Raw genomic sequence first — 207,539 nt, forward strand, 5'->3', positions numbered from 1 at the left:
AAAAAAAAAAAAAAAAAAAAAAAAAAAAAAAAAAAAAAAAAAAAAAAGATTTAAAGTTTATCTCCCAGAAGCTGATCAGGAGCTAGTCTTTTCTTTGACAAGGAAAACAAAAGCAAAAATAAATCATTGGGCCTTCAACAAAATAAAAAGCTTCTGCACAGCAAAGCAAATAATCAACAAAACTAAAAGGAAACCTACAGAATGAGAGAAGGTATTTGTAAATCACATATCTGATAAGGGGTTAATATCTAAAATATGTTTTAATAAAACATAAAACTCAATGCCCCAAAAATGAATAATCCAATTAAAATGCACTGAAGAGGGGCATCTGGATGGTTCAGCGGGTTAAAGCCTCTGCCTTCTGCTCAGGTCATGGTCCCAGGGTCCTGGGATGGAGCCCCGCATCAGGATCTCTGCTCAGCAGGGAGCCTGCTTCCCCCACTCTCTCTCTGCCTACCTTTCTGCCTACTTGTGATCTCTGTCAAATAAATAAATAAAATCTTTGAAAAAAAAAAGGGCAGAAGACATTAATAGACATTTTTCAAAAGAAGACATGCAGATGGCCAACAAACACATGAAAAGATACTCAACATCACTGATTCTCAGGGAAATACAAATCAAAACCACAATGAGATATCACCTCACACCAATTAGAATGCTAAAATAAACAACAAAAGAAACAACAGGTATTGGTGAGAATGTGGAGAAAAAGAAACCTTCCTCAACTGTCGGTGGGAATGTGAACTGTGCAGCCATTCTGGAAAACAGTATGGAGGCTCTTCAAAAAGTTAAAAACAGAACTACCTATGATCCAGCAACTGCACTACTATGTATTTAACCAAAGAGTATAAAAAAATGAGTCAAAGAGATATAAGCACCCCAATGTTTACAGCAGCATTATCTATAATAGCCAAATTATGGAATTAGTTCAGGTGTCCACTGACTGATAAATGGATAAAGAAAATGGGGTGTGGGTGGAGGAGTGTAATGGAATATTATTCAGCCAAAAAAAAAAAAAGAATGAAATCTCACCATTTACAATGACATGGATGGAGCTAGAGACTATTGGGCTAAGTGAAGTCTCTCAGTCAGAGAAAGATAAATACCATATGATTTCACTCATATGTGAAATTTAAGAAACAAAACAAATGAATAAAGGAAAAAGAGAGGGGCCAACCAAGAAGCAGAGCCTTAACTCTAGAGAACAAACTGATGGTTACCAGAGGGGAAGTGGGTGGAGGGGATGGATGAATTAGGTGCTGGGGATGAAGGAGGGCACCTGTGATGAGCACCAGGTGTTGTTGGAAGTGATGAATCACTATACTGTATACCTGAAACTAACCTTACACTGTATGTTAACCAACTAGAATATAATTTTTTTAAAAAACTTAAAGAAGAGGGGAAAAAAAGAAACACATACCCTTTCAGTAATTATCTTTTTTTTTTAACATCAGAAATTATCTTCTTACTTTGCGACAAGATATGAACAGGGACCTTGTTTATTTGTTCACTATTGTAATCCCCGTGTCCAAAATAGTGCCCCAAAAGAGGCGGTACTTAAATATTGGATAAATTGAATGGAATGTCTGTAAAACTACCAATAGTAATAATGAAATAATGCAACAAAATAATGTGAAGAACTGGCTTAGGTTAAACACTGTGTTAGCAGAGAAAGCTGTACTCCTGATAAAAGCCCAGCGTGGTAGCTGGAGTTACTCTTTTACCGAGTTAGCTCAGCCAGGCAGAACTGGGTATTGTAAGTAATGGAAAAACAAATGTGGTAAATTACCTTAGTCCTCATTCTTCATGCCCCCCACTTCACCTTTTGTCATGTGGCTTCTTAGTTTCCTTTATTAAAGGAGAAAAGTGTATTTTATGCCCTTTTGGCCTTGTATTTGAACACATGACTTGCTTTAGCCAATTAAGTGAGGTGAATGTGTCAGGACATCTGTTTTCTACTCCCTCTGGCTTCTGTCATTGCCATGAGAGGAAAATCCCTGGCTCTCCCAGTGGTATAAATGCGAACTATGTGGAACAGAGCTGACTCCATATGGACGTGGGAACATACCCAGAGGACACCAATGCTATGGCTCAGACTACCCAAACAAAGAAGGAAATCCCTATTGCTACATGGCACTATGATTTTGTCGTTTTTATGGTGTCTTCCTGTAACAAAAGCAAAGTAAAACAATTCTGCTTGGTAAATCTCCATTGAAATTGGTAATGGTAGTGGGCATGTGGCATCTCCAGCAGTGCTCTTCTGAGTATCTAAGGCTGCAGTTCAGCTTCTGCAACAGGACAGAAATGCAGTCACTCCAGAGGCAAACAGTAAGTTCAAACAGAACTCATCTTAATTAAAGATGAACTAAAAGATTTTTTAAAAAGGCACTTGGCTCAATAAGGGAGGTACTTCAGAATAAGAGAAAGGGAATAAAACCCTTTCTGTGTATTTTCTGTGTGTATTTTCTGAAAATAATTTAATTAAGGAGCTGAGAAATTTAAAAAAAAAACTGTCATTCTGAAACAAATGAAAGTAAACATATTGTCTGAGAGCCAAAGTCAAGAGAAAAGACCAAGGAAAGATAGATATGAAATAGATGACGGGAAACCAAGATAGAGGATATATGGAAGACACATACAAATTTCACAAAAAGTGCCAAGAATGTAATCTTCTTTCACTGGATACTGTGTGAGCATAGCTGAGGCTGCAGAAAATAAAAATCTGTGAAGCTATTCCAAAAGTGAGAATATAAAATAAAGGGATAGAAATAAAAATGAGAAAATGATAGAATTGGAAAGCATAGAATGAATAACCAACATACAAACAATAGGTAAACTTAAAACACACACACACACACACAAAATACTTTAAAACATTAAAAAAATTCCAGAGTTAAAAAGCAATCTGCAGAGCTCACTTTGCTGGAATTATTTTTAACTACAAAAAGAAAGAAAGAGAAAGAAAGAAAGAAAGAAAGAAAGAAAGAAAGAAAGAAAGAAAGAAAGAAAGAAAGAAAGAAAAGAAGAGAAAATAGTTCAATGTGTTAGGTATTTAAGATGAGCCTTCTGAAGATAAATACATGCATAAGGCATAGAGGAAGGAAGGCAAAAAGATCCTGTATGTGAGCTTATGATGTGAAACAGAAAATTCAAATTGACATGCATTTAAAGAAAAAAATCAGAGGGAATTTCTTAAGGTTCTGAAGGTCAGACTGAAGATGTTAACGTAATTGACAAATTAAAGTTACTACAGATATTTATCAGGGATGTGACATGACTGAAATAATATGAGGCAGACTTTCTGGTAAATGTAAGTAGACTAGATCAACAAGGCAAAAGCCTTGAGACAGGGCAGGGAGAGGATCAGTTTCTGTATGACAGCATAGTTTTACAATACATGGTGGGGACTTCTGAGGAAAAGAATAATCAATACTTAGTAAAATATTAAACCACTAAGAGAGGAGAACAAATAAGGTTGTAAGTCTCAAAGTTTTGGGGGAAGGTTCCCCCCCCTTTTTTAAAGATTTTATTTATTATTTTGACAGATAGAGATCACAAGTAGGCAGAGAGGCAGTCAGAGAGAGGAGGAAGCAGGCTCCCTGCTGAGCAGAGAGCCCAATGTGGGGCTCGATCCCAGGAACTTGGGATCATGACCTGAGCCGAAGGCAGAGGCTTTAACCCACTGAGCCACCCAGGTGCCCCTGGGGGAAGGTTTGCTAATCCATTGAATTTGTAAGTATCAGAACACTTACATTCTTGTACTTGTGCTCTAAGGAATACTTCGCTCTACTAAAATAATGACTATCTCTTTGCATGTATCTGTGGTTAAAAATGCTTAATAATATGGTACCTTTCAAAAGATATACAGGACACTATCCTTTCAAGACTAAGGTGCCACTCATTCTAAGAAGCACCTTACAGAGAGACAACTGTGAGGTTTTGAACAAGTTTGATCACATGGCTTAGTGCCAAAGAGCTGGACAGAATAAAAGAAACAGTCTAGAAACCAAATTAAAATGTATAGAAAAAGTGTAAGTTCTAAGTGTAGATCTATCTTGCAATATTCTATTGAAATCATTGTTATAAAAATAACAACATTAACGGAAAAAATATATTTAAATCCATGGCTTGGGAATTAAAAAAAAAAAAGCACTACTTAGTGATAATGTAGAAAGATAATGTAGAAAAGAGAAAGAAAGTCAAGGTTAGGAAAGATAATGTAGAAAAGAGAAAGAAAGTCAAAGTTAAAGCCATCAAAGGGAACTTTTTTAGTAGAAGGAAAGGCTATGAGCATGAATCAATTTAAAGTATTTCGTCTTTAGTTATATAATCTGTGTACCACACTATGAAGAGTTTTACCCAACATATATAGCACCTAAATGCTACTCTGAAGCATGTAAACGTCATGCCCACTGTTTCAGAGGCAATCAATGCAAAACTGGGTTCTAAGGCAAAATCTGCCACCAACAAATCTGATGATATTAAAAAAATAACTACCTCTCTAGGACTTGTCCATACCCCTCTACAATAATAAAGTTGAAGTGACATTGTCCATAGTTCTATTTTTAAAATAGACTCAATTTATAAGTAATTTCTTCACCTGAATGAATTCAGTTTTGTCACAGGAATTAGCTATAGCACAGAGAACAAGAATAAATCGCTGTGTTTCCTCTGAATTTCAGTCAAATCACTAGTTTCAATGTGCAGGAAGGTCAAAAATAAGAGAAGACTAGAAGAAGCTGAGTATTAAGATATTAATACACATGAAGCAGAGGGAGAGACAGAAACAGGCTTCCCACTGAGCAGGGAGCCCAATATGGGTCTCAATCCCAGGACCCTAAGATCATGACCTAAGCCAAAGGCAGACACCCAGGTGCCTGAGCCACTCAGATGCCCTTTAAGAACTTTTAAGATCTATACTCTTAGCAACTTTCAAATATATAAAACAGTATTGTTAACTATAGTCACCATAATGTATATCCCTGTGACTTATTTTAAAACCTGAAATTGCACCTTTTGAGGACCTTCACTCATTTCACCCTCTCCCTACCCTCTGCCTCTGACAACCACGAATCGAGGAACCAACGTTTTAGTTGAAGAGGTGAGAATTAAAAAAAAGAAAAAATTAAGTATAAAGAGATATTATTAAGTCTAAATTTTAGAGCATGGACTCAAACTCTTTTCAGAAATTTAGAGAAGAGGGCACCTGGTTAGTTCAGTTGGTTAAGTGACTGCCTTCAGCTCAGATCCTGATTCTGGAATCCCAGAATAGAGTCCCATTTCAGGCTCCCTGCTTAGCAGGGAGTCTCCTTCTCCCTCTGACCCTCCCCCAGCCCCGCTTCTCATGCTCTCTTTCTTTCTCTCTCTCTCAAATAAATAAATAAAATCTTGAAAGAAAAGAAAGAAATGAATTTAGAGAAGAGAGAGACTAAATTATCCAGGAATTAGCAGGAAAAGTCTAAGGATTAGGTAAAACAGATTAGAAAGTTGGTAGGACTGAAGTAAATAGGAAGAAATATCTTCCAAACATGTTAAAGAAGAAAGAAACACAAGCAAGGGCTTAGAGGCAAGCCTAGGCCAGTATAATGAGGACAACAAGCAATCATAAAATTTCAGATTTCTATCAGAACCAAATGTTTTTCCCTCTTCTTTTGCTGTTATTTTGGTGCCAAGGCAATTCCAGTTGGAAAGTAAGAACATGTGCCCAAAAACGCAGTGCATATAAACTATGGTGTATACTCGATACTACCCCTAAACCTGGAGGAAACTGGGAAGTCAGGTATTTTTATCCAAGCAAGGGCATCTTGCCAAGGAACTCTCAATACCCAGAACTTTGGCTTTATCTAAGTAAAATCTTTACTCACATCTTTCCAATTTTAATATATGTGCTGCCGAAGACAGCACAATCTTCACTCAAATCTAATAGTGCATCTGACCATTTGACAGAATCCATGAACCTAGTCCTGAAGTTTCTGTTAGCTCATGCCACCAAAAGTAGCTAGAAAGGCATGGTCCTCTCATGTAGTGGACAGAGATATCTTGCCTGAAGGACCTCTGAAGAGAGATGGTATGAAAAGTAAAATGAAAGTCTCCTTTGAAAGTCAACGAAAGGGTGCCTGAGTGGTACATTTGGTTAAGTCTCCAACTCTTGGTTTCAGCTCGTGTCGTGATCTCTGGGTTGTGAGATCAAGCTCCATGTTGGACTCCACGCTCAAGGAGGACTTTCTCTCTCCCTCTCCCTCTGCCCCTCCCCACGGCACTCTTTCTCTCTCTCTTTCTCAAATAAATAAATCTTTTTAAAAAAGTTAATAGATATAGTTAGCCCTATATCTGAGTAGATGTTCTTGGAAGGGGTTGCTAAGCAGTGTATGGAGAAGAGGGAACGAACCATGGTCATCAGAGAGTTTGACCTGGACTCTCTTCTTTAGCAGAGATAATTGTCCACTGAAGTGCTGTTGTCAATAAAGATACTCAAAAACCAGTTTGGCTATACAACAATAGATTACTGACATCCATTAAAGATCGTTGTCTTACAATTCTGGTTAAGCTCCATGTGGACAATAATCATTGTACACATCACAAATATATGTCATATTATGCTACATTTTATAAAAGCATTAACTGCTATTTAACATTTTTTATAATTGCATGGAGTTACCTAATGTTCCACGGTTTCTTGTTTATTGCTTTCAGAACTTAACAGGAACTCAAAATCTGGGTCTAAACATGACCTTGATCTAGTTCCACAGCAGAAAAATTCACCTTAGTACCTGCAGGAATTAAGAAAATGTGTCTGATAACAGTCCCTCCCCACAATAATGCAAATAAATAAACAAACCTTTTGAGCAAATTATGAAATGAAGCAGAACTCCAGAATCTCCCTGTCTAGCACTTGAGGAAATAAGCCAAAAATAATAACATGTAGTAAAATGTTTATAAAATGAAATACTGAAAGGGAAATGCCTCAAAGAATGATCACAAAGGGAAAAAAGTCCTTAAACCTGACATGATTAGCTCAGCAGTTAACCCCAACTGCACCTTCAACATCAGAGATGCTTAGAGGGCGAATGAGGTCTAGTGGAACCCAGTTTACTAGCTGGAGCCTCTCTGCCCTGAACAAGACCCCAAACAATTTAAAATTACCTGCAAGAGAACAAGCTCTGACTTGGTTATACGCCACCTCTCCCTCAACAACGAGACATGCTTTTCTAGTGAATGTGATAGACGGTACAAGGAAAACACGGGGGGAAGAATGATAAAATATATCTGAGGAGTACAAGTATGAAGCAAGAGAAACAATAAACAATTAAAAGCAAAATAAATGCAGGTGCTTGGGTGGTTCAGTCAGTGCCTTCAGCTCAGGTCCTGATCCCAGGGTCCTGAGATTTAGTCCTACATGGGACTCCCTGCTTAGCAAAGAGTCTGCTCCCTCCTCTCCCTCTGCCCCTCCCTGGCTTGTCTCTTCCTCACTCTTTCTCTCAAATAAATAAAATCTTTGAAAAATAAATGAATAAATACACAAATAAATAGCAAACTAAATGGGTAAGATAGATAACACTCATTAAATACATTTTTTCAAGAAAGTAGGAAAATAAATTTGCCAACTAATTTATGAAGTTGGCATAATCTTGATACTTCAATTAAATATGAAATAGAATCCAAGATAAACGTTAATCCAAATCCATAAAATTCAATATACACGTATATAGATATACATAAAGAGATACAAGTGATACATGATAGTTATGTAACAATTTCTTCAATAATGCAAGGAAGATTTATTCTCATTCATGCAATGTAATTTACCACCACAAGAATGAAATAAAGGAGAAAAAATACAAATTCTTCTGAATAAATGGGGAAAAAATTACATAATAACATTTAATGCCTACTATGACTATGAGAAAAAGAGGAAAACTTCCAGAAAACTAAAAGCAGACAATCTTCATGCTTTGCTAAAGATTATCATAAACTGTAGCAAATACACTCAATGGAGAAACTACAGACAATTCCCTATAGAGTCTGCAATTAGACAAGGTAATGTTCAATACTAACTAGTTAAGACACTAAATTAAGAAAAAAATTATATAGTTAAAGAAATTATATAATATAATTGTATATTATATTATATAGAATATAGAATATATTATATTATATATATTCTATATTATATTCTATATTATATATAATTTTATGTATTATAATATATATTATTAATATTATTAATATTTATATATTATTATAATATAAATAATTTATATTATATATAATTTTATATAATTTATATTTTATTGTATTATATTATAATTATATAATTTAACTATATAAATGAAATTTATATAGTTAAAGCAATTATATAAGAAAAAATAATATTGGAAAGGAAGAGACAAAAGTATTTTTATATATGCATTTGATAAATAATTATTACATATAACAACCAAGAGGATCCTCAAACCATCAGAACTATTAAGACCATTCATGACCCTTGTTAAATATAAGATTAACATGCAAATAAAGAAAAATCATTTCTCAACACCGGTCATTCTCAAATGGGGGGCTTTTGCCTGCCAGCAGACATTCTGCAGTACATGGAGACATTCTGGTTGTCATGACTGGGGGGTGTGAAGACAAGGTGCAACTAGCATCTAGTGGGGAGAGGCCAGAGATGCTGTTCACCACCCCACAGTGCACAGAAGAGCCCCCACAGCAAAGAATGATCCAGCCCAGAATGTCAATAGTCAGGCTGTTAAGAAACACTGCCCCACACCACCACAACAACCAGTAAGAAAATGTCATAAAAAATAAGATACCATTTACAACACCAAAACAAATGGCAAAGTATCCAGAGATTAATCTAACAAGACATTTATAGAGATTTAATTTAAGAGAAAATGTTAAATGATCTAAAAGAAAAGTTAAATTAAGGAAAAGATATTTTCTATCTGTGGATACATTTACTTCATATCGTAAAATTTACTCATTCTTTCTCAAAGTTACCGATAAATTTTAAATAATCCAACTTTAAAAATCGTCAGTATTTGAGGAGCTTGTTCATCAGACTCTCAAGTTTTTAGTGAAGTCCAAGTTAGGGAATCTTGCCCTACACTTGAGTAGCTGGTATCTTCTTCCAAAAAGTGCTATAAGAGGCAGATGTTGAAATAAATTGAAGTTCGGTATTTGCAGGCTGTGGTTTCTTATAGTAATCCTCAATATATAGAGTTCAACCTATTTAGAAGATAACCAAAGTTTCTTATCTTGAAGGATAAAATTGCATGTCTTCACTCATTAGAAAATTAGTTTTTAAGGCAGTGTTAATGACCTTTTAAGCATCATCATTGTTAAAATTATGCGTACCTATAGCTGCACGCTACATGAAGACTAGATGATCAGATAGAAAGTTTTTTTTTTTTTTTTTTTTTTTTTAAAGTTTTTTTTTTTTTTTTTACAGGGGGAAATCACAAATAGATGGAGAGGCAGGCAGAGAGAGAGAGAGAGGGAAGCAGGCTCCCTGCTGAGCAGAGAGCCCGATGTGGGACTCGATCCCAGGACCCTGAGATCATGACCTGAGCCGAAGGCAGCGGCTTAACCCACTGAGCCACCCAGGCGCCCCCAGATAGAAAGTTTTAAATGTCATTTTTCCTTTGTTCTTCCTTGACATGGCATTCTACTACTTTTGGTACATGTTTAATATCAAAACTCTCTAACTCTAATCTCTCAGAAACTCATTAATCTGCATTAATAGCCTTTCTGGGAAGCTGTAAGTTTAATCAATTCTTATTTGATAAGGGTCTCTAATGCTTTCAGTGATGAGAGACATACTGAGCAACAAATTGTCAGAGCCATCGGCATTATCCAAAGTCATGTCAGATATTGATAAAGAGAAATTCCTTGTACAATACAGGAATGTAATTCTCCATTCTTTATCCACTGAGAAGGTTAATAAAACAGAAGCCCTTAAAATGTTATCTAAATACTTGAAGGAAGATAACTTATTAAAACAAAGTATTTCTTCATAATCTGGACACTTTCATATTTGGATAGCGCAGGCTGTTTTCTCAATGACCTGATGGAGTTGTACAAGTCACTGCTAAGCTTGGTTGTTAAATGTCTGTCCACCACAGGGAAGGCAGAAACTGCAGTTAACTGCCACTTTTTGCAGCAAATACCCTACCTCTGAGCTGTACGCTAATTCATTATAACTTTATAGTTTGGTGTAGATTTTTTGTTTTGGGGTTTGTGGTTTTGTTTGTTGTTGTTGTTGTTGTTGTCGTATGCAATTTATATGATCCTTCATATCAATCATCTTATTTTATCTTCACAAGTCTAAGTCAGGAGAAAATGAGGATGTTGCTGTTACCAATGGGGAAATGGAACTCAGTGACCTTACGTGTAGACATCTGGAAAGCAACAGAATCAGAATCAGGCTCTGGGCCCTTGACCCCAGGTACAGTACCCTTCTATCACACTGTGCTGGACAAGAACCACAATATCCAACAGAAGATGTTCCAAGGGGGCGAGGGAATAAAACACACAGACTCAGGTCAAGCTTAAAGGAATTTCTTTACAGTTATTTCATAAACTAATTACTTAGCTCTACTGAACTGCTAGTCATATAAAAAGATGATGCTGCTGGTCAGCCGTCAGAATATGATATTTGCTATTTGATTTCTCCAGAGTCGGGATGGTTTTATACCACTCCTGTTGCTTTTCTTCTCTGAATGCTCTTTTCCAATCTGTCAGGAAATACTGAAGGACTTAATGTGTAGGGGAGGTAGCATGTGGCTAGGGGACAGCTTCTTGGAGGTCATGCTCTCTTATTTTTCTCTGTGTCCCCAGTGCCCAGTATAATGTCAATACATACAGAAATCTCTCTCTCTCTCTCTCTCTCTCTCTCACACACACACACACACACACATACACACACACACTTAAATTCTGAATTCCAGTAGACTGCTACTCTGCTTTGACCCACTGACTTTATAATCCTGCACAAGTCTACACACCATATGGACTCACAACTTGTACCTAGAGGTCATGCAATTACTTATTTGGCAGTGAAAGACCCCAAACACTCTGCTTTGTCCCACATAGACATCTTTATGCTTTATCCGTTTCCCTCTTTATCCTCCTGCAGAGCTAAGTTCTACTCTTCCTTCAAAACATAGACCAAATATCACCCTTCTGCAAAGCTTCTCTGACTCCAGCCACAGGCCAGATCACAGGAGTAAATGCCTCCTTGCTTTAGACCGCCATCACGCCTTTCACTGCCCTTAGTCACTGTAGAGTGAGACAGTATCTGTGCTGTAAGTGGCTGGTCATAGGAGGGATTATAACACCAAAGTGCCTGAGGAAAAAGAACACTAGTCTGGTTTGGAATTCAGTAAGCTATTTCAGTGAAGCAACTCTCCCCTGTGTTCAAACAGGAAACCTTAGTGCCCAGGAATACTTTTGTTTAAGAAGTGAAATTAAGAGGTTAACTCCAGCGTGAGAAGCAAGAAGAGGGTTCCAAAGTTGCAGAACCACTTTTTAGTATCCTGCTTCTTCCATGTGTAATGCAACGGTAAGCCAAACATGAAAATAACTGTGGCAGGGAAGAGCAATTAGCAAATTTGGTCTCGCCAAAGACCAAAATCAGCAATAACTAAAATTAGCAATAACTGCTATTTCTTTTTAAAATGTAAACTATTCTGCTTAAACAATTATTTGGGTGAACTAATAATGTTTTACCTTCAATATTAACAATAATACTTAAAGTAAGAGTTTATTTTTATTTATCTTTTTTTTTTTAATTTTTTTATTTTTTATAAACATATATTTTTATCCCCAGGGGTAGAAGAAGAATAAATGAAACAAGATGGGATTGGGAGGGAGACAAACCATAAGTGACTCTTAATCTCACAAAACAAACTGAGGGTTGCCGGGGGGAGGGGGTTTGGGAGAAGGGGTTGGGATTATTTTTATTTATCAAGTATAATTTCACCTGGATGAGATTCAGTAATTTTTGATTAAGCTTTGTTTTTTTAATGCAAAAAAAAAAAAAAACGATATGACTAAAATCAATTTCAAAAGAAGTTATTTTATTTTTAAGATATTGGATTGTTTTTATTAGTCATGTATAATTAAGGCTCTGGCTCTTATCAGATACTAGTACATATAAATATTTGAGAACTCTTATAGTGCAAAGTCAAGATTTATAAATATAAAATAGTATTTTTTGGCCTCCACTTTCAAATGGCTAAATCACTTACTGAATTAGCTTTGGGAATACAAGCATTAAAACAAATGCAATTGCTAATATTCTTCCCTGGAAATTTTTCTGATTTCTTTAAACACAGAAATCTCTGTATAATATATCCATGTAGAAACAAAGCAGTCTATATATTCCTTAACCATGGACTGGCCTCTCATGATTGAGCTCTCCAAATAATAAATCAAAACTAATCAAATGAAAAAACATATATGAAACCACTTGAAAATTAAAAAGTGCTATAAGCATGTAAGACATTATTACTATTCAGCTGCATTAAACTAAACCATCTGAAGATTAACTCTGTCATCCAGGTTTTTCTTTTCCTGATTCCAAGCTGACCAGTGGCTTAGTACATTTTCTTTGTTAGAATCTATACATAGTCAACTGTAGGAAGAAAAGCAAACCTAAAATACATTTTTCTCTGAGTCTTAAAAGTAAATCCTGGTGGGGGCCATTTTATAACTCCTCCCCAGGAGTTTCTAACTCTCAGAGTGGTTTGTGTTGAGCCTCTAGGAACTCAGCAACTACACTTTGGGTTTTCCTACCCTAGTTCCCCTTCAGTGGTGATTTCTGCTACAGTCTTTACTGAGATGAGGAAATTGGGTAACAATGATGTTAAATACCCTGAATGTGAAGCAGCCAGCAGGTGCTAAGAGCCAGTGTTGAACCAGGTTGTGTGGTACCAGAGAGGTGGTTACAGGTGGTGACTTCCAATTGCTCCAAAGCATTCCAGGGTTCACCTTGCCTGGATTGTGGTAGATATATTCAACTATAAACCCCAGCAACCACCTATCACTAAAATGACTAGGAGGAGGAACATTCAAAGAGGAAAAATTCAGAGGCTGTGCTCTCTTCATCAGAACTATTAGATATGGACATAAACAGTATGTTGGAAAGATAATTCAGGGTAACAATTATCCAGGCAATGGCTAGGTTAGAGAAAACCATTAGTGACAACATAGAATCTCTAAGGGCAGAAGTGAGCCACCAGGGCAGAAGTTAAAAATGCTATCAATGAGATCCAGTCTAATCTAAGTAATCTAACAGCTAGGATAACAGAGGCAGAAGGTAGCATTAATGATCTGGAGGACAAAATTATAGAGGAAAAGGATCAGGAGGAGGCATAGAACAAACAGCTTTAGAAGCCATGAAAACGGAATTAGGGAAATAAATGACACCATGAAACGTTCCAACCTCAGAATTATTGGGATCCCTGAAGGGGTGGAAAAAGACAGAAGACTGGAAGATATAGTTGAACAAATTCTGAATGAAAATTTTCCCAGTCCAGGGAATGGAACAATATTCATATCCTAGAGACAGAAAGAATACCCCCAAAGATCAATTAATCTAGAAAGACCTCCAGGCACTTAATTATGAAACTGACAAATCATAATTTTAGACAAGAGCTTCTGAGGGCAGCTAGAGGGAAGTTTCCTTACATACAGAAGAAGCTCCATCAGAATAATGTCAGACCTGTCCACAGAAACCTGGCAAGACAGAAAGGGCTGGAAAGACATATTCAGGGCACTAAATGAGAAGAATATGCAGCCAAGAATACTTTATCCAGCAAGGTTGACATTCAAAATGAATGGAAAGATAAAGAGCTTCCAAGACCAGCAAGGTTTAAAAGAGTATGTGACCACCAAGCCGGCACTACCAGAAATATTAAGGGCTGTTCTATAAAAGAACAAAGAACCCAAGAGTGACAAAGAATGGAAATTTACAGAGAAAATCTGTAGAAACAAGGACTTCACAGACAACATGATGTCAATAAAAATGTATCTTTCAATAATCAAGTTCAATGTGAACAGCCTAAACTCTCCCATAAAATGGCACAGGGCTTCAGATTAAATAAAATGACAGGACCCATCCATATTCTGTCTACAAGAGACCCATTTGAAACCTCAAGATACATCCAGACTGAAAGTGAAGGGATGGAGAAGAATTTTTCATGCCAACAGGCTTCAAAAGAAAGCTGGGGTAGTGATTCTCATATCAAATAAATAAGATTTTAAACTAAAGACTGTAGTCAGAGATACAGAAGGACATTACATCATTCTTAAAGAGTGTATCCACCAAGAAGATCTAACAATTGTAAATATTTATGCCCCCAATACAGGAGCAGCCAACTACATAAGCCAACTGTTAAGCAAAATAAAGAGTCCTATTGAAATGAAAACAGTAATAGTAGGGGATCTTAACATGCTACTCTCAGTAATAGACAGATCATCCATGCAGAAAATCAATAAAGAAACAAGAGCTTTGAATGACACATTGGACCAGATGGACCTCATAGATATATACAGAACATTCCACCCTAAAACAACAGAATACTCATTCATACCATCGGTTGGTATTGGCTCAACCGATACCAAAAGATTGAGATAATTCCTTGCATATTCTCAGACTACAATGTTTTGAAAGTGGAACTCAACTACAAGAAAAAGTTTGGAAGGAATTCAAACACTTGGAAGCTAAAGACCACCTTGCTTAAGAATGTTTGGATCAACCAGGAAATCAAAGAAGAACTTAAACAATCCATGGAAACCAATGAGAATGAAGACACTTCAGTCCAAAACCTATGGGATACAGGAAAAGTGGTCCTAAGGAGGAAATACATAGCCATCCAAGCCTCACTCCAAAAAGTTAAAAAATCCAGAATGCACCAGCTCTCTTTACACCTTAAAGAAATGGAAAGTCAAAACAAATTAAGCCAACCCCATGCACAAGAAGGAAAATAATCAAGATTAGAGCAGAGATCAATGAGACAGAAACTAGAGAGATACAGTAGAACACATCAATGAAACTAGAAGCTAGTTTTTTGAAAGAATCAATAAGATTGATAAATCAGTGGCCAAACTAATCCAAAAGAAAAGAGAGGACCCAAATTAATAAAATTATGAATGAAAGGGGAGAGATCACAACCAACACCAAGGAAACAAATAATCATCAGAAATTATTATCAACAGTTATATGCCAGTAAGTTAAGCAACCTAGAAGTAACAGATGTATTCCTGGAAACCTATAACCTCCCAAAACTGAATCAGGAAGAAATAGACAACCTGGATAGAGCAATATCTAGTAATGAAATTGAAACAGTGATCAAAAACCTCCCAAAAAACAAGAGCCCAGCCTTTTACGAAGATGGCGCCAAAAGCTAAGAAGGAAGCCCCTGCCCCTCCTCCCAAAGCCGAAGCCAAAGCAAAGGCTTTGAAGGCCAAGAAAGCAGTGTTGAAAGGCGTCCACAGTCACAAAACAAAAGAAGATCTGCACATCACCTGCATTCCAATGACCCAAGAATCTGTGTCCCGGAAGGCAGCCCAAATACCCTCGAAAGAGCGCCCCCAGGAGAAATAAGCTTGATCACTATGTCATCATCAAGTTCCCCCTGACTACTGAGTCAGCCATGAAGAAAATAGAAGACAACAACACACTTGTGTTCATTGTGGATGTCAAGGCTAACAAGCACCAGATCAAACAGGCTGTGAAGAAGCTCTATGACATTGATATAGCCAAGGTCAACACCTTAATCAGGCCTGATGGAGAGAAGAAGGCATACGTTCAGCTGGCCCCTGACTATGATGCTTTGGATGTTGCCAACAAAATTGGGATCATCTAAACTGAGTCCAGCTGGCTAAATCTAAATATAGTTTTTTCATGAAAAAAAAAAAGAAAATAAAAAGAAAAAACAAGAGCCCAGGACTTGACAGATTCCCTGGAGAATTCTATCAAACTTTCAAACAATAAATAATACCTATTCTCATGAAGCTGTTTCAAAAAATAGAAACAGAGGAAAATTTCCAGACTTTTCCTATGAAGCCAACATTACCCTGACCCCCAAACCAGGTGAAAACTCCATCAAAGAGGAGAATTTGAGACCAATATCCCTGATGAATATGGATAACAAGATTCTCAACAAGATCCTAACTAATAGGATCCGACAGTACATTGAAAAGATTACCTACCATGACCAGGCGGGATTTATCCATGGGATGCAAGGTGGTTCAACATTTGCAAATCAATCAACGTGACAGAACAAATCAATAAGAGAAGAGAGTAGAACCACATGGTCCTCTCAATTGATGCAGAAAAGGCATTTGACAAGATATAGCATCCATTTCTGATTTAAACAATTCGTATAGAGGGGACATTCCTCAACTTCATAAAATCTATGAAAAACACACAGCAAATATCATTAACAATGGGAAAAGCTAACACCCTTCCTTTTGAGATCAGAAACACAACAAGGATGTCCACTCTTGCCACTCTTATTCAACATAGTACTAGAAGTCCTAGCAACAGGAATCAGACAACAAAAAGAAATAAAATGTATTGAATTGTCAAAGAAGAAGTCAAACTCTCTCTCAGCAGATGACATGATACTTTATATGGAAAACCCAAAAGACTCCACCATTAAACTACTAGAACTCATACAGCCATTTGGTAATGTGGCAGGATACAATGTCAATGTACAGCAATCAAGTACTTTCTTATACAGTAACAATGAAAATATAGAGAATTATAGGAAATTAAAGAATTGATTCCATTTATTATAGGACCAAGAACCATAAGATACCTGGGAATGAACCTAACCAAAGAGGTAAAGGATCCATACTCAAGGAATTACAGAATACTCATGAAAAAAACTGAAGAAGAAATAAAAAGATCCATTCCATGATCATGGACTGAAAGAATAAATATTGTTAAAATGTCTATACTGCCCAGACCAATCTATGCTTTCAATGCCATTCCGATCAAAATTCCACCAGCATTTTTCAAAGAGCTAGAACAAACAATCCTAAAATTTGTATGGAACCAGAAGAGACCCCGAATTGTTAAGGAAATGTTGAAAAAGAAAAACAAAACTGGGGGCATCACACTGCCTCCTTTTAAGCTTTACTACAAAGCTGTGATCACCAAGACAGCATGATACTGGCACAAAAACAGACAAATAGACCAGTAGAACAGAGTAGAGAGACAAGATATGGACCTGCAACTGTATGGTCAACTAATCTTTGACAAAGCAGGAAAAAATATACAGTGAAAAAAAGACAGTCTTCAATAAATGGTGCTGGGAAAATTGGACAGCTATGTGTAGAAGAATGGAACTTGTCCATTCTCTTACACAATACACAAAGATGAACTCGAAATGGATAAAAGACCTCAACATGAGGCAGGAATCTATTAAAATCCTAGAGGAGAACATAAGCAGTAACCTCTTCAACATCGGCCATAGCAACTTCTTTCAAGACATGTCTCCAAAGGCAAAGCAAACAAAAGTGAAAATGAACTTTTGAGACTTCATCAAGATCAAAAGCTTCTGCACAGCAAAGAAACAGTCAACAAAACAAACGAGCAACCCACATAATGGGAAAAGATATTTGCAAATGACACTACAGACAAAGAGTTGATATCCAAAATCTATAAAGAACTCCTCAAACTCAACACACACAACAGATAATCATGTCAAAAAATGGGCAAAAGACATGAGTAGACACTTCTCCAAAGAAGATATACAAATGGCTCACAGACACAGGAAAAAATGTTCATCATCATTAGCCATCAGGGAGATTCAAATAAAAACCACATTGAGATACCACCTTATACCAGTTAGAATGGCCAAAATCAACAAGACAGTAAACAAGTGTTAGAGAGGATGTGGAGAAAGGCGAACCCTCTTACACTGTTGATGGGAATGCAAGTTGGTGCAGTCATTTTGGAAAACAGTGTGGAGATTCCTTAAGAAATGAAAAATAGATCTTCCCTATGACCCTGCAATTGCACTACTGGGTATTTACCCCAAAGATACAGATGTAGTGAAAAAAAGGGCCATCTGTACCCCAATGTTCATAGCAGCAATGGCCAAGGTCACCAAACTGTGGAAAGAACCAAGATGCCCTTCAACAGATGAATGGATAAGAAAGAGGTGGTCCAGGGGCACCTGGGTGGCTCAGTGGGTTAAGCCGCTGCCTTCGGCTCGGGTCATGATCTCAGGGTCCTGGGATCGAGTCCCATATCGGGCTCTCTGCTCAGCGGGGAGCCTGCTTCCCTCTCTCTCTCTGCCTGCCTCTCTACCTACTTGTGATCTCTCTCTGTCAAATAAATAAATAAAATCTTTAAAAAAAAAAAAAAAGAAAGAAAGAGGTGGTCCATATATACAATGAAGTATTAAGCCACCATCAGAAAGAATGAATACCCAACTTTTGTATCAACATGGATGGGACTGGAAGAGATTATGCTGAGTGAAAGAAGTGAAGCAGAGAGAGAGTCAATTATCATATGGTTTCACTTACTTGTGGAGCATAAGGAATAACACGGAGGACACTGGGAGTTGGAGACAAGTGAGTTGTGGAAAATCAGAGGGGGTGATGAACCATGAGAGACTGTGGATTCTGAGAAACAAACTGAGGGTTTTGGAGGGGATGAGGGTGGGGGGTTGGGTGAGCCTGGTGGTGGGTATTAAGGAGGGCACGTACTGCATGGAGGGTTGGGTTTGGTGCATAAACACCATGAATAAACATGAATCTTGGAACACTGAAAAAAATTTAAATTTAATTTAAAAAATACAAAGCTGAAATTTTTAAAAAACATAAATCCTTATGGATACATCCGAAGAAGTAATCAAATTACCTTAAAATATTATTATAGCAGGTAATGCGTACTCTATTTCATTTTCAGTTCTGGTCTGCTCTTTGCTTTTTATTTAGCTTTTTCACCTGATACATTACATGCTAGAAATATGTTGCCATTGCTCTCATTTTCTAGAAACCATATATATTGACTTGGAACTCTGGTTTTGCTTACTGAATTTTCTTATGTGACATGGAAAGTTAGCTTTACTTTCTGTAATAATATAAAAGAATAGTAAGTATCCAAGAAGAAAGCTTGGCCTCTCCCATTATACACATTGCAAACTTTGACAGGCTGGGCCAGACAAAGACAGGCCAACATGTCCTATCTCTGTGAAGGCAGGCCAGGATGCCAGCTGGCCCAGAGGGATGAGATCTGCAACAACATTCTAGAACAAAGGATTGTGATCTGCCTTTCTTATGGTCTATGAGATTAGAGTTACTACACGTCTATTAACCATGTCTATTCCTCCCATGCACTAAACATTTGACTCTTGCAGATATAATCAATATCACAAAAGTCTGAAATTCCTACTGATGAACTATTTCCTCTCTGACATAGGAGACAGAAAGAAGACTGAGTTTATATTTGGCATATTGAGAACTGCTGTGGTTCATCTTCCAAATGGAACAGGCCAGTAATATTTTACATTATCGTATGCACTGAAGTGTCAAAATGCTTTCACCAGCAAGGCTTCACCCACCGTTCTTAGGAAGCTGCCACAATTACATTGTTCTCTTTCTGAAGAAGTATCTCTTTTTCACTTTCCTGATATTTAGTCAAAATGTTTTCTTTCTAGATTTGGGCTTATTAATTATAGTTTTATTCCTTTGTACCATGTTAAATAATTCTCCTTGCTACTTGAATCTTTCAAAGATGAGTAGGTGGTTATTGTGTTCCCTCCCCGTTTTGTCCTTTTGGAGGCAATGCACATTTTATACGTTTTGTTTTCCCTCTTAAGAGTAATTCTCTTATTTTGTAAATTATTTCAACTGCTCTTCTCCAAACCCTTCTCCTCCAAGATTGTTTCCAAATCTAAAAAAATTAGATGTCCTAATATTAAGTCACTATTCTGAACTCTTTCCATTGATTTACCCACTCAATTCTCACAACAGCTCTATGAGGCCAAGTCTAGCATTTTAGCAATTCTCATGATGAACATGGAAAGGTTAAGTAATTTTCCTGATATTATTCATCCAGTAAGTAGCAGAACTAGGAGTGGAATTCAGGCCTTCTGGTTCTAGAGAACAATTACACCTCACTGTCTCTCAGTAATAGCTGGTCTCCTAGGTTAAATTTCCTATATTCACAATATGAGCATATTTATGCAACACAAATCAGTCAGAAGAGAGCATTTTTAAATGCTTTGACAATGCAGTTCAGTACACACTCCATCTTTTCCTAACTACTTAATCCCATCTCAAAATATAAGTCAAACAGCCAGCCTTTGTCCCACTGTCATTTCATGGGACCTTGGATATATCTAGACTCCAAAAAAGGCCTTTTGCAATACAAATATGCTCAGGGAGAGTTATGTCTTAGTTATTGTCAGCTATTATTATATGTATATCTTATTACTATAAAAAGTATAAGTGAAAATGTGAATAGTCTGTTGGTAGCAACACAAACTGGGCACTTAAAGATATTTTGCTTGTCCGAAAGTAGACACATACACTTTCAGAATTAACACTTATGAGTTTGTCATCAAAAAATATTTATTATTTAAAAAGACTACTCTGAATTGCCCTGGGTTATACAGTATCTGCAATCTTTTCTCACATTGAACATAGATTTAAAAAATTATATATTCACTCACTCACTCACCAAATATTTATGGGGTACCTATGATATTGTTGGCTTTAATATAGGTGTAATATATATAAGGGGGTGGGACTATCAAATAGATATTCTACCTGGGAGTATAGAGTAATGGAGATAAAACAAGAATTGGAAAAAAAAAATGAGTTGAAAACACGTAACACTGATAAAACTATTCAAGATAGAACATATTCCCTAACAGAGATGGCAAATTGTACTTTTAATCTTAAATTAAACCTGAGTAAATGTATATACTTATAATAGAGCAGTAAAAAGGGCAGCCAGAGTGTATACTGAAAAAATGAACAATATAAAAATGTCTTAGTTAACATGACTAGCCCAGAGCCTTAGTTATAGCAAATATTAACACGTATCTGTAGAAGGAGCAATAATACACACAATACAGCTCTACTTGTGCAAGTTTGTTGCTTCTTTGATTTACATAACAGATTTGAACCTATCATCCGTGAGCCCACCTTTCAGAGGGTTTCAGGGGAAACTCCATTAATAAGAGTAACAGTAAGAGGGCCAATAATTATCTTACTCTCTTCCCTTATGAAATATTCTCTTTCAGATAAACCCAGACTCTAAATTCTAGACTCCTAGTAATTTCCCCAACCTTATTCTAAAAACGTCAAATAAAAACAAAACAAAGAAATAGTATGTTTAGATGGAGGATGAACTCATTCATTGCCCCAGGCTTTTACTGTTGTCTGACACTGGGTGCTGCTCTGGTCAGGACCCTAGAGAGCTGGCTACCTCCCCATCTGGGGCAGTAGCTAGTAGAATCCCTGGTCCCCTCTCTCGGGAATCTAACTACAGGTCTGCTCATATCTAATATCAAATGTTGCCTCTTGATGAATTCAGCTGATGGCTTTATCCAAGTAACACATCCAGGGGCATCTGGATGGCTAGATGGGTACCCTCTGTAACCTTTTAGAGGAGGTTACCCTAAAACCACTTTCTCCTCCCACCATCCTGTTTCTCTTACCTGAGTCCTAGTCACACATATCAAAAGAATTGAGTTGAAATTTTACCAACATAAACAGTGAAAACAAAGCAGAAGTAATGGCCCAGTGTCTTCTTTGGAAAAACCACACTCAGTTGCCCCCCATTGCCTTCTCAATTTATGAGCTCTGCTCCACTTTGCTAGTAGTTTGAACATCTGGGAATCAGTTTGCTTTAACTTTTGGTCTCTGTTATATTTCTTAATATTTACTGTATTGATGTAGGGTCCATTCAACTCCTTAACCAAACTTTTTGAATAAAGAGATAAACATTTTGTCTCTTCTTTATGAAGTATAGAATGGCTGGCTGGACTGAAATATTAGCTTTATTTTCTCCCTAGTCAGATTTATGTTACAGGGTATAAATTAAAAGGAAGAGAAGAGAAACATACTGAGACAGAGCTCTCTTTACAACCACTGAAGGATTGCCCTTTCCCTCATCCCCAATTTCAAAAAAGATGATATAAAGCATGGTGCTGGCATGTTAACCACAGTCAGGAAGAGAATGAGCTCAACTGTGTATGTAAAAACTTAGTTGTTTTTCTTTGATTCATCCGATAGCATCACACTGGGTCAGTTTCTTGTTTATGTTATCTTTATTGTTTCTGGTCGTAGAACAATAAACAGCCCTAAGTGGTTTCAATTACAGCAGCAAAACTGTGCAAATGAACTTTGGCTTTGTTTCATGTTGAATAGGGGGTTTTTATGATTTTATAAATGGTGATGTTTAGGAATCTTGCCAACACTGTTCCATAAACAGTGAAGAATCACATTTGCCAGCTCTAGGCCTTTAATCTCCCAAATATTCTTCCCCTGATATGGATACAGTATTTTTAACCTTGTACCATGGAGATGAATAGGAATGATCAAATTATCTGTGGATTCAATAATTTGCATAAATAAGGTATTGGAATGTTTTTGCTGGTCATGTATCCACAAACTGATAATTAAATTTTTTTGTATGTCCTCTTTAATTGCAGGAAAGCATTAGTTAGCCATCACTTATTTTTAACAAATATAACACACAAATCTATCACAAAGGATAAAGGATGAATGTGTGGTAACAATGACCCCATCCTTCTCAGTAACTTCACAGAACAAACGTTTATACAAACTGAAATCAGTCAGAGAGCAATCTTCCCTCATGTTTCCACAATCACCTGGGCAGAGGGAATTCTGGAGATTCTCACACCAACAATTAAATCCTCCAGAACTAGTAACACAGGCCCTCCAACCACAAGGGGGCCAGGAAATTCAACTTTCCATTTGCCTCAGAACAGTGACAATAAAGCACCGATTCATTTACAGAACCCAAAGTTTCAATCTTGCACAACGATCTGGAAAAAGGTCATCTGTTAGTGAATATAGTAGTCTGCTAGAGCTGGCATAACAAAATTCCATGGATCAGGTGATTTAAACAACCATAAATTTACTTCTCAGTATTTTGAAGGCTGCAAGTCCAATATCAAGGTGTCAGTAGGTCTGGTTTCTCTTGAAGCCTCTCTCCTCTCCCAGTGTCTTCATGTGGTCTTTTCTCTGTGTGTATGCATACCTAGGGCCTCTTTCTCTTCTTACAAGGACACCAATCATATTGGATAATGGCCCCACCCTACTGGCCTTATTTTAAGTTAATCACCTCTTTAAAGGCCCAATATCCAAACATAGTCACATAGATTAGGGTCTACCCCTCTGACCTCACTGAACTTTAAGTACCTCTAGAAAGGTCCTACATCTAAATGCAGTTACAGTCTCAGGTGCTCGGAATTGGGACTTCAGCATATGAGTTTGGGGACGACAAAATTCAGTCCATAACAGCGAATATTACTGCAGTCCTACCGGGTATCTTAGCAGTTCAGATTTACAGGTTGAAAATTACTTGCAAGCAAAAGCAAGAGGGAGTAATACGGTGAAACCTACATGTGGTGTAGGCACCAAAGGCTGGCGGCCCCAAGATGGGGCACTTTGGCATGAAGATTATCGTGAGTAAAAAAGCATCAAAATCCAGCAGAATCATGGAAAGCTCTTCACCTCCCAACAACTACCTAAAAAAAAATTTTAGAAGACATGCTCAGGGAGAGAGCTAACACCACAGATAACTATATCATACTGTGAACTAGTAGAGTAGACAGGGAGGACTCTAGTTTGATCAAAGTCTTCTCGTTGCCCCATTATTTCTGAGTGGCCCAGCAAACATGTACCATTTTTCATCTTCCTATGAATTGCATTCCTTCCCTTTGAAGTCCCCTTGATGCCCACTCCTCCTATCCACCTCATTTTGCCTTACTGTCTTTGGAATTTGCATGTCTATTTTGATTCCCCATGTGCATGAAATTAAATTTTATTTTCATATGTCAATTTTATTCTTAGCCTCACTAAAAGGACCTTGAAGGAGACAGGTACTCTTGCTCCCCAACAATGGCATTTAAAGAGTCTTAAGTATGAGAAGATTTTGTTAACTATAGAAAAAAATCTTCTTTGATTGATGCTTATTTTAAAGTTTTAATATAAAGCTTTGAATAGAAAAATTAGGACATTGTCTATGTTGTATCAATTAAATGTTTCAAGTTTTTGCAGAATATGCTGTCTTGATTATCACTAAATTTAAAAGACAAGGAAATTCCATGAAAGATATGATATTAAGAATTAGAATTTACTCCTGTCAAACTGAAGAAATTACATCAATAAAATTATCTGCCTTTAGAGTCGTGGCTTATTCTTCACTTGACCTTTCATTATGCATTTTGACTCAACAGAATTAGGAAAAACTACATTTACATTTATGTTTGAAGCATTTACAAAATGTGGTTCTATGGAATGAACCCATGTTACACTTTTAGCTCTAAGCACATAACTATTTATAATTTTTTGTGTATTCGTGTTCTAATCAGTGAACCTCACCGAGCTTCAATTTCATTATGTACATAAAAGAAGATAATAGACTGACTTTTCGCCTTTAACAGGGGATAATATTTGAAAGTGGGTAGTAAATAGGCAATCATATAAAATGTAATAAAAGGCAACTTCAGAAGATAAAGATCCCTAAGATATAAAAATTGAGTTTTATGAGGGGTTGGTAAGAATGGTGAACCATCAACAGAAAAAGGTTATTAATTTTTGCAAGATTCATTTACACTCTTCTCTCCTGTAGATGTATAAACAAATTCAATCATTCAATTCAGATTTCTTTCAGTGGATCCTTTATTAAATCATACACTGTATTTCAACTAATATAAATAATAGAGGTCACCTAATACAAGGGATAGTGCTGATCACATTAAAATTAATCAATTTAAAATACACCATACATGTGTCAAGACTGCATAACTTAATTTTTTTATGAACTGCACAGATGTTTCTGCAAAGAAAGCAATACTGGCAAAGGAGTCAGAAGTAATGTTAAATGCAGCCTAAGAAATAGGAAATGAGAAGACAGTATAGTACAATGAAAGATTAAAGGACAGTTTACAGATTGTACAAGTTGTTTAAATTCAGAGTTTGTGCAATGGTTTAAACTGTATTAATGTCATTGTCTTTTTAAAATAATAGATCATTGATATTAACAAATAATATATAAAACATGGTTTCCAATTCTTTATACTTTTAGGAGTGACTTTCATTTTTTTTTCTTCAGAGAATCCTTCCTTTCTTATGAAAATATTGGGTAACAATTACCCCCACGCAACTCAAATGAGATTCATTCGCAACCTACTTCAACATTTTACAAGAAATATTTGTTCCTTGAGCCTGACCATCACTCTGAATTTTTTCATTTCAGAAATCCACAGCTCAGAATCTATCTCGGGACCTATCCTGCGCTCAGGTCCATCCCAATGACTCTCTGGTGCTTTGTCCTCACAGGCTCTACTTCCTCCACTCCATGTGTCCCCCTCGTCTGTCTGTGTCTGCACCGCTTTCTCTCCTACTCGGTCCCTATACACAATTCCTCACCAGCATCTTAAAAGCCCATATACCTACTAACTTTATTCATCCCCTGATACTGGAATATCTCACCGCTTATTCTCCCATTTTAACACACAGACTGCCAAAACAGTACTAGATAATGACTCATTTCACCTCCCATTCTTGCATTCCAAACACCTCCAAATAATGAGCACCTTTTAATTTACCTTCTATAAAAATCAAACAGGAGTTTACTAATAAAAATTCCTTTTTTGGAGAAAATATAGAAAAGCATACAAATGTGAGTAAATATGACCCCAAATCCCACTAGTCAGAGAAAATCGTTCTTAACATTTTGATTGATGCCCTTCCATCTCTCTCACCCTCCAGTGTTTTCTTTTTTACTGAAGTATAGTTGATATACAGTGTTACACTAGCTTTAGATATACAATACAGGGATTTGATGATTCTATACATTGAATTGTGCTCACCATGATAAATGCAGTTTATCATCTGTCACCATACAACATTATTACAATACTATTGAGTATATTCCCCATGCTGTACTTTTCACCCCTGTGACTGACTTACTTTATTACTGGAAGTTTCTACTTCTTAATCTCCTTCAGCATTCTGTTGCCTATCTCTCCACTCCCCTCCCTTCTGGCAAACATGAGTTTATTTTCTGTATTTATGATTCTCACTCTCCACCTTTTAAAAACTATTTCAAAAGAGAATCAGATCTATCAATCTTTGCATTAAATTTTGAATTTGTTTTCATGCTTTTAAGAACCACCTATCCTCAAGAGTCTTTCAAATATTGATTTTTATTTTCTTCATTTTTATAACTTTGTTTTTACACTTTAATCTTTGGTCATTTAAAATTTGGGGCGTGTAGAGTAAGGAAAATTTAGACTTCATTATTTTTACAAGGCTATCCTGGTTTTTAACAATTGTAAAATGTTAACTATTTGATAAGATTGAACATTATACATTGAAAAATCCATCCCTCCTTCTGCTGATTCTTAATATCTTCCTTATATAAGCTAACTTGTTATAATTACTCAAATATACTTCTAGACTGTGCATTTTGACCCATGTATCAGTGAATCTGGTTATGTTGCAAATACATGAGGCTTCAATTATTGCAAACTTGTTATGTGTTTTAATATTTAATAAAATATATTTTATCTCATTCTTCTTTTTTTTTAATTTTTTATTTTTTATAAACATATATTTTTATCCCCAGGGGTACAGGTCTTTGAATCACCAGGTTTACACACTTCACAGCACTCACCAAAGCACATACCCTCCCCAATGTCCATAATCCCACCCCCTTCTCCCAAACCCCCTCCCCCCCAGCAACCCTCAGTTTGTTTTGTGAGATTAAGAGTCACTTCTGGTTTGTCTCCCTCCCAATCCCATCTTGTTTCATTGATTCTTCTCCTACCCCCTTAACCCCCCATGTTGCATCTCCACTTCCTCATATCAGGGTATCTCATTCTTCTTTGAAAGTCACTTTTAAAAGTGACTTTAAAAATTGTTTATAATTTAAATATACTACTTTAATGTCAATTAAAAATAATTTTAATTATATCAACTCCTTGGACTTAGAGCAGTGATGGTTCGCTTCCCCTCTTCCTTCAAACCCTCTATCATTCAACAACTTTTTCACTCTCAGCATATTCAATCACCTCAGCATTATTAACAACATGGAAGCTGGTCATCCTGAAACTCTTCACTTTCCCAGGCTCCCTCCAAAGATGTCTCTAAATCCTTACCTCTCTTCCTTCTCCTCTTCCATAAGAAGGAAGCATACCTCCTTCTTTCTATCTCTGATGTCACCACAGCATCCTTGGTTTTATTTCTTCAATTTCTTTGGAAAATCCTGCCCCAGCTGAAATCTTCTGCAATCCATTTTTTAATTTAAATTTTACCTTTCTTTCAACTCATAAACAAGCTATAATGTCCAAACTCTTGTCTTTTTTGGCATCCTCCTCTCTGCTGGGTTCCTTGACCCTAAATTCTCTTCTTGCTTCCCTGACAGCTCATTTGTAACCTTCTCTGGTTCTATTTCTTATACTTCCCATATATCTATACATTCCATGATGTTCTATCCTTGGAGCTCTTCCTTTTAGTTTCTACACCTACTCCCTTTACAGTCATAATTACTCCCATAATTTGAACTATGTCATCTCTGCATGACCCCAAAATTAATCTCAGCATCAAAGAGCCACAGACTATAAAACCTGTAAGGAATCTCATCCACAATCCATTTCAAAACAAGAGCTTTACAAATGATCAAACCAAGAAAACATTTATCCAAGACTGACTACTCCATAATTTGAAATAAAATTTAGGTTTTTGACTCTCTCTTATATCCTCGTTTTCAGGCACACACATTTAATCCTCACTGAAAAATCTCTGCTATGATGCCCTTTAGCTCTACAAACACATCAAACTGCTTTGCCCTTAGTACCCAAGTCCAAAACTTCTAAACACTGTGTTCAGTGTTTTCTGAACTTACTACTATTCACCTTCCCACAGCAGCTCCTGTCAGGCCCTTCTATGTATGTATGTGTATACAGTGAGGCTTTAACCCACTGAGCCACCCAGGAGCACCCCCCTTATCTGAATCTTACAGAAGGAGAAGTTTCTATGGCCATTACTGATGGCCAGCTTCCTGAAAAGACCACTGAAATAGTAAGCAAAGTTAAGTTAAGCAAAATGAAATTTATTACTTTGTAGTAAGATAGATAGATAGATAGATAGATAGATAACATTCCAAACAAACTCACCTATTTCTAATCTGGAATAGTCTATTCTTAATCTGTTCCTAAATTAAGGCCTGTTTTATTTTACTTCCATCTTTTAGTTCATATCACTCTTCTCCCCCGAAAATTCGTTTTCTCTCACTACTCTTTCCATCTCCATATAATAAATCCTTACTCATTACCTAAAATTTCAATGCAAGTAACAACTATATGGTAATATCCAGTCTGATAACATTCCCATTCTGTCATCCAGAACATATCACTTTCTTCCATTAAGTTCTAATATCATATTATATATCTCTCATAGGCATTTATATTTTGATTTATATCGCAGTTATTTGTGTATTATTTTATTATACTAGTAGATTATAAACTCCATGAGGTCAAGTATTTCTCTTTATATCATATACATCTTCTTGATCATAGTTTATAATCAAATATGTTAATATTAGGTAACAGACTAAAATGAATTCCTTATCTTCATCAACTGTGCTCTGCAATTTTTTTAAGTATTTAGTGAAACTGACCTCCTTTCATATAATTCCATTAGACAAGGAGAGTAAAGAAGAATCTTCAGACCCTTCTAAAGATACTCAACCTATACTAAGATCAAAATTTTCCTGTGAGTACCATAACATAAGAATTTATTAAGTAAAAATAATCTATCTGTTGCAGGAAAATATTTTAATTACAAAATTTGTCAAGAAAAAAGGTGTTTTAGTTTCCAAATTTAGTGGCTTAAAAAACACACACAAATATACTGTCTTATAGTTCTAGGGGTCAGAAGTCCAATATCGGTTTCATTGGCTGTTTCCTTCTGGAGACTCTAGGAGAGAACCTTTCTCATTGTCTCTTCCAGCTTCTAATTCAACTATATTCTTTGGCTCATGTGTCCTTCCTTCATTTTCAAAGTCAGCAGGGTAGTGTTTTCCTGCTCCATCAACCTGTCTCCATCTGTTTTTTTTCTCATTTTCTCACTCTGATACTGACCTCCCTTTCCTATGGTCCCACCCAGATTACAGATTCTTGGTGGTCCCACCCAGGTAATCCAGGATAATCTCCCCACTGTCAAGAATCTTAATTTGAATATTTCAAAGTCTTTTTCACCATGAAAAGTGATACATTCACCGGTTCCAGGGATCAGAGCACGGGAATCTTTAAAAGGACTATTATTCAGCCTACTGTAAGAGGTTAATCCAAAGAATATTAAAATCTAAAATCCTCAAAAAAGAAAAAGCTTAATCACAACTAATAGTTCTCTAGGTCATGGAAAAACTCTAAACAGGATGGAAAGACCTAACTATGCCAATAGGCAAGATTCACAAGAAGAAAACTAAGAAGAGGAGGAGGAGAAGTATTTCTAATGAACTGCATCTACCATTTTCCATTGACTCTGCTTTCTTCTTTGACCAATAAATCAGCCAGGATGAGAAACACTGGACATGGTAACTAAATAGATAGTGTCAAGCATAAAAGAAACAGAAAGCATGGATAGGTCCATCATGAAAAATGTTTGAGGACATAGCTAATCTGAAGTGGTGAAGTCTATCACTGCTGTGGTCTGAATGTTCATGTCCCCCAACAACTCACTTTGGGAGCTGAAATCCTAATATCCAAGATGATGGTATTGGAAGGTGGGGCCTTTGTGAGATGAGCAGGTCATGAGGGTAGAGCCCTCAAGGACAGAATTAGCACCCGTATAAAAGAGGCCAGAGAAAGCTCCTTTACCTCTTCCACCCCATGAGGACACAGTGAGAAATGGCCATCTATGAGTCAGGAAGCAGGCTATCACGAGACACTGAATCTGCCAGCAACATGATCTTGGACTTCTGAGCCTCCAGAATTATAAGAAATAAATGTTTGCTGTTTGGGGGTGCCTGGCTGGCTCTGTCAGTAGAATATGAAACTTTTAATCTCAAGGTCATGAGTTCAAGTCCTACATTGGGCATAGAGATTACTTACTTCAAATTGTTTAATGTTTGCTGATTATAAGCCACCCAGTCTATGGCATTTTGTTATGATAACCCAAACAAATGACAACAATTATAATAGTAATAGCAATAATAATTATGTAGGTAATTATTACCTAGGTCCCTTTGTCATTTGAAAATAGTGTTCAAGATATCCCTGAGCAGAGAATTCTGGTGGACCCAAAATGTGTGGGAGATCAACAAAATTCAATGAGAATCCAAGATAGCATGTTACCTTTATTGACTAAGTGGAAATGTCAACAGTCCTGGGAAGCCATGCTATCCATTCGAACCCAAACTTGTGTCAAATGAAGAAGACAATAGTGTTCTCAGAAACAGAAATGACCAAAGAACCCCATCATATCCTTCCTTATTCATATTAACTCCCTGTGCTCACCAACACTTAAGTTGACAATGATCACATAGAAGGAAAAGATTGGGTAATCCACAGGACTTTTCCCTTCAGTCCCTTCTTATCAATAGACTTAGGATAGAAGGTATTGGTAGAATACGTGAGCATCGAAAGTGATAAACAATTGAGTTAATTTTGGGTAGGGTTTTCACTGTACTGGTAGGAATAAAACATGTAGCATGTATAAGCTACAAAATATAAATTGCATAATTTTGGTGATTCTGCATAAGAGTCAAATGCTCTTAAATTTGCATCAAAAGTTGTATTGCAGAAGATACAGATGAACAGTAAAACTCAGGGGCGCCTGGGTAGTTCAGTCGATTAAGCATCCAACTCTTGATTTAGGTTCAGGTCGTGATCTCAGGGTCTTGATACTGAGCCCCACATTCAGCTCCTTGCTGGTGCTTAAGATTCTCCCTCTCCCTCTGCCTCTGGCCCCGCCTCTGCTCACATTCACAGGGTGTGCAGGGCATGGCGTGTGCAAACACACACACATGCACTCATGTGTTCATGCATTCTCTCAAAAAAAAGATGAACAGTAAAATTCATACTATGATTTTTAAAGTTAATTTTTCTCTACTTAGAATGACATTATAAATAGCATATAAAACTCATCACAATAAATCAGAGAGAACCCATGAAGAAAGAAAAAAAGTTTCTATCTTCGTATCTTTAGGAGGACTTTTTCTGCTTTTTGAACACAGGGCCTCATATTTTCATTTTGCACTGGGCCCCACAAATTATGTATGGCCCTGCATACCTCTGAGTGGGGGTTGAGTATAAAATAATTGATCCAGAATTGGGTTTCCTGAAGATCAAAACCTTGAAGGAATTCAATCACAATTCTGCTGTCTTTTCCTGAACAGAGCTTAATTCTACACATTGACTGCTTCCTATAATAACTGCATTCCACAAGTCTCAAAGCTTTCTTTGTTCTGCCTTAAAACTCTAGGTAATCTGCCTCGTTTCATACATAAAATATTATGTCCTCTATTCCTCGTGTTACCTGGACTCTGTAACCTTTGGTTCCATATTACCAAGCTGCAGATTATCCTCTCACATTAAAACAAGAGGCTGGTGTGTGTTGCATGCTGGACCCTGGTGCAAGTGTCTGAATAAATCTTTTGTGGCCTTAATTACAGGTAAGACCATGTTAAATTTAATTCCAACAGATGTTCCCTATGAAAATGTGACAGCTCAATCATTTTAATGGAAATGTTGAAATTCAAACATTTTCTGGGTAGAAATGGTAAACTCCAGAAAGCCGACCACCAGTTTATAAGTTTGCAGTGTTTTAATAGAGCTATTTTTAAAGTGTTGATGGTGAGAGGGACAATATACGGATTTACTTCTGTGAGCAAAGCTGTGCTGCTTTATATTTGAAATTAATGGTGAAAACTGGCTTCTCCTGGAGCCCAGGGCTCCCCAGGCCTACAAAAGCACTAGCTAACAGATACCAATTGAACAGGACTCCAAACTCTTTCCTACACCACTGCTCAGGCACAGCAACTCCATGTAATGAACTAGACTCCTGTGTAAGCTTTTGTTTGAAAAAAAAAAAAAAAACATTCTGAGGCTTAAAGGAAAACACAACAAATCACAAAACTGTCCCCATTGCTTAACAGAATAATCTGACCTTTGTAAGACAAAAGACATCAAAAATAAAGAAAACATGAAGAATTTTCTAAAATTTAAAAATAAAAATAAATTTTGAAAAAATAAAAAATGTCTTCTCTTAGCAATTATTTCTTATCACCACTGATAGAGCAATTAAAATAACTCATTTTATACTCCTTTGTTCTTTCACAGAGAATATTTATCTTTATATTAGAATCTCTGGAATGAATACAACATACTGATGTCCCAGGAAACATTGTATATTGCAGGCCATCTGCCCCCTTCACTAAAGGGACCCACAATATCATAACCTGCAATATTAAGGTAGTGTCTGTATTCTGCCTTTTCCACCTGTCAGTTTAGTGGAACAACATCATAACTACCTTTAATTTATTATAAATTTACTATATATATTTAGTTAACTAATCTAAAACTACATTGCTTTAGCATTTAAGATAGAGAAATAATTTGCAAAGCCCTGAAATTCCAATGCAAACATTCCATGTAATTACGCTATGCCTCAGGTATTAGATACTGTCAAATCATGTAGGTTATATGGAATAAATGTGGGAATTAAGTTTAAGAAATCCTTAACTATTGACAAAGCAGTTGGAAAATTAAATTTATTGGTCTAACACACGTGCTTTTTAAGGCATTTAAGTATCTCTTACTAGAGCCTTGGAGAACTCCCGCTGTCACTCACAGGCAAACATACTTCAGGGATGCAGATCCATTCAAGATTTCTGACACAGTATATTCAAGATTAAAGCTCCCACTTTCCAACTGCTGACACCCCCAAGGGTAGTTTTCTAATAATCCGGATATTATAAATCCAACTGATGTCAAAGAACCAAAAGTGCTTTACATTTTTTTTCTTCTACTGCTTTTTTCTTCTACTTCTTTAAAAAATCTAGACCCTAGAATGGCCATACATTTCTTCCCAAATCACAGGATACTAACAGTCTAAACTCTGACTTGGAGATATTCCCATAGCATGCTTTGGGATATTTTGATTAGTGTTATCCAAGTCAGTGCCAACTGAGTAAAAAAAGATCACTAATCCATTAATAACATTTTTAAAAGAACATAATCTGGGGGCCAAATACAACCTGTTCAAACACTGGATACTTCATACTTTATTATCTATCATCCCCTTGTGTTTTTAAGTAAAAAATTGCATTTCCATATTTCTTTACATCAAAGATCAAATTTTCACCACTTCTCATTTTTTATACTTTCATACTGCAAAAGCCACATGTTCTTTTCAGATTTCAGTTAAATTGGAGCTAAAGAAGAAAAGATGAGAGGCAGTGGATGGGCTGGCCTCAGCTAGGAGCACAGACATCCACATAACAGGAAAAAAGTTAGAGTATGTAGGCACTATGACAGGAAGTAGATGGACCTGTGACAGTCCTTTTTGAATTGCTGGACTTTTTCAATGAACTTGACAGCAAGTTTATCAACTGGAATTAAAGGGAAGAAAGAAGTTCCAAAAGTTAAAGAAGAGAAGAAATGAAATAAATGTTCAGCATGGCAAAAAGTGACTTGATAAGAAAATATACAATTACTAGCTAAATTTGCCAGGCAGCAAGACCACTGCAGGTTAGGATCATGACTTAGGATGATGCCAGTACATTGGATAGAGGTTCTAAGTGTGCTGCACCATATCCCCTTGGCTTACTTCTAATTCAGCTGCAGTTGTGGTGAGCAATTCACACTTTCATAGAATTCCACCTCAAACCCCAGTTGAGTCACTTGGATATTCTTCAACTGGTCTTTCACTAATTCATGGAAATTTGCTCAATCCTAGCATAAGGTATCCTAAAAGGATGGAAAGGTTAACACCACTGGTTATGGGCTGAACTGTGTCCACTCAAAACCCCTAACCCCCAGTACCTCTGAATGTGACCATGTTTGGAAATAGGATATTTACAGAGATAATTAAGTTAAAATAAGTGCATTAGGATGGGCCCTAATCCAGTGTGACTGGTCCCCTTATAAGAAGAGGTAATACAGATACAGACATCTGCAAAAGTAAGATTGAAGTAAGGACAGAGAGAGAAGATGGCCATCAACAAGCCAAGGAGACAGGCCTGAAACAGATCCTTCCCTCACAATCCTCAGAAGAAACAAATGCTTCCAGCACTTTGATCTCAGCCTTCTAGCTTCCAAAACAGTTTAAAAAAAAAAGAAAAGAAAAAGAAAAAGAAATACATTTCTGTTGGTTAAGCCATCCAGTCTGTGGTATTTTGTTATGATCAGCCCTCTTAAACTAATAAACCATCTGGTAGCAATTCTTACCTAACCAGGGCAATACTGCATATAGCCTCGATTTCTTTGGAGGAAATATTCTAAAGAATCTTTTATATGGAGCCCTGGAGGAAGAACCAGTTCAATAATGCACATTTTATTGATTTTTACTCTTTGCCTGACTTTTCCCTCATCCATCAACCCAAATTCCCAGGATCACCTCCTAAAAATAACCTAACTGCCACCCAAGTTCTTGTTTGGGCTCTTCTTTCAGGGGAATCAAAGCCAGCACACCACATTGTATATAATTCTTCACTGCCATTTTTTCAGCAGTGACTTCTCTTGACTTTTCTGACACTACACATCTGGTTTTCCTCTTAACCTCATGTGCCATGCCTTCCCAGGCTTCTTCTTCTTCTACTCAACCTCTTAATGTGGAAGTCACCACTTGGATTCACTTGACCAGTCTTGGACCTCTCTGTATATTCTCCTCAGGTCATCAAAAAGCCAATTCTCAGTCTCCATCATGTTTTTTGACCAGCAGGATTTGATGCAAACAGTCTCTTCCTCCTTGACATATTTCTTCACAAAGCTTCCAGGATATCCTACTCTCCTGATTTCACTGCTAGACCACTCCCACTTAACAAGTTTCTCAGCAGCTATTCTCACACTTCCTCTTCTCCTCGATCTTCTAAAATTGGAGAACACTAGACCTAAGTCCTTCTCTTCCCTTCTCTTCCTACTCTCATTCTCTTCCTGGTACATTCAGTCTCAACCCTTTAAAAACCATGTATATACTCGCAACTTTCACATTTATTCTTCCCAAACTCCAGACTCAGATATCCAACTCCCTACTGAAAATTTCTATTTGGGTGTTGTGGTGGTTTTGTCATGTATCAGTTTGGCTAGACTAAACTCTATTTCCCAGAATTCCTCTTATATATCTTTCTCATTAGGCTGGGTATCAAGACAAATTCCTATGAAAGATTTGGAGGGCCAATGTGAAGGAGAAACCATTTTCTAATTCCACTTGTTTCCATTTATCTGCTGGTTATCCACATTGGTGTGAGGCAGAGGTCACACTTGGAATTACTCCACTTTCTCCTGAAATATCTTCTAGCTTTTTAGATCCCAGGGCCAAAAGCCTCTATGTTTACCTCTCTGACTTTCTTCAGGAGGCCATACCACCAAGGTCAAAGGTACCCTAAACTGACTTTGCTTATATATTCTAGTATATGCTATTCTTTGTACTCTCTGACTTCAAATCCTTCTTTACTGCTTTACTTCAAACTGCCTGAACTGTAGGCTTCAAGGTTCAGTATGGGAAACAGAGACAACAGCCATACAGAATCTGTTTAAATAGTGCATAAAATTGTGTAATGGCAAATCTAACAAGTCCCTTCATGTATTTCTGTCTATCTTTCTATATACTAGATATATATCCAGCATAATGAGATATATGAAAGGATCTGTATAGCTCTATCTTGTATATCTCTGGCTTATGTGTGTCTACCTTTGATACATATCCAGAAATGAAGTAGAATATATCTCATTTACTGAATATGTATCCAGTTGGTATATACAGATACACAAATCCCTTCAAGCATCTCATTATTGGACATATTACTAGTATATACAGAGATAGATTAGATTACATAAAGGGACATGTTAGATTTCTATCTTCATGAAAGAAGATATTAGTTAAAAGATGCTTTCTAAGTGGAACACTCTTGCACTGTTGGTGGGAATGCAAATGGTGCAGCCACTGTGGTGAACAGTTTTGATGTTCCTCCAAAACCTAAAAGTAGAACTACCCTATGATCTAGCAATTGCACTACTAGGTATTTACCCAAAGGATACCAACATACAGGTTTGAAGGGTTCTTTACACCCCATTGTTTAGAGCAACATAATCAACAATAGTGAAACTATGGAGAAAGCCCAGATGTCCATCAAATGATGAATGGATAAAGAAGATGTGTAGGAATGTCTGGGTGGCTCAGTCAGTTAAGCGTCTGCCCTCAGTTCAAGGCATGATCCCAGAATCCTGGAATCAAGTCCTGTGCCAGGCTCCCTGCTCAGTGGGGAGTCTGCTTCTCCCTCTGCCTGTCATCCCCTCTGCTTGTGCTCTGTATCTCTCTCTCTGACAAACAAATACCGTCTAAAAAGAAAAAAAAAAAAAGGATGTGGCATTCATATATACAATAGGATATTATTCAGTCATCAAGAAGAATGAAATCTTGTCATTTGCAATGACATAGATAGAGCTAGAGTGTATTATGCTAAGTGAAACAAGTCAGTCAGAGAAAGACATATACCATAGTATCTCACCCACATAGAAGTAGGAAAACAGATAAACATATGGAAAAGGGTAAAAGAAAAAAAAAAGGAGAGAGGGAAATAATGATAGAAAACAAACTGAGGACTGATGGAAGGAGATGGGCTGGGGATGGCTACTGAAGAGGGCACTTACTGTGATGAGCACGACACTGGGTGTTATATGTAAGTAATGAGTCACTGAATTCTACTCCAGATACCAACACTGAACTGTATGCATGTACTGTATGTTACATTAAAAAAAATTAAAAAAATGGATTTGTTAGATAGATTTGAATATAATTTATGTATATAAGTATATGAATACATATATATACACTCACACGCAAATGGTTTCTGCTTCCCTGCTTGAACCCTGAATGACACCGATGTCATCTCCAAGCCAACAAAACTAAAACTAAAGTCCAGTCTCCACCCTTATTCTCCACAAACTTGCTCAACCTGCAACCTTTCCTATCTTGGTTGATGGCAACCCTGTCTCTCGAGTTCCTCAGGCCCAATCCTTGAAGTCATCATTAATTCCTATTTTTTCTCAGGCCTCACACACCCAAACCAATTGGAAATGTTGCCATGTCTATCTTCAGTACTTATCCAAAAACTTAGAGGAACTGATATAATTAGAAGATTACCTAACTATAATGAGTCTAAGAAATGAATACATGGCTGCTAATAATGCAAAGGCAGACCAATAGAATTGCATGCCTCCTATATATGATATAATTAAACTATATCAACTTTGAAGGTGATATAGTGATTCAGAATTATGGGAGACAGAGGAGACCCAACAGGAATACAATTAACATTATCTAAAGAAAGTGGCAAACTCCAAAGAACAAAGCAATTCAGTATCTTCAAAAAATAAACTCTAAGGGAAAAAGAAAATTACAGAGCAAGAAAACCTCAAGATGAAAAGATTTAAGGGACATAGCAATGTGTGTCTCCACAATGTGTAGGTCTTGTATGAATACTGATTTAAACACCAATTTTAAAATTATAAGACAAGGGGGGAAGTGTACACACTGAATGGTTATTTAATATTTAAAATTAATACTTAAGGTGTGATAATTATATTGTGGTTAGATTTTTAGATAGGCTGTATCTTCTATGAATACATACACTGAAAAAAATACAGAGTAAATAATGTTATTCCTGGTGATTATTTCAAAATAATCCAATAGAGGTAGAAGGGCTGAATTCAAATGAAAACAGGTTGACCACAAATGGAGAACTTGGAAGGTAGGTGATGCAGATTCATTCTACTGCCCTCCTTATTTTTATGTTTAACATTTTGCATAATAAAAATCATTTTAAAAACTATTGGGATTTAGTATCATGATAACTAAAAAAGGGCAGTGAAAACAAATTGTTACTGAAATAAGTCAAGGAAATAAGTCAAGCAGAGAGCATCAATTATCATATGGTTTTACTTACTTGTGGAGCATAAGGAATAACATGGAGGACACTGGGAGTTGGAGAGAAGTGAGTTGTGGGAAATCAGAGGGGGAGATGAACCATGAGAGACTGTGGCCTCTGAGAAACAAAGTGAGGGTTTTGGAGGGGAGGAGGATGGAGGGTCGGGTGAGTCTAATGGTGGGTATTAAGGAGGGCACATATTGCATGTACTGGGTGCAGTACTGGGTGTGGTGCATAAACAATGAATTTTGGAACACACACACACACACAAAAATCAAATTAAATTTTAAAAAAAAGAAAGAAAGAAAGAAATGGCAGGAAAAGTGGTGCCTGGGTGGCTCAGTCATTAAGCGTCTGCCTTCAGCTCAGGTCATGATCCTAGGGTCCTGGGGATCACACTCCACATCAGGCTCTCTGCTCTGTGGGAAGCCTGCATCTCCCTCTCCCACTCTCTCTGCTGTGTTCCCTCTCTCGCTGTGTCTCTCTCTGTCAAATAAATAAATAAAATCTTAAAAAAAAAAAAAAAAAAGGAAAGAAAAGAAAAGAAAAAAGAAATGGCAGGAAAAGACTAACAAAGTATTAGAAGTATTTTTGTTGACACTATTCTAATAGAAAAACAATACATTCTGAGAAATAGAACAATAAACTAGAATAAGTGCTTCTTGAAAAAAATTTATTTGAATTTCTTTTAGGGATAGTTTGAGTGGGGTTTTTTTTGTTTGTTTGTTTTGGTTTTGTTTTGTTTTGTTTTGTTTTGTGAGAGGCCCTTGTGCACACACATGTGGATGGGGGAAGGGAGAGACTCCTTAAGCAGATCTCCCCTCCCACCACGAACCAGGTGTTGAGCACACGGCCCATCATGGGACTCAGTCCCACAACCCATGAGATCAAGACCCCAGCCAAAACCAAGAGCTGGAGGCCCAACTGACTGAGCCACCCAGGCGCCTGGATAATTCTTTCCTTTAAAAAAAATTGTTAGGACAAACAATTATAATGCCTTTTCATTAGTAAAAAACAACTATTTTCAGATTCAGCATACAGGCAAAATTCAATTCATAACTTTCTGAGAGCATGCTACAATACTTTCCTCCTTCTTTTCTAATTTTATACAACATGATTCCATGCTATTTTTAAAGAAACACAATTTGCCAAGTGGAAAATGCTTTTATATGCTATAAAAGATAAAGAGGGGTTTTTTTCCCTTCTAGGAGTTTTTTACACATCAACCTGTTTTGCTTTCTGAGTTTTAATCACATGTGCCTTGCTGATATCTTTTGACTTGTTTTGCTCTGATGAAGGAAAAAGCACGTTTGTGGGGAACTTCAAAGTCATTGAAATCCTCCAAAGATGTGACTTCTATAATTGGCCAATGCTAGTTGTTTCCAGAGCAGTCCTTAGTCATCAGAGTTCTTGACAAGCTTCTGCAAAGCAGACAATTGGCTTGTCTCTATAGCAGCTGCCAACTGTCATCCCCTTGGTTTGAAACTCAAGGTCCTGCTTGGTATGAAGGCAGAGCTTTTCTTGGCAGGTGAAAAACTGCTAAGTACAGGACGTAGTGTCAAATGTAATATGTCAGATGCCATGTGAGAACAAGGTCACCCTGACCCTAAATGGATACCACAAAAACCCACTAGAGATCTGGACTTCAAACCAAAAGGAAAGAGGACCACAATTACCAAAACTTTTCTCGTTCTACAGGTTTGGGCCGAAAAAAACAGAATCAAAACTCTCCTCATTTTCTCCTCACTATCCTCCTTACCCAGCCAGCGGTTTTCAAGGTAGTCATAAGGCAACAGTAAAATAGACTAAAATGGGTGAACCCAAATGAGGATGCTTTCCATTCACGGAAAAGCAGTGCTACATCCAGTTCACCAAAGATTGCATCTGTTCTTTCTGCTCAACCCATATCACAGTCATGTAAATTAGTGATAATAACAAACCACATTTCACATGTCATCTGAGGAAGTCACACACTGAGGAAAGAGGAAAATACTTCCTCGGGCTGGGCTCTTTCAAGGCTTCATGCCCAGCAACTTTCAAATACTTTCAAATACAGTGAAGACCTATTCATCTGTCTTTCCGAAATTCTCTCACCCTCACCTACGCTAATGCTACTTAAATCCAAAAAGTGTAGAACTTCACACTCTTCTCTTACTGCTAGCTCTGCTAACTGACACCTCAGTTAGGAAAGCTCCTACCTCTCAAGGGCACCCCATGACCACGCAGTAATTTGGCAGCATCCTGAGGATCGCCATTTTGAGGTCAGATTGCAATTACTCTCACGAATGTACTGTCCACCGCATGAACCAGCACACTATAAAACTGCTATTTTCCTATTTCCCCAATAAAATCCAGACAATAAATCTCACTCCTTTTATATTTTTAACAGTGGAAATGTGTTAGTGGTAAAAAATATAGAGAGAGATATTTTTTGTCAAAAGGAAGTATAATACATAGTATTCAACAGCTTCAGGATCCCTTGTCAAAAGAAATAATTGTAGATCTTGAAGATAATAATATGGTGCCATAAAGAAAAAATAGCTCATAAAATGTAACATGGCCCTTAGCTTATAAGAATGATATTTGAAAACATTAAAGATGTATTTGTAACCAAATGACCAGGCAGTTCAAACAGTCATGGCATCAATGCTGTTAGAAGGGATGAAAAACTGCCTTTTTTTTTTTTTTTTTTTTTAGTTCCCAGGTTCACAGAGTTGTGGGGCTTTGGAGCTGCTCCCCAGTTGTCCCTAATAATAGGGACAATTCACATTTTCCTCTCTTCAGGATTAAGAGTGAGAGTTTACATAATGAACAGTTTGTAAAGATAACACAAAGGAACTTTGTGAAAGTGTGGTTAAAAACTAAGTTGGATAGGCCTATTTTAAGAAGATTAAAATATTATTTAGAAGAGAAAAAAACACTACTTATTACCCCTAATTCACCTGCTGTCTCTCATCTTTACACTTTCTCCGAAAGCTGGTACTCATCAAATTTTGACTTAAAATGCTGACAACCTCTCAAGGTTCTGCTGAAACTCAGCTTCTTCCCAGATCACTCTACTAGAAGACACTCCCTTTAACATAATTCTCATACCTAGAAATTGGACCAGCACTTACTGTATAGTCTAATCACTATCACTGATTAATAAATAAAGTTCATTAAAAGAACGACATGTTTTATGCACCCTAAAAAAAAAGAGTCAATGCTATTTTAATTCTTGTAATAAGTACTGAAGAAACAATTCAAATTATCTGATTTACCTAATAAAGGAAAACACATATAAGTGAATACATATTCTGGACTATGATATAGAAAATAATAAAGAGGTTATTACTGAAGACTAAAAGACTTCCTTAAGGATTAAAACAATTCTAAATGCATGGTAGTAAATAATTTTTCTAGTGCTCAAATGCACTTGCAGCTGTGTTTGAAGTAGACCATGAATTAGGCATTTTATTCTGGAGAAGGTTTTACCTTTGCGAAAGCAGGCAAGTTAGAATACCAGCTAGAGCACTATCTTGAGTTTCTGGTGATGTAAGATTTTCCTATTCAATTTCACACTCTAATACTATTTGTTACATATTATAATGTCATTCTATTGAAGAATTTTTGCCAAACTACTACATTTACATTTACATTCTATTATTATAAAATATATAAAGATTACTGAGCAAAGCTGCATGGGGCTTTCATCACATAAGAGTTTTAAGAGGTGGATAGACAGAAAGGTATAACTATAGTCAGAACTCAAGGAAACAATAGTATGAGTTTCCCTTTAACTCTTTGTTTCTCAAAATGGAGAATCTGCTGAGCCCCAGACATACAGATATTTATTCCACCTGTGTCACATAGAGTAGTTTGTATGCTAACAATTTCTTCATGATTATAATTAACATTATGAAAATCTTACATAAATAGGCAAAAAAATTTTTGTAAAAAAGCAAAGCTCAGTGCACTAGAGTGTATGTTCCACCAAAATCTGCTGGATGAACTTAAAGTCATTTATCTCCACTTTTCAATTCTTTCAAGTGAAAAATTTAGATAATGATTCCTGGCTACTTCACAGAATTGGTAGAAACATCAAATGAAATAATGAATATTCATGTTCTTCATAAAGTATAAAATGCTTACTCAATATGAAGCCTTATTTTTAAATTGTGTGTGCTGAATGAGAAAGGAAAGCCTGAAGTCTCCAGCTAATTGTCTTTAAAATCTGAAGCACATGTTGTAATAATTATCCTTTTGTGTCTCTCACTCTTTTTTTTTTTTTTAATTCATGAGTGATGGATGCTACAGATCTGAAAATCATTATGCTGGAATATTTCCAGCCCTCCCAGCCACAAAAATGTGTCTATCAAGCAGGCTGTACATTGCCGCAACTCCCTAATGGTATTAATAGAAGCAAAGGTTCTAAAATAGTGTTCTGAACATTTGAAAGTTTCTGCCATTTGTACTTGGTTTGTGGAACATAAGGAATAGCACAGAGGACCATAGGGGAAGGGAGGGAAAACTGAAGGGGAAGAAATCAGAGAGGGAGACAAACCATGACAGACTCTAGATTCCAGGAAACAAACTGAGGGCTTCAGAGGGGAAGGGGGTGGAGGGATGGGGTGACCAGGTAATGGGTATTAAGGAGGGCACGTGTTATGATGAGCACTGGGTGTTACATGCGACTAATGAATCACTGAACACTACCTCAGAAACTAATGATGTACTATATGCTGGCTAACTGGACATAGGAAAGGGAAGAGAATGGAAGGGAACGGAACAGAACGGAATGGAATGGAAGGGAAGAGAAAGAAAACAAAAGAAAAAAATCTTGAGTTTATTTTGAAGCAACTCAGAATGATGAGATTTTACACAAACCCTCTATGTAATTTCACCTCAATGCTAGAATCATCTGATAAGTTGTATCCATTATTTTAATAGGCAATAAAGAAGTGAAAAAAGATTACATAGGAATCTCATTATTCTAGACATATTATTCTCAGAAGAAAAATTAACAACTGTTAGCAGTGTAAGTACACCATCTTATAATTCAGACTTGTTCTCCCACCAGTGGGCTCTAAGTAGGGCACACACACCTCAGAGGATATGCAAGAGAGGCCAGAGGGGTATGTGAAGAATATATTGGAACTTCTAATATTTATCCAAATGTAAGTGATCAAGTTTTATTAACATTTAATATGTAGACTTACTAGGTACCTGTTGTTAACATATATTTTGGGGGGGGCAGGATCCAAAAGTTTTGGCAAATAGATTTAAACAATATGGGAAACTTTACATTAGGTTACCTCTCTCTAGAAGACACGCAGCTTCTTAGGATAACAAGAGTCCACAGAACAAAGTCTTCTAACAAAAACTCTAATAACAATTTAAAAACTAGAAACTGACCCATGGATCTAGTTTAGTGTTACTTAAAATAGGCAAACCTACCTATGATGAAAATGGGGAAGGAATGAAGGGGGGCAGAGAGAATGTCTGAAGAGGAAGTAGAAACAGTGAGGGAGTAAAAGCTGGTGCTCTACCCTTGACTAATAACACCAAAAGAAAAGATTTTAGTAGTTAATATAGTGTTTTGAAATTCTCCTAAGTTTGGGAAACCACTTTTTTCTTGTTCCTTTGGCTAGAGACACTCCAGGAAATTCAGGTGCAAAACAGTATTAAAACAAATTTTCTCTAATATGAAATGAAAAGAATAAAGTTGCTATCCTCATATTTTCTGCCACATGTTCTTCCTCTCGCTCTATGCTATCTCTGATCTGAAAAAGGAGGCAACAAGCTATTGTGGTCTTACTTGTCCTGGTAACTATAAATTATACCACCTGATATAAATCATAGTTTAAAACCATTAAACTAGAAACCAGAAAACTTAAGCTGTAGAACTATTTCTATCAAATATAACCTTAACATGCATTAATTTTATAGAATTACAAATCTGTAGGACCCTAATATTGTCCTCACTAATTTCCAAAACCTCAGCTCTAATTGTCTATGATCTATATTATTTTATATTAATTTGAAATGTGACTACTAGGAAAACTTTTATGGCATGTCTCTGTAATTTATTATATTTTTTATCTATGAACTGCAGTGTACCAAATGTGATCACAAGATTCATTCATACACTTATTTAGGAAGTATTTATTGATTCCCTAAGATTTGTTAGGTACTATCTTAAGTTCTTCACCTGCAGCAGTGATTCGCAGAGCTTAGGGAATGATGGAAGACAGAAGGGCAAACATTTATACAAACAATATTGTAAAGACTATGATGGGGACATTTGGGGTGTGTAGAAACACATAACAAAATATTTAATCCAGCTTTTAAGTGTTCAAAATTTCCTGGAAGATCCTTCTTTATAAGTCACCCTAAAATATAAATAAGAATTGGCTGGGCAAAGAAGCGTCACAAATTCCAGATGAAGAGAAATCACTGACACCATATGGAGCAAAAAGAGACAGGTTTATAAATCTAAAGTCGGGATTTCCATATTGCCTCTTTGGGGAGAACCTCTGACTTTACAGCCCATGTGGCCCTCCCTTGAGCTGTGCACTTTACAGCATGTATAGGATAAGACATATCTCTTCTAGACTTGGTTCAATATAGTTGGGGTGAGGGGCGCCTGGGTGGCTCAGTGGGTTAAGCCACTGCCTTCGGCTCAGGTCATGATCTCAGGATCCTGGGATCAAGTCCTGCTTCGGGCTCTCTGCTCAGCAGAGAGCCTGCTTCCTCCTCTCTCTCTCTCTGCCTACTTGTGATCTCTCTCTGTCAAATAAATAATAAAAATCTTTTTTAAAAAAATATAGTTGGGGTGAGAAGTGTGAATATGAGCACAGAGAACTAAGAAGGGGTGGAATATAAAAGGACATTATAATCTAAGCATTAGAAGTTTAGGTTGAAGCATTTTAAGCAGAGGAAAAAACACATAATCATATCACCATTTTGTAGGATTTATTCCTGTATCTGGGGGTCCCAAAGCCTGGGGCACTTCCAAATTCCAAGCCACAATGCTAGCCCATGTGCAGCTAATAAAAACCTAGCTAGATTTTTCTTCTCCCAGCAAAGTTTTCCTGCCTATGTCAAGTATATTCCTCTGACTGCCTGGGTACCCAGCTGTAATAAATATGCTAAGGGTGAAAGTATCTTCCGTTCTCTGCTCACTTAAGAAGGGGTCAGCCTTCTCTGTACTTTATCACATTTAGATGTTTTTGCTTCCACAACTCTCTGACAGTTTTAAGGGGAAAAAAAACGACCTTTTAGAGTAGTCGATGTTGTCAAGACCAATGGTCTTTCCCAGTGGACGCAAGCTAAGTAAGAGTGGAACTCTCTACTTCTGTTTTCTTCAGTCTGGGAGAGTTCCTTATATTGCATTCTCCCTTTAGTAAAACTCCAAACAATTATATCCTTGATTACTGACAAGAATTTCATATTATGGGGGCTCCTGGGTGGCTTAGTGGGTTAAGCCGCTGACTTCAGCTCAGGTCATGATCTCAGGGTCCTGGGATCGAGCCCCGCATGGGGCTCTCTGCTCTGCGGGGAGCCTGCTAACTCCTCTCTCTCTCACTCTGCCTGCCTCTCTGTCTACCTGTGATCTCTGTCTGTCAAATAAATAAATAAAATCTTAAAAAAAAAAGAATTTCATATTATGTTATAAATGTACATATATTTACAAATCCATTACTATAGACAAATGATGTAGTTAATGTTTTTCTCTTTAAGGATCCATCAACAAGTTACAGTAAAGTAAGGGCTTTCCAAGTATTAGTGACAATGGTCAATCTGTTTACTTTTTTGTTGTTACGAAGATCACGATCATGGCTGAAGCCTGTGCAGTGGAGACCACCCGAAGGTGTCTTACATTCTCACAACCCATCGTTTTACTCCAGCCATTCCCACACAATCAGCTACAAGCATTTGTAACTGACAGCCAATGATTCAGCTACCCCTTTTTTATCTCATTTCCGTCTCTGGCACATTACTGCTACCACCTCATGGGACTCCTTTAGGAACCCTCTAAGCCATCTGACTCATGCACAAATCTGAGGTGTGAGGGAGCTAACACTACAAGGGTAATCCCTTTACCGATGAGGAAAGAAGGGAACCAGTGGACTCACCTGGTGAGACATGACTCACCTCAGTCATATCTCAGCTGAGGTTCATCTGACACCGCTCCTGAAGGTCTCCAGTAGGACTGAGCTCCAGTTGACCACAGAAGTGATTAGATCAATGAATCACACTTGCTTGGATAGACTTTCTCCCTTCCCCCATTACACTCTTTCCAGTCCTTAGGACAGTTTCAAAATAAACTGCCTATATAAAAGCTCTCGTGTGTAGCTCTGCTTTGGGGGCACCATAGCTAAAACAGCCTGGATGGGTTGACCAAAAATTACAGGATGAGCAGATGGAAGAAAATAGAGATGGAAGCCCATCACAATTTCAGAGATGTGAGATGTATGAGGCAATAATATATCTTAATGGAAAAATACCTCTAACATTTACTACATCCATATTCTATAATGCATGTCTCATGCTAATAGTATGTGAATGAATATTTTTTGATTGTCAAAAATTTTTAGAAAAGGTGGGGCATCCTTTTAAATATTTCCACTCAAGATAAAGATGTGGTATGTGTAGACGCACACACACACACAGGAGTATTGCTCAGTGATACAAAAGGAATGAGATCATTTGTAACAACATGGATGGACCTAGGTGATATTATGCTAAGTGAAATAAGTCAGAAGAAAATACAAATACCATATGGTTTCACTTATGTTTGGAATCTAAAAGGCACAACAAATGAATAAACAAACAAACAAAAAGCAGAAACCTGTAAATACAGAGAACAAACTGATGGTTGCCAGAGGGAAAGGAGATGGGGAGATGGACAAAATGGATGAAGAGGAGTGGGAGTTACAGGCTTCCAGTTATGGAATGAATCTGAGTCATGGAGATAAAAGGAACAGCAAAGAGAATACAGTCAATGGCTTTATAATAGCTCTGAATGGTGACAGATGGTAGATGCTCTTGTAGTGAGCACAGCATAAGGTATAGAGCTGTCAAATCACTATGTTGTACATCTGAAACTAATGTAACTTTGTGTGTCAACTACACGTCAATAAAATAAATAAATAAATACATACATACACTCCATTAGAAATATCAACACTTTAGCACACATACAGAAAGATCAACTGCATAAAACAGTGCTATTCAGAGTGTATTTTAAAACCCATAAAAATCCACAGAGCACCACAGGTCACTGCATCTGGTAATAAGACACAGACATAAAGTTGTGTGATGACCATCTACTTTCATGTTTGTGTGTGTGTGTGTGTGTACATGTTTGTGTCTCCTGGGTAAATGGACTTTTTACTCCAATCTCCCCTAAACCCTCCACAGGCCTAGAACTGAGAAATGAAGAGTAAATGACGAGGGTAAATGTGGACATTCAAATGGTAGTTGGGAGGCAGCCATGGTAACACCAAGGAGTAGCTGATTCCATCAACCATTTGTTTCCACTAACCACCTCAAATAAACCTACTTCAACTATTATCTAGTTATCATGTAGATATTACAACTATTATCTATTATTACTAGTATTACAAATACTAATAATAATCTTTTATACAGATAATTGATATATCAATTGATAATTGATATTTTCCTATTAAATTTTTAGTAAAAACTTCTTTGAAAAAATCTCAATTTCTTTTATCTCTAACTTAAAATATAAATAAAAGTTTAAGAAAATACAGCTTTAAGATGAGCCCCTCAGATACCTTTTCTTCCTGACAGATCATATCTGATTATTGTTCCCATATAGAAGTACCGGAGCCAAAAAGGTGGGCAACAATCTCAGTGAGACAAGATGGTGGACTGAAATAGAGCAATTTGATAAGAATAGAGTTAAGTTAAAAGATTTGAAAGATATTTAGGAAATAAAATTGTTAGAACTTAGTGACTGATTAGATGTGAGAGATGACAAATAATCTAACACACACTATTAGGTGTTGGTTTTATACTCCCTTCCAAACTAATTCTAACAACAGCTGCTAGGGAATAGCTTAGTATAGGTGATAGGCAGTTTTAATTAGGATGAAATGCCTTGATGAAGAAAACTTAGATGATCAATGGAGGAAGAGAACCTGGGAAAGAATAGAAATGACAACCATTTGATTTTGTATAGAAGATTAAAGACAGAAAAGGCACTGCATTCTGATAAAATCTTACTAAGAAGATTTCTAAATGAAATAAACACTGCTTCTTTTAGGACAAACTCTCATTATGCTGAATTTCACTAATTTTTCATGTAATCAACTGGTTATCAATGAGGGGTGAATCCCCCTAAGAGCATTTGTCAATGTCTGGAAATATTTTGGCTGCCATAAACTGGGGGGATTCCCCTGGATCTCATACTCAAGAGGCCAGGGCTATTGCTAAGCATCCAATAATGCACAGAACAGTCCTCTATAATAAAAAATTGTCCAACACAAAATATCAATCGTGTCAAGACTGAGAAACTCTGAAACCCACTAACATCAGAAATACTAAATTTGGAGGTCCCTCGGTGACTCAGTGGGGTAAGCCCCTGCCTTCGGCTGAGGTCATGATCTCAGGGTCCTGGGATCAAGCCCTGCATGGAAGCTCCCTGCTCAGCAAGGAGCATACTTCCCCCTCTCTCTCTACCTGCCTTTCTGCCTACTTGTGATTTCTGTCTGTCAAATAAGTAAATAAAATCTTCAAAAAAAAATACTAAATTTTACAGACAGGCACTGTGTTATGTTGTGGGAGTCACTAAGAAAAGTAAGTCACAGGCCTTGTCCATGAAGAACACAAGACTAATCGATTACCTTTCAATATAAGAATACCTATTAAAATAATAGCCCAATAGAAATAGAAGATATGCCATAAATCAATATGTCTGAAATTGCTAAATAAATGATCCCAATGATAAATGCTGTAGGCAGTTTATAGATTTTTATAGATTAAAGAGCAAAAGTTGGCCTAGGAAAAAACTATAGATATTTTGTGAACAAGGCAAGATCCAAAGTGATTTCAGAAGAGGTAGGTTAGAGCTTAGCTCCTCACAGAACTGTAAATCATGGGACAGATGGAACAGCATACACCAAGCCTTTATATTGGGAAAATACAAAAGTTTTCCAGAGAACAAAGGGTATACTCCATTGCTTACCTAGAAAAACTAACAAGGCTGGTAAGCAGTTTAAGGCCAGGTTGTTGATAGTCTCAACTGATCCTTGAACAACATTGGCCTAAACAGCATCAGTCCACTTATAAGTGGGTTTTTTATATTATAGTACAATACTATAAATGTATTTTCTTTTCCTTATGACCTTCTTAAGACTGACTTATTTATTTTAGAGAGAGACAGCATGGGCAGGGGCACTGGCAGAGGGAGAGGGAAAGGTGGGGAGAGTGACAGAGAGAGAAGCAGAACCACTGAGCATGGAGGCCCCCACAGGGCTCGATTTCACAACCTTGAGATCACGACCTGAGCTGAAATCAAGAATCGGAGGTTTAATCAAAGGAGCCACCAGACACTCCTTCCTCATGCTTTTCTTAATAACATTTCCTGTTCTTTAGCTTACTTTATCATAAGAATACAGTATATAACACATATAGAATACAGTATATAACACATATAGAAAATATGTGTTTACTGTTTTATCAGTAAACCTTCTAGTCAACAGTAACTAAGTTTTGGGGGAGTCAAAAGTTATATGTGGATTTTCAAGTGCATGGGGTCGTGCTCCCAACCTCTATGTTGTTCAAGGGTCAATTAAATTTTGCTTAATTGGAGGTGGAATTTGCAGCAATGAACTAACAGGATGAAATCTGTATTTTAGGAAACACACGGACTGACAGTATATATAGAATTAACTACCAGAAGCACCATGGGCAGAGAGAACTCAGGGGGGATAAAAATGCCTGATGTATAGCATAATAGATTCTGGCACCAAAATGGTGGCTTTGAGAAAGAGAACAGATAAGGAAGGAAGGTAACTTAAGAAGCAAGAATAGACAGGACTCTTCAGGTGTTTTAGGGGCAAAGAAGAGTATGTTATCAAAAGAAATTTGTTTTGTTAAAAATGAGAATTAAAAACTGACCTAACCCAATTTGGTCTTTTATCCAATGTGATTCTTTCTTGTAAATAATGGTAAATTCTGATAATTAGAAGTAGGGGATGGCTATATTTGATGATGATGATGATGGTGATGATGATAATTTTATAACTATTTTCAGAGGCATCACAGAGAATTCTCTTGGCCTTGCCTGGCTCTTATTCCAGTCCCTGGGCAGTGACAGTCCTGCATAAGCTCTGTTCAGCTTCCTGTAGGTGCCTCCTGAGAGGGCCTTGTCTCAGGTCTACACTGTACAATTCTTCCCTCCTTACCCAAGGGCTTTGCTTGGTGGGATCCTACTGAAATCTGCCTGTTGCCCAATTCATACAATGTGGAAGTATATGGAGGTCAACAGTCTATCAGGGCACACATTAACCATTCAGGTATGTTTATGTATACACACACACACACACACACACGCCTACAGAAAATCCCAAGGCATGGTCTCCACTACTTCCCAAGTTGTCCTGTAGGATCAAGAAACTGATCACCTATAGCAGTGGTGATCTTGATGAGATATCCTCACACCCTCTTCTTCTTTCTGCTTTGTTTCCCTGTCATTCTCACCTGTATCTCTGGGGTCACACACCCCCAGTTAAGTGCTTGCTCTTACCCCTTTGTTTCAAGTCTGCTTTATGAAGAACTCAGATAAAAGCCATGATGATGATGATGATGATGATGATGATGAAGACAGTAACTAATATTATTGATGTCTGTTAAGTGTCTATCAACATTACAAGCACTTTCATCCTTATTATGATCCTATAAGGTTGGTGTTAAACTATTCTCATTTTACAAATGAAGAAACTAAGGCAAAGAAAGTTTCCTGCATTTCCTCTTCAGTAAGTTCTGGTGACAGTAACTTGTTAATGAGGCTATAGATGCTTATTCATTGACATTTTCCCTCTCCAAATGAAACAAGAAAAAAACAGGGGGAAAATAGGTGGTAATATTAAGCAGATATTTCTAGCCCATTTTGGTAACAGATGTAATACCGATTCAGTGAGTACAAAGTAGACTTTGAAATTACCTATTATTCATTATCATATAATTAATTTTAGTAGGGGAATATTTTATTTGTGACTATCTGTATTTTTGAGAAGTAATCACCAATACCAAATTGACTTCTAAAATTTTAGGGATAATGGCAATTCTAGAGACAAGAGCAGCAAGCACCTTGCTAGGTGACGAAATCAGATCTTCAGGGTATACACTAGCTCTTTCTGACAGTCTTCAGCACTTTACAGATGTCTGAATGATGCATCTCCAAATCATATTATGTACTTGTGCCACATTCAGCACACCCTGGCAGAAATATACTTCAATCACCTTCCTAGAATTGGTTCTTCTTACTGATTTCACAAACTCTGGGCACCAAAATCCAGGTTCTAATAACAGGTAAGGTCCTCCTAGATACTTATAATGTAAGAGTAGTAAGGGGCATCCTTTAAGACAGGCTAAACTGAGATAATATAATTTGTTAAGAATCATTGGACACTTGGACTAAAATATTGGACACTGGACATCTTGTACTAAAAATGACATCATTTATGGACTAGCAAATATAAAAATTATTGTAAATACAGTATATATATAATGTGCTGTAAGCCTATTCCTAATTTTTACCCAGGTTCTATTCAGGGAACAGGTGAAACACTTAGCAAGAACAGTTAAGGATGATGCTTCTATCCTGCTCTTGTTCAGACCTATTTTCTTCATCTGATGCTCTTCCTTGCTGTACCACACTGCCTGCCATTTCCATTGTAATGATCACTTTCTGGTATTGGAGCTTCTCATTCAAATGGCATAACATTTTGAGTTTCTCTAATTATGATTGCTTAGAGTTTACCCTTAAGGTTATAGTTATCACCAACTGACTAATGTTCAACTTCTAAGATTTCCTATTGTGGAAATGTGTTCGTGCAATTACAAAGAAATGACACCTTTCCCTCACACAATTGCTCATCTGTAGCTCGTCTTAGTACCTCTGAGGGGCACCACCTTTCTGAATACCTACACTTTCAAGTTGCAGACTCTGTACCATGGTTCAGATTGCATTTTGGAATGAAGTAGATAAAGCTGAGTTTCAAAATACAGTTGGAAATAATGGAATTTAAAGATAACTGGGAAGAGCTAGTAGTCTTGAGTATGGGAGCATTTTAAATACTGATGGCAGAAAACAATAGAAACAAAAATTAAAAACAAACAGCAAGCTGAAAAGGCAATTACAATATTACAAAAGACAAGGGGGAAGTAAAGATCTCTTGCAAACTAATAAGAGAAATAATTAACACTACAGTAGAAAAATAAAGGACACTAAAAGGAAATTCACAAAAGAAATAGAAATAATCAATATATTTTTTAAAACTATAATCTAATCAAATGAATAATAATTAAAGCAACAGTGAGATGTCAAACCTATAAAACTGTCCAAAGCTTCAAATAATCACCATTATTAGTAAGGCTATTAAGAAATGGAGACTCACATTCTATTGTTGGCAGTACATGCTGGGACATGCTTTTTCAGAAACACTTTTCCATTACAAATATTTTGAAAACCCATCTTGTGACTTGGAAATTCAATTTTTTAAATATTTTCTAAGGAAATAATTACTTAATTACGTAACAATTTAGCTGCACTGATGCCCTTACAATCTACTTATGATTGCAAAGCCAATGGATCAACCGAAATAATGGTACTCTCATGCAAGAAAATATTACATAGTCACAAAAATAAATATATAGATATATTTAATTGCTATGAAAAAATATGATACCATAAAATTTTTTTAAATAATCTACAAAACAGTATTTACTATAATTCAACCTTATTTTCGAATAAATGACATATGCATACTTTTTAAATATTAAGGTATATGTGACAAAATACCAAAATGTTAATGGTACTTGTACCTACATATTGAGATTTTGATTGGATTTTCTTTTTTATCTGCATTTTTAAATTTCCTACTGTAATCCTGAATTCATGGAATATATTAATATAAAAATTTATCTGAAGTATTGAAAGACATTTTTGTAGAAGAAAAATATTCTGGAAGCCAACTCAATTATTTGGAGAAGTAAATATTACTTCTTTTGACTAACTCCTACTCTAACTACTAGAGCTTACAAATTATAAATACCCTCTTACTGCTTTTAAAATACACGTGTGATTTCGATAGAAGGTATTTTCTAACATAAAATCTATATTTGGAAGGCTTCCAGCTTAAAACAGCATCCAGTTAACACATCTTGATGCAACATTTATAAATTTCCCACATACGTAGCTGTGAGTACCCTGAAAAATGCAAAAACATAATGCTACAAAAATCTGGTCTGTAAGAATTTATTTACTTAGGGAGCTAGATTGACAAATGAAATAGTAGCCCTCCATATCTGCGGGAAAATATGCCATTAGTTCCACTAAAGTTCAAGTATCATGGAATGCAGCACAGTGCAATGGCTGAATAAGTATTGACGAGTGAGGCACTGCTTGTTAGACCAAGTACATCTGAAGTGGACATCCTGGATTAGGGCAACTTGCTGAAAACACCAGTCATACTATTTTGCAGAGAAGGATGGAAATGAGAGAAAAGAAGATTCATAAGACCTTGAATATTTTCTACAAGCAGAAACAAAGAACAATTGTTGTCTTGCTAATCAAAAGTTAAAAACCAAATATACATCTTTAAGGATTAAAGGGGGGAAAAAGCACAGATACAAGTAGCCTTAGGAATTTAAAATTGAAGGAACAATGAGGATAATTATGAGGTGGCTTCCTTTTTGGCAGTTAATTTGGATACATTAATCATAATCAACTCTCTTTAATCAGAAATTGGGATTTCCTGAGGACTTTTCATTAATTGCGAACCAGAGCAGTAGGCAAATTATTCTTCACTGTAGATCAGAGTACTCCTTTGTGGGTTATGTTCGTATCCCACAGAATTAAGTTCAAATAGAATTTTTACTGAATTTTGCTATCATATTACCACACATTCCCCATTATTTCATTATTGCTAATAGGAAACATATGTATCCTTAAAATGGTATACCATGAAGTGACTGAGCTAATGAGTAAAAGTGAGTCTCAACAGGTACTGCTGAGAGCGTGTAGGTGAATGGTTTCAGGGCTGATATTTTATTCAGCATGGAAGCAGTTAAGCCAGCTCCACATTCTCCTCTATTTTACACTGGCTTCTAATGACAATGAATCAAATTATATTTCTTTATAAGATTTAACGTTTAACTTTTCTAATTTTACTTTTATAACGAAATTGAAGTAGGGCTGTGTGCAGTCGTTTGGATAAAATTGAAAGTGCCATCAGCTACGTTCTTTAAACTAAATAACAGCCTTTTGTGTTTAACTTTAGCAAGGGGTCCAATAGTCTTATGTGAAAATGCTCTACCTCTTTTGTTGGAATTTGACCAAGAGCTTTGAAACTGCAAGTGAAATTGCTTATTATAAATGGAGAGTTCCCAGAAAGAAAAGTTTAATTATAATGCAATTATTTGAATTAGTGTGTTTGTGTTTGATTACATATATACATTTGGGGACAATTACCAATCCTTTTGATATCTACATTTAGTCATTCATGTCTTTTCAGTTTAGAGGCAGTTTCACCAGAGTGGTGGTTTTACAAATCATTTTTCACCTTTGCTATGAACTTCTCGAAAACTTGGTGTGAGGGGCTGCCTCCTTCAGGGAAAAGCACTGCATGGGAGTCAGTAACCAAAATCTCTTTCAGGTTCAGAAGCTGCTAAGTATACATCTTTGTCCAAGTCCTGTAAGATCTCCAGGCCTCTTGTTTCTTCAGCCATAAGATTAACTAACAACAATAATTATTAATTATGTTATTACTGTGATTATGAAAATAACAGTTGTTAACATTTACTGGGTGCCTGTCATATGTCACAGAGCACGTTGTAAGATCTCATTTGTTACCACAAGGGCTCTACATCCAGCCATTTTACTGATGAGGACACTCAAGTACGAAGAGGGTTAGAAATTTGCCCAAGATCTCATAGCTAGTAAACAGCAGGGCCAGAAAATTGGGGTCTATATTAGCAACAGAAGATAAAAGGCCCTTTCAGTTCTAAAATTAAAATTAAAATAGAGATCATTTGCTAAATTATAGCAAACATGTTATCCATAGGTCTAAAAACTGTTCCTTATTGGTATAATTTATAATGGCATGTAATATAATCATTCATAAGCTTTTTTTTAAAGCTACCATTTGAAAGGAAGACTACCTATAATTTTTATATAAAATACCAGCAGTAATGTTGCATTTTGTTAATCTTCAATTGACCATTTTCCTCTTTTAAGTCATGTCCACTGTTACCATCTGTGCTTCTTTTGACTGTGCATTTGAAAGGTTTGACTGAAATGTAACTTCATTGTCTGTAAAGTAAAGGCAGAAACAATGAAACCGTACTCACATTATTTTAGTAGAGCATGTACTCTAAAATGTTTAGCCAGAATAACAAAGTTCATGTCAATCCTAGTTATTATAGCAGCTTATAAACCTCTTAGAATCCACTGCAAAGCCAGCCTGAGGGTTTGAGTCTCTTGGTAAATAGGGTTGTCCCACTTAGTAAACTCATAGTTACAATGCCTGCTTTTATAGTTTTCTTCTCACCATGTTGGAGCTTACCCCATCCCTCTTCTCACACTGAGCCTATTGGTCTGCAATATTTTCTCCTCCTTGGTGAACTCTTACATATCCCTTCTTTTATTCTTGGACACTCAGCTTTGTGTCACCTCCTCCTAGGACATGGTCCTCAGGCCCCACTAAGGTGCACACATTCCAGAGAAAATGGAGGCGGGGCCCTTCTATAGAGACCTCTACTTGCCTATACTGCACTGTAGTACAATTCTCTGTTTACATGTCTTTCTTCCCTACAAGATGGCATATTATTTGTTTCAAGCAGCTTTTGTACATAGAAAAACCACCACAAAAATCTCAAAGGCATATGACAATAACCATGTTTCTCTCAGCTCTGTGGGTCAGCTGGTAGCCAGCTGATGGAAACTGGCTCTACTGGCTGACCAGTTCTGTCTCAAGCCTTGAATTGCTTAGGTCTATATGTATATTACTTCTAAGGCCCAGTTTCTACTCACAGTGGTGGAAGAGAAATAAGTTAAGGCAAGCCCCACTAGACAAGCACATTTATGCTACTACTTTCTTCCTGTTACCAAAACCAAGCCACAGACAAACTCAAATTCAGTGTCAGGGAAATATATTCCACCCCTATTACACCTGGACAAGGCTTTGAATGCACAGAATCAATTCAAGAGTGTGGAAAGATGTGACCAAAAAGTCAAATACCATGGAATAGACACTTTTACTTATACATACATTGTCTGGAATTGTACTTAACCCACAAAGAGTACTCAGGATATACCTGGTGAATGACTGTCCCTGATACTGTTAATCATGTCCCTGCATTCATCCATTTTATAAAGCATACTCCAAATCGCATCAAACTGACAAAGATTTGAAAGAGAGGATGATGAAGTGTTCACTTCAATTTACTGAGACATGAGACATTCAATAGTTCCCAAACAGAAATACACAGATACAGGCTTTCACACAGTGAACTGCTGGTTATAATTTGGGCAAAGGCTACAGTAGTAGCCTTAAAAATGTAGCTCATTCATTTGTGTAGCCAAATGGCTATACATTCATTTGTAGCCAAAATGGCTACAACAACTACTCCTTTCCCATGTGCCCCTTTACAATGTGATTGTGCCACTCGGCCCATAAAAGAGTGGAGTCTATTTCTACTCTCCTTGAATTTAGAGTATCTTCGTTACTTGTTTCACCAGTAGAATATGATGCAAGGAGGAGCTTAAGTCTTAAAAGATCTTGAAACTTTTGCTATTTTTCCTTCAGAATTCACCTTTCATGGAAAGAAACTCGGGCAAAACAACCAAAGATGAGAAACCACACAAAAAGAGGCAAGGCACCTGGAAGATTGAGATGCCCTGCCAACATTCAGAACCAAAGTCCCAGATACGTGAGTGAGGCCATCTTGGATTCTTTAGCCCAAGCTAAACCACCCCAGCCAACATCAGGTGAAACAGAAACAAGACATCCCCACTGGGCTCTGCCTGAATTCCTGACCCACAAAATCATAGACAATAAAATGCTTGTTGTTTGAAGCCACTAGGTTTTAGGGTGGTTTATAGCAAAGTAATAGATAACTTAAAAAGTGCTCAAAACTGATCTTGAAAGAAAGAGAAAACTGATGCTGTGTACTCTGAAATAGACCAACTGGAATCATTTTACAAAACAAACAAACAAACAAAAAATATTACAGAATTGCTTCATCCATAGTAAAATACATTTTGTGTTAACAGATTAAAAAAATAAGCACAGAAATTTTCAGACAAAAAGAAAGCAGACCTCCCACTACTTCTTGTCTAAACTTGAATGTATGGATGTAAATATTATTCAGTTTAACTTTGTTAGAAAAATCAGCAAGATGTCAGAGCATTTTAAACATGAATAAGTGTGATACAAATGATATGCTTGAGTATATTACAATTTTAAATGTCTCTACTTTTATCTAAATAATCTTTGTACTGTTAAAAAAAATCTCATTTTTATAAACACTTAAAAATTAAACACTTAAGTTCATGTAAAAATAGTAATCAGTAAGTAAACTTAAAAGACTTAATTCTTAGCAAATGCAACTGGCGATTTTTTAAAAAGATTCACTGATAATGTGGATTTAAACTGAACTTCTGCAAGGTGTGATTTCAAATCAAGCAGAGGAGATAACATTTTTTTAGAAATTCTTTTTCTCTCATCTAGTGAGATGAAAATGCACTCGTATGGATGCCAAACTTCTTCAAAGCTTGTATAATGAATATAAAAGTAAACACATTTCAAGTTTGAATTCAATTCCACCTGAATATATTACAGGGCAAGTATGTCACATCCAATATTGAGGAAAACATACGGCTTCTTAGGAAATGTAAACATTTCTACTTTAGCAAGTCTAATCTGATTCATCATCATCAGTGAGTACCCTCCCAAAAAAAAAAAAAAATAGTTTGGAAAGATTCCAAAGATCATTAAAACTGACAGGGAAAAAATGCTATTAATTTTGCATCTTAACTGTAGAATTAATGACAGGAAAGATGTTAATCAAAGTTACACTCATTTTACATTATATTTTCTAATGCTTTATTGTTATGAGGAATGTGTGCTCCCAGCAACATGTTAAAGACAGTCTCTCTAAATTGTGATCCTTCTTCCTCAGGGAAAATGCCACTGTTCCTGATTACTATGGAGTGACCAGTGGGGCCACGGAGAAAAGAGGCATAACAAAGAGTCACTCCATATTTAGTACTCATAGAAGAATGATTCTGTGATAGTCCACTGCATCTGATTTTTTTAATTTATTTTTATTTTTTTATTAACATACAATGTATTATTAGCCCCAGGGGTACAGGTCTGTAAATCACCAGGTTTATACACTTCACATTATTCACCATAGCACATACCTTCTCCAATGTCCATAACCCAACCACCCTCCCCCTACCTGCCTCCCCCCAGCAACCCTCAGTTGGTTTTGTGAGATTAAGAGTCGCTTATGGTTTATCTCCCTCCCAATCCCATCTTGTTTCATTTATTCCTTTCCTACCCCCCAAACCCTATGTTGCCTCTCAACTTCCTCATATCAGGGAGGGTATATGATAATTGTCTTTCTCTGATTGACTTGTTTTGCTAAGCATAATACCCTCTAGTCCCATCCATGTCATTGCAAATGACAAGATTTCATTTCTTTTGATGGCTGCATAGTATTCCATTGTGTATATATACCACATCTTCTTTATCCATTCATCCGCTGATGGACATCTAGGTTCTTTCCATAGTTTGGCTATTGTGGACATTGCTGCTATAAATATTCAAGTTGTATGTGCCCCTTCAGTCACTACATTTGTATCTCTAGGGTAAATACCCAGTAGTGCGATTGCTGGGTCATAGAGTAGCTCTATTTTCAACTTTTTGAGGAACCTCCATGCTGTTTTTCAGAGTGGCTGCACCAGCTTGCATTCCCCCGCACAGTGTAGGAGGGTTCCCCTTTCTCCACATCCTCACCAGCATCTGTCATTTCCTGTCTGGATAACTTTAGCCATTCTGACTGGTGTGAGGTGGTATCTCATTGTGCTTTTGATTTGTATTTCCCTGTGCATCTGATTTTCGTATCACATATTCTGTTTCGGCTACTCCCTGCACTACCAACAGTCCAAAGTTTCACTCAGAAATATCTACTCGTCTTTGGATACCATGTACAAACGAGCTTACCTGCTGCTTGTTTCCAGCAAGCCACATTTACAGCATGTTATTTGGCTATGTTACTGAACATCACTGCATACTTGAACTATTTGTTTGGGTTGCTGCTGTTCTCCTTCAGCTCACCACTTATGAAGCATGTGACTATTTGGCCTTAATCCTCTATCAGACCCATTTCAGTCAAAAAGTACCTGAGTTGTGCACCATGATAAATTTTCATTTGAGATCCTGTCTTGTCACTGTTGCTGAGATAATTAATACAGTTGGATGATCTTGAATATGTTGATTACCCTCACTAGGCTTTAGATCTCTTATCTGCTATTAAAGTTGTAATTTTTACTGGGCCTGGTTCTCTCCATTTCTGAACACCTAGTGCACCCTACCTTTCTTGCCCCTTTGTATGAAGTGTGGCCAGGTGACTGGTTTGGGTCAGAAAAATATGAATAGAAGTGGTATGCAGCAATACTTTGAAGCAGAAATTTTAACTGTCAGCATACAATCTACTACATTTCCTTCTGAACTTGGCAATCATGAAAGCATATATTGAAACAGTGCCCCTGTCAGCCTGTAACTCTAGTAACTAGAATGAGCAGAGCCCTTGGGCAAAAAGAACGGATGTACAGCATTTATTATTTTAAGCCACTGAGATCTGTTTGCAATGCAGTATAACCTAGCCTATGGTGGTTTACTCATAGTGAGTACAACTTTCACAATACTAATTAGGAAAAAATTTTCACAGAGGCATCCTCTCATCTGCTGTATTTGGAATATAAGATGTGTAATGGCATTGACAAAAGAAATAATTCTGAGGAAAAGAAGTGAGGGCTTTGGCAGCTTGGACCCCAATCAGGAAGCTATTTTCCCAATCAAATATTCAAAACACCTCCCCCAAGTGTAGTACAGCAAAGAACACAGCACATTAAAAACCCCACATTGGTCAGGGCAGAGAAAGAGAGGGTGCTGTGTGAGCAAAGAGAAGAAATTCACTTTGAAAATATATACATTAGAAGCAAGAATTCTAGCAAACTTAGAGAAGAAAGAATATCTCTAACAACTGACAAAAGTGATAAAGGGTGCACTTTGAGTACATCCACTGTAGAGACTGAAAATTAGAGCCCAGGTAAAAAAAAACTGTGACATCACAATAGAGAAGGGAGTACGGGGAAAAAAAAAAAAAAAACAGTTCAGAGGCTGAATGAAATCAAGAGAATAAAAAAGCGTTCAAACAAGACCAGAATTAGATTTTTAGAAAATGGCTTTTATGTCTCTTAAAATAAATTAGAAATTACATCAGATGGAGCACTGGGTATGTTACATAAACAATTAATCTTGGAACACTGAAAAAATAAAATAATTTAAAATTAAATAAAATAAAAAAGAAATTATATCAGAACCCTAAGATAGGCTAATTATAGTTGTTGTTTACAATCAGGCTTCATTTCATCACATAATACAGGATTTTTTTTTTTTTTTTTTTTTGCCATCTTCAAAAAGTCACAAATTAAGGAAACGTGTAGCTACTATAAGTACTAGCAGATAACTTGCCTTGAATGGGATCTATTTACCTTCTAATGGTTAATTTAAGGTTAAATACCTCATTTTCTTAAACTGTTTTATGTATTTATTTGAGAAAGAGAGAGAGAGCATGAGAGGGAAGGTCAGAGGGAGAACCAGACTCCCTGTGGAGCTGGTTGCCCAAAGTAGGACTCGATCCTGGGATTCCAGAATCGTGACCTGAGCCGAAGGTAGTCACCCAACCAACTGAGCCACCCAAGCACCCAGTTAATTCAAGGTTATAGTGCCCAAAGTAAGCAAACCATGAAAAACAGCACCAGGTACACAGTACTGCTCTGCCCAGTTTTATTTCTGTCTATAGAGTACATGTCATGAAATCAATGTCCTCTAAAGCACTTGTCAAATACAGAGTGAGATGAATCTAGTTCTCACTATGAACTATGCCTGCAACAAAATATATTAGGAGTCTTACCTCACAGATTACATATTTGCAATTGTTTTAGGTTGGTCTATTGTGTAATGCCATGTTGGTTACTACGTTCTGTCTGCTAGCCACAAAGCTCTGTATTCACTTGAAATACTAGCGTTGTCATTATTTAAAAAAAAAAAAAAAGTGATATATTATGACATAGAACTTCAGTGAACTCCACTTAAGAAATAAAGGTGTAACTCTTATGTAGAATTTTAAAAATTAAGGACTACCAGTACTTGTCTAGAAAATGGTCATTATTCCTTTTTATTCAGAATAATTGTTCCTCCTTACTGAGTGTGTTTCTATGTCCATGTTCAAATGACTAGAAAATGGCCAGGCCGAAATTTTTTAACAAAAAAGACTGTATTCTTCATTCCATACTGCTTCTATTTAATTAAGCAAGGATCATTACAAGCTTATCTTGCAATCTTCTAATCTTATAAACATTGTCTCTTATATGCCTTCCCTTATTCTCAGTCAATTCTATTGCAATAGATTCTGTTTTTGTGTCTTTGATTTTAGGTTTTTTACTCACAGTCTTTCATTCTTGGTTTTGTCAACAATAATTTTTTAAATACATTTTTTAGGCCAGACATTTGTCTAACCTCTGGAGCCTCAAAGATGGTCCCTAGTATCAATGATTTTAGAATCTGGTGAAAATATTCACTATCTAGTAAAGATAAAATACAGACTTCCTTCACTATTTTTCTGAGTGTGTGCAATTATTAGAACCATCTACTTTCATTTTCATAAAGCCATGATACCACTGGAGTCACTGAGAGTGGGGGGACCAAGTGGGGAAATTCACCAATATTGGTTGAATCTACAGGATTCCAGGGTTCCCATAAACCATGGAGAATGTGGTAGAGAAAGTATAAGTGGGGGGTAAAATGTGAAATTCCACTTCTAGGTAAAGTTCTATGAATTTTGACTTCTAATATATAACTTAATATAAATACCTTTTCCATTTGTAAAGGGGAGAGTGTTAGGTACTTCTTGGTGTAGCTTTCCAAGGCTAAAAAGAAAATTATAGACATATATTGTGTGTATAAAAAAATTATGAGAGAGAAGTCATAACTTTCAAATAGGATAAATATGAGTTATATCTGTGAGGGGAATGACTGATAAATTTTATGCCTCAATGAATGGATGTCTAGTATATGAGTTTCTCTCAAGGTTCTCAGAACACATTTTCAATAATCTCTGAGGTCTTTGGGTCTTTTTTTTTTTTTTTTAACTGAAAGCATAAAATGAAGACAGAGAAAGAACAAGTACATGGAGTTTCAAGGGTTACAGAATGATATGTGCTCTATCAAGTATCTAGTCTTACAGTTGTCAGTGGGACTGGGAGCAGGAAACCTCATAAAAACCTTCTGAGGCTTCCACCTGTTTAAACAATTTAATGACAGAATTAGTTTTAAGCTTCATATATATAGGTGAAACTGACAATTTTTACTATAGAAGAAAATAATCAGGAAAGGGAGCAGTCTAAGGACTATGTCCATTGTGGAAGAGTTGATGAACTGAATACTTTCAGTTTATAGAAGACAAACAAAGCATTGCCAGGTAGCAGGGACAGAAAAACTTCTATATTATTCCAGGAGATTAGTCAAGAATTAACATGGAGAAAATACAAGTATCTGAATAAGAATCTGAAAACAAGGCACTGGGAAAAAAAAAAAAAACTCTCTCTTGGGTGTGGAAACACATTGACTGAGAATATTTTTAAAAGTGTACAACCAGTGGCGCTTCACTTAGAGAATTTTAACCAGTGGTACATACCTCACCAAATTTAGAAAACATTTTTGTTGAGTATGGACCAGGAACTGTACTAGTTAGCATCATCTGAAGTGTCACTTAGTACTAACAATAACACCTAAGATCAAAATTACTGTTACATCTATTTTTCCAGGTAAGGAAATCAAGTTTAAAAAATATTTTTATAATGTTTTTGACAATATTAATACAAAGAAGGAGTGAAGGAATGGAAGGAACTACAATGGTGCAACATTTCTGTATAATACTGAAATCAAATTTGTATTAATCTAGACTAGAATTTTTGAGGTTGTTAAGTATAATATCTGAGGCAACTAATAACAAGATAACTCAAAAATATAATAAAAGAAATAATAAGGAAATCAAAATGATATACTAGGTAATGTCTATTTTTTTAAAGGAATGTAGTAATAGAGGAATAAAATAAAACATAAGATATAAAGAAAACAAATACCAACAAGGTGGACATAAATTCAACTTTACCATTAATGACATTAAATACAAATGCAATACATACTCCATTCAAAAGACACATATTGGCAAAATAAAAAGAAAAATGACTCAACTATATATTTCTACAAGAGCCATACTTTAAATTCAAAGACACAAATAAATCAAAAGAAAGAATCAAAAAATATATAGCATGCAAAGAGTAAATAAGAGAGCTGAAATGACCATATTAATAAGAGACAAAATGCTTAAGAGAAAAAATGAAACTAAAGACCAGGAAAGACATATTATAATGATAAAGAAAGCAACTCATTAGGACAACATACAATTATAAACTTACATTCCCTTAACAAATGAGCTCCAAAATGCATGAAGCAAAAAAATGACAATATCAAAGGGAGAAATGGACACTTCAACAAGACCATCTCCAATACCCCACTTTTCAATAATGAATAGAACAATTGGGCAGAATATTAGCAAGAAAACAGAAATCTGAGCAACACTACAAAAGAATTAGATCTGAGTAATCTACAAAATATCACTAAACAATAGAATATGCATTCCACGCTCTCTGTCTCCTCGGCCCTGGGAGCAGCTCTCCTGCCACAGCCCCTCATTCCCTGAAAATGTACGCCTGTGCAAAGTTCGTCTCCACCCCGTTCTTGGTCAGGAGCACCTCTCAGCTGTTGAGCCGATCTCTGTCTGCAGTGGTGCTAAAACCACCCAAGACACTGACAGATGAGGCACCTTATAAGGGCCTCAGCATCTTGGCAGCCCCACGTCCCCTGACCTCACTTATTCCCAGCCGAAGCTTCCAAACCAGCGCCATTTCAAGGGACATCGATACAGCAGCCAAGTTCATTGGGGCTGGGGCTGCCACGGTAGGGGTGGCTGGTTCTGGGGCTGAAATTGGGACTGTGTTTGGGAGCCTCATCATTGGTTATGCCAGGAATCCCTCTCTGAAGCAACAGCTCTTCTCCTACGCCATTCTGGGCTTTGCCCTCTCGGAGGCCATGGGGCTCTTTTGCCTGATGGTGGCCTTTCTCATCCTCTTCGCCATGTGAAGGAGCCGTCTCCACCTCCCATAGGTCTTTCTCCCGTGTCTCGTCTGCCCTGTATAATCCTTTTCCTATACCTCCCCAGGCAGCCTGGGGAAAGTGGTTGGCTCAGGGTTTGACAGAGGGAAGACAAATAAATACTGTATTAATAAGAAAAAAAAAAAAAAAGAATATGCATTCCACGCAAGTATACATGGAACATTCTCCACAACAGAACATATGTTAGACCATAATCAAGTCTCAATAAATTTAAAAGAATTTAAATCATACAAAGTATGCTTCTCAACTATGATAGATAAAATTAGAAATCAGTAACAGGAGGAAATTTGGGAAACTTGCAAATAAATAGAACTAAACACTCTCCTAAAAAAAAAACAATGGGATAAAAATGAAATCACAAGGCAAATTAGAAAATACTTTGAAGTAAATGAAAAAATAAACAAATCATTATTAATATTTCCAGATGCCACTAACAAAGTGCCTAAAGGGAAAGTTAGAGATATAAATGCCTATATTTTTTTAAAAATTTTTTTCAAATAAATAGTAACAGGCTTCCACCTTAAGAAGCTAAAAAAAGAAGAGCAAACTAGGGGTGCCTGGGTGGCTCAGGTTAAAGCCTCGGCTTTCCGGTCAGGTCATGATCCAGAGTCTTGGGATCGAGCCCAGCATCAGGTTCTCTGCTCTGCAGGGAGCCTGCTTCCTCCTCTCTCTGCCTGCCTCTCTGCCTACTTGTAATCTTTGTCTGTCGAATAAATAAATAACCCTCCCCCGAAAAAAGAGAGAGAGAGTGAGAGCAAACTAAAACCGAAGCAAGTGGAAGGAACAAAATAAGAAATGACAAAGCAGAAATAAATGAAATAGAAAATAGAAAAAAAGCGATAGAAAAGAATCAGTAAAACCAAATTTACTTGAAAAATCAAGCCTTTAGCTAAACTGACCAAATAAAAAGTGAAATTAAAATTACTGAGATATGTAATAAAAGGGACATCATTTCCAAATTTACAGAAATTTTTTTAAAGAGGATTAAAAGGGAATGCTACAAAAAGTAGTATACTTAGAAACCTGATAACCTAGAGGAAATGAACAAATTCCTGGGATGATACAAAGTATGAAAACTGACTCCAGAAGAAATAGAAAACCATGACAGATCTATAACAAGCAAAAAAGACTTACATAGTCCCACACAGAAAAGTCCACACTCAGCTGGCTTTACATGTTAAACTGTTTAAAGGAGAATTAATATCAATCCTTCACAAACTCTTCCAAATAATAGGTGATGAAACACTTCCCAATACATGCTATTTGACCACATTACCATGATACCAAAATCAAAGAAAGTGTGACAAAACTACAGACCAATGACCTTTATGAATATAAATGGAAAGTCTTCAATAAAATAGCAGCAAACCAAATCGAGTAACATTTTTTTAAAAAAGAAGAAAAAGATTACATACCATAATTAAATAGTATTTATCACAGAAGCAAAAAGTTGGTTCCACAAATGAAAAATCAATCAATATGATATATTACATGAACATAATAAAGAACAAAAAGCATGCAATCGACTCGATAGATGAAGAAAAATTACATAACACAATTCAATACACTTTCATGATAAAAACATAACAAACTTGAAACAGAAGGGAGGTTCCTTAACTGGATAAAGGCCCTCTACAAAATGTTAACAGTTTATATCAAACTTAATCATGAAAGACTAAATGTTTTCCTTTTAAGAACAGGAACAAGATAAATATGTCCATTCACACTTCTATACTGTGGTAGAGGTTCTAGCTACAGTAATTAGGCAAGAAAAAGAAATAAAAGGCATTCAGATTAAAATGAAAGAAATTAAATGATCTCCATTCACAGATAACAATTTTATATTTAGAAAATCCTAAAAAAAAATCCACACACACAAAAAATAGTATAGCAAGGTTATAGAATACAAGTTCAATATACAAAATCAGTTATATTCCTATACAGTAGCAATGCACAATCTGAAAAAAAGTTAAGCAAACAACTCTATTACGACAGCAACAAAAAATAAAATACTTAGGAATAGATTTAACAAGAATGTATAAGACTTACACACTGAAAACTAGAAAACATTATTGAAAAAATTAAAGAAAAAATAAATGGAAAGACAACATATGTTGTTCATAGATTGAAAGACTTATTATTAATATAGTAATACTTCCCAAATTAATCTAGATTCAGTACAATCCTTACCTCAATATCAGCTGCCCTTTTTGCAAAAATTGGCAAGATGATTTTAAAATTCATATTTTAATGGGTTCAAGGGACTCAGAATAGCCAAAGCAATCTCTAAAAGGAAAGATAAAGGTGGAAGACTCACACTTATAATTTCAAGTTTACTACAAAACAAAAAACAAAAGTTGATTAACATTTTTTCATGTGTCTGATAGCCATTTGTATGTCTTTATTGGAGAAGTGTCTGTTAATGTCTTCTGCCCATTTTTTGACATGATTGTCTGTTTTGTGTGTGTTGAGTTTGAGAAGTTCTTTATAGATCCTGGATATCAGCCTTTTGTCTTTACTGTCATTTGCAAATATTTTCTCCATTCCGTGGGTTGCCTCTTTGTTTTGTTGACTGTTTCCTTTGCTGTGCAGAAGCTTTTGATCTTGATGAAGTCCCAAAAGTTCATTTTTGCTTTTGTTTCCTTTGCCTTTGGAGACATATCTTGAAAGAAGTTGCTGTGGCTGATATCAAAGAGGTTATTGCCTGTGTTCTCCTCTATGATTCTGATGGATTCCTGTCTCATGGTGAGGTCTTTTATTCATTTCGAGTTGATCTTTGTGTATGGTGTAAGAGAATGGTCAAGTTTCATTCTCCTACATATAGCTGTCCAATTTTCCCAGCACCATTTATTGAAGAGATTGTCTTTTTTCCACTGTATATTTTTTCCTGCTTTGTTGAAGATTAGTTGACCATATGTTCATCATCACTAGCCATCAGGGAGATTCAAATCAAAACCACATTGAGATACCACCTTATACCAGCTAGAATGGCCAAAATTAACAACACAGGAAACAACATGTGTTGGAGAGGATGTGGAGAAAGGGAAACCTTCTTACACTGTTGGTGGGAATGCAAGTTGGTGCAGCCACTTTGGAAAACAGTGTGGAGATTCCTTAAGAAGTTAAAAACAGAGCTACCCTATGACCCTGCAATTGCACTACTGTGTATTTACCCCAAAGATACAGATGTAGTGAAAAGCAAGGGCCATCTGTACCCCAATGTTCATAGCAGCAATGGCCATGGTTGCCAAACTGTGGAAAGAACCAAGACGCCCTTCAATGGATGAATGGATAAGGAAGATGTGGTCCATATACACTATGGAGTATTATGCCTCCATCAGAAAGGATGAATACCCAACTTTGTAGCAACATGGATGGGACTGGAAGAGATTATGCTGAGTGAAATCAGTCAAGCAGAGAGAGTCAATTATCATATGGTTTCACTTATTTGTGGAGCATAAGAAATAACAGAGGACATGGGGAGATGGAGAGGAGAAAGGAGTTGAGGGAAATTGGAAGGGGAGATGAACCATGAGAGACTTTGGACTCTGAAAAACAACCTGAGGGTTTTGAAGGGGCAGGGGTGAGAAGTTGGGTGAGGCTGATGGTTGGTACTATGGAGGGCACGTATTTCATGGAGCACTCGGTGTGGTGCATAAACAATGAATTCTGGTACACTGAAAAGAAATTTTTAAATAAATAAATAAATAAATAATACAAAGTTGACTACAAAGTTTCAGTAATTAATCAGTGTGGTATAGCATTAGAACAGACATACAGATCAATTGAATGAAATTGTAAATCCAAACTTACACCTTCCATTTACAGTCAGTTGACTTTCACAAGGGTGTCAAAGCATTTCAATTGACAAAAAAAAAATTAAAAAAGTGTCTTTTTAAAAAAGATTTTATTTATTTATTTATTTGAGAGACACAGAGAGAGCATGATCAGGGGAAGGAATGGAGGAGAGGGACAAGGAGATTCTGTGAGGACAGAGCCAGACACAGGGCTAGATCCCATGACCCAGAGATCACCACCCAAGCCAAAATCAAGAGTGGAATGCCCAATGGATTAAGCCACCCAGGTGCCCCAAAAATAGTCTTTCTAAAAAGAATTCTAAGCCAACTGATATCTACATGCATAATGATGCAGTTGGACCCTATCTCATATATATATATAAACATTAACTCAAAATGGATCACAGAATTAAATGTAAAATCTAAAACAATAAGACTCTTAGAAATAAATGTAGAAGTAAAACTTAGTGACCTTAGGTTAGACAATGATTTTCTAGATGTGACATCAAAAGCACAAGCAACAAAAAAATAGATAAATTATACTTAATCAAAATGAAAATGTTTTGTGCTTCAAAGTCCAAGAAAAAAAAAAAAAAACACTGAATGAGAGAAATAATTGCAAATCATGCACGTCATAGGAACTTGTACTCAGAATATTTTAAAAAATCCTTATAAGTCAATAACAAAAATATAATTAACCCAATTTAAAAATAAAATATTTTGAAGATATTTCTGAATTTATACAAATAGCTAAATAAGTATAGGAAAAGGTATATAACATCATTACTCATTAGAGAAATGCAAATCAAAACCACAACAAAGTTATTAGTTCACACACACAGAAGGATGGCTATAATAAAAAAGACAGACAACAACAAGTAAGTGTGGGGCACCTGGGTAGCTCAGTAGCTAAGTGTCTGCCTTTGGCTCAGGTCAGGGTCCCAGGGACCTGGGATTGAGCCCTGCATCTTGGGCTCCCTGCTCAGCAGGAAGCCTGCTTCTCCCTCTCCCACCCGCTCTGCTTGTGTTCCCTCTTTCGCTTTGTCTCTCTGTCAAATAAATAACTAAAATCTTTAGGGAAAAAAAAATGTAAGTGTTAGTGAGGCTGTGGAATAGACAACACTGGTAGAAATTTAAAACTACACAGTCACTTTGGAAAATGGTTAAGAAATTCCTCAAAACTAAATACAAAATTATCATTTGTTCCAGCAATTACACTCCTAAACATATCACCAACTCAACTGAAAACATGTTCACACAAAAACTTGAACAGGATTGTCATAACAGCATTACAGGAATGCACAGGAATGTTACAGTAGCTACTCAGGATAACCAGGAAGCTGAAACAGTCCAAAATGCCCATCAGCTGATGAATGGATAAAATGGGCCATGTTCACATAATGGAATATTATTCAGTAAGAAAAAGGAGTGAAATACTGACACATGCTACAACATGGATGACCTTGAAAACTTGATGCTACATGAAAGAAAGTCTACAGGGTAAGGGAAAATGGAGAGAACTGCCAGTAGGCATGGGCTTTCTCTTTGCTATGATGAAATTAAATGGTAATGATGCTTGCCCAGCTCTGAGAATATACACTTTAAAGCATGGGTTTTACATGTGAATTCTGCCTTAACAAAGTATTATTTTTAAAGTTTTTAATAAATAAAAGCTGGGGGGGGGGAATGCCCAAAGTCATCAGCCAAAAGGCAAAGAAGCTGGGAAATATAATATTTTTATTCTAAGCCCTCTCTAATAACCACTTTACTATGCTGTAGTCATCTCTAAGTAGTAAATTGGAAAAGATCATCAATAAGATGTACTCCATCGTGTAAGTTTATACCCTACTGATTCAGAACAAAGTGGGTACTAGGAAGAACAGATCCCAGTGACTTTAACATAAAATCAGAATTAAGGGCTAACTCTGAACTCACAGTATGAGGATCATGCCTCCAGAACACACTGTTGAGTAGTTCTTGGTGTAAAAGAAGAGAATTTTTTCCCTGGGAAAAAAATTCCCTCCAATATGTAAGACTGGCCACTATTGATCTAACTCCACTAACCCTACCTTAATCACCCATACCGTAGTTTTCAACACTCTGCATGTTATCAGCCTTTGCAAACAAAATTCCCTAGCCATCAAACACTTACACAGTTCCTTATAAAAATATCTCCATGATTCCAGAAAAACTGATTGTTCAATAATCAAGTCAATCAACAGGTCAAGTAGTATAAACCGAGTTGTCCAATTAATGATTTCCAAATGTAAAATCTGTAAGGCACAGATTTCTACAATTCTACAGAATGGAGAACAGATATATGAAAAGCTGTTAAGAGGGGAAGGGCATTCAAATATTCGCAGGCCTCTGCCAGATATTTATTACATATTTATTAATATTCTGTATACTCAGACAGCACAGATGTTTCAGTTCTTAGGATAAAGCAAACATAGAAACAACGATTTTCAGAGTCTGAAGAGACTTTAGAAATTATCCACACCAACCTCCCTATTTTACGGGCTAGAAAAGTACAGTGCTAAGAAGAAAACAGATATGATTAGCTCACACAGTTCACTGCAGATGTGGGACCTGAATGCATGTTTCTTGATTCGTGGACCAGTTGTCCTCTTGCAGTTTTAGTTTCCATGTCTTCAGAGAAACTGCAAATTGATTAAGAAATTTGTCCCTTTTTAAAAACACAAAGTATGCAAACCGTAAGTACAGTCCAGATGAGAAAGTTTTAATCACTCCTCTTGACCCTCTAAATTGCTCCAATATAACCACACCACCACAAAGCATGTTTTCCATTAGTCTCAGACCATTCTCTAAATGTGATACTATGAAGGTAGGTTAACTGTCTCAAAGACATGATACACTGGAAGATGAACACTGAGTAATGTCCCCTACCTGGAAACCAAGAACTCAATGTTGTAGATGAATCAAGAGAATAAGAGTTTCTTCACCATTATTCCCTCATACATTTCTCTTCGGTTCCTCTTTGCTGGGTGTTTGTTTGTTTGATTGTTTGTTTATATTTTTTTAAAGATTTTTTATTTATTTGACAGATCACAAATGGGCAGAGAGGCAGGCAGAGACAGAGAGAGGGGGAAGCAGTCTCCCCGCTGAGCAGAAAGCCCGATGCTGGGCTGGATCCCAGGACCCTGGGATCATGACCCAAGCTGAAGGCAGAGGCTTTAGCCCTCTGAGTCACCCAGGTGCCCCCTCTTTGCTGTTTTTAAACTCCTTTCCATTTCCCCTTGCCTTATTTCCATCTCTATGTTCAAAAAAGTCCAAATATATAGCACAGAGAGTAGGACCAAATCAGAGTGAATATTCTATTCCCTTTGCTCCCCTCAGAATCTCCCTATTCTCCCCACCCAAAGTATATGAACAAGTTTTTCACTCACTGCCTGCTTTTCATTAATTTAATCATTTAAGGTCTTAGAACATTGTATATAAATACAGTCCTCTCAGGATTTTTCGTAAAACAAAATCTAGGAATGGAGGTAAAAAGCATTGACATTCTGATCATCTATTGTAACAGTAATATTTTGTTGTTTTTTTTTTTTAATTTTAAACAAGCTGCAGTTTGGAAAAGCAATGTGTTTTGTTTATCATGTCAAGTTCTTATGAAAGTATTTGAGTTGGATTTCATCCAAAATCTATAATTCACCATGTAATGCATAATTTTGCTGTCATATGGCTGCAAATTTTGACACTTATTTTGCCAGAAAACACAGGTATGAATATGAAAAAGGCCCCCTCAGAGATTTATTGCTTAATATCCCACTAGTTCCCCAGTCTTTCACTGTCAAAGCTCAGCCATCCATTATTTACCAAGCAGATTTTTTTTTTGCCCTTTGTTTCTGCTCAGATTCATTTAAAAATCACCCTTTGAAAGATCCATAGGCTATTTTTAATTGTTGTTAACTGTTTCAAGTCCTTCAATAATAAATCCCATAAACTGTTCTGGATAGAGATTTTCGTAGCATAAAATAAATACAGATGATTTTATAATCCCCTTAAAATGGTCATAGTTGTAAATATTAACAGGAAAATTTTTATTATTTCAACTGTATTACAATGTCAATAAAAACCATTCCTTCTCTTCCTGCTTATCTGCCTCAAAATTCTTTGTCTCACGTATACAAGAGTCATTATTGAAAGAAAAATGGGTACTTTACCGACCTAAGAACTATTAAAATTTAAATAAATCCAAATTTCAGCATTTTCTGGGTTAAATTAGTACACTACTTCAGTATCTGCAATTCAAATAAGTCCTCTGAGAAATTGGCCTTCACAACCAGTGACGTGCTGCTGAACTGAACAGATCTCCAAAATATCCTAACAGATTTCTTTCTTTCATTGTAGAATTGTTTCCATCTGGTGCTTAGATATTAAACCTGGAATATGTAAAGGCTCTCCCCTCTCACCCTGTTTGACTTCCAAATTCTGGCAAATAATTTGCATTGTCAATGAACTGAGGATTAAAATTTTGAACTTACTGTGTAGTTGTAAGATGTACAATTTAAAGTAATAGATCTTTGAAGCAGTGGATTTTTTTTTCTTTTCATTTTGAGAAATGGAGATTGGAAGTGTTTGTTGTTTGTATTTCTGACTCAAACCAACTTTGCTTGAAAAAAAAAAAAAGAATAAAACTTTTCTTGATTTTCTTCCCAAGTCCAGAACGTTGAATTATGAATTTATGAACAGCACTACAGGCCAGTCTTTGTAGGTATATATTCATAACAGAATAGAAGCATCTAAAAACTTCTGTATTTATTTATTTAGATAGCTAGATATTTAGACGTATATATGCAGAAGTTTCTAAGATCCTGGGTCCATGGACACTAATTTCTTCAAGAGAATTTTAAGGATCCTCTCAGTAATAAAAAAATGTCTGACTTTTAAGACTGGCAACATTTTTTCATAGCATCTTAACTGGAAAGCACAGAGTTACTTCTAAGAAATCTAATTGCTTCCAGAAATGTTTAAACCACTAGGGGAATGTTTATATGAAATGAGCAACAGTCACAGGAGTGAATAAGCCAGTTCTCTGCACTGCATGTTGCAGGGTAAAAGCCTAGGAGCACACACGGAGAGTTATAAGAGAACCATGTGCCACACAATCATTTTGTTCAATCTTTCTTCTTGTCATTAGTCTTGCAACTTCTACCTGTCCCTCTTCGACTAACAGTGGATCTCACAAGTCTCCCAGAGCACAGTTATCCAGCTCTCTCGTCCAAATCCTCACCCTTCATGCCCGTACTCCCTTCACTGTTCTTTTCTTTTGGATGCCTCATCATACTGTCTTCACATTGTCTCTTACTTAACTGCTTCCTTTTTAAAAGATTTTATTTATTTGATAGAGAGTGAGAGAGAGAGAGAGAGAGAGAGAGCACAAGCCAGGGGGAAAGGCAGCGAGAAAAGCAGACTCCACTGAGCAGGGGGCCTAATGCAGCACCTGATCCCAGGACTCTAGGATCATGACCTGAGCCAAAGGTAGCTTCTTAACAGACTGAGCCACCCAGGTGCCCTGCTAACTGCTTCCTTTAATCTCTTTCTCCTAAATTGTATCTGCCTTGATCTCCTGGAACGTTTTCTGATGCATTTCTCCATTTCACATCCATTTCATGGCTAGTTAAAAAAAATAATTGAGTTCCTGCACAGCACATGAAACTACTTACCATTTTCTGTTCAGTGTGCTGCTCACATTTAACTTTAAAAAAATTTTTTTGAAGAGACATTCAGGAAAGGAACTGATACAACTTTGGGAAGGACAGTTAGTGTTTTGCTGATAAGTATATAACCACTTGCCTGATTCTAACAAACATTTGTGGGAATCTTTCAAAAGCAATTTGCTTCAGCTGGATCTCCGTTGGATCCAGTGTCTTGACCCAAAAATCTCTAAACAAAAAGATTCATTAAAATGAGCGAGGATTTTCCATAAAACTTCAAGATGTCATGCAATGAATTTCTATAGTTGCCTGCCATGCAAACTATTGTAGCATAAATTTAGAGCTAATAGAACTAATCTTCTAGGACATTCTAAAAATATTGTATATGCCTTAAAACAAAATCTGAGCAATACCAAAAATACTCAATGCAGTTGGCAACATCTGAGCATTACAGAAAATCACAATGTGTTCTTCCGGCTACGCACAACAACAAAAAATATCGGTCCTAATAAGGAATTGATTTAATGGCTTTGTGTCTCCACCTATTTAGAAAGAAGGAGGAAGGAATTTAATTTTATTTGATGAAAAACTGCATTTTCTTTTGCCTCCCTTTTCCCTGCCTCTGCATCTGCCCTCCACTTCACCCTCCACCCCTTGAAGATTTCTCCTTCGTATTACAGTGGCACAGATTCAGAGGAGGGGTGGGATCTGATACTTCGGGTGGTCTTAATAAAGCCTTCGTCTTTGGCTAACCTCTCCTTAGACTGGAAAGTAGCCAAGAATTTCCAATATTAGGAAGAGTCACTTCGAAAAAACTCTGTATGTACATCGAAGTGCATGTCAATATACTAGCTCTCATTTAAGAAGCTAAACAGAATGGGGCCTCGTCAGCCAAAGCAACAGCTATTTCTCCCAAACTTAAAACACATCCTTGCGTAAGTTATGGTTCTTATTTGGTTTTTGTGTTCATTTATTTCAGTTTATTGTTTGACATCTCCCACCAGTTGAGCCAGGAAACTCATGGCCGTGCTTCAAAAAACAACTCCACCCCACATTTATTTTTTAATTTGTTCTGATTATTTACTCTTTTACAGTCACAAAGCCTCATGGAATAAGTGCCCAAAGAAGATAGTATTTGCTTTTTATTTTTGAGTACAGTATTAGAAACTGTATGTAAAATCTCCCCTGCAGCTCCTCCTTTTGATTAGAAAATTATATTAGATTCTTATTTGTTTTGAAAAGTCCGTTGTATATTTTAATTAAAGGAAGAAATAAAAAGTCTTTTTCCCTACAGCAGGCTTACAAAGAACGGAGAAGTTATTTCTCTCAGTAATGACTTAACAAATGAGGTTTTAGTCTGCTAAATTAAGGTAAAGATTAGAAGGAAAAAAATTACCTGTACAGTGAGCATATATTATTATGGACTTTGAAAGTGCCTATCTTTTTGGTACTTGGAAACACACAGTAAAACTATCCATATAGGTTAAAAAACAACAACAAGAACAACATTATTTCAACAAAAATAGCCAAACTGTTGCCAGATAACAATGTGACAAATTCATCTTGGCTCACTGGTGCATGTCTTGACTTTCCAAATGAAACTTTGCATCAAAGGAAAAGTTTGAGCACCTTCCTATAAGATCAATTAAAACTCAACTACAATTGGTACATTTTTTTTTTAAGATTTTAATTATTTTTTTACACACAGAGAGAGAGAGAGAGAGAGAGAACACAAGCAGGGGGAGTGGGAGAGAGAGAAGCAGGCTCCCCTTCAAGCAGGGAGCCTTATGTAGGGCTAGACTCCAGGACCCTGGGATCATGACCTGAGCCGAAGGCAGATGCTTAATGACTGAGCCACCCAGGCGCCCAACTAATAGAACTTTTAAGAGTTACAAATTCCCACCATTCTAATCTCTCCAACTCTTAAGAGCAATCTTATTTTGTTTGATTGCAGCTGAATCAGAAGAAAGGAGATATTTAATAAAATGTAGAGTTTGTAATACAACACTGGTTTCCTTTATTAAGGAATTTCTCTAAAAAGAATGTCAAAACTTTGTAAACTTGATCAGACTGGTACTGGAAAATGTAAACAACCCTACAAAATAATGATGAGAACATTTTATCCAGGTTAGCACAAACAGATAAGCCTTGCTTTTAAGAGAAAAATTCCATGGAAACTGATGTACTAAAGAAGGGAGTATTGCAAACTCACACTAGAAAGGTCATTGGCAGAGATCAACTTCCTAGTATTCAGTGTATCTACCCTGGAATGAAATAGGGCTAAGCTGATTGAGCAGGAATTTGAGTCTACAAAGGAGTAAGTCCAGGTATTACAGATTAATGTTTAAAGAACTACATTATTTATTTTCAACATTTTTCTTTTATTTTTTGAGTTCTCAAATAACTTATAGAAGAAATCCATAACCCAAACTATCTTCAAAATGATAATGCACAAGAAATCCCCCAAATAATCAATCCTCTTTGAATGTGCCTTCGTTCCATAAGAATGTGAGAATTAGATTTCTCCAGAAAGTGAGAAACCTATTTTCAATGATGATGACTTTTCTTTGTTTTCTTTTTTTAAAGTACTGTATTTATTTATTTGACCTAGAGCATGAGCAGGGCGGGAGGAGTAAGAGGAGAGAAAAAAGCAGGCTCCCCACTGGGCAGAGAGCCTGTTGCAGGACTTAATCCCAGGACCTCAGGATAATAACCTAAGCCAAAGGCAGATGCTTAACAGACTGAGCCACCCAGGCACCCCAACTTTTCTTTATTTCCAATTGAGAAAGGAACAAAGAGCTAACTTTGAATTTTAAGTTTTACAAGTGTACATTTGAAGATACTGCTTTATCCTGAAAATATTTAGAAGAATGCTAATAGTTAACAGTGACTAACACTGACTCTGTTTCAATATGGTAGATAGAGCACATGTATCTAATTACAATATTTTCTGAAGCCCTACTAAAACTACAGTAAATATTTTTAATATTTTTTTAAAAACACTTTATTGAGCAATGACTGGCATACAAAGAGCTGCACATATTTAGTGAATACTACTTTATGATTTTGAAAACAAGCATAAATAACCTTGAAGACATCACCTTAGTTAATCTCATAAGCATATCACCTCCAAAAGTTTCTCCCCACCCTACTTATTTGTGTGTGTATATGTGTGATAAGAAGACTTAATATCAGGAAAATGCAAATCAAAACCATAATGAGGTATCACCTCATACCCAGTAGTATGACTTCTATCAAAATAATAAAAGATAACAAGTGTTGGTAAGGATGTGGTGAAAGGGAACTCTTGTACACTACTGATGGTTATAAAAATTGGTATAGCCTTTATGGAAAACAGTATGAATGTTTCCTCAGAAAAATAAAAAAATGAACTACTATATGATCCATCACTCCTATTTCTTTGAGTGTAATCAAAGGAAATAAAATCATTATCTCAAGATATCTACACTACCGTGTTCCTTAAAGCATTACTCACAGTAGACCTATGGAAGCAACCTATGTAGCCATCAATGGATGACTGGCTAAAGAAAATGTGATATGTTTACACAGTGCTTAATAGTCTGCCTTAAAAATAGAAGAAAATCCTGACATTTGTGACAAATGGATAAAACTTAAGGATATTATGCTAAGTGAAATAAGCCAGAGAGAGAAAGACAAATAGTGCATGATCTCACTTATATGTGAAATCAAAAATAATCAAACTCATAGAAGCAGAGAGTAAAATGGTAGTTATCAAGGGTTAGGGATGTGGGGGAGATGGAGAGATGTTGGTCGAAGTGTACAAACTCTTAGCTATAAGACAAATAAGTTCTGGAAATCCAATGTACAGCGTGGAGACTATAGTTATATGATAATGTATATTTGAAATTTGTTAAGATTTCTTATCTAAAAAAGGGAAGTAACTGTGTGAGGTGATGGATATGTTAATTAGTTTGATTATAGTAATCACTTTACAGTATATACCTATATCAAATTACATTGTATATCTTAAATATTATAGCATAAGTTAATAATATCTTTATAAAACTGGAAAAATATATATCACACATTCAAAAAATAGGAAAATATGACTCAAAATGAGAAAACAAATCAATCAATATAAATTAAACCAGAGCTGCTACAGGTGTTAGAATTAGCAGACAAGTACATTAGAAATGTTACTATAGATATATTCCAAGATTTTTTTTTTAGCCCAAATCAAACTTCAAAAATAAAAACTACATTGTCCAAGGTGAAAAAATCTCTGAATCAGATTAATGGTAATTAGACACTGAAGGAGAAAAAGAGTAGAGAAAATAACAGAAACTATCCAAAATAAAACATAGATAGAAAAACAAAATAACCTCCCTCCCTCCAAAAAAAAAATACATATATATAGCATCACTGTGAACTGTGAAACAACTTGAAGCAACCCAAAATATATGTACTTAGAGTCTTGTATGGAGAAAAGAACCAGGAGGGAAAGCAAAAAATATTTGAAGACATAACCTCTAAAATGTTCCAAATATGATGAGAACTATAAATCTCCAGTCCAAAGAACTCAGTGAACAGGAAACAAAGAGGGACGTCCTTGTGGCTCAGTAGGTTAAGTGGTCTGCCTCAGCTCAGGTCAGCGTCTCAGGATCCTGAGATGGAGCCCAAGTAGGGCCCAGGGCTGAGCAGGGAATCTGTTTCTCCCTCTCCTGTTGCCCCTCCCCCCAGCACACTTGTATACACGCTCTCTCTCAGATAAATAAATAAAATCTTTAAAAGAAAGAAAGAAAGAGAGGGTGCCTGGGTGGCTCAGTTGGTTAAGCAACTGCCTTCAGCTCAGGTCATGGTCCCAGAGTCCTGGGACGGAGTCCCACATCGGGCTCCCAGCTCCATGGGGAGTCTGCTTCTCCCTCTGACCTCCCCTCTCATGCTCTCTCTCACTCTGTCTCTCTCTCTCTCTCAAAATAAATAAATAAAAATCTTTAAAAAAGGAGAAGAAAGAAAGAAAGAAAGAAAAAAAGAAAAAAAGAAACAAAGAAAACCACACCAAGGTATATCATAATAAAATTGTTTAAAATCAGTGATAAAGACAAAGACTTAAAAGCAGCCCCCTAAAATTAAACATGTAATATTCAGACAAAAAGATCTGAAAATGACAGCAGATTTCTAGGTGGATGCAATGCAAGAAGCAACACAATGGGGCAAATATATTTAAAGTACTAAGAGGGGAAAAAAAGATGTCAAAGGAAAAAAAATACCATAGAGGCTCCTGGGTGGCTCAATCTGTTAAGCATCTGCATCAGCTCAGGTCATGATCCCAGGGTCCTGAGATTGAGTCCCCTGTTCAGCAGGGAGTCTGCTTCTCCCTCTGCCTCTCCCCACCCTTGCTTGTGTCTCTTTCTCCTTTCAAATAATTAATTTTTTAAACTGTAGAATTTTATGCCTAAAGAAAAAAATCTTTGAAAAATGAAGTCAACATATTTTCTCAGACCTATAAAAGCAACAAGAATTTATCATCAACATACAAAAATAAAAAGTTTACATTGAAAAACTCTTTAATATTTAAAAACTTCAACACTTCTAAATAATTCATGGCTCTAAAAAAAGGGTAGAAAGAAAACTAGAATGTATTTTGAACAGAATAAAAATACAAACACAATTATTATGGGTTACATTGTACTCCCCCCTCCAAAATTATGTTCAAGTTCTAAACCCTGAGAATCTCAGAATGTACATGAACTTACTTGAAAAGAAAGTCATTACAGGTATAATTAGTTAATTCAAGATGTGGTAATACTGGATAAAGTGAGCCCTAATCTAATCTAACATGACTGGTACTCTTACAAGAAGGGAAGAGACACACACAGTAAGAACATGAGATGATGACAGACGTAGAGATCAGTAAAATGCATACAAGCCAAGGTACACCAAGGATGACTGCTATAATGAAAAGCCAGGAAGGGTCAAGGAAGATCATACCAAGAGTCCCAGAGGAAGCATGGCCCTGCTGAAACCTTGATTCAGGGCTTCTGGCCTCCAAAACTGAGAGAGAATGAAATTTCTATTGTTTAAAGTCATCCAGTGTATAACACTTTGGAATGACATTAATTTTTTTAAGCTGTAGATCAAGGTAACATATCAAAATGAATGCCACTGAAAAAACTACTAGGTAGAAATTTAAAGCACTTAATATGTACACTGGAAAATAAGAATCAACTCAAGTCAATGACATCAGCTTTCAAAGTAGAAAGAAGAAATAAAATATCAAAGCATAAATTATCTAGAAATCAGAAAATTTTAAAAAAACAATAAAACCAAAAAGTGGTTCTTTAATAACATCAATAAAATTGACATACATTGTAGTCAGACTACTAGGAAAGAAATAAAATAAAAGAGAGGTGACACTAATTACCAAACTCAGTAATGAGAACAGTAATAGAACTAGAGATTCTAGGGGCGCCTGGGTGGCTCAGTGGCTCAGCCACTGCCTTTGGCTCAGGTCATGATCTCAGGGTCCTGGGATCGAGTCCCGCATCGGGCTCTCTGCTCAGCAGGGAGCCTGCTTCCTTCTCTCTCTCTCTGCCTGCCTCTCAGTGTACTTGTAATTTCTCTCTGTCAAATAAATAAATAAAATCTTTAAAAAAAAAAAAGAACTAGAGATTCTATGAATATTAAAAGATATGAAGGGAACATTGTGAACACATTTAAGACAATAAATTCAACAACTTAGATGAAATGGGCAAATTCCTTGAAAGATACAACTACTAACACCTACACAAAAAATAAAAATTTTATCTATGAAAAATATTTAATTGTAGTTAACTTTTCCCCATACACAAAAAATCCAGATACAAATAGCTTGACAGACCATTTCTCTCAAAATTCAAGAAATAAATAATACCAATTCTGCAAAAATGCTTCCAAAAAATTAAAGTTAACTAAATAATTCACAAATGATTCTCTAATGCCAGAAGCACCGTGACATCAAACCCAGACAGGGTTTCCCACTCACATGGCAGCCTTTGGTGCCACCTCTGCCATGCCTGATATTGTGCTCTTCAGCAGGCAGCTTGCACCAGCAGCTGTCTCAGCACGTGGCCGACTGTCTGGGCCTGGAGCTGGGCTAAGTCGTCACCAAGAAGTTCGGCAACCAGGAGACCAACGGTGAGATCAGTAGAAGCGGGAAGGGCAAAGATGTCTAGAACACCCAGAATGGCTGTGGAGAAATCGACATGATGGAACTCCTCGTCCCGATCAACGCCTGCAAGACTGCATCATCATCCAGGGTGACTGCTGTGATTCCGTGTTCCATACTCTTGACAAGATAAAAAGGGTAAGAGTCACCCTCTGATTTCTGTGAAATTCGTGGTCACTATGCTTTGCTGGGGCAGATCACATTATCACCATGGACCTGCATGCCTCTCAGATCCAGGGATTCTTTGAGATTCCAGTGGATAATCTGCCCACGGAGCCTGCAGTCCTGCAGTGGATTCAGGAGAATATTGCAGAGAAGAGATACTGTATTATTGTCAGGGGAGCTAAAAGGGTCACATCAATTGCAGTGAATGTGGGTGAATGTGGAATTTGCCTTGATTCACAAAGAGAGTTAGAAGGCAAATGAAGTGGACCAGATGGTTCTGGTGGGCCACATGAAGGACCGCATAGCTGCCCTTGTGGAGGACATGGCTGACACGTGTAGCACCATCTGCCATGCTGCTGACAAGCGACTCTCGGTAGCCACCCAAGTTTATGCTATTCTTACCCATGGGATCTTCTCTAGGCCAGCTATTTCCAGCATATATAATGCTGCTTTTGAGACTATTGTCACAAACACCATTCCACAAGGGGCCGAAATGAGACACTGTTCCAAGATTCAGGTTACTGATACCTCTATGATCATGGCAGAGGCAATCCCAAGGACACACAACGGTGAATCTGTGCTCTACCTATTTGGCTACACCTTCCTATAGATCCCATATGTGAATGTGGAGCAAGCCTTCTCTGGCTTCTGAATTGCATGGGTTTGTCTGACTTTTTAGTTTTAGGACTGAGCTACTGGAGGATAAGGCAATTGGAGGATAAGGCATCTGATTTTTGTATACTCCAGGATTTTGTATACTCCAGGATCCATTTTTTCCCCCCTTCTCAAGCTCAAGATCATTTATTTCCAGTTTGCTGAGAGGGTAATGGTTATTTGATCTTTCATTAGTGAGAATGATTCATCATTCTGACTTGTTCTGATAGGTGACCTTTTTCTTTGGTTTATCAGTACTTTGAAGCCACAACTTGCAAGTATATAATTCCACTGCAGAAGTTCATAGTTTAGATATTTTGAGGGTGCCAAGGTGATTTCAGATTAAAACCTTCTATGTAAATAATGATAATGTCAATGGACATTTGGGTAAAACTCTACATATAGAATTAGCCTTTACTTCTGAGAGAACTTTAGAAAATTAATAATACCCTGAATTTTGAATTTTTTTTTTTTTTAGGAAGCAGGTTTCAAATAAATGATTGTGTTATTGGGCTTAATTTGACCAAATTTTATGTAGCTTAAGATAGCCACTGACACGTTTACTTTCTGATAAAATTAGGCACTTCAGAGGCAAGGTGGTTCAGTATATTTTTTCATTGCCACTTCTGAAAAATATGTTATAACTATCACTTACCTGAACTGACTTGCTCTAACATTCCAAAATTATGTTCAGCAATGTATCTGACTGAGAAAGTGTTTGGAGACAGACCGCAGGCCCACTGGTTGCCCTCACACTGTGCTCTGCAATCCCAGGCAAAAGCTTTTTGAGCAGCTCCTCCTGTCCTGCCCTCTTGTTTTACTGCCTATTTTTAGCTCTAGCTTTTACTTTGCCTTTTTTCCAATAATTTCATGTTGTGAATTTCCACCCAAAGACTTTCACAAGTCCTCTCAAGTTTACTAGTCTGATCATCATTTTGTTTCTGACATAATAAAAAGGTAAGTTTTTGTGAGTACCCCTAATTTCACACTTAAACACTATTTCCTTATTTTTTATTTAGTATTCTTTTGCATTTTGTAATCAGAAGTAGCAAGTCTCCTAGGCAACTGATTATTTTAACATTTTTAAACTGTTAGATGAAAAATATGGGTAAGAAAGGCCTATGAAAAGAGTACAATTTAGTAAGCACTAATTTTTCCTCCATTAAGGTAATGTTCAAATGATGGCCAAGAGTATTCATGGAGGCGAAGACTGCTTTATTAACAAGAGGGCCCTTGACAACTTCCTCCTCAGTGAGGTGCCTATTGCCTCTAGCAGAAGGCAAGCGCTGACTCCCTGTGAGTTCTGTCATATCCACATTGGCTCTGAATTCTTCAGCCCCCAAAGAAAAATATTTGCCTGCACAGACAAAGCCTTGGAATATTAATAATCTCTAGCTTCTGCTGAATCGTGAAACTTGAACAGAGGAAAATCTCTAACCTAAATTCAATGGGCAGAAAAATCAAATCTTCAAGTCACTAACAAACTTGAACAGCCATCTTTAAGGTTTCAAACTTCACTATAGCAGAGATTGAAGTTAAAAAGTACCACTTTGGTCACTGTAAAAATGAGCACTTTGCTGTACTTTATAATTACTTTTGAAAAAAAAAATATGGTATTATAGCCTGGTAGAGTCAGCTATGCAAATATAGATTAACTACATCTAGCAAGAGTTGACATGAGTATGCAAAGAGTTTATTTAGATTATGTAATTTTTAATTTTGATGAATGAGTGTTATCTACTTCTTGGGATTTCTATGCATAGGTAACTGAAAGTGTAGTTATAAACGTGCATAGGTAGATAGCCTTCGCACACATGTTCATATGACTGAAAAAAATTATTTAGAGGTAAATATTTCATGTTAAGATTGAACCTAAGATACAGAGCTAGTTTTAAAATAATCTTCAGAGAGGGGCACCTGGTGGCTCAGCCGTTAAGCGTCTGCCGTCGACTCGGGTCATAATCCCTGCTCAACAGTAAGTCTGCTTCTCCCTCTGCCACTCCCCCTGCTTGTGTTCCCTCTCTCATTGTGTTTCTCTCTGTCAAATAAATAAATAATATCTTTAAAAATAATTTTTAAAAAATTTTCCGATAAAAAAATGAAAAATGTACATCATCATTGTCTGTTTCTATCACTTAACCTCACTTTTTACCTTCAAGTATTTCTGATATATTAACTAATTAGACTAGACTTGGCCTCACAGAGTGGCAATGCAGACCTTCACTATTTGATGGTTTCAGTTTTTAAAAAGATGATGAAGGCAGTCTCAGGAGCAGCCCAATCCTAGAACTTGTGTATCCTCTGTGGATTGTGTGGCAATATTTAAGTGAAACACCAAATATATCAGTCCCATCCAACTCTGCTGAATGGAGATGGACTCAAATACCCACAAAAAAGGGGAGCCAGAGAAATACAAATATACCAAAGCTGGTCATCCTCCAACGTAAATATTAATCAATTTACAGATATTGGTATTACAACTTTCCTTTTTAGATGTCAACTAGATTAGGAATATATTATTTGCAGTGTTCGTATTAGTTTAGAATACAGGGCTTTAAGAATGTCCAACATTAAAAAAAAAAAAAAAAAACCATGTTACTTCTTTCTTAAAACAGAAAATAAAAACAAAGACATTGCAAGAAAATAAAACCACCCGATATCCCCCATTAATATGGATTTTTAAAATTCTAATTAAATTTCTGGAAAAAATATCTTGTATAAAAAGGTTAACACACTATGATTAAGAAAGATTCATCCAAAAAATGAAGGATTAGCTTAACATCTGAAAACCAATCAGTGTAATGCATCATATTAAACTAAAAAAGACAAAGTATATGTTCAACTCAGTACATGCAGAAAAAATCATTTGACTAGATCACTTTCTACTACTAATAAAAACTCTGTTTTCTCTTAGCTGGGCCCTCATAGCTACTACATTGATAAAGTGATAAACCAAACCCCTGATGCTTGTGTGCAATCTAGGTTGTACTGGCTGATTTTTCTACATGGAACAGTGGAAAGAGAGATTTGTAAGGTTTTCCTAAGCTCATTTTAAAATACTCAAGTCTAGTTTATTTTCCAGGCAACCTTATAACCATGAAAGTTTAACATTACAACACTCTTTACCCATTTTCTCTTATCATCAGATTACTTCAAAATCATATGTCTTATGTTACATACACACACCCTACATGAAATATGAATATGAAATATTACACCGTACCAAATTCTTAAGACTACAATTCTTAAGCAGAAAACAAATAATAAAAAGAAACTTCCTTAATCTTATAAAGAGAATCTATGAAAAATCCAAGCTAACATCATACTTAATTATGGCAAACTGAATGTTATACCCCCAACTTAGGGAGAAGACAAGGATATCCACTCCCACCTCTTATGTTTAATATTGTACTAAAATTTCTAGTCATGGCAATTAAGGAAGAGAAATAAAAGCCATTAGATTAGAAAGGAGGAAGGAAAACTGTCTTTATTCACAGACAATGTAACTGTTTGGAAAATCCTTTGAAATAGAAGATGATGCGGGCACCTGGGTGGCTCAGTAGGTTAAGCCTCTGCCTTCGGCTCAGATCATGGTCCTGGGGTCCTGGGATCGAGCCCCACATCTGGCTCTCTGTGTGGTGGGGAGCCTGCTTACCCGCCCTCTCTCTGCCTGCCTCTCTGCCTGCTTGTGATCTCTGTCAAATAAATAAATTCTTTTAAAAAAAAGAAATAGAACATGATGATTTAGAAAGACCCTGAGCTCTTCTCATAGACACACTGAAACCTTCCCATGGACACAATGAATCCATAATTACATGTAGAACAATTGTCTCTGAAAAAGATCTGAGAACTAGCCGAGCAGTTGCTTCATATCAAATGAGAAAAGGGCCATATCAAGGTAGAAATAAGGGCCATATCAAGATAGGAAAGGCTAAGACATGGTCTTGCCAAAAATCTACTCTCCCTGGCATATGAACCCATAATTTGGAGGGATCTCACAAATTGAGCTTCTCCCAGGGGAATGAAGGTTTGTAACATACATAAAGCATGTCAACTCTTATGACCTGTATCTGAGAGACAAGCCCTCAAAATATCTGCCTTTGAAAACCAACAAGGTTTGCATTCACAAGACCTCGGGTTCTGTAGCAAACTGAGACTGCTCTTGAAGGACCCATCTAGACCCAGGGCCTAGTGCAAAGACAGTAGTTTGGAAAGTACCCAGGCTATATGTGAAGAAGATTCATTTGCTATTTGTAAAGCATCAGCTGGAAGGGAAGAGACCTGCTGGTCTCCAAGGATGGAGACACTGGTGGGCACCATTTTTGCACTCTCCCTCTACCTTGCCATACCCAGTAGACACATGTCATCCCTGTGCTCTCCCCTGCCTCACTAAAAGTGACACAGTACCAGTGTCTCCTAGTGGGGAACTTCTACATATATCTAGTGCCCTAATATTTTTACATCTTGTACCCCAGTTTTTATAGTGGCATTCCAGGAGAGAACTCTTGAACACTTGGCTCTGGAGGATACACAGACTTGCATTCTTGAGTCCCAAGGGACTGTAACAATCAGAGACAGTTCTTGGCATACTACCACCCCTGGGACACTGTATAGATTAATAACTGAAACACCCCATCTTTCTGAGGAGGAGACCTATTTGCCTCCCCAGGAGCACTGGCCTGATGAGCAGACTCCTGATGTAGCATACTCCTAGAGGCCTACAGAGATACTTTCAGAGAATGGAGGCCAATGGATGCAGCCTTTTCATTCTTCCTCTGTCTCAGGCTTGTCAGTATCCCAGGAAGGAGCTTATACTCCTGTCTGGCACTTTGATTTTGCTGCGAGAGAACACCTCTTCGTCAGCTGGCTCTGAAGGCAAGCAGGCTTTATGTTTGTGCATCCCACAAGACTACAGCCAACAGAGTAAGAATCTGAAAAGAGCTATTGCCCTCAGACCACAGCAAGAGGCAATAGGCTAGGAGCTGAGTCTCTCTGTGAAATAATACATATAAGCTTATCAAAACAGCTGCAGCCTAAAAAGTGGGCTTCAAATTAAATACGTATATCTAAGAGTTGATTATAAACCTTTCAAGAGACCCAGAGAGGCAGGTACTTACTTTACGTTCTCCCTCTACCACATTTCCGAGCACCAATATCTCTTCGAAGGGAGAACTTACTTGTGTCTGGTGTCCTAAGTTTTACATCTGACACCTTAGTATTTGAGGTTGCCATACAAGAGATGCTCCTTGGTCACCTGATTCTAGTGGCCAAGAGAGCTTGGTGTCCTTCATCCCATGGGACTATAACAATCAAAGAGATGTCTCGGCAGGCTACCAACCCCAGAGTGCTGCACAGCCAACAGACTAAAACACACTCCCAGACTTTCTCTGAAAGAGGTCTATTTGCTTGTCCTGGAGCTTCAGCCTGAGAGCTATGCTTCAAGTTTGCCTTGAGGCTAGAGAGGTACTCTCACAGAATGCAGACCAGGGGACATCACCTTTACACTCTCCCTCTGCCTTACTACAGTTCACCTGTACCTCCCAGAAAGGGGCTTATATACTCCTCTGGAGCCGAAAATTTGGAACGGTTGCAAAGGGGACAGTACCTGATCTCCTAATCTCAAAGCCAGCAGGATCTGCAACGGCAGTCTCACAGGATTTGTATATTACATACTTTTAAAAGCTGCTGCTAAGTAAGGGTCTCACTTCCAATCAACCTGAAACTAGATGCTGGCACATCCTCAACAACTAAGCTATTAAAAATAAGTCAGGCTGCTTAGACAATGACAAAGGTTCAAGAAACAACCAAAAGTTAGGGCAAGGTTCTGTAGGAATAAACTCCCAAAGGACTCGGAAAAATAGTGGTTTCACCTAATACATAGAAGAAAAAAACATAAAAAAAATAGTCAAGTAAAATGAAGAAACAGAGAAATATGCTCTAAACAAAAGAACAAGATAAAACCTCAGAGAAAACCTTAATGAACTATGGATACATAATTCGCCTAATAAAGAGTTCAAAGCAACAGTCATAAAAATGCTCACCAAACTTAAAGAAGAATGGATAAACACAGTGAGAACTTCAACAAAAACAGAAAATTTAAGAACGTATCAAACAGAATTCACAGAGCTGAAGAATAACTGAATTGAAAAAAATGCAAGAGAAATTCAACAGGATATTAGATGAAGCAGAAGAAAGGGTCAGTAATCTCAAAAACAGGACAGTGGAATTCATCCAAGTAGAGAAAAAATTATTTTTAAAAAGTCATGACAGCTTAAAGGACTTAGGGATCAACATTAAGCAGAATAGCATTCACATTATCAGGGTCCCAGAAGGAAAAGAGAAAGAGACAGAAAATTTATTTGAAGAAATAATGACTGAAAATTTCTCCAACCCCACAGGAGGAAACAAACACTCCAGGAGGTCCAGGAAGTTCCAAATAAGATGAACCCAAAGAAATCTACACCATGATGCATTACAATTAAAATGTCAAAAGTTAAAGATAAAGAATCTTAAAAGCAGCGAGAGAAAAACAATGTGTTAGTTACAAGGTAGCTCCCAAAAGACTATCAGATTTTTCAGCAGAAATTCTACATGCCAGAAGAAAGTGGCATGATATATTCAAAGCACTGAAATGAAAAAGCTCCAACCAAGAATATTCATTAAGCAAAATTATCATTTAGAATTGAAGGGGTGGTAAAATTTTCTAGAAAAGCAAGCATTGAAGAAGTTCATCACCATTAAATCAGTCTTATAAGAAATTTTAGAGGAACTTTTTTTCATTTTATTTTATTTCTTTTCAGTGTTCCAAAATGACTTCCAAAAGTCATCAAACCACAAAGGAAGAGAGCAAGAGAAGAAGGTACAGAGAAGAATGACAAGACACCTGAAAAAAAGATTAATAAAATAACAATAATTATGTCTATCAATGTCACTTTTCTAAAGATTTATTTATTTATTTGAGAGAGAGTGAGAACACATGCACATGAGTGGAGAGAGTGGGGGAAAAGGAGAGGGAGAGAATCTCAAGCAGACTCCCTGCTAAACACAGAACCCAATGCAGGGATCAATCTCACAACCCTGAGATCATGACCTGAGCCATAATGAAAAGTCAGACACTTAACTAACTGAGTCATCCAGGCACACCTCAATATTACTTTAAATGTAAATGAACTAAATAACCCAACAAAAAGACACAGGGTGGCTATGTGTTTTAAAAAAAGAAGACCCTTCTATCTGCTATCTACAAAAGACTTGTTTCAGATGCAAGGACTCAAACAATAAAAATGAAGGAATGCAAAAAACATACTCCATGAAAATGGAAACAAAAAGAAAGTGCATATAATTAAATATATATCAGATAAAATAGACTTTAAAACAAAATCTGTAATAAAAGACCAAAAGAGCAATACATAATTAAAGGGGTCAATCCAATAAGAGGATAAAAAACTTATGAATATTTATACACCAAAAATAGTATCAGCAAAATATATAAGGCAAACATTAACAGACTTAAAGGGAGAGATAGATGGTGGTATAACAATAGTTGGAACCTTTATACCCCAATTACTTCAATGGGTAGATCATTCAGACAGAAAATCAGTAAGGAAACATCAGCCTTAAACATCACATTAGACCAGATGTACATCATAGATATATACAGAACATTCCATCTAAAAGCAGAATACACATTATTCTCAAGTACAAATGGAGAGTCCCAAAAGAGATCATACATTAGGCCACAAAACAAGACTTAGTAACTTTATGAAAACTGAAATCCTATCAACAACTTTTCCCAAAATGATGGGATAAAACTAGAAGCCAACTTTAAGAAAAACACTGGAAAAATCACAAATATGTGAAGATTTGATCAACATGCTATAAAGAGTGAATAAATAAAAGGAAAAATTAAAAAAAATATCTTGAGAAAAGCAAAAATGGAAACAAACACAATATACCAAAATTTATGGGATATAGGAAAAACAGTTCCAAGAGAGAAGTTCAGAGAAATACAGGTCTACCTCAAGAAAAAAGAAAAAAAAAATCTCAAATACTCTAATTGTACTCCCCAAGGAAATAAAAAAAGTACAAAGGCCAAAGTTATTAGAAGGAAGGAAATAACAAAGATCAAAGGAGAAGTAAATTAAATACAGACGAAAAAGACAAGAGAAAGGATAAATGAGACCAATGGCTGTTCCCTGAAAGATAAACACAATTGGCAGAACTTTAGATAGACCTATGAAGAATGAATAAAAGGGGTGTGGGCACGGGGGGTAAAGGGATACCTGGGTGGCTCAGTTGGTTGAGCATCTGTCTCTTGGTTTATGGTTCAGGTCATTAGGGCCTTGAGATTGAGCCCTGCCTCAGGCTCCATGCTCAGCAAAGAATCTGCTTATCCCTCTCCCTCTGCTCCTCCCCACACACACTCTATCTCTTTTTCCCTCTCTACTAAATAAAATCTTAAAAAAAAAAAAAAAAAAAGAGGACTCAGATACATAAAATTAGAAATGAAAAAGGAAATGTTACAACTGATATAATAGAAATATAAGGATCATAAGCCACTACTATGAACAATTATACTCACCATATTTGGACAACCTAGAAGAAATAAATTCCTAGAAACATACAACCTTCCAAGATTGAGCCATTAAAAAAAAAATAGAAAATTTGAATATACCAATTATGTGTAAGGAGGTACACATTGAATTGGTAATAAAAAACTTCCCAAAAAATAAAAATCCACAACCAGACAACTTCACTGGTGAATTCTCCTAATCACTCAAAAAGAATTAACAGAAATCCCTCTTAAAATCTTCTAAAAAGCTAACAATAAGGAAAAGTTTTCAAACTCATTTTACAAGGCTATTAATAATTATCCTGATACCAGAATCAACAAGGAAACCACAAGAAAAGAAAATTACAGGCCAATATTCATGATGAGCACAAGTGCAAAAATGTTCAATAAAATACTAGCAAACTGAATTCAAAAATAAATTAAAAGGATCATACACCACAATTAAGTGGGATTATTCCAGGGATGTAAGGTTGGTTCAACATATACATATCAAACCACATGATATATCACATTAACAAAACAAAGGATAAAAACCATATGATTATCTTAACAGATACAGAAAAAGCATTTGGTAAAATTCAACATCCATTTATGATAAAAACTCTCAACATAATAAAAACCAATATGACAAGCCCACGACTAACATCATACTCAATGGTGGAAAAGCTATAAGCTTACCCTCTAAAATAGAAACAAGAGAGAAATGACCACTTTTGCTACTTTTATTCAACAAAGGACTGGAAGTCCTAATCACAGCAAGTAGGCAAGAAAAAGAAACACAGGCATCCAAATTGGAGAGGAAGAAGTAAAGTTATCACTATTTGTTGATGACGTGATTTTATATATAGAAATTTCTAAAGACTCTACCAAGAAACAGAATAAATAAATGCAATGATGTTTAGGATATAAAATCAATACACAAACTATGTTGCTTTTCTATACACAAAAAAGAAACTATCAGAAAAAAAAGAAAGAAGACAATCCCATTCACAATTACATGTAAAAGAATGAAATACCTAGCAAGCAATAATTAATCAACGAGATAAAGACCTGCACACTGAAAAGTATAAGATACTAACAAACAAAATTGGGGAAAAAGCACAAATAAATGGGATGATATCCCATACTCATGGATTCAAAGAATTAAAAAGATCATTCACCATTATCAGGTGGAATTTATTCCCAGGATACAAGGATGGTTCAATATTCACAAATCAATCAATATCATATACCACTTCAACAAAACAAAGCATAAAAATCATTTGATCATTTCACTAGATACAGAAAATGCACTCGACAAGAATGAACATCCATTTATTGTAGAAACTTTCAAAGTGGAATTAGAAGGAACATACCCCAATATAATAAAGGCCTTATCTCAAAAACGCACAGCTAACATCATACACTTTTTCTTAGTGAAAAACTAAGATCTTTCCCTCTAGGGTCAAGAACAAGATAAGGACATTCACTCTTGCCATTTTTATTCAACATAACAGTGGAAGTCCTAGCCACAGCAATCAGAAAAGAAAAAGAAAGAAAGAGGCACCCACATTGGTAAAGAAGAAGTTAAATTGTCACTATCTGTAAACGCCATAGTACTATACATAGAAAAATCCTAAAGACTCCACCAAAGTTACTAGAATTATATCTAGTAATTACAAAATTACTAGAATTGTGTACAAAATTAATACCCAGAAATCAGTAGCATTTGTATACACTAACAACAAAGTCACAGAAAGATAAATTTAGAAAATAATACAATTTATAATTGCACCAAAAAACCAAGTGTCAAGGAATGAATAAACTTAACCAAAGAGGTAAAAGACCTGCACTATGAAAACTATGAAACACTTATAAAAAAAAATGACGATAACACAAGTTGAAAAATATTCCATGCTCATGAATTAGAAGAATACTATCAAAATGTCCTTATTACCCAAAGCAATCCACAGATTCAATCCAATCCCTACCAAAATTCCAACAGCATTGTTCACAGAACTAGAACAAATGATATTAAAATGTATATGGAACCACAGAAGATCTTGAATAGCCAAAGCAACCTTGAAAAATGAAAACAAAACTGGAGGTATCACAATTCTGGAGTATCACAAAGCTGTAGTAATCAAAACACTATGGTACTGCCACAGAAATAGACACATGGATCAATGTAACAGAATGGGCATCCCAAAAATAAACCCACAATTATATGGTCAATTAATCTATGACAAAGGAGGTAGAATGTAGAAAGGAAAAATATAGAAAGGAGAAATGTCTTTCCAATAAATGGTGCTGGGAAAACTGGACAGCTACACATAAAAGAATAGAACCAAACTACTTTCTAACACCATGCACAAGAATAAACTCAAAATGTATTAAAAACTTAAACATAAGACATGAAACCATAAAAATCCTAGAGGAGAACACACCCAGTAATTTCTCTAACATCAGCCACACACAGTAACAGTTTTCTCGATGTGTCTCCTAAGACAAAGGAAACAAAAGTAAAATTAAACTATTGGGACTACACCAAAATAAAAAACTTTTGCACAAGAAAGGAAACTACCAACAAAAGAGAATATACAGAATGGGAGAAGATATTTGCAAATGACCTATCCAATAAGGGGTTAATATATATATATATATATATATATATTAACCCCTTATTGTATATATATAGTTTTATATATATATAATATATAATATTATATATAATATATAATATATAAAGAACTATATATACCAAAATATATAAAGAACTTACACAACTCAACACCAAAAAGCAAATAATCTGATTTAAAATGGGCAGAGGACTTGAATAGGGGAAAAAGGAACTGTCATGCACTTTTGGTGGAAATGTAAACTGGTTCAGCCATGGTAGAAAACAGTATGGAGGACAATATGGAGTTTCCTCAAAAAAATTAAGAATAGAACTACCATATGATCCAGTAATTCCACTACTGTGTATTTACCTAAAGAAAATGAAAACACAAAAAAGAAAAGAAAAGAAAATGATACTTATTCAAAAAGATATATGCACCTCTATGTTTATAGCAGCATTATTTACAATAGTAAAATTATGGAAGCAACTCAGGTGTCCATCTATAGATGACATCAATATATAATAATTATAATATATAAAATATAATAATAACATAATTAATATATAATATTAATATATATTAATATATATTATTAGCCTTTAAAAAAGAATAAAATCTTGCCATATGCAAAAACAGAGCTAGAAATTATAATGCTAAGGGAAATAAGTCAGTCAGAGAAAGACAAATACCATATGATTTCATTCACATGTGGAATTTAAGAAACAAAACAAAGGAAAAAAAGACCAAAAAAATGTCTTAAATATAGAGAACAAACTGGTGGTTACCAGAGGCAAAGTGGGTGGGGACTTGGGTGAGCTGGGTGAAAGGTATTAAGAATACACTTACCATGATGAGCACTGAGTAATGTGTAAAATTCTTGAATCACTATGTTGTAGAACTGAAACTAATGTAACACTGCACATTAACCATAGTGGAATTTAAGAATAAAAAAACTTTTTTAAAGAATTCAAAGTAGAATTTAAAAAGAATGGCCACAGGACTCGAATAGACATTTTTCTAAAGAAGACACAGAAGGGGCAAACAGGCACATGAAAGAATCAACGTCATGAATCATTAGGGAAATGCAAATAAAAACCCAAAAAGACATCACTTCATACCTGTCAGATTGGCTATTATCAAAAAGACAAAATAATAATAATAATAATAATAATAAGTGTTGGTGAGTATGTGGAATAAAGCAAACATCGTTGGTAGAAATGTAAATCGGTACAGCCACTATAAAAACAGTATGGGGATTCCTCAAAAAATTAAAAATACAACTAGTGTACAATACAGAAATTCCACTTCTGGATAAATACCTGAAGAAAATTAAAGCACTGATTTTTTTTTTTTTAAGATTTCTTATTTATTTATTTGACAGAGATCACAAGTAGGCAGAGAAGCAGGCAGAGAGAGGAGGAAGCAGGCTTCCCATCAAGCAGAAAGCCCAATGTGGGGCTAGATTCCAGGACCCCGGGATCATGACCCGAGCTGAAGACAGAGATTTTAACCCACTGAGCCACCCAGGTGCCCCTAAAACACTAATTTTTGAAGTGAAGTGAATTGAAGTGAAGTGAAGACACATATGCACCTTTAACGATCACTGCAGCATTATTTGCAGTAGCCAAGATATAGAAGCCTAAGGCATATTACTCAGCCATAAAAAGAATGAAATCTTGCCATTTCCAACAACATGGATAGACCTAGAGGGTATTATGGTAATTGAATTAAGTCAGAGAAAGACGACTACCACATGACTTCACTTATATGTGAAATCTAAAAAACAAATGAACAAACAAGACAAAAACACACTAACAGATATAAGAAACTACTGGTCACAGAGGTGGAAGGGGTTGGAGAAATGGGAAAAATAGGTGAAGGGGATTAAGAGGTACAACCTTCCAATTATAAAATAAGTAAGTCATGGGAAGGTAATGTATAGCGTAGGGAATATAGCCAATAATACTGTAATAATTCTGTATGGTAACAGATGGTAACCAGAATTATCGTGAGGATCCTCTCATAATGTATAATGATACTGAATCACTATAATGTACACCTAAAATAGGATACTGTATGTCAATAATATTCAATTTTAATAGTACAATGTACTATATGTCAATTATATCTCAATAACGATATTAGCAGAACTGAGACACAAACTGGTGAAAATTTGAGCACCACAAAATGGGAGTAATATATTACAATACGTCAAATTTTTTTAAATATGTGAATTCACCCAAAAAAGGCAAAGAGAAAACTTAAAGAGAAGTCTCTCGTTTGGAGAAGAATGCTGAATAAAAATATAAAATAAATTTGATAATCAGAAAAATGATCATTTATAAAACTAACATTATAATTTAATCAGGTGTAAAGCAGCAACTTATTCTAAAACATGATTTATACTCTCTTATACATTTTTCATATTTCATGTTATATTAAAGCTACTAGCATCCTTAGTCTAATAATTTTAAGTTTGCTGGTATTTCTCACCCAGGTTCTTTGCAAAACTCAACCTAGTGAACTTCTCTTGTAATGGGCAGCAGTTTTCATAAATATATAGTGAACTACAAAGTCATGGTAGCATTGTCTAGAGAAGACTTTGATACAAATGAAAAATTCCAGCAATAGAATAGAGGTTATTTACAAGAGCTGATCTAGTCTGAAAAATAACTTAGATCTGTTTCAAGTCATTTTCACAAACAATAGAGATACATATTCCCAAGAATCAAGAAAGATTTTTTACAGTGTTCTTTTAAGATTTTTGTAATAATGACAAGAATGCATATAAAATGTTCTTCAATTTTCACACATTTTATGGGGTGAGACTGAAGCAGAGACTGGATTTTACGTTAATCTCCCATTCTTCTTGCTATCTGTGATAGCTGACATTCTCTTTACCATAGAAATAAAAATAAAGTAGAAAAAAAAACTCAAATGTTACTGATATGTTTTAAGCAGCAAAGCATGCAATCTGAACATTTCACTTCTGGCAATTTCGGTATTATTTTATTTCAATTAGCTAGGGAACTACTGCTTTATATAGCTGTAGGTGTAAAAAGAAGTGAAATGCCTCCAGTGATTGAGGCTGCTGCCAGTATCCCAATAGGAATTTTGAATACACATCTTCTGCATCTTTCCTTTCCTCCTTCCTTTTAAGCATCAAAATACCTGGGGAAATCAAGTTAATTATGAACTGTTCTGTTAATTTTAGAACACATCCTTAATTTTAAAAAAATTTTTAAATTAAAAAAAAATTTAAAAAGCTTTACACTACTAGAAAGTTGTATTACTCATCATTAAAAGGCTGAAACAATCAGAGAAGCAAAACCCCAAAAATAAAGGTCATATTACATATTTCTGAATTTGAAAGTAATGTGATAACTTAAGGAAATGAAGTAGACTTTAATGATTTTTTTAAAAGAAACCATAAAAAAGAAAGAAGATTTATACTTCTCTTTTCTTTATTTTTCCTACTTTTACCAAGAATCTATTTCTCAGTTCCAGCTACCTATACCCAAGGAGGCTGAAACTTCCCACCCACTTTAACCAAAGGAAATTATTTGGTGGTACTCTATTCTGTTTCCACCTCAAATGGTCTTAACACCAATCGCTGTACTGCAATGCATTTATGACACCACATTAGCCTCAGACTTCACAGTTTAAGGACTCAGTTTTCCACAAGACTGCTCTCACTTCAGAGGCCAGCCACAAGTCTCAGAAGGTCCCCCAGGCCCCTGCACTTCTGATCAACTAGCTACCTATTCAGGAGGTCTCCATTATCCCCTTCCTCTTTAATAAATCGCTAGAACAACTCACAGAATTTAGGAAAGTGCTAGACTTATGATTACCATTTTATTATAAAGGATACACTTATGAGGACCAGACAAATGAGATTCATGGAGCAAGGTCTAGAAGGACATGCAGAGCTGCCTTGCTATCCCTCATGGAGTCCAGGCATAGCATCCTCCCGGCACATGTACAGTGTTCACCAAACAAGAAACTCCACTGGGGTTCAGTATCTACAGTTTTTATTGGGGTTTCTTTACACAAGCATGACTGATTAAATACTGGCGACATGACTGAACACAATCTCCAGCTAATCTCTCCTCCCTGAGCTCAGGTTGACCCAAAGTTACAACCTTCTAATCACATGGTTGGTTCTTCTGGTGACCAGCCTGCATCCTGAAGCTATTTAGGGGCCCAGCATGAGTCACGTCATTAGCATAATAAAGACAGTCCTATCACTCAGGAGATTCCAAGCGGTTTTAGGAGCTCCGTGCCAGGAACACAGGACAACAGACAATTCTTTTTACTAATACCACACATGCCTACCTGGTTCTGGTGCCTTTGAGTAGCCACAGGAGCTACTCTCCCATTTCCTATCTTGGAGGTTCAATGTCTTGAACCATCCTATCCTGCTGTGATTTTGAGGTTCATTCCATTTGCTTACACCTTATGATTCACTAACCAGACTGGTCATTCCACCATCACACCCTTACCTCCAGCTCTCAGTTTGGGCTATAGCTCCTCTTTTTCCAAATTACATCTTCAACTCTCCTGCCCATCAATTTTCTTCTATTTAATCAATTAGACGATCTCCTTGGACTAATGAATTAATGCCTTGACAGAAAACACTGCCTACAACTAACTTAATAGGATCAAGGACTAAGATTCTTCATATGAACATGACTTTACTATAACAGGAAATTCTTCTTTAGTAAGGTACAAGTGTAGAAATCCTGAAAATCCATTTACCCAAATAGGCAACTATTCAACTAGTCCCCTATCAAAACAATAGGCTGCTCATCAGATTAACTAGCTCCTCCTACAAACATACACATAATTTAAAAGGTTATTAAATGACTCTTTATGGAGCACCTAGGTGGCTCAGTTAGTTAAGCAACTGCCTTCCGCTGGGGTCATGGTCCCGGAGTCCTGGGATCAAGTCCCACATGGGGCTCCCAGCTCCAAGGGGAGTCTGCTTTTCCCTCTGACCTTCTCCCTCTCATGCTCTCTCTCACTGTCTCTCTCTCTCAAATAAATAAATAAAATCTTTTTTAAAAATGACTCTCCATGTATCAAAACTTACTTCAAAACCCTCACCTTGCCATGCTCATTAATCTTAAATAATTATGTCATAGGACTGTTCAATTCCAATTAGCCCCATCATTGATAAACCTCCTAAAACCAAATCCCAAAATTTTTTTAAGTATTTTTTTAAAGATTTGTTTAAATTATTCATTTGACAGAGCACAAGCAAGGGGAGCAGCAGGCAGAGGGAGAGTGAGTAGCCATCTCCCCCAGAGTGGGGAGCCCCATGATGGGCTCAATCCCAGGGCCCTGGGATCATGACCTGAGCCAAAGGCAGACGCTTAATCCACTTAGCCACCCAGGTACCCCCTAAGCCCCAAATTCTTACAAATATCTGTCCCTAATCTCTCCTTCTCTAAGATACTCTTAAGATTCTGTCAAGAGGGTGGCCTCTCTTACTGGAGAGTAATAAATTTCATTTTGCTTAACTTAACTTTGCTTACTATTTCAGTGGTCTTTTCAGGAAGCTGGCCATCAGTAATGGCCATGGAAACTTCTCCTTCTGTAAGATTCAGATAAGTGGGGGGTGCGCCTGGGTGGCTCAGTGGGTTAAAGTCTCCGCCTTCGGCTCAGGTCATGATCTCAGCGTCCTGAGATCAAGCCCCTCATCAGGCTCTCTGCTTGGTGGGGAGTCTGCTTCCCCTCCTCTCTTTCTGCCTGCCTCTCTGCCTACTTGTGATCTCTGTCTGTCAAATATATCCTTTTTTAAAAGATTTAAAAAGATTTAAAAAATAAAATCTTTTTTAAAAAATTAAAAAAAAAAGATTCAGATAAGGGGAGACCTTCCCATCTAACCAGTTTAACTTACTCTCACAGAAATGATTCTGACATAGGATGTTGATGATCCTCCTACTGCTATCTCTGCTACCTCTGAAATAAACGTTGACTCAGGAGTCTTGCATCTTCTGACAATGTCCATGAAACTATGGTCGTTAACTTCTTATCTTACAAGCAGGGTAAAATCTTAGAATTGTCACAGTTCTTGACAACCTATTATATTAGAGAGTAGAAATAAAGGATTTCTAGATAACAACATGTGAATGATACTCTGAGGTGGCTCTCTTATATGAAAGAACAAAATAGAAAATGGAATTGACAAAAATCCATTAAACTTAACTTTTAATGGAATTGGATATTTGATTTTAAGCAGTCCACACAATGTCAAATAGTGCCATAATTCAAAGTTTTTAAAATGAATTTAAACCATTTTCATGTATAGATATGATATTAAAAAATGAACACAAATGATTTTGCTTTTCTAAAAAGCTTCTAGTATTATTCAAAATAATATGTATTTGTTGTCTAGGTAGAAATGTTAGGAATTTTCTCTTGACTTAATTCTATTTTTTTTTTTATTCCAAGAAAAGCTATTGATAAGAAATGTTACCATTCAGGGGCTCCTGGATGGCTCAGTCGTTGAGTGTCTGCCTTCGGCTCAGATCACGATCCCAGGGTCCTGGAATCGAGTCCCACATCAGGCTCTCAGCTCAGCAGGAGGCCTGCTTCTCCCTCTCCCACTCCCCTTGCTTGTGTTCTCTCTCTCTCTCTGTTAAATAAATAAATAAAATCTTCAAAAATAGAAAAGAAAAGAATATATGAAAAAATGAAGAGATTATGAAAATGGAACATAAAATAAAAATAAACTTATGAAGAAGAATAAGGTGATAAAAAAAAAAAGAAGAAAACCATGAAGAAGGGAAAAGTTGGGAAAGGAAAATAAAAGAATTATTTTTGTATCAAACAACAGTAACATGGCTAGGAACTTTCAAGGCTTAGAAAAGTTTTGGCAGAAGCTACAGAGATTACAGAATTTGTGCTTAAAAGTTTAATAAAAAGAAGCAAGTCACACAAAGGGCAAAAGTCCCTTTCTTTCATTTTTCTCATCCATGGGTATTGTCCTACAAGTGTTTTCCGCAGGACCACTGCCAAGAGGTGCTGAAGGCAGTTCACAGGCTACTGCACGATCCACAGCTAAGACAGGGATCTGTATGCCTAATAACAAGTGCATAGTGGGGAAGACTCCTCCCGGGTCCCTTGGCACAAGATACTGGATGCCACAGCTCCCACAAAGGCACTTTTGTCCAGGGATGGATACCAAATTATTTTTGTTCAGGGGAGAACATTGATTAGAAACATCTTCTTAGGCATGTTGCTGGGGTCCCTCTCAGAAACACACCACTTCTAAGTTGATGGTATATCGATATTGGGTGTGTGTTAAATAAATGTCTGTTACGTGAATAAATTTAGGGTATAATTCTGGCAAAGCATACTTATGTACTTGAGACTTCAGTTTTCATGACTTTGATAATTTGGCTTTGTTTTTGTACTCAAGTTAGTTTGATCAAAATTTTTACATACTTCAATACTTAAAGTCTCACTGTCTGTCACTAAAGGAAAATGATTTTGAGTGGAATCCCAGCTTTGTTATGTAAATTCACCAAGTCATTATTATTTTACACATAGAATATAGTTCTGTTCCTCCAAAGTATACCTTTATTATGGAGATTATGTTTTCCCATTATTGGTCATCTAAATGGGCAATAACGGCATTGTCTTTTGTCATTGTCTTTTGTCTTTTGTCTTTTGTCTATTGCCCTTCAAGTGGTAAACTGAGCCTAAACCTAGAACTCAAAAAAAGAGAGAGAGGTATAAACAATTGATCTGGGAATAAAATAGAGAAGAGAATCAACAAACTAACACATCCCCTTCCTCCTTTTCTTGAATGATGTGGCTCAGCAGAAATCAAGAGAGTAACAAACAGAGTTATTTAATGAATCAAAGTAGTTCTCTTGTTTTAACCTAGAATCATAGTGTGTTAAATTTAACAAACCATTCATTTTCCATATAGCTATAAATTCTCAAAGTATTCACAAAATTAATTGTGTACAGTATGGGATTTAGAAATAAAGGTTCCAACCTCTACTAAGTTCATTTTGGCTAAAGAGGCACTAGATTTGAGCCATTTAAAAACTTAGAAAATTTCATTCTATTTTATATATGACACATAAATTTTCCAATGCTCAAAATCTACCTTGCTGAATTCTTCCAACTTGACATTAGAGATGAACAATAAGACCAGTACACAGGATATTCCCATTGTTTTTATGTTGTGGAGAAAGTCTAGGCTAAGTCAGAATTAGTCTGAATACTGCTTTAGACTGGGAAGTAAACTAAGTCCCCAAAGAAAAAGCTCACTCTAGCGGGGCCAGGGCTGGTGTATTACCAGCCAACAGGAAAGCAGGTTGTCATGAGACTGGCACGATACTGAAAGCATGAGAGTAGCCCATCTCCTGTCCCTTTCGTACTCTACTGACGCACCCATTCATCAAGGTGAGGGGGACCTAGTAGCAGGATATCCAGTAGTACAGAGATAGATGTTGACAATGACTGGACGTCAGGTAAGCAATCATTGCCAGAAACTGTTCTGTGTGAAGCAGGACCAGCCAGCATCCTATAAGGAGAGGTAGGAATGATTGGCCTATGGCAAAGACCCAAAAGATCTAAACAAGTTCATAACGAAAACATCCAACAGCAATTTAGATAGGGCTCTCACTGTAGAGAAGGCCATGGGAATTACTTAATTATCTCGAATAGGATGTTTATATTAAAAGAGTATTTTTTTTTTAAAGTATTATAAAAAAAGTGAGCCTAGGCTCACTTATGTCAAAAGACTTTTCCATTCTGGTGCATAATATTGTATGCTGACCAAGTCTGACTCCAAGCACCCACTCACTCCCTTAGCTCCTGGGAGTGTGGACTGTAGACAGCTTGTCCATGAGTCCCTCTCTAGAAACTGTCTGTTCTTAGCCAAAGGCCCTATGTCAGGCCACTTCCTCGGGGCAGCCTACTATCAATGAATGATGCAGTGGTAGAAATACACAGCCCTTTGACTCAATTAGAAATCTTTACATTTCCAGATCTCCCCCTAGGAGAGCTAAAGATCTCTATTGCAAGTGCCTCCCAGTTCAACTTCTTCCTCTCCTAATCCTGTTTTCTTCACACTGCCACTGGGTTTTTGAAAGCACTCCTATGGACTATCAAAGCCTTCTGTGAGGAGGTTTACTAGAACATATTCATGAATATTTCCATTCCTTCCTACCTTCCTTTCTTCCTTCTAATTAGACAAATCCACAAAGGATTTGAAGCAGCTGCAATATGCCATATAGAAAAACTCAATAGTCACATGTTTTTTTTCCTTCCTTACAATAATGTTTATTTTAATTACTTATAATTTTATTTGGAAGAAAAAAAGATATAAATTGTATTTAGTTTGGATCATTCAAAACATTTTTTACACTGTTGGTGGGAATGCAAGTTGGTGCAGCCACTTTGGAGAACAGTGTGGAGATTCCTCAAGAAATTAAAAATAGAGCTTCCCTAGGACCCTGCAATTGCACTACTGGGTATTTACCCCAAAAATACAGATGTAGTGAAAAGAAGGGCCATCTGTACCCCAATGTTTATAGCAGCAATGGCCACGGTCGCCAAACTGTGGAAAGAACCAAGATGCCCTTCAACGGACAAATGGATAAGGAAGATGTGGTCCATATACACTATGGAGTATAATGCCTCCATCAGAAAGGACGAATACCCAACTTTTGTAGCAACATGGATGGGACTGGAAGAGATTATGCTGAGTGAAATCAGTCAAGCAGAGAGAGTCAATCATCATATGGTTTCACTTATTTGTGGAGCATAACAAATAGCATGGAGGACAAGGGGAGTTAGAGAGGAGAAGGGAGTTGAGGGAAATTGGAAGGGGAGGTGAACCATGAGAGACTATGGACTCTGAAAAACAGTCTGAGGGGCTTAAAGGGGCAGGGGGTGGGAGGTTGGGGAAACCAGGTGGTGGGTATTATAGAGGGCACGTATTGCATGGAGCACTGGGTGTGGTGCAAAAACAATGAATACTGTTACGATGAAAATAAATTTTAAAAAATTTTTTAAAAAATGAATGAACACATAAAAAAACATTTTAATATGTAACTGACATGGTCTATCACAGCTGGACTCATAATTTTGCTTTAAAAGTTTCTGTTATTTCAAAAGTATCAACCTAAGCCCTAAGGAAAATCTGAATTTTCTATTAGAATGTAACTTCTTCTCTATTTTATATGGAGATATACCAAAGTTTCTTATGATTTCAAATTCACTAAACTTTCTGAAGTGAATTCTAAAGAGTAAAACTTGGATTGTTTCAACAAATCAACTACTATTTACAGATATGTTTATAGAAAAGATGGATGGATGGGTAAATAAATGATAGATGTAGTACATTCATAAAAAATAAATTATAGATTTAGATGATAAAAACAACTAAGCAGGGACGCCTGGGTGGCTCAGTTGGTTGGACGACTGCCTTCGGCTCAGGTCATGATCCTGGATTCCTGGGATCGAGTCCCGCATCGGGCTCCCAGCTCCATGGGGAGTCTGCTTCTCTCTCTGACCTTCTCCTCGCTCATGCTCTCTCTCACTGTCTCTCTCTCAAATAGATAAATAAAATATTAAAAAAAAAAAAGAAAGAAAAAAAAAAAACAACAACAACTAAGCAAATTCAGACTCCTAGGCGAAAAGTGAATCCTTCATAAAATAATATTTTTTTAATTGGATGGTAATAGCACAAAAGAAAGTTCATAAATAAAATAAGCACAATTAAAGCTATTCTAATATCTCTGACCATAATTCTTGTTATTGTAAAAATGATGTAATTGAACATAACTTTTAAACTAGAAATGTCATAGCTTGCCATTGAAAATAAATTATTTAATGGCAGTTTATATGGAGATATGACAGAAAAAATCTATTATCACTGTACTTATAATTCACATTTATTTTATGGCCATATAGACAAAATAATGTGTATGACTGAGTAACTGATTGACCATACCAATGTAGGTAAGGTATTAGTTTTTTAAGATTTCACTTAAACATCATACCATTTACTAAAGCCAATTTTACCTAAATTACCTCAAAAATCAGCTTTTTAATGATTAAATTAAGGTGAATACAACAAAGTGCCAAAATAACAATTAACTTCAACTAGTATTAAAGAAAAAAAATTGTCAACTAAGTGTATTTGGAGAAATGATCAATCATTTTCAGTGATTTTGTTAACACTGCTGACCCTTTTGATCAGTCTAAGTATTTTTTTTTTCAACAGCTACCAAACACAGGGGAATGCAACTTTGATCTGAAAATAATCAGCAAAATACGTAACAAATTTTGGAGACAAATATAAGTCTATGTGAGTAGAAATATATCCTGATAATATCAGACTAGTGCACAGATTTGCCTTTTTATAACTTTTATTTAATTTGAGAGAAAATTTAATGTGGTTTATAGCATAAAACTGAAGTTAAGAGGCATGGGTTCTATTTTTAAGCACAGCAGCGTAATAGGAGATTTAGACTTGTGTTAAATCCCTGCTGGGTGACTTATCTGCTGTATGTTATTAAACAAGCTGTTAAACTGTCTGAGAATCTATTATCTCCTCTGTACAGTGAAAAAATTAACATCTACCTTGAAGAGTTGTGAAAAGTGAGGAGAATGTGTAGAAAATGCCTAGGACAACACCAGGTGCATGGTATGCACTCTATAGTGACTTACTTCCCCCCTACCCACCCCCACCCCCAGTCCTATTATTAGTGCACCATGAGGTCCTAAGTTACTCTTTAGTTCTCAGTTTTAATCTCTGAAAAAAGACAGAGCTGAACTAGTGCAATAGTTCACAACCCCAACATCATGACACTGTTGTATCATGAGCAACTGGGCCATGAGTCACAAGTAGTTCAAACTAATAATAACTAAATTACCAAGATTTACGGATAATTTTGTTTTAAAACTGTATAGCTGTTCCAAGTATATCCCCATTATAACATTGAATCCAGTGCATGGCATTTTTTTTAATGGCAAATTTTAAGTTTATTTATTTATTTATTTATTTGAAAGAGGGAGAGTGAGAGGGAAAACAGACTCCCCGCTGAGTAGAGTGCCCCTTGAGGGCCTCGATCCCAGGACCCTGGAATCATGACCTGAGCTGAAGGCAGACACTTAATCAACTGAGCCACCCAGGTGCCCCAGTCACTGGCACTTTTAAGGTGGAATAAATGAAGTAGTTTCAAACAACAAAGATGAAATTGCTCATAGCACACAGTCTACTTTGTATCATATAATAGACTTTATTGACCCTTAAGAGTTGGGTGATTATGAATTATTGTAATTCTCATAAATTATACTTGACTAATTGAAAATTTCTTAATGACTTTATGTACATGTTTTTAAAAGGAAAAAGATAAAACTAGTTGAGTTTGAAAAAAAAGTCTATAGCTCTATATGCTTTATTTTCCTGCAAAATTCACTGGCATTTCTCAAATCAGAGTATGTTTATGACAGTGTTCTGCATCTGAACATAATCATCCTTGATGCTTGTCCCAGTAGAGAAAATGTTGGGGATCACTGGATTACATCATCTCTGTCCACATTCACAACTCCTTAGTATCCTATATTTCTTCTAATATGGAAAGTATAGCACTCCTGGTCAAATAAAGCAGTATTTTAATTCCATTCTCAACCTACTTGACATGTAAACTCAAAATTATAACAGTATAGAAAACATATAGATGGCCAACAGACACATGAAAGAACAATCAGCATCACCCACCATCAGGGAAATACAAATCAAACTACAATGAGGGGCACTTATGTGGCACAGTCGGTTAAGCATCTGACTTGGTTTGGCTCAGGTCATGGTCTTGGAATCATGGGATCAAGCCCTGTGTTTGGGCTCTGTGCTTGGAAGGGCTTCTGCTTGAGATTTCCCCCCTGCTCTCTGCCCCTCCCCTGTTCTCTCCCTCTCTAAAATGAATAAATAAAAATTTTTTTAAAAAGAGAAAAGAAAAGAAACTACAATAAGATAGCACCTCACAGGCACCTGGGTGGCTCAGTGGGTTAAGCCGCTGCCTTCGGCTCAGGTCATGATCTCAGGGTCCTGGGATCGAGTCCCACATCGGGCTCTCTGCTCAGCAGGGAGCCTGCTTCCTCCTCTCTCTCTCTCTGCCTGCCTCTCTGTCTACTTGTGATCTCTCTGTGTCAAATAAATAAATAAAATCTTAAAAAAAAAAAAAAACAAGATAGCACCTCACACCTGCCAGAATGGCTAAAATCAGCAATACAAGAAACAAGTGTTCGTGAGGATGTGGAGAAAAAGGAACCCTCATGCACTGTTGGTAGGAATGCACACTGATACAGCCAGTATAGTACAGAGGTTCCTCAAAAAATTAAAAATAGAACTACTCTATGATCCAGTAATCATACTATTGGGCATTTACCCAAAGAATATAAAACCACTAATTTGAAGGGACATATGCACCCCTCTGTTTATTGCAGCATCATTTACCATAGTCAAATTATGAAAGCAGCCCAAATATCCATCAACAAATGACTTAAAAAAATGAAGTACACACACACACACCACATTTTTTTTGATGGCTGAATAATATTCAGCCATCAAAAAGAATGAAATCTTTCCATTTGCATTGACATGGATGGAGCTACACAGTATTACGCTAAGTAAAATAAGTCTGTTAGAAAAAGACAAATACCATATGATTTCACTCATATGTGGAATTGAAGAAACAAAACAAATGAACAAGGAGAAAAAAGAAACAAACCTAAAGACAGACTCTTAACGATAGAGAACAAACTGATGGTTACCAGAGGGGAGGTGGGTGGGGGATGGGTGGAATAGGTGATGGGAACCAAGAGTACCCTTATCGTGCTGAGCACTAAGTATTGGACAGAATTGCTGACTCACTATATTGTACCCCTGAAACTAATGTAATACTGTATGTTAACTATACTGGAATTAAAATGAAAAGCTTTTTAAAAATTAACAGTATATACCTTGGGAGCAAAATGTAAGTATTTTATCTTTTTGGACTATACACTGTATTACTTTTCCAGGGTTGCATAACAAATACCACAAACTGACTTAAAAGAACAGAAATGTATTCTCACACAATTTTGGAGGCCAGAGGTCAGATATCAAGGTATCAGCTGGTTAGTTCTTCTAGAGGCTCAGAGAAACAATCTATTTCATGCCTCTCTTATAGCTTCTGGTGAATGTCATTGTCCTTGACATTCCTTGGCTTGTACAAACATTACTTCAATTTTTTTCCTCCAGCTTCAAATGGTCTTGCTTTTTGTGTGCTCTCCTCTGTGTCTTTCTGTGTCTCAAATCTTCCTCTCTTTTCTGTTTATAAGGGCACTAGTCATTGGATTTAGGGTCTACTCTAAATCCAGAGTAATGTCATCCTAAAGTCCTTAACTTAATTGTATCTGCAAAGACCGTATTTCCAAATAAGCTTATACATTTCCATCAACAGTCTCTTCAAGGAAATCTGGACTTTTTCTATCATGCATCTCAAAATGCTTTCAACTTCTACCCATTATCCATTTCCAAAGCCACTTCAACATTTTTAGGTTATTTGTTACAGCAGACTCTACTCTCGGCATCAAAATTATCTATATGAGTCAAATTTGTATCAGAAAAGTAGAACCAATAAATACACACACACACACACACAGATTTTTTTCAAGGAATTAGCTTCTGCAATTGCAGGATTTGGCTAAACAAGACTTCTTGGAGTCTGGGGTCTACAGACATGGGCCATGACAGTGGCTAGAAACTCTCAGGCAGGAGCTGAGGCTGCATTCACAGACAAAATTTCTTTTTTCTCAGAGAAACTCTAGTTTTGCTCTTAAGGTCTTTCAACTGATTGGATGAGACCCACCTATATTATACAGGATAACTTCCTTTACTTAAGGTCAACTGATTGTAGATATTAACCACATCTACAAGATATCTTCACAGCAACATCTAGATTAGTGTTTGATTGAATAACTGGATATTGTAGCCTAGACAAGTTGACACATGAAACAAACCATCACATGAATCCTATATTATAAGATCTTAGTACAATAGCTAATGTGATAAACCCATTTTTCAGGATGTAAGATAGAGGCACATATAGGAAAAAAAAAATAGAAAAAGAGAGAGAAAGAAACATGGGTGTATTTTTAGAAAATGATTTCCCAAGCTCTTGGGGATGGTTTTTCTATAATATAAAAATTAATAAAAATGTATCTCAGGAATAGATGATTTTCACATAGTTTCTCAGGGCAGAAATCTCAAATGAAAACAGATTTCCAGGTAGCATTTCTGCCAAAGCAGAGGATAGAAAGGTATAAAAGGAAGGAAGAGAGAAAAGAGGTAAAGAAGGAAAGATTTGTCCAAGGACTCAAAATTTTGGATGGCTACCTATTAAAAGATATTCTTGGGCAAAGAGACATAATCCAGTATAACAAAGACAATAGCTTTATTCTTCACTTGGAGAAAAAAATCTAGAGAAATATTATGTTAAGAGTTTACCAGATAGGTGCTGGGCAGATTGGACAGCCACACACAGAAGAATGAAACTGGATCATTTCCTTACATGACATACAAAAATAGACTCAAAATCGATAAAGACCTCAATGTGAGACAGGAATCCATCAAAATCCTTGAGGAAACACAGGCAGCAACCTCTTTGACCTCAACCACAACAACTTCTTCCTAGGAACATCGCCAAAGGCAAGGGAAGCAAGGGCAAAAATGAACTACTGTACTTCATCAAGATCAAAAGCTTTTGCACAGCAAAGGAAACAGTCAACAAAACCAAAAGACTGACAGAATGGGAGAAGATATTCACAAGTGACATACCAGATAAAGGGCTAGTATCCACAATCTATAAAGAACTTACCAAACGCACCACCCAAAGAACAAATAATCCAGTCAAGAAATGGGCAGAAGACATGAACAGACATTTATGCAAAGAAGACATCCAAATGGCCAAGAGACACATGAAAAAGTGCTCAACATCACTCAACATCAGGGAAAGAGAAATCAAAATCACAGTGAGATATCACCTCACACCAGTCAGAATGGTTAAAATAAACCAGTCAGGAAACAACAGGTGTTGGCAAGGATGCAGAGGAAGGGAAACCCTTCTCCACTGTTGGTCAGAATGCAAGCTGCTGCACCCACTCTGGAAAACAGTATGGATATTCCTCTGTAAGTTGAAAATAGAGCTACCCTACAACCCAGCAATCGCACTACTGGGTATTTATCCCAAAGATACAAATGTAGTGATCCAAAGGCGCACGTGCATCTGAATGTTTATGGCAGCAATGTCCACAATAGCCAAACTATGGAAAGAGCCTAGATGTCCATCAACAGATGAAAGGATAAATAAAATGTGATATATATATATATATATATATATATATATATATATATATATATAAAATACTATGCAGGCACCCAAAGAAATGAAATCTTGACACTTGCAATGACATGGATGGAACTAGAGGGTATTATGCTGAGCGAAATAAGTCAATCAGAGAAAGACAATTATCATATGATCTCTCTGATATGAGGAATTTGAAAGGCAGGGCAGGTGGGTTGTGGGCCGGGGGCGGGGGACGGGAAGGAAAAATGAAACAAGATGGGACCGGGGAGGGAGACAAACCATGAGAAATTCTTAATCTCAGGAAACAAACTGAGGGTTGTTGAAAGGGGTGAGGAGGGATAGAGTGGTTGGGTCATGGACATTGGGGAGGGTATGTGCTATGGTGAGTGCTGTGAATTGTGTAAGACTCATGAATCTCAGACTTGCACCCCTGAAATAAATAATACATTATTATATGTTTTTTAAAAAGAGTTTACCAGATAGGGGCAGGCACCTGAGTGGCTCAGTTGGTTGAGGGTCTGCCTTTGGCTGAGGTCATGATCTGAGGGACCTGGGACTGAACACTGCATTGGGCTCCCTGCTCAGCAGGGGGCCTGCTTCTCCCTCTCCCTTTGTCCCTCCCCACTGCTTGTGTGCTCTCTCTCTCTCTCTCTCTCAAATAGATAAATAAAATCTTTAAAAAAGAAAAAGAAGTTTACCAGATACTATATACTACTCTGTTCCAGATATCCAGAAAAGAAAAATTGGCATATTGCATGAGAGTAATTTAATAAAATTTAAAATAGTTAAAAGGAAGATGGTAATCCACTACATAGAAACCATAATAGCAAGCATTGTTCTATACACTTTCTTCATAATACCACACAAGGCAAGAATTGTTATTTCCATTTTACAGATGAGGAAGTCATGGTTCAACCATGTTGTTGATTACTGCTTATACAAGTTAAGATTCAGGGCACTTGGGTTGCTCAGTGGGTTAGACCTCTGCCTTCGGCTCGGGTCATGATCTCAGGGTTCTGGGATGGAGTCCCGCATCGGGCTCTCTGCTCAGCAGGGAGCCTGCTTCCTCCTCTCTCTCTGCCTGCCTGTCTGCCTACTTGTGATCTCTATCTGTCAAATAAATAAATAAAATCTTTAAAAAAAAAAAAAAAAAAAGTTAAGATTCCAACCTGTTCTATTTGGAATCTACCTGATTCCACAATCCATTCATTCAATCTCTGTGACTCCCAATGGCCTCTCCTAGGAATGCTCACGATGTTTATGGGAATGGACATCCAGTGTACACAGCTGAAAACCTCTTCCTGATGCCTAGCTCAACACTACCACCAAATTCACTTATTCATGGTTCACCTGGCTTTTATTTTTTTACAAAATAGTAAATCCACAGAATGTGTACACACACACACACACAAAGATTTATACATTTAAAAGCAAGTTTTATTCTCAATTCAGACACACATCTCACTCTTTGTGGATAACCATCATCAACATTTCAATGCATATTTTCAGAAATATCCCAGGCCCACGTATTCTTCTACATCTTATTGAAGGCAAAATGAAGAACATATTTGACACTTTGTTCTGTACCTGTTTTCTTTTTTTTCCTAATAAATTGAACATTTTTCCTCAGTATGTGAAGATTTACCTCATTCATTTTAATGCTCAGTTGTTTATTTCTTGCGTATGCATTAATATATCTAACCAGTGCTCTATTCAATGCGCTTTCAAGTGTTTTTTACTTTTTGACATTCAAACCAAGCTGAATGCAGCATTTTCAAGTGAGTTTTGGTTTCTTTTGCTCTGACTCTTGTCTTGCCTGGGTGCTCATACCTGAGTGTTACACAGACCTTGCTGTTTGCTGTCTACTACTCCTACACAGATTGGCAGGTCTTTTGAAAAAAAAAAAAAAAAATCTCTAGGGAGACTCCTGCTTGCTTTCTCGGCAAAGCTTTAAGAACAATAGGAGTAAACAAGTGTCCCGTGGCTTAGATATTGCTCTTACTGAGAACAGGTTAACTTTCAGCCCCAATTATCTAAACAGTGTTGTAAAAAATAAAAAGGCAAAGAAACTGAACAGTGCTTACCAAAGCTAAAAGAAAGCAGGCACTTTTCATTATACTTCTTAAAATGTCATTTAGCTCTGTTTTGAAACCACTACTAGCCTGAAGATTCACACTATTTTCTTAGTGATTCTATAGCCCTTATGCACATTTTCACATTGGGAGGCAGAGACCCGATTTTCATTTTATTAAATGGGTACTCTACGATACTCAACAATCTCTCTCTTCTTTATTTATACTTTTTGCAACAGCAATCATCGAGTAAGAAATCACCTAAATCTGCCTCTGGTAACACTGGGGCACAATTAATCATTATTATAAAACTATTATATGATCATCGCAATTACCTTTCATTTGGCTTTATCAGAGATGGGACTATGTCATTTTGAAAATAACTACTCAAACTTCTTCAATAAAAAGTTAATTTAGGGGAAGAATAAACTGGTAAAGAGCTCAATAAGTTTTTGCTACTAGCAGAAGAATTAAAGGTTGACTTTTGTTGGGGAGCAGGGTAGTTCAGATATCCCTGGATGACAATAACTTTTCATTTTTCAACAATTATATTGTTATAAGGCAGCTCAACGCATTATAAATTGCTGTTCCACAGAATACTGTTCACAAAATGTTATAGTTCTAGAACAAAAAAAGAGGCAAAAGGGCATTTAGTGTGTACATTATAAAATTCCAAAAAGCTAACAGTACACAGGATGCATCGCTGGACTTTTTTTTCCCTTAGCCCACTAGTTAGTAGTTCCTGATATTCCAGAAATGCTAGTATTTAACCTTAATTATGAATAGTTATAGAACAAAAATTCTTTTAAAAAAAAAAAAAAAACCTTAGGGGGCACCTGGGTGGCTCAGTCAGTTAAGCATCTGCCTTCGGTTCAGGTCATTATCTCCTCCTGGTCCTGAGATGAAGCCCCAAGGTGGGCTTCCTACTCAGCAGGGAGTCTGCTTCTCTCTCTCTCTCTCTCTCTCTCTTCCTCTGCCCTACCCACTGCTCATTCTCTCTCTCTCCCTCTCAAATAGATAAAATCTTTAAAAAAGATGAGCAATTAAAAAAAAAAAACAAACCTAAGATAATGTGACCCAGAATGAACTATCCCCAACATTATGAGAAATACTTTTTAAAATTTTACCAACCTTAACAGATATAACAAACGTCCCTAAACATGTAAAACTCTTAAAAAACATTACTGTTATGTATATATACCACATCTTCTTGAACCATTCATCTGTTGATGGACATCTAGGTTCTTTCCATAGTTTGGCTATTGTGGACATTGCTGCTATAAACATTCAGGTGCATGTGCCCCTTTGGATCACTACATTTGTATCTTTAGGGTAAATACCCAATAGTGCAATTGCTGGGTCATAAGTGACTCTTAATCTCACAAAACAAACTGAGGGTTGCTGGGGGGAGAGGGGTTGGGAGAAGGGGGTGGGATTATGGACATTGGGGAGGGTATGTGCTTTGGTGAGTGCTGTGAAGTGTGTAAACCTGGTGATTCACAGACCTGTACCCCTGGGGATAAAAACATATGTTTATAAAAAATAAAAAATTAAAAAAAAAAACATTGTTAGACCTACTGATTTTCAAAATCTGTTTCCTGTCTACCTTTCTCAAACTTCTCTTTTCCCACATTCCCAAGTCCAAAAATGTATTTTTTGAGACTTAAGCAAGATATTAGCTCTTCTGTCAAGCACTGAGTCCTCAAGTGTCACCCACCCCCCATTTTTAGGTTCCAAGCTCTCTGGAAACCCCTACATAGTTCTAAAATTAGACAATCACTTTCTACCTGTTCTACTAGAGCCAGAAAACCTGAGACTCAAGGACACATTCTTAGTATCAGTATTAATGCTAGCATTTCTATTGAGATGTGCAATACCTAAATGGATGCCTGGAACTCTGCAGCATTCAATAAATGTTCGTTAAATGAATAAATGAGCAAGAAGGTCAGCAAGCCTCCATGTTATTAATGTTTCTGTCAGTGATTTAAAACAGGGACTGAGTCAGGCCTATAGAGAATTTTTAAATTGATTTTTCTCAGAAAAGCATTCTTGTTTTTAAGTTACATTTTAATAGTTCCAGGTAAAAAAATAAATACTCCTCATTCCAGTGTCCCAACATCACTCTATCTTCTCCAATCTGGCAGCTTCGCACACTATTGCTACCTGACTGACCCTCGCAGTAAGTGAGCTTGCGGCTTCTGGACCACATTTTATATGAGAAATAATACTATGTTTACAGGTCTAAAATAAATGTTGCACACAGATTGAAATAAAACATATTTTAGGGGCGCCTGGGTGGCTCAGTGGGTTAAGCTGCTGCCTTCGGCTCAGGCCATGATCTCGGGGTCCTGGGATCGAGTCCCGCATTGGGCTTTCTGCTCAGCAGGGAGCCTGCTTCCTCCTCTCTCTCTGCCTGCCTCTCTATCTACCTGTGATCTCTCTCTGTCGAATAAATAAATAAAATCTTTTAAAAAAAACATATTTTAATAGAAATCTTTAAAGATCTGTACACTTAGATAAGGAAAGAAATGAGAAAATATGTCAGAAATAATAGATAGATTTTAAGAACAAGCTCTATAATACGATAGCTATGTAATAGGCAGTAGAGCATATAATCATCCCACATCCTTAATACCCTTCTAGACCAGGAACAGACTGACATGGAAAATGTGAAGAAGGTTCCCAGGATGGCCGCCAAGATCAGCAGAGGTTAAAAGAAAAAGCCTGATCATGGAGATGATCTTCAAGGAACACTTGAGCATCACATCATGTGGCTGTTTCTAAAGACAGAAAAAAATGAGCAGATGCAGCATCACTGTTCATTTAAGTTAGCTGAGCAGAGTGCTGGAAACCAGGGGAGGGAGGATTTTAAAACAAACAAACAAACAAAAATGTTTTTGTTTGTAAGGGAAAAAAAGAGTTGTAAATAGACAAATACTGCTAAAGAAAGAACAAAGAAAAGGCTCAATTTGGACATCATTCTGAGGACACTCCTCATTGACTAAATAAGCAATCAGGTTACTTGAGCAAGGACAGTCACTGCCAAAAGAGGAGTTCCAATAGCCATCAGCCCAGTTTAGAGAACACTCAACTAACCAAACTGTGCATTGGACTTCTCCACAGAAATAGTACCAATAGGACACAAAGATATACACAGGAGGAGATTTATTATAGCAATTAACTGGGACAGTTATGAAAGTCTAGATGTCCCATGATCTGCCATCCATAAGCCGGAGAAGCAAGAAAGTCAATATAATAAAGTCCAAGGCCAAAGGCCTGGGGGGTAGGAGGAGAGATGCTGGTCTAAGTCCCAGAGTCAGAAGGCCTGAGAACCGGAAGATCCCATGTCAGTGGAGAGGAGAAGGCAGAAGTTTCAGCTCAAGAAGAGAGACATTTCACCCTTATGCCTCTCTCTGCCCTCAACAGAATGGGTCTGCACAATTAGTTCATGATAGCAGATCTTTACTCAGTCTGATTCAAATGCTCTCTTCAAATGATTCAAAAATCTCTTCCAAAAACACCCTCGCAGACACAGCTAGAAATGTTTCTCCAGGTATTTGGACATCCTTTAGCCAATCAGGCTGACACATAAAATTAACTAACCATCACACTGTGTGAACACATCTTGACTTCAGATTTGTTTCCCTAGTACAAAAAGAATTAATAAATACGTACTGAGTACTTTGTCTGTGCTAGCTACCAGGGCTGGTGCTGAGAAAAAGAACTCCAAAGGACAAGCTATAGTCCCCACACCTCTGTATGATCCTGTGTAATGGCCTCAGACTTTCTTTCTTACAATGTATAACTTACATGTAAAACAACTGTTCCATCAATAACATTTCTTTACAGTCAGTAATTTCCGTGAGTATTCCTCTACCTCTCTCTCTCTCTCTCTCTCTCACACACACACACACACACACACACACACAATTTTCTCTGCACCTCCAGGAAACTGAGTCAGCTGGGGATATTCCACGTGCCCTTTCAGATCCATTCTCCACCTGCTCCATGGCCCAGGAGACTGGCTGGATTCTAGCAAGGGATGGGCTGCATTTACAGGTTACCCCCCTCTGGCTTCTTACTGAATTCAGCCAATGAGGAGCACCTAGAAAAGATCAGAGGGGAAAAAGGGGGTTAGGATACTTACTATCTCCTTCCTTGTGGGATTGTCACAGGCTGTCTGCATCCGCCAACGCACCCCGACTTCTGCCTGGCCATCCTGCTGTTTCTAGTCTGAGTCCTGCACTGTCCCCTGTGGTTTCCTCACCCCTTAGTAAATAGCCCCTTTATTAAAATCTTCTGAAATTGCCCAACTTCAGTAAGCCATCTCTAGATCTTCCAATACCCTGACTGACATACTGAGACTTAAGTGTCCCTTAAGAGGTCCTAAGACCTCTAGAGGGAGCAATCGTGATAGAACGCACTTGGGTGCATTGGAGGGAGAGAAAGGGTAGATCTAAAGATCTTGAAGCTGACTCTTCCCTGGACCTAGTCTGGGGAATCATCAGTCAGTTAAAGAAACTCGGGAGAGAGAGCCGGGCAATAGCCAGCATGGCCTGAGTATTGCAAAACAGCAATTAGTGAGGAAGACGCGTAAGCAGGAAGCTGAGAGCACTCACAGCAGGTGAGTATGCCTGGGCATGACAGGTGCAGAAAGGGTGGGCTACAGAAGAGGCCAGGAGTTTTGCCAAGAGCAACTGCACAGTTAGAGGCAGTGGTAAGGAAAGATATCACCAGGAGAACACACCTCAAAACCACAGTGGGGCAATTCACACCTCGGTGGAGACCAGCTCAGGTAGGTAGGTAGATCAAGTGAGCCGGTCTACCTGCAAAGACGGACACGGGTGGGGCACCGGGGTGGCCCCGCGGGTTAAGCGTCCAACTTCGGCTCAGGTCATGATCTCCAAGGCCGATGGAGCACCACCTCAGACTCTCAGCTCAGCGGAGAGTCTGCTTCTCCCTCTCCCTCTGCTACTCCCCCTCCTCCTGCTTGTGTTCTTTAAATAAAAAATGAATAAATAAAATCTTTAAAAAATGAATAAATAAATAAATGAATAAATAAAATCTTTAAAAAAAAAAAAAAAAAAAAAAGACAGAGACTGGTACCACAGACCCGGTGAAGTGGGCTGGACACCAGTGAGAGTGAGTGGAGAAGAGCTCCGGTCCGGATGCCCCTCCCCCACTGCCCCTAAAGCTAAAACGCTCCCTTTCTGCACCCAAGTGCCCTCCTGGCAAGGAGCAGAGGGAGAAGAGAATCCTTAAGAGTTGTAGGAAAATTTGACACATTGAGAAATTACAAGGGAAAAAAAAAAAAGAAAAAAGACGAAAACTTAAAACAGACTGATATGGTTTTTTTTTTTTTTAAAAAGCATGAGAACATAACATCCACCCTCAAAGCTGAGAACAAGGGGAGATATTATAGAACCCCTCCCTCCCTCCAGGAACCAGGCCTGAGCGCCGAGGCCACCGGGGAGTGGTTCCCAGAAGGCCGAGCGCCGCGACAGTACTCGCCCCTCGAGCACCACGCAAGACGTCCCAAGGTAGTCTGTCCTTTCCAGGTAGCCGTAGGCGTAGGTGTCACGTGACCTTGCCTGGCTCAATCCCCCCAGACTTCAGGAGCAACTGGTAAGAACCCTGGCAGCCTTTGCGCATGTGCCGGGAGTTGGGGAGGAGTACGGCATCTGCGGGCAAGAACTACGTGAACCACCCGCGTTGGATTTGCAGAGAGGAGTTCTGAGCAGGGTGGGTGCCCTTCCTGAAGCTGTCCTCCACCTACAGCTCCACCTACAGCCCCCCAGCCCCCGCCGAGGGCTTTGCCGTCCTCCCGCCCGCCTGCAGCCACAGCCTGCACTTCCATCTCAAGCTGCTGTGGTGGTGGGCAGGCGTCGCTGCGTGGTCCCAGAGGCCACAGCCACCGACTCCGGGGCCAGCGGTGCCCTGAATATGACCACCAGCGACCGGCAGGATGAGTGCAAAGAGGGACTGACCTGGCTCTGGCCACGAGCTCCCCGATTTTCAGTCCCATCAGCACGCTTGTGCCCAAAGAGAAGATCCCTGGCCCTCAAAACCTGAAGGTCTGGCCTAAGGTCATTGGCAAACTCGGGCAAGAGGTGTGACATCCCCCATGATTTTTCCCATCCTCCACATCATCAGCAGTGTTTGCAAGATAATGACCGTGCAAGGAGGCATTATCTGGACCAGGACGCCCAAGAAATAGGACCTGTGGAAAAAAGAAAGAGAGAAGGAAATTCAGGCTGACATACATGGGGTTGGTAATGGGGGTTAAAGGAAGAAAGGCCAAAATATTGAGTTCATACAAAGCACTCTAACTTCTTAAGTTTTAGGAGAGAAAGGAGAAGACAGAATGAAGCATAGGTTACCTGAGGTGACAGTCCTTTCATAAGAAACCAATTTTTAACAGTGATTTAATTGGATTGATACATCTCAACTCAAGGAAGATAGAGCTCCAAGGAAAATGCGATCTAAAAGACATTGGGCTAGAAGTGGAAATGAGGAACAGTATCTTATAGGAAACAACCAGAATAAAGTATTTGTGATGCTTCCAAAGAGAATTTATCAAACCAACTGTGTTCAGAAAACTTGCTTTCCTTTCCTATAAGTGGACTGGTTAAGACTTTTCCATGGGTCATTCAGGGATCAGTAGTTCAAGACTTAAAATCTAAAGAAGCTGAAAAGCATGGCTCAAGGCAGTATTTTCATTTCCTTCGATCATGATAATCATCTGGAGATACTTGCAAAATATAAAAACTTCCAAGTTACTAGCCCATACCAGGCCCTGTTTTAATTAGTGGAGTTAATTAACCTCCAGCTCTCTAAATGAATCTTATCACAAAAATGTGAGAAAACATTATATAATCAGTTAACTTAAAGTTTGTTTACTAAATGAACAATTAATGAAGCTCTTACTCATTTACATAAGGTGTGTACCATGGCCCATAGATCCTGAGTTTGGGAGATAATTTTGAAAGTACTGTCTTCCAAATAAATATGCTATCTCTTGAGGGGACATGAGATACTGTGGAACATAGAGTTACATTTCTGCTTCCCAGTTTGTGACTGTTCAAACCGACATTCACCAGATGCATGGTCATTCAATCTGGGGTAGAATACGAGAAACCTATAGGGCATCTTTGTGAAGATGGCCCTCTATGTCTAAAGAGAGATACAGAAGTCATTGGCATATAGGTCATGCTGGAGTGATGGACATAGATGAAGCAGAAAAGACAGAAAGTAAATAATCTAGAAGGAAAAGGCAGAACTGTGGGTAACATCAATATTTAAAGGATAGAGAGGGAGAAATTACTAAAAGAAGAAGAAATAGATTAGAGGCCAGGAAAACTAAGAGGAGGAAATCATTTTCTGAAGAGACAACAATCAGTACTGCCACATTCTTCAGAGGAAAACAGGATAAAGACCGAAAAGAAGCCATTAGCGTATGTTTCCTAAAAGGGAAGGAGGGGAGGGAGGAAAACAGTCCTAAATCAACAAGTCTGTTGTGCTGTCAATGACTTGTACCTTGCCTAATACTGGCTAAGGAGATAATTGTGACTAAACATCCTAGGAACTTAATATAGAGATCATTTCTTCTATGTTATGCATATTTGAATAACATCAAATGTATTTATTCAACTATTAAAAAATGGGACAGCTATATAGTATGTTAACATTAGCATTTTATGAACAGAACTATCTCTGAGTGTTTTGTTTTTTATTAATATATAATGTATTATTTGTCTCAGGGGTGCAGGTCTATGATTCATCTATCTTACACAATTCACAGTATTCACCATAGCACGTATCCTCCCTAGTGTCCATCGCCCAGCCACCCCATCTCTCCCACCCCGCTTCTTGTTTTGTTTTTTGAGAGAAAGAGCCATGCAAGCAGGGGGAGGGGCAGAGGGAGAGAGAAAACCCGGAAGCAGGCTCCACACTCAATGGAGAGCCCGATGCAGGGCTTGATCTTGAGATCATGACCCTGAAATCATGACCTTCATGGTAATCAAGTATCAGACACCTAACCAACTGACCGACCCAGGCACCCCTCTATCTGGGTGTAAATGCATGATTCTTCTGTGTTCATTTCTTCACTTTTATCAGAAAGTTACAAATAGGACACTGCCTATTTGTGTTACAGTTGGTTGTACACAAGTCCATGCTCTCTAATATCTATTTGCCCTCAATAAATGAGACAGCAAAAAAGGAGAAAAGAAACTGAGGTGGGGGGAAAGTAATGAAACCATTTGGTACTGAGATTTTTTATCAAATAATTACTTGATTCTAATATTGAAATTTCTTACTGTCAGCAAAACTTCATCAGAAATTTCAGAACTTTATGGTTAATATGGCCTCATGCCCAAAAGAAATTGTGCTTAAGTTATATAAATGACTAAAATCTATGAGAGATGATAACAGCTAAGTATATCACAAATTGAGATAGCAATATTAATTATACAATAAATGCAATCATTTGGCCTCATATATGACTTAGCCCATGATCTATATTTTCTTTGAACTTAAGGAGTTAATCATTTGTACAGAGAGATAGTGTGCTTGCAAGGATAATCTAATGGGCATCCAAGGTATCTGTACATTTCTGTAAATTCACTACATGTTTGATCAAGTCCTTTATACACAACTGTTACTGAACGGCATGCCTTGTCTGTAAGGCTTCTATTTTCTGGGTGATGACCCCACTGTAAATTTTGCACATATGTTTGAATACTTAGTCTCCACTGATATATTTGCAACATGTATTTATAGAAATATGTTAGTGACTGCCCATATGTTCAGCATGAACTAACTATGCCAGCCTTCAAGTACAGTAATGGGAAGAAAAGACCTTCAGGTCATGAAAGTGCTAATTTGCAGAAACATAACTTCCCCTGTGATTAAAAGAGAATTTTATTAATTGTTAGGGGATTTCACTCTTATTAACATCCAGGTTGAGAAAAAAGGTTGCAAGATGCAAAGTCTGGATCTTAACTTTACAGGTGTTTCCTCCAATAGGAGTTTCCTGTCCCCTACCATGAGAACAAGGGCTGAGAGTGTTGTGCTGGGCACTCTAATGTTTTATGTATAAGTGTTTTACATAGAAGCTGATCACTGTAAGCCTAGGATCTAATGGAGTAGGTCTGGGATGTGCCACCCACAAGCAGCCTTCTGGACCAAGGCACTCACGCCCCAGCTTCCAGAAGTATAGGCTAGTAATAGATCATACCTGAAATCCTCTCCTGGAATCTGGGAGCCACATGCCCCAAGGTTGCACCTCTCCCCACGGGCAGTGTAGTCGACATTCAATAACTGGTTACCTGGGATAGGGGAGGGGGAGGGAATAAAAGGGCCAATCCCTCAAGCCTTAATTAGGGACAAGTCTAAAGAGCCATATAAACTCCAGAGCTTGGGGCACCTGGGTGGCTCAGTGGGTTAAGCCTCTGCCTTCGGCTCATGTCATGATCTCAGGGTCCTGGGACGGAGCCCAGCATTGGCCTCTCTGTTCAGCAGGGAGCCTGCTTCCTCCTTTCTCTCTGCCTGCCTCTCTGCCTACTTGTGATCTCTGTCAAATAAATAAATAAAATATTTAAAAAATAAAAATAAACTCCAGAGCTTCCGTATTGCAACTGCAAGACAGTGTCAATCTCTCCTTCTACCTAATCCTACTTCTTTCAATGCCTTCAAATTGACTTCAGCAGAATTGGATTTGAGAGCATTCACCAGTAAAAAAACAAAAAAAAACAAAAAAAAAAACAAACAAACAAACAAAAAAAAAAAACCTCTCACATGCAAATCTACATCTCAAAGCCTGTTTCTGGGAATATTGACCTAAAGCAGACATTAGGAGTGGGCCTAGAAGGAAATTCTAAAATGGACTTTGATGCTGAATCACCGTTGGTGGTTAGCAGCGAGGACTCCATCGCTGGTGGTAGGTGGCATGCTAACAGCTCCAGGCATACTGTAGCAATGCAATTGTTAAGACTTTCACCTGGGGTGACCCAAACTGGAAGAGAAAGCACTGGCTGCAGGCAATATCTCAAGCATTTGAGAGATTTGGGGGAAGTAGTAATTATAGGGACTGTGGAAGGAGTGGCTATTGCTAAGGGCTATCAATTCACCTGAGAAAAACAATGAAAAACTAGAGATAATTAATCACCAATTTAAGGTAAAATGTGAAAGCCAGAGGGATTCCTTGGCAGCACATAAAGAACCTCTGCTCTACTGTACCTGAAAAGCAAAGAAAGCTGAGGGTGTGTTTTTTTTAACCCAGAACTGAATTATAAAGTTAGCAGAACTCCAGAGAAGGTTAAATTCTAAAATAGGCAATTCGACAATACCAAGATCAGGACCTGGATTAGTAAACCTGGAATGGGAATATTTAGATCTTTGCACTCAAAAATCTTAAATACTCAGATTCTCTTGACCCTTTGAAGCCCATCAGAAGTGACCCATTCCTCCTTGATAAAAAGAAGCATTCCGCCCATACCCCTTACTTGAAGACAATGCAGAGACTTCTGCCTTTCAAGACAATACATACCCCCCTCAAGATGTACCGCAAATCCCCTTTGCACCTCCAGTAACTGAAGAAGAGGTCAAGAATCTATGAGAAATCAGGGGCGCCTGGGTGGCTCAGTGGGTTAAAGCCTCTGCCTTCAGCTCAGGTCATGATCTCAGGGTCCTGGGATTGAGCCCTACGGCAGGCTCTCTGCTCAGCAGGGAGCCTGCTTCCATTTCTCTCTCTCTCTGCCTGCCTCTCTGCCTACTTGTGATCTCTCCCTCTCTCTCTGTCAAATAAAATAAATAAAATCTTTAAAAAAAAAAAAAAGAATCTATGAGAAATTAACATGCAATACGTTGGCAACATTATATGTAATAATTCAACCAGTTCTTCACAGAAATCTATGCCCATTTTCTCAGGTAATTATACACTGGAGAAAGAGAATTCCTGGAAATGTCAAGGTCATATTTATTATTCAGGAATGCAAATTCATCCAAGACTCCATGTCAGAGTGAGTGCACCTGGTAATAAATAAATTCACTAGGTGCAGTTTACAGTGGGTACAACAGGCCCCTCAAACAACCCAGCAATCATTTCCTCTATCCCTCATTTCATATTGGAATAGACCTACTTAGTATTTAGCAAATACCCCTACCCCTACCCCAGGTTGGTGGTAAGTCAGTGGGAAAGACCCAAGTGGATGTCTCTGTCCAATTTCACAGTAGGGAGTTAGGTTGCTACATGTCTATGAAGGATATAGTCAGGATGACCCATTAAACAATCTAGACTAGCAAAAAGTGTTTCACCAAGGGTGAAGAGACTCTAGAATGGGTAGAAGAGTAGAACAGTATTATTTGTAGTCTCAAGACCATCTGCTACATTGGGGGTGTTTTGGGTTACATATTTAAAGGACAATACTTTGGGGCACCTAGCTGGCTCAGTCGGTAGAGCATGTGACTCTTGATTTCTGGGTCATGAGTTTGAGCCCCATGTTGAAAACAATGACAATACTTCGGATATATTTCATTAATTTTAAATATTTTTATGTGAGATTTTACTTGAAAATTTAAGATAACATGTGACTCTTTGGCTTGCATTGTATTTCTGTTTGACAGGTTTGCTTTATCAATCATATCTGTAGGTAACAAAAATTGCATCTAAAATATCTTACATTAGGAAGCCATCAGTTACTAAATACACATAATTTAACCAATAGACTAGGATTGGTTAGGTAGCCATGGTGTTCAAGGGGAAGAGCACAGTCTAATTTGAAACTGAACGAGGGAAATAGTCTTCCAGTTGACTCCTTTCTCCCTCTTTATAGGTATGGCATAAATACCATCCATGAAGCTAGGACAGAATACTGCAGAGATCTGACTATTTCATCATTTTAAGACGTCATGGAAATCTTCCTTAAATGCTTTGTCTGAACTCAAAATCTATATCCAAATCACTTCAACAAACAAATGTCTCTGCAGCAGTTTGACCTGTCTAAATTGTAGAGGATCCTACAGATCTGCATGTACAGAGGAAACGCATCTTAGAAATGAAAGCTCAGAATAAGATATAGTCACTGCATTTTAGAAACAGCATTTTAGAAACAAAGTTTAAAATAAGACGGTAACCACAGTATTCATCATCCACCATAAAATTATCTGCTGTAATCTCCACTTCTGGATATGGATAGCTAAATAGCAATATATAAACAAACAACATCAAAGTGCCTTTTTGGCTAACTGCCACCCTGCCACTTCTGAACCAAAGCCAATTATAATGACATCACTCTAGCTTTGTGTCCTTTACTGACCTTCCTACTTATGTTGCCAAAATGTATTAAATTTCTCCTCTACAATCTGTCTTTTTCCCTTTGCCTTTGTTTCTTTAAATAATGACTTGACATCACTTGACCTCAACCTACAATTTTGGCTGATAATATCACTGAGCAATTCACTTACATAAATGGCCTTGCATAATCATCTGTTGTGGCACAGAAAAATTTGTGCAAGAAAAGATTGAATTTGTATGACATAAACTGAAGAAAATTCTTTTAAATATTCTAAAAAATCACATCTCCATTAGGCAGTTAAAATGAGATCTTCTATCAAGCTGTAGAAATCCAGTTTCCATAGTACTATAGTCATAAAAATATGTTTAGTAAACCCACCTGCACATGTTTATTTTCTTTAGCATTCTTTAATAAAAGTCATTCAGACCACTAAATTGAAAATAAAAGTGGTATGGCATTAGCTGAGGTCTTTAAACATGACTGAAGTCTTGAATGTATTTGAAAATCCACAAATACTGAGAAAACAAAAACAGTTGTTTATCTATTTGAAATAAGATTAGCCTCTGTGGCATGTTAAGACAAAGTTATTTTCTGGGAAAAAAAGAGATGGTCCAGTTAATAAAAGATATTTACTAGTGGGATGATTATGTTAAAAAGTGTGTGCTAGTCTATATTATTTTGACTCATTATCTATTAATTTACACATATAACTAAGTAAAGGACCATTATTATTGTTCAAACAGGAGGGTTTTTTATTTTATTTTGAAGAAAAACAATTATTCACTTGGACAGATATTTAAACAGCTATGACTGACCCTGCATTTTCCTTATTGTACCCTCTGTGTTTAGCACAATGCCTGGCATATATTTTGTATCAATACATGTACTTTTGATATTTTAATAATGTCAACCTCACAGAGTACTCACAGAGCATAGTGGTTAAAAGCAGGGACTATATGGTCAAATTATCTGGGTTTAAGTCCTGGCTCTGTCATTTAGTGAGTGTGCACCCTTGAACAAGTTATTTAATCTCTTCTCCATTTTTTTATCCGAAGAAATACCCTGGCCTCACAAGAGTGTCACGAGGAATAAGTCGATCCAGGGGCAACTTTAACAGTATCTAAAACAGAGTTAATAGCTCCATCAACTATAGCTTTTATTAAATAGTAGCACTTAAGTGTACTTTAGAATTCGCAGGTTCTTTTCACATATAACATAAAGAATTTCATGAAGTTTTGTGATGGAGGTAAGACGAGTACCAATTATTATTCTGGTTTAAACTAATTAGTCTTGGGCCACACTAGTGTGGTGTGTGAGAGTTTATTATTATAATGTAAAGCTGGACGTTGTTTAGAGAGCCACAGTTCAGTGGTGTGTGGTCACACTGCGAGAAAGGAAAAAGCCAAAACTTGAATCCAAGGTCTCTGAATCTGAAATCCAAATCTTTTCCATGACGTATAGATGGAAGGTATTCTTTGGATTCTCTCCCTAACTGTATCTGAGAAGTGAGTATAGATATTGAATGATCACAGTAGGACTGTTAGGATTCATGACTTTCAGTGACGACAAATTATAGTAGAAAAATAAACATAATGGGTGGTTGATTTCTTTTTTTCCAGTGATTTGATCATGTGGTTGTGGGTAATTCGTAAGCTCCAGTCTTGGTGAGCACTGTAGCATAAGTTGACAGGTTCCACCTGCCCTCAGAGTTCATCATCTAAAAGAAGAAATAGAATGCATAACACACATACATAACATGGAGAGGTGCAGCAGGGAAGTGTCAGACAAAAGAACATACAGCGTAGAGAAGAGAAATGCTGAGAAACATGGTGGCCTATCATAGCTTACCAGAACCTGGCAGATACCCAGGGTTCTTCCCTAGGAAAGTAACATGTCATTTTGAATAATTTCACGTAATAATAATTGAATAATAATTCAATTGAATTATTCAATATTCAATTATTAAATATTCAGTAACTGAAGAATTGAATAAATTCATGTAAGATGAGTGGGTCTTGTTTTCATCTTATGTGACACTGAACAACGTCCAGCTTTACATTATTATAATAAACTCTCACACACCATGTGAGGAGTGTAAATTAGTAAAATTCTTTTGGGGGGACTTGCAAAATGGGAACAACCACATACACATTGACCCAGCAGTCTTGCTACCATTAGCACTGATCAAAGCTGCCATCATGTCTTGCCCCAATTATTCCAGTGACCTTCTTACTGAGCCCCTACTTCCACTCTGGCACCACTACAACCCATTCTTTTTGCAGCAGCCTGAACGCTCATCCTAAAACATACATCAGATTGCCCTGCTACCCTCCTTAAAATCCCCAAGTGGCTTTTCATCCTACTTGGCAGAAAAGCTAAATTCCTTCCACAGCTTACAAAGTGCTAGGCATTTGCCTATAATTCTAATCTCAATCATACCACTTTCTTACACACCACATTTCGACCACTTTGGTCTTCTTTCTGTTCCAAAGACACAAGTTGTTTGCCCAAGGTGTTACATAGGCCTCAAATAAACTCTTTCTCTGCTTATCCATTTTAGATTTCAACTTAAATGTCACCTTCAAATCGGTATAATAACAACCCAGACTAAAGTGACAGCCCAACCAATCTCTAGCACATCGCTGCTATTTTAATTCTCTGCACAGCTCTCTCATGATATGGTGCTTTCTTATTTACTTATTCAATCATCTTTTCATACATCTATTTTTCAGTGTATGCATACATGTTGATACATATTTAGTATTTTTTTTATTTATTTGCCCCTCCCTCTACTTACTCCAGAGAATTTAAGTCTATAAGAAAAGAGAGAGCTTTCCTATTCTATTCACCAGTGTATCTCCAGCTCTAATAACAATGCCTGGCATGTAATAGTCACTTAGTCAATGAATATTTAATTCTAGTAATACAACCTGTGAGCACTTTTCCATGCACTGTGTTTCCAAATATGGACATAGAGTAAATTTTCAGTTTAATTAACTCATTCGTTAAGTTTCTGCTGCTCGAGGAACTAGGAATAAAATGGGTATGGGATAAATATCAGATGACCTAAAAGAAAATTTGAGTTCACATCCAAGAGTACAAAAGATAAAATGAAATAAAATAGATAAGAAAAAGACATTTATTAAGAAAGAAAATTTAGGACTGCCTAGTTGGTTCAGTTGGTAGAGCATATGACATTTGATCTTGGAGTCCTCATTTCAAAACCTGCACTAGGTATAGAGATTACTTTAAAAAAAAAAAAAGTTGGGGGGGTGGTCACCTGGCTGGCTCAGTGGGTTAAGCATCTGTCTTCAGTTCAGGTCCTAATCCCAAGGTCCTAGGATGGAGCCCCACATGGAGTCCCACATCAGGCTCTTTGCTCAGTCAGTGGATAGCCTCCTCCCCACTCCCCAGAGTCCCTCCCCTAAGCACACAAACTCTCTCTGTGTCAAATTAATGAATAAAATCTGTTTTTAAAAAAAGAAAAGGAAGAAAATTTAAATATTATATAGGTTTTGTCATTGCTATTTTAAGATCAGAGACACTTAAACCCATTTAAATGTAGATGAGAAGGATCAAGTAGAGATGGCAGTATAAGCCAATTTCTTATAATAAATCCCCTTCTATGCATATGTTTTGTTTCTCTGGAGAGCTCTGACTAATACAAAAGGAATATGATCAGAAACCAAGAGGTGGAGGGACAGTTCATCCTCCATAGAGGAGGCCATGAAGAGAGAATGAATAGAGATGCGTCCGTGTGTGGGTAAGTACATAGATTCAATGACGAAAGGGGAGGAAATTCATCTACCGGTTTCTATAGATTCTATGAAAAATGTAACAAAGTTACCTCCAGAAGTTTAAGGAGAGTAGAAAAGTTTTGAAATCATTTCTGTCCTGACAGAAAGAGAGTTGGCCAGTAAAATACAGCAGGCTTGCTAGGCATAGGCAGTCTTGGAGTCCAAGTTAGGAACTGATGAATTTATGTGGGAAGCAATCTGCTGAATTCATGATATTCTTTTTTTTTTTAAGATTTTATTTATTTGACACAGAGAAAGAGACAGCCGGAGAGGGAACACAAGCAGGGGGAGTAGAAGAGGGAGAAGCAGGTTTCCCGCTGAGCAGGGAGCCCGATGCCAGGCTCGCTCCATCCCAGGACCCCAGGATCATGACCTGAGCCAAAGGCAGAGGCTTAATGACTGAGCCACCCAAGCCCCCCATGATATTCTTTAGTAGCGTTCATTTGAGCATTCACATACTTAGAGAAAGCCGGTGTTGGGGCTGATGCAGAGTTGGCGCTTTGTCGCAAAGATGGGATGGCAAAAGGAAGAACCAGGCAATCCTGCGATCTTTAGAGAGGTATGAAATTGAAATACGTATGTTATATGCGAAAAGTGATACAACATTCTATTCTTCTCTAACCAAACTTGACTCTACTCTCCATCTCCATTTAGCCCGGAGGCAGAAAAAATATTTTAAATCATTTTTAATACACGGAATCTAAACTGGAGAGGAAGGAAAGTGAAGACTGGAGATGGGCAATGATTAGGAAAATGACACAAGACAGCTAGGCTTCAGTAATTCCCACCTATGGATGATTATGGGCCATAGATGTTCAGCCAGCCTGGTCTAGAATTGGCTCCAAAACTGGACAACGCTGGACCGGAAGGTGTTGGAACCGACTCCAGATAACCAATGCTGGGGAAGGGCTGACAGTAAGCTACTGCCGGATGCAAAAGCTGACCAGAATATTAAGAAGCCCATGTCCTGGCAGTCTGAATACCCACAGCTTTTCCATTCATTTTTTTTCCAACCCAGTTTTGTCATACGATTTTTATTTAGATGGATCATAAAGATACTTGATCACCGTACTAGGTTTATTGGCTGCTTTAAAGCTAATGCCATTTCCAATTCTTGTTTAGAAGAAAAGTGAAATTATTTCTGACTGCATAAAAGCAAGGTGCTATTTAGCAGTCTAAATCCCTCCCTTATATTTAAAATTATTCTCTGTCTCTAGCATTAGTTATACAACGATCTACCCTTTGCATTTTAAGTGAATTGAAGCCACAAAAGCTTACTCAGCTGGGTTGTTTCTTAATCCTATCAATTCAAGTCAGAATCATCCTTTTCCACCCACATACACTTAGCTTTCAAGTCTAAAATCCAAAGAAACATTTAAATTATTAAAGTCAATCTTGTGAGACAGGATTTGTCACACTGAAGGCAAGTAATTTAAAGAAATTTCAATGTAAATTTGAACTTACACTGACCAGCCAAGGCTCATTCCCAAATCAAACCCGTAAACTAATATTTGTTTTTTGATGCTTTGTTTTCAGGACCAAGTTTGTGCGTTATTTTCATGTTTTATTATTTTTTATTCATTCTATAATACAGAATTCACAATAATAAAATAATTAATTAAACATCTATTGAGTACCTACTAGGCTTAAGACATTATCTTATTGTGCCCCAGCCTTTAAAAAAAAAAGAAGAAGAAGAAGAAGCCTTAATTCTTGCTCCCCAGTGCAGGAGCACTAATTGGGGGCACTTAATAGGGAGACCCTCCCCCCACCACCCGCCCCCGCCCCCGCGCCCGCCCTAAAATGGAGTCAGGACTTTTCAGCAGGAGGCGCTTTCACACCTTACCACTTGCAGTCATTCACAAACCCAACAGGAAGAGACGGACTGGACCTTACAAAGACTTGATCTTGCATGGATACTGTTTTACTATCCAGGCAAAGGAAGAGACACTTTTTTTTTTTTTTTTTTTTTTTTTTAAGATTTTATTTATTTGCGTGCCTGGGTGGCTCAGTGGTTTAAAGCCTCTGCCTTCGGCTCAGGTCGTGATCCCAGGGTCCTGGGACTGAGCCCGGCATCGGACTCTCTGCTCTGTGAGGAGTCTGCTTCCCCCTCTGTCTCTCTGCCTGCCTCTCTAACTACTTGTGATCTCTGTCAAATAAATAAATAAAATCTTAAAAAAAAAAAAAAAAGATTTTATTTATTTGACAGACAGAGATCACAGGTAGGCAGAGAGGCAGGCAGAGAGAAAGGAAGGGAAGCAGGCCCCCTGCTGAGCAGAGAACCTGGTGTGGATTCAATCCTAGACCCCTGGGACCATGACCTGAGATGAAAGCAGAGGCTTTAACCCACTGAGCCACCCAGGCCCCCCGAAAGAGACACTTTCTTCCTCTTTCCCCCGCTCCCAAATAGCTCAGCCAATGAAAAGCCACCATACTTTGGACTCCCAGCTTACTCTAAAGCACTTTTAGATCATAACAGCTTTCCCAATTTATCCCCTTCTCTCTTTAAAAAAGAATATGTCTCGCCTTTGTTTCCGGACCTGCCTACAGTTACACCCGTAGTTTATCTGTCCCTTATTGCAATTCTGTTATTCCTGAACAAACAGACCTCTTGCTAGTAAAATCACTGGCAGTTTTACTTTTTAACAATAGGTTCTAAATCTCCAGTTGTGGGTAAATTAAGTAGACCTTAAACAAATAATGAATAAATAATAAATGTCCTGATGTGGGTACATTAAGTAGACCTTAAATAGATAAATAAACAAGTAGACCTTAAAATAACTCCTGAACTCAAGTGGGGAAGGAATATAAGCTGTTAACTAAAGCAATGATAGGCAGTGTAGAAGAGAAAAATATATTCTATCCTACTCATCATTGTTCTTGGCCGAGACTTTTTGTAATAAAAGATTAACACGAAATAAACAAACAGAATACATAATATGTATTATGTATACATACATACAGATATACAAACATACATACATACATACATAATATGTATGCCTTCTGTATACATGGGAGATACTCAGCATCAAAATGGCCTGTGGTCCCTGGGGGACTCTGTCGGTTGCTTCAGACTCTTGATTTGGGCTCAGGTCCTGATCTCAGGGTTGTAAAATCAAGCCCTGTGTCCGGCTCCACACTGAGCTTAAGATTCTCTCTCTCCCTCTTCCTCTGTCCCTCGCCTCATATGTACCCTCTTTCTCTAAAACAACAACAAAACAACAAAAACCTCAAAATAGCCCAAGCCACCATCTTAAATATCATCTTCAGCTAAAGGCAAAAGAAAGACATTGGGGTTTGAGGGGATAGAAGCCCGGTATGTGAAGTTACTAGGAAAAGTATAGTAACAGAAGTAACAGAAGATTGTGCTGCAGATAGAAGCCAGTGCCTTCTCCATTGATAAAGGGTTTCTTGTGATTTAGTCATTCTTTTCCTGGTACTGACAGGGAGCTCCCCTTACAAATGGAGATTTCTCTTGAAAATGTTAATTTCCCTTACAAATGGGTAAATTCTGATCTGTAGAACTTCTCCTGCCTCTGCTTCTTCCTTAAAATAATCTATCCAAAATCATTTTTACATCAAAGAGCCATATTTCCGAGTGGCACATTCTGCTACAATTCAGCCAAATTTAAAAAATGCGAAGGAAGAAGATGTCTCACTGGACAGAGATGAAGGACTCCAACCAAACTTCATATTTTTCAGGCTGAGTCAATGGGGGAAAAGGAGTAAAATTGGCAGAAATTGGAAATTTAGGAATAATGAGTTGTTTTGTGGAGAGAGATGATAAATCTGGTCCAAGAAATTTTTAGTTTATGGAAACTGTAGAACATGCAAATAATGATGTCTAGCAGGCAGCTGGAAATGTGTGGCTAGGGCTTTGTAGCAAAGACAGGGAGCTGGGAGGTAGGACTGGGAGTGATTTACATGAAACAATAAAAAGCTGCTATGATCTTGAATGGTGAGAACTAGATAAAAACAAACTGTGCATGGGGGGTGGTGTGAGCAAAGAAATTTGGTACTGTAAGAAGGAAAAGAGAGCAAAACGGTAAGCACAACATTAGTATTCAGAGATAGACAGAGAGCCAAGATAATATCAAAAAAATCAGAAGAGAAAAAGTTCTCATTAAATATAGTGGGAACAACTCGTCAAATGCCACAGAGATTTTGGAAATAAATCTTTTCCCAAATCACTCAGGATTGTTAACCCTGGGAATACAGAACATGTTATGCCTAATAAGAGCTACCAGGGTTAATTAATTTTCAAACTAATAATTATATTTTAATTGTCTCTTCAAATTTGAGAAGGAACATACCCCTAAGAATGATGTCTCTGAACTTGTCTGAGTTGAGCTTCTCCTTTTACAAGGCAAGGGTTTGCAGGTATTTCCAGAGGTGATGCCTCCTTTTGCCATCAGAATTTCACACCCTTTTCTAGTCATCATTTCCAAACAGATGCCCCTGGTCTCAGAACAGGAAGGCTCCTTTTCATAATTCACTGTCCACTAGAACTCTGCCCTCTTCTTCAGCTTTGGCCACCTAATGCCCCAGAACAGTTGGAGAAAGCGGTAAGAGCCAGAGTTGCGGGTCATAACTGCTAATGCTCTGAGGAGCATTTTCACTGAACATTCCAATCAACCAGAAAAGAAAATAAGAATCAGAGGGAATATAAATTTTGAAATATCACGACATTTGAGGAGATATAGGGAGAAGCACCCCTTCAACGACATCATGTAGGCAATCTCTAATTTAATTTTTCCTGAAACTGACATTACAAGTGCACAAGTTTGACTGAGATTATTCTGTGAATTTTTTAAAGCCATAACCAGCCTGCTATTACTTCAGTCCCTCGATTACTTCTCGCAAGAGGGAATCAAAGATTTGAAAGGTGGGGGAGTAGTCCCCTTGTCTTTTCCTTTTGCATTGAAAAGAGCTTTTCAACTGAGACACATGAGGAAATGTCTGTTGCCACTGTTTCCTACTGGTCTACTTTCATTGATGGAGGCAATCAAAATGGAAGGTTTCTATTGGGGCGCCTGGTGGCTCAGTCAGTTAAGTGTTTGCTTTTGGCTCACATCATGATCCCAGGGTCTCGGGATGGAAATGGGATGGAGTTCCTGGGTCCGGCTTCCTGCTCAGCTGGAAGTTTGCTTCTCCCTCTCCCTCTGTCCCTCCCCCTGGCTCATGCTTTCTCTCTCTCTCAAATAAATAAATAAAATAAAATCTTTAAAAACAAAACCAAAACCAAAACCAAAAAAAAAAAAAAAAAAAACAAAAAACTTTACCATCATGGACACAGCCAACTAACTTACATTTGTTTTTTTACAGATGCATTATATTTTCTTCTTTGAGAGTGCTCAACCATCTTTTCCCTTCTTAGATGTTGGGTTTTGTTTTGCTTTGTTTTTTTCTGGATATAAAGACAGATGTTACTTAAACTGAGAGAATTCAAAGGTATTTTTAAAAATATTAGTTAAATAACGAGGGCCTGGGAAAGAAGCCAAGGCAGTCAGGGACATAGGAAGGCAGGACTCAAAAGATGACCATTAGATAATGGAGAGAAAGGAGGTATTTCAGTACTTTTATTTTTTTTTTTTTAAACAACTACAACTAGTGTGGTCAAATGGGTTCCTTCTACCTGAATTTCCACCCAGAGCAAATTTTCCTTTAAAAGTGATTTCTCTTGGAGCATCTGGGTGGCTCAGACATTAAGCATCTAGCTTTGGCTCAGATAGTGGTCCCTAGGTCCTGGTACTGAACCCCAGGTATCAGGCTCCCTACACAGGTGGGAGGCCTCTTCTACCTCTCCCGCTCCACCTGTTTGTGTTTCCTCTCTCACTGTCTCTCTCTGTGTGTCAAATAAATAAATAAAATCTTTAAAAATAAACAAACAAATAAATAAATATTATTTCTCTCATATAAAATTGCTGAATCGCTACACTATACACTTGAAATTAATACAACATTGTATGTTAACTATACTGGAATTAAAAGTAAAAATAAATAAAATTAAAAAATAAAAATTATTTTTCTTAAATCCCAATTCTTTTTTGTTAAAACACAAGGAAAGCTCTTCATATGTTCTTCTCTAGTTGTCAGGCTAAGCCTACTGAAAATGGTGTACCCATAGTCCATGGCTCAGCTCTGGCCAGTTAGAGACAGGAGACTCAAGCAAGCTGCATGCTGTTAATTTCCATTGCTGATTACTTTCCCTTCCCAAATGCTTTTCCTTCCCCCACTGTTCACCCTGCGAATGCATCCACACAGAAAAAGTCAGCCAGAAAATTTGTCCTCAGAAGCTCTCGAGTTTAATGACTCAGAAATTTCTTGTAAACCTAAGTTGAAGGTAGAGAGAGATACAGTATACAGTACAGATACAGTATAGAGTTGGCATGGGAATGAAGAACAATTTATTTTTAGTTATGGTAAGCATGAACATACATCCTGGACATTATCATTTCAAACAGCTTGTGCCATTTTTTTTAATATGTTCACCACTTTTCTGTTGAGTTACTGCTGTGCATATGACAAACCTTACATAAAACATGAAAGTACAAAAAAAGAAAAAAAAAACATGAAAGTACTTAATGTTCTTGTTTAAGCCAAGTATAAGAAATAAAAACAGAGTAGAGAAATCTGGTACCTGATGTGTTAAGATACTTCCTTTGTGCTTTGTAAATTAATCAGGGAAGATTAATTGAAATAAAGGGCTTGGAGACCATCTTTCAGCTTTAAACAACTTCATGCCTCAAGTAGGCCACGCAAAGAGAATATATAGTTCCTGAGGTAAGTCTATTTAGACATAGTCAGTATATGCGTGTCCACTCCTCAGATCTTCGGGGACTGATTCGCTGAGACAGCATTGTCCCTTGAAAATACAATTTTAATACTTTACCGCCCAAATTATTTCTCTTCATCTGCTGTCTGCAAGCTCAACCTAGTGGTTTTTAAACCCAAATACAATTAATTGCTTTTTATTCATAATATCCAGACCAAATTTCTTTTTTTTTTTTTTCAAGGAAGGCACCCCACCCCTGATTTATAAAATCACAAAACATAAACCTGGAAGTCACTCTACTCTTCTATTCCTACAACAACTATCTTTGCATACCTACTTGAGGCTTTTATTCCACACCTTCTTTCCACAGGTTTGAGAAAACTCAAACCCAGAGACTTAAAGTGTCTCAACTAAGTTCACAAATCAGGAAAAAATTGTTTTAAAAGACAGAAGTAGGCTGAGTCTATGAACACTAATTCAGTTTAAATCCAGTTATTAATAGAGTTGGTTTCCTTCTGCTGAGCCTTCAGGAAATGTTAATGTGGAAAAGAATCTGCTACAAGCAGTCACACAGCGTGTATCTTGATGCAATAAAGAAACTCATAAAGCAGTCAGATCACCCCAAGAACCACTGCATAGAAAGATGTTAAAAAAAATTCTTAAAACTCCAAGTATGGTCTTTGATTGGCGCTGGGGGCTTGTTAGAAATGCAGGACCTCGGGCCCCATCTCAAGAGTACCGAAACACTTATCCCCAGGTCATGTGTACCTGCATTGAAGTTTGGAAAGGACTGTTTTAGATGATCTTGGAAATAGCTTCTAATCTTAAAAGTGTATGTGTTTAAATAACATCAAGAGTGTCTTATTATTCAAAGTAAATTCTGTTGTGAATACTTTCATAAGGTGAAGAATCTCTTTTAAAATAAATTATCTCCAATTTACCTTAGGTGTCAAGGGGGAATTCTCATACATGGATTTCATATTATATAAAATAAGGTCAGTCTAGAAATCATAGAAGTAGAAGCATGAAGAAATAAAATGCTCTCAAAGAAAATATTAGATAAGCAAGACATAAGTTGCTCTATTTGAAAATGTACTTGCTCTACAGTTCATTAGTTCAAAACTGAGTTATATAAAATTTATTTTAATGCAGTCTGAAGTTGGGTGAAATTACTTTTGCACTATTTATAGACAAGGAAGTCTCACAAGTTAAGTCAAAAAAGTATCTTCTTCTTAAAAACACTTTTCAAATTTACAAGTCTCTATTTTCATGCAAGTAATTGCTACATAAGTTAAGGGCACGTATTGTTTGTACACTCCACTAAATACAGATGATTCTTACCTAGTAACTAAAGTTACTTTTAAATGGCAATATTTGGTTTATTCCGTTTGCCTAGCTGCGCACATAAAAATAATAAAACTTTTAAAGCCTGTAAACTATTCATGAATTTAAACAAATTCAAATTAGCCAGCATGACTGAATTTTAATTGATTACTCACTTAATATCTGAATCTTTTCTTCTCCTAAGATCTTTCAAAAGTGCTTAAGGACAATGTCACCATTTTTATTTTATGAGCTTCTAAATACCCAAACCAAAAAGACAGTATGATTTTCCTTTCAAAGCTAAATTAATCTCCTGCATGTAAGTAAGACCAATGTCTTAACCCATAGTTTCAACGTTTTATGTTGTAAAGCAAAGATCTTTATAGTTTTAAACATACAATTTTATGACTTCTAAATACATGTTGCCCTGTAGGTGTATTTCAACAATAACTCCATTTTCAGTGGCTGTTTGCAATCTACAATGATGGACTTTGGTGAATATTTTGAGGAATTTGCATAAAACAGAATTGTTGCTTATAAAGTAAAGAATAAAAATAATTTTATAGAATTATTCATACAATAATAAATAATGACTGCACTGGTTTTTATAATATGATACAGATCATCTGTGAGCGTAAGAAAAGTGCTGGGTTACATGCCTACAACTTCCATTTATCTATATCTATTATCTTCCTTTAAAAAGACATTAATTTACAAAATGCATGTATTTTTATGATTACTACTGTTGGATCACTGTGAAACCTGCATTTTGCAGATTTCTATTGGCCTGTGTCGTTCTATCATTTTAAAAATCTATGACCACCCTGGTAACTATAATTTTACCTGACTTTTTATACTGCTTCTGAACCTTAAGGTTTTCAAACAGTGTGACACATAACTCCAGTGGAGCATACAGCATATGTTTTTATTGTATTTAAGCCTTTGGAATTTTTATATTTACTTCATACATTTCATACATTTAAACTTTCACTAAATAAAGAGTCCTAAAGTCAATCATAACAAACATTCTGGCCATTTTCTTCATGTATCAGATAGCTAATAAAGAGTGTGGAATATCATTTATTTAGGGACCTGACCTAAAATAAACTTTCTAAGTTCCTGAAAGTTATGATCAGACTTACGCACTAAAAAGAGTTAAAGAATGAACTACTCACTTCTATAAATATATCATTTATAACAATCTAAATAAAAACAGAACAAAATATTTTCTGACCTTCCTAGAGAATAAGCAATGCTAAGGAGTGCGTTAAGGAGGAAGAAAGTTAAAAGTAAACAGCACTTATACATGGTTTAATAGTTGTCTCTTAGGACACTATTTTATGATGATCGTACGGAAAAGAAATTTTCTTCTGACTGCCTGTGCTGGGTAAATATTACCTCAGATAAATGCCATATTTTGACTAAATAAGTCTGTATAAACATAAGACTATTTTATGTTGGTTTCCTTAGTTTCCTTAGTTTTTCTGCATTAATTCAAAATTCAAACCATGATTCCCCCTAAAACACTCTATAAAATAGTATTCATGACTTCATACAGTGAGGATGATATTTTCCTTTATAAATGCCACATAAAATCTGTGGTAAATTTTTAAATAGAAAAATTGTGAAAATCCCAATATAACCACAGATTGCCCTCCATCCCCTGTCCAATAAATTCTAACTTTAGGTTTTTACTATCTGACAGAAATCCTTTACAGTCTTGAGGGAAAAAAGCAGCCTTTTGTTTCTTATGCATTTGTCTGTGTGACTTTCTCTTTCCCAGTTGAGAATGAATTGAGGATAAACATCATAATTTATATTGCATAGGGAAAATTTGAGGAGTATATTTCCTCCAGAAATAATACTCAAAAAACTTAAAAGAGAATTTTACCATTGAGGAAGAAAAGAAACAAATGAGAAAATGTTTTTTAATATACATGTAGTTACCAAAAATATACTAGAGCCTAAAACAATTAACCATCTACTAAAAAAAAAAAAAAAAAAAAAAAAACTATTTTAAACTGACTTCAAATGTGATAGTCATGAATGAGTTTATTAAGCTTACTAAGGTTAAAGCTTGACTTCCATATATGTCCTTCTGTTGGAATATAAGTTTAACTTTTTCAGTCAATTACTAATATTAGCAGTTGCTACCAGATGTAGGAATTTATTTAAATGAGCTCCAAAAATCTCACATTTAATTTCATATTAAAGTCTAGAAACAACAGATATTCATGCTTGGGACTTTTTAATAAGAGGAAAATCCTGTTGTCATATATTACATAATTGACAACATATCAGTGGAAAATTTTCTGCCTAGAAAACAATACAGGGAACAGATAGCTAATATTGTGTTGTCTATTCTAAGTAAATACAGGCTAACTGACTTACATACTAAAATACATTCATCTGAGAGGGACCAGTCTCTCTGTTACATATAAAATGAAATTTTGGTTTCTTCTTTATTAACTAAAGTGAATTATTATATTGGCACCCCATGATATCACTGCTCCTCATGTAGTACGCTTCTAGACCTATGTACCATTCTATGTACTCAGTGCTCTCTCTCTCCCATTTTCTTATTTTTGCAATTATCTTGGAGAAAGATTTTTAGAGGTAGAAATATTTTATGCACATGCAGTATTTCCTATTCAAGTTTGTGAACTTGAGTCTGGGGTTTTTGAGTTCCAAAGATGAGAGCTGAAAAAATTAATACAAATAAAATCAGTGTCCTGTCCAGTAGATGATTCGAAGCTCCCTCCTTCTGCTGTGTTCTAGATCAAACATATACTCCAGACTGTGACAACAGAAAATACAGGAAAGCAAAATATTGCGTTCAGTAGTGAAAGAGAATATTTGTCACCTGTCAGGTAGATCCCCATTAACCAAATAAAATAAGAAACCACATCATCTCTTCTTTAACAGGAGGATGGTCACAACAAATGATTTTTGAGCTGAGGATAAAATAGAGATACACTGATGAGCATCTTCAAGGCTTCTTAGGGACATTAAATGGCCACCTACCAAAACCGGACAGAAGAAACACATTGATCTCCTTCATGTACTTTTGGAATATTCGGGCATCTTAGGGAGGAACTAGCAATTTTGTACTTTGAGATAACAGTAAAAGCTATATATTAAACTGTTTCAAACCCACTTCAGGAAAGAAAAAAAAGTATATAAAATTTTTAGCTGTCATTTCGGGGCATCTCGGTGGCTCAGAGGGTTAAAGCCTCTGCCTTCAGCCAAGGTCATGATCTCAGGGTCCTGAGATCAAGCCCCACATCGGGCTCTCTGCTCAGGAGGGCACCTGCTTCCCACCCCCCTCTCTCTCTGTCTGCCTCTCTGCCTACTTCTGATCTCTGTCTGTCAAATAAATAAATTAAATCTTTAAAAAAAATAAAGCTGTTCCTTTATATACATCACAGACTCTAATGTTAAAAGTTAATTATAAAAGCAATATTAACAGTTAACAAGGAATATGGATTATATCTGGACTCATGATTTTGGTGTTTTCAGAGCTCACTATCTCTCATACTTACCCTTTAACATACTGCTGAGTTGTGGAGTTTATCTGGCTTTTCAAATGCAATTTATTTTTTCTTTATTTGCACATTAATTATTAAAAACCAAAAAAAAAAAACAGACATGAAGAAATATTCTGAGATACAATGCTTTCTGTGCCCCAATGATTAAAATGTTAATAAAGTGGACAAAAAAATTTTCAAGAATATGAGACAATGAACAATGAACAAGAGGAAAGAAGGTAAAAAAAAAAAAACTTGAATGATGTGATCTGTCCATGTCCATTACCAAAACTAAAGATTATTCATTGCAGGTGTAGCATAGCACATACTTCAAATAAACCCCAATCACCCCCTCACCCTGAGTCAGCCTAAGGACAGACTGGAAACTGCCTTGTGGATACTTCTCTTAGAAAATGGTTTCCCTGAATCAGCTAATAGCAAACATGATCTAGTTAGTAGTTAGAAAGTATTTTCTTAAAAATTATCCACAATATTGGCTTGTTTAAAAAGTGAGGGTTTATTGACAACATAGATCCTGTGGGGTAAGCCAGCGACCATAAAGATGCTACAGTATGCCTAATACTAAAAATTGTAATCTATTTATCATTTAGCAGCTTCATTAAATAACTTTCCATATAGGTAATCAAATGTTTCTTTTCTTTTCCAATGTAGGTAAACTTGAACTCGGAGAGTTAGAATGAATAAATCTGGGGAAGGGAAATCTAAATTATAAGCCATTCTTTACGGATCCACGAATCACCCTTGCCAAAGTTCAGGTAGGAGAGAAAATTATTTGCTTCTGCTGAGAAACTGGTATGATTTCAATGTGGATAACAAAAATGATCTGCTTTGAGTACCAGTATATAGAAAGCCAAATTTATCGATCACCTTTATTAATTTTTTTTTCCAGATCCTAGGCCTATGTACTTCCCATTCCTGCTCTTCTGTTATAATTTTTATTTTCTTTGCTCCTATGTTTTTATAAACTGCCTTGCTCTCCAGGGAATAGCTACATGCAATATTCCGTGTGTCTTTCCAGATTGGTCCCCACCATCGCCATAACCCAAGCCCATAAGCCCACATACCATGTGAAAGCTTCCTTGTTTCAGCTCTCCTCTTTCCATACTTACACTTCCATATATGCAATATTGTTCCTCTCCAACTTAAAGAAAAATTAATTCAGAGTGACTCTCATAAAATTGTGAAGGAAGATCTGTCTTTGCCCCTATCCTCCTTAGGGTCTTCCTATCAGGCTATCAGGAGCCCCACCATAAAGAGCACCAGCCTCTACTCAATCTCTGTCCTCCCTCAGCTCCACTGCCTCCCTTTCACCCAATTTCTCCATTCCTCCTCCAAAGCTTGTTTGGAATTGTTCATTTCAACAATAGCTTTGCAGCAAAACCTGAAGTGGCTTTATGTAGTTAGTGTTGGTCTCTCAATATGTCCCTGACATTGAATGAAGCCCAATTTCTCCTCAAATGCAGATGGCTAGTGTTTTCTAATTTACATAGGGTTTGTACCCTTATCTCATTTATTCAAGCAGAATCATATGCATATATATATATATACTACATTTACTTTAATATGTGCACATATTTCTCAAAAAGCATTATGCATAGAATTCACATCAATTGTGTTTATTTCTCAGAAAGCATGTTGAAGAAACATTCTAGTCTCATTTTTTGTCACATAGGAAATATGGTGGTTTTAAGAAAATGTTTTTTCATATTAAATGTAGGGCATTAATTGGTCTAAATATTCCTGGCAGAGTTTCTGCACCTCTAATTAAATTCCAAACAGGCTTCACTTCTCAGAAAACACACGTATTAATGCCCTAAATCTAAACCAAAGCAGATGAAATGCTGCATCTTAACGAGTCAAGCACCATTGACGCGCCTTCCTAAATTTGGAGTCACTCCACCCGCAGGCTGCACAGGGCTTCCCATTCAGCTGCAGTTGCTGCTGTTTCACATGCTGAAGATTTCCATGTTGCCCTTTGTATCATTTTAACAAGTAATTATTGTGTTCAGATACCTTCCTGCAGGATCCTAATTTTCCCTCATTAGCTTTTGGTTCTATGGTATTCAAAGTTCATTCCTCTTTGTTTTCAGAAAGTATTTTGTTTTTTTCAGAAAGTATTTTTAAACAACTTGAAGTTAACATCAGGCATAAAGAGTTCTATTTGTTTTATATTTGTTACATTGAAGAATAATTTCTCTAAGCTTCTATGTTGAGAAACATACCACTCCTCTCTACCCCTAGATATATTCAAAACGGGCTCAATAAATCTTATCCTTTTATTTAAAGTTTTAAGAAATAGTAATTAATCACCATGATTTAGCAGTTAATAATTACTGAGACAATTATTTCAATAAATCAACACAAAAGATCTCACAAATGAAAGGGTTTTCTGGGTTAACACTGTAAAAACTTTATAGTCCTGAATTGTTTCCTGATTATTCTACTATTAATTATTTAAACAATGTATCACAGCTTAAGTACAGATGTCATTTTACATTTGTCCAACTCATTAACTTAATAACCAGATAAGAAAGCAGTACAATGACAAAACATGTCATTTTCTCCAATACTCACATGAAACTTTTTAATAACTCCTCCATATACAGAAAAATTTACTTACTTGATTATGCATTTTACCCTTATTTTGAAAATTAATCAAAACAAAAGGAGACTTGGCATAGCCAAAAATTTTGGAAAAGCCAAAATCCTTTCCAAAAAGATTTTTTAAATACTATGAAATTTGGTCTGGGTATAGATGGCAACATTTTATAATAACACGAACTATGGAGCTAGAACCATAGTTTTTATCTACGAAGAAATATTATTTTGGTGCAAAACTCTCAGTTCAGTCCAAAAAAAAAATTGTTATATTTAAAACAACCTGTAACTAAGCAGTTAGTTATCAAATGATTCCCAGTCGATTAATTGAATATAAAGTACTCTTTGCCTACACAAATAAACCATGCCAACAATTTAAGATTAATTGCTAGAGTATGTGAAATTTTCCTTAAGGTTAAGTTTAGAGCTGACATGCTAAAATTATTATTAAAATGGCCATTGATCACAATGATCAGTCAATTAAATTAGAAAACTAAATGATAGAAGTCGATCAGCTGCTAAAGCTAACAATAACTGGTTTGGAGTTGAGAAAGCACAAATTGCCTTTTTAACTGAAACCACTGCAAGAAAACAAAACAGCTCCAAAGCATATCCCAACAGAATTACATGACCGAAAGTTATTTGCATATATAAAAGAGCATCCAGATTCAGGTGTATATGTAGAACCTTCCGTGTAGAACCCATACATAATTGGTTTTTAAGAAAAACTGGCATATTCTCCTGACCAAACTCCAGAGACTACCATTAAATTAACAGCTATATGGAAGGCTTTTAAAAGATAGCTAAATCTCTCATTAGCAGCTTCAAGACTTGGAAAAAAATTAAGCTGAGTACTGCAAATAAAAGGAATCATTTTTTTCTTTCTACCCAAAAGAAGTTTTTGCTATGTTTCCGAATCTGTCCCACTTCCGGCCTAAAATACTTACTTAGAACTGCTCTTTTGTGTTATTTTTTTTTTTTTCAAATTTCACTAAATGATCCTAGAAATCAATAAGGATTTAAATCATCATGAATAATGATGGAGTCCGACTGATATGCTATTAAAGCAAAAATAACTTACATTTGTAACACTAGTTATAAATAATAATAGAACATTAAAGAGTTTTATTAGAAGAAAAATTGCCTGAAGACTCCCTTCTGTCAGGTTAACCTTCTAGAATTTCTCAGACAAATCAAATTATTCTACAAACCCAAAGCCAATATCCAAGTCTGTTTATAAAAATCACCAACTCAAAATGCAACTGTTTGTCCTTCTCATTTAAAATTTAAAAATGGTCTCTTGGTCTCTTTGTGTTTTAGCTGAATTTGTGCACAGTACATTGTTGTTTCAGCTCAAAAACCTCCTGTGTGGCAAAGGGCTTGGCAGCCCAGAGAAAGGCAGTGAACACTGTTGAATTCAGTGCAGTGCATTTGTTAACACAAGGAAGCATGAATAATATTTGGAGATCTAGCACACCTTAGTGGAAACAATTAAAACTACAACTGTTTTGAAGACATTTAAATTTTCAATTCCATTGTTTTAGTGAAATTCCATTTTACCTAAATAGAGGGACTGTGTTTAAATGTTTTTTCTCAAACTGATATGTTTCTTCCCCAAACTCACCACAGATTAAAAAAAAAAAAAAAAAAACTTTGATAATAAGCCTCTAAAAATAGAAATCATTCTTTTTTGTCAGAATTTCAGAATGTAAGTATTGGTACAATGTCCTTGAAGCTATCAAATTAGGGGCAATACCATCATGGTTAAATGCAAAGTGTCTGCTTTTTCTTGTTAAATGATTGCTGAGGTTTTGACCTTCAAAAACTTGTCAAGTCAGCTCTTGGACTACTTCAAAGACTTGGTTTCAAACATGCTGTACATGTTCTACTATTAATGGCCGACTCTCCTTTACTTCATACTACTAAGATGTCATCAAGAAAGAGAGTAGAAAAGACATCATAAATATCCATTCTGGACAATTTCAAATTTTTTTTTAAAGATTTTATTTATTTATTTATTTGACAAAGAGAGATCAGAAGTAGGCAGAGAGGCAGGCAGAGAGCAAGGAGGAGGCAGGCTCCCTGCTGAGCAGAGAGCCCTATGTGGGGCTCGATCCCAGGACCCCGGGATCATGACCTGAGCTGAAGGCAGAGGCTTAAACCACTGAACCACCCAGGTGTCCCCTGGACAATTTCAAAAGCTTTCAATTTTATCTTCTGTTCTATCATCCTCCATCTTAGAGTTGAGATAGGTAAAGCATTCAAAAATAAATAGAAAACATTCATTCTAAAATATGAAGAAAATTAGCCCCGTTCACATCTAGCTCCATTGACACGTGTATTTCTAAAAATCAGGATATAATAATTACAGAGTCTTAGGTAAAATATACTTGCTTATTATCCAGGCATCGCAACTATCTGCTACATGACTGAAAACTAGAAAGGAAGCAAATATGCTTATCAACAATTAAATATTTTGGAGTAAGTAACTTCCAAAATGGCAGAGTAAGCAAGTGTTCTCCCCCCCCCCCCCAAAAAAAAACAGTGATACAACGAAAGAAAATTGTAAAAACAAACAAACAAATAAACCAAACCAAAATAAAACACTATTTTAGGACTCTGGAAATTAGCCAAAGGCACTCAACACATTGAAATGCATTTATTCAGGAAAAACCTCCAGAAAGAACAGTGGGTGTCTACATCACTTTTGTCTGGGCTGCTCTCTTCCTCAATGTCCTCCAGCTTAGTTGTCATGGTAGATATATGAGGGCATGCAAGCTGTGAGAAACCACTGCTTTGTTGCTGGAGGGGGCTCACTTGGTTTAGAGTAGAGCACTGAGCAATTCCATGCCTGTGGGAATTGTCCAAAATAGTAGCCATCTCTGTAACAAACAAACAGGAAGGCCAGTGGCAAAGCTGTCTTGAGATAGTAGTTCTGGTCAGAGGAAGCAACAAAATGGCAAACTAGCCAATAATAATAACAATAACAACAAGATTGAGGAATGAGACAACCATAGTCCCGCAGTCTCATTCAAGTGAGATTGATAAATTCTGACAAAGCTCTGGAAATCTGGAAGCCTTGTAAAGGCTACACTTCTACAGGTGAAACCGGAAAGGACCCAAGCTATCCACTCATTCCTAGATGAACATTCTTGAGGCCTTGTGTATGCACCCAAGAGAATTGAGAGGGCCTGGAAGAAAGTAAAAGCTGGGGCAGACTTGTAAACTGCTTGAATTTTGGTATGTTCCTGAACACACAAATCAATGTGAAGAAAGTTGAGGTCTTACTGGGTCAACATGTTTGAACACAGTTTCTAAACAATCACTGGCTGACCGCTAAACTATGTTGTCACAGAGCCTCCTAGGGGGAGGCCAGGATTAAGAATATGAACAAGAATTTTTTTTATTTGTGCATACGGTAGAAGAAAACAGATTCCAGGGTGTCTGGGTAGCTCAGTCAGTTAAGCAGCTGCCTTCAGCTCGCTCATGATCTCAGGGTCCTGGGCTCAAGCCCCAAGTCAGGCTCCCTGCTCAGTGGGGAGTCTGATCCTTCCTCTCCCTCTGCCACTCCTTCCCCACCCCACTCCCACTCTCTCTCTTAAATAAATAAATAAAATCTTTAAGAAAAAAAACAAAAAGAAATCAGATTCCATATATTTAGTCTAGGCAAGTTGCTAAACAGACATACACACAAATACACACACACACACACACACACACACACACACATCGTTACCACCACCACACAATATCAACAACAATCCACAGGGGAAAACGTCTGAATTCAGAGTTGCTACAATACATTATCTAAAATGATTATCAGTAACAACAAAAACATCAAGATATGATGTTTACATATTTAAAGAACTGTAGGAAAACACGATAACGAATTATCTAAAATAGAGTCTTGGGGGGGTGTCTGGGTGGCTCAGTGGGTTAAAGCCTCTGCCTCATGACCTCTCAGGTCATGATCCCAGAACCTGGGATCAAGCCCCACATCAGGCTCTCTGCTCAGCAGGGAGCCTGCTTCCCTTCCTCTCTCTCTGCCTGCCTCTCTGCCTACTTGTGATCTCTGTCTGTTAAATAAGTAAATAAAATCTTTAAAAAAAATTAAAAAATAAAATAGAGTCTTGGGGCACCCAGGTGACTCAGGGAGTTAAGTATCCAAATCTGGATTTCAGATTCTCTCTCTCCATCTCCTTCTGTCCCTCCTTACATGCATGTGAGTATGCACATTCTCTCTCTCTCTCTCTCTCTCACACACACACACACACACACACACACACACAAAGGCAAAGTAGAGTCTCAATTTAAAAACTGCAATTATGAAAACAAACCACAGGAATTGTGGTGTTGGAAAGCACAATAACTAAAGTGAAAAATTTGCTAAAGTAATTCAACAGTAGATTTGAGATGACAACAACAATAACTGGAAAACTTGAAAATAGATCAATAGAAATGATCTAATCCAAAGAACTGAGGGTAAAAAATATAAAGAAAATGAACAGAGCTTCAGAGGCCTGTGGGACATCATCAAGACTATAAACATAAGCATGATTAGAGTCCCAGAAGGAGAGGAGAGAAAGGGTCAGAAAAATATCTGAAGAAATAATAGCCAAAAAATTCATAATTTTGATGAAAATATTAGTATACAGATAAAAGCTCAGTGCACATCAAGTAAAATAAATACAAAGTTATCCATAGTTAGGCACATCATAGTCAAAATGTTAAATGCCAGAAGACAAAAAGGAAGTTTTGAAATCAGCAAGAAAAATTCAACTAAATATGTATAGATTTACAGCTAACATCTCATAAGAAACAGAAAAAGCCAAAAGACAGTGGGATGCTATATTTAAAGTACTGAAAGAAAGAAAAAAACAAAAAACAAAAAACTAACAAAGATGGAGCCTGTGCCCAGAAAAGTATTCCTTCAAAAATAAACTTGAAATAAAGATATTCCCAGACTTTAAAAAAAGAAAGAAAAATTAAGCAAGTATGTTCCTAGCAGACTTGACATAATAAGAAAGTCCTTCAAGCTGAAATGCAATATGATTCAGTAACACCTGAATCCACACAAAAAATTAAAGAGTACCAAAAAAGATAAATGTGTGGAAATTATAAGAGAATGAATAAATACATTTTCTTCATTTCTTCTCTCAAATGACCTAAAATAGTAAGGCTGCATAAAACAGTCTTTATAAAACTGCCATTCCTAGAATTCTGGGAAGATTGCAGAGTAGGAAGCACCAGTAATCTATCTTGCCACCTACACACCACTAGCAGTGTAACTGGCAGCATTTCTCTCATGTAACTGTTTTGGAACTCTAGAGAGTATTGGAGACTTGTAACTCCCAGGGAAGGGGTAAACCATAGTTAATTTCAGTCAATTTCAGCTCTTAGCACAATAGCAGCTACCTGTCTTCCACCACTCAGCCACATGGCAGTTTGGAGCAGCTTGCAAGCAGCTTGAGAGAACCAGGATCGGCAGTAAGCATTTTGTCCTACGAGTATCAGGCATTGGTGCATCTTCGATCATTGATTGCTGCTTCTAATCATAAGCGTGCAGACCCAGAGGTAGGGAGCCCTTGGTGCACCCCCTCCCTACTGTTGCAAGTCCCTCATCCTCCTGCTGAAGCAATTTCCAGTCAAAAGTGACAGAAGTGGGTCCCTCTTTTCAATATCACTTTAAATATAAATGGATTAAACTCTCCAGTCAAAAGAAAGTAATAGGAAGAGCAAATTAAAGACACATGATCCAACTACACGCTGTCCAGAAGACAGTCACTTTAGATAAAAAGATAAAAATAGATTAGAATCAAAAGGATGGGAAGAGACAGTCCATGCAAACAGTAACCAAAAGAGAGCAAGCGTGGCATACGAATATCAGACAAAATGGACCTTAAATCAAAACCGTTTACATATGATTCACAGACCTGTACTCCTGAAGGAAATAATACATTACATGTTAACAAAAAAAGAGTTTACAAAAAGCAAAGGGAGACCATTACTTATTAATAAAAGATTCTATACAGTAAGATACAACAATTATATACATTTACACATATAATAACAGACCATCAAAATATATGAAGCAAATATTGGCCAAAATTAAGAAACTGACAGTTTACAATGACTGCTGGAGACTTTAGTACCCCACTCCTGATAATGGTTAAAATAACCAGACAATAGATAAGTAAGGAATGGAGGACTTAAAGAACACCATAAACCAACCAGATCTGAGAGACATAAGCAGAACACTCTACCCAACAACAACATACCCATTCTTCTCAAGTACACATGGAGCATTCTTAAGGATAAGACATATGTTGAATGTCAAATCAAGTCTCAAAAGATTTGAAAAAGGGAGCCAGGGTGGCTCAGTCAGCTGAATGTCTGCCTTCAGCTCAGATCATGATCTCAGGGTCCTGGGATCTGTCCTTGCTGGGCTCCCTGCTCAGCGGGGAGCCTGCTTCTCCCTCTTCTCCTGCCTCCCTACCTCATGCTCTCTCTCTCTCTCTGTCTCAAATAAACAGATAAAAAATTTTAAAAAGATAGTTGTCACACAGATTATCTTCTCTGACCCCAAGAGGTGAAGTTAGAATGCAGAATAAACCTTATATTTATGGTCAATTGATTTCTCACAAATATACTATGGCAATTCCATGGGTTAAAGACCGTCTTTTCAAGAAATGATGTGGGAAAATTGAATATTCATATGCAAAAAGATTAATTTAGATTCTTACCTCACACAATATTTTAAAAATGGAATACAGACTCAAATGTAAGAGTGAAAGCTATAAAATTTCTAGAAAAAAGCATATGAGAATAACTTTATGATCTCAGATCAGACAAAAGTTTTTATATACAATTCCAAAAGCACAATATACATAAGAAAAAGTAATAATTGGACTGCATCCAATGTAAAAAATTTGCACTTCAAAGACACTATTTAAAAAAACAATGAAAGAACAAGTCACAGACAGGGAGAAAATATTTGCAAACCATATATCTGAAACAGGAATATATCCAAAACATACGAAGAAAAAAAAATTTTTTTGATGGGCAAAGGATTTGAACACTACACCAAAGAAGATATATGAATGATAAATAGATGAAAAGATGTTCAACATTATTCACCATTAGGACAGTACAAATTAAAACCAAACCAAGATACTACTTCACATCCACTAGACTGTCTATAATAAAAGACAATAACAAATACTGGTAAGGATTATAGAAATATTGGAAACCTCATTTATTGCTGGTGGGAATATAAAATGGCACAGCCACTTTAAAAAGATTTTGGCAATTTCTTTAAAAATGTCAATATAAATATATTATACAATCTGGCAATTTCACTTTTATGAAATTACCCAAAAAAGAGGAAATATAACCAAAGACTTACATGTGAAAGTTCACTGCAGCATTATTTGTAGTAGCCAAAAGCTAGAAACAATCTAATGACCATTTACTGGTGACTAAATAAAATGGAATATTATTCAGCAATCAAAAGAATAAACTATTAAAATATGCTATCATTGGGACGCCTGGGTGGCTCAGTTGGTTAAGCAGCTGCCTTCGGCTCGGGTCATGATCCCAGCGTCCTGGGATCGAGTCCCACATCGGGCTCCTTGCTCCGCGGGGAGCCTGCTTCTCCCTCTGACTCTGCCTTCCACTCTGTCTGCCTGTGCTCGATCTCGCTCGCTTTCTCTCTGACAAATAAATAAATAAATAATCTTTAAAAAAATAAAATAAAATAAAATAAAATATGCTATCACAAGAATAAGCCTCAAAAATATTATGCTAAATGAACGAAGCCAGAACAAAGGACCAAAGGATACTGTGTGGTTCCATTTATTTAAAATGCATGGAGAAGGGGACACCTGAGTGGCTCAGCTGGTTAAGCGCTGGTCTCTTGGTTTCAGATCTCAGGGTTGAGAGATGGAGTCCTGCTTCAGGCTCCACATTGTGCACGGTGCCTGCCTAAGATTCTCTCTTTCCCTGTCCCTCTGCTCCTCCTCTCTCCCGTTTGCACATGTGTATGTGTGCTCTCTCTCTAAGAAAAATAAAATTTTAAAAAATGCCCAGAAAAGACAAATTGATAGAATAGAAGCAGAACAGTGGTTGCCTGGGGTCAACAGTGAAAGTGGAGCTTGGCTCCAAAAGAACACAAGGACTTTTTTGAGCTTGTGGAAATGGTATAAACCTGGATTGTGAATATTGTGGGAAATCTCTACAAATTTACTAAAAATCTTTAAAGTTTACACTTACAACTGGTGAGTTTTAGATTAAGAAAATTCAATAAAATCAAAAAATACAGCACTGGAAAATCCATATGCTAAATATCATAAATTTTATTCAAAGGAGGGCCTCCAGGGACTCTTGTATGAAAATTGACTCATTTTTGTTTCTCTAGAATTCTAACAAACTTTAATTCTCAGCCATTTCTTGATTAAGAAAAAACTGAATGACAAGATGGGATCAGGAAGGAGACAAACCATAGGAGACTCTTAATCTGGGACGCCTGGGTGGTTCAGTGGGTTAAAGCCTCTGCCTTCAGCTCAGTTCATGATCCCAGGGTCTTGAGATCGAGCCCCGCATCGGGCTCTCTGCTCCACAGGGAGCCTGCTTCCTCCTCTCTCTCTGCCTACTTGTGATCTCTGTCTGTCAAATAAATAAATAAAAATATTTAAAAAAAAAAAAAGAGAGAGAGAGAGAGACTCTTAATCTCACAAAACAAACTGGGAGCTGCTGGGGGGCAGAGGGTAGGGACTGGATGGCTGCCTTATGACACTGGGGAGGGTATGTGCTATGGTGAGTGCTGTGAAGTGTGTAAGCCTGATGATTCACAGACCTGTACCCCTGGGGCAAGTAATACATTATATGTTAATAAAAATAATTTTAAAAATAAAATTAAATTTAAAAAAAAGAAAAGAAAACAACTGAATGATGACTTCTATAATATATGGGAAGCCAGAGAACAAAAATGACAATTGATAAACAGAAGAGAAAATAAGGAAACCTGCCCATGATCTTTAAAAGTACAATCCTGGGGCACCTGGGTGGCTCAGTCAGTTGAGCCTCTGCCTTTTGACTCAAGTCATGATCTTGGGGTCCTGGGATCCAGAGGTCCATATGGGATCAAGGTCCGTATCGGGCTCCCTGCTCAATGAGAAGCCTGCTTCTCCCTCTCTCTCTGCCCCTCCCCACTGCTCATGTTCTCTCTCTGTCAAATAAATAAATAAAATCTTTTTATAAATAAATATTATAAATAAAAGTGTGATCCTCTGTGGCTGTTTAGTTCAGGTATAAACAACACAATCTTCTTCAATTTATTTGTCCTTAGTGGTACCCCTGAATTCCTTCTCGCTTCTTTTTTTTTCTTTTTTTTTTTTTAAGATTTTATTCATTTAGGGGCACCTGGTGGTTCAGTGGGTTAAAGCTTCTGCCTTCAGCTCAGGTCATGATCTCAGGGTCTTGGGATCGAGCCCTGCATCGGGCTCTCTGCTCAGCAGGAAACCTGCTTTCTCCTCTCTCTCTCTCTCTGCCTGCTTCTCTGCCTACTTGTGATCTTGTCTGTCAAATAAATGAATAAAATCTTTAAAAAAAAAGATTTTATTCATTTATTTGAGAGAAAGTAAGAGAACACACGAAGGGAGAACAGCACAGGGAGAGAAAGAAGAAAGCTCCCTGCTGAGCAAGGAGCCCTAGGCTGGGATCAATCCCAGAACACTGGGATCATGACCTGAGCTGAAGGCAGACGCTTAACTGAATGAGCCCCCCAGTGACCCAGACTTCTCACTTCTGAATTATTTCTTTTAAAGTGGACAGACAGGAAAAGAGAAAAGCAGAGGCAAAAGCTTTGTCTTGTGTTTGGATCCAGAATTAAATATATCACCACCACTGTCTTCAGTATTTCTTACTAAAATTTTTTGCTTGTTCTCTCTCAAGCTGGATACATTCTCAAACAATTCCATTAATGGTGTCCAGAGGTGAGGGCACCTAGATGGCTCAGTTGGTTGAGAGTTGGACTCTTGATTTCAGCTCAGGTCCTGGTTGTGGGATGAACCACGTCTCTGGCTCTTTGCTCAAGGTAGAGTCTGCTTCAGAGTCTCTCTCCTGCTCTCTCTCTCTCTCAAATAAATAAATAGATAAAATCTTTTTTTAAAAAATGGTATCCAGAGGCTTCTACAACTTTAAGTCACTCTAATACAACTTTAAAATAATGAGAGGGCTGTCATTCTGTTGTAAAGTGAAAGAAAGCAGATAGGCCATGAAAAGGAAGTAAGAAAGCGACTGAAATACCACAGCACGGCTCTTGGGCAGATTAATTGCTTAAGAGTGCTTCTGGAAGTTGTAGATACAATAATTAATTTCCTTACAATGATCCACGATGAGATCCTGTAGAAAACCTTCACAGACTCCAGGAATGTGCGTACTTCAGTTTAAAGATTACAGTATTTGAAAACTCTAGCTATAAAGACTGTTTTTTGTTGTTGTTGTTGTTGTTGTTTTTAATTTTTTAAATTTATTTATTTGACAGACAGAGATCACAAGCAGGCAGATAGAAAGGAGGAAGCAGGCTCCCTGCTGAGCAGAGAGCCCGATGTGGGGCTCAATCCCAGGACCCTGAGATCATGACCTGAGCCGAAGGCAGAGGCTTTAAGCCACTGAGCCACCCAGGCGCCCCTAAAGACTGGTGTTTTATTTTACTAGATGTATCTTTAGTTCAAATTGATATTTTTCCAATTCTTACCCTAGAGACAAATTGCTAAATGGTAGAAAGTATTAAATTCATATTTAAAATTGCCTAACTGATGCAAAAAAAAAATTTATTGGGGAATAGCTGTGTAATACATTATAAAACCAGTAACTGACTACTCAGCTTTCGTTTAAATCTATGGCAGTTTCTCAACCTTGACACTTGGAAGCTCCAGCCTGGAAAAATCTGTGTTATGGGGCACTGGCTTGTGCACTGCAGGATGTGTGGTAGCTACCCAGACGTCTACCCACTTGCTGCCATTGGTAACCCGCTCACAACCTACCCTACCCCACAACAACCAAAAATAGGTCCAAACATTGCCAAAAGTCCCTGTCAGGCAAAATAACCTCCAGCTGAGAACAACTGGGCTAGACTATCTTGCAGTTTTGTTTTGTTTTGTTTTGTTTTTGAGAGAGAGAGAGAGAATGCAAGCTGAGGGAGGAGACGGAGAACCTTAAGCCTACAGAACTCAATCTCCTTCTAACTCTATCTTCTCTGAAACCTAAGTAACTACTTGAACATTCTGTACCTCTGGATGAAAGTTCTCTTCATTTCTGTGATTTGAATGAAAGTCCCAACTTTCTTAAGACCATACTTTTATAAGCCTCTTAAACCGAGGTTGCTTGTTCAGTATTGGAAGGTGAGGCCGACAAGCTCCTCACTCTTACCTCCCTTCCTTTTCTACCTCTTTTGTTTATAACAGAACAAAAACACTACTGCCTTGAGGTTCCTGCCGTTTGGCCATTACGTGGGTTTCTAGCTCACATCTGACTATAAAATCAATTCCCCATCCTCTTTATTGTCACCTTTGGCCTCATATTCTCTTCCGGTGCATGAATCCTCGGCTTTCTTTCCAGGCTGAGTTTTATCATCCATCCAATTCCTCCTTCCCAATAAGCCAAAATGACCCATGCAAAAATAGAGCTCTCTCCAGTCCTCTCATGCATCAGCAACTCCTCACTGACCTTAAGATAATATTAAAACCTCTTCACGTGGTATACAAATCCCTTTAGAGTCTGGCTCATTCTAATTTCTTCTACCATGATCTCATAAACACAAAAGCACATGCAGATGCAATGCTCCGCTCCACGTATGCTCAAGTTCTTTCAGTTCCCTAAATGCACCTCATTCTTTCTTGCACCTAGACTATTACATGCAGCAGTCCTATCACTTGAATACTTCTTCCTCCCTTTCATCATCTAGCCAATGTCTATTCATCCTTTAAGTCTCAGTTCTGAACTCACTCTTCCCCAGCTTCCCCCAATCATCCTGCCGACCCATATCATATATCCACCAAAGTACTTCCATATCACTTAGCACTTCTCCACAAATGAGTAAAGGCTCGTTTACTTCTCTTTACCACTAAAATGTAAACTAAGAAAGTTGGGACTCTGTTCATCACTAAATTCCCAGGGCTTATTGAGAATCTATCCCATAGTCAAAACTAAATATATATTTGTTGAGTGAATGAAAGGATGTTATTGTACCATCATCTGAATAATTTATGGCAAGCTCAAATTTAATTTGGATTTATTTTGAGGCTATAAAATGTTTTAAATATATTTATTTTCCTATATAGTCTTCCATTCCCTTCCATGTATGGAAACATCAGAGAATACTTCATACTTGTGAAACTCTCTAGGCCATTACTATCCTATCCAGGAATTTCTGATTATGATAGTACAGTAGGCCTACTGAAACAAAACAAAAAACCTCCTACTTTCACTTAGCTACCCCCATATTTCATCATGGGGTTAAAGCCAACTTGAGGAAAATGTTTATTCCAACCATATCTTCAAAACCTGCTTGGAGGAGAAAAGGACAGAATCTAACATTTCTGGATGTGATTTCTGGACTGAGGCCATAATCTACGTTCTAATGAAATATTTTAGATATACTCTTGTGCTACCTAAAACATGTTTGAGTTTTTCCCTTGTTAGCTCTCAATTCTTAAAATGAAATTAAATAGAAATTAAATTTGTCCATAACCCACTGCAGTCTTCTTTTCCAATAACTAGTTGACTATTTCATTTGGGGCTAATTATTAAACAAGATTAAATATGAAACATCTCTAGTTATCTCACAGCTAGTTACAAGCGGGAAACTAGTCTATCTTTTAAATTTTAAAAGACATCCATGATACATATAACTTTTAAGATCATTTATACAAGTTCTTTTTTTGAAATGTAATTATTATAACAGAATTATATTAGTTTCAGGTATACAATATGATGACTCCACAATTCTATACATTACTCAGTGCTCATCAAGATAAATGTACTCTTGATCCACTTTATTTATTCCCCACTCACCCCCCACCTCTCTGACAACTACCTGTTTGTTCTCTGTATTTAAGAATCTGGGGGGTTTTTTGTTTTGTTTTGTTTTGTTTTTGTATTTTCTTGTTCATTTGTTTTGTTTCTTCAATCCCACATATGAGTGAAATCATATGGTATTTGTCTTTCTTTTTTGGGGGGGGTTACTTTCTTTTCAGCGTAACAGTATTCATTGTTTTTGCACCACACCCAGTGCTCCATGCAATACGTGCCCTCCCTAATACCCACCACCTTGTTCCCCAACCTCCCACCCCCCGCCCCTTCAAGACCCTCAGGTTGTTTTTCAGAGTCCATAGTTTCTCATGGTTCACCTCCCCTTCCAATTTCCCTCAACTCCCTTCTCCTCTGCATCTCCCCTTGTCCTCCATGCTATTTGTTATGCTCCACAAATAAGTGAAACCATATGATGATTGACTCTCTCTGCTTGACTTATTTCACTCAGCATAATCTCTTCCAGTCCCGTCCATGTTGATACAAAAGTTGGGTATTCGTCCTTTCTGATGGAGGCATAATACTCCATAGTGTATATGGACCACATCTTCCTTATCCATTTGTCCATTGAAGGGCATCTTGGTTCTTTCCACAGTTTGGCGACTGTGGCCATTGCTGCTATGAACATTGGGGTACAGATGGCCCATCTTTTCATTACATCTGTATCTTTGGGGTAAATACCCAGTAGTGCAATTGCAGGGTCATAGGGAAGCTCTATTTTTAATTTCTTGAGGAATCTCCACACTGTTTTCCAAAGTGGCTGCACCAACTTGCATTCCCACCAACAGTGTAAGAGGGTTCCCCTTTCTCCACATCCTCTCCAACACATGTTGCTTCCTGTCTTGCTAATTTTGGACATTCTAAGTGGTGTAAGGTGGTATCTCAATGTGGTTTTAATTTGAATCTCCCTGATGGCTAGTGATGATGAACATTTTTTCATGTCTAATAGCCATTTGTATGTCTTCATTGGAGAAGTGTCTGCTCATATCTTCTGTCCATTTTTTAATATGATCATCTGTTGTGTGTGTGTTGGGTTTGAGGAGTTCTTTATAGATCCTGGATATCAACCTTTTGTCTGTACTGTCACTTGCAAATATCTTCTCCCATTCCGTGGGTTGCCTCTTTGTTTTGTTGACTGTTTCCTTTGCTGTGCAGAAGCTTTTGATCTTGATGAAGTCCCAAAAGTTCATTTTTGCTTTTGTTTCCTTTGCCTTTGGAGACATATCTTGAAAGAAGTTGCTGTGGGTATTTGTCTTTCTTTGACTGATTTATTTCACATAGCATTATACTCTCTAGGTCCATCCATGTTGTTACAAATGACAAGATCTCATTCTTTTCTATGACTGAGTGATATAGATATATAGAGAGATATAGATATATATAACACATATATGTTATATATATATGAAAAGAATGAGATCCCATTCATATATATATATATATATATATATCACTCAGCCATAGAAAAGAATGAGATCTTGTCATATATATATACGAATATATATGGATATAGAAGTTATATATATAACTTCTTTATCCATTCATCAGTTGATGGACATATGGGTTGCTTCCATACCTTGACTATTGTAAATAATGCTACAATAAACATACAGGTGCATATATCTTTTCAAATTAATGTTTTCCATCTTCTTTGGATAAATACCCAGTAGTGGAGTTATTGGATCATGTGGTAATTCTATTTTTAGATTTTTGAGGAACCTCCATATTGTTTTCCACGGTGGCTGAACAAGTTTGCATTCCTACCAAGAGTATTTGATTATTATTATTATTATGTGGATTATTCTCCACATCCGTGCTAACACTTGTTATTTCTTGTGTTTTTTATTTTGGCCATTCAGACAGGTGTAAGGTGATATCTCTTGGAGTTTGGACTTGCATTTCCCTATAATGAGTGATGCTGAGCATCTTTTCATGTGTCTGTTGGCCATCTGAATGTCTTCTTTGGAAAATGTCTTTTCAGGTCCTCTGCCCATCTGTCAATCAGATTATTTGCTTTTTGATGCTGAATTGTACAAGTCCTTTATATATATTGGATATTAACCTCTTATCAAATATATCACTTGCAAATATCTTCTCCCATTCATTATGTTGTCTTTCTGTTTTGTTGATGGTTTTCTTTGCTGTGCAAAACCTTTTTATTTTGGTATAGTCCCAATAGTTTGATTTTGCTTTTATTTCCCTTGCTTGAGGAAACATATATAGAAAAATGTTTCCATGGTCATATCAAAGAATGTATTGCCTAACTTTTCTTGTAGCAGTTTTATGGTTCTGAGTCTCACATTTAGGTCTTTAATTCATTTTGAATTTATATTCATGTATGGCGTAAGCAAATGATCCAGTTTCATTCTTTTACATGTAGCTGTCCAGTTTTCCCAGAACTATTTGTTGAAGAGACTCCCTACATCATTTTATATTCTTGCTTCCTTTGCCACAGACTATTTGACCATCAAATTGTGATTTCATTTCTAGGCTCTTTATTCTGTTCACATTGATCTCTGTGTCTATTTTTGTGCCGGTATCATATTGTTTTGATTACTACAGCTTTGTAGTGTATCTTGAAATCTGGGATTATGATACTAGAAGTTCTTTTAAAGGTTATACTGTTTACTGTGGATGGATACCATATAATTAAACTATTCCTGGTAGGTTGCCTATTGTATGATAAGGCTCCTTCAAATTAAAGTAACAAGTGGATCATTGATCAAAATTGTCTTGTCAAGAACAATGTCTTTCAGGAAGCTCTATAAAAGAGGAAAATGAAAATTCTTCAGAGTATTTCTTTTTAAAAATTGTGTTACTATAATCAGTCACAGTAGTTCTATGTATTATAGAGCTATCTCTCTATACCATTATAATATTTTATTCTCTCTTTTTATTGAATGATGGACACATTAATCTTCTTGTTCTCTTTTTCCTCCAATTGAAAAATTAACTGTTTTTACTGCCAGAAACAGTCCCCAATACTTGAAATTTATTGAAAGGAGAATTCTATCCTGCTCCATGAGATTCTGTTCTCATACAGTAACTACAGGAGTTTTGGTATTTACATCTTCCTCATTAAGTTAGTCAGCTTCAAACCATAAGAAAGGATCCCAAATGGTCTATTTATACAATGAAAGACACTTCAAATAGCTAATCCTGCTTTTTTTTTTTTCCTTAGTTGCATTCTACACTTTCTTCTGAATTTAGGGGAAGAAAAAATGGTAAATTAGAAACACATAAATATCTATAGAAAATTAAGGAAAAATTATCTTAACTATTACAATCTTTGTCTCTGAAACTGTACATGTGGTCAAAGTTAGTATTCCTAACTAACTGCTACCTTCTACCTACCACCCATTCAATTGTCCCTTTGCCATCAGTAAGCTCGCCTGGAAGGGTGACCCAAATCCTAAGGGATCTGGGTCATTTTGTTTTTTTAAAGATTTTATTCATTTATTTGACAGAGAGAATACCAGCAGGGGGCAGGGGGGCGGGCAGCAGGCAGAGGGAGAGAGAGAGAAGCAGACTCCTTCTGAGCAGGGAGCTGCGGGGCTTGATCCCAAGACCCTGAGATCATGACCTGAGCCAAACGCAGTCACTTAACAGACTGAGTCACCCAGGAGCCTGGGATATGGATCATTTTAGGTTGTAGTTTCCCACTGACTTAAATCAGAGAATAAGGGAGAGGTAAGTGGCACCTCTGGGGAGCTCCTGGATTCCAAAGATTCTCATCCTTACCCATTAAGTAGAAGCAACCTCATTACCTCTTTTTAGTCAGGATCAATCATCCAGCCAATAGAGTGGTGCTTTTCTTTGTTTATTGATTTACTGGCCTGAAGAGTGGTCAAGTGGCAGACTCAATATTCAATTTAGTGGAACCATTTTTCTTTTTTTTTAATTTAATTTAATTTAATTTAATTTTTTTATTTGACAGAGAGAGTGGGCAAAGAGTCAGGCAGAGAGAGAGGAGGAAGCAGGCTCCCTGCTGAGCAGAGAGCCTAATTCGGGACTCCATCCCAGGACTCTGGGATCATGATCTGAGGCAAAGGCAGAGGCTTTAACCCACCGAGCCACCCAGGCGTCCCAAATGGAACCATTCTTGTATTCACCGGTGAAGGTGTTCTTCCCTGGGCAACTAAAACCTTGTTGACCAGTAAAGCTTTCAATCATGGGAAAGAGAAACAAAAAATATTGTTAGTCGATCTCTATGGCTAACAGTGTGAGAATCTCCTCCCATTTCTACCCTTTGATTCCCAGAACTCTGTATACTGTCTGTAGGAGAAATAACACCCTATATTGGTCTGATGTAGAAAATATGCTGCATCATAGAGAAAATTATCATAGACCTGCAAGGTATTGCCCCCTATCTGGTTCCGTAAGAGAGCTTGAAAAAGCCATTCCACTATTCTTTCTCAAGCCAACTGCTTCAGGTTAAAGGGAATTTGGTAAGAACAACGAACTACATGAGCATGAGTCCATCACTGAACTTTGCTGTAAAGTAAGTTTAAAATACTTAACATATACACATAGCATGTTCATATCAAAATTAAGAAAATTAAGGGGAAAAATCACTTAATTATTACAATCGTAATTGTAATGGCCAGAATCGTAACTCTAATATCCAGAAGCAATAGTGTCTGGAATGCTATGACTATTAACAAGATATTCAGTAAGTTCACAGATGGTAGTTTTGACAAAAGTATTGCAGGAAAAAGTTAAATTGGTATCCATTGTGAGGGTCTATTCCACTGAGAACAATCCTACCTCTTCCATGATACAAATGGTTCTATGCAAACTAACCTGCAACCAGGTAACATGTTGGTCGCTGCTATTGGCAAGTTGAATATTCAATGGTGTCTGAAGCCAGATGGGCCTTAGTGAGTGGAAATCAGTGTTGCTGACCCCATGAGTAATCTCTATTCATGTCACCATAGTAACTTTGTCCATAAATAAGAACAGGGATGTTTGGTTTAAGAAGCTGATTTATGTCCAGAGAGCAGGTCATCTTGTCCACCTATTATTATAGTTTTTCTCTGCAAAAAATTGCTCTTTGGTGATCATTCACATGAGACATAGATATAAACATTCTATGCCCGTTCTAACAGATCTGTAGATATACCTTTTCCCCCTCATCCATGTATTACTGATTTTCCAATCATGTGCCTTCCAAGCCCCTAACCTCATCAACCCAAGTTATTAGCTTTCCATGAAACATGGATTTGTCCCTCCAGTCATCTCTCTAGGCACAATGAACAAGGACCACAGAACTGCTTGAAGATCTGCCAACTGGGAATATTTTTGAACTCCACTGACATGCAGAGCCACCCCAAAGTGGGTTAGAGATCTGTAGCCATCCACATTTTGGTGATATCAGCATAACATGAAGAACAGTCTTCATCAGTTAACTGGTCCTGGGAAAATTCCCATTAGATCGTCAATACAGACTGAGAAGGAGGAGGAAACATGGAGGAATTGGGGCCATGGCCACCTGAGCCATTTGCATATGCAGTTTATCTTTATCTTTACTATCTGCTTAAGCCTACTCTCAAAACACACAACTTCGCTGACAGTGATTATAACAAACTTAATCAGGTAGTGATTTCAGTTGCTGCTACTGTTCCAAATATGGTTTCTTGCGGAAACAAATCAACCTACATCCTGACATCAAGTATGCAAATGGCAAATGATTATTTCTCTATGCCTATTATTAAAGACCATCAGAACCAGTTTGCTTTTGGCTGACAGAGTAGCAATGCACCTGCACTATCTTTTTTCAGGGTTCTTTCAGCTCTCCAACCTTATGTCATAATCTAGTCTGCAGGGACTTGAACACCTCTCCGTTCCACGGAGCATCACACTGAATCATTATATTAATGATAGTATGCTGACTGGATAAGGTGATAAGGAAATGACTACAGACACTTTGTTAGGATACCTGCTGGAGGGTGGGAGAAAAATCCCACAAAATTCAGTGTAAGCTGAAGAGTGAAATTTCTAGAGGTTCAGTGTGTAAGCTACCTCCAGATAGCTCTTCTTGCCTAAGGTGAAGTTTCTGCATTTTTTCCTCTTCTATCATGAAGAAAGAGGTACGATGCCTAGTAAGCATCTTTAGGACTTCAGAAGTGACATATACTGTATTCAGGTAAGTTATTCTGACTCATTTACCAAATGACTTAAAAAGATCCCAGTATTGAAAGATGACAAGAATGAAAGAAAGCCCTATCACAACTCCAGACTTTTCTACAAGCTGTTGTGCCCCTTGGACAAATCTAGGACATGTGATGGTACTAGAAGTGTTAGTGGTGGATAAGGCTGCTATATGGGGACTTTAGCAAATCCTATAGGTAAACCATAGCACGGTGACCTTTAGGACTTCGGAGCAAAGATATGCGGTCCTCTGTACTTAACTCTTTCATTTAAAATTAGGGATTGGTATATTGTACACCTGAAACTAATATAACACTGTATGTTGACAATACGGGAATTAAAATTTAAAAACTTAGTGAAGAGGGCGCCTGGGTGGCTCAGTGGGTTAGGCCGCTGCCTTCGGCTCAGGTCATGATCTCAGGGTCCTGGGATCGAGTCCCGCATCGGGCTCTGTGCTCAGCAGGGAGCCTGCTTCCTCCTCTGTCTCTCTCTCTGCCTGCCTCTCTGTCTACTTGTGATCTCTCTCTGTCAAATAAATAAATAAAATCTTAAAAATTTAGTGAAGAAATAAGGGGGCTGGCTAAGTTGGTGGAGCGTGGAACTATTGTTCTCAGGGTCATGAGTCTGAGCCCTCCGTTGAGCTACTTAAAAAAATGAAAGTAAAATAAAATTGGGGAGATTTTAATAAAGACCCAGGTATCTTGCCCATCTTGTAAAATGTGGCAAGGGGGACATGGATTTCCCTAGCCACAATCAGACAGGCAGCACGAGCAAATTCCAGTTTTCTCTTTACACCTACTATGCTTTATTTATTCATCCTTAACTTATTTATAGGATGAGTAGTACTAGTAGTAATTTTGGAATAGGTGTTTAGATATCTACATATATAGAGGAGGATCCAAGTTTATCCAGATGTTGAATGCCAGGGAAGCTTCATGTGACATCTCAATTATAAACCAAAAAGAGACATTTATTGGGAGGATAAAGAATTGTCCTGTGGACACCAAGAGAGGTGGGTCAATGGGTTCTGTGAGAACTTTCAAATAGGGAAGAAATCAGGCGGCAAAGCAGACCCCACTCTACTATAGTATGACCTCATCTTTACTAATTACATCTACAAGAGCCTTATTTCCAAATAAATTCACAGTATGAGGTACCTGGGCTTAACATATCTTTCAGGGGACACAATTCTACCCATAACAAATGGTTAAACCCCAGACAAAAACAAATCTGCCTCAGCATGGCTTCCCCAAAAATCAGAGCCTGGGACAAGATGTGTGAGCAGGTTGGATTAAGTACATCAGAAGGGACGGCTCAGTTTTTTTTCAAGAAGTGATCCCAGTGAGCAGGACTAAGAAGACTAGAAGAGTGAGACGAGCAAGGAGGAAATGCCCATCTAAGTATACATTACGGAGGTTGCCACTGTGGACACAAGCAGCTTGATTCTGCTTGACCTTCCTGAAAAGGGTACAGAATGCTTCCCAGAATCATGTGCCAGAAGGATGGAAAGCAAAAACATTTATGCATCACCTCTGATTCCTCCTAATTTGAGGGGATGTTAACTCCCAGAGATGATGACTTCCTCACACTTAACAGGCCAATGTATATAGACAAAGTGAGCTCTCAGGGGCATTATTAGCATCACGGGAGTTCCAGGGCAAAAAGCAAAGATCTGGAACTGTCAACTTGAAGTGAGCGAAAGCCTGCCCGAACTCTATGCTCCAGCCACAGTTAAATCAGAGCTCTGGCTGAGTGGACATGACTAGGCCACCAGATTCTCTCTCCAGGGAACACGGAATTGGGATGACGTGGAATTGGGATGCAAAATCTATCATCAGCTGGTTGGTGACACACAGGCAGGAATTGTAGGTGCCTACAAGAGCCAAATTAGGGACACAATTTTGTCCTGAAGAAACATAGCAGACATGAATATGAATAAAGCAGAATAAAGTAGACATACAGAAGTTGCAAAGAGCAAGAGAGCACGCTTCCCTCAGACAAATGGCGGTAGACAAGGGATCTGCTTTGCAGCCTGACTTCTCTCCAGTTTCAAGGTTCTGCTGTTCTGCCTCCCTCAGTGTCCGCAGGACAACTCTTATCCTCCCAATAAATGCCTCTTTTTGGTTTGTAGCCCAGATGTCATAGGAAGCTTCCCTGCCACTCAAGATCTGGATAAACTTGGATCCATCTCTATACATATGGAGATCCAAACACCTATTCCAAAATCGCTGTGAATAATCAGATTACTATGAATATTATTCATCCTGTGAATACCTTAAGGATGAATAAATACAGCATTACGAGTATAAGGAAAAACTGGAGTATGCATATACTGACTGTCTGATTATAGCTAAGGAAATGCAAGCCCATTATTGCCAAATTTTACAAAATGGACAAGATACCCGGATCCCTATTAAGATCTCCCCAATTTTAAATGATGTCATATAATTAAAGTATTTTGAAGTACTCTGTGGACTAATCACATTTTTGTGCCAGATCTGGCCTAGGGCCTGTAGTTTCAACATCTGTCACGTTCCTGAAGACACCTCTGCCTCCAGCCTCCTGTGCTTTCTTCAGAACACTCTGACCTGACCATCTGGTGTGCAATTCGCCCCTTTCACTGATTTCCACAACACAAACAACCTCAGTAAGAATTACGCACAGAAGAACACATATTCATGACTCCACTTCCTCGAGGTACCTGGGTAATCAAATTCATATACACAGAAAGTAGAATAGTGGTTGCCACTAACCAGGGGGAAGAAGGGAATGAGGATTTAGGGTTTAAGGAGGACAGACTTTCAGTTTGGGACGATGAAAACATTTTGGAGATGAACGACAGTGAAGGCTGCTCAACAATGTGAATGTACTTAATGCCACTGGACTGTGTGCTTTAAAATGGCTAAATTTGTAAATTTTACGTTATGTACATTTTACCGTAATTTTTAAAAATTGTGACTCCAGTGGTCTTCATTAAAGATTTGGGGAGGTTTGAAGAAGGATTCACATTATGCAAAAGCAATCATCTCCCCTCCTTCTCCTCCCAATGCCCTGGGCATACCAAGTTCCGCCTCCTCTAGTACGAAGATCATTATTTTTCTAAATAGACGCTTCTATGCAAAAATTATCCTGGTGATTGCTATTTGAAAAGTAAAATCGTCTCATCAGACATACATAAGACTGATGGACTTTCTGATGCGAGGGAACAGAAATTATCTCTGACTAAAGCACAAGTTCTTACATACATATTTTCCAGAAAGAGTGAGATGATCTTTCTTAAGACAGTCTTGAAGCTATGCATGTGTGACATTATGCTAAGAAAGTTGTAGCATAATGAATAGGCCTTATCACACATTAGTATTTTCATACCTCTGAACTATGCCACAGCAGAGATAGAGAAGATGAGGTGTTGGAGAAATGTTAAAATCGAACCTTCATCCTCCGGCTTCTAAATTAGCAGTATATTAGAAAGCAATGCCTGGATATCTGAAAACAGCAGAAAGGGGAGCTGCCGCCTCTCTAATTTAATACCAAACTCCCAGGAGGAGTTTGCTGTCAGAGTTTTATCATGTATTATGGGGACAAGTATTGGCAGCCTTCCATGAGATACATATAAGCTTTTATCTCGTCCCTGAATCAGGTCATGTGACTGATTGCTGGATCCTTACATAGGCTTTTACCATCCTTTTAGTAATACACTTGGTGATTGAGTGGAGTCCTATCAATCTAGTCCAGAGTTACGACCCTACTGGGCTTTATCCTGTTGATCCTCAACCATCTACCACATGTGTGCATTAACATTTCATAAAAGCTCTACTTACAGGTCTCATAAAAGCTTTCTCCTACAGAGACTAGAGTCTTCAAAGCTTTTTTCTGTTTCTCAATAACTGAAAATAGTTGTTATACCTTAATGATAATGCAAAAAGCAGAAGATGGGTAACTTCTATTCTGCACTAAAATTCCGCAATACGCTATTCAGGCAACAACAATATAGAGTTATGGCCCTGAGTCGCTATTCGTAATTCTTCTCCAGTCCTAAAGAATCAAAAATATCAGTGATTGAGGTTTGGTCAAAAGTCAGCTATACCAAGGGTTACAAATTGCTCATCTCTAGGGTGAACCCGGCTGATAGAGAGATGTGTTGTTTAGCAATGCAATCTTTTTCAGCCTGTGGAATTATTTGTCTCATCTTCAAAGGTGGAGATTGCACATCAATATTAGAGTTCTGGCCACACTAGCCTGCTGTTCCCATGTAGTCATGACGGGCTGGAGCCCGGATGCCACTGATGTCTGCGGACAGGACATGCGTCCTCCACTTTGTCACAGATCTCCATGCTAGGGTGGCTGTCGCCACATGCTTTATTCAGCTAAGTATGCTGCCTGAATTTTGTAGGCATGCAAAGTGTTAACTGGTGTCATTTTAGAAATTATAAATTATGAGATTAAACGGTACTGAAATGACTCACTCAAAAATGAACAGACAAAAAAATGACAAAGGTACCTGATGCCAAATCCTGAGGCTTTTCAAATTTCTTATGAATGCTAGAATTTACTCTTCATGAAATGCTACATTGTTCTAAGGAGCACAGTTTGAAGAAATCTGCATTACGCTATTGCTTCTTTTATTTTTTATTTCACTATTTGTTCAGTTTAAAAAAACAGCAATTTCTCATCTCTATTCCCCACATAAGCTTCAATTAAGCAATAAATGATCAAAAAATAGTACTGACTATTGAAAATAAAGACTGTCTAATTCTTCTTCCATATTGTATTGCAACAGTCTTATAGGCTTTATTTACGGTTTTTAATTTCTAAATGACAACCTTGGTTAGAATTTTTTAATCTAACAAACCGAACACTAAAAAAGAAAAAAATTAATGAACAGATGAAATGCATTTTTTCCTGTATCTTGAACCACTTCAAATAATGACTATGTTTTTTTTTGTTTTTTGTTTTTAGTAAACATTTTTAATAAGTTCAACTGAACATTTCAACTTGGAATGTGTAAAATGAATTCTGTTTTCTATTAGCAGAAATCACTGATTTTTGTTTTTGTTGTGTGTGTATACATGGGTGTGTGTTTAGTCTTTCCTTGTGCCTTTTTTTTTATTTTTTATTTTTTATAAACATATATTTTTATCCCCAGGGGTACAGGTCTGTGAATCACCAGGTTTACACACTTCACAGCACTCACCAAAGCACATACCCTCCCCAATGTCCATAATCCCACCCCCTTCTCCCAACCCCCCTCCCCCCAGCAACCCTCAGTTTGTTTTGTGAGATTAAGAGTCACTTATGGTTTGTCTCCCTCCCAATCCCATCTTGTTTCATTGATTCTTCTTCTACCCACTTAAGCCCCCATGTTGCAACACCACTTCCTCATATCAGGGAGATCATATGATAGTTGTCTTTCTCTGCTTGACTTATTTTCGCTAAGCATGATACGCTCTAGTTCCATCCATGTTGTCGCAAATGGCAAGATGACTATATTTTTATAATGTGAAATGTGTGTCTATTTGTTCCCTTATGTTAGAAACAAGCTTACCACTCAGACAAAAGAAAGAAAGAGAGTGAGAGAAAGAAAGAGGGGAAGGAAGGAAAGATAGTAGGAGGGAGCGAGGAGGCAAGGACGAAGGAGAGGATTGTACTATACAAAATCCTCCATTTTCCCTGTCGATCTACCCCCTACTCCTCTCTCTGTCCCAGGGAGCTGATCTATATCAAGATTCCCATGCCTTCTCTCTTCTATTTGGCTTCTACCGATGGAAATCCATATTAGGAGAGTTTAAGGAGGCAAGAGAATGAAATCAAGTATATTTATTCCTCAAAATGTCTCCTTGCAAGGTCACCCTCAGCTGGCGGGATCCTCCAACCGAAAGTCAATACTCCATTCATCGTGATACCCCACACAACTTTTTCCTTCCGAGTTCTAAAACCTATTCTCTCTCCTGGTTGCTTTAGACCTGCAGAGTGATGACATGTTGCTTGCTACGAAGCTCCAGGTCAATGAATCAATCACTCCTTGCGATTTCCCGTCCTGCACCATTGTAAATAAACCCTCCTTGAATTTCCTATTTAACGTACTGTTCTTATTGAGATCCAGACTGATCACAAGAGGCACATTTCACTTGTATAATAGTTTTTAAATTAAAATAAACAAAGTGAAAAATGAGATGGAAGTAAATAGTACACAAAACTACCAGAAGCCAAAAGGAACTTCAGTACTAAGCAATTCATCAAGTTTTCTAAACAGTTTCCTCTCCCAGATGAATTATAGTAAGATCTATTAGTATAACTCTTTCACCTCCCCCAAATATTTCTGCTGTTTCATCATCTCTTTTAAAGGTGTTTCCCCTTTATTAATTTGATACACACACTATTCCATCTTTCCCTATCTATAAGCCCCATTTCCTAGAAACAATCATTCTACCCTTATATCATTTTTGCTTTTTCCTTTCATATCTTTAAATTATATGCTTCTCATTCTATTTCCTGATTTATAAATTTTAGATATAATCTATTATAATACAAGAGGAATGAGCTGGCTTGCCACCCACCCCCTTCCAACTAGTTGTTATATTTCTATTTTATGTTTCTTATGTAGCTACACTGTGTCTTTTATAAAATGCTAATATCTCCGTTCCTTACTTCACCAGCTGTGAACAGTATATTTTACAGCAGTATACCAAATGCATACTTTGGCCAAATACCAAGGCAAAGCCAAACATGCTGCAAACATAATTTTTCTTCCCAGTTTTTAAAATGATCTTAATGACCGTAGTTTTCATTTCAGCATTACTCCATTCTTTTCACCTGTAACATCTATCACCTGCACAACTTTTGCAATGTTAATAGTATTTATATATGATTAATTCTCCCATGCTTTATCTATAGGTGGATGTAAAAGAGGAAAGTCAATAAGAATATTACAAATATGAATATGGTTTCCTACGGATCCAAGCAGTGTTGATTGACTATTGTGTTATGTCTTCAACAGCCTTTGTCTTCAATTTCCTAATTGTAGTGAATTTTTCTTGCCTTTATCTCAGTACCAGTGTGTATAAAATTATAAAGGTTCTATTGAATCACCATTCCCCCTGCTGCCTCGGTTTGGACTGGCTGAACTCCAAGCCTGCTGCCTGACTGCCGTGCTGAGGGTTCCCTTCACTGCTCTTCTAGAGACAAATTGGCTCCACGATTTCAAAGGATGCCAAGACATTTTTTTGTCTTAATTTTCTTCCTTGTTTGGATCTAGTCCAGACTCAAATAATTTTCCTTTCAGGACTAGGAAGTATTTTATGAATCTTGCGACATTATTCATTTGAACTTTAAAGCTATCTCCTCGCTGTCTTGTAACATTCAACATTGTCGATATGATACCAGACTTGTCATTTTTCTGTAGGTCATATTTTTTTTTTCTCAAGAAAAATTTTAGAGTCTTCTCTTTATCCTTAGTAATTTGAATTTTCACAATGATGTGTCTGGGGATGTGTCTTCATTCGTGTGCCAAGAACTCAGTGCAATCTTTATTTTTTCAAGTTTTTAGTTAAATTCCTGTTAGTTACCACACACTGTAATATTAGTTTCAGGTGTACAGTATAGTTATTCAGCATTTTCATATATCACCTGGTGCTCATCACAAGTGCACACCTTTACCCCCACCATCTATTTCACCCACCCCCAACCTTCTGGTAACCATCGGTTTGTTCTCCATAGGTAAGAGTCGGTTTCTCGGTTTGCCTCTCCGTTTTTTTCCCCCTTTGCTCATTTGTTTTGTTTTGTTTTGCTTTGTTTTTAAAGATTTTATTTATTTATTTGACAGAGAGAGATCACAAGAGAAAGAAGGAAGCAGGCTCCCTGTCGAGCAGAGAGCCCAAAGCCCAACCCCTTGGACTTGATCCCAAGATCCTGAGATGGATCTTTGACCTGAGCCAAAGGCAGAGGCTTAACCCACTGAGCCACCAGGTGCCCACATTTGTTTTGTTTCTTAAATTTCCACACATGAGTGAAATCGTATTTTATTTGTCTTTCTCTGACTGACTTACTTTGTTTCACATAATACTCTCTGCCTCCATCCACACTGTTGCAATGGCAAGATTTGATTCCTTTTATGGTTGACTAATATTCCATTGTATAAATATACCCTTTCTTCTTTATCCATTCATCAGTTGATGGACACTTGGCCTGTTTTCATAATCTAACTATTGTAGATAATGCTGCTACAAACATCAAGGTGCACGTATCTCTTTTAATTAGTATTTTTGTATTTTTTGGATAAATATCTAGTACTGCAATTGGTGGATCCTAGGGTAGTTCTATTTTTAACTTTTTGAGGAACCTCCATACTGTTTTCCACAATGGTTGCACCAGTTTCCATTCCCACCAACAGTGCAAGAAGGTTTCTTTTTCTCCACATCCTTACCAACACCTGTTGTTTCTTGAGTTATTGATTTTAGCTATTCTGACAGGTATGCGGTGATACCTCATTGTAGTTTGGATTTGCATTTCTCTGATGGTAAGTGACGTTGAGCATGTTCTCATGAGTCTGTTGGCCATCTGTATGTTTTCTTTGGAAAAACATCTATTCATGTTTTGTGCCCATTTTTAATTGGATTATTCATTCTTGGTTGTTGAGTTGTATTAGTTCTTTATGTATTTTGGATATTTTATCAGCTATGTCATTTGCAAATATTTTCTCCCATTCTGCAGGTTGTCTTTTTGTTTTGTTGATTGTTTCCTTCATTGTGCAGAAGTGTTTTATTGTGATGCAGTCCCAATATTTATTTTTGCTTTTGTTTCCATTGCTTCAAGAGACATATCTAGAAAGAAGTTGCTATGGCTGAGGTCAAAGAAGTTACTGGGTCCTTTGCTAGGATTTTGATGGTTTGGGGTCTCACATGTAGGTCTTTAATCCATTTTGGATTTATTTTCCATGTATGGTATAAGAAAGTGATCCAGTTTCATTCTTCTGCTTGTTGCTGTCCAGTTTTCCCAACACCATTTGTTGAAGAGACTGTCTTTTCCCATTGGATATTCTTTCCTGCTTTGTTGAAGATAATTGAACTTATAGAAGTGGGTTCATTTCTGGGTTTTCTTTTCATTTCTATGGATCTAAGTGTCTGTTTTTGTACCAGAACCATACTGTCTTGATCGCTACAGCTCTGTAACACAAATTGAAGTCTGGAATTGTGGTGCCTCCAGTTTTGTTTTTCTCTGTCAAGATTGCTTTGGCTATTCAGGGTTTTTTGTGGCTCCATACAAATTTTAGGATCATTTGTTCTAGCTCTTTGAAAAATGCTATTGGTATTTTGATAGAGATTGCATTACATGCATAGATTGGTTTGGGTAGGACAGACATTTTAACAATATTTATTCTTTCAATCCATGTCTTTCCATTTCTTTGTGTCATCTTCAATTTCTTTCATTAGTGTTTTATAGTTTTCAGAGTACAGGTCTTTCACCCCTTTGGTTAGTTTATTCCTAGGTATCTTACTGGCTTGGGTGCAATTACAAATGGATTGATTCCTTGATTTCTTTTTCTGTTGCTTTACTATTGGCATATACAAATGCAAGAGATTTTTGTATACTGATTTTTCTATCCTGCAACTTTTCTGAATTTATCAATTCTAGCAGTTTGGGGGGGTGTCTTTTTATATAGAGTATTATAAAATCTGCAAATAAAGAATGTTTTACTTCTTCTTGCCAGTTTGGATGCCTTTTATTTCTTTTTGTTGTCTGATTGCTGTGGCTAGGACTTCCAGTACTATATTAAGTAAAAGTGGTGAGAGCAGACAGCTTTGTCTTGCTCCTGATCTAAGAAGAAAATCTCTCTTTTTCCCTTTGAGTATGATGTTAGTTGTTATATATGGCCTTTATTATGTTGAGGCATGTTCCCTCTAACCTTGTTTTGCTGAGGGTTTTTATAATGAATGGATGTTGTACTTTGTCAAATAATTTTTCTGTACCTACCAAAATGATCATATGGTTCTTATCCTTTCTTTTATTAATGTGATGTATCACATGGATTGATTTGAGAATACTGAACCACCCTTGGAAGCAAGGCTAAATACCACATGATCGTGTTGAGTGATTTTTTTTAAAAATGTATTATTGGATTCAGTTTGCAACTATTTTATTGAGGATTTTTGCATCTATGTTCATGAGAGATATTGGCCTGTAGTTCTCTTTCTTTTGTGGTGTCTTTAGCTGGTTTTAGTATCAGTGTAATGCTAGCCATGCAGAATAAATTTGGAATATTTCCATCCTCTTCCATTTTTTCGAACAGTTTGAGAAGAACAGGTATTAGCTTTTGAATGTTTGGTAGAATTCTCCTGTGAAGCCACTTGGTCCTGGACTTTTGTTTTGGGGAGTTTTTTGATTATTGATTTAATTTCTCTGCTGGTAATCAGTCTGTTCAAGTTTTCTATTTCTTCCTGTTTCAATTTTGGTAATTTTTGTTTCTAAGACTTTATCCATTTCTTCTAGATTATCTAATATTTTGCCATATAATTTTTCATAATATTCTCTTATAAGGTATTTCTGTGGCATTTGTTATTTTCCTCTTTCATTTTTTATTTTATTTATTTAGACCTTCTCTCTTTTCTTTTTGATAAGTCTGGTTAGAGGTTTATCAATGTTTTGAATTTTTTTCAAAGAACCAGCTACTAGTTTCATTGATTGGTTTTTTCTCCTCCTCCTCCCCCTCCCCCTCTCCTCCTTCTTCTTTTCTTAGCTTCTATTTCACTTACTTCTGCTTTAATATTTATTATTCCCTTCCTTCTGCTGGCTTTAAGCTTTGCTATTCTTTTTCTAGCTCTAGTAGGTGTAAGGTTAGGGTCTTTATTTGAGATTTTTCTTGCTTCTTGAGGTGGGCCTGTATTGCTATAGACTTCCCTCTTAGGACCTCTTTTGCTGTCCCAAAGGTTTTGGACCATTTTCATTTTCACTTTTTCCATGTATTTTTTTATTTCTTCTCTGATTTCCTAGTTGAACTATTCATTGTTCAGCAGTGTGTTGTTTACCTCCCCGTATTTGTAGTCTTTCCAGATTTCTTCTTGTGGCTAACTTCTAGTTTCATAGCATTGTGGTCAGAAAAGGTGCATGATATGACTTGAATCTTTCCTATTTATCAAGGCCTATTTGGTGACCTAATATGTAATCTCTTCTGGAGAATATATTCCATGTGCACTTGAAAAGAATATGTATTCTACTGTTTTAAGACAGAGAGTTCTGAATATATCTATAGCCCATCTCACCAGTGTGTCATCCAAAGCCATTGTTTCTTCTTTTTTTTTTTCTTTGATTTACTGTTTAGATGATCTGTCCATTGCTTTAAGTGGAGTATTAAAGTCCCCTACTATTATTATGTTATTATCAATTAGTTCTTTTATGTTTGTTATTATTTTTATTTGGGTTACAAATATTTAAGTGCTGCCATGTTGGGCACATATTTACAATTGTTATGACTTCTTGTTGGACTGTCCCCTCTATTACATAGTGTTCTTCTTTGTCTCTTGTTACAGTCTTTATTTTGAAGTCTAATTTGTCAGATATAAGTATTGTTACTCCAGCTTTCTTTTACACCAATTTGTATGTTAAGTGTTTCTCTATCCTCCCATTTTCAGTCTGCAGGCAACTTTAGGCTTACAGTTAGTCTCCTGGGGTGCCTGGGTGGCTCAGTCAGCTGAGTGCTTGTCTTCAGCTTAGGTCATGATCTTAGGGCCCTTGGATTGAGCCCTGGGTTTGGTTCCCTGCTCAGCAGGAGTCTGCTTCTCCTTCTCCCTCTGCTCCTCCCTCCTGCTTGTGCCTCTTTCTCTCTCTCTCAAATAAATAAATAAAAATGTTTAAGAAATAGTCTCTTCTAGGCAGCATATAGATAGCTGTTTTTTTTTTAAAGATTTATTTTATTTATTTATTTGACACAGAGAGAGAGATCACAAGTAGGCAGAGAGGCAGGCAGAGGGAGAAGGAGAAGCAGGCTCCCTGCTGAACAGAGAGCCCAATAAAGGGCTCGATTCTAGGACCCTGAGACCATGATCTGAGCCGAAGGCAAAGGCTTAACCCACTGAGTCACACAGTCACCCAGGAACCTGTTGTTTTTTATAGCTTCTGACACCCTAGGTCTTTTGCTTGGAACATTTAGTCCATTTATATTGAAAGTAATTATTTGTAGATATGTATTTATTGCCACTTTATTTCTTGTTTTGTGGTTGTTTCTGGAGATTTTCTCTGATCCTTTCTCAGGTTTTGCTGATTTTCTTTAGTGTTATATTTGGATTTCTTTGTCTCTATTTTTTGCATGTTTATTAAGTTTTTGATATATGCTCGTCATTAGGTTTGTACATAACCTTTTCTGCAAACAGCAGTCTATATTAAGTTGATGGTTGTTCAAGTTTGAGCCATTCTTTTCTCTCCTCCTGTTTTAGGTTTATGGTATTATCTTTTATATCCTTTTTTGTGTGTGTGAGTTCCTTGATTGATCTTTACAGAAATACTCATTTTTACTGTCTTTTTGTTTTCTGCCTTTTTACTGTCACTGTGGTCTCTCCTTTCCACTCAAAGAATCCCCTTTAATATTTCTTGCAGGGCTGGCTTAGTGGTCATGAACTCCTTTAATTTTTGTTTGGGAAACTCTTTATTTCTGCTTCTATTCAGAATGGTAGCCTTCCTGGATGGAATATTCTCGGCTGCAGGCTTTTCCCATCCAGCACTTTGAATATATCATGCCACTCTCATCTTCTTCTTCTTCTTCTTCTTTTTTTTTAAGATTATTTATTTATTTATTTATTTGACAGACAGAGATCACAAGTAGGCAGAGAGGCAGGCAGAGAGAGAGGAGGAAGCAGGCTCCCTGCCACGCAGAGAGCCCGATGCGGGGCTCAATCCCATGACCCTGGGATCATGACCTGAGCCGAAAGCAGAGGCTTTAACCCACTGAGCCACCCAGGCACCCCTTTGCCACTCTCTTCTGACTTGTCAAGTTTCTGTTGAAAAATGTCCAGCCAGTTTTACAGGTATTTCCTTGTATGTTAATGACTTCTTTTGTCCTGCTTAAAATTTTTTTCTTTAGCACCATATTTTGCAAATTTAATCACTGTATGTCATGGCATTGGCCTACTTTTGTTGATTTTAATAGGAGTTTTCTGTTTCTCTTAGATCTGGTTATCTGTTTCCTTCCCCAGACTAGGAAAGTTTTCAGCTATTATTTCTTCAAATAAAATTTTAGCCTCCTTTTCTCTTTCTTCTTCTTCTAGACCTCCTATAATGAAAATGTTATAACTTTTGATGGCGTCACTGAGTTCCCTTAATCTATTCTCATTTTGGATAATTCTATTTTCTCTCCTTGTCCAGTTTCATTGCTTGCCATTTCTTCATATTCTAGGTCATTAAATTCATTCTGCTTCTTCCAGTATGTTGTTCATTATATCAAGTGTGTTTCTAATCTCATTTATTGTACTCTTCATCTCTAATTCTTTTTTAGATCTTTTATCTCTGTGATAAGGATCTCACTGATGTCCTCTATTCTTTTCTCAAGCCCAGTGACTATTCTTATGATCACTGCTTTAAATTCTCCAGCAGGCATGTTATTTATATCTGTTTCACTTAAATCTCTGGCTGTGCCCTTGTCTTATTCTTTCATTTGGCATAAATTCCTCTGCCTTGGCTTTTAGTCTAAGTCTGTGCCTTCTTCTGTGTGTTAGAAAAGCTAGTTATAGGTTGGGGGAACCAGGTGGTGGGTATTAGGGAGGGCACGGATTGCATGGAGCACTGGGCGTGGTGCAAAAACAATGAATACTGTTACACTGAAAAGAAATAAAAAATTAAAAAAGAAGAAGAAGAAGAAGAAGAAGAAGAAGAAAAGCTAGTTATGTCTCCCGCTCCTGAAAGTAGTGACCTTATGAAGAAGAGGTCATGAAGTGCCCAGGGCCCGATGCTTCAGGGAGTTTCTCCTGTGCATGCCATGTGTACTATGCTGTTGTGTTCTGGCTGCTTGTCCTTCAGGCCAGTCATCTGCAGAGGCTCTCCTTGACTGCTGGGGGCAGTGTTTTGATCCATGGCCCAAATGTGGAGTGTTTTAACGAGGTGTGTTTTGATCTGCTTGTGAAATGAGACCAGTCACCACCTGTCTTACATTGGCATGGTAAGAGTAACAAACATAAACTGAGTGTGGGAGAAAAACGGAAGCTGGAATTGAAAATGGAAAGAGCTGTTTGTGAGATCAGGAGAGATTCCCACAGACTTCCAAAATAACCATGTGAGGTACAATGGGTAAGGAAGAAAATCAAATTTAAGGACATCTATTAAATTATCTGCCCAGCATTGTTATCTGTGAGTTTTCCACCAACATCCCAGCTTCCCTAAACACACACACACACATACACACACACACACACACACACACACACACACACACACATCCCAACTTGAGTGTGGCTACAGTAAGTTCTAGAGTTTGGCTTCATCACTGTTAAGCACAGTTGGCTGGTTCAAGGTGGATATCTGAGCCAAGAGGTTTTCATCAGAATCTTCAAGAACTTTTTTTATTTTATCTTATTTTTCCCAAGGACTTTTTAGGGGCACGTGCACCCGAATGTTTATAGCAGCAATGTCCACAATAGCCAAACTATGGAAAGAACCTAGATTTCCATAAACAAACTTTTTATTTTAGAAAATTTTCTATTCACAGAAAAGTTGTGAAGATAGTGTACCTCACATGCACACCCTGTTTCCCCTATTGTTAACACCTTACATTAGTATGGTACATTTTTTATAAACAACCAATATTGATATGTTACAATAAGACCTATTTTATTTTTTAGCCTTTTGATTTTTTTATTACTCAAAAAAGCTTCATTTTTTTATTTAGCTTTCTGACTCTGTGCTTGTGCCTTCAACACTTTCACAACGATTTTCTGCTCCTCGATAAGGAAAGCATGCTTGATCCTGTCACGAACACACTTAGCACACATGGAACCACTAAAGACCTTGCTGACATGTTTTTTCATTTTAGACAACCTCATAAGAACTTTAGGTCTCACAGCACGAACTCCTCGAAGTCAGCCTGGGCACATGCCACATGCAGATTTTGGTGCTTTCTCAACCTTCTTGGTATAAAGGTAAACAATTCTATTACCCGGCATCCGGGACAGCCTTGTTTTGTTAGAGGCTGTATTGTAGGACAGACTATGACAGTAGGTCAAACACTGGACCATTCTGAATGCCTACGGACACCGCCCCCCAAGACTTATTTTATTTTTGATGACCTTAACAGTTTTGAGGAGTACTGGTCAGGTATTTTATAAAATGTCCCTCAGTTGAAATTCATCTGTTTTTCTCCTGATAAGATTTAGGTTATAGGTTTTGAGGAAAAAGACCACAGGGATAAATTGTCATTCCTATCACATCATGTCAAGGGTGCTTACTATCAACATGACTCATCAGCACCACTGATGTTAATTGTGATCACTGAAAACTGATTTGTCTGTTTTCTCCACTACTAAGTTACTCTTTCCCTATTCCCATTCTGTAGCATTTAAAACGAAGTTGCTATGCAAAATTCACACTTCAGGAATAAAGAGTTATGTTCCACCTACATAAGTATCTACATAAATTATTTGAAGTTTTTCTACAGGAGATCTTTCTTTCATCATTTATTTATATTAGTATGAGTTCACGGATATTTCTTTTATATTTTGAGTTATAATTCAACACTACATTCTTGGTTGCTCAAATTATTCTAGCTTTGGCTATCACCAGTTCTTGCTCCAGAGATTTTTGAACTGGTAATAGAATACTTTCTGGGCAGCTAAGTATATTTTATATAAAACTCAAAATTGTCAGAAGCCAATTTTTTTCTGCCAGAATAGATAATTGATGGAATTAAGTGTACAGAGAGAAAGGAAAGAATAAGAAACCACCCAAAAAAGCAAAAGCAGATACCTTTACTCTCTCACTTCATGTTAGACCTTCATCCTGAGACCCTGTTATCCTATCCTGAGGATTTGTGTCCCATTCCAGTTTCTGCAAACAAAATCCCTCTTTTTTTACTAAATTAGATCTATTTCTTCAACCTAAAGAGTTAAAGCTACAGAAAGATACTTTATTATTCAGGCGAGGGCACAGGTAAAGAAATTGCACATAATGGCCCTTGATTCATAGAGGTTGAGAGTTTTGTGTTTCCCTCAGTTTCTGTCCCATTCTGCCCTTCTCAGTCCTGCCTTGGAGGCTCTGATGATAATTGCTATCAACATCCCCAGCTCGGCCCATCTCTGGAATCAATAAGATCCAGGCTACGTGTCCTTACCCTCTAAATTGAATTTGGATACCTTGGAGTCTGAATAAGCCCTTGACAGAAGCTTCCCAAGTGACGCTGAAAACCAGCACTACCCAAAGGACTCAAATCATGAGTCCCTCTCCTCTAGCTGTCTCAGGAAATTTGATGCTAGTCTGGTGAACTTGAGATTCCCTTTTTATTTTGATCTTAGTTCCCTGACCCTCCAACACCTCTTCTGCTGCTCTGATCAGTTTTCCAATTCTATGAGAAACATACCTACTACCTCCACCACGCTTCCCTGACTCCACCCAACTTTTTTTTTTTTCTTTCTATTTTTGGTACCATTTTCTCCAGTCCCCGGTAGTAAGCCCCAAAATATCACATTGGCACTCAGTGTTTACTATGTAAACTATGTTTACTATATAATACTATGTATTATGATGACAGTTTAAGAGTTAAAGAGAAATATCATTCTATTTCAAGAACAAACTTTTGGGGCACCTGGGTGGCTCAGTGGGTTAAAGCCTCTGCCTTCAGCTCAGGTCATGATCCAAGGGTCCTGGGATCGAGCCCCGCATTGGGCTCTCTGCTGCGAGGGGAGCCTGCTTTCTCCTCTCTCTCTGCCTGCTTGTGATCTCTGTCAAATAAATAAATAAAATCTTTAAACAAACAAACAAACTTTTAAGGTAGATAGTATTCCCATATCACAAATTAGAAAACTGTCATTCAGAGAGATTCACTGACTTGTGTGTCACAATAGGGGTGAAGGTGGGATTCAACCAATGACTGCTGATTGCAAGAGCCATGCTCCTGTGGTACCATACAGCATACATTAAAAATTATTGAGTTAAGCTGAATCCCTATTCTCTGGTTGAAGGGAACATATAGTGATCTTATGTGTCAGCCTTCTTGATATGGCCAAGAAAACTATCAGATATGCATATATAACCAACATAGTGCCCATCTATATCATCATTTTACAGAAATTCTTACAGAGTGGATTTTTCCTTTCACAAATATATTGTAGTAGGTATGAGAAAGTTAGAGAATAAAACTAATTTGTAATCATTAGTAATTTGTTATGATAACTAAAAACAGGATTTCAGCATTATTTTATTTAGTTAAAATATAATTCAAAACAATGACAGACATTTTAGGAGTTGGATTATATTTTGTTTTAATTGGAAGCTAAAAGTCAGCTCCACTAAAAGGTATATAGAGGACTTCAGTACAAACTTGTTCAGACTGGGAAATTTACTGACGGCCATTTGTTTGATAGTTGTGCATATTTCCAATGAAGTTGCTGTCTTAGTTTTCTATTGTTGCTCTAACAAATTACAATGTATTTAGTGGCTTAAAACAGCACAAATGTACTATCTTACCATTCTATAGGTGAGAAGTCTGACAAGGTTCTCACTAGCCTAAATTCAAATGCTATGTTCCTTTCTGGAACTTAGGGCAGGATTCATGTCTTTGCTCATTCAGGTTGTTAGCAGAATTCAGTTCCCTGTAGTTGGAGGAATGAAGTCTCCATGTCAGCTGAGGGCTATTTCCAGCTTCTAGAGACCACTGTATTTCTTGGCCCTTGGTCCCCTTCCTCCGTCTTCAAACCCAGCAATGGTGGGGGGGGTGGGAGGGAGCTCAAATCTCTTCTCTTTCTTCTTTCTCTTCTCTTTGACTCAGCCTGGAAAGTCTCTCTACTTTTATGGACTCCTTTCTGTAGATTAAGTCCACACAATCCAGGATAATCTCCCCATTTGAAGGTCTGTTCCTTTAGCCACAACCACAAAGTCCCTTTTGCCAAGTAAGGTAATACATTCACAGGTTCCCCGCATGAGTGCCTGGGCATATATGGGGGGAGCGATTATTCCACCTACCGCAGCTGCCAGATCACTGTAACTTTTAACCTCGTAGACCTTTACAGTAATTTAAACTCACATTCATTTGCTTCACTAGAATAAACAAAAGCATTTCAATCATTTATCTTCATTTTGTTTTTTTCTTAATTTTTCTTCCACCAATAACCTTGTCCTCTGCCCACAAAATTTATCAAATGAATTTAGGTTTTTGTGGGGTTTTTTTAGATTTTATTTATTTATTTGGAGAAAGAGAAGCACCCAAGTGCGGGAAGGGGCAGAGGGAGAGGAAAAGAAAGAATCTCAAGCAGACTCCACACAGAGCATGGAGCCCAAAACTCGATTAAATGATCCTGAGATTATCACCTCAGCTGAAATCAAGAATCCGATGGTTGGGGCGCCTGGGTGGCTCAGTGGGTTAAAACCTCTGCCTTCCGCTCCGGTCGTGATCCCAGGGTCTTGGGATCCAGCCCCACATCGGGCTCTCTGCTCAGCAGGGAGCCTGCTTCCTCCTTTCTCTCTGCCTCCCTCTCTGCCTACTTGTGGTCTCTGTCTGTCAAATAAATAAATAAAAATCTTTAAAAATAAAAGAATCAGATGGTTAACCAACAGAGCTATCCGGGTCCCCTCAAATGAATTTATACAAAAATTTCATTTATATTAATTTTTCTAAACGATTTTCATGAACAACACATTTGACAAGTTCTGTTTGCCTTTTCATTTCATGGTACGACCCATTCACTGACTTAATCTAATCTGAAAGGGATTTAGACTCTTCTTGAATGTTGAAATGGTGCTTTCACAGCAGACAGGTTTCTTGAGGAATAGGAATCACTCATGCTTTTTTCTATAAGGAAATTAAAATTTTCAGTTTTACCAGAGTTAATTCCATCTTTGAACAATGGCTGGTTAGCTTTTAAATAATTCAATCTAACTCCTACTCACCCTTAATAGAACATTCATAATACTACTTAATTAACATAAACTGACTTTTTTCCAATGACCAATTGCTCAGCAAATACATTATACAAATCTCTAGTTCTTATTTTCTCTGTCAATACTTAGCAACTTAGCTTCTATATTAGAAAGGTAAGAAGAAATAAGAAGTACAATTGAAAATCAATTGCAATTATTGTAATTCTTTTTTAGTAGCTCTGGTAAAGGACAGATATTCAGTTATAATTATAATGAAATGAAACTTACTTTTTTTAGCTTTTTCTTCAACTCCCTGAAAAGGTATACTAAGTCTAATTCTCTGTGCCTCTTTTCCTTTCCATCCTTCTTCCTCATGATCTTATAGACAACCAGCTCCAAATATCACATCTACACAGATGAATCTCAAGTCCAATGGCCCATTTTCTCATTCCTAACAAAGCTATATTTGAATACCACTTATTTTTTTTCTAAAGATTTATTTATTTGAGAGAGAGAGAGAGCAAGTATGGGAGAGAGGAGCAAAGGAAGAGGGAGAGAGAGCATCCCAAGCAGACTCCGTACTCAGCACAGAGCCCAGCATAGGGCTAGATCACACAACCCTGAGATCACGACCTGAGCAGAAACCAAGAGTTTAATGCTTGACTGATTGCACCACCCAGATGTCGCAAACAGTCTTTATTAATGCAAAACATCAAAAACATTAGTCATTAATTTTACTATCATTACAACTACTGTACTTAAAGAGTTGAAGATGGAGAACACAAAGAAGGCAGGACAAGAACATGATGGTGGAATGTCTTGGAAATCAAAAGAGATGAGGAATTTGATCATGTGATATTGCAGAGTAAACCAACTCATTCACCAATACTGAATTCTACACACAACTCAAGGTGAAAGAGAACTGAGACAAGGTCGTTGGTCAATTGGCTAATGGCTCTTCTAAATGTAATGACAATTTAAGCTGCCAAAACAGTATATGAGGGAATCTGTTTTCTGGACTATTTGGCAGAAGATGTTAAGAAATGATATGTGAGGAACTGAAAATGCATCTATCAATGGATTTTTCAAGGCATAAATATGATGATACCTCGACACTCCACCTCCTGAGATAAGGCTTAGTTCACAAAGCAGTCTGCTGCCATTGAGTCTTCCATGTCCTGGGCAAATAAATGCTCAACACCCTTAGCTTTACAAAAAACATAAAACAACACCTTTGTTTTGTTTTGTTTTGTTTTGTTTTGTTTTGTTTTGTTTTTAGAGAAAGAGTGTACAAGCAAATGGGAGGGGCAGGGGAAGAGAGGGAATCTTAAGCAGACTCCACGTTCAGCATGAAGCCTGACATGGGGCTCCATCTCATGATCCTGAGATCATGACCTGAGCTGAAGAGTCAGACACTTAACTGACTGAGCCATCCAGGTACCCCCAACACCTTTGCTCTTGATAGTGTTTGATGAGTTCCTTGTATACTATCAGCTCTATAGGCCTCCAGGCATGTAGTAGTGCCTGAGGGCCCAGCATATTCAATGTCAGAGTAGACTGCCTTGCTAGAGTACAGCATGCACAGCTACTCTGCCTGTGAGCTCCCTAGGGAAGCATATACATACATCCAACCTCATGGATTCTGCTTCCCTGTTGCTGGCATTGAATCTAGGCAGCAGAAAAGAGATATACATAAGTAGTAAATCAGGAACCACATGAACTTGGGAATTCAGCTACTCTATCAGTCTTTTGAACAATGGCTCCTTAATTATCCCAGAATTTCTCATTTCATTATATCTGCTTATATTTGTTATCTATTCCTGTAAAACATATTACCTGAAAATTTAATTTGTTAAACCAACAAGCATTCAAAATCTCAGTGTCTGTGGGTCAGGAATTTGGAAGTAACTTAATTGATGATTTTGGTATAGGATCATTTATATGATTGATAATCAAGATGTTGGCCAGACCTGCGGTCATTTGAAGGCTTGACTGGGGCTGGTGTAATCACATCCAAGCTCATTCATCACTCATATCTGTTAGCCAAAAGCCTCAATTCTATGCCATGTGACTCTTTCTATACAATAACATGGCAGTTGGCCCAGTGTAAGTGATCTGAGAGACAGCAACTACCAAAAAAAAAGTGTAAAAATATATTATGTGGCTCCCATAATCTCTAGGAGGACCAGATGGTCAGTCTGGAGGGTTCTGCAGGCAAAAACAGCACCCAAGGGGCGCCTGGGTGGCTCAGTGGGTTAAAGCCTCTGCCTTCAGCTCAGGTCATGATCCCAAGGGTCATGGGATCGAGCCCCGCATCGGGCTCTCTGCTCAGCGGGTAGCCTGCTTCCTCATCTCTCTCTGCCTGCTTCTCTGCCTACTTGTGATCTCTGTCTGTCAAATAAATAAATAAAATCTTTAAAAAAAAAAAAAAAAAAAAAAAAAAAACAGCACCCAAACTTGTAGGACTGTCTCCAGGGGCAGTATCTCAGATGACATTATTGGGAACACACACTGTGGTTCAAACCACTGATACTAAACATTAAAAAACACAATCTGCACCACTGATTCCCCTAAAAGCCATATTTTCCTTGCCAGAAAAGAATGGATTCTGTTTGGCACATGGTCCTCAAGTTGACTCTTCCATATCAAAATCTTAAGCACTTCACTGGTAAAACCAATGTCTTTGCCCTAAATATAAAAGGAAACCGACAAAATAATTTCTGATTTCTATCTTGGGGAGGATAACTTCTGAATATGGAAAATTTCCCAAACTAAAGTACGGTATTCCAAAGATGCTGGACAATAACAAAGACTAAAATGGTCTACTCCACAAAATCACAAAATCGAAAAATACCCCCTTCTGTATGAAAATTTGCGAATAACAGTACTGTAACAAACCATGATCTACAATGTAACATATTTATATTGTAACTTATTATAATATTGTATAATAATATAAGCCATGATATCCATAATATCTATAATATCCATGACCTATAGATAGTACCCTTAGATCTATATCATGAAAGTATTGCTCTCATGACATTTTATAATCTATGAACTAAATTGTAAAGTTAAACACTACCAGCACACTCTCTATATGAGGACAGAGTATTTTTTAAAATAAATAATTGAGAGAGCAAGGGTGAAAACAGAAATAGACAATACAGGGGGTTCTGGGTGGCTCAGTCAGTTAAGGCGTCTTCCTTTGGCTCAGGTCATGATCTCAGGGTCCTGGGATTGAGCCCCACATCCATTGGGCTCCTTGCTCAGCAGGGAGCCTGCTTCTCCCTCTCCCTCTGCCGCTCCTCCTGCTTGTGCTCGCTCTTTCTCTTTCTCTCTGACAAATAAATAAAATACTTTTTAAAAAAATAGATAATACAGTTCTGCAAGTGGCCATAAGACTAGGGTTGACAAGACTTACTTCTTCCACCACACCTTCCATGTTCCTTTGTTCTAAGTCAGCAGCCCAGCTCTTCAGGGCTATTTACCTAGTGAAATTCCTAACGGATAGGAGGGTTTAGTGCCCGAGTATATGGAATTACAGCAGTCTACCATTAATTTTTACCAATGTCAGTGATGATATGAGAAAGGAGAATTTGTTGAAGCTGCACATAATCTCAGTGTTGGTTATAGTCACTATGCTACCTTGTTTATGAACCCATTAAGCAAGTACTACACAAACTAGAAAAAAAAAAAAAGGCACCTAGAATGACATGTCCTCTTGTCTACTTGATCTTTGAGATCCTCTCTGCAGTGGGTCACCTCTCATGGACATATACATATGGCATATATATTCTCATATCCCAAAAGATACATCTACCTACCATTTCCTCAAGTGTCCCTACGAGTCCTCCCATATTATTTCACACAATTCAGTGAAAATATTCTGTATATTGATCCATTTCCTCAGGCCATCTCTCTTTCCAGGCCAATTAGGTAATGAAATATTCTAGTCCAAGCTTTGCCAATGAAGAGGATTTCTCTTCCCCCAAATTCCTTCAAGACCACCTCTAAGTCTATTTTTTTTTTTAAGATTTTTATTTTTTTATTTGACAGAGACAGTGAGAGAGGGAACGCAAGCAGTGGGTTGTGGGAAAGGAAGAAACATTCTTCCCTCTGAAGAGGGAGCCCGATGTGGGGCTTGATCCGAGGACCCTGGGATCATGACCTAAGCCAAAGACAGATGCTTAATGACTGAGCCACCCGGGCACCCTAAAATAAATCTTTAAAAAAAAAAAAAAAGGACCTTACCTGAAACCTGAAACTTTTACCTAGTATTCATCTCTGGAAGAGAGAAATAAGTAAATAAATACTGTAATATAAAAAAATGAAGCTTACTAATACCTCTTCTGAAAGGTATTTTATCTTACTTATCAATTATTTAAGCATATTAATCTTTAATCTCCTGAACTTTTGAAAATTACAGAAATTAATAAAACACCTACACAAACATGACTCCAACACATAAAGCATTTCATATTTTTCCAGCATCTACCACAGGCACTCTGTCTCTTCTTATAATCTCAGTAAATGTTTCTTTGAATAACTGATGGGATCATCCCTAATGTGGTAGAACAGAAACAGTGTAAACTTTGGCACCTAAAAACATCTAGATTAAATTCTAATCTCTAATATTTACCAATTCTGTGACCTGGGGGAAATTAGTTAGGCTAAATCGTGGTCCTTCCAAAGATATCCACGTCGTAGTCACTGGGACCAATGAATATGTCACCTTACATGCAAAAGGGACAGATGTAACTAAATTAAGGATCTTGAGATGGACAGATTATCTAGGATTATCCTGGTGGGCCCAATGTAATTACAAAGGTCCTTATAAGAAGAAGGCAGGAAGGTCAGAATCAGAGCTGTAAGGATAGAAGCAGAGACTGGAGGAACCCAGACCTGCTACAACCTGATTTTTGAACTTCTGACCTCCAGAATCGTAACAATACTTTTGTGTTGTTTTTAGTGACTAAAATTGTGGGGATCTGTACAATGGAAAACCAATCCAGGCTCTCTGGGCCTTACTTTCCTTGTGGGAAAGTTGAACTAATATATTTATACCATGAGATTAAAAATAATTTTAAAGCACTCAGCACATAGTAAGTACTCAACTACTAAGCAACTATTATGACAGGTTCTATATTTAGAGCTGAAGCTTAATGTATTGATTAAAAGCTTAAATGCTAAAGTCAGACTGAAGGTATTTCTTTCCAGGCTCCACTACTGGCCAACTCTAGGTTCATTTGTAAAATGAAATTAAGAATAGGTCATCTCATAAGAGTATTGTGAGGTTACCAGACAGAATGGCTAAAATTAACAAGTCTGGAAATGACAAATGTTGGTGAGGAGGTGGAGAAAGGGAAACCCTCCTACACTGTTGGTGGGAATGGAAGATGGTGCAGCCAGTCTGGAAAATAGCATGGAGGTTCCTCAATAAGTTGAAAACAGAGCTACCCTACAACCCAGCAATTGCATATTTACCTCAAAGATACAAAGGTAGTGATCTGAAGGGGCATGTGCACCCCAATGTTTATAGCAGCAATGTCCACAATAGGCAAACTATGGAAAGAGCCTAGATGTCCATCAACGGATGAATGGATAAAGATGATGTGGTATATATATATATATGTACACACACACACACACACACACACACAGGATGGGAGGATATGCAGCCATCAAAAAATGAAATCTTGCCATTTCCAATGATATGGACGGAACCAGAGGGTATTATGCCAAGTGAAACAAGTCAGTCGGAGAAAGACAATCATATATGATCTCACTGATATGTGGAATTTGAGAAACAAGGCAGAGGATCATAGCGGAAAGGGGGGAAAAATGAAACAAGAAACAAGAGAGGGAAAAACTGAAACCCGAGAGGAAGACAGATCTTAAGAGACTCTTAAGAGAAACAAAGTGAGAGTTGCTGGAGGGGAGGACTGGGGTGGACAGGATGGGGTGACGGGGTGATGGCTTTGGGCTAGGGTGAGTGCTGTGAAGTGTGTAAGACTGATGAATCACAGACCTGTACCCCTGAAACAAATAATACATTATATGGCAATTTAAAAATTAATTAATTAATTAATTAAAAGTAGGGGGGAAAGACTGTTGTGAGGATTAATTGAAATATTTCACATAAAATCTGGTCCCAGTCTGACGCAAGGCTAGCGCGTAATAAGTACCGGCTTCCAACTACCACTGCTATTCCAACTCCTGCTGTTTGGTTTTGCAGTTTCACCATCGAAGCATCCAAAAACTATCTCTGTCATTTAAAAAGATGTCCCTGTAATTTCCTGCCACCAGATGACTGCATTTTGCCATGGCCACTCACTCTGAACTTCAAAGAATGAGGTTGGCCTAGGGCTGAAAATGGTAGCTTTATCCTGGGCTCACCCAGATTTAACCTTAACTATTAATTCCCCCCAATTCCATTCCAAAGAGAAGGAAAAAAACCATCTTTATTAAAATAACTAAACAAAGCTTCAGTATACTATAATAAATACTAAAACCAATATTTTCGCTTTATTAAACTAAATCCTTAAGATACAATTACATTTCTTCTTTCTTGTCCTAAGCATGTCTTTAACAGCTTATTGTCAGCTGGTCTTTAGACACAGGCTTTCTTCCTGACCACTGCATAATTTAAATTATATAGTCTAGGACTCACATTTTAATAAATCACGAGGGGTGTTTTAAACAGTTCCTGTTTCAGTACCTTCCTTACACTTATGAATTGTGTAATAAATTAGAGATAAAATATAACAAGAAATATAAATCAAAATGTTGAACATGCATAGACATGATTTATTACTAGTCAAAAAGCACTTAGAGGGGCACCCGGCTGACTCAGTCCATATAGCAAGCAACTCTCAATCTCAGGGTCATGAGTTCAAGCCCCACATTGGGCAAGGAGCCTACTTTAAAAAAAAAAAAAAAAAAGGACTTGGGGAGTTAGACAGGAGAAGGGAGTTGAGGGAAATTGGAAGGGGAGGTGAACCATGAGAGACTAGGGACTCTGAAAAACAATCGGGGGGGTTTGAGGGGGGGTGGGAGGTTGGGGGAACCAGGTGGTGGGTATTAGAGAGGGCATGGATTGCATGGAGCACTGGGTGTGGTGTAAAAACAATGAACATTGTTACGCTGAAAAGAAATTAAAAAATGTTTTTAAAAGGCACTTAGAAAGTGAGAAACTGAGAAAAATAGGGGGAATTAATTTCTGGTTTTCGTGAGGTTTTCTTCTGATGGTATGTTCATGAACATCCCCATCGTGGCCACCATGAAAAACCACAAAGAGAAAAAGAACACTGACCTTACACGGAAACAACTCACTTTCCGATTTAGGTGGGAGGTCAAGGCGTGCGCATTTGCAATATTTGTATTTGCCCTCACTCACGCCGCATGAGTCAGTCAACCTAACAAGTTTCTGGTCCATGGACTAAATTTGAGTTAGAGTGCATATATAATTCGTCCCCTAAACTAAGACACTTTGGAGAGTAAAAGGGGGGCACACTTAGTAATTATGCCAGAAAATAAGTGCAAATTGATGCTGTCCTGGACAACCTGGGCACATGGTCAATGTGGTCATCATTGTTTGAATGGGTGTGACATGACCTTGGGGGGAGACAACCAGAGGGGAAAGCAGGAAGGTACTAGCACTACACCACCATTTATTTTTAAGATTTATTTTATCTATTTTAAAGAGAAAGAGAGAGAGAGAGAGTGCGTGCAAGAGGAGGGGTAGATGGAGAGAAAGAAAATCTCCCCCAGACTTCCCACTGGGCAAGGAGCCCCACATGGGTTTCAATTCCACAACCCTGAGATCGTGACCTGAGCCAAAATCAAGAGTCAAAGGTTTAACCGAATGAGCAACCCCGGTGCCCTAGTACTACACCATCCTAAAGCTGACTCCACTCGTATGTTCACGGCACCCCTTGGCTTTCAGAGCATCCTTCGCAACGTTGAAAACCAGCCTCAATGCTTTATTTGTTGTCTGAGAGCTACAGCCCAGGAAACTATTTCAGGTTGCTCTGAAGAACTCCGAAGCTTATCAGCTCCAGGAGATTGTATACACAAGAAGGGGAGGGAGTATAAGTGGTTCTAAGCAATTCTCCAAATTTTTGCATGTCACAAGGTCTCATTTGTTACAGCTGTTCAAATTAAGGATTACTGATTTCCACATAGACATGAGAAAGACCCTTAGGTCATCTTAGTACATTATGTATCTATCATTTCTGATTGTTTAAAAATACCGCTTGCATGCCTCTGCTGAATTGGTTTTCCAGTTCTTATGTTTGATTCCTCCTCGAAGTCACTTGAGACAGTCACTGAAGACTTACATCGTTCACCTAATGTAGATTTAGTGTACATTTACAGGGCTGCTTGGCTCCCTGAGTCTCAAGCTTAGAACAGAGAACCAAAGAAGAAACCAGCAGCTCTGGATATTCACTGTCCCCCAGTCCCATAATTATCTTCTTTAATGCTGTTCTCTGATGTAACTCCATGCCCATTTATTATTCAAAAAATGTTAGTATCCAAAAAAAAAAAAAAAAAAAAAAAAAAGTTAGTATCCTTATGTGCGAGGTACCTTTAGAGATGAATAAGAATTTCTTACGGAGCAGCAAATCCTATAGAAAGACAGATTAGCACACGAGCGTGCCTCAGCTCTCATCAGCGTTGACCTTGCTGTGCAATGCAAGCAGAGGTTTGGAAATGTTCATACAAAGATGTGATAGTGCGAGGAGAGGCGTGCCTAAGAAAATCTGAGGGAATAAGAGATGCACTTATAGAGGGTGTGACTCCTAAAATAAGAACCAACACTCTGGACATTCCAGGCAGAGGAAACAAAATAAAAAGGTCCAGAAACTTGAAACCCTGGTGCTGAGGGAAACAAGAGCATTTTGATGTAAGAGTATACTGGGCTCCGGATGGAATCGTGAGGCTGGAAACAGACAAAGGGCTTTGATAGCATCATGAAGCATTTTGTTTGCCAACCTAAGGAGTTTGGAATTTAGCTCATCTGCTGGGGTGAGCCCGGAGATCTTTACATATTCTTAGGTTCAGGAAGATTCTAATGACCTTCTGAAGTTGAGAGCCACAGAGACAGGAAAGTCTGTAGACTGGAATTAGGAGAAGGGGGTAGATGTTTCAGACGAGAGGTAAAAACTACGCGGTGATGGGACGGATGATAAAGAGTTGGTGTTCAGGGAGGCCTGTAGGTTGTAGACATGCTCCAGCTCTGTGACTTGGGCTACTGGATCAGTTTTGATCACATTAAACTGTACCAGACCAGACAATGTTCCAGAAGACTTCACCGAGGGAACAAGATGTTTCTCAAAGAAATAAAATTAAATAAATAAATAAGTACGGCTTTCACAACATATCTGCTGCGTCGGAACTTTATTTGCTGGTGGAACAGGGATTTGGAAGACGCTGGCATTTTCAAGTGTTGATGCTAAACATTCATTACCTTCAGAGTCTCTTTTTTGGGGGGCAGGCAAGAGGACAGAGATACCCCCTCAGTGATACACAGATAAAGCAATTCCCAAACACCCCTCTGAAGATGCTACAGACTGATAGGTTAAGCCTTTCCTTAACAGAATGTTTTGGTTTTCACTTAGTAATAGCTTGCAAGAGGAGGATGCAGGAGGCTAAGTGCTATTATTCCCGTTTCCCAGAGCTGACAACTCAAGACCACAGCTGAACACAGCAGGTCACTCACACCCGTCTTTTCGGCTTATTCCCAAATGTCCAATCCTGTCTTTGACAAGAACAGTCTTCTGTTTACCCCCACATATCATTACTCTTCCCTCGCGGGAAGGAAGAGGCAAGAACACACGCTCATAAAACATATCTTCGTAGGTTCCGGAGGAGGAACCAGGGAAGAGAGAAAGGCCGAAGGTCTAGGGGAGAATTAGAATTGCCGGGACGGGTTCTGGAGAAGGTGGGGCAGGATGGGGCCTCCACAGCCAAGAGGACGACCTTTCACCAGGAGAAAGGACAAGTAAGGACACAGGGGACTTTTTTGCAACGTGTTGGAAACTGAGGCGAGCCACACCTGAGGAAGCAGGAAGAAACCCGGTGCTGGGTGTGAGAAGTGGGGAGTGTTTGGGGAGCTGACCATGGCGAGTTGGCACTGAGAGGCGGCAAGACAGGTTTAGCAGCAGCAGACGCAGGACTCACCCTGCAGCTCGTGGCTACGTGGGGCAGGGCCCCGTCTGAAATGAAAAGCAGTGTTCCTTGTCCAAAAATCGTTAAATATTTCAAGACGACAATAGCACAGCGCTGTAACAAGCACAGGCACGAGGTCAGGAGACTCAGAGGTCACACGCCCTGATCATCGGTTGAGGGAGAAACGAGTCTATAGATCTGTGCTGCCAGCAGCCTGACTGCCCACAAACCGGATCTGGGGTTCACTCCGCTGTTTCTAACCAAAAGCTCTCACCATGAGGAAGAAGAGAATTAGGTGGTGAGTCAGTTCCCTCTGATCACAGGCAGTTTTTGACCTCTTGATTCTGTAGCTGAGTGAGACCATTACTCTCTTTCTGTAATGGAAGGTGTTGATATTTATTTGTGGGCAAGTCTTGCTTAACATCCCTAAGTCTTTGGCCAGATTGCTCCATAGGAAAAGCAGATAAATTTGAGCTTAAGAAGTGACTGCATTTCTAAAAACAGAAATCACATCTTTAACAACACAAAATTATTTCATTTCCAACGATTGGAGAACATCTTTGCGGAGCTTCGGGGTGGGGGGAATGTGTTTCTGTGAAACAGCTCTGAGACTAGCCAATTCCCTATATCCATGTAGAGGTTAAATGAGTTACAAGTCCTACTCTATAAACATTACAAGGCAGGTTTCAAATTATATTTAATTTCAGAAAATTGACATTTTATCAGGGTGTTTTCTTCCAACATAAATCCTACTTTACCAAAAAAAAAAAAAAAAAAAGTGTGTTTTTTCCAAATAGAAAATTTTTTCAATTATTAGTTGGAAATATTTGCTTTAGAGCTAATGATATAATCAAATATTTGTTTAAATACTTGAAAACCTGGCTTGTGTATATAACTCCTATAATTATTTTTGTTGCCATGAACTCTCAAAGATACTGAGCATTCCTGGTGGTTATGTTTTCAAAAATATTTATATTATCAGATTAGATGAAACTATTTTAACTATGTTTGTAGAGATTTTGTAGCAGCCAAAATGCACATGAAGAAACATTTTCAAAAGAAATAAAATGATAAAGATGAAATGAAGCAGGTAGTATCTTATCTTCTAGTCCTCCCTCCTGTCTTAAGGACATTTGTTAGTGTAAATGTGCCATTTTTGAAAATCTGTAGGAATGTAAACGACAACCATTTGATTATATAATTTTTCCCCCTTTTTCCTACCATTACAATTTCATGGAGTCAGGCTCACATCAAACTTTGAACCTGCTAATTATCGTGTCTGTACTTTGAGCAGTCTGTCAAAATCTCTGTTTTGTCATCTGTGTTATGGAAGTTTTCATTACTAAAATGATTATGGAAGCACCTTAGAAAATGCAATGCATAGAGAGAGAGGAATTATTCACATCACCCCTGTGTTTCAATCCTGACATTATTGTAGTTGAAGACTTGGACATATATACGATGCCTCTGAACCACAGCCCTTCAGCAATTAAGTTTTAACAGCAACCACCACAATGATAATAATAAACAGCAGCAGCAAAACTTACAGGCTTAGATGAGGACTGAGACTATATGATTAAAAACATCTTTCTCCACTATAAATAGGTAGATACATAGATAGATGATTGAGAGATCGTTAAGAACATACATAGATAACAGAGAAGGAGATGATGCTGTAGGAACACGGCTTGTACTCCAGAAATTCTCAACACAATAGAGGACATAAGATAGATTAATAAATACAGCACATGGGAAGATTATAACTGCCCCAAAAGTAGAATATGGGAAAAATGCTAACCGATATCTCTCTTTCTAGAAGACCAGTTAGTCAGATCAAGATGCCTACACTGGCGAAGAAGATATTAGGAACAGAGCGAAGGCATCCTGATCTGGCTAACTTGGTTTTAGAAAAGGCAGCATTATCAGTCAGCATTTATTAGGTCCAAGCGGGACCAGCCACATAATTTGTAAGGCCCATGACAAAAGAAAAACGCAGGTCTCTTTGGTTAACTTTTCCTGGGAATTTCAGAATAGGGGCAGCTGACCATTAAGCTGAGGGCAGGATAGTTCAAAGCTCAGAACTGCCTGAGTGGCTGCACTGGCCTCGCCCTTGAACAGCAGAAGGCAACCGCTGCCTCCTAGAAGGTGACACAAAATAGGCAACTCCCAAACATAAGAAGGGGTCATGTGCTAGGCAGCCGATAAAGATGACAAAAGCTCATTATAGAAATAAAATATTTTTTCTCAGGCAGATAATCAAAGTTATGGAGTTTGATCTACTTGCTTTACTCCGAAACTCCTAAGTTTATCTCATAAAGAAGACCCTGACGGTAACACGCATGTACAGCATAGGAAGACATACACAGCCACTCTCTCCTCCCCAGCTTCTTTCCATCAGAGACCATCTTAGAGGTCCCCAACATTTTTTCAAAGCAGTCTCCAACATTTTTTCAAAGTTAAGATTGATCCTAAACCATTCCCTTTTTCTGGCCCAAATCATTTCTTTTCTGTTGCACTGATAACGCGTTGTTTTTTTGTTTTGTTTTGTTTTTTTGTTTTTTTTTTTAAAGATTTTTATTTATTTATTTTACAGACAGAGATCACAAGTAGGCAGAGAGGCAGGCAGAGACAGAGAGGGAAGCAGGCTTCCCGCTGAGCAGAGAGCCCGATGCGGGGCTCGATCCCAGGACCCTGGGATCATGACCTGAGCCGAAGGCAGAGGCTTAACCCACTGAGCCACCCAGGCGCCCCAACGCGTTGTTTTTCACTGTCCATCCATACGCTTCGGAATTACATTCTCTCAGCCCAGTCATGTGACTCTGCTGGAGCTGAGCTGCCCTCTCATACCCCTATTCCTCTTTTTCTTTTCTTTTCTTTTTTTTTTTTTTTTAGGAGAGAGAGAGAGAAGAGCACAGGCGAGAGCAGCAGTTGGGGGGGGGGGGCCGCAAGGCAGGGGGAGTTGGGGAGGGTGATCCTCATAACCTGAGCTGAAACCAAGAGGACACTTCACCAACTGAACCAACCAGACACCCCATCCCTATTCCTTTTAATGCTAATAAGGCCCAGGCCCAACCAGGTTTAAAACCCCCTTTTTCTAGCCACACTCTCAAACTTTAATATGCACTCCAAACAACTAGGGATCTTTTAATATGCAGATTATTATTCAGCAGGACAAGGGCCCGAGAGTCTGCATTTCTAAAGCTCACAGAGGAAGCCCTCTGCTGTGATCTGTGGACAACACTGGGAGTGGTAGGACCTCGATGGGTCCACAGGGTCTAGGGTTGTGCCCACTAACTAAAGCAAGTCAATCAACACATAGAAAGCCCAGGGATGGCTGAGCAGAGATGGAAAGAGAAGGTTAGACCTTTTTGTTTCTTCTTCCAGCGAGTTGTACCTGACCCCAGTTCCTCCTCACTCTAGTAATACAGGCCAATAAATCTACTTCTTGTTTAAAGAAGGCTGAATAGGACTTCTTCACTTGCAACCAAAAGAATACCTAGACTATAAACTTTCTTGAGATCTGACAGTGCCCAGGCTGTCCTGAACACAAGGCTGTTCCTTACTTGCTACCTTTGTAACCCGCCTACCTTATAGAATTTTGAATTCTGACTCATGATTAAGAGAAATAACTAGGAACAAATATATCATTGCCAAATCACTTGTTACATGTTTGAAATTCACTTACTTTTCTGTTATATTAAATAAGTAAAGCTAACAATACTTACAAGGCTTCTCTTTGATCTACTGAGTAAAAATAAAGGTAGTCCTTAAAAAAATTATTATTTCTAATCTGCTAGCCTCCTGTGTTTCCTGTTAACTTCTCTGTGGGTAACTATACCTTCCGGAACCAGGACAAGGGGTACAATACAGCTCCAGTCTGTTGCAGGAAACAGACATTTGTAGAACTAAACTGGTATTCTAAATAGCATGCTGTTGGGTCCTAAAATTCATGTGTCTACAAAGTATACTTACCCATGAAGGTGTAAACTAATTGTTATTCATTCTTGTTAAAAACAAACTGAGATCACTTTGCATTTTTAAAATTGGGCTCTCTGTTAAAGGCACTGTGGACTCCATTAATCATCCTCTAGCCACATGGCATAAATGATTAATCACCCTTGGAGAATAGGTAGGTGGCAGTTCTGAAGATGAGGTTAAGTAAACACTTGAAGAAGTCTTCCTGGTAAAAAAATGACTCATGGTGCTGAGAGGTGATAACGTCATTGTTCTCCGAAACAAACAGAACAGATATTCCCATTACAAGTACAAATAGTAGAGGAATTAGCAAATTCACAAAGCCTGGTTGTTAGCCTTTTGTTGGACAAATTTATACTGAGTCCAAGCCACAGCTGATCAGCACTGTCGTTTTGTAAAGCTAGGATAGATCAAGAGAGCAAAACAACTTGACCAGGTCAGCTCTTACTGAGTTCAGCTCTTGCTCACAGCCTTTCTTCCTTTGTCTATTTCCTTGGACCAGGTGAGGTGCCCTGCGTGGACTCCTGTGGTAAGGGCAGAACCTCGTCACCTGCAGAACCACACCGCACCTGTTTGCCTTTCTGAATCTCTCGCGGCCTCTTCCCACAACCCTCTGCATAGTTAAGCATTTAGCACAAAGTTAGTGTTTTAAATATCTGTTTACTACCTGGACAGGAAAGTTGGCAGATGCTTATATTACAACAAATTCAATTCAAATGGGAAGGGCACCTTTTGCTTGTAAGTTTCTTGCATAATACTGATGTAATCTGCTTTGAAAAGAAATTCATACAGCATCAAGTTTGAATGTTTTTTACAATGTATTAACATGAAAAGGTTTGGTATGCTATTGACTTTGGCTTAAAAAAATAATAAAAAATAAAAAAAACTGTGGGTGTTGTCCTTGCCTTTAAAAACATTCAACTCCAAAGTCATAATCAAGGGTTAAATACTATCGATGAAATAAAATTTTAAAAAAACAGGCAAGTACCTTACACACTGTCCCAAGGTTAAAGGAAGAAACTGGTATGTTTTTTCCTGCCATGAATTATATCAACAACTACCACTAGAGGGAGCGTCATCTCTTCTTATTCACAGTAAACAGTCCACTGCACCGAAGGCATATATTGCCATACCCATAAGCTAGTATTTACATGCTTCATTGTATGTCGTTAATTTATCCCTAAATTTTATATAAGCCCAAATACAGATATATTGATATCTATAAAACAATAATTTCATTTATATTTATTAAATAAATCATCAATGTACTCTCAAATGATCACTTTTCTTGAGGAACCTTACCTCTCTACACGTAATTTTTTCTCATTTTCATGGCTCTATGGACATGACAAATAAAAACATGTTCAGAATCAAAAGTAATAAGCCTTTCCATTCCAAAAATAGGTTAAAATTATATATATGCCTAAATAAATTAAAGGGAAAAAAGATTTAGCAGCCATCTTTAATTTAGTGATGAGTTTCCTCAAACTCTATCAGTGAATAGCACACTTAGTGTCTCAGAAATTTTTTCATGATGTTCCAGGCCAAAGTAAATACCCGAAGTTCTGTTTACTAAGTAGTTAGAGTTATCAACTTAAGACATATTTAGGTTCTAAAAATATATATATTTATTTTCTAACAACTTCACAGCTGTTTGAAAAAAATACACAGAAACAGAAAGAAAAAATATTTTATTTCATCATTCCACACTTACCATTATCAACTGTTTAACAAATTACCCCCAAAATTTAATGGCTTAAAAACAAATAGAATTGACCCTTGAAAAACAAGGCATTAGGGGTACTACATATTAACTTTTGGCTCCCCCATAATACCAATAGCCTACTGCTGACCAGAAGCCTTACAGATAATATAGTTCATTAACACATATTTTGTATATTATATGTAATATATACTGTATTTTTACAATAAAGTAAGCTAGAGAAAAGAAAATGTTATTAAGAAATTCATAAGTAGGGGCACCTGCGTGGCTCAGTGGGTTAAGGCTCTGCCTCCGGCTCAGGTCACGATCTCAGGGTCTTGGGATCAAGCCCGGCATCGGGCTCTCTGCTCAGCAGGGAGCTTAATTCCCTCTCTCTCTCTCTCTCTCTCTCTCTCTGCCTACCTGTGATCTCTCTGTCAAATAAATAAATAAAATATTTTTTAAAAAACAATAGAAATTCATAGTCGGTACACTTGGGTGGCTCAGTCGGTTAAGTATCTACCTTTGGCTCAGGTCATGATCCCAGGGTCCTGGGATTAAGCCCCATATCAGGCTCCTTGCTCAGCAGGGAGTCTGTTCCTCCTTCTGCCTCTGCCCCTGCTTTCACTCTCTTTCTCTCTCTCTCACTCTAAGAAATGAATAAAATCTAAAAAAAAGAAAGAAAGAAAGTCATAAGTGGAGGTGCCTTGGGTGGCTCAATCAGTTAAGTGTCTGACTCTTGATCTCAGTTCAGGTCTCGATCTCAAGGTTTTGAGTTCAAACCCTACACTGGGCTTCATGCTGGGCTGGCACTTACTTTAAAAGAAAAGAAAAGTGATAAGGAAGAGAAAATAAATTCACAGTGTTGTGCTCTATGGAAAAAATCCCATGTACAAGTGGACCCAAGCTCTTCGAACCTGAGTTGTTCAAGAGTCAATTGTATTTATCATTTCATCTTTTCTGTGGACCAGGAATTTGGGATGGGCTTGACTGGGTGTCTGTGCCTCAGAATCTCTCCTGAGGTTGTAGTCAGGACATCAAGTAGGGCTGAAAGGCCCACTCCCAAGATGACTCATTCATGTGACTATGGGCAGAAAGCTTCAGTTTCCTGTCGGCTGATGGAAAACAGGCTCAGTTCCTTGTCACATGGGCACCTCCATAGGGCTGCTTGATTGTCTTTACAACATGGCAGCTGGCTTCCTTGGAAATGAACATTCCAAGGGAGAAAGCAAGGAAGAACTTGCAATGCCTTTTATGAAATAGACTTGGAAGCCACACAGTCACGTCTGCCATATTGACTTTTTAGAAGCTAGTTACTGAGTTCAGCTCATACTCAAGATGAGAAAAAATTAGGCTCCAAGTCTTAGAAGAAACATTACCAAATAATTTTGGACACATTTTATCAACACTACACTTAACCAGTGAGGTCCATGCACCTGTTGGGCACTGTATTGATTAACTTCTGTGTCAGCTTGACAGAGCTAAGGGATGCCCAGAGAGCTGGTAACACATTGTTTCTGGATGTGTCTCTGACAGTATTTCTGGAAGAGATTATCATTTGAATCTGTAGACTGAATAAAGGAGATTGCCCTCCCAAACTCAGGTCTGTTGAGGGCCTGAGTAGAACAAAAAGGCACAGGAAGGGCAAATTTGCTCTCTGTTCTCTACCTGAACTGAGATATCTCTCTTCTCCCGTCTTCAAACATCAGCACTTCCAGTTCTTGGGACTTCAGATTCAAAGTGTGATTCACGCCATCGGCTCCCCTCATTCTTTGGGTTTGTTTTCAACCTAAAACACCAGCTTTTCTGGGCTTCCAGTTAACAGACAGGTCGATCATGGAACTTCTCAGCCTCCATAATCACATGAGCCAACCCCTCGTAATCTATCTCTTTCTCTATATCCATGTATCTGTGTGTCTGTGTGTGTGTATTTTTGTATCCTACTGGTTCTGTTTCTCTGGAGAACCTTGACTAATATAGGCCCTGTACACTCAAACTTTGGAATCAGATTAGGAACGGTGCCCTCATTTCCTGTTCCACGTTGATTTTCATGTGCTGTCTACTTTTTACCATAGTAACCACTGAGCACTCAGCCTCACAAAGATCTGTCTGCTATAAAAGCAATGTAGCACAATCCAAGTCCGAAGTTGTAGGCTAGTAGTTCATTAAGTGGCTAATAAATGTATTTCCCTTGAAAGTTTTAAATATGTCATATAGCCCCTATGAGTTGACAGTGGTCCCACCAGACTCTTCTAGTGCACAATTAGACTTAGTGACTTTTTTCTCGAAGATGAAAATTAAGGTTGAACCTATGTTTTAAAAAGCCCTTCTAAACATGTCAATAGTTTCTCTATTTGTATTTCAAACAAATTATAAATGAAAATGGGGGAGGCTATTTCTCCTATCCATGGTCTTGAAATAGAATAAAAGTTTTATCTTGTTAGGAATGCATGTGGAATGTAAAAGTATTCTATGAGCAGAATATTTTTCCTCTGCCCATTTTACCCAAACGTCAGCTGGATATGAAGAAAAAGCAGTACAAGAATGAGAAACACAACATTAAAAAAGCTCACTTATAGAAAAAAGTCGATATCTAAGAAAAAAATTTCATCCTTTTAATTAAGCAAACAAACAAAATAAACAAACAAAAAACCCATCTTTTAAAAATTCTCCTTTCCTAATATAAAGGTGTTTTAGTGTTGGTCAGGAGTCTGTGCCAAATGATTACACAGAGCACCTATTTCCTCACACGTAGGAAGTTAGTCTTCAATAGAAAGAAAGCTAAGGTAATGACAGGTCTTCCTGTTAATTATACCAGATAGAAAAACAAAACAAAACAAAAAACATATTTCTCTTTGCTCCTTCCTGAAATTCCACTAAAATAACAAAAAATTTTTTGTGTGTGCTTAAGCCCACAAAAGGAAGAGGTGATGACAGCAGACAATTATGGTCTACAAAACAGTGGAAGATGGAAAGCTGATAACCTAGCTGTAAATGATACAGGCTTTAGCTTTCTCTGTTATGCTAATGACCTGAAGAAGAAAAATCCCAACAATATGCAAGTTGAGTCATGCCACAGAGACTCAGAACATATCCATCAGTAAAGGAAGCATGGGCTTCTGAAGATACTGGGTTTGCAAGTGCCTTTGCTGAAAACAAGCAAATTTATTAAAAGTCCTAATAAGGAGACTGGCATAGCTCTTTAGTCCATGCAGGCACGTAACTATGTACCACAGAAGACGGCTGATTCTGGGGCACCTGGGTGGCGCAGTCAGTTAAGCGTCAGACTCTGGGTTTCAGCTCTGGTCCTGATCCCAGGGTCGTGAGATCGAGCCTGGCCAAAAAAAAAAAAAAAAGAAAATCAAGCATTAAGCATGATGTCTCATCACCCCTTAAAAATCTAGTGTATATTTCCCCCAAACAAAGACACACTTCTACCCAAATTTTGCCAACCATCTAAAGAGCCTGCTTTTCCTTTCTGGTCTAGGGTTGTGCCAAGGAATGCATTACTTTTACTTTTGGTTCTCATGTCTCTTCAGATCCTTTCAACCTACAGCAGTATTTCTGTCTTTGACTTTCTTAGTTTTAAAGCTTAGGGGGACCTAGGTGGCTCAGTCAGTTAAATGTCTGCCTTCGGCTGAGGTCATGATCCCAGGGTCTTGGGATTGAGCCCCTCACTGGGCTCCCTGCTCGGTGGGAAGTCTGCTTCTCCCTCTCCCTCTCATTTGTGCGCTTTCTCTCTCTCTCAAATAAATAAACTACAAGTTTCACATTCTATTGGATGACCCTCACACCGTGTGTCTGGGCCAGATGCACACTATGCATCCTTGGCAGGAATACCGTGGAGATCATGGCATGCTTTTCTCAGTGCATCTCATCAGGGGTTTCAAACTTAGCAAAGAAAATTTAAAAAAAAAAAAAAACTACATATGGGAAATTTCTAAAAAGTGCAGGAAAGGCAAGAAGCCAGAGTTTCCTATTGTAAAGAATTAGGAGTCCGAGAATTTACCCTACTTCCAAGCCAACAAATTAACCTGCCAGAGTTCCAGGGATGCTGGGAAATGACTGGAGACTCCTGGACCAGAAGCAAAGAATTTTATTACTCACAGAATAGCAAGCAGCATGAACCTCACGGTTGCTCTGACTCCCCTTACCCTCCATGTCCCATGGGGGTGACAATGAATGGCCCAGGTGGACACTTCACATGTTGTGGAACTGTATCACACCTGAGGACCCCTGAGCTTAGGGAACCCCAGTCTTTTAAAATGGGCTGAAATCAAGCCTGAATGACCTTCGCCCCAGAGGGGGACATCATCGTTAACATTCTGAGCCGTAAAGAAACCTGTGCCCTGCCCTTGAGGAAGACACTCTCACTATCTTCCAAAGCTGCTGACTGACTATACATACCTTCTTGAAATGCTAGTCTGGAACAAAGCTGTCAGTGTCCCTAGACATAAAATGTGTAGAAATGGAAAAAAATAAAAATAAAAAAGGACATGGAGAATTGTCTCCCAACATAGCCATAACAGAGTAAACTCTAGATATTGACTGAGCCAAAACTTGTGACTTAAATATACTGGGAGTGTGGAAGAATGGGAAGAGCGAGTCGGGAAAGGTGGCGTTACGGAACCTGGACTGGATTCTGACGGAAGAACCAAGCGGCACTCAGAGACTTTGGAGGATTGGAGGTTTATTTAACGCCAGTGGACTCGGAGGAAGCTGTTCTCAAAGGTCTGAACCCCCAGCACAAGCAGGGAGGGGGATTTATACCCTTCTACTTCTGCGTACTTGGTACTTCTGGTGGGCGTGGGAAATGGGGTAGAAAAGAAGAACCTGGAAGGGCTTTGAGACAGGGAATGGAATTCCTTGCTGGTTTGGTCGGCCATCTTAAGTACAGTGTTTCCCTTATCAGTGGGACCACATAAAAGACAGTAAATCCTAACATTCTTCTTCTTCTTCTTTTTTTTTTTTTTAATTTTGTTTATTTGACAGACAAAGATCACAAGTAGGCAGAGAGGCAGGCAGAGAGAGAGGAGGAAGCAGGCTCCTGGCCAAGCAGGGAGCCCAATGCGGGGCTTGATCCCAGGACCTGGGATCATGACCTGAGCCAAAGGCAGAGGCTTTAACCCACTGAGCCACCCAGGTGCCCCAATCCTAACATTCTATAGTAGTAAGTGATTAGATAAAATCTAAACTAGCAAATCAATGAAGAGAAATAAAAGTGTATATATTTTTTAAAGGAGAATAATTAAAGGGTTGAATGTGGTATTGCCTCTAAGACAGTTCTCCTGTTAACTCTCAGGAGACCATCTATCTATGACAGAAAATATGGATGGGATCAGGGGTGGACAAAGGTAGAAAAAAGATAGTGTTGGGATTTTATAAAAAGCCAAGTGTTATCTCACTTAATCTCTTCCTCTGACGTATAGGTTTATTGCACTTTAAAAAACAAAATCAGGGGCACCTGCGTGGCTCAGTTGATTGAGCATCGGACTCTTAATTTTAGGTTAGGTCATGGTCTTGACATCCAGATCCCCTGTCAGGCACTGCGCTGGACATGGAGATTGCTTAAGATTCTCTCTCTGCTTCTTTCCGCCTGCCCCACAGATCACTCTCTTTCTCTCTCTTTCAAAAATAAATAAAAAGGAGAAGGAAGTTCCTATTTTTAAAAAAAAAAGGTATGAAAATATATATAGCAGAAAGTAGAAGCTCCAATGCCCATTATTGGGAGGTAATGAATCAAGAAAGAGTAAGGCAGGGCATCTGAGCAGCTCAGTTGGCTGAGCATCCAATCTTGATTTTGGCTCAGGTCATGATCTCATGGTTGTGAGATCGAGCCCCACATCCATGTCCTCACTCAGGAGGAAATGTGCTTCTTTCCTCTCCCTCCCTCTTCCCCTCTGTTGGGTCCATGGTCAAAGGAGCGAGAGTGATACAAAGCGAAGGTCAAGCAAAGCTTTATTTTGCGCCAAGCATCGAGAATCAAACTGACCAGCTGGGGATGTCTCTTGCAAAGAGGTGACCACTCCCAGCCTTACAGACTAACTTTTATAGAGCAAAGGCCATGTGGTTGGGCCTGGCCACACACAGGTAGCCAATGAGATTGTTACACACAGAGAAAGCTGCACAGTCATGCTAGGTCCCACATGGGTGGCCAATTGAATTACAGTTCACCCCATAGTAGCTGTTTGAACTAGCCTATCACCTTGGTCAGAATTGGTGCCCAAAAGGCAGGGCCCACACTCCTTGGTAACTAGGGAGACAGTATATGTGCTTTACTGATTGGATGTCTCCACCTGACTCACTCACCCCTGCATTTGGGGCATTATCTCCACCTGACCTGACCCACCCTTGTATTTGGGCTTTGTCACCTGGGACTGGTTTCCCGGACTTGCTTTTAAGTAAGTTCCCCTGGGGGGCGGGAGGGGGGGGATTGGGCAGGGTCCATTTAAGTTTTACTGCATAAACAACAAAATGGCTGTTCAACCAGGGTGGGGCCGCTCTGGCTGAATAGGCCCTTACATTCTCCCCCTACTTGCATGCACATTCTTGCTAATAAATAAATAAATCTTTAAAAAAGGAAAAAGAACAAGGAAGGCATAAAGCTGGGAAAGGAGATCAATACAAAAAGAGCTGAGGGACTCCACCAGATGACATAAATAGGAATCCCTTAGAATGACAGCTGTGCAATGGGCATAGACGACAACCAGTTTCAACTTGAATGGTTGAAAGGACTGGGAAGAAATTTCCCTAGGTACAATAAAATGGCTCGAAAATGCCCTAACAGCTGGCAAAGACTTCGTGTTGGATCCAGTGCTTCTGAGCTGGGGCATGCCCGTAGGGAGAGCGGGTATGATTATTACCACAGAGCAGCAGACATAAAGGAGGTGATGGTCATGTAGTATGAACAAAAGAATATGCATGAAGGAAAAAGTAATCGTAATTTACTGCTCTGCAAACCTGTGGATATTCTTTATAATAATGTGAACATTGAGTACTAACCCCAACAAAGTGATAAAATAACCAGAGTGGAAAGATGGGTGTGTGGAGGAGGGAAGGGTACACAGGTGTGGTGGGAATAGGGGAGAAAGAGAACTAAATCCTTCCTTTCTACAGTGAGAACCTGATGGATCATGCATAAAACTGAAAAATCAAGAAGTAGCCAAATAAACGTGTCATCCAGAGCTCTAAAAGTAAACAAAATCCAGCAGCTTAATAATTGGTGAATGTAGTTTCCGTGGGGAAAAGAGGATGGGCAGAAATGACAAAGACGTGGTGTTTTTCATTATTATTTGCCTCCTGAAGTTTTAGACATTTATGTCTTTGATGTAAATAAGATTATTTGTTTTTTAAGAAATAAGGGATAGTTTGAAGAGAGGAAGGAAAGAAGGCAAAAAGCAATATGTCTACTTTTCATCTGGTATAACTGAAAATATTAATAGAAATATCAGGGGTGCCTCTGCCTTCGGCTCAGGTCATGATCCCAGGGTCCTGGGATCAAGCCCCGCATCGAGCCCTGCATCGAGCCCTGCGTTGAACCCCACATTGAGCCTGCATTGGGCTCTCTGTTAAGCAGGGAGCCTGCTTCCCTTCCTCTCTGTCTGCCTGTAGAATAAATAAATAAATAAATAAAATATTTTTTAAAAATAGGAATGTCAAATCCAAACTGATAGGATTTCCCAAAGTATACTTTTTTTTTTTTTAAGATTTTATTTATTTATTTGACAGACGGAGATCACAGAGAAGCAGATAGAGAGAGAGGAGGAAGCAGGCTCCCCGCTGAGCAGAGAGCCCGATGCGGGGCTCGATCCCAGGACCCCTGGGATCATGACCTGAGCTGAAGGCAGAGGCTTTAACCCACTGAGCCCACCCAGGCGCCCCAAAGTATACTTATTTTGTGTTGGTAGGTTGCAGGTAAAGGGACAGGCAAAACCTATAAAAGAAAGAATACTCCTTACTATTTACAGGAATAGGGAAATGAGGGCAAACCGAGAGGATGTTCTGACATGCCTTGGAAATACATGTTCCAAACCCACGACCAGTGGTGGGTTTTTCTTTTCTTAGCTGAATTTTCAGTTACCAGCAGATGTTATTGAGCAATCTGGAAACAGAAATTGTGGGGGGGGGGGGGGGAAGGAGGAGAAAATAAAAGGTCTACCACACCTTCTCTTCCATTACTATGTTCTTGTGGTTGCTACTATTTCACTTTAACAAATATTGGCTTTTCTGAAGACAACTGCCCGATTATAATTTGATTTTCAGGAATATTAACCAACACGCTCTGATTAGAACCAAAGAACATGTGTAGAAGATAACTTGTCATCACTGACTTAGCGCCCTCAGGAGTTCAGGGAAAGGCCATGTTTTCATTTCTACCAATGACACATCTTGTGCCCTGTATGGAGGCTAGTAATAGAGACAGCTTCCTGGTGGATGCATGTTCCTGGGCCCCAAAACCTTCTTGTTATAGATACATTCTCAACTTCTCCGAGTGCATCTACGTTATAAAGCCATGAGAAATTGACGGGTGCAATGAAACTCAACTGGCAACAATTCCTAATAAGGATGTCCACGGCACTCTTTTTTTAGCACTATTTTTAACAGGATTTCATTATAAAATACCTACTAACTCAACTCAAATCCCAGAACTGGAAACTAGGAAAACAACCTAACTTCATGTCAACAATCCCTATAGGCTGTGAGCCCCTCACAGAGCCAACCCCTTCTGGATCAGCACAGTGGAACCAACACAGTAGGACAGGAAAAGGATATACTAGAACTGACTCGTTCCATAAGTATCTAGTTATTTTTGAGATATTTAATCACTTTGAACCTAGTCTCTTTATCAGGAAAATCAAGAAGGTAAGGCCTTCTTTACATATGCTCTACCATACTAAGTACCTTTCTTAAGGAAGACACACATCAAATACAAGTGTTCCTTTTCCTCTAATTTCTCTTCTCGAAGAATGGGAAAAGAGTATGCTGGCTTCATGCCTACTTTTCCTTTTACAGGAGAAGTTTCCACACTCCCTCCTTTTATTTGGTATACAAGAAGGAAATGAAGAAATTAGCCTATGAAAGACCTCCTTGTGAGCTTGTATTCAATCCTTGTTAGAGGATTTGGAAAATCAGATCAACCCCCTGGGTTCTGCTCTTTCACTCTCAGGTCTGGACTTCCTTAAATCACTGACAGAGATTTTTTTTTTTTTTTTTTCCCTTAATGACATTGTCAAATCAAAGGCTAGCCAGGTCCAGCAGGATTGCCCTCTTGAGAAAGGGTCTCTTAATAGAGATGGTTTGATAATGGTAACTCACTGTCATCCTTTTTCAGGAAGTTAGAAGGAAAGGCTGTGAACAAAAAGCCCAAACCATAAGAAACACAGACAGAGGTGGGGATAGAATATTTTTCATAAGTTAGCAGTTTTTAATGACGAATTCCTCATCTTTTTCTTGGGTGTCATCTGTAATATGATCTTATGTTTGTGTAGAATATACAAAAATATTAGGAACTGGAAAAATATTAGATTCTTAAAATGGATAACCCCAATGTGCAGATGGAGAAGTTGTTCAGGGCAGAGCCTTGACCGTTAATTAGTAATGGCTCCCATTCTATCCCTGCACTTTTAGTTCGTGTACACAAGTGCATATAAAAACACATTTTTGTGTGCTGTACAGTTATGTCACTGCGTTGTTCTGCTATTTAGGAATTAGCTAGTAGGCTTTAGATTTATTTCAAAGAACTCTCAGCAAAAATCATGCTTTCTATCTAGGTGGGACAATTTAGAGGGCATGAGTATAAAAGGAGAGGCTAGGCATTTTGAGAATCCAAATAGCAAATAAGGAAATTGTCTGCCACCTTGTTGCTAACTCTAGAAATAAAAATGAGACTGTTTTGTCCCTCCTTTGTATTGTTCTTGGGTTCTTCTCTGAGTGCAAAAATGTCAAAGATGCTTTGTTAAAACCCAGGAAGTTGCTATACAACCTACATATGAAATTATTTCTCTCCACCTTTAATCCTCAGGATCTACAATTCTGCTATTTAAGAAACAAACTTGCTGTGTCAGAAGGAAGGGGAATATAACAGTAGACATCCGGATCAATCGTCAACTAGCTTTCCAGCTTGTCATTGCTCCTTAGACACCATGTGAAGAACTCTCACACTGATTTACCATAAAATGTGCCTATTTTCCATTAAATCTTGCTTGTGGCTTCACTGAAGCACTGAACTTACCAACATTTCAGGGGCTGACCCTGCAGGGCCACCTCTTAGACTTGTTAGTCCAGAAAATGAACCGTGCATAAGAGAGGCCTTGGGGGAAGAGATTTTATTCGCACCAGTTACTTTGCACATTGCTTAAGCTAGAGATGTTAGCAGTTCCTTGAAGAGAGCAGCATTAGTCAGACCCCTGGGGGCAACAGTGGGACATGGAACTTACCCTGTCACATGCTTGACAGAAACATGTCGGTTGAGACAGGCATAGGGCCGGACATAAGGAATCTGTTTTCGGAGCTTTAGGGAATCGGTGAAAGTATTATGTTCTTTCATGTCCTATTTAAAATTCCAGAGCCGCTATGTACCCACTGTATGACTTCGATGGAGTTGTTTAACCTTCAAAATCCACTTTCTTGGGGTGCCTGGGTGACATAGTTAAGCTGCTGATGCTTGTTTCAGCTCCGATCGTGATCTCAGGTTCCTGAGGTGGAGCCCCACGCTGGGCTCCGTGCTGATAACAGGGTCTGCCTGAGACTCTCTCTCTCTATAGTGTCTGCCTGAGACTCTCTCTCTCTATAGTGTCTGCCTGAGACTCTCTCTCT

The 207,539-nt window shown here is 37.6% G+C and overlaps 1 protein-coding gene, 1 long non-coding RNA gene and 2 pseudogenes across 2 annotated transcripts; 2 read left to right on the plus strand and 2 right to left on the minus strand.

The window, feature by feature from the left end:
• The first annotated feature begins 64,611 nt into the window (after window positions 1–64,611).
• Window positions 64,612–65,274, plus strand: LOC132010269 (ATP synthase F(0) complex subunit C2, mitochondrial-like). The gene has a single exon (XM_059388179.1). It carries the CDS (start codon window positions 64,672–64,674, stop codon window positions 65,107–65,109), a length of 438 nt encoding a protein of 145 aa, XP_059244162.1. The 5' UTR covers window positions 64,612–64,671; the 3' UTR covers window positions 65,110–65,274.
• Window positions 65,275–71,527: 6,253 nt separating this feature from the next.
• Window positions 71,528–189,565, minus strand: LOC132010272 (uncharacterized). Its single transcript, XR_009402209.1, has 3 exons — window positions 189,465–189,565; window positions 116,194–116,356; window positions 71,528–71,599 (listed from the first exon to the last, which is right to left on the minus strand). It is a non-coding gene; the product is annotated as an uncharacterized LOC132010272 (long non-coding RNA).
• Window positions 81,750–82,581, plus strand: LOC132010270 (ribose-phosphate pyrophosphokinase 2-like; annotated as a pseudogene).
• On the minus strand, window positions 176,637–177,042 carry LOC132010271 (large ribosomal subunit protein eL34-like; annotated as a pseudogene).
• Window positions 189,566–207,539: the final 17,974 nt, after the last annotated feature.

This window comes from Mustela nigripes, chromosome 2, assembly GCF_022355385.1.
Source record: "Mustela nigripes isolate SB6536 chromosome 2, MUSNIG.SB6536, whole genome shotgun sequence".
Lineage (NCBI taxonomy): Eukaryota > Metazoa > Chordata > Mammalia > Carnivora > Mustelidae > Mustela > Mustela nigripes.

Coding starts and splice junctions, on each gene's coding strand:
- LOC132010269 (XM_059388179.1), top strand. CDS start 64,672: ATGTACGCCTGTGCAAAGTTCGTCTCCACCCCGTTCTTGGTCAGGAGC.